The sequence below is a fragment of the Pogona vitticeps genome, chromosome 4, assembly GCF_051106095.1.
Source record: "Pogona vitticeps strain Pit_001003342236 chromosome 4, PviZW2.1, whole genome shotgun sequence".
Taxonomy (NCBI): Eukaryota; Metazoa; Chordata; class Lepidosauria; order Squamata; family Agamidae; genus Pogona; species Pogona vitticeps.
The window spans coordinates 34,995,153-35,283,510 of NC_135786.1; the positions used below are offsets into that span (position 1 = coordinate 34,995,153).

At 40.4% G+C, this 288,358-nt stretch overlaps 5 protein-coding genes and 4 long non-coding RNA genes across 22 annotated transcripts; 5 read left to right on the plus strand and 4 right to left on the minus strand.

Moving 5' to 3' along the window:
• The first annotated feature begins 14,740 nt into the window (after positions 1–14,740).
• On the plus strand, positions 14,741–19,155 carry LOC144589150 (uncharacterized). The gene is made up of 2 exons (XR_013545064.1): positions 14,741–16,328; positions 18,076–19,155. It is a non-coding gene; the product is annotated as an uncharacterized LOC144589150 (long non-coding RNA).
• Positions 19,156–28,004: 8,849 nt separating this feature from the next.
• On the plus strand, positions 28,005–43,844 carry EDEM2 (ER degradation enhancing alpha-mannosidase like protein 2). Its single transcript, XM_020782393.3, has 11 exons — positions 28,005–28,213; positions 29,261–29,371; positions 31,134–31,173; positions 31,574–31,679; positions 33,646–33,771; positions 35,976–36,187; positions 39,739–39,880; positions 40,632–40,756; positions 41,648–41,792; positions 42,318–42,439; positions 43,292–43,844. Exons 1-11 carry the CDS (start codon positions 28,107–28,109, stop codon positions 43,793–43,795), a joined length of 1,740 nt encoding a protein of 579 aa, XP_020638052.3. The 5' UTR covers positions 28,005–28,106; the 3' UTR covers positions 43,796–43,844.
• A 2,277-nt stretch (positions 43,845–46,121) lies between these two features.
• Positions 46,122–48,694, minus strand: LOC144589152 (uncharacterized). The gene is made up of 2 exons (XR_013545068.1): positions 48,586–48,694; positions 46,122–46,216 (listed from the first exon to the last, which is right to left on the minus strand). It is a non-coding gene; the product is annotated as an uncharacterized LOC144589152 (long non-coding RNA).
• Positions 48,695–48,922: 228 nt separating this feature from the next.
• Positions 48,923–84,953, plus strand: TRPC4AP (transient receptor potential cation channel subfamily C member 4 associated protein). 3 transcript variants are annotated; one of them, XR_013545066.1, is made up of 19 exons: positions 48,923–49,198; positions 61,650–61,778; positions 62,445–62,561; positions 65,058–65,115; positions 66,159–66,214; positions 68,046–68,174; positions 69,089–69,290; positions 69,632–69,820; positions 70,927–71,069; positions 72,037–72,168; positions 74,569–74,627; positions 75,853–75,954; positions 77,979–78,062; positions 78,624–78,714; positions 78,954–79,094; positions 79,187–79,295; positions 79,644–80,162; positions 80,343–80,549; positions 82,099–83,150. XR_013545066.1 is itself a non-coding variant. In XM_072997027.2 (19 exons), exons 1-19 carry the CDS (start codon positions 49,007–49,009, stop codon positions 82,234–82,236), a joined length of 2,391 nt encoding a protein of 796 aa, XP_072853128.2. In that variant the 5' UTR covers positions 48,930–49,006; the 3' UTR covers positions 82,237–84,953. The 3 variants fall into 3 exon arrangements, 2 of the variants coding, with proteins under 2 accessions (XP_072853128.2, XP_020638058.1); XM_072997027.2 differs by having other exon boundaries at positions 48,930–49,198; positions 80,050–80,162; positions 82,099–84,953; XM_020782399.3 differs by lacking the exon at positions 48,923–49,198 and adding an exon at positions 62,701–62,792 and having other exon boundaries at positions 80,050–80,162; positions 82,099–84,953.
• Positions 84,954–85,827: 874 nt separating this feature from the next.
• MYH7B (myosin heavy chain 7B) lies at positions 85,828–148,495 on the minus strand. Of its 5 annotated transcripts, XR_013545065.1 has the most exons (44): positions 147,865–148,495; positions 146,236–146,400; positions 143,769–143,872; positions 137,779–137,922; positions 136,533–136,689; positions 133,928–133,955; positions 130,954–131,050; positions 130,180–130,203; positions 126,233–126,325; positions 124,739–124,802; positions 123,404–123,502; positions 118,423–118,526; positions 117,448–117,586; positions 115,416–115,534; positions 114,533–114,682; positions 112,516–112,686; positions 110,227–110,406; positions 109,998–110,130; positions 108,422–108,495; positions 106,193–106,280; positions 104,911–105,028; positions 104,148–104,271; positions 103,216–103,352; positions 102,574–102,829; positions 102,000–102,242; positions 101,314–101,490; positions 100,801–100,946; positions 100,471–100,561; positions 98,746–99,135; positions 97,857–97,983; positions 96,059–96,177; positions 95,042–95,238; positions 93,810–94,159; positions 93,184–93,308; positions 92,318–92,433; positions 91,937–92,129; positions 91,221–91,424; positions 90,608–90,663; positions 89,462–89,587; positions 88,945–89,115; positions 88,242–88,346; positions 86,694–86,789; positions 86,153–86,290; positions 85,828–85,950 (listed from the first exon to the last, which is right to left on the minus strand). XR_013545065.1 is itself a non-coding variant. In XM_078393255.1 (43 exons), exons 1-43 carry the CDS (start codon positions 147,965–147,967, stop codon positions 85,939–85,941), a joined length of 5,997 nt encoding a protein of 1,998 aa, XP_078249381.1. In that variant the 5' UTR covers positions 147,968–148,495; the 3' UTR covers positions 85,828–85,938. The 5 variants fall into 5 exon arrangements, 4 of the variants coding, with proteins under 4 accessions (XP_078249381.1, XP_078249382.1, XP_078249383.1 ...); XM_078393255.1 differs by lacking the exon at positions 90,608–90,663; XM_078393256.1 differs by lacking the exons at positions 90,608–90,663; positions 130,954–131,050 and having other exon boundaries at positions 147,865–147,895.
• On the plus strand, positions 127,394–128,177 carry LOC144589151 (uncharacterized). The gene is made up of 2 exons (XR_013545067.1): positions 127,394–127,466; positions 128,030–128,177. It is a non-coding gene; the product is annotated as an uncharacterized LOC144589151 (long non-coding RNA).
• A 24,243-nt stretch (positions 148,496–172,738) lies between the features above and the next one.
• Positions 172,739–185,303, minus strand: LOC110073347 (uncharacterized). Its single transcript, XR_013545069.1, has 3 exons — positions 184,324–185,303; positions 178,807–182,763; positions 172,739–176,919 (listed from the first exon to the last, which is right to left on the minus strand). It is a non-coding gene; the product is annotated as an uncharacterized LOC110073347 (long non-coding RNA).
• Positions 185,304–185,509: 206 nt separating this feature from the next.
• Positions 185,510–213,301, plus strand: GSS (glutathione synthetase). 7 transcript variants are annotated; one of them, XM_078393260.1, is made up of 15 exons: positions 185,791–186,051; positions 186,976–187,209; positions 189,900–190,055; positions 192,641–192,786; positions 195,307–195,382; positions 195,707–195,846; positions 197,819–197,935; positions 200,306–200,386; positions 201,964–202,041; positions 203,650–203,716; positions 205,223–205,417; positions 205,684–205,765; positions 206,925–207,114; positions 208,250–208,419; positions 212,892–213,301. In XM_078393260.1, exons 2-14 carry the CDS (start codon positions 187,180–187,182, stop codon positions 208,371–208,373), a joined length of 1,482 nt encoding a protein of 493 aa, XP_078249386.1. In that variant the 5' UTR covers positions 185,791–186,051; positions 186,976–187,179; the 3' UTR covers positions 208,374–208,419; positions 212,892–213,301. The 7 variants fall into 7 exon arrangements, with proteins under 7 accessions (XP_078249387.1, XP_020638065.3, XP_020638063.3 ...); XM_078393261.1 differs by lacking the exons at positions 185,791–186,051; positions 186,976–187,209 and adding an exon at positions 185,510–185,627; XM_020782404.3 differs by lacking the exons at positions 185,791–186,051; positions 212,892–213,301 and adding an exon at positions 185,538–185,627 and having other exon boundaries at positions 208,250–210,146.
• ACSS2 (acyl-CoA synthetase short chain family member 2) lies at positions 211,199–276,964 on the minus strand. 2 transcript variants are annotated; one of them, XM_020782408.3, is made up of 19 exons: positions 276,715–276,964; positions 271,053–271,248; positions 247,482–247,573; positions 247,010–247,113; positions 236,739–236,811; positions 235,622–235,697; positions 234,924–235,038; positions 228,664–228,702; positions 223,284–223,421; positions 222,823–222,993; positions 221,886–222,019; positions 221,182–221,314; positions 220,653–220,709; positions 220,128–220,208; positions 218,069–218,177; positions 216,772–216,840; positions 215,217–215,393; positions 213,862–213,936; positions 211,199–213,273 (listed from the first exon to the last, which is right to left on the minus strand). In XM_020782408.3, exons 1-19 carry the CDS (start codon positions 276,842–276,844, stop codon positions 213,146–213,148), a joined length of 2,097 nt encoding a protein of 698 aa, XP_020638067.2. In that variant the 5' UTR covers positions 276,845–276,964; the 3' UTR covers positions 211,199–213,145. The 2 variants fall into 2 exon arrangements, with proteins under 2 accessions (XP_020638067.2, XP_020638068.2); XM_020782409.3 differs by lacking the exon at positions 228,664–228,702 and having other exon boundaries at positions 276,715–276,951.
• Between the last annotated feature and the right edge of the window lie 11,394 nt (positions 276,965–288,358).

A 288,358-nucleotide genomic window follows, 5' to 3' on the forward strand; every position in this document is an offset into this window, starting at 1 on the left:
AGCATTTCCTCTCCCAGCCCAAGAGAATAAATGAATGCACACTGATAATCATTTAATTGCCTTATAAACAACAAGCAATTAGCACTACTTAAAAGCTCCAACAGCACAAATGGCCTTCTAGGAAGACACGATAACAGGTCATTAGATTGCAGGGTTATATACAAGGGAGCCAAAGAACACACAGTCTGGAAGATTTTCTTTCCCACATTGTGCCACTAGATGCCATGCAAACAGAAGGTACTAATCTCTTCAACCATGCAACGAATAATACTGGATTAAGTACCCCGTTACAGGGTAGTGTAAATATAATCACATATTTATAGCTGGAATTATAGCAAAGAATGGGTGACTTTAATAACAGGGGTAGCTCTGCAGATTCTTATCCTTCTCTGAACAACAGGAGCAGAGATACACAAAAATGCCCATGTGTCTTCCTTCTGTTACCCCTTCTCCCCACTGCCATCTTTTGTTTCATGACAGCAAGAAAGGTATCAGGGGTGATGGGAGGTGGATCCAGGTGGAAAATGTCTGGGTCCAGGTTTGCCTTCAAATTACATTTATTTCCAAAAAGGTCCTATTAAAGGGGAGAGTGACAAGGCAACCTCAGGCAGCTGGCTGGAGAGGAGCTGTCGTACCTTTCCAGCCGTTCTCTGTAAGCTCTCCAGCTCTTTTCCTCTGTTGAGAGGACAGAACAGCACATGCCATGCAATTTCTTCAGCCCCTCAGTACTGGCCTGCCTTATCAGTTATGGGACAAGATGACTACCAATGCTGAAGGGAGAGTTCAACTGCCAGTGTATTTAGCTTCTTTGTGTAGTCTTTATATTTAGCTTCTTAGTAGTCTTTGTGTTGTGATATTTTGATATTTAGTGGCACAATACCATAGGATAGTGTTGAACATGTGGCTGTTAAAGAGAAATAAGTATTCTGAAGAGTGGTATTAAGGGGAAAAAAGGAGAGAAATCGTCTGTTTTGTAACTAAGGAAATCCATGTGTAGATTCAGCAGGAGAAGAAACTTCCAAACTTAGTTACAGAAACCCCTAGTGCTGGCTTTCATATGCACAGGTCTGCTGGCAGCCTGCCTGGAAAGGCCATGCACTGCTGCTTTTCTCTAGCTAAGCATAAACAGTGAATAGGAATGATCTCCAGTGTTGAAAGGGGGGGAGGAAGCTTGAGAGTTGCAATCTAGAACACACAGGGATCCCCACACATCTGCAAATGGCCCCACTGATCTAGATCACTTGCTGTGTGGTGGTGTTCTATTACAGCATGAGGGAGACAGCACCATCTAGGAGGAAGCTGTATAGCTGCAGTGAGTGTGTAACTCCTGCACACTAGAAGACACTGGAAATATTCTGGGGGTCAGCAGAGTGCTGGGGAAAGGGAATATCTTCATATTTTTTTTCCTGATCTGAGATGAGGACGGCTGGTTCTTGCGAAAAAAAATTTTTCAACTACAGTTCTCAGATTCCCCCAACCAGCCTAGCAATATTCAGAGTTGTAGTCCAGAAAATTACTTTCCCAAACTTGGCTGTCAGTTAAGAACACAGATACTGTCCTGCACAGCATCCCAAGGCTGCTCCAGAACTGTCCAAGAAGTTTGCATGTCTCCTTCATTCTAGCTGACCTTCTTGTCCTCCTGGATTACCATTCCATTGTCCTCAGGGATAGAGAAGACAGATTACCCAACATCCTGTCATGAGTGCAGCCGAAGACCCGGAACCAGAAGGGTTAACTGAGGCTGAAGAGAATTCTGAGAGATCAGAAACACCTGAACCACCTCCAGATTCTCCTTCCCCAGCAGACAAGCTTTGGGTCAGGCTTCGGGAAAGACGTAGGACAAAAAGGTCAGAGGGTCGCTCAAAGGCTGTCCACAGAAATATCCGTTCAACTAGCCCTGAGTATTAAGAGGATGGAAAGGTTTCCAGCAGCTCAAGGAGCTGTTTTACTCTAAAACAGCTCCTAGTCAGCCAGAATTTCTGTGGAAGCAATGAGTTAAAACCCCTGGCTTACATCCATGCTCCTTGAACTGTGTTCCTGACTCTGGATTCTGACTCTGGACTATGCTGTGTATCTGACTCTGGACTCTGATCTTGGACTGCATTCTGTGAGTTGGTTTATGGCTGTTGTAACCCACAGGAACGTGACACATCCCGTTATTCTTCTTCCTCCTGCTCCATCTTCCCCTCCCCACAGAAGAACAATCTGTTGTATAAACTGCTACAACCAGCACCAGCACTATCTTGCAAAAGACACCTTGCATTTCACATCACTTGCATTTAACAACATTTCCTTGATACTCCATTAAGTATAAGGCTATCACTTAATTTTAAACACACACGTACTTACACAAAATAAGTCTACCTGATATTTTCTGCTTTCCGAGGAACTTTAGATTCTTCTGAATCTATACCAGCTGAAAGCACAGTGCTTCTCGCTTTAATAAGCATGCTGTTCAAATAGAAGCCCCCCAACAGCAGAGGGGGGGTAAAGGGCATTGGGAACAAAAAGGGCCAAACCAATTCAAATCAGCCTTTCTCTCATTTGATCAGAAAAAATACAATTAAGACCCCTTTGCCCCACCAGATCAGTATCTGTTGATTCAGCTATCCACAGTCTGAAAATATTTAAAATATTTTTTTAATCCTAGAAATAAATATTTCTAAAGATGAAGTTATCAGAAACGGACACTAGAGGAAGCCAGAAATCATGCTATGTATAGCATTCACCAGAGAAATATATTTCCACAATTTCATTACCAGACCTGGCCACTAGAGGGAGGCAGAGACCCTTATTGTGTTCACTATTAAAAGACTGTTTGCATTTTTTTTAAATAATCTACATTTTTCAGCATCTGCAGAGAGTGGGCTTGGAACCAATCCCCCATGGATACAGAGGTCCTAGTGTACTTCAAATCAACCCATACGATAAGTGCAGCAAATCCCACAGTATTTGATCATGCAGTCACGGTCTGAAACACTTCAAACTCATTGATCCTTGAGAAAGAACGAGGTCCATTCCCCCAGTCCCAATTGTCTAGCCCTGGAAGAAAAATTGTGAACATACAAGGATGTTTCTGAAAGTGTGTGAATTAATCTTAAACAGGATTACCACTACTTATTTTTTTTAAAAAAATGAAATGCACATTTCAGCCTTTCCACACTGTTATGTACAGTAGCCCACTGGTTCTTAACCTTGGGTTACTCAGGAGTTTTGGACTGCAGCTCCCAGAAGCCTTCACCACCAGCTGTCCTGACTGGGGTTTCTGGGAGTTGTAGTTCAAAAGCATCCGAGTAACAAAGGTTAAGAACCACTGCAGTAGCCAACACATAGGCACACAAAGCAGTGTTCCTTGCTAAAACAATTTGTGGGGCAACTCTTCTGATGCCACATTTTGGGTTTCGGTGTTTGTGCAGCCCATGGCCAGTACGCATGTAGCCTTTTGAGAATACAAATCCATAGGATTAGCTTCAGACAGCAAACCTGTGGAATTCTAACAGGGTGCTCTATTATCCGTTTAGAAGCAAATCAAATAAAAAGACTAGTTTGAAACTGCTTCAGCAAAGTCATTTTAAAAGTCAGAAGCCTCTCTGAATAAAAATGCCTTTGCTTGCCAATGGAAGGACAATCAAAGTAATTCCAGAGCAATGGACCAGTCACCATGAAGGCCATCTATTATGTCTGTTTATGCTCTACCTTTCTTGGCTAGGCTGACTATCTATCCAGCATGAACTGGTCATTCCTTCCAGTCTTTGAATTCAAAGAGAGCTCTACCTCTCTGCTAAAAGTTCTCGTTCCTTCTCTTTCCTATGTTGGAGGCAATAGTTTACTTTGCTGTTGATCAGTTAGGTTGGTTAAGAGTGTGTAATGCTTTCAAGTTCTGTAGGGCTATTTGTTTATTTGGATATCTGTTGATGAATCTTGCAAACACAATTTTACAAAAAATGTTTTGTGTTTGTTTAGTCGTTTAGTCGTGTCCGACTCTTCGTGACCCCATGGACCAGAGCACGCCAGGCCCTCCTGTCTTCTACTGCCTCCCGGAGTTGTGTCAGGTTCATGTTGGTTGCTTCACAGACACTGTCCAGCCATCTCATCCTCGGTCGTCCCCTTCTCCTCTTGCCTTCACACTTTCCCAACATCAGGGTCTTTTCCAGGGAATCTTCTCTTCTCATGAGATGGCCAAAGTACTGGAGCCTCAGCTTCAGGATCTGTCCCTCCAGTGAGCACTCAGGGTTGATTTCCTTTAGAACTGATAGGTTTGTTCTCCTTGCAGTCCAGGGGATTCTCAAGAGCCTCCTCCAGCACCACAATTCAAAGGCATCAATTCTTCGGCGGTCTGCTTTCTTTATGGTCCAGCTCTCACTTCCATACATCACGACAGGAAAAACCATAGCTTTGACTATTCTGACTTTTGTTGGCAAGGTGATGTCTCTGCTTTTCAAGATGCTGTGCAGATTTGTCATCGCTTTCCTCCCAAGAAGAAGGCGCCTTTTAATTTCAGGGCTGCTGTCTCCATCTGCAGTGATCATGGAGCCCAGGAAGATAAAATTTGACACTGCCTCCATATCTTCCCCTTCTATTTCCCAGGAGGTGATGGGACCAGTGGCCATGATCTTAGTTTTTTTGATGTTGAGTTTCAGACCGTTTTTTGCACAAAAAATGAGTCTCTACAAAAAATGAGTCTCTTCTTATTCAAAATTATATAACAGACAACATAAGTGATTATAACAACAATCGGATGCTACAATTTGTGCATCCAAGTCCTGGGCAGTAGCACCAATACAGAAGTTGCTTGTAGAATTTTAAAGTTCAAGTGTCCTTTTGAATTTCAAATTCAGACAAAAATCCAAAGTATTTACCTCAACTGGGCTGGGTATCCATAACACAGAAGAATCAGGTCCACATGCAGAGTCTTTAAAACCCTAGAATAAAACATTAATTCAATTGCATGTACATGAATTCACTATGTGGATTCATACATAACCCCTACAAAAACATATAGGAATTAAGCCTAGACCAAGTTGGCAAAGTAACAGTCTAAGTGGAAACAGCAGCGATGGCCTCTTCAGTTCTCCCACTCCTTCTGATTCAAATCTCTTTCTCAAGCCCTGCTCTTTCATAGACCCACCCCTTTGGGCTGAACCAATATTTCATAGAGGTTACAAGTACAGTAAAGAAAGCAGCATACACAAGAATGTGATTTTCAAGCAACTGTAAGTAAAGAAATGTGTTTTTTTTCCTCCTACAAATATCCCAGAGTGAGACACTGAGACTTTAAGTGTCAGTTTATGAGATTGGGATGGACTCTGGGGAACTTGTAGCTATTCTCTTCTGTGAGTCTCTGTACTTCTATTGCATAACAAAAAGAAAATTTACCGGCAATTCAAAACTCTGCAGCAATCACCAATTAAAAGCTGTCAGTCAGTAGACATATTTTGGCTTGATAAAAGGACTTGCTAATGAAGGACTAGAGGTAGGAACCTAGCCTAGCCTCTAGTGGGAGTTCCACGACCTGAGAAGGCTCTCTTACTGTTTAAAACAATTTTGTTCTTTCAGTTTATCATTAACAATAACGATTATTAGACTATTATTAGACTACAATCCAACACTGTGGAAAGAATTCTCAATTGAATTTCTACCCTATCCGTGTTAGGCAGAAGGTAATATCACTGCTTTCTGAAGAAGCACAAGACAAAAGTTTGCAGAAAAATCATTATCTCTCCTTCATATCTGTGGAGATTCTCAATCATCCAGGAGAGGTTATCTGGAAGCTCAGTCATGGCAACTGGGCTTGTTTCTTATCAGGCTGAAACGTTTCACTACTCATCCAAGTAGCTTATCCAACTCTGAGGTGAGTTGGTAGGAGACCCCTGATATATCTATCCTCCATGTTGGTTTTCACTTCCCCCTGATCTCAATAAGCAATGGAAGTACAATCTGATAAATGACGGTGGGTGGGTGTGAAAATCCCACCTCAGCAGTTTTTCACCACCTATTGTCATGTTAACAGTCCTTAACAGTGGTCTTTCTGGTGGGTGTGGCCCTGATCTTTCTGGGGAAGGATGAATGGGCAGCATGAAAAATAGGAGACAGATTGTATCTAAGGCCTCCACCCCTGTAGAGTGAGGGATTTTTTATATGCACATGTATGACTTTCCTGACCCCTCTCTCAAACCACCTATCTTCTCATCCAAAATGAATACATCTTAGTCATCAAATGAGTGACCTTTGTCCTTCAAATGAAGGAACACTGCTGACTGTGGTCCTGAGCCATTGCCCCTCCTGTTTTGGGCCATTCTCCTGTTTAATGGTTGTTTTGTTTCTCCAATGTGGAGCTCTGAACACTCCTCTTCACATTCAACCACATATACTATATTGCTCCTGTTGTGTTCTGGTGTCCGGTCTCAGGCTTAGTGTGTTTGTGGGTTTGAAGTGCATGGATATGTGGTGTTTACCAAAAATCCTTTTGAGCTTTTCTGACACATCCACTCTGTAAGGAATGACTAAATTGTTCCGTCAGCTCTGGGTCTCAGACTGTTCCATTGTCCTGTTGGGTTGGGACATTTGGATATCCATAGGCCTTAAGGGCTGTCTTCAGATATCCTTCATGTGGCTCAGTAGAAAAGAGTGGACAACTCTCTCTGTTCCTCTGATAAAGAGCTTGGGAAATTGCTTCTGGACTAAGCCTAGACTCCTGCACCAGCATAAATGATGGCCATAACGGCCGAAGGATTCTGAGAGTTAAAATCCAAAAAGTAATTTTCTGAAGATCAGCTCCAACCCTCGCATAAATTCCACTGGAATAGTCCAAACTGTGGTACATGATGCAGCTGGAAAGAGCAAGTTCAAAAAATTTCAGTTATACTGTGTGCTGATTAAGACAGAACAGTTATTATTGTAGTTTGTCATTAGTATCTCGGTGCTTAATTACAATGCAGTGCTCTATTCCAGATGATGCGATTTAATTAAGCTCTAAGCTGAGCAAACTAAATAAAATTTAATTAATGTGACTCCTAAAGGTCTCTTGTTATGTCTCCTAAATGTACAACATATTGCAGGTGGAAGTGCCATTTCCCTCAGGAGACCTTATTGAGTTATTTTGCTTCTTCAGTATCTTGCAGGATAAAAGACAAGCGTGCCTACCCGCCCCTATTAGTCACAGAAGGGTGTTTCAGAATGCACATCATGGGGAAAAGAAACAGCAGCAATGGCTCTGCATGTACAAACTGTGTCAAAGCAGTCAAACTGACAGCTTTGTTTAGCAGCAATCCATTAATTGACAACTGGATTTACGTAGCTTCCGAAACCCACGGAGGGCTCATTTGCCTTATCACTAACAAAGCAAATGTCTCCAGTCTGAACAAAATGCTCAGATGAGCCACTTTAAGCTAAACAACCTCAAATGAGCTGTGACATATTTAGGAAGAACTCACTGAACACAATTTTATAATAAGGGAGATTGTTTTCATGCGCTGCTAGATTTGTTATGCAAGCAGCTGAAAAATCAAACACAGAGAAAGAGGCATTTGCCAGAGCAGTCCTTCTGTTGTTCACAGTAGCCTTATTGTGCTACATTTATCAGATTGTGCAGAAATACTCACTATTTTAAAAACAAAAATGCTCTCCACTGCTCCCAGTCTATTGCTGTTGTTAGAACCATTCAGTAGACGACACCAATCAGCATCTGCAATATGAACCATCTGGGGGAATGATTAAAATCCATTATATGGCAGTTAATCACTACTTTGCAGTGATTATCATTGCCTGAACTTTGTGTGTTTCAGTTCCCTTAGACACTACAACTCACACTTCCCACCCTTAGGTAAACTCTTCAGGTATCAGAAGATTCTTTTCAATTTTGACTTTTCAGTAGTGCTGCTTAGAGATGGGCACGAACTTTGGTTCAGAGACTGGTGCCGGGTGTTCCCTTCCCCCAACTCCCCAGCCAATGACCTACTCACCAGTTGGAGTGTGCTCCTCTCTGCTTCCTCTTCAGCAGTTCAACAGGTCTCTGGCAGAAGCACAGGCTTGCCTGTCCTGCCTCCTTGTTGGAGTGGGCGATCAGTCAAGGAGGCGGGGCAGGGAAGCTTGTGTTCCTGCCAGAGACTGGTTGAACAGCTGAAGAGGAGGAGGAGAGGAGCGTGAGCTGGCTGGTGAGTGGAGGATCCAGCCGGGAAGGCAGGGGAAAGGGAACACATGGCACCTGCAATGCTGTGAGTATGAACCGATACAAACATCCAAACTGAAGTTCATCCCCATCTCTAGACTAGTGCGCTTTCTGTGGAATTTCTCTATAGAAATAATCACCTGATGCTAAACAAGTTGTCTTCTTGGCTCCAAAATAAGTCCTTCTACTTTGCCCAGACTCTCAACATGTTGCTAGTTTAAACCTTTGCTTTAAAAAAAGAGGAGGAGGAGGAGGAGAAATTTGACAAATTCTGTTTTATTCTTCTGATCAGTTCTACTGCTTTCTGCTATTTAACAAGTTTTTTTAAAAAAATGTTGCTTTCAATGATCCTCATTAAGTTGTTCTGCAATTTATAGAACTGAAGGATGGCATACTAAATAAATACCCAGTAAATCACAACACATAAATATCCTCTAGGTCACTCGTTCCCAACCTGGGGTCCCCAGGTGTTCTTGGACTACAGTTCCCAGAAGCCTTCACCACTAGCTGTGCTGGCCAGAATTTCTGGGAGCTGCAGTCCAAGAACATCTGGGGACCTATGATTGGAAGGTAGAAGAACAGCTCAGCTTGGTACTGTACTGGAATGTGGTTCCTGAGGACGTTTTGTGGCTTGTTACATCATTTCCCTCATTATCCAATGGTAAAGGTGAATGTCACTACTCAGGGCTGTTTCGTGCAATATCAGTTTTCTACCTAGAAGGGGTGCTGGAATGTTGTCCCTGAGGCTGTTATGTGGCTCATTGCATCTGTCCGCTTTACTCCAATGGGATGGGTAAATTCATTGGGATGTCCTACTTGAAAGTATCTGTTCTAGAATGGGTTTTTTGCAATAATGTTTTTTTTGCCCAAAATGAGTACTGGAATGTTGTTCCTCTGAATGATTTGTGGCTTTCTGCATCTGTCTCATCTAGTATTACACGTCTTATGAATTTGATTCATTTATCCCACTTAGAAGTTGCTGTTCTGGGCTATTGTGTTCCATTCTGGTAGGTTTGGGAGAAATGAATGGTTAATGAATGAGTAATATTCATTGGATTTGAGATCTGAAATATTGTTTGAATATTTGTCCATCACATCCCACTATTTTTGGCATCAATTTTTATTAAGAAGTCCCCATTCTAACCCATTCCATTTTGGATTTTATCTAGTCTTTCCCTTCTCTTCTTCTGAAATAGGACCAAGAAAGCAATCTGAAGGTTTGTTTCCATTCAATTAATGGCAGTTTAATTATAGAATCAAGCTGAAACACAGTTGGAAATTAGCTTGTTTAATAAACCACAAGATTAGAGACAGTTTCTCTGGGTTCAGAGGTAAAGCAAAATTTTGGTTAGTCAAAAAGAGAAGTGAATACTTCCAAGTTTCTCTTCCAGGTCCCTACAGAGGATAAGGAGAAAACAGGAACAATTGTGGAAGCCAAAATCTCATCTAAGCTCATTCCTATAATAATTTCATAAGCATTATTATTATGTCCAAACATAGTATCTGAAGCAATCAGGCAATTCATAAGTTTTTTTAATGTATTGAAATCATTCTCATCACATAATTTAGTGGTTTATGTCTCTGTATTTAAACAACTTCATAATAAAATAGCTAAACATCTTCTGTAAAATCATAATACATTAACCAGAAATAGTTATAGCAAAAATGAAATAGTAACAAAGAGTTATTGATTTATTGAATGATGTCGCTTTTAGACTGTTCAGCAACCAGAGGCTTCTAGGTGGTGCAAAGTACATTTGAGAATGCAGTCCAAGGGTATTATTATGCAGTGGCACCCAGGAAGTCAGGCTTCCCATACTTAATTCACTTTCACTGATAATACAAGCAAAAAAGAGAGGAGGAAATTTGCAGTCAGCTTTGTTTTCACCTTGTTAAGGTAGCTTTGCTGTGGCTGTCCAGATCTGCAGGTGGCATGATTAAAGCAGAGCTACATTAACAAGCTGGAAACAAGGCTGATTGATAGTTTTCCTCCTTTCTTCCTGCTGATTTCTTGTTCTTCACACCTGGCCCTGCTTTTGGACTCCTAGGTGTCCTAGCTCTAGGACACCAAGTTGAAAGAAAGAAGAGGAGGGAGAGAGAGAGAGAGAACAGGAAGGGATGAAAAAAAAACAAGCAGAACCAGGTTTGGTAAGGAGAGGATTTAAATGGCAGCCAGCATCCCCACTAGTCTGTCTTCTCTCTCACTGCTGTTGTAGGTGGATGGAATGGCTTGAAACAGAATGGCTATAAATCCCTCCACATCTGCTTAAGATCACATTGCCTGAACTGCTATGAATGCATTCACTACTAGGGGGGAAAGGGGCAGGGAGACGATGGAGGGGGAAATGGGATTGGGGGGAAATACTCCAGGCTGATTTGAATTGAATTGTACATCAAGTAGTCAAGGGAAAATAATGCAAATCTGACCTTTCCTGCATTAGTTATCAATGTAGTTGTATCCTGATTCTGTTTCTTGATATAGGACACAGGAAAATAATGTGCAAAACATGCATACTGTAGCTCTATTTAGAATAAGTTTCTTCCACTGCAACAAGAGACTAAGGAGGGAATCACCCTCCTTGTTTGCTGCTGTAAGACGATGAGAATAGTTGTTTCCAATCAAAGTGAAGGCCCATCTAGTCCAGCATTGGACTTCCATTTATACAGTGGCTGGCCATATGCCTACAATAAAGCCCACAAGCAAGCCATATCAACAACAGTGCCTTGCTGCCCATGTTCCCCATTAACTGGTACTCAGAGGCGTACGGTCTGTGATACTGGAGAAAATAAACATAGTGGGTAACAGCCATTGACAGCTTTAAACTTCATGAATTCATCTGATCCCCTTGGCAACCATCCTTACATTTCATAACAACAGATTACACACAGTTTAAATTTACTCTGTAGCCCTGTTGTGGGACCTCTTATTCTAGAGGCTAAACAAGGAGCTGCCAAGAGACAGCACTTTTTCTGTGGTGGCACCCTGATCGTAGAACATTCTTCCCAATGACATCTACCATTATGTCTTGTAGACACCAAGTCTAAACTGTTCCGTTTTCTTGAGCCTTTCGTCAATATCAACATGGAAATTCTCCCGCCCACCACCACTCCGGTCACTGTTGTGCATTTCTTCAAGAAATTACTAGTGATAATTGTATCTACAACATGTAAGACATGTGAGAATCAGTATTACATAAATATATAGTGCAACAAGCGGATCTTTCAATGTTCAGGCAAGAACAGTTTGTTTTTAATAGAACACCTAATGGTTTTTCTTGGCATGAAGGAGTGGGGTGTGCATTTTGCTGAGTACATATTAGTACTATGTACTTAAGTAGAGACCAGATATATAAAGACCACTGGCTGGCATTGTACTTAACCAGTCTAAGGAAAAGGAATAACCATCGGCATAGAGCAATCACCTCTTATAAACTTGTAAGACAGCTAATCCCTGATCAGCAGCACTGACTTACTGATACATCTTTTCAGGCAAGCATTTAAGAATACTTGGGCTGTTTCCACAGCAATCTTCATGTCACAAATGAACAATTATTTAGTAGCCCAGTGATTTTTCCTACAACATAACATTTTCTCACTTTGGACAGATTATTACTGCACATCAGAAACATGAAACAACAGCATTCCAGGAAAACATGGCATTTACAGCTGTCAAAAATAAGTATAAAGGATGCATCAAAGCAAACAAGGTGTTCTCTTATTGTCTTTAATATGGCAATCTTCCTACATTGTTGTATTACTCAATCAAGTAATAGTAGGTCGTGGGTCCTTGCTGAGAGAAGAAAATGAAGCATATGTTGGCCCAAGAAATAAACAGTGAGAGGGCATATTACCCAACCAAATTATAAGACTTGTTTATTAGCCTAGTGTTTTCTAATCACCTCACAGCCCGTAGAACCAAAATCCTGTATTTTTGCTCCTCTTGGCAAAATAATCTTGCACAGTTCACTATTTTTAATTACTCTGCACAAGCAGCAAAAGTCTTGCCAAGAAAGGGATGTCACATAACTTTCTGACTTATTTTAACGAGCTTTCAGAAAAGCCCCAAAGTGCAGTGCCTTTTACACAGTATTTTTGTATCTAAATGATATGGAATACCTGCAGAAAGGAAATGCAATGTACTGTATCATCAGTTCTTTTCATCTCAGTTCTCAACAAGGGCTCCAGCACAACAAGATCTGAAGACCTTAAACCCTGCTTCGATACAGAAGATCACAGGTGCAGCACCTGTAGGAAGAAAGGCTGCGCATGAAGGTTAAAGAAATCTCATTCCCATACAGTTCACAGCTCTGGGGATTATAGACAGCATTTCTGCAAGGAAACAATAATGAATCCTTGCACTAAAAAACTGGGGTGGGGAGATGCTGTGGATTCCTTACATACTTTCTAAAACCTACTGTTAAACATGCTCCCAAACATTGAATTCTATAGAATTCAGTATGTTAATGTAGATACGCAAAACCTTCCCTTTACAACAAACTTTCTTTACATTTTTGTGTCCTGCAGTGTTTGGAAAAGAAAGGTAATAGCATTTTCCGAAAGTTGTGCTGTAGATAGTAACTGAAAACAACTGTTTATTGCAGTAAAAAAAAAACAAGGATGAGAAATAAAGGATTTCATTAGCTGGACAATAAGATGTCTTCATTCAACTATGGTGTATTTTGTTTTCTTCCTAGCAACCCCAGCAAGAGCTCCATATACAACTTGAAACTATTTTAGTGCTTGTTTGAACATCCGCATGCATACTCCCTGTCTCCCCCTTCCCCATCTTAGGACTATATAGTAGTCATCCCTCTCTTTTGTTCACCATCACACCTGATGAAGAATTTTATAGGACTTGAAGGCTTGCACTGTATTTTGTAACCTTTGGGTTGATCCAGCTCAACTACTGTCCTAATACGGATGTTAGCATTTGATCAGTCTGTTTTTATCTTCTACCTTTTATAAAGGATCTCAAAGAGATAGACATGTATGCCCCTATATCGATTCCTATAGCAGTCTTGTTGCAAGGTAGACTGTACATTCACTGGGTTGAACAGTGAGCTTTATAGCTGAGAATTCATTTCATTTCTATATCCTAATGTCTTTGTTGAATACCTGCCTTTTTCTTGCATAGAGAGTACCATTCTGCAAGGACTCCCTGATCTCACCATGCAACAGTGAGGTAGGCGCCTTGTCATTTCTACAAAAAGCTATGTAATGTTCTTTTCTTTTTAAACTTCTCCCCAGTAATCTATGCTGACATAATTTCAAAAACTGTGTGTGGTTTTTTTTTACTGTCTACCTTGACATTTGGCTGTATTTCTTTTTCTTTCATTACGTTACTAAGGTGCTAAGCAAATAAAATCAATTCTGAAGTTATAAAAAGCAATTGAAAATGTCTAGTCTTTTATAGCAAAAACTCTGTTGTGGCAGCCCACAATGCTTTGGCAAAAATCAATCATCATTTTACCCTTCTACCTGTGCTACTAAAATTAAGGATTTATGTTAGACTACTAGGAGAAATTATTTTTAGAGAACCACCTTGCAATATTTTTTACCGTTCATAAAACTCCTATTTATGGTTTCCTCCCATAACAAGCAATCTCCTCTGTTCCAACATGAATTATAGATATTAATGGATGATGCCGATTTACATAAAGTTTCCATCTTAATAGGCACCAAAACTGCAACCAGAGCAACAAAACCACTTATGGTAAATGGGGTATAGTAAACAACCCATCATAGTCTTAAAAATATCATGTACTGAAAGGCTGATAATATAATAATTACACACTATCCTCATCATGACCTCCATCATGCAAAGAAATTTACATTACTTTATCAGGAGTACATAAGTGAGAGAAAAACATGTCTGGGCTGGATGGCAAAATGGTTGGGAAAGCACTCAAGTGCAACGTGGCCTAAATATTTTAGATACATCTTATGACCCTTGGAAAGAGCAGATTCAGCATTCTAGTTTTGCATATAGTGCACAAAGATCTATGGCAGCTTCTTGCTTGTTGTGCAAGGTGCAGAAGAGCAGGCACGAAATCAAGCACTCTTTAAGCCTACACATTTATTTAGGAATAAGCCCACGAAGAACTCAAAAAGGACGTCTTGTTAAATTGAAGATCAAACTACATGGTATGCTTGGCACGTTTTTAAAAGAGGTGCTAAAAGACATCATTTTCTTAGAGCATATGATTTCCCTCAGCCATACAGTTTGCATTTAGTGTGCTCTGTTTTGTGATTTAATCTGAAAGTATGGTTGCTAAAGCATCTGTCCCTGAGGAAATCAAATTATAGGAAGGAAAAAGGACAAAAGCAGGAAATAAACTATCTATCTATCTATCTATCTATCTATCTATCTATCTATCTATCTATCTATCTATCTATCTATCTATCTATCTATCTATCTATCTATCTATCTATCTATCTATCTATCTATCTATCTATCTAATCTATCTATCTATCTATCTATCTATCTATACCCTGCCCATCTGTCCTAAAAGGCCACAACAGTCCTCCTCATGTCTAATTTGACCCATACATAGACTCAGATGATATGCACTGGTGATTTTAATGAAGAGAAGCAAACATGTGCAATAAATCACTCTCAGAAAAAGCAGTGAGTCTTTAAAAGGGACGTGGTAGCATTGCAGGTTAAACTGCAGAAGCCTGTGTGCTGCAAGGTCAGAAGACCAGCCATCGTAAGATCGAATCCATGCGACGGAGTGAGCTACCGTCACTTATCCCAGCTCCTACCAACCTAGCAGTTCGAAAGCATGTAAATGTGAGTAGATAAATAGGGACCACCTCGGTGGGAAGGTAATGGCATTCCGCGTCTAGTCGCACTGGCCATATGACCACGGAAACTGTCTTCAGACAAAACGCTGGCTCTATGGCTTGGAAACGGGGATGAGACATGACTGGACTAAATGTCAAGGGGAACCTTTACCTTTAAAATTGCATATTTTTTTACAGAATGATCCCCCATTAAAATTAATAAAAGGATGTTTCAAAATCTCACCATCACATGTTTTAACTTTTTGCAGGGGATGTTTCTGTGTTCAATATCTCCTCACTGAGCTGTTGGCTGTTGAGCTACCTGAAATGTCTTGATGCTTAAAAAGAAAAATCATTATGTAGAGGCCAGAAATTTCATTTTCTCTAACTTATAGTTAATGCTCCTCAGCTTCATATGGATTACATCTGGCTGCAACAGCAAGAGCTATGCTATGTTGGCTTGATCCTCTCACAATAAGCCTACCAGCCCATTTCAGATTATTTATTCACAAATCATAGCATTGCCAAATGGCCAGGGGGGAAAAAAAGAAAGAACCAGCCTAGCATAGACTGGCGTGTTCCTTTGCCTTTAACAAAAGCTTAAGGAAAGTTTTTCAGGTCATCAAGATAAAAAAGGACCAATTGCTAATTGATGCCATTTAAACTGCAATGAAAGGGACAACCAGGTGATCAAAATCCAACAAGTCTCCATCAGTCACCAATTTCTTCTGGAGGGTTTTTTTAAAAATATGGATGCAACTATCAGTGACAAAATAATGTAATATTTAATAATGCAGGTTAAGGCCTCCTTTCATTTCCTCAAAATTGCAGGGTCCTGATTAAAGAACACCCCATGTGGGTAGGCAAAGCTTAAATTTCTGCTCATAAATTCTGGCTGGTGAGAACACAGGGGAGGGCTTTTGCAATGGTTAGATTACTATTTTGAATACTTTCTCCTTGGTCTTGTCCTTCTATCAGCAGTCAACAGACCATTGGTTACTGCCTGTTGCATAAGGTGTGTGTTCTCATTTTAATGGCAGGTACTCTGTTTCTTCTTTTTGTTTTCAAATGGTTTTTAAACTTTGTTGATTTTATGTTTGTTTTAATGTGGAAGGAATGCTACCGGTCTCTTTTCCCAGGCACAGTTTATGGCCTGTATAACTTGATTATCTGAAGGATCGTATTTTCCTATATAAGACCACATGGACTTTATTCTCTGCTGGAGAGGCACTTCCCACAATCCCACCACCCTCAGAGGCCTGTCTTGTGGAGATTCAAGAAGCCTTCTTGTTGTCTGCACCCTCACTCTGGAATTTATTACTAAGAGAGGCTGGATTTGTCCCCTCCCTGCTCTACCTCTGGTGGCAGGCCTCAGGTAATTAAGAGCCTGCAATTATAAGCTCTTAGCTGATGCACTGGTTTTCGGTTTTAAGCTAAATTCTTATTACAATATTTAATTAAGTGATTTCAAATATTTTCATTATAATTGCATTTTAATTATATAATTGCATTTAATTCTATTTTAATGGTTTTGAGTTTATTATATTTTAATTTTCTGTTTTAAACATTTCTTGATGCTGCCTTGGGCCTCTTGTCTGGGAGAAAGACCATAAAATGGCATTAAATATATCAATACATAACGGAATAGTGTTTTTAGTAGCATAGATTTTTATTGTGGATTTTTTAGCCATAACTGTTTTAAAATTCATGTTACAGGCTGCCCTTAGTCCTGCAAAGGAAAAAGGTGAGATGTGAATCAAACCACACTAAACTGAGCAATAAATAAAATTTGAAGGGGATGAGATTGCCTAGTGCTCACAGGTAGCTGTGTAGGAGATGCAGGGGATAAATCAGAGCCCCAAATATGCAGAGGTCTAACTGCGTTCAAACAATGGCAACACAGATATGTTCTTCAGATCTCCATGCTGGAAGATCACAGCATTTAGACACTAGGCAAGCTGGGGCAGCATGCAGCACTGAGTTGTTACCTCAACAGAACACCCATGAGAGGAAATAAGATGGCAGCAGGAGCCAACGCTTCAATCAAATGATATTCTTCCACTCCTTAGGAAGGTCATTCCCCTGTAAAGGTGCCTAGAAGTTACAGTTACACCATAAAATAGACAAAGCAGACACTTGTTAAGTTAGGATCAGTGTGTAACTTAACTGTACCTTTGTTGTTGGAAAAACTAATTAAAAGACATGTGTTATTTGTAACGTGTTGATCCAATGTAAAACAAAAAGAGTGATCACAATAAAGCACAGTAGCACCTGTAAGAACAACATATTTATTAGTCTTAAAAGTACCATAATGTTTTTGTACTTCTTTTTGCCATACATGCTGAAGCAGACTAAGATGGTTGTCTTTCTGAAAACTGTCTCATATTTTTCAGCCGCCAGGCCGTGTAACTGGCCTTAGGGACTTGGTTGATAGTATTGAATTTGGATTTGACCATCTGCATGCCTAGACTGGCTTTTAGACCATTTTTAAAAGAACCAAATCTATTTTTTCATATTTTGAGAAAAGAGAATTAATCTTTTTCTCATATAAATGTATAATACTTATTAGTTATGTTGTGTCTATTTCACATATTTTCTGATCTGAGTATTTCCATATATTCCTCTTTTTTTCAAAAATCTATTTAGTATCTCTTCTGTAATGTTACTGCTTTGCACCCCAAGCTCTTAATCCAGCAGCTTGAAAGAAATAAGCATCTTTTGCTTCGAAGCTATCTGGTCCTCCTGCTTTGTTTTCTGGTCACATACCTTGTGTGTTTCAAAAATACTTTAGTCAACTTTTAGAATTCAATAACTGAGTTTGATAGAGAAATTACTGTTCCAGTGTATGGCAAATGACAATGGTCTAGAACATTGTTAAATTTAAGTCTTGAAAATGAACTTTAATAAAATGTGCTCCAATAATGTACTGTGACAGCTTTTAGAGAAATCAACTTCAATACTCTGATTCTCCTAGGAATGCAGCGAGATATACTCAAGCAGCCTTGAGCCACGGAATAAGCAAGCAGACAGCTTTATGATAAATGGTCCTAGAAACCTAAATTACAACTGCACCAAATGAACAATATGTCCAAATTATTTGGTGGCTTTTTTTGTTGTTGCAGAGAAAGCTGGCAGGAATGCAGTGTGCTGTCATGTTTGTCTACAAACCGACAGTGACATCTAGTGGGCAAATACCCAGTCAAGAAACCAGAGCCTTAGTTGTAGAGGCTACTGCAGGCTAGATGCCTCTCCTCTGAAGAACAGAGTGGATACATAAAAGAACAGGAGAACGTCAAGATTGCTGATCAGAAATGGAATGAGTTAGTACTTGGGAATTAGTACCATTCAGCATGTGGATTGCAGAAAGTGGTGCTCCTATTTCTTCATCTTCTCCACCAACTCACATTTTCTCAGTACTGGCTTGCTTGCTTATTTATTGATTGATTTATATTTATTTTGTCAAAAAACAAATAAATGTGACGTAACAAACTATCACAAGAGGAGGATATCCTGGAAAGCTTCTCTGAGTAGCTGAGTTTTTCCCAGCTTTCTGAATGCTAGGAGGGAAGGGTCCTGGCGTACTTCCACTGGTAGGGCATTCTACAGGATTGCAGCCACCAACAAGAAGGCCCTGTTCCTAGTCGCCGATCCACAACATCACTGCTTGGGACAAGCAGGTGGCACGATAATACACATCCACCTGAAGACATGGGCTGTGGTCCATGAAGGCTTATGCAGAATTAAACCTTATTAGTCCTAAAGATGTCACAGGACTCTTTGTTGGTTTACAAATCTCTTGTTATTCCACTTCTGCTGGACATCATCATTGCTACCTTGACTTTGGATGAGGTAAGTCTCAATGATATTGTGTTGTATCCAAACCAGTCAACCAGCTTCTTGGCCCATTAAGTCCCCCCCCCTCCATTTATATTACCTTGAAGAATCGCCAGTAGGAGTCTGTCCTTTTGATTTCTCCTTGCCTGATGAATGCATTCTAGTTTTCTATGCATTTCATGATTTCTTGATCTTTATTCATTTGTTTTAGCATTTCTTTCTTGTTCTAAGAAATTTTGTAAATCCAAAACATTTGTAGTATCCTGCAATAAATCCAGATTTCAAATCCTTTTATCTTTTTTATGTGCTGAAGTCCAGAATTCCGCAACATAAAAGAGAACCGTGAATACGTAACACTATTCTCAAAATCAAATTTAAGTTTCTTAAGAAAGCTGCTCTGAGCCACCTCTATTTTCATTCATTCAACAAAGTTCTGAAGTATTGGTATTTGGCAATGCATTCCACATGTTCATTTTGGATTATTAATTGCATTTCTTGAAATGCTTGCTTTCTATTGATTTTCTTAACAATCATTTTTAGACCATTCATCGACTTTACTGAGTAGCGTTTGCAGACCATTTAACTAGTAATACTAGTTAATGCATATCAGATCCTGTTGATAAATTCTCCATTGACAGTGACACAATTTTTTGAATCCACAATTGGTTGTCTAAAAATATTTTCTGAGTACAAATTAACAATGTTGGTGAGTATATATATCCTTGTCACACACCTCTTTATATAGCTGTATGATCCCTTTGTGATCTTCAGCTTTCAGTGAAGCAGCTGGTTACCATTAAGAGTTGTCAATTATTCCTATCTTTTGAATCAAGACCTTTAGCAACGTCATCAGCTTGCTGTGTTTACCTTTGTGAAACATGTTCAATGGACAATGCAGCAAGCATACATATCCACCTACAATTTATATGAAGCAGAGTGAGACACTTCTGGCAGCCACTTCTGGCAATATTGTTGTGGTGTCCTGAAAGGACAGCAAATTGCTGATGTTTTGTCTTCATTGGGTTTGTACTGCTAGAGATAGGGAGAGGAGCTTCTGCGATATTCTGCCTCGTGTGGTAAAAATAGCTTAGCTAGCTGTGGGTATTGTGCATTTTGACCTGAGTGTGTGGGGGCTATCATTTGTAGCCCTGCCAGAGTCAGCAACATACTTTCAGGCTATTCTTGTATGTGGTACTTTACACCACAGATACATCAAGGGCACATGGAGACAGCAATCCCCTCACAGTCTTGGGAACCTGACTGAACAAAAAGAGTGGCCACTGCCTCTGAATCAAACAGGAAGCCTAATACGCCTTCGAAATCCCATCCTGGGGTCTACTGAATCTACATCATAATGTGGGGGTGGAGATAGGAGGATCCACATATATAGTCCCTGATAGACAGATAATACATGTGGCCTCTTGTGAGAGGGAGTCCAAAGTCTGGGAGGAGCAACAGAGAAGGCTGTCTCCCATGTCCACACCAAATGCACCTGTGAAGAAGGCTGGACCAAGGGAAAGGCCTCTCCTGAATTATCTTAACACCTGAGCAGGCTCAAAGGGAGATGTAGCTTGGGCCAAAACCATTTATGGCTTTACAGGTCAGAAGAAACATAAGAAACTGGTACATCCACTGGTATCAGAAATCAGAATGAGAGAACAAGTCTCGGGTTGTAGAAAAAGATTTGTGTGTGTGGTTTTAAAATGCTCAATTCATTTCATTGCACAGTCTTCTTCAGGAGTAAGATCTGAAACTTCACTAGCTCATTTGGTCTGTACCAGCTTGGTGTCATCATAGCCAGATCCAACATCTCCAAAAATAGGCACAGCTGGTGCACTAGCTCTAGTTGTGCAAAGGCACTCCAGGCCAATGTTCAAAGATGCCCCAAACTGTGCGCCTCTTTTTTCAGAGGGAGTGCAACCCCATTCAACACAGGCTGCATCGTATTCCCTGATGTGCCTTTTGACTGACCAGGAGCACCTCTGCCTTGTCTGGATTAAGTTTCAGTTTATTCCTCCTCATCCAGTCCATTACTGACATCAGACACTGATCTAGAGCCAAAATAGCCTCCTCGGATTTAGATGGCAAGGAGAGATAGTCTTGGGTATCATCCGCATACTGGCAGTGTCGGGGGTGACACTGAACCCCAAAACTGCAGACAACCTCTCCCAGTGATTTCATCATTCATCAATGGCAGGTATACTAGAGCAGATGGTGAAAGGAAAAGTAAGCATGTGAGGATGCCACATAAGTCACTATAGCAAGGCTGCTGTGACTTGGGCAGGGGCTCAACAGACAGTAGAACAGTCCTATGGAACCAGCTCCAAGATGTGCATATTTTCACCAGCAGCATAGTTGCTCGGCATGGACCTTGCAAGGATGGAACAATTGGAGTGACTCAGTAGCTTAGAGTTTTGAATAAAAAATGGCTCAGATTCAAGTGACTTGGTGTGAGATGTCAATATGATGTTTCATTTGTGTATTATATACAGTACATAAGAATGTAATTCTCTCAAAATGTGTTATTCACATTTGTTATCCAGCCATAGTGACAACATGGGTTCTTTACAGCATGCGTTGATTTATAATTTCTACAGGCGTCCATGCAGAGAGAAGGCAAAAAGCAGTTGCTCTGATTACCTTTAGGAGACTGTCCAATAAATTATCATTGTCCACAAACAAATGAAATAAGAGAGTTTCTTTGGAAAACATTATGAATACATTTATTACTGAAACTGCTGAATGCTTAGCCACCTTTAGCTTATGTGCCCCAGTCATATTTGTGGTTTACTGTTGTTATAAAGTACAATAACTACCTTTTATAGTATCCGTGTTTTAACAGAATAATAAACACCACAGTACAACATTGTACTATTTATAATTTTAAAAGTATATAAAACTGAAAAATCTTAACAGCTGAAAATCCAATAATAAATGGGAAGCTACCATCTTTCTACAAAAGGTATTACTAACTTGCTTGCTTTCCCTCTCTGAAACAAATCTTAGCTGTAGTGCACAAAGAGTCTTCCATCTTCCACAAGCATTCTATAATTTTTATTGTAAGCAATTACCACTTGTTGGGTTTTTTAAAAAAAAGAAACTTCAACTATATATACAATTGCAATGCTCATTTTAACAATACTAAATAAAACATGTCAGATTATTTATTTCTTATTTAGCTCATTAAACGAATGCATCTACACGTAAGCCACAATCATCATGACCTGCTTTTCATTCTTGAACCTATCCGCCCCTTAAAAACAGCTATGGGAGCTCCACAGAGGGGCACGATATTTATAGTTCATTTGTTCTATGTGGTGTGTCATACGTATCTTGCTTCCACTCTAGGATCAGAGAGTAAGAAGAAAACCCCTTCTGTAGATTTTCAGAGAACCCTGAACAGCTTCTGCCAGAGCCAAGTTGTTCTTTTGAACAACTGTGACGGCAGCTTGCCTGCTACATTTGCTGCTCCTCTGCCCCAATGGACTGCGGCCTGCTGAGGGCCATCTAGTTGCAGGATGAAGCCCCATGCTTCCAGTTGTGAGTTTCTACTTGTCACCTCCTGGCTCCCATCCCACCCACAAATGTGCAACTCCTGCCTGGGGTCGTCGTTGTTTAGTCATTTAGTCGTTTCCGACTCTTCGTGACCCCATGGACCAGAGCACGCCAGGCCCTCCTATCTTCCACTGTGTCCCGAAGTTGTGTCAGATTCATTCTGGTAGCTTCGATGACACTGTCCAACCATCTCATCCTCTGCCGTCCCCTTCTCCTCTTGCCTTCTCACTTTCCCAATATCTGGGTCTTTTCCAGGGAGTCTTCTCTTCTCATGAGATGGCCAAAGTATTGGAACCTCAGCTTCAGGATCTGTCCTTCCAGTGAGCACTCAGGCTTGATTTCCTTTAGAATTGATAGGTTTGTTCTCCTTGCAGTCCAGGGGACTCTCAAGAGCCTCCTCCAGCACCACAGTTCAAAACCATCAATTATTCGGCGCTCAGCTTTCTTTATGGTCCAGCTCTCACTTCCATACATCACTACAGGGAAAACCATAGCTTTGACTATGCGGACTTTTGTTGACAAGGTGATGTCTCTGCTTTTTAAGATGCTGTCAAGGTTTGTCATCTCTTTCCTCCCAAGAAGAAGGCGTCTTTTAATTTTGTGGCTGCTGTCTCCATCTGCAGTGATCATGAAGCCCAAGAAAGTAAAATCTGTCACTGCCTCCATATCTTCCCCTTCTATTTCCCAGGAGGTGATGGGACCAGTGGCCATGATCTTAGTTTTTTTTTTTTTTTATGTTCAGCTTCAGACTGTTTTTTGCACTCTCCTCTTTCACCCTCATTACAAGGTTCCTTAATTCCTCCTCACTTTCTGCCATCAGAATGGAATCATCTGTATATCGGAGGTTGTTGATCTTTCTTCCAGCAATCTTAATTCCGGTTTGGGATTCCTCCAGTCCAGCCTTTCGCATGATGTATTCTGCATATAAGTTGAATAAGCAGGGGGACAATATAGAGCCTTGTCCTACTCCTTTCCCAATTTTGAACCAATCAGTTGTTCCATATCCAGTTCTAACTGTTGCTTCCTGTCCCACATATAGGTTTCTCAGGAGATAGATAAGGTGGTGAGGCACTTCACCTCACTTAAAGAAATGGACTTGCCATAGTTTGCTGTGGTCCACAATGTCAAAGGCTTTTGCATAGTCAATGAAGCAGAAGTAGATGTTTTTCTGGAACTCTCTGGCTTTCTCTATAATCCAGCGCATGTTAGCAATTTGGTCTCTAGTTCCTCTGCTCCTTCGGAATCCAGCTTGTATTTCTGGGAGTTCTCGGTCCACATACTACTGAAGCCTACCTTGTAGGATTTTGAGCATAACCTTGCTAGCGTGTGAAATGAGTGCAATTGTACGGTTGTTGGAGCATTCTTTGGCACTGCCCTTCTTTGGGATTGGGATGTAGACCGATCTTTTCCAGTCCTCTGGCCACTATTGAGTTTTCCAAACTTGCTGGCATATTGAATGTAGCACTTTAACAGTGTCATCTTTAAGATTTTAAATAATTCAACTGGAATGCCATCACCTCCACTGGCCTTGTTGTTAGCCAGGCTTTCTAAGGCCCACTTGACTTCACTCTCCAGGATGTCTGGCTCTAGGTCAGCAACCACATTATCTGGGTTGTCCGGGACATCCAGATCTTTCTGGCATAATTCCTCTGTGTATTCTTGCCACCTCTTCTTGATGTCTTCTGCTTCTGTTAGTTTGTCTTTTATCATGCCTGGGGTAGAGGTGTATAAAAACTGAGATTCTCCGAAAGAAGGTTCGCTGAAGAGGGTGGTCCCTTTGGGGGAAATGAAAGTGCCAGAGACTTGGCTCAAGAAAAAGGACTGAGCTTACTGTTTATTTTCCTGTCTAGTTTGTTTTAATTGTTTCTCACAACTGAAATCATTACCTGCTGGGGGACTGACCAAGTGGATAAGAGGAATGTTAAATGCCTCCTTGCTGCAAGGTAGGCTGTTGGCATGCTTAAAAGACGCACTTGTGAAACTGCTATTGAAAAAGCCATCCTTCAACCCCTCTATATTAGATAATCACTGGTCATTTTTGAGGAAGGAATTAGAATGGGTGGTTGCTTCCCAGTTCCACTGATTCCTGGATGAAACAGGTTACCTAGATACATTTCAATCAAGTTTCAAGGCTGGATACAGGATAGAGACAGCTTTATTCACCTTGGTGGATGACCTACACTGGGAACTAGTGTATAAATAAATATAATAAATATATCCCTATTGATTCTGCTGGAACTTTCAGCGGCTTCCAGTACCGTCAACTATGATATCTTTCTGAACCATCTGTTTGGGATGGTTATGCAGTGGCTCCAGTCCTTCCTGGAAGGCCAAGCTCAGAAGAAAGTGGTGTTGAGTTCCTGTTTGATCCCTTGGAGTTCTGTTTTGCTCCCCGTAGCTATTTCATAAATATACTGTATTAAACCTCTGGGAGAGGTTGTCCAGAGTTTTGGAGTAGAGTGTCACTAGTACACTGATGACACCCAACCAACATTCCCTTTAAGCTGCACAACTGTGCAGCTGCACAGTGCTGCCTCAGTGCCGCAGAGTCAAACAAGTGTTGCCCATTTGCTTCCAGTGGCAACTGGTACCCCGCGCACGCGGGCTGGGGCCCCCACTCAGCACTAGCAGAAAATTAAAGGGAACATTGCATCCAACTCTATCTCTTTCCCAACAGCTATTACTGTTCTAAACCAATGTCAGGGTTGGTGATAGACTAGATAAGGGCAAACAAATAGATACTTAATCCAGACAAGACAGAAGTGTTCCTGGTCAATCATGAGGCAAATCATGGAATACAGGTTCAAACTGTGCTGATTGGAGTTATACTCTCCCAGAAAATCCAAGTATGTGGTTTGTAGTACTCCTTGACTCATCAGGTCTCAGCTGTTTCCAGGAATAAATCAAGACTAGAGAAGCGATAACCTAGTTACACTGGAACCAATGCTCGAATTGGCAAATTGTGCTCTTCCAGATCTTTTTTGGAGATAACTCTTGTCAGCACCAGCTAGGATAGACAATGGTGCATTGCAGTCCAACAAGATCTGGAGGGTCACAATTATCATTGTGGCCTACATAAGAATGGCCAAAAGAATATCTTCTAAAGGTAAAGGTAAAAGTTCCCCTTGACATTTAGTGTGTTTCCCTGAAAATAAGACAGGGTCTTATATTAATTATTGCTCCAAAAATCACATTAGGGCTTATTTTCAGGGGATGTTTTATTTATTTATTTTCATGTACAACAATCTACATTTATTCAAATACAGTCATGTCATCTTCTTCTGGTTGCTGCACAATGTTGGAGGGCGGGTATTCACTTAACTGAGGCTTATTTTGGGGGGCAGGGCTTATATTATGAGCATCCTAAAAATCATACTAGGGCTTATTTTCAGGTTAGGTCTTATTTTGGGGAAAACAGGGTACTTATGGCAGATCAGTGAACTGAACTTGATGTAGGAGTGGTCAGATGAGTGGGAATGGAATGGGTATGACTGGTTTCTAGGGAGAGAAGAGAATGCAGATAGAATAAAGGTATAATTGTTAATAATAAGCAGTTGTAGAAGGAAAGAAGTGAAAAAGAGGTTGCCGTGAGAGTTATCACTGTAATATTGCATCTTCTGTAAGAACCTATGCACGTGCCAAACTTTGTTGTTGTTACGGCTTTTTTCTGTCACACTCTTATATTGTAAAATAACGTGTTTCTGTTTTAAGGGAAATTCTGACGAGTACTGTTGTGGATTTTAAAAAGAACTCAATTGGGACAGACATAGTACAGTTATGCATTAATCAATGAGTACTGTATTCTCCTTCACACCCAAAGAAGGCGGGAAGTAAAACTTGAGGGAGGAGCTGAAGTTTTAGAAGAATTTTCTAAGGCCAAAATGGAAAGTTCTGATTCTGAAGCATTCTGGACTTCACCAGAGCTCACCCAGTTTTGAGGCTCAAGCTACTGTGTTTTGCTCATCAAGCTCAAATGTGCATCTCAATAAGTCAAAGAAATATAAGCATGTTACTTATTCTGACATGTTAATAATGGTCTCCCTCAACAAGGTTTATATATTGGTGACAGTGTATTGTACTAGAGTTCTCAGTTCTGCCTTTTCCAATGCTGTGGCAATAGGGATGGAGCAGGCACCAAGACAGGCTAGCTATTTTTATCCATCCTATCTTGAAGTCCATGAAAGAAATTGCCAGTCTTTGCAATCCTCCCTTCCCAATGTTGTTTGATAATCCATCCTTCCTGGATAGCATGAGCCTTCAATGCACTATCCCTACCTTCTCTACTTCTTCTGTTCTCAGATTGCTGTAGTAATGTGCCAGATGCGTGGTTGTTGAGTACAGAGGTCTAAGGCACGGCATTGTGCCTCCTGCCACTTTATTCTACCTATAGCTGTGTCCTATTTTAGTTCTTCAACTAACCTGGCATGCTCTGGTCCATGGGGTCACGAAGACTCGGACACGACTTAATGACTAAACAACAACATGCTCAACATCCAACAAACAAATTTATTTGGGCATAGATATTTTTGGATATGCATTGTTTTGCTCCACTGATACATGTATTTGGTAATGACTTATTCTCTCCATGTCTTGCTTGTAGTAGCCTTCCAAGAAAACTCTTTTAACTGTCTACTGCTGGAAGGAGAATGCTGGATTAAACATATGTTCTAATCAAACCCCTAACTTGGCACTTGCCAATTCCCAGCCCGTTACTTACAGAAAATGGTTGTATTCTGACAAAATGCTAGATGCAGGGGAGGGGTATCAGGAGACAGGTATCTAGTTGTCTGGTGTGCTCCCAGAGGCATCTGGTGGGGCCACTGTGAGATACAGGAAGCTGGAGTAGAGGGGCCCTTGGCCTGATCCAGCATAGCTCTTCTTCTGTTCTTATGCATACCTTAGGCTGTAAGTGACCAGGTTTGGAAAGGCTGATCTAATGATATCCAATAACAAGTCTGTGCTTAATACCACCCTTGCCTATGGTATTTTACAGTGGCCAGTGCCACTTCTGCAGATGCAGCTGACCTTGTCATAGTGTATTTATTGTTTTTAATATAATACTTGTTTGATTCTTTTTTAATATTTGTATACTTACGGCTTTTAAATATTGCAATTTTGATTATATACGCTGTCTTGGGTCCTTTTTAAGCAGAAAAGTGCAGCATAAATATTTTAAATAATCAATAATCAAAGTCACGTGATCCAGTTGTAAAAGTAAAAACCTGGGGTGGGTAACATCTTTACTTGGACTTCTAAAAGTTACAAACAAAACGCGATTTTCAGTCCTCCAAGACTGTTCTTCCGGCTTAAGTACTATAAAAACTGGGGGTCGTAGATATTGTAAAAAGTTTGGACTTCCCGCTTTTGCCTTATCCCTCCTCTCTTTTAAGAACATCCGAGAAGACTCCTGGAGGACTTTAAATAAAAGCTGCCATCTTTGTAACATTTAATGAACGAACACAGGCTGCACCGCCTTATGCACACTTTGGCAATTCTGTAGTAAAGACAACTGGAACGCAAAAGCTTTTGGCGCAGTCGCACTGGAGGCGAGCTCCGCCAGCGCCAATGCTTTAATCTCACGTCACTCCAGCCGTAGGCGTGGACGACAGCGGCGTTCCTGATTGGAGCTCGGACGGCAGGGCTACGCCAGGGGGCGGAACCCGGAAGGAAGAGTGTGACTGTAGGGGGGCTGGCGGCGAATGGCTGCAGGAAGCGGAGAGGCCGATCGGGGCGGTGGGAGAGCTTCGCCGTGTCTGTTTTTTAGATGCTGCGCTCACTCCACCCGCTGGGTTGGTTCTGGCTGGTGGTGCTGCATTTGCCCGGGCATTTCTCGCCTACTGCCGGGAAGGAGGTCGATGTTGCGCACTATCGGTAAGCTAAAACCTGGGTCTAGATGCCGGATACTTCCCCTCACCCTGGAGTCCTTTACCTTTGGCCATCAGCAGGGCCGAATGTCAACAGGCGAAGCTTTCCGTCCCCACGTTTCTCTTGAGTGGAGGGATATGCTAAACCTGTTGAACCTTTTTCCTGTTATCCGTCAGTGGAAGTCGTGGCAACGCTCCTTCCAGGGAGAAACAGCAGGGTGGGGGTCCTTCAGCTTTTTATTTGCAGCCGCGTTGGCCTGACTGCCAACGGAATAATCCGCACTGCCTGCTTAGCCCTGAGAATCAGGTGAGAATCAGAAGTTGATGGACAGCACCTCTCAGAGGCTAGGGGAAAAGCAGGGGGTTCTTAGAGATGATTTCTACAGAAGGTGTAAAGTTATGAGCTGCCTTCTTCTGGCTCAACACCTCAGACGGTTTAGCAAGTTGGAAGGCAGAAGATTGCTGAGGTAGTCCTGCTTGTCTGGGAGGGAAAGGTCCACTCAGATACAGTGTAGCCTTGCCCTGAAGGCCTGCCAAAGAGAAAACAGAACTATCCTGCTGGTGACATTTTATGTGCATCTGAAACGTCTAAGGAGTTCCAACACTTTAAATCGGTTCACATTTAATCATCTGAATTGCAGCTGTAGCAAGTGTTCACTGGTCTTCTTGAAATGAGTGCCATATGGTTGTGAGCATTGTGAGAGCATGCTGGGCAGTCAGGGTATTTATGTGAAAAAAAATCCTTTATCTACAACATTATATGGGAATAAACACCTTAGTATTTACACTGGGCCATAAATAGATATGAAAGTGGTTGGTATGTTCTGGAGAGTGGTGAGGAGTTGCAATATGAGAACTGGTTGAATAACAGCCCTAGATCATTCTCGTAAGACTTTGGAAATGACCTGCAGTTCTTTGCTTTGGAAGGAGGGCTGAGGAATATGTTCTTGGTCTTTGATACCTCCATCCCCCCCATATGTCTCATCTGTATGTGAATAATTTCAGCAAAGTTTGTGTAATCTCTTCTCTCTCTCTCTCTCTCTCTCCCTCTTAGAGATCGAGTGAAGTCTATGTTTTACCATGCTTACAATAACTACCTGGAAAATGCTTTCCCATATGATGAATTGCGTCCTCTGACTTGTGACGGACAGGACACTTGGGGAAGGTACTGGGAAGAAGGATTCTCTATTTGCTTTAAAAATTATTTGCTTTTAAAATGTGTTTAAAAAATTTAAAGTAGTGACTTTCTTACTGAGCATCCCAGTATGCTAGGGAAAGTGGGACTTGAGCAGAGAAAAATGCATCGGTCTCCTTTTCAGGTAGCTGAGAGACTCTCGATCTGCTTATGCCAACCTGGCATCTATGGTTGTAGTCCAGCCCATTTGGAGGGTGCCAACTTGGGCAAGGATATCATACTGTACATGGTTCAGTTGCTGAATTCAAAAGTAGGATAAGAGATTGACAGCATGGCTGAAATCCTATTGCTTAGTGTAGTAAGTTGTACTAGAGTACTGTATTGGTCCATTAAATCAGTGGGGATTTGGTGACACAACTCCTTCATATGTTCCATTCATTCAAATTGAACTACTCTAGATGCGACTTAAGTTGCACCTAGAGTAGGCCTATTTGAATTGATTGAACTTATGGATGAATTGACAAACCAAATCCCATTGATTCAAAAGAACTGCATTGATTTATTTAAAGACATTTTAACTCTGCTTTTCCATAAAGATGATCACAGTGGCTATACCTTTCTGACCAAAATCCTATTAGTTTCTATATAAATGTTGTGTAACTTGCTGTGACTAACTGTAGCTAATTGGTGAAGTGACAGGGTACATCTTCGTCACATGCCTTGTCGTGCGCTCAGTTGAACAACAGAGATGCTCTCTGGCATCTCAATCAGCTACATTATGTTATACTTTAGGAAAGCACCAGTAGGATTCCTGCCACTGTCCTGTAGTGAGCACATTAAAAAAGGGGCCAAAGTGTTCTGCTTATATGTTGCTTAAAGCACTTTCTGGGCAGTTTATAATTTAATTATACAGGGTACACATCTCCCCCACCCTGCTGCAAGCTGGGTATTCAATTTATGGATCTTGGAGGAATGGAAGGTTGAGTCAACCTTGAGCTTTTACCTGAGGCCAGGATGAAAATCGGTCACAAGCAGAGTTTTCACTGCAGAACTGCAGTTTAGCCACTGTAAATGAGACTCCTAATCTTCTGTTTGTAACTTTAGTCCACCAGTAATGCAATGGCATTGCTCCAGTAGCTTGGGGAAAATCATTCCTTTATATGAGAGCATTTCAGAGATTTGGGCTTGTCACTAAGGGAAGGATTTCTATGATATTTTGCATTTTCTCTGCAACTTACATTTGAACCTATAAGCAAGTTCAAACATGTTTATGAATAATCTGGCCTTTCTCACCAGAAAACTCAAAAACATGTTCAAACTTACCTATAAGATCAAACATAGATTACAGGAAGAAAATGAGACGTCATAAAAATCCTTCCCTAGTGATTGCCTATGTAATCATTTGAGCATTGACTGATTGCCTGAAATCATTTTACTACAATTGGAGTGATGTTTTTCCCAAGAATATTAGAGTAGGGGAGCCCATTGGTCATGATGTGCACCTTTCATCATGTGTCTCCTAAAAGCAACAAAAAGCTTTGTAGCACCTTAAACACTAATAGGTTTTATTGGACATAAGCTTTTGTGGACAGTAGCCCATTTCTTCAGATGCTTCTCCAGAAATGGGCTACAGTCTATAAAAACCTAAGCTAAATAAGACTTGTTGGTGCCGCAAGGGTCTTGGTTGGTTTTGCTGCCACAATCTAGCCAGGCTACATTCTTGCAAATGTATATTTTCTAGTTGGTTATACTTTTTCTCCATGCTTTCTTTTTGTCATTTATTATTTTTCAGTTTTTCTCTCACACTGATTGATGCTCTGGATACTCTACTAGTAAGTGCTGCCCATCCCTCAGTAATGTCTTTCGTCCCTAATTTTCTTATGTCTTTCTGTTCTCCATGCTTGTTATTTTGTTGCTTTGCCTGGGAGGTTAGGAAGAATTGGCACTAGTGTAACTCCAGTATTCCGATTTCTTGTGTATATTCTTTAATTTTAAAAATGGAAGGTTTGAGAGCATTTCTATAACTTCTGCTTTATGAAATAAGAGCATGCATCACCAGTCAGGGGAACAGCTTCCAAACCAGATGGGACAGTAGATTACATCACTGTAACATTTTGTATTTTGGAATATCCCATGTCCATCCCTACTGATCTTTCCTTCCCCTCAGAATTGTTGTTTGCTTTGTCCTGAACAATTTAGTTGTCATTTCAATTGCATTTCATTTATTTCTAGATTTTGGGGAATGTCTCTGAGTTCCAGAGAGTTGTCAGTGTGCTGCAGGAGGGTGTGAACTTTGATATCGATGTAAATGCGTCTGTCTTTGAAACAAATATTAGAGGTAAGTCCCACTCTAAAGCAGAAATGGAAAATGTCTGATTTTATTGGGCTGCAGCTTGCATATCAATGTAGCTCATGCTGAGGAAAAAAGATGGAAGTTGAAATCCAGAAACATGTGCAACACATAACACTTGTCTTGAAATAATTTTTGTAATGTAAATTAGATCTGAGATGCAACACAGAGTGGAGATGGCAGTATACTATAAAAGAAAATACAGTGGTGCCTTGACTTATGAACTTAATCTGTCCAGAAGATGTTAGTAAGTCAAAATGTTCGTAAGTCAAATCAGCATTTCCCATAGAAATGCAATGAAACCTGATTAGTCCGTTCCGGCTGTTTTTTGGTCTTATGTTCAGCATACCACAGTACACAAACCCTAGGAGCCACAGAATCCAGCAACTGTTATTCCAGCAAACAGACCTCCTCAGCACAAAAAGAAAGCATAGAGAGAGAGAGAGAGAGAGAGAAGACGGGGGGGGGGGGGGAAGATACTTCAGTCTAAACTCCATTTTAGAGGCCATCAGCCAGCCAGACATTTGCAGACAGTTTTCTGATTTGAAAACCAAAAGATTGAAATGCATTTTAGAGGCTGACAGCCAGACAGATCTTTGCAAACAGTTTTCTGATTTTAAAACCAACATCCAGCACAGAAGCATAACCCCCCCCCCACCTAGCACAACCCCAAGCTGGAAAACCCCTGTACAGTAAATACAGTGTACCCAACCAAAACAGGCAGTCTCTCTGGTTTAAAAAAGAAAGTCAAAAATCCAAAAATAAAAAAGCCAAAAAAATTACAGTCCGTACAGTACAGTACCAGGCAGTACAGTACCAGGAAGTACCAGGCAGTAGGAAGTCTGAAGTATCTCTCTGTATCCACACTCTCTAACCGCTGGGGCAAGCGAAGTAGCAGACAAGCAGCCTCTTCGCTGGCCAATGGTTAACTGAAAGTTCAAATTTCCGCCTTCCCCACGTTTTATTTTTCATTCGTAAGTCAAAACTCCATTTGCAAATCAAAGCAAAATTTTGCGAATGGAGCTGTTCATAACTCGAAATGTTCATAGGTTGGGACGTTCATAAGTCAAGGCACCACTGTAAAGTTAACAGAGCTTGCTTGTCCAGAAGTAGCCCATCTTGTTATCAGATACTGGAGTAAATGCCTTTATGCCCAGTTTGTTAGCTCCTAAGAAACATCTAGCTGGCAATTGTCAGAAACAGGAAACTGGTTTAAATGGATTTCAGTCTGGTCCAGCAGAGTGACTTTTGTGTTTTTAGGACTACCTTGTTTCCCTGAAATTAAGACCTAACCTGAAAATAAGGCCTAATATGATTTTTCAGGATGCTCATAATATAAACCCTACCCCCAAAACTCAGTGAAACCCAGCCCTCCACTATTGTGCAGCAACCAGAAGAAGATGACATGTCTGTATTTGAATAAATGCAGATCATTGTACATGAAAAAAATAAAACTTCCTCTGAAAATAAGCCCTAATGCGTTTTTGGACCAAAAATTAATATAATTCCCTGTCTTATTTTCATGGAAACACGGTATGCTAAATGCTTTAGTTTCAACTTGCAGCTTTTCTGTATTAATAACTAAGTTGTCCATAAGACATCATGAACCAGTATTTTCATCAGTCTCGGCCATCATGGCCAACAGACTACCCAGCCCACTGTGGTCATAATTGTCCAGAGGAGGCTGTTCTAGTGGAATATTCCATTGTTCAGATTATATACTTGTTGCTATGATCAAAGGGTTATAAAAATGACTGTTTTGTCCCTGAAGTGTCTAAGAAGAATGCCGGGATCTTCTGCAGCCACTGACACAAACTTGAGTCTTGCACACTTCCCACTGCCTGTTTGATGCAATTGAGCCTTCTGGTCACAGGAGCCAGATTGGGATCAGCAGTATATCTGTCCTTGGCAGCACTATTTTGCTTCTAAATGATCTTAATCTGCCCATTTGCAGTGGTTGGTGGCCTCCTGTCTGCTCACTTGCTGTCTAAGAAAGCTGGAGTTGAAGTGGAACCAGGATGGCCATGCGCTGGGCCCCTTCTGAGGATGGCAGAGGATGCAGCTCAAAAGCTGTTACCAGGTGAGCATCTTTGGAGAACCTGAGAACTCTTTTTTCCCCCTCTGTCACTCATGCTGGGTTATAGGCTATGTGACTGGTTCGAATATTTTTTTAATGAAGGGGTATCAGTCAGATGCTGCAGAAGAATTTCTGGAGATCACTGGAAGTAGAAGATATGTAGGTGGTGGGCCCATATAAAATAGATGACCTGTTTATCAAGTATTTAGATTGTTTCTGTATGGCATGTGATTTAGTGTGAAATTGGAAGCAAATGGCGGAGCATACTTAGTATGAAGTGCAGAGTGGCACATCTGTTTGTATAACCATTGCTCAAGGCACAGCTCGGAAAATTTATGATTTTGGGTGACTCCTAGAATCATGCAGCCAGTATGACAAACGCTGACCATGGTATCCTGCCAGTTAGAGTCCAAAAATGTAACTTTTTCAAGTGCTTTCAGGAGAATTTCTAACCTGAGCTATATCGTCTGTATTATTCCACTGACTTCCCCTGCTATTTCTGCTCATAGGCTCATGGAGTTTATTTATGTTTTATTTTTATTTATTTATTTATTTATTTATTCATTCATTCATTCATTCATTCATTCATTCATTCATTCATTCATTCTACTGTATTTATACCCCGCCTGTCTAGTCATTGCAACCACTCTAGTTAAACATGAAATGAGAGCGGTCTCTGTGTGGTTTTGAGTTGGTAGATGCACCAAATCTGCTCCAGACTTTTACATCTCAAAATACACTTTGAAATTATTTGAACTACCCAGCCTACATCAGAACAAGACTTCTTATAGCAGTACAGCAGCTCTACTTCTTATTGTGCTGCAGTTTAGGTTGCTTAAAACCTCGGCCACTTCCCAGGATCACAGAATATTATCAGGAAGCTTTTTATTTCTTTGGGTGGTAAACAGCAGTTTGAGGTTGTCGTGTTTCTAAAAGATCCAGTGAAATCAATGGGACTTAAATTAGCCATGTAGTTAAATCATGGAACACACTGAAGCTATGATTGTACTGGAGACCAGTCTCCACTGGTGTAGAAAGGTCGAATTGTCCTGCTTGTGCCATAGGCAGCTGTCTAAGAATACTTAACATTTGCTCAATGAAGTCTTGAAAGGTCTATGAACAAGTCATAAAAATATCAAACTGGTCATTATGCAGTTCATTGCATGATCGGTTCAATTTATTTGAATCCTAGTCTGTATGTTTAGGCACATTTAATACTTACATATGAACCTAGAATGCAACCCTACTAAAAAATTTTTGGATTAATTTGAATTTAAGTGGAGAATTGGCAAGAGAAGAAGCATAAGTTATGGGCTACTACAGAGCATGTAACAGTAGCTTTGGAAAAATAACAATGGCACCCGTTGTTCTAATATTGCAAATTCTGACTCATATTGTTTAAAAATGATTCAGGGTATCTTAAAGAATTAAAACACCCGATAGCTTGCGTATTAAAGCAATGTACGAAAAAAAATATCCATAACATAAAACTGTATGTTTCTTCCCCAAAAGCTGTAAAAAAAATTTGCCAGTCCCATCTACAGCTTCTAAGATCTTCTGTGCCACTGGTTCTTAACCTTGGGTTACTCAGGAGTTTTGGACTGCAACTCCCAGAAGCCTTCACCACCAGCTGTGCTGGCTGGGGTTTCTGGGAGATGCAGTTCAAAAGCATCTGAGTAACAAAGGTTAAGAACCACTGTTCTATGCAACCGTAAAGGCTAGAAACACCTTATTTTATTTTCATTAAAGCTTGGAGTACCAAAGTTTTCACTAATTTGCATATACCAAATTTGTGAAAGAATGGAATACATACTGCCTGAAATAACATCTAATACTGTATATCCTAAGCTATTGACTGAAATCCTGTTGCTGTAACTTATGCTGTGTAAGGCTGATGACATCAGCAGCCCTGGTGATTTAAAGAGTTCCATTCTGCAGCCCCTGATAATGAAAGGGAACACAGGAGTCTCAAGACCTTCAGAGAGGAGTCGAAAATGTTTAATTTCTGAAAAATTGCCACTGCTGCTGATGTCAACAGCTTCATGTAACACAAACAACAGCAACAGGATTTCAGCCAATATTTTTCTCCTTGGTTTAAACCACAACTAGTATGACTCTTCTGATCTATTTAATTATGCCATAAGATAGGAACTTAGTACTGTAACAACTTTTCCAAATCTGAAATCCTATATGTCTTTGGTTTGAAGCTTTTCAGACCCCAACTGGAATGCCATATGGGACAGTGAACTTACTACATGGAGTAAACCCTGGAGAGACACCAGTTACTTGTACTGCTGGTATTGGAACATTTATAGTAGAATTTGCTACATTGAGTCATCTCACAGGTGATCCTGTATTTGAGAATGTTGCCAGAAAAGCTCTTAAGACTCTCTGGAAAAATCGCTCTGATATTGGCTTGGTGAGTAGAAAACTATTTGGTGCCTTCTTTATAGTGCAGTCTTTTGTTGTTGTTGTTGTTAGATCTGTGGGTCACAACAGTTGGTCCTCCAGATGTTTTTGGTCTTGGCCAGCCAGCAGGACTAATGGTCAGGAATCAGTGTTCCCCAACGTTTTTCGGACCGCAGACTGGTTCGGGGGTGCTGGCTCCCTGCGCGGACCGGTTGGGGGGTGGGGGCACCCCCGCACTCACAGGTGGGCATGTCGCACTTGTGCGCATGCGTGACATGTCCCTTGCGCTCATGCGTGAAACACCCACCTCTTGGCCGAGCCCAGCCTTGAGCGGAGGGGAGGTGGCTTCACCATGGCGGCCAGCAGCCAGGAGCAGGCTGGATCCGGAGCGGAGGGCGATGACCTCGCTTCCTCCCAAGAACTGTGCCTCTCCCAGGGGGCCCCTGTCTGTGCTCCTAGGCATAAGAGCCACTCGACCACTCCGACAAAGACGCCTGTAATTCCCCTTACACATGCGCATGCACAAATGGGAGGGGGGAGCCCTATTAGTCCCTGTAGGGATGGAGCAGTGTGACCCCGACCCGGCCTGGCTGCCGTATCCCTTCGTGTAGGAGCGTCTATAGCGGAGTGATGGGAAACCCTTCCCCATTCTCTGCCTTGAATGCAAGGCTCCGCGGGAGCGACAACGGGGTGGGCAAGGGAGGCGAAGCCAGCGTGTGTATGTCAGGAAATGGGGAAGCAGGCAGGGGCTCAGGCACCGACCTCCATGGGCTCGGAGGACTCCTCTTCCTCCTGCTCAAACTCTTCGTCTGGGCTGAAGCTGAGCTTGTCCAGGCCTTCCTCGTCTGGTTCCTGCGGGCCCGCTCATTGTAGTGAGAAGGTGATGGAGGGTGAGGTAGCCCAGGAGCACACCAGCTCCAGCCTCACCTCACCGGGACCACCCCAGGCCGTGCTCTTTGGGGACTACATGGCGAGGAGAGCCAGGAAGGAGCCCGCAGAGTGTCCCCGCACCGCCTCCCCTCCCCAGGGGCTTCCTTCCCACCCAGAAGTGACTCGCCCGGTCCCTCAGGGGAAAAGCCGGTCCCTGAGTACACCGCATTGCCCAGCAACAAGGGAGGGCACGCCGCCGGGCCTGCTGGGAGATGGAGTCTGTGTGCCCCGCCTTCCCTGCAACCAGCGGCAGCTCAGCTCCTCGTGGCTGGGGGCCAGGTAGTGTGGGAGGGAGCAGCGGCTGCCACCAGATAGCCACAAGGAGCTGAGGTGCCGTTGGTTGCAGGGAAGGCGAGGAGTCCAGGCTCGTGACTGCCACCGCCAGATCTCTTTGATCAAGCTGTAAGGGTGCAGAGATTGAGGTAGCAGGCAACGGAGGCCGGCCTGGCTGGTCTGCAGCACCCGCTGGTGCTCCAGGGCCGCCACTTCGGCGGCATACTCAGCCAAGAAGGCACGGAAGCCCTCATCCGGGAAGGCCTGGCTCAGGCACTCTGCCCATCAGCTTGAGGTCCTCCAAGACTGAGCAGGCCGCCATGATGAAGCCGTCTCCCCTCCACTCAAGGCTGGGCTTGCCCAAGAGGTGGGTGTGTCACGCATGAGCATGAGGGGGCATGTCACACTCATACACATGCGCACAAGCTCGAAATACCCACCAGCAAGTGCAACACGCCCCCCCCAGTGGGCGAGCGGGCAGTGATCCCTGTCCGCGGCCCAGTCCAAGGCAGCCCACGTATCGGCACCGGGCCGCGGACCAGGGGTTGGGGACCCCTGTACTGTACTAAATGAACCTAGGGTATTCTTTTCAAATGCACCTGTTGAAATGAATTTTATAAATTTATGTCCTACTGTTCATCTTCTTAGATTTCCTGGATACTGTTTCCTGGAAAAGCCAGAATCCTGCTAGGCATTTAAACTGACCTAAGTGTAATTGTGTAAACTCAGTGATAAATTGGAACTAATTAATGTGTTGTTAGTCATGCTCAACTGTCGCTCAATTGGGTGTGTGACCAGGTATATGAGCAGTAGTTGATGGAACTGCCCACCACAATTTACACAATTATACTTTCATTGGCACAAATCCCCAGCAGGATCCTGGCCAAAATATAGTTAGGGCTGATGACACTCTGTGTGTTATCTCTCAGAAATAAATGGTACACACTGTACTTTTTAATTTTATTTTTGGCAATGTTTTTGTCGTGACTATTCCTTCCTGTTGCTGAAGTTCTGCCTTTGAGTCTCACCACCTTTTGGGAACCTGAGGTTGTGCCTTTTATTCAAGTAGAAGATGTACAGTGGCAGTTATAGAGTGAAAATGTGGTTTTATACTCTCCTAGTAGGGTTAGCTGTTGGTGATCCTCAAATAAGTTCCTTGGGGAAAATTTTAAACAACAAATATTTTTCTTGGGAGGAATTTTGAGCAGCAAAATCTATTCTCCCCTTGTTGATTAAATCAAGTACTCCATCAGAGAAGGAGTCTGGCATGTGATAACACACTTTCTCCACTCCACCCTTCCCAAGAAATCAAGATTGCTTGGTAGTAATTCCTTTTTCTTCCGCATCATCATTCCCCAACCTGAAACCCTCCAGACCTGTTGGACTTCAATTTCCATCACTTCTAATGGCATAGCTACTGGCTGAGGTTGATGGGAGTTGTAGCCAAATACATCTGGATGGCATCAAGTTGGGAAGATGGCTTTACATTTCTTTTTTTAATGGTACTATTTTCTCAGATAATACAAATTATGCTTATGAGTCTGTAATTCTCTTAATGGCTCTATTTTTTTCTGAGCATTTCTTCATATTTTCAGTGAAAAATTGACTAGGAAGGTGCTCCAAAGACTAGGAAGGTGCTAAGTAGCTACCACAGTGGTTTTGGAATGGGGAGATTGCTCGTGGGTGTGGGGGAACTCATGGACTGAAATCCTGTTGCATAGCTTAGTAAGTTGCAAGTAGAGAGGGCTCATTGAATGAATAGAACTTACAGATGAGTTGAGTCACCAAATCCCCTGGTTCAATGGTCTTACTCTAGTTGTGACTTACTAGACTAAGCAGTAGGATTTCAACATGTATATTCCAAGGCTTATAGTATGTTCTTGTGGAAAACATGGCTACAGAATGTGAAGGCAGAAAGTGGTGGCTTACCTCTGCATTCAGAGTCCTGTACCTTTTTGTAATCAGTAATTTCGAATAAAGCCTGAAGGCTTAACAGTGTCATATTAACACTTGCTGTTCTTGTCATGATTAACATTTTGGGTTAAAAAGACGATGTTACTGAGCCATTAATTTTGCACAGTAAACATGACTGGCTCTTGTTGATGAAACCTTTAAATCTTTATCATTCAGACACCAGTGTTGGTGTGTATCATTGGCACTAAACACTCATTTTAAGAAGGAATTTTAAGGAGATGCTGGATTTTGTGGCTGACTTTATGTTACATTTTCTCTTCCCCTCCCTCCCAATCCCTTATATATATTAATAAGCAAGCTAGAATCTAGCTTTGCTGAATGATACAGAAATTCAGGGTTATGCTAATCTCAATTCATGCCGTGAGTAAGCTTTTGTTTTTCCAGGTGGGTAACCATGTTGATGTAGTAACTGCCAAGTGGGTAGCCCAAGATGCTGGGATTGGAGCAGGCGTAGACTCCTATTTTGAATATCTTGTTAAAGGAGCCATCCTGTTGCAGGATGAAGAGCTGATGGCCATGTTTCTAGGTGAGAGGTTCATGTGTTTCACTAGATCTGTACCTAAGAATCTATCTTCAGTGTAATGTCAGTGCAGCATATCTGAATATAAAACACAAAATCCACTCATGGGTCTACAAGAGTGTGTGTGTATTATTTATTTATTTATTGGACTTATATACCGCCCCATAGCGCTACAAGCACTCTCCGGGCGCTTTACAATTTAATTATACAGGCTACACATTGCCCCCCCAGCAAGCTGGGTACTCATTTTACCGACCTCGGAAGGATAGAAGGCTGAGTCAACCTTGAGCTGGCTACCTGGGATTTGAACCCCAGGTCGTGAGCACAGTTTTTTTTTAGCTGCAGTACAGCGTTTTAACCACTGCGCCACGAGGCTCTGTTACAGAGTTAGAGCAATTTGATACCACTCTCGTTGCTTTATCCTGTGGAATCCTGGGAATTGTAGTTTGGCAAGGTACTTTGATCTCTCTGTTACAAAGCAACTGTGCTGTAGTTCAGGGGATACACTAGAGCTCTCTAGCAGAGACACCTTGAATAACATCTGCCTTATACATTTCTGTGTTGCAAGCAGATGTTTTAGTTTTTAAAAAATCTTCATGTTGTCATGCCCTCAACATGTTCAAGTATAGTATGAAATTCTGATGATGTTATTTCCCAAAGTTTAAGCCTTGGGAGAATATAAAACCCTGTTTGCTCAGAAATTTACATTTCCCTTCTGATACGCAACATTGGTTTCAACTTGCTCTTCTCTTTGCAGACTATAACAAAGCTCTTAAGAACTATACAAAATTTGATGATTGGTATCTGTGGGTCCAAATGTACAAAGGGACTGTTTCAATGCCAGTTTTTCAGTCTCTTGAGGCTTACTGGCCTGGCTTGCAGGTAAGGGCTGCTATTGGATAAGTATATAATTTCTTTTTAATTCCATTAACACAGTAAAAAAGATCAGGAAACATACTGTGTGGGCATCATCCAACATAATGAATAGAACACGGATTCCATCTTCATCTTATGTTGGATAACACTGTATTTCAGGAACAAAGAACTCAAATACAAATAGGGGCAGGATTGGCCTCATCCTTAAAGACTAAGGTCAGGTGACTCTGGTGCTCTGCTCTGAAATGCCCATCCTCTGACATCCTCCAGTGCGACCTTTCCTCCAGCATTCATTCCTCCTTCATATAGAGAGAACCATGGCAGATGCTCCCGTTACCTCCAGATCAGAGTTAACAGAAGGATTCCCCTGTTTGCTACTTGCCTTCCCATCTGGAAAGTACATGGAGAAATCCACGTTATCTAGGGGCAGGGAATTCCCTCAGAACTTCTGAAGTCCGGAGGTTGCCACCCCCGACCGTGTATAATTACAAGCTGTATTCCCAGTGTTCAAGCAAATGCCTGCATTGAGGAAATAGGGTGTTGTGATTTCGTGCCAGGAAAAATAGTAGCAACAGCATATCATGGAAGTAGATATTCCCACTAAGGATCTGGCAGAGGTATTCCTGGCTAGAAATAAATTCTTAAAGAGTGCAAGTATTGAAACTGATCCCTAAGTATCTGTGTTTGATTTTATTTTTACTCGTGAAATGGAGTGGCAGCTGCTGAAGCATCCTAGTGCCCTTTAAATCCTCATTCTTCTGAAGTTTCCAGCCCTGTGCCACCATTTAATAGATCATATTATTTGTGGCTTCTTGTTCTACTTTCTCTTTAGGAGAGAGCATTTGACTTTGTCTGGCATGGTTGGTTCTTACTTTTATTGATTGTTTTTTCCTCCAGAGCCTTATTGGAGATATAGATAGTGCAATGCGAACTTTTCTCAATTATTACACTGTTTGGAAGCAGTTTGGTGGACTCCCTGAGTTTTACAATATTCCTCAAGGTTATACTGTGGAAAAACGTGAAGGATACCCACTTAGACCTGGTAAGTATGAACTAAGCATATTTATAGCCTCTTTCCTATTTCCTATGTTGAATGAAAACTAAGGATGGCTTCCTTCTGGATGTTGCTGCACAGTATGTCTTGGTTGTGTCATAAATGGCTCATGACCAGAGCACACATACTCCCACATAAGGGTGAACTGTGTTCTTTGTCCACATATCATCCCTATATAGTACAAGTCAGATGTTCAGATGTATTTCAGCTTTAGGTGGTTCTGGAAATCCTTGCTGTGTAGCAAAAAAAGTGAAGAAATCCTAAATAACTAAACCATTTAACTGATTTTAAAATAAATATTGTTCTTTGACGTTACCTAAAGCAGCAATTTCGTCTCGTTCAGGCTTTGAGGAATTCTAAATGTGATAAATGATGTTAGTGCAGATGAAAGGAAAAACTGGTGCTCAGATTTCCGCTGTATTCACTGTAAATGTGCAAGTGCATTATGTGGATTGAATTCCTGGCTGTGCAATAAAGTAGCAAAGTAAGTGTGCTTTCTTTTTAATTTTGCAGAACTGATAGAGAGTGCCATGTATCTCTATCGAGCTACACGAGATCCCATCCTTTTGGAGCTGGGCAGAGATGTTGTAGAGGCAATTGAAAAAATCAGCAAGGTTGAGTGTGGGTTTGCAACAGTTAAGTGCTTTTCTTGAATTTCTCTTTTTTTATTTTTTTTTCCAATGCAATGTCAAAACGAGCCTTCCTCAGGCTTCTTTTGACATCAGCAAAAGTTAGCTCAGCACCAGGGCTGGCCCAAAGCCTTTTGCTCTCTCAGGCAAAGAACGAGACAGCATCTCATCCTTCATTCCACATCAGAAGCTAATGAGACTGTCAGTGTAATCTTGTTTTATCACATCTGCATGTAGCAAGCTAGTGGAAGGATTAGAATTGGCTCTGTCTTCCAATAGAGGCCATAAGACAATAGGAACAGGCAGATTTGCTACTCTTGTTCCCAGCATCTGCCACCTGAGGTAGCTGCCACCTTTTGCCTCACGATGGAGCCAAACCTATCTGACAGAATGTATCTCTTCACTTACGTTGTCTTTCTCTTATTACACAGAGACAATATTGAGACTGCATGAGATTTTCTAATTCCTACAGCAAAACTGAACCAGAATCAATCTCCCGATTCTTGCCCTAAAGCAGAATTTGGAAAAGTTTTGTGTCTTTAAAAAATATGTAACCAGACAAAACCAAACAATGTTCTTTAGGTTAATAAGGAAATGATGTAAATGCTCCAAAATTCCTGTCAGAATACCTCTAAAAATACCTTAAAATGCCCTTTAAAATAACTTCTGAAAGTAACTAGTTGCCAACAAGCAACTTAAGTATCATTCATTACACCTGAAAGTAACTAGTTGTAACTATTGGATAACTCTATCTCCAAAAATAGCACACTACAGGACATTGCTACTTGTAACCATTTGTTTCCAAAATCCAGTTCAGATATACAGTGTGACAACTGTTTTCCTCCCCTTTTTTTAAAGATCAAAGACCTGAGAGATCACAGACTAGATAATCGCATGGAGTCTTTTTTCCTGGCTGAAACAGTAAAATATCTGTACCTGCTCTTTGATCCTGAAAACTTCATTCATAACAATGGGTCATCCTTTGATGTTGTGCTGACACCCTATGGAGAATGTATTCTTGGTGCTGGTGGATACGTTTTCAACACTGAAGCCCATCCTATTGACCCTGCTGCTTTGCACTGTTGTAGGAAGCAAAAGGAAGAACAGTGGGAAGTAGAAGATCTAATGAAGGAGTTCTACTCTCTGAAAAGGAACAAGAAGTTCACTTTCACAAGAACTTCAGATAACCAATGGGATGGGGACAGGCATAAAGATTCTTCAGATGCTTCCTCTGAAGACTGGAAGGGGCAAAAAGGCTCCAAACAGAAAGGAAAAATTAGAGCCCCATTATTGAGCTGTCCCAGTCAACCCTTCAAATCAAAACTGGCTGTGCTGGGACAAGTCTTCGTTGACAGTACATGATCCCTTTGCTATGAGTTGTTAAAATCAATAAATGTGTATTTTATTTATACCTTTCTGTTCTTTTCTTGGTGATATATGCAAAGTTATGCTAATTCTAAGGTCATGCGTGGGTGACAAGTACATTAAAGCAAGCATAGATGATGGAAGACCCATAGCTGAATGGGTTTACATTAGAGGTGAGCATGAACCACTGGTTCAGCAGTTTGGCCGACAGCTGCACAGCTGATCTGTGATTTGGCGCCCTACGATGGCCACGCACCCAGAGGAGGCAGAGAAGGGAGGGTGGGGTGCTGCTTATGAATGGGTGGCCGCCATAGGGGATCCCTGTAACTATCACTGCAATTATCACTGGTTATTAATTTATGAAGGGCTGGTTAGCATTTGCATCGTGGCAATGTTGAAGCCAGCTAATACAAGTAATTGACCTGTTAAGATGCTAATGTGGTTGTTTCTGCATACCAGAGAGCGACTGTTCTACCTGAAGGAAAAAGTGACCTGCTTGTTAGGAAAATCAGTATGCTATACACAGGACAGTAGTAAAACATAAACATTTGCATAATTGAGCGAATCACATCATGTACAGGAAAACTGAACAGACTCCCATTACTTTCTGAGTGTTACTGTTTCTAATGTAAGCTTTGAGATCATTTATTCTTTTGTGGAGGAACTGGCTTTGACCTCAGGGTTGCCATCTCTGAACAAAATAACCTCAAAAACAAAATTGCAAAGGGAAATATCTGAACAGGAATACATCACCTGCGCTCACCTATGTTTCTTGGTATTTTTGAAGGCTTTCACGGCCTGGATCTGATGGTTCTTGTGGGTTTTTCGAGCTCTTTGGACGTGTACTGAAGGTTGTTATTCCTAACGTTTCGCCAGTGTCTGTGGCCAGCATCTTCAGAGAACAGGAGTCAGAACTCTGTGCTCTGGTGCAGTTCGTTTGGATAGTTGAGTATTTATAGTTGTGGGATCAGCTTTTGTCCTTTTCAGGACACAGCAGACCAGCTAACGACATCCATCAATCACAGTGACAGATAATCTCTCCCTCTTATAACAATACACCCACAAGAACAACAAAAATGCTGATCACCACAATCACCCATCTTCTGAAAAGGACAAAAGCTGACCCCACAGCTATAAATACTCAACTATCCAAATAAACTGCACCAGAGCACAGACAAGAGTTCTGACTCTCTGAAGATGCTGGCCACAGAGACTGGTGAAACATTAGGAAGAAGAACCTTCAGAACATGGCCAAAGAGCCCGAAAACCCCACAACAACTATGTTTCTTGGCTTAGTATATATTAGTGTACGTATAGTAATCTGCTAATCCATTAAGTTCTGTACATATTCGTGTTCTTCTGTTTACAGCACAACAAAGAAGAAATTTGGTAGCAAAAAATCCTGCTACATCTCTTGTCACAAAATCAACAACTGTTGTGGCACTATTTGTTTTATGGCAAATATTTGGGCTATTCTTTCTGCTTGTAATTTTCGCTTTGCTGTTTCCTCTGGTTTTTCTAATTATGTTCCAGCTCCTCCACCACTAATTTACTTATCTGTCCTTGTATGTACAGTAGGAAACCACCTCCACCCAACTGTGTGGGAACGGTATCCATTGAGTCGCTTTATCTGCTGCCTGAAAATTCTAAATAAAACCCCTGTGAAATACACATTTATGCGTATTTCCAGGGTATATTTACCAAAACCAACCACTAGAGGGAGCCAAAGACAATGCAGTAGATCACATGCTTATTCAATGCTTTTTCGGGTTTGTTTGCTTTTTGCATCTGCTGGTGGGGCTTGGAACTGACCCCCTGGAGATACTACAGTCCTACTGTATATGTAATCTGCCAATGATCTTTGAACAGTTCTTAACAACTCCCCAACATTTTTGGTAATTAATTAATTAATTAATTTTGCCATTTGCAGTAAAACGACAATTTTTTCGAAGAAAAATATTGCAGGTGAAAATGCAAGGGTGGGTGTAGCTATCCAAAGTCCAGGGACGAGCACGTGTGACCAACTATGGAGGTTGCCCAGTTGTGATCTACCTGTATAAAACATTTCTAGTGATTAAACCAGCACAGCATGGAGATCAATTATCTTATATTGTCATTCAATTAATCTCGGTTAACTTGGCTTTTCTGGCTAATTTTTTTCTTAAAGTTGCTAAAACAGGAAAATCTTAACTTTCTTTGTCCCTTCTCTCTCTCTCTCTCTGCTTCCTTTCCATTATTTTATTTTATTTTATTTTCATTTCTTTTGTCTGTTCCTCAAAAATAGAATGACAAGACAGGGGCATGTCTTCCTATTTTGTTTCCATTTTCTTTTCCTAGATCTGCAGATGAGAGATCAGTGGAATAGAAACTCCACGCTGGTAGTTCAGGGAGGGTGTTTTCATTCTTGGGAGACAGTTTCTGGAAGAAGCAGAAAGAAGCTGTTATGGTAGAGTATAATTACATAGAAGGGAGTTGTGTTTATTTTTAATTCCCAGCATCGCAGCCTTCCAGGATCTTATTGAAAGACTAACACCAACACAAAAGGATCAGTTAAGGCTACATTAATAGTAGGCTGAACTCTCATGATAGACCTCTAAGTAAAAATATATTCTGGAGCATTCTGGGACTGATTTGTCCAGCAGAATTTGAGGCAGATGGATAAATTCTGTGTCTCTAGAAAGCTGTTTGCAGGAGTCCAGGACCTCCTTCATGTCCCCTCCTTCAAGGCTGCCAGAAAATGTCTGTAAGCTATAGCAGTCACAAGACAGTGGTTGCTGTGCTTATAACCTGCCAGCTTTTTAGACCACTAAGTCATGGAAGTCCAAATGCTGAAGATTCCAGGAATAATTTTTCAATAGAAATCTTAATTGTTCCAGCAATGTTTGTAATTTCAGAGATTTGTAACTTAATAATTGGCATGTTGCCATTCTACTTATAAAACTTTGATATAGATAGCAAATTTTGCAGAATTTATGTTATCATCCTCCTATAGCACTAAAGATTTGAAAACGTTGATTCCTAGAAAAGTCAATTACTGCAGTACAAAAGCATTGGAACTACAAAGTGCCAACTATCATACATATGCACACCATCTCTATATTTACAAGCTGTAACCAAAACATCTTTCAGCTGCCAGAATTGTTTATAATTCATTGACCTTGCTCAACCGGAGCTGGCTAATTGTTTTGGCACATTTAAAAATGTTCTGCATTGACTATAATAAATAATTCCCAAGTTCAATTTTAAACATACTTTTCAGGGCAACTTTTTCTGCATGCCTTTAACTGTATTTCAACATCTTGTGTATACAAACTTTCAAATCTTGGCTGTAGGCTGGCTGGATAACTCAGTGTTTGCAGTACAAGACTGGGAGCTTGATTCCCTGCTATGCCTCTCAGGAGATCAGCCAACCTATGTAGCTGTGAACAAGCTGCACAGTCTTCAAGCTGCCCCCAAAAGGAGGGAAGAGCAAACCACTTCTATGAACGTAGAAACCTCTAAGAAGGGTGACCAGAAATTAGTATCACAGTAAGCTTACAGTTTTGCCTCTAGGCATGTGAGAAGCAGCAGCAGCAACCTTGCCCTCTGGGTAGCTGCTGTACAGATTGGTTGAAGGAAGTGGGCAAGGACATAGTACAAACTGACAGTGGGTTGGTCAATCATCAAAACTTTGTGTCCCAGTGCCACCAGGAGCCGGGAATATATCCTGTGCACACAAACTCAGGGATATATATATTTTTGCCAGGGTTCTTTTTCCTGGTCCAAGCGTGGCTTCCACCATGAACTTTAATGAAGCGTTTGTAGACACCATCCATTTCATCAAATTTGTGAAGTGTTATCCTGCAGTTGGTCAACTTTGCTAACTTAAGGTTAACACACTTAAAGAATCTGATGACCCATGTACTGTAAATCAGTAAAAGTTATGCGTAATAAAACTGTTAACTGTAAGGTACCACACCACAAGACTGCTGTTTTAATTTTTCTGCTATTGCAACCTCCTATTCATATTTATATAAGTCTCGCTGTATTAAAAAGTCTGCTCCTGAGAATGCTTTTACTCTCAGGTAAAAGTACAGTGGGGTCTTGACTTAAGAACAGCTCGAGTTAAGAACATTTTGACTTAAGAACCGCTCTCATAGGAAAATATTGACTTGACTTACATACTTAGATTTGAGTTAAGAACTGAAAAAAACCCACGTGGGAGGCAGGGAAAGTGCAAAATTTGAACTTTCAGTTAACTGTTGGCCAGTGAAAAGGGTGCCTGTCTGCTTCCTCACTCCTCCCAGCGTTTAGAGAGTGGATTGGGAGACAGTCTTCAGACTGCCTGGTACTGCCTGGACTGTATTTTCCCTGCTTTCCCTGAACCTTTCTTGACCTAAGAAAAAAAGAAACAAAATATCCCCCTCTAGTGGTCGAAGGCAGAATAGCAGCTTCCCATTAGTTTCTATGGACGGAAAAGAGCAGATACGGATTAAATGGTTTTCAATGCATTCCTATGGGAAATGCAGATTTGACCTGAGAACTTTTTGACTTGAGAACCGCCTTCCAATACGGATTAAGTTCTCAAGTCAAGACCCCACTGTAAACGGGATTGTAGCCTAAACTGCAGAAGACTCGCTTTTTACTCCGAATTTCAGCACATCAGAGGCAACATGGGAATAACAGAAATAACATGATCTCACTTTATTTATAGAATCATCGTGAGAGTTTTTGAGATGATGGATGTCCACAATGGCTTCTGAAGTGTTCTATACCAGCTAAAAACAATGAATGGCAATATTTCATACCATGCTATCTTTTAATTTCCAATTTGGGGAGGGGCTTGATGAGTTTAAATTGATCATTATGATTACGATTTTCCTGCCAAGAAAGGCACCTAAACGAAACAAAGCTAGGGAATCTGACGAAGCAAAGCACAAAATCCAGCAAGGGCCAGCTTTGATTGCGGACTTCCGTCTCGCTGTTCTTCAGCCCAAGCTTAGGCTTGAGGCTTCTTGATTCCGCGGCCAGTCTCAACGACTACATTTCCCATCAGGCCGTGGGGAGCCAGGCCGTTCCCACGTGCTTCCTTCCGAACCAATGAAGAGGAAAGGTGGCCGCGACGTGCTCTTCCTGGTGGCGCTGCGGCCCCTTTGGGGAGGCGTTCCGTACAAAGACCCGAGAGGAGGGGCGCTTCCTGTTTGTCTCTCGCCAGGGCCCGGAGCGACTATGGCGGCGGCGGCGGCGGCCGGAGGAGCGGCGGCGGCGGCGGAAGCTGCCTCCCTCCCGACGGCGGCGGGGGCAGCAGGCCCTGTTCCAGACGGGCCCGGGCGGTGCGGAGCCCGACGCGGAACGGTCAACATCCTGGCTCGGCTCCGGCAGGCCCAGCTCTGCGGCCGGGGCCTGACGCGGGGGCCTCAGGTAGGGTGGGCTGAAGCAGGCGGTGCGGGAAGGCCGGGCGAGGCCCAACGAGAGGGTTTGGGGCCGCCCGCTGCCGCCGCCGCCGCCCCCTTCCCCTCCCTCCCGCGGAAAAGAGTGGTGGTGGGTTTGGCTGCCTGCCGTTGCTCCGGGGCCCTGCCAAGGCGGGGCCTCGTTTTCAGGCGCCTGAGGTGGCGGAGGCGGAGAGCTGTCGTCCTTCTCCCCCCCCCCCTTTCTCATGACACATGGACCTCCTTCCTCTCTAGGGAGTGGGAAGGATGAGTGTCTGCGTTCTGCACGCGGATTCCCCCCCCCACGCCGCCGCCCCCCAGTATCGCAGGGACGCTGTGCAGAGGGAGAGGGAGAGGGGGGGGGACCGGGACCGGGACCCGTTCATGGGACTTCGGGTTCGCGTTTCTCGCTGCCTCCCCGAAGGGCGCAGAGAGGCGCTGGCGTGGCTCCATTCGGAAATGGAACTAAAGCGGACCTGGCACTTCGCTTCCATCCACAAGCTCTCTCTCTGGTCTGTAGTCAGCGTCTTCAGCGACACCTCTTTCGGCTTTCTGGGCTCCCAGAAAGGTGCCGGGGCTTTTCTCATTTTTGCTATCTTCTAAAACTTGGGACAGTTTCTCTATAGGAGTGAAATGCTCCAGTAATTATTGTGGCTCCGACACTTCTTGCTACTGTTCAGATGAGACTGTACTTAGCTAGAAGAACAACGTATCTTGTGTGTCTCATCAAACGCAGTGCCTTCATGCAGGGGTACAGGACCATACATCATCATCCCTGGCCCTGGATGTGACCCAGAGTCTGCATGGAAATATGTTCCATACCCATCAGTTGACAGGCCACATGGCAGCAGACTTGTTTCTTTTGCTGAGATAACATGTTCAGCATTTGTAAGCTCATTATTATTTATGCACTTGGTCTATGCAGTACTTTAGAACAGATGGTGTATTCCTTAAAGCAGCAGATCAGTAGAGATGTGGACATGCCAATGCTTGGTTTCACTAGGTTAAAGAAAAGTGATAGTGGCTTAAATTGTGTACTTGTGATCATTTCTTACATAGAAGTGGAAGCTTTTTGCTAGTGCTTTGCTATAGGGCTAGGAAAGAAAGAATTTAAAGCAGAATATCTTTTCTACCAGAATAGGTTCTGTTCATAGGTGTTTTCATGAGGAGAGGAGACTGCAAGACTGTCTGATGTTCAGTAGAAATGTGATCACTATTGTACATGATAACCACACATGAAGGGCTGTCATGGAAGATGGAGCAAGCTTGTATTTTAGGAGCTCCAGGCAGTAGGATCCAAAGCAATGAAGTTGCAAGAAGGGAGATTTTGACTGAACGGAGAAACTTTACAGTAGGAATTGTTTGACAATGGGGGTGCCTGCCTTGTTGACAGATTTTTCTTCATTGGAGGTTTTTAAACAGACATTGGATGGACATCAGGATGATTGTCGGGTGCTTCATGAGGAGGGTGGACCTAACCCTTAGGCTTCCCTCCAGCTGTACAATTCTGTGGTTAACAGAGAAAAATCTTAATCAGTGAATACTGTATAAAATACATACCCAGACTGTTTAGGGGTAGACTTGTAGATGGAAATCAAACTCGTGGATGGGAAGCCTGTGATCAGTCACATTAGCTTCTAGTTCCCAGCACCCTGGAAGACTGTTCATTTATCACTGTACAGTGGTGCCTCGCTTAATGAGCGCACCGTTTAACGAAGAATCCGTATAGCGATCCCTTTTTGGGGATCGCTATACGGATCTGCCCCAATCGCCGCACTCGCTTTGCGACGATTGGGGCGTCCGGCGGCCATTTTGGAGCCGCCGAACAGCTGATCGGCGGCTCCAAAATGGCCGCGGATGGCCCGAAATGCCCCCCCACAGCGTTTTCGCGACCTCCGTAAGCAAGGGGAGGGCGCGAAAACACTGATAGGGGCCATTTCGGGTCATCCGCGGCCATTTTGGAGCCGCCGATCAGCTGATCGGCGGCTCCAAAATGGCCACCGGACGCGAAAACATCGCTGGAGGGGTAAGTTTGGACGCTTATTGGAACGCATTAAACTAAGTTTAATGCGTTCCAATAGGCTTTCCTTACCCGCACAGCGATGTTTTCGTATAGCAAAGGTTAATCCGGAACGGATTAACCTCGCTATACGGGGCACCACTGTAAATGGGTATCTAATAGAGATATTGCTGTAATATTTCTGCAAAAAGACACCTCTTCTTGACAAGTTTAAGGATGTATTTAAGCAGATCATGCAACCATATTCTCATATTAACAGTTGTATTTATTAACTCTGCTTTCTTTTTGGAGCCTAATTACAGTACTAATTTCTGACATACTGTCATATGGGAGATAAGATCTTAAGTTGCATTAAAATCTTCCAGGGAATTGGGGGCCCCCCGTGGCTGGCAGCTTGGGTGACTCTCTTGTTTGGGGGAGTGGCCCTGGCTGCGAAGAGTGGGGTCCGCAGTCTGGGGGTACATCTGGCCCCGACGCTCACCATGGAAATGCAGGTGGCGTCGGTTGTCCGTACCGCCTTTTTTCACCTCTGGCGGATAGCCCGGTTGCGGCCCTACCTTGACACGGGGGTGCTCACTACCTTGGTACATGCGCTTGTAATCTCAAGATTATACCACTGTAATGCTCTCTACGTTGGGCTGCTTTTGAGGCTGATGCGGAAACTTCAGATGGTGCAGAATGCAGCAGCCAGACTCCTTACTGGAGCAAGAAAATACCAACATATTTCTCCTACTCTGGCCATGCTGCACTGGCTGCCCATCCGTTTCCACATTGACTTCAAAGTGTTAATGCTTACCTATAAGGCTCTAAATGGTTTAGGACCTCGATACCTGACGGAACGCCTGCTCCCACCAAGATCTACCCGGATCACCCACGCAAGTCAGGAGGTGAGGTTGAGGAGCCTGACGCCGAGGGAGGCCCAGAGGGAAAAGACACGAAACCGGGCCTTCTCGGCGGTGGCTCCTTGCCTCTGGAATAACCTCCCACTGGAGATTCGCGGGGCCCCTACGCTGGGTACCTTTAAAAGTCAACTGAAAACATGGATGTACATCCAGGCCTTCCCTCCTATCAGCACTTGATTTCCTTTCTTTTCTGCTACCTATTTTTTATTTTATATTATATTTTTGGCACTGTATCTGTTATGGATTATGTTATGTTGACTTAATGTATATATTTTATATTGGAAGCTGCCCAGAGTGGTAGAGTCTACCAGATGGGCAGGTTATAAAACAAACAAACAAACAAACAAACAAACAAATAAATAAATAAAGTACTAATAGAGAATTCATGGATCCTTATAGGTTTCAGTGATAGATTTAGGGTTTCTGGAAGTGTGTGCACATCTGATTGAGCTAGCTTCCTATTTGGGTTAAATGCTAGCTTCCCTTTTGGAAGCAAAATCTGTTTGCAGTTCCAAATAGATATTGCTAAATGTGATGTCCAGTATGGTTTAGTGGACTCGGACTCAGAAAGCCTGGGTTCGAATTCCTGCTCAGCCATGGAAGCTCACTGGTAAGGTCACTCCTTAAATATCTTATTCACCTTGAAAGCCCTATTGTGTTCACTATAAGTCAGTTCTGACTTGACAGCACATAACAACGATGTGTGTCAGTGATTCCCAACCTGGGGTACACTAGGAAATTTAGGGGTACATGAAAATAATTGAATAATGGTGGGAAAAGGCCGAGATACACTCTCAGAGTTTCGGTGGATCAGAATACTCCCAGCAAGTGTTAAGCACTTCCAACTATTGACTGAGTGACTGTGGAGAGTGAACTTTGGGGCCCTACCCACTTCTTTGGATTCCCGGATGTAGCCGGTGTGTGTGTGGAGAGGAAGTGGTGTCTTGCTTGGACTGGAGAGTGGAAGAAATTATGGAGATATGAAAAGATTAGAGTGGGAAACCTGTTATTTGGAAGGAGAACCTCCTGGCCTATTTTTCTGCAGTCTCCCAACTTCTATAAAATCTGTGCTTCAAAAATAGCTAACATCCTATAGTTATTTATTTGAACTGTGTTTTATCTTGATTTACAGTTTCCTTCAACAAAGGACATTTCCAAATTATACTGAGCTATACAGTAATTAATTGTCATCGAAGCTACCAACATGAATTTGACCAAACTCTAGGAGGCAGTGGAAGACAGGAGGGCCTGGAGTGCTCTGGTCCATGGGGTCACGAAGAGTCAGACATGACTTAATGACTAAACAACAACAAATGTGTTAATTCATAAATACATGAGCTCTGAGAATTTTGTTCCTTTGTTTATCTTGTTTCCAATACTTCCTGCCTTTTTAAATACCCTTCCCCCCCCCCCGTTAATCTAAGGGTGACCAGTTTAGTGTAGTCAGTGGAATGACGGATGAAGACTCATCCATACAATTTATGGACATAGCCTGCCAAATGGAACACAAGTGAAAGAAAAGGTTGGGAACCACTGATGTATGTGTGCCACTTTTTTTAAATACAAACAACAACAAAGCCATTGTTTCAGCAGCTTTGTCTTGTTGTACTCCCAGCAAAATGAAGATAGGCAGAGCAATCCTATATGAGACTTTGAGGTCGAGCAGAGAGGTTTCCCATGTCTTCCAAGTCCAGGGCAGGATCTAATGGACTTATTCATTCACCACCCCTTCTTCCTTCATCAGCAAATCAAGTCAGTTTGGGGAATGGAGCAGCCTAGGATCTGTTGGATCTTGCAGTTGTTGGAACCATCAGTTGTACCCTTTTGCCTATCTGGCCACAGGGGCTTCTGTCATATTGGACCCTCCCTCTGTTGGCATAAAGCATGTAGCACACAGTCCTTAGCTTGGGAGGCAGTAGGATTACCTTGTAAATAACAGAAAAGTAATATGTTAATGATAGCTGATTTTTAGTAGCTCACCCCCTCCAGGTTTGCTCTTATTTTGACCCAGGTAGAGTTGCACTGATCATAGCATATTATTGCAAAATGTTTCCGTTTTGAATATGAATTTTAAAAAATAGTTGGATACCAAATAGCTCTCCAGATGTTATGATATCGCAAACCCTGCAATTCCTTGCCTTTGGCTCTGTTGCCTTCAGCTGATAGAAGCTACACTCCAGCAACATCTGGTATGTCCCCCATCCACTGATATTTTCAGTATTATGTTCCCCACCCACTGATATTTTGAGTATTAGCGCCTTGTAGCCGGTAGGAAAAACCTCAGTGCATTTCCAGTAACATTGTATGAAACCCTAGCAGATGAGGGCTTATTAGATTACTTTAGATCTTTTTGTGTGTTCTTGCTATTAATGCATTTGAAAGAACCTAAATTTTGGTTATTGGTTACAATAGTTGCATTGTGTTGTTCAGCATAGGAAAAGTGTTGGAAATGGCTCAAAATCAAGTCAGGACTAAAAAATTATTTTTCATTTCTCATAAGAGAGTCACCATGTTTAGGCACCTGGAGCATGTTAGTATGTATTTCTGCAGAAGGTCCTTGCTTCATTTGATGAAGGTGAAACCAAATCTTTTGGAATATTTCATTGTGAAATGGTGTGGTAAAACATAGCAGAACATGGGAGCATTGAAAATGAACTTAAATTGTCCAAGGTAAATCCCAAGGGAAGCAGGAATGAAAAAATGAAGGGTACGTTTTTAGTTGGGGTGAAATGTATAATGCTATGATTTGGTAAATCACTTTAATAAAATGTCTCTGTATAGCATCTTTAGGTTATCCTTTTTTATAAACAAGAAATATTGACTTAATATTTTCTCAGATATTGGTGTTAATAAATGGTGTGTGCCTGCTTGGTGTTCAAGATAACATTCTTTGAGATGACACAATGATATAGCATTGAAAAGCATGTTAAGCTTGCATCTGAATGACCCTCTGGTAAGGATAATGCTCTGCTAAGCCTATAGACACATGTAACTCAAGCTTCTGATGTGGCATGTGAAGTCAATAGGACCGACTACCCAGCTTATCAGCTGATTAGAGAAAGAAATACTGTTCTGCCTGTGCTGGTAGCAGTACTAGGACACATTCTGCAGTAGATCTGGAGAAACTTCAGTCATACTTTGGAGATTGCACCATCTGTGCTGCTGGTGATGGGAAGTTGGTCTTCAAGGAAATAAATGAAATAGTTAAGTTAAATATAGAGGTTTGCCCTAAGCTAGCTCTCTATCAATATTTGATGAGGAGCAATGGAGTTGGGCATCAAAAGAATTCCAAATGAATTAACGGTAGCAAGATTAATGGTAGCAAGGAATTGGAAAGTTAAGTATGATTTTCTCTTAGATGCATTGTATAAGGAATATAAAATATATTCGCGAAGGCTTTCACGGCTGGGATCTAATGGATGTTTTGGGTTTTTCGGGCTCTTTGGCTGTGTTCCGAAGGTTGTTCTTCCTAACGTTTCGCCAGTCTCTGTGGCCGGCATCTTCAGAGGACAGCACTCTGTGCTCTGGTGTAGGCTTTCCAGAGGATTCCCAAAGCCAACTCCCATCTTCAGAGGACAGCACTCTGTGCTCTGGTGTAGTTGGCTTTGGGACTCCCAAAGCCAACTACACCAGAGCACAGAGTGCTGTCCTCTGAAGATGCCGGCCACAGAGACTGACGAAACGTTAGGAAGAACAACCTTCAGAACACGGCCAAAGAGCCCGAAAAACCCAAAACAATATAAAATATATTTGGAATATAGCTATTAATGATAAGTTAACATGCAATATCAACTAAAGAAGACTGAGAAAAATAAGAATATTTTTATTGATACTTGGGGAGATTTTATCAACTTTTTGTTAATAAAGGGAAAGAGTTGTGCACCTTCACAAGAATCAGTGTAGTTTTGGAAGGGGAAGGGAACTCTGTAAATGGAGGAAAAATTGGTTGTACAGTATCTCCATATGGTTGCAGTGGAAGGGAGTACATAATGTATTGTATTGTTTATGTGGTATCAGGTTATTACGTTTTTTTAGTTACGTTTTCTTTCTTTCTTCTTTTTTTTGGTCTTTCTGCTTAGTTTTAAAAATATAAAAAAATGAAAAAGGTTAGTGATGAGAAGAAAACAACTTCCAGTGATTACCAGGGTTTGAGAATATGTTTCATCTCTTCTACCAAGAAACGATATGTAGATCTTAGTGGATGAGGAAAAGTCTAGGTATTGCTGTTCACTGAGAGACAGAGTGTGTGAGAGCATGTGTAGCCCCTAGCCAACACTGCATGAAGTTTTAAGGGCTGGAAGTGTTGTCCAGATGCACCTTGCGCTAAAGGATGTTTGTGCTTTTGATATGGACATATGCAGTGAGATCTACTTTGCTGTTTTAAAGTTGAACTCACACTTGGTGGTCTGTAGAGTGGAGGCAAGCCTCAATTTGTTTCTTAGAAGCTCGAAAATGTTGTGTGAATTAAGTCTGTATGCTGTGTTGCAGATTTGGAATAATAATTCCACAAATATTCAGAAATCTAGTTTGCAAAAAAAAATAAGGATGTTTGGTGCATGGAACTGTAACAGTACTGTCAAATTGATTTTGACTTGCAGCAACCCTTGCTAGGGGTTCCCTGATAAATAAAAATGAAAGCACGCAGGGTTGTTAATGAACATACATAAAGTCATAATGTCGTAGTTATAATTATCAGTAAAGTGAAAACAAATTTGTTCGGTTTTAAGTATCAGAATGTCTGAATAAACATTCTGAAAATAATTGCAATCTGCTTGGCACTGAAGAGTTGCTGTAAATAAGGTCACACAGTATAGCCTGTCTCAGCATACAAAACCTTCTTTGTATTTGGATGTTCATGTGAATGAAAACTGCACTTTTGAATCTTGCCAGCTATGAAAAAATTGTGCAAGCACTGTTGACACCAGATCAAGCATATCTGCTGTGCACAGACATGGCTGAGAAAAAAAGATCTAAAGTCCTATCAGACTTTATATTCTTGTTTGTTTGTTTGTTTGTTTGTTTAATTTATATGCCGCCCACACTACCCATAGGTCTCTGGGCGGCTATAAACAGTGGATACCCAGTATGGTATAGTAGATAGAGTGATGGACTAGGAGTTTAATCCCCACTCAGCCATGAAAACTCAGTGGAGATGTGGAATTGGTAGAGCTACTCCTTAAATATCTCTTACCTTGAAAACCCTATTAGGATCGCTATTAATTGTTTCCGACTTGATGGCACATAATAATAGAAAGATATAAGCAGTGCTTGTTTTGCTGTATCCTCTTGCTGTTGTGTGTTTGATAAAAATATTACAAAGCTATTAAAATACATGTTATGATTGCATGTTTCTCCTTGTTACATATGTATATGCAGTTTCTTGAGAAGTTTTCCTTAGCTACATACTTGACTGTTTATGGAACAGAATATGAAATAGGCCTCATTGTCTGGGACTATTTAGACAATTTCTAAACTAAATTAACTACATATCTCTAAATCTTTTCTAACATAATGAACCATGGTTGTAATAACTATTTTTCTTATTAAATTGGCAGTGAAATAGAAAAGGTATACGTAATCTGTTAGGAACTGAAAAGGTACTCTCGTATTTGAGAGTATAGATCACTCTAAAAGGTTTCTAAAATAACTGTATTACCGAAGAGGAAAGTTTTACAGTCCAGGCGTAGTGTTCCCATCATGGAACGTGCATTTAAGAGCATAGAAATCTGCACATCAGACCACATTTTATATATGAGTTCCCTGGCTAACTCTCTTAGTTTTTTCTTCTGCAAAAAGCTGCCAAAGGATCACCAGATCTAAATCAGTAGAAGAGATTAATATTTCATCATGCTGTTTTCCTGTTGAAAATCAACCCCCCTCCAGCTACTATCTGTCCTGCTTCAGAAAAAAAAATAAAGTTTTCTGTACTGTTAGGGTCACTTTCTCTCTTTGGAAAATATTAAATTTGGGGATTGTGATTTTTTAGTGGGACAATATCATTAAAAAGGGGATTGAAAAATCAAACAGCCAACATTATAATGCCATTGTACAAAATACTGGTAAGGCAGCACCTGGAGTGTTATGTACGGCTCCAGGTGCCATACCTCAAAAAAGACATTGTGGAACTGGAAAAGGTGCAGAAGAGAGCAATTAAAATTATTACTGGGCTGGGGCTCCTCTCTTATGAGGAAAAGCTACAGCGTTTGGGACTCTTTAGTCTAGAGAAAAGGTGCCTGAGGGGGGACATGATTGAGATGTAGGGGGGGAGTTCTTTTCCCTCTCACGCAATACTAGAAACAGGGGACATCCACTCAAATTAAGTGTTGGGGGAGAGAGAAGAGACAAAATAGAATATTTATTTACCCAGCATGTTGTTAGTCTGTGCAACTCTTTGCCACAGGAAGTGGTGATGGCATCTGGCCTAGATGCCTTTAAAAGGGTATTGGACAGATTCCTGGAGGAAAAGTCCATCGCAGGTTACAAGCCATGATGGGGATGTATGATCTCCAGGCTTCAAAGGAAGGTACCTCCAAATGCCAGATGCAGGGGAAGGGGTATCAGGAGACAGCTCTCTAGTTATCTTGAGTGCTCCCAGTGGCATCTGGTGAGGTCACTGTGAGGTACAGGAAGCTGGACTAGAGGGGCCCTTGGCCTGATCCAGCTGGGCTCTTCTTCTGTTCTTCTGCTCTTTCCTCCTGTCAACCTGTATCAGGGAATAGGGCTGCCTTTTCTGAATGTTCTGTCATTCCAAACATGGAACTCCTACATACTGTCTAGTTTGACACAAAGAGTCATTTGTGTGTTCCCTTAAGTGTAGAAAAGACTAAACATTAGATTTTTTTTTCCTTTAGCTTTTACAGCACTGTTGCCCGTCATAAGTAGTCATTCTTATTTGCAGATTTTTTAAAAAAATGCTGAAATTTGCAGTAAAATGTCTACACTTTACCACTGACAATGTTACCTTGACATCTAATGTTTGTTATTGAAAACTATATTCTATGTGCCCCTCTATGTTGTATCATTTTTTTTTATTTTTTTTAAAATTTATTTATTTTTTTTTATTTTATTTATGGGCCGCCCACACTACCCAAAGGTCTCTGGGTGGCTTACAACAAATTGATTTCACTGAAAAGATAAAAAAATCATTTGGGATATTTAAGTCACAACATCAGGAAACTGAGGAGAAGTTAGAAGTACTGATGGTTAACTCCTTTCCTGGCTGATTCACTGCAAAATTAACATTTTTCTTAAGAGATACTTGGTTTGATCCAGATTAATTTAGTGATACATAGGTCCCTTTGAAATCTATGAAAAAAAATAGTCATTAATAACTCAGATGTACTAATTTTAATGAAAACTTACTCTAACTTTAATAAAATATAATCCATAATATGCTACTTTTCAAGTAGCCTCTACTGCCTTTTAAGTTAAAATGGGTAGTAGAGATGGGTTCTTGTTGTGTTCAGCTTCTGCTGGAAGAAAGGAATAGGGAGATAAGCTTTGTTTTTTCTCTTTTTCTTTGCATCTCCTAAGATAGCAGCAATGTAGAGGGTTCACAGAAAAATTAGTCAGCTCCAGCAAGAAATCTTCAATGGATCCTGGTGTCTTTCATAAATAGGAAGACATTTCCATATAGGAAGTGGCAAATCCCATTGTTTAAAAGCTCTTTCAAATCCCATTGTTTCAAAAGTAAGCTGAATATCAGACAAAGTCTGTGCTTCAGAAAATACCAAGGAAGTGGTCAGGTTTCTAGAAATTTAATATTACTTAATTTAGATTTGGATACCTCTAATGAGAAGTAGTGTCAGTAAAAATGGTGTCTGGCTTTTCTTTTTTCCTTTATACATATATATAAATTAAAAATAAATAAATAAATGTGTGTGTGTGTGTGTGTGTATGTATATATATATATATGTATATATATGTGTGTGTATATATGTATATATGTATATATATATATGTATATATATGTGTGTGTGTGTATGTATGTATGTATGTATGTATGTATGTATGTATGTATGTATGTATACACATACATATATATATACATATCCCTCCAGTTTCCAGCATTATTGCTGAATACCAGGTATTTGTTCTCAGATTGCACAGATTCCCTATTCCCAGAATTAATCAGCAGACACTTCTTGACTTGCAAGCAATGATACTGGTGTCTGTGTGAGTGAAACAGATGGGCAGAAAGTACAGATGACTTTACAGAATCCCCTAGGATTTCTTCTTTCCCTTTCCCTCTGTCCATTACTTCCTTTTGCCTTGTTGCTACCTCTTCTTGTTCTTCCTTCTGTCACTTCCAGCTAGGCACATTTTGTTTTCTCTGTAATTTTTTCCCCTTCTATCCAGCATTGCGTGTTACAGCCTTACTTTTTAACCTGCTCCTCCACCTTTCTAGTGCAGGTGGCTGCTGTTGCTGTTGCTGATCCAACTCATTGACTAGGTTGAGGGTCCACAGTTTGAAAAATGGTGCTAGTGAGGGAATATCTTCAAAATATTTCCATGTAGGTTGTCTTATGAGCTGGAGCCATGACAGTTTGTGAGGTTAGAGACAAGCAACTTAATTTTTCATTTACATAGAAAAGCTTCTTGTATTTAACATATTGGATAGAAGGCATTGGGTAAAGTCTTGTTCACATCAACGTAATGTAAAGTTGGTAAAGGTAAAGGTTCCCCTTGACATTTAGTCCTGTCATGTCCAACTCTAGGGTGCGGTGCTAATCCCCATCTCCAAACCGTAGAGCCAGTGTTTGTCTGAAGACAGTTTCCGTGCTCACATGGCCAGCGTGACTAGACACAGAATGCCATTACCTTCCCACCGTTGTAGTACCTATTTATCTAATAACATTTACATGCTTTCGAACTGCTAGGTTGGCAGGAGTTACACTGCATGCATAAATGTGCCAAGTGTTATGCTTGCAAGATGGAATTGCGCTATGCAGTTGTACATGTCCCTTGTGCAACCTATTGCAAAATGCTCTGGGAGAAGTGCTTCAAAAAGAGCGCTTCCTCCATGACACAATTGTAACTATTGTGTGCACAAGTCAAGTTGCACATAGGATGCAATAGGATTTTGTCCAGTGAGTCAATTTAGTGATTAACTAAAGATCCTTTTTTCAATTTAACACTAGCCAAGATATTCTTCTAGATTGATCTGCAAATCGAAAGGTCCTATTTATTTAATCCAGTTATTGATCCAGTGGAAGAATCCTACTCAGTGGGAGGCATTTGTTGATCTTCTCCTTTCTCTGAAACCATCAGCAATATTTACTTGATACCGTCTGTTGCAGAGTGCACCTTAACTCTCTGGAGTACTTTTTCATTTGTGGAAAGGGCCATTTGCCCTTGCCTCTGTCATTGGAAGTATCCACCAAGTGAAATTCTGCTCAAGGAAAACCTGCACTTTTTAGATTTAAAATAAAAACCTGACCTAAAATTTAAATATATTTATGTTGTTCCTGAAAATGCTTATCTGCTCCATTTAAAAAAATGTTTGTGGTCTTGTCTTGCAGATCCCGGAAGCTTTGTTAAAGGAAAGAGATAAACAAGCAAAGTGGAATGGCATTCCTTTGCTTCTACAAAAGCTTTATGAGAACAGTCATCCCAACAGTGATTTTTCTCAGTGCCAAAGCATATTAAAGGTAATTATTCTAGTTAGCTAATTGGCTGTTTCTTGAAATAAGATCTGTTTTGGATTCAGTTTCAGCTTTCTCTGATATTTACGTTAGCTCACAAGTTACACATAAGCCACTAATTTTTACAAAGGTGATAATGCAGATTCAGTTCTTCTCTTGCATGCTACATATATATCATTTTATTAGCCTATATTCTATTGTCTTCATTTGTCTGTTTTTTCTAAACTAAACAGAGCCAAAGTTTAAACGTTTTTTGTAAGAAAGTTACTTGTAAGAAAGCCCTTGATCATTTTGCCTGCACTTTTCTGCAGTGGAAGTTGCAATAGGGTCATCGTTGTGTATTGACTCAGAGGTTACTTATATGAAATTATTTTTCTAATGTTTTTTATAAACTGACAACATATTAGATTGAGTCAGGATATGGCCATACTTGAGGTAGACCCATTGAAATCAGTGGGATATTTTATTCCTAAGGTAGTGTTTAGATGGTATAGTTCTTTTAATATGTAACAGTACTGTATATTTAAGATTAAATTTGTCATCTGGTATTGTATATTTATATGTTCTAAAAATATGAGAGCTATTGTTTGATAACTCATTTAGCTAGCTTCAATAATATATTGTAGTATGAAGTCTGCCTGAGTGTTTGCAACTTCTTTTGTTTCCTGCCAGGAAATTTCCCCCCTCCTTTCAATGGAAGCCATGGCATTTGTGACAGAAGAAAGGAAGCCTGCCCAGGAATCTACTTTTCCAAATACATACACATTTGATTTATTTGGAGGAGTTGATGTAAGTGATTTATGGCTTCTGATAACAGTAACACATTGTGAAATGCAATAATAGTCTAACATGCCAAGTGAAGTATTAGCAGATGAAATGAGGAAATGGTGGCACTCATGTGGCTTCACTTCATTTTTTTTCTCACTAGCAAGGATGTCTGGCTGATACAGCCGTGAGCCGCACATGGCATCAGAGGAATAAAGAATAGAGGGTGTCACTACAAACACAAGACTTTTTAAGGTGCATTAGACGTGTGCAATCTATTCTGTCCAATGTATTTTGAGTAAAGACTTTTCAACATGAGCACTGTGCTCTGAATTACTTCCAGTGAAGTACAGTATATAGATGTCCCTGGTGTAATCATTTGGTACTGAATGCCCCTGATGACACACTGTGTTATGCCAAACAACTGTACATTTCAAGTTCACCTTAAAGCCAGAGTGGGTAACCTGTGGCCCTCCAGATATTAACGAATTGCTACTCCCATCAACCCTAGAATGGGTATGGTCAAGGCTGATAGAAAATGAGGGCAGTGTCCGAAGAGCTGCAGGATTCCCCAGATCTGTCTTAAATGCATCATCTGTTATGTGTATGACAGCCCATTTGGTTCCTCCTAGCCTCAGTGAGGCTGCAGAGCCAGAGTTTGTGAGTTCAATTCTCCACTGTGCCTCCAGGGAGAAAAGCCAACCTATGTGGATTTCGGCAAGCTGCACAGTCTCAGGCTGCCCCCAGAAAAAGGGAATGGTCAACCACTTCCAACTACTTTACCCAGAAAACCCTGAAAAGGGTCACCATACATCAGAAATGACCACACAGAGTTATTTTTATTAGCTTCCCAGCTTTTGCTGGGTCAGAAGTGGTACACATAGCTGGTGCAGACTCAGGTTGTGCCCTTGGACCCACAGCAGGAAACAAACATTTGATACTCCCACTTAGCTTTCTAGAACCTATAGCACATCCTTATCTCAATACAGTACTAAGAAAGCCGAGGAGTGGCTAAGCTGAGAAATGATATGCAGCTCTTAGTAAACTCACAGATGGATAAGATCCAAAAATATATTTAATTAATAACTACCCAGTAGAATGCAGTTGGATTTATTCAAATTACATTCTTTGGTTTTGCATATTTTATCAAATTTCTGTTGACACCTTGCTTTAATAGAAGAGGAACAAAAAAAGGGGTCTTTATTCAAACTCCAGTACCTAGGGGTGGGTGATCCCTTTATTAAAACACTAAAAAATCTTGCTTTTGAGAGGAGCCTAACCTGAAGAAAAGTCCTGCAATATTTGCACTTTAATGGAATGGAATGTTGTTGATAACTGGAACCAGAGTATGTGTATGTGTATAGATATATGCATAGATGTACGTACATATGTTGTGATCATAAAGGATGATTCTTGGATAGACCCAACTAAAAATCAGCTGTAGATTGAGAACAAGGTCACAGTTTACAACTTGAAAACAGCAGGGTTCTCTTTAAAGATGCAAAGTGGCACCTTAGATTACTAACAGATCGTCGTAAGTGTGTTTTAAACCAGTGGTCCCAAACCTTTTCCCAACTGTGGACCGGTTGGGGGGGTGGGGGTGGCATGCTCGCGTGGGGGTGTGGTGCGCCTACGGGGGGTGGTGGAGCGTGCATGCATGTGGCACCACTCACAGTGGGACTGTGATTAATGGCTTCCAGAGTAGTCAGGATGTGAAGCCATCATTTAAATTTTCAGGAAATGTTTTTAGGGCTCCAAATAAGAGTGTAATATGATTTAGCCTAATTTGACTTTCCTTTATTTACCAAACAAAACATTTTATATCTCAACAGCTTATAAGTTTTTGAACAGGTATATTAAGTGAGGAAAGCACATACTGTATAATGTGGTTTAAATACAATAGTCAAATAAATACAAAGCTTTATGTACACATTTTTTTATTAGAACACTTGTTTTTAAAATGCTGCAACAGCATCTACTTCCCTTATCTGTTTGTTTAAATTCAGGAGGGAAAGACACTCAAAATCATTGTTGTGCTAACTTTAGCATATCCAGTGAGCTATGCCGCAGTTGTTCCGTCATCTGTTTCCGATAGGTTTAACACTTCCACTGAAAACACAACTCAATTCGTGGCAGTTTACCATTACAGTTATGCCAGCATAAATCCACAGTAGGATTCTGGCCATTGTCTGTAGAATCACTTGCCTAATGTTGTTCATTTGTTCTTATTAATGAATGTTATGAAACAGTAATTTTCTTTAGAAATAGAAAATTGTCTATAGAAGAATTCAAATGCTCAAGGGAAATTACTATAGAAAATGTTATGTGCCTCATCACTTTTTATTGATTTCAAGAGAAGTACAGTAAAGGCAGGTCATTTAGATGTTTTATATAGCAAAAAAAGATACGTGTTTTGTACTTAATAGTTTGTTTAAAATTGCAGTAGTTGAAATTAGTTGTTAAAGTAATTGTCATGGTGTTTTCAGGTTAATGTAATGTAATAATGTATGTAATTTACAGCTTCTAGTAGAAATACTTATGAGACCAACTCTTATTACACAGAAGAAGAACCAAAAAAGTAAGTAAATTAGATATTCACCAAGCCTTGTTTTAGATCCAGTATTTCCTCATATATTAAGAAAAGAGTTGGTCACTGTTATAGTTGTGTTAATAATGTTCTTTTTCTTGCCTCTGTGTGAAAATCTCAGCTTTATCTAAGTTCCTAATATTTGTGAGGATAAATCCAATTGTAATCTTAACTAGAGTTAGGCCACAGAAATGAACGAGATATTTTTGTCATAGGTAGCATAGTTCTTTTGATTTTAATGAATCTGCTATGATTGGAATTAATATTGCATTTAGGCCATAGTTTTGAGGCAGTACATTGTAAATTAAAGATCATATTTCTCCAAAGGATTTAAACTGAAAGAATTTTAAGTCTTAGTCTCACAATTCCTAATTGATTGATGATCTAAACTTGTTTTGAAAAATACCCTTGGCTTTGGTTTTGATTAGAAGTATTGTAAAGCAACTGCCAGGTGTTATGCTGGCAAGAAAACAATTTAAAACACAAGCAACTTTTTACAGTGTATCTCACATTTCCTTTGTGCACTTGATCTGAAGAAATTGCCTACCTGCCATAATAATGACTGGCAATCCCCTCTATATGTTTAGCTTTGGTCAGGCCTGATACTATTTATTCATATTTAAAATATTTTTATCTCGTCTAGAGGTAGGTGAGATTGCAAGACAACTTACAGAACTAAAATGCAGAAAACAGCAATTCAGAATGATAACCAGAAATCTCTAAAAAGCATGGTTTTCATTTGCTGTCTAAAATGAAAAGCACTAGGCAGCATGCAAACAGTCAAGAGGTATGCAGTATGTTCCAATACAAGAAGTCACATAACTGTGCATGCCTTCCATTCCCCAGTTACATCATTAACTCTAAAGGTGTTGGATTTTAATAGCCAAGATGCCTGTCATTTTTTTTAAAAAAATCCTTGCAATCCTTGCATGTATTTGTTTGTGTTAAATAGCATAATACAAAATTATCCATATAGCTGTGACTTTCCAATAAGATAGTTCAGGGGGCACTAACTAGTGTTTTGTCTCTTACAGTAAGTGATGACCTTATCAAGGATTGTTTAAGCATATTGTACAACACTTGCATATGTGTAAGTCATAGTCTATGTATTAACAGCTTTGACTTTTTGATGCAGTTAGGCTCAGAGGTTTCTTGACCTGCTAAAGCAAAATATGAAGCACTAAATTAATGTGGTGAACCTCAGCATTTGTAATGCTGACAGTTCTGTAGCATTTCACATAATACAGTATGTCAGTATGTTTCTTGTATTTTGTCTAAAAACCTTTTTTTATAAAGATTTTCTTGCTGTTAACCATTTAAGTGGTTAGCTATCCAATGTCTTAGTGTGGTAATTTATATCTCCTTGTCAAAGAGTTTTCAGTTAAATATTTTATTAAAAACTTATCTAATCTGTCATTTTTAAATCATAATTCAGTCATGTTTCGAATGTTGCACAATCCAAGTTTATAAAAGATTCCTTTTTAGAATCTTTTATCAACTAAAATTCAGTGCTGAGCATATAATACTGTACATTTATAGCAAAGTAAAACGTAGAATAGAAAAAAGTTGATATAGTAAGACCCCTCTATCTACAGGATGACTTATCCACAGTCTGAAAATATTAAAATATGAAAAGAAAATAATCCAGAAAAAAACATTTTTCACATATATAACCAGATCTGACCATGAGAAGGAGACAGAAACTGTGCTATGAATGGTTGTTGTGGATTTCCCAGGCTATCATATGAAAGCCTTCACGTATACATTGTGCTATGAATACTTGTCAGCAAAAAAATTACATAGCATGGCCTCTATTGCTTTATAGTGGCCAGTTCTGGCAATGCATATACCCTTTTTATTCTTTTTTAAAACTCTGCCTTAAGGTGTGAGCTCACTATTAGCCACAATTTTCAGTATCAATTTGGGGGCTTGAAACCAATCCCCAGTGGATATAGGGGTCCTGCTGTACTACTTAACAGTATTTTATATGCATCAATGATACTCTTCTTGCCTGGCCCAACAGGTTCCACATACTAGATTCCATAAGCTATTTTCATTCTGTTTGCCTCCCCAACCTATCATATGAGATTGCTGGAGGAGGGTATTTTTTCTTCTTTATAGCTCTCGTGAATGGGAAGTTATCTGGGATGGGGATGTAGGAGAAGAGAGTTTTGTCCTCTGACTGTGAGCCAGGAAAGTACAAACGGTCTGAACAAGCAGACCTGAATGGCAAGCAGAATCTGTATCATGATTTTTTTTCCAATGAAGTTTCAAAACTGAAATTCTTTCCATACATATTCTGGAGGATGTCAATTGCTGGTTCTAACTCATACTCAGTATTAATGTGATTTTATTAATTGAAGCACTATTCAAGAATGGTTTTGGCAAAAGAAAAGGGAAAAATCATTTGTAATTGTTTCCTGCGTTTGTCTTAATGATTCAGAAACCTAGCAATTCTTCCTTTCTTCCTGTTATCCCTTTGTCAAGGACACTTACATTAGAGTGCAGAGTTAAACATTATTTATAATCTACCAAGATTTTATATTTTTCTTCTTTGTTGTACACTCATGAATTAGAGAAAGCACAGCACAGACTACAATTCAAAAATGAGAGCCTTTGTGCTGAATCTTATGATATTTCGGTGCCAGGTCAAAACCTTCCTGTTGCAGGAGGTTTTTAATTAAAATAATATCAACTGTATGTCCTGATGGCAATTTTTAGAGCACTGTATTTTTAATTTTAATTGTTTTATCATTTTATCTTTTTACTGTTTTTAAATTGTTGTAAGCCACTCAGAAACCTTTGGGTAGTGTGGGTGGCATATAAGTTAAATAAATAAATAAAATAAATATGTAATGTGCAGTTTTTTTCTTGGCAGTGTAAAGTTTTGCTTATGTGTGTTTTCTTTCTCATTCTGGTAGACTGAAGGAGTCACCAAGCGATTGGCGGAAAGAAATGATTTTGTGTTGTTTTTATTTACATTGATGACAAACAAGAAGACATTTCTACAAACAGCCACACTTATTGAAGACATCCTAGGCATGAAAAAGGTTTGTTGGTAGTATTTTCTTCAGCAATCAGTTTTTATCATGAAGTTTATTAGTTATCCCAAAGGGTACAATCTTCAGGACTTCTGAGGAAGAGGAAAAAAAGAAAAGCTTTATCATAATGATGCTAATACCTTGAGTCTATTTGGATTTGCATTTGCAAAACTGGTTTACAACATGATGCTTTATTTTGGACATAAAGTTGGAACATATTAGATATTTTGAGACATGGTTTGATGCAACGTAAACTGATAAATGACTGCATGTACCTGATCTGATTAGCTTTGTAAGCATGAGAAAAGAACAAAGCATTCAAGAGGGGCTAGAAATACCAAAACTTGGAAACAATTATTTCCATATTGTTTCAGAGGGAATATAATTTTGAAGTAGCCATGTTAATCTCTTCAAACATATCAAACCAAAAACAAACAAGAGAAAAAAAACATTGTGGCACCTTAAAGACTAGTTGCTATATTTTATATCTTATGTCTGAGGAAGTGGACTTGGTCCATGAAAGCTCACATTAAAAGACGGAATACATGAGTCTATTTAAGAAAAAAAGGCTTTTTATACAGAATATTGGAGGGTCTTGGCTTAAGGTCTTTTGAAGGAAATGAAGGTGGGCCATTAACGTAAAACACACACCGGCAAGAAATCTGTTTACACAGACACATTCTCATTTTTAAACAAAATAATCTTTTGGGGGGTGTCCATATGAGGCCTAGGGGTTTAAAAAGTGGCCTTGGGGACACATACAGACCACATAATTCCCATCCATAATCTGAGAGCAAATAGTTTTGGAAGTGAAGTGTTTTATTCTAAATTAAGTGGTGAATTGAAAGAGTACAATCTAGACCTGGAAGAATTCTGGAAGATAAGGCTTGTTAAATATCAACATGTCATTTGTTTCTTTTTAGGAAATGATTCAATTAGAAGATATCCCAAATCTCTCCAGTCTAGTTTCTAGCTTTGACCAGCAGCAGCTTGCAAACTTCTGCAGGATTCTCGCAGTTACAATTTCAGAGCTTGACACAGGCAGTGATGATAAACATACACTTCTTGCAAAAAATGCTCAGCAGAAAAAAAATTTGGGCCCTTCTCGAGCAGAAATTAATCAAGGTAAAATATCTCACATCCGACATCAAGCACTCCAAACAAAGATACTCAGAAAATGGATAGGCTAGCAAGAAATGTGTTTGATTTCAATTTGCAAGCTATGCAAGAGACTGAAAAAACGTTTGGGGAGTGCAAATGACAGTCTTCAATTGCTTGAAAGCTTAGAAGTCAGAATTGAAATCTCATCTAAATTTCTCACAGTCTTGCTTGCAATGATCCATTGAAGAAACAATTTAGTTTTTTTGGTTCTATCATATAGGTGAAAACAAACTTCTTTCTTCTAATAGTACATGGAATTTTTAATGGTTTAGTGTTTTAAAATGTTTCTCTGTTTCTTGTTATAGCTACCCTTCTCAACATACCAGGCTTCATTGAGAGGTTATGTAAACTAGCAACCAGAAAAGTATCAGAAACAACTGGAACATCAAGTTTTCTTCAGGAGTTGGAAGAGTGGTACACCTGGCTAGATAATGCACTTGTACTTGATGCACTAATGCGTGTGGCAGATGAGGAGACAGAGCAAAGCAGCACAGGTACCTACATTGAATGGCCTAGTATCTTCTTAGTTTTATCACTACTATATCTGAGAGCAAACTGTTCAAAAATAAATCCTATAGGATGTTTTAAGAACCTTGTGAAAAACATTGATATGGTATATCCTGAGAAAGTTGTTGAAAGTTGAAAGATTCAAGTAGCTTTTCATTCAGTAGCTATGCACTGATGACATATGTTCTGAAAAATAAATGCTGCCTTAACCCTTGCACTGTGCCTGAATAGGCATACTGGTGTATATTGTATATTTTTGCAGTTGCATTTCTAGTGAGAGCCAGTATCTTCTTTCTGTTTAGCCAAGTATACAAGTGTACACATACGTTTTAAAGGCTTAATATGGCTCCTGCACATTAAAGGAAATATTTATGACTGTACAGTGGTGCCTCGCATAGCGATCACTTCGTTTTACGACAAAATCACTTTGCGACGCATTTTGTGCGATCGCAAAAGCGATTGCTTTGCGATGGTCCTTATGGGGGAATTTCGCTTTGCGATGATCGGTTCCCTGTTTCAGGCACCGATCACCGCAAAGCGATGATTTGTTTAACAGCTGATCGGCGGTTTCAAAATGGCCGCCCGCTGTTTTTTGGGATGGATTCCTCGCTTAAGAGGCACCAGAAATGGCTGCGCTATGGAGAATCTTCGCAGAACTGTGAGTTTTAAGCCCATAGGAATGCATTAATCGCGTTTTAATGCATTTCTATGGGCTTTTTAAAATCACATAGCGACGTTTTCATTCTGCAGCAATTTTTGCAGAACGAATTAACGTTGCTATGCGAGGCACCACTGTACTTGAGATACAGGTATGTACCAGTTGTGTTTCACTTTTTAAATAGGGAGTATTAGATGTATCTGATGAGGCTTTTCTGATACTCCTGTTTTGACATTTTAATACTGAAATGGAAGGCTATGGATCACTCATTACATAGTGTACAAAGGGGATCCTTATGCCAGCAAGCTTACTAGTTGGTATGAACCATTTCTGATGAAATTCAGCTGTTCTCTATATTCTACATTTTTTGAGTGCTAATAACTGCTATTAGCCTCTTGTACAAGCCTCTAGGCTGAATATCTTTGTTTGTCTTAGAATCTTCAGATGAGAGTGGATTTGCCAACACCTCAATAAGAAACCAGCTTCCACAATCTATGAAAATAATGCATGAGATCATGTATAAGTTGGAGGTTTTGTATGTTCTCTGTGTGCTTTTAATGGGAAGACAAAGGAATCAGGTGAGAAAGAAAGTTCCAATTGCCCAGTGAACTGAACAAGCATCCTCTCTAAATAAGTGTTCATGTTAAAAGTTTAAATTTCTATGATTGCAGTTCTGAGCTACTAAAAGGAGAACTCTCTCCTTCACTGGGATAAAAGACAAGTGTAGCTTTTTCCTTGGTGTTATTTTCATAATGGTGAAAACTGTTTCGTTGTTTGGTGCAATAAGAACTTGGCACACCATTCAAGCCACATGTTTAGTAAATTAAAAAGGTGTATAAAGTAGAAGATAGCTCATATCCCCCTCCTCTTACAAATACCACCAAGCTAAGTTTTTGACAAATTAGTGCTATACCATATGCCGTTTTTAGCATGAGAACCCTTTGCGATCAACAAAGGTACATGAGAAAACCGTATTAAAATTTGGACAGTCCTGAACAAAAAGTCACTAGAAGATACTCTTTAGAAAGCATCCCACAGACACTCTACAGAAACAAAGATTGTGTAATTCCCATTTGTCTTAGTGGTGTTTGCAGAAGAGAAATCTCTAATGGCTATTGTTCCAGACTGAAATACATATTACTGTATTTTCCTAAAAATGCTATTTTTTGTATTTTAATTTCTATTGATATTTTCTGATTTTTAGATTTATTGTTTTAAAAAAGATAGCCGCAAGTACAATTCCTTCATAAAACGATTGAACTACAGGGTGTTTCATAACTGGTTAAATTTAAACCTAATCAGTTCAAATAGAAAGATATTTTTATGTTCAAGGTATTTCATCGTATGGAATGCTGAAGGAGAAATGTCAAAAGGATAACTTACCAAATGTTGCCCTTGCTGTAAATGGAAGAAAAGCAAATGTATCTTAAGTGATTAACTGGTTTGAATAAAAAATATTATTTCTACATTTAGATATACATATTTGCTTTATTCTAGTGACTGAAGACAAGGGTGTACATTGATGGAAGTATGTTTCTTGTCTAGGTTCACAAAATGATTGCAGAATTCAGATTGATCCCTGGCCTTAATAATTTGTTTGATAAATTGATCTGGCGGAAACATTCTGCTTCACCTCTTGTTCTACATGGACATAACCAGAACTGTGACTGTAGCCCGGTGAGTACTGGGTTTATGTCATTGGTATAACGCAGAGATCCGTCAGCCTTAGCCATATGGGCTCATCTGAAATTTAGAGAACATTCCAAGGGCATAATTAACAAATGGGTGACGTGGCATTATCAGGATGGCAAGAGGATGGTCAGATTTTATAAACCAAAAACACATCTTCATGAATTGGTTTTCACAAAAGTAAAACACCTGTCTCTGCCAAACTATCATTAAATTCAAGTTGAAGCTGGTTGCTCTAAACTACAAACTAAAAGCTACAGATCTGGTGTTTGTCGGCTCCACCAAGGCATGACAATGTGAGCCAAAATGCTATTTATTTTTCTGCATAAAGCAATTGCTTGTCATGTATATATTTGTCTTTTATAATCTTTTGCACAAGTGGGTATTCATTATCCTTTTTGATGCATACAAGTCCCATTGCCTCCAATGGGGCAATCTTTAGTTTATGAAATTGCAAGCTAGAACAGTCACAGAGTGCTCTACACTTGCTTGCAGGATTTGACTTGTCATCTAAAATACAAATTATTGCCAACAAAATCACAGTCAGATTACAGAAAATATCTGTGTGCATGAGAGTGTTCTATGATATCCAGGTAGTTTTAGAAAGATCCCTTGTGAAAATTATGAGATCCAGGTTTTGAAGGAGGAGGAGTTGTAGAAAGTGTGCCATCTCCTCAAATAAAGGAACCTATAACTGAAAGATCAAGAGAGGGAACAGAAGGGGTCATTGATAATGTTAATGAGGAAATAGGAATGAAGACAGAGATTTGTTTGGTCGAAGAAGGAAAGGGAAAGGAAGGGGAGGAGTTAATGTGGACAGTCTGAGAGCAGCATAAGAAGGGAAAGGAGGAGGTGAGAACCTTTAGAATTCTGAAGGAAGGCATGAAGGAAGGAAGAGAGAGTATAAGAGAGCATGCAACCTCCTTCAAGATTTCCCTGATTTGTAAGTGGGAGGACTGTTGCCGGACCCGATCACGAATAAAGACAGAGCAACCGTGACCAAGACTACAGAATGGACAGTGGTAGTGTTCCCAAGGGTACAGGGTCACTTGAGGAGGGCAATTCGTCCCAACGCGTCTTTCAACAAGCCACCGCTCGAGGGGGACTGGGCACGCCACCCATGTTGTGGCACGATATGTGTGGTGAGGAGCGCACCATTAAGGAAACCCACAGACAGGGAGCGTTTTGGCCCAGCTCCACAATAAAACAGGACAGTTCGTTTATGGATATGTTACGTAGTTTATATGAGCAGTTGCCTAAGTTAAGCTATTTTGAGCCTACAGAAGTTGTGATTGACTCTCCAAATGTTAAGTTTAATAAATCTATTGAAGTTCAAAATGAAGCCTCCTGGTTATGCCCCACTCAAAAACAAGAGCTGCCCCTGCCTTACCCTACACCTGATCATACAGTGGTACTGGCAAATGTGTGTGATGGGGATTTTTTTTGTCTAAGCAGTGTATAGGGACAGATATCATCCTTAAGTTTACAGTGGTGCCTTGCTTAGCGATCACTCCGTTGAGCGACGAAATCGCTTAGCAATGGGGTTTTGGCCATCGCAAGAGTGATCGCTTAGCGATGGTCCCTATGGGGGAAAATCGCTTTGCCATGATCGCTTCCCCGTGATCATGGCAAAGCGACCCTTCTTAAACAGCTGATTGGTGGTTTCAAAATGGCCGCCAGAAAAACAAAATGGCCACGCGCTGTGTGTCCTTGCTTTAGAGGCACCGAAAATGGCCACCCCTATGGAGGATCTTCGCATAAGATTAGTTTTGAAGCCCATAGGAATGCATTAAACGCGTTTTAATGCATTTCTATGGGTTTTTAAAAATCGCTTAGCGATTAAATCGCTTAGCATTGTTTTTCCTGGAACGAATTAACGTTGCTAAGCGAGGCACCACTGTATTTGTTTTTTGAGACCTCCTATGTAAAACCTATATACTAGTGTCTTTCTGGAGTTTATGGAAATCAGAGTGAATGTATGAAAGGAGGTGCCTGCTTTCTGCTTCACGGTCTACCTCCAAGTTACTATACTATCCCTTCTGTGTGTGTGTACACACGCACACACACACACACACACACACAACTAGTGGCAGTTCTGTATCGGAGCCATTTGATTTTCATTATTCTCAGGCAACCATTTTAGAATTGCTAGAATGCACTGCCAGAGTCCTGCACACATTGATTGTAACTAACAGACACAGGATGTGTACCTTTAGATGGATATTAGGAGCTCAGGTGCACAATTCTGCTTTGAGATCAATAAAGCAAACTTGTCACACTAAATGCAATACATAGACTTGAAAGATTGTCTATAGCAGTTTGATTTTTCCACCAGGTTCTGACTAATGACATTCCGTAAAAGAAATTGTCCACCTTTTTCTTCTGTAGGATATTACCTTGAAAATCCAGTTTTTGAGACTGCTTCAGAGTTTTAGTGATCATCATGAGTAAGTATAGCAAATGTATTCCACTAACATTTTATTTTCATGTGTACCTGGGCTAAGTCAACATCAAAAGTTAACTTGTATATTTAGAATCAGCTTAAAAATAACACACAGTGTGTGCAGTAGCTTCTCTTGTTTCATGTTTACTTGTTACATTTCCAAAGAATGAGACTAATATGGCAATTTCCTTAGAAACTCGTAAAATTCAGCTCACTGACATGCAACATTCCCTCTAAGATGCGCACACACGTGCACAGAACTCCATTAGGGCTTTGCACAGGCAGCCAATTTGTTTCCTTCCTATTTCAGAGGAAGCCCTGCACTTTCTTCCACACAAAAATTTGAGGGGCTGTTGCTGACATGGCATTTGAGATATATATTTATTTAAGGCCTGTATAGTTTATTCATGTTTTTCCCCTGTAAGCCTGAAATGTGTTTTTAATAAATACAGGGAGAATGTCATGATTCTACTGTATCATCAAGAGACCTGCAAGCTGTATAGAAATACATGGGGAGCCTTGTTCTAAGCATGGAAAAATTACCTGGTTGCCCTACTGTACCTTTTCTGTGACAATTCAATTCTTCTTCCTTACCTCTGTCTTCAGCCCTGATCAAAATAAACCAAGGGCCAGAATATTTCAGAAGTGCATGTACTCTTTGGACATAGTAGTTGTCCAACATTCCTTTGGTATGCCTGACTTTTAAAGAGAACTGAGCTGCCTTGCCTAGTTCCAGCAGCAGGGAGAAGCAGACAATTCCCTTGGGTGCCAGCATTGGGGCATGGGATGTGTTAGAATTATATGGTTGTTATCCGTGACCCCACTGAAAAGCAGCTTCTACCAGAAGGCACTATGTACATAACAAAAACCTTCAACAAATTGCCCCAGATTAAACCTTCCTGTAAAACATTCCTTATCAAAATGTTCTGAGGGATAGTGATTGAATGTCCTTCCTCAGTCTGGAACTCTTTTCCACCATTTCTTTGTGCAGTGTATGCTACGATTGTCATACCTTAGTGGCTCCAAACCAAACATGTTGCAACACTATTTGTTGAATATCAGTGTCATTTTTACTCCAGGGGGTTCTTCCTATGAAGTTGAAGAGAACCTCTAGTAGTATTTGTAGGAAATGCATTATTACCAGTTGTATTTCTGGGAAGTGGATATAGACAATGTTTTAAAGAAGAAAGATTGTGTGCTCAGTACATCTGTTCTGATTTTTCTCTTAGGAACAAGTATTTGCTTTTGAACAGCCAAGAACTTAATGAACTGAGTGCAATCTCCCTCAAAGCGAATATTCCTGAGGTGGAAGCAGTTGTCAACACAGACAGGTAAAGAGAACTGTAGGCATGTCTATATAAATACTTTTTTTTCTCTTGGCATACATTTTTTTCCATATCTATTTGTTGAAGCCCTATGAGCTCTTTATGTTGAGTTATTGCAAACATTAAAGACCTACACCATGTAAGTAACTCCAACTGTCAAAATGTATATCGGACTACCCGGTTGTCACTTTTGCTCCCTGATTGCTTGCAGTCCACCATAACTTGATTCCATTCCTAAAACTGATCCTTTCCTTTCAATGGAAACTAATTCTGTCTGGTAAGATGCGTGTATGTATGTATGTGGGGGGGGGGGGGCTTAAAAAAACAAAAATAAACACCAAAGTAGTCTCCATTGCTGAGACTTAAAAAAGAAAAACAACCAAAAATTAAGCACACAGTAAGCTCTGTTGCCGGGGCTTTAAAAAAAATACCCAAACCAAAAATAAACAGCACAGCAAGCCCCGAAGGCTCTGGGGCTTTAAAAAACAAACCAACCAAAAATAAACAAAGGAGCAAGCCCCATCACAAGGTGCTGGGGCTACAAAAAAAATCACCAAAAAACAACAACAATAAAGCACAGAAACATAAACTCCCCCAGCCCAAAATCATGCTGCAAAACCCACCAGAACAGTTTTTTAAAAGCAGAAAACAGCACCTTACCTTATCAGGCAGCCTCCTCTGATCTCACACTCTCTTAACTGCTGGGGCGAAAGAGCTATAAAGAAGCAGCCTCGTCGCCACCTACAGTTAGAAATTTTAATTTCCCACCTTTTTCCCCTGCCTTTTTCTGTTCGTAACTGGAAGCTCTGGCTGCAAGTTGAAGCAAAATTTTGTGGTTGGAGCTCGTCATAACTCGAAATGGTTGTATGGACGGTTGTAAGTCGAGGCATCACTGTATAATATAATGGCTCTCTGGAGTAAGGTTTGCCAGTGATAATGCATCCCTATCAAAATATTTCTTACATCAAAAATGGGTCTTTGCAAATTGTTCAGACTTAGTACTAAAAAGCCCCTGCTTATGAATGAAGCTTGTGCAATGCTTTATTTTCTCTTACTTGAAACAAGGCTAGTAATTTGTGGAAGCAGTTTATTGACCTTTTTGGCAGCAGTAGTGTACACTCTCTTAATAAGTAGAAACAAGTTTTTACTTTCTCTCTTCAAGCAGTTTGAAAATGAGTAAGATATGTCGTTTTGGAGAATGAGGGAAAAATCCCCAACATCCTCAAGAGCCTTGATGTGGGGCTGATTCTTTTTTATTTGCCTCACCAAGAGTTCTTGCCTTGCTTTGTAAATTTCTAGTTGCTTTAAGTGGAATGATGAACCTGCTAACGTTTTCTTTGTATTTTAGCCTCTGGGTCTTCTCTTTCTTCACTTTGTTGGGTTTGCCATGTACAAGTTACTTAGTAAACACGAACTGTAGTTGCCTGTTTTTGCAGTCTTCCTGCCTTTAGTATAATTTTGTACTGTGGAATCTTTTTGGAAGAGACAGTATTTTCATATTGGCTACAAAAAATAAAACCTGGTAAAACAATTTTTTTGCTGGGCTAGATTCTCTTATGAAATTGCAAATATTCAGATTATGTGGTTCTAAATATTGTGGAATATGATATTAACAGGCCATTTCTCTGCATGTTTACTCAGAAGTCAGTCCTATTTTCATTGTGCTTATCCTGAGGTAAAATTACATAGAATAGTAGCCTTTGTTTATCTACAAAAAACAAGTGTATAAGGCTTTTAAATACACACAATAGGCATCTATAATTGCTCTCTCTTGGAAAGATATTTAGAAATTCAGTAGAAGACAAATGTACCAGTAGAGGGAGTTCAATAGCAGTATTATGGGGGATTACAGCAGATTCAAATTATAAGAGCAACTTGAGGTTTGGCTGTAGCGTTGTAAGAGCTCACATACTGTGCTTGTTTATTTCTGGGCACTACTGGGTGGTGTAGTAGGACTGGAGAAGAGTTGGCTAGACAGCTTCAGACTACAGTTGTCAATTTATTCATTGTAACATTTCCCCATATTTTAGAAGTTTAGTCTGTGATGGGAAAAGAGGCTTGCTAACGAGATTACTTCAGGTAATGAAGAAGGAGCCAGCAGAATCATCATTCAGGTGAGGTGTTTCCTTCCTATTTGAAAACATTCTTTCTAGGGGAACCTGATATTCAGGGCCCAGCAATAGAAAATGTTTCATTACTCACCTGAAGACTTAAATTTTGTATAGTTTGGCCCCAAAATGGTGCAAATGAAGGTGAACAGTGCTCAGGAGCAGGAATCCCGTACTCAGTTTCACATCTTTCCTAACCTCAGCCTCAGTCTCCAAAGATATCTTTGTTGTCCAAAGTCTGCTTAATTGTCAAAGCCTTGCATTCAAAATAGTGATATATACTTGCAGGGAAGATCCACATATGCAGCCAGAGCTATGTTTTTTCCTCCAGCATTTACCCCATTAAGCTATATGCTTAAACTGAAGATCAGCTTTTTTTCTTAAATAAAGGGAACTATTGCACTGAACCAGTATACTGGGGTGGACAGAATGTGGGCCTCCAAGATGCAGCTTCCAGCATTTCTGTCTTGGCTACCTCTGGTGGGAGTTTGATAGTCCAAGAACTATACTAAAGAATGATCGAAAGTGTATTTTGTTTCTTAACAAGCTGCTGTGTTTTTCACCCAGGTTTTGGCAAGCAAGGGCAGTTGAAAGTTTCTTACGAGGTGCTACTTCCTATGCAGATCAGATGTTCCTGCTAAAGAGAGGGCTCCTAGAGGTAGTGTAAATGTTTTTTTTTTCCCCCAGCAATGTTTCTGAAGTCCACATTAGCCCACTCTAATGTGATTTACTACTCTAGCAACAAGATTTTGGTCATTGAGTCATAATAATTTTGTGTTACAAATATAAGAAGTTAAAACTGTTTTGTTACCAATATATAAAAAGCAAAATGTTAAGATTTGAATGCAAAACACAAGTTTGTGTTGGCTTTATATGTCACGTTCTTTCCTTTGCCAGCATATTCTCTACTGCATTGTTGACAGTGAGTGCAAGTCACGTGATGTGCTTCAGAGTTACTTTGATCTTTTAGGAGAACTCATGAAATTCAACATAGATGCTTTTAAGAGGTTCAATAAATACATCAATACAGATGAAAAGGTAAATCTAAAAACCAGTAATCCAATTTTTTTTAAAATCTCAACTTCATGTTATATTGGATGTTGGACAAAACCTGACTTTTCCTACTTTAGTTTCAGATTTTTTTAAATCAGATCAACAGTTCACTGGTTGATTCCAACATGCTCGTTCGTTGTATTACTTTGTCTCTGGATCGATTTGAAAGCCAGTCAGATATTAAAGGTAATACTGTAATCACTTCCGAGGCAAAAAAAAAAGTTTACAGTGTTTGGTCAGATATGTTTTCTGTGTGTATTTGCACAGCCATGAGACAGGTGGTAACTGCTAGAAATAGTCCTAAGAATTACTGGACACAGTTGTTGTCCATGGCCACCAAGTCTTATGCAGCTATACAAAAAAGATTGGTTTTTCAAATTTGTGTAAATGCTGTATTTATACATGGTTTACCAGTGCCATGTTTGCCTTAGATTGGCAAGGAGCTTTTAATGAGGCAGTCCAAAGAGGGAGCACTAAACTTCAGCTTTTCCTCCCCTCTTTCTTAAAAAATTGTTTTCTTCCCATTGCTCACAGTAGGAAGGAAACAGAACAGTTCCTGGTATGTGTCAGCAAGAGCCTCCTCAGATCTGCCCACACCACAGTCCTGGTCTGTCTATATTTTATCTTTCCTAATGTCAGAACTCTGATGTCAGGGAAGCAAAAGCCGTGGGCCTCACTGGAAATTTTTTGGCATCTATTATGTGATGAAGTCTTGTGTGGATTGGCCATAAGAAACAAATGTAATTCTTAGTATCCATTCACCTTGAATGTTGCTGATTGCCCTGTGAAGGGTATTTGCTGAAGATTAGGAAGCAATTGGAATAATATCTGTGTTGTTAATGGAAGCAATCCTGACAATTCCCTTCCTGCTTTTAAGTATGATCCTCTGATTTTCTTGGTTCAGCTCTTTATCAGCTAACAAATAGCTTATCTCCTGTAGTTGCAGAAGTCTTGTCGGACTGCCGTCTGCTATCATACATGTCTCAGATGTCTGTGAGGATGTCCTTCCTTTTCCGACTCATTAATATTATTCATGTACAGACACTCACACAGGTAAAGAATCATACTCAGGGTCCATAATTTATAAATTATGTATAGATCCTAATACTTAATTTGGCATTTACCTTGAAATTGATACTTTTTGAACTTTTGAATCCAAAACATGCTCTGGGAATGTCTGATCACCACAGTATTTTTTCTTGATTAATGTTTTCCTTCTTTTTACTTTTGTAGGAAAATGTAAGTTGTCTGAACACAAGTCTAGTTATATTAATGCTGGCCCGAAGGAAAGACAAGCTTCCGTTCTATTTGCATACACTTCAGGAAATGGAGTACACAAAGAAATACCCTGGCTTCATCCTGAATAATTTCCACAGTCTTCTGCGTTTCTGGCAACAACATTACCTCAATAAGGATAAGGACAGCACCTGCTTAGAAAATGTATGTCTTCAGTCTCCCATTTTGCTATAATTTTAAAATTTTGCAGTTCTTGCCCAGTAGAGAAGAAAGGGCATTTGAGGAAGGAAAATAGCTATTTTACTCTTAAATCATGGTTAGTGTAGTGTGATGGCAAGACTAGCTTTAATTGGTTTATTACAGTCAATTTTACAGTGTGGTAAGTGAAGAATTCTAAATGGTTGTGATTGAGCTTAAAGTGAAGTAAAACACATACATTTTGTAGTATTCCTGTTTTTCCTTGTGAACTAAAATTGGCACTGCCCTGCATAACACAAAAAGCAGACTAGATGCATTGAAATTGATGCAGCTGGTGTAAATCTCAGCTTTGAGTGTCTGTTGATTCAGTGGGTTTGCCCTAATTAGGACTAAATTAAATTTAAACTGTTGTCTTGTGTTTAAGTGAATGTCTGTATCCTAAATAATTTTAGGCTACTTTTGGCTGTCTGAATACCTCTGAATAGCTCAGTGAGTTAGTTACCTATCTGTGTGTCCTCGGGGAAGAGATGTGTAATCCCATAGTTCTTCCAGAAGAGGAGAATGGTAAACCACTTCTAAGTATTCTGTATGTAGAAAACCCTAGGACAAAATCTTGGAATTACCTGGTGACATGTAATTATAAGTGTTAGGCTCATTTTAGGCTGCATTGTCTGAGCAGAAAGTCAGTGCTTAATATAGGTAAAGGTTCCCCTTGACATTTAGTCCAGTCGTGTCCAGTCGCGCAGTGCTCATCCCCGTCACCAAGCCATAGAGCCAGCGTTTGTCTGTAGACAGTTTCCGTGGTCACGTGGCCAGTGTGACTAGACATGGAACGTTGTTACCTTCCTATTGTGGTGGTACCTATTTATCTACTTTTACATGCTTTCGAACTGCTAGGTTAGCAAGAGCTGGGACAAGCGACTGGTGCTCACTCTGTTGTGTGGATTCGATCTTACGACTGCTGCAGCACAGAGACTTCTGCAGTTTAACCTGCAGCGCCACCACATCCCATGCTTAATATAGATGGATTCAAATAGGGCTGAATTTTTGGGCCTGTTAACATTTAAACCCACCTTATTGTCTATTCCATGGTCAATAAACAGGGAAGAAGCTGAGCATAAAATGAAAGATTACTAACTTTAATTCAAAAATATGTTTGATTTAAAAAAATCCTAACTACAGGGAAGGGTGTTATCTCACTCTCACATAAGAGATGTTAACAGCCTGAAGTTTAGAAAGGACTGAAGGGGAAACAGGAAATGGTGGATCTTAATCTTTTTGGAGATCAGTAGGATTATATAGTTTATATTGGAGCCAGCTCTTCAGCAGGTCCCATAATGGCCTGTGCACAGCACACTCCTAAAAGCAGATTTGAGTTCAACTGTACATGCAGGTGCCCTGTTCTTAATATGTCCTTCAGGTTTGACAAGGGGCAGAGGTGGTATTAGGCTTCTGTCCAGAGTGCTTGGCAGTATATTAAATTACTAGTGAGTTAGGTTGCAATGCCCTTGACGTTCTACAGTAGTCTAAACTCATTTTTTCTCTCCTTTAACAGAGTTCATGTATTAGTTTCTCCTACTGGAAAGAGACTGTATCTATACTACTTAGTCCAGACCGGACATCACCTTGTGCCATAATCAGCTACATTGATGAAGCATACATGGACATTGACAGAGAGTTCACTGAGGAGTAATCATTCAAGTACTGTCTTCCAGCAGACTGTGCTTCAGAGGGAATCCTGCAGATGAGGGATTTTCAGGGATATGCTTTGTGCACAAGCTTGGAACTATGGAATGTCATCACGCTAAAAAATTCTCCTTACCCTCAACCCTTCCTTCCAGCTCTCTTTTGAAGAGCAAGACTTTGTAAACTTCCTGGGCAACATATTCAGGGACACTTTTTTTCTGTAAGCAAGTGCTGGTTTAAAAAAAAAAGCCCAGATTTTCCTGCTCATTGTGGCTAGAACTTTTAAGCTTCATAGATTGAATTCTTCAGATGTGCAGTGGTTAGCTGTGGCTTTTCCTCCTTCTTACCAGACTTAGATACTAAAAGTGAAGACAATTTCCTGGGTCATTCCAATAAGCCAGTTTGATGGGCATACCAAATGTGCACCAACCACACATAAGCCATTTTAAAGATTTCCACTCACCCATCCCATTCTTTTTCCTTTGCATTAGGAATTAAAGTTGATAGTATGTGGATTTCATTTCTAAATGGTAGCGTCAGCATCTGCAAACTACTTTGGAATTGTTTCCCACAAAACTATCCAAACGTCCTCTGTTTATTTTATTGTGAAATTACATAGAGAAATATCCATTCTGTGGAAATACTTTTGTCTCCACGTGATATGAAAGCATTGACTGAAACAGACACACAATGTAGTGATTGGTTTGATCTGAAATCCTAGGATTAATAAGTTTAAATTTCTTGAGTTTTTTCTGAAATTGGCAGCCTGACTGTTTTGTCAGCAAATAACCAATATAAGTTGAATTCTGCTTTGGTTCAATGTAAAACCGTCTCTTGAACAGAAGTCATACTAATCCAAAGCTTGGAAACTTAGAGTCAGTGGCTAAAAAGACTAAATTAATACAGTACCTTTTATTCTGATGTGGGGTTTTTTTGTTGCTTGTTCTTCAAGCATAATAGTTACTAGAATCATTTACTCTTCTCCATTTGATACCTGTACCAAATGCTGCATACTACATTTTAATCTGAGATGAGGTACTCAGCAAAACATGAGCTTACGTTATAGCTGCCATCATTTAAAGAAGTCATTTGGAATATAGCTCAGATCTGAAGTCAGAAGCTATCTGAAATGAATGCTTAATTGCAATACTATGCTAAAGCACTTTTAAAGGGTTTATGAAGCATTAGCAGTCCTTTTATTTCCCTCAGATTTGAATGGTTTTATTTTCCATTAATGTGCATATGTATGGTTCTGAAACATTTTGTCTACAGAATACATCCCTGAAAAACTTTGTGTTAGAATGTTTAGTACATGGTGGTGTTTGTATTCTGAAATGGCTTTACTTCTAAAAGAAAAAAAAAATACCTATCAAAATCAGCCTTCATCTACACATGCAGCTTCCAGGCATCTACTTGAAAGTAACAACAGCCAATAATAAAATGAGGTCGACCTGATATTTCTTCCCATTTTTGTCCCATACAGCATCTTATTTTAGGAAACAATGTTGAAATAACACCTCTACCACAGCTGTTTGGGCACAGATTATATTATTGAAGTGCTTGCTTGACAAAAACCTGAAGGCTACCACCTGCAGGATAAAAAGTATAATATAACTCTTGGCTATGCAGGCCTGATTGCTCTTTGGTTTAGAGAAAGAGGCTAACTGGTTGTGAATCTGTTGGTTGAACTAATCAGCACTTTATGAAGACTAAACCCATCTGTCTATTGTGGACTGTCAAAAAGGAAAATGAAAGGCTGAAAGGAAATCATGTGCCTGCTGTATCAAAGCAAACATCCTTGGGGTTGAAGGGGATTGGGAGAATCCCAACAGCATGTTTACATTTTTCTTCTCAGAGACTGTTTCACTGCACTGCCTTTGCCACACCCACATGCTCTACTAGTGGATGTGATGCAGGCATCAAAATGTTGGAATGTTGTTTAATATGTGCAACTCTTCTGTTGTGCCGATTCTGTAACTTATACCAGCCATATGCTTCAAAATAAGTGCTGTGTATTAAAAAAAAAGCCTGAAATGAATCTGGACGCCTTTCATTAGTGTTAATTAGTTGACCCAAACAGCATTTCCACAGTTCTGCAAAAATTGCATAGTAAAGCCTACTTTTATCACTATCTCTGGTTTCGTTGAATGGTCAGACTGCTTATTTCTTTGTACATTGGCTTGAGTGAGACTGATCTCATTAGTGAAAATTCAGCTATTTTCCTGGAACATCTTGTTGATTTCACTCATCATTCTCTTTGTTTATATCTGGTTATTGGTGCAGACAGTTACAAGGAGTTTGGTTAAATGACTGCACCACTTGCTTTCTAGTTCTTCTAGGAAGTCTGTGTTGGAGTTCTGCTGCCATAGCTTCTCTTATTGAACTTTTCTGTGGATCTTCTGAGACTGCAATGACCAGCTTGCATGAAAAACAAACCACTTCAGAGTGATATAAATGAGTGACACTTAAATGTGGCTGGGGGGAAAAATGAAAAGATCACTAATGGTTGTGTGTTGGCTTTGGTTTGGATTTGTAATAACTAAAAGCAATGAAACAGATGATATGAGATAAAAGGGTTCATCCCACCAGGCCAGCAAACATTCCCAAAATTTTTAAATAACTCTTGATGAATTAATGTTAATGCTGCCCAGATTAATGCTGATTTACTAACAGCACATAAATGTATTAAATGGAAACTATTAAAAGAACTTTATTTTAAAAAAATATGGCTGGAAAAATGTATTTTTTTGCTATGCTGTCTGCCCCCTTTCAGTTTTTATATTTATTGTTGTTAATATTGTAAGCTACCTTGGATCTGCAGAGGTTGATAGTATACTATGCATGAAATTCTAAATACTGTATGTGGAAAGCAAAGGCCATGCATGTAAAAACATGCAATCTTAAAATACCTGAATAATATGTTTGAAGATGAGGCAGTATTTTCATTTAACTAAGTACTATTCCATCTTCAGTACTGCTAGTGGCTTCCTGTAGAATCCAGCAAGCTACTGGTACAGCCCAGCCCAGCCATACCTGGGCCATTTGCATTGCTCCCACCCATCATCTCTAGCACTAGGTGTCCTTTGTTTGCCTTACAGCAAAAGTCCTTCTCAAGCAGAGCAAAACTTTTGCACCAACCATGGAAGCCAGTGGCTGGAATCTTATTGCTTGATGCAGTATGCTGTAACTAAAGTAAGCCCACTGAATCAATGGAAATTATGGGGGAACTGCCTCACCAGATCTCTACTGATTCAGTGGAACTACTCCAGTTGTGACGTACAACAACTAAGCAACAAGATTTCAGCCTGTTTCCTCTTTCATAAGTCCTCGCATTTTTCCTCTTTAGGTTCCTGGAATGATTTATCCGGTGTTGTCTGACACTTTTATCTAATCTGTTGTATTCATACTTGGTTTTTATCTGGGTCATATGCTTGAAGTGATTTTATTGGAGATCATAAAAAGTCATTGTATTATTTAAAAAAAACATAAAGGCTTTCAGTGAAAAGCAGGGTCTAAAATTTCTGTTTCAAAAGAGTTGCCATAAAAAGGCAACTTATTACAGTTTCCTCTAATACTTAAAAATGAATCGGAGTCTGCATCATGAAGACTATGCTTTATTTACTACACAGACAGCAATGGCTGTTGCAGCCATTTACATCACTATACAAAGACAGGCATGGTAGTAGAGGAGATGTTGCTCTGTAGCTTCTTATTCTTCATGCTGTTAATAAAAAAGAAAAAAAAATAATCCATTAAATTCAGGTGCCTCCCACAGTCCCATTTTCTATGATAACATTTCTGGAAGATGTTTATACCAGGAAAAAAAAGAGGTAGGCCCACCACCCTTATAGGTATCCCCTGAGGGCAAGTAACCCCCAGATAACAGATTTCTCACCGTCTTCCTGAGACAGTTCAGCTCTTACCTTCAGAGTGACAACCTCTCTAGTGCGAGCCCGCAGCTTGTTCACTTGTGTCTCTGCAATATCTGCCCGCTCCTCAGCATCATCCAACTCATGTTGCACTTTGCGGTATTTCACCAGGTTGGAGTTGGCTTGCAGCTCCTAAGTATGGAAGACAGATTATGATGTAGATGGAGGAAGAGTTACTAGTGCTGCTTGTTTTGTGTTATGGTCTGTATGGACCCATGGAAAGATAATTTGTTGGGTACCAGTGAACCTCATTATATGTCCATGGATAAATTGTATAGGGGCACTGGAGAATGAATGCCCAAATGCAGGTCCAACTGCACCTGGGAGAAGTGGTTTGTTAAGAGTGTCTGAAGTACTGAAGTGTCATTTTTCGCAAATGGTTCTTGCTAAATGATGGCAGCAGCACGCTGGTAAAAAACATAGAGGCAAACAGGGTGGTAGTGATTTGCTCACACCCAGAGGGAGACGTTAAGAAAGGTGAGAAGGTTTTGTTGACATTTTGAAATTGAAGGAATGGCAGTGCAGAATCACTTACTGCTTCCTCGAACTGGCGCTTATAGCTCTTGACTTTGCTCTGCAATTTGTCAATCAGCTCTTGCATCCGTGCCAGGTTCTTCCGGTCTTCCTCAGTCTGAAAAGCAATGGTCAGACATCATCCCACTGCAGTTTAGACCTCCTTCTCCAATGCCTTCACCGTCTGCAGCATATAACTGCTCCTCTTTATTCTAGGAGCCCTTTATATTTATGTAGTGGAGTGGAAGAACAGCAGGGTGCCATGAAACCCAAAGATTTTGCCACCATCTATCCAAAGTACATTTTCCTTATTTTTGTTCCTGTCCATGCTGTCCCTAATCTATGTATGCGGTATGCAGCTGCTTAATGTGAAGCTAAGATGAACAGTCTTAGGTTAATAGGATGGAGCTAATTTATGTGGGCAATCTTTTTTAATGTAAAAAGAAGGAACTCTCTAAAAGACAAACACCAATAGAATATTTTTGCTCCTTTTGCACATCTTTTACAACCAACTTTGGTGCAATTGTTTTGCAAAAAGGGGTGAGTTTGTGCTTGCTGTAATCCATGCAGCTATGAATCATGTAATCAGTGGTGATGATGCTTCCACAATGCCCATCAGATCTGGCTATGTGGTGATACCACAAACAGCCCATCCAAACAAGCTGTTGTTTTGGATTAATTTGGACTAGAATGTTGGCCCCTTTCCCTCATTGATCCAGATTTATATCAAACCTTCATACCTGTAGTCACTTTTCCTTCAATGTAAGGTAAATAAAAAGTGTCCACACTTTAACACATACCCTCCTTTCCTGTCTCCACTCTTTGTCCATTCCCCTCCCTTGATGTTGGCTGATTTGATAGTGGAAGTTTCCATTTTGTGAAGAAAGGGCTATATCGTCCTAACATGGAGACACATCTGCATACAGCGTTTGAAGGAGAATGTAGAGCCATTCACCTTTTTTCCCCTTCCCCCCCTTCTTTTTTGGTAAAACATCATGTCACATTGATCCTGCCATTTCATGAAGCAGAAGGGGTGAGCCAGCTGTGCTAAGGAGAAAACCTCCAACTTCCCCTGCCCCGTGTTGAGAGTACTTCTACAGCTGACATCACATCACAGGAGATGCCGGGGGCGGTTCTAATTGTACACGTCCCCCTAGGACGCTTGCTTGTTCAAAAGAAAGAAACAGGTGGGCAAAATATCTGGGAGGGGGGGAAGAGGTGGCAAAGAAAAACCCAAGTAATGCAAAATAACCCTGGCATGGAAAGGAAGTAGGAGAGATTGATTTAAGTCCAGTAACTTTATGTAGGTCTGTTAAACTAATCTGAAACAATGGTCAACTGACACCCCCACACACATACACACACTTTAAAAAGACCAAACAGGAGGGGTGGATAGGCTCAAACTCCAATCACACTGGAAGAATGTTCTAGCCATATTTTGCAAATTCTCTGAATTGTACCTTGCAAGAAGCACTTTTTCTTGCAACATTCACCCTTATGCTTGTAGCTCAGCCCTACAGTTAATAGCTATGTGACCAAATAATTCACGTAAAGATAATGGAACCAGTACCTGGTAAGTCAGTTCCTTGATCCTTCGTTCGTATTTGCGAATACCCTTCTGAGTCTCAGCATTCTTCTTCTGTTCTACATCCAATTCACCCTCCAGTTCACGTACCTGTTTTTTTTAAAAAAGCCTGGTAGTTAAAGACTTCTCATTTTCCTGCTTCGCTGAGGGAAGTACAATGATTGATTGTCATGCTGAGCTAAAGCAGTGGGACCTTTTCTAGCTGTAAGCACATGCTACAACCTCATAAAGGGCTCTGTTCTCACCCCTTGCACACCTTTACCATTGAGGCTTTGTCTGCTCTCAGACTTGGGTAAAGTAATTGCACCATTATTCAGAGTTCTCCCTGCCTCTGATGTAGTACAACTGGAAAGAACTGACTTACACCTATGACTGTCCTTGGTCATCTCAGTTTGAGTAGGACAAAGTCTCTCACTAAAAACATTTTTAGGTCTAGTGATGAGAAGTGTGCTACTTTTGTGTCAATGAAACCCAATTCTTATGACCAGGTACCAGATACCAGGGTTACAAATGTACAGAATAAAAATAACCTAATTATAATGAAAGATCCTTGAGATGCTTAGACTATCTGGTCTTCAGCCCCCAGTTTGCAGAAGTACTTTTGGGAAGAACAGTCTAGTCAGTGTTTTCAAGGTCTTGTCAATCACTGGAGATAAAATAATAGTATTTTATGTACTATAGTACATACCCTGGCCTCTAGTTTCTGGATCTGCTTCTTGCCTCCTTTAAGAGCAATCTGTTCAGCCTCATCCAACCGCATCTGTAAGTCCTTGATGGTCTGTTCCATGTTCTTCTTCATCCGTTCCAAGTGAGCACTGGTGTCCTGCTCCTTCTTCAGTTCCTCTGCCATCATGGCTGCCTAAGTGGGCCAAAGGGTTATGCAGGTTTATTATGCCTTGCAGGCAATGTTGTGTCATCTCTCTGCTGCTTGCCCATTTAGGTTTATCCTGCCACCAGGTCCATTTGGCACAGAGCTAGGCTTCTTCTCCAACTTCTCCATCACCAGCTGTTCTACCTTGTGATTGATATTTTTTTTCAGCCACCAGGAAGAACACTGGAATAGCATAGGAGTCCAAATACTAATGCCGAATATCAGTTTTTCACCAAATATCTAATGGCAAGGTAGAATTTCAGATCCAGTAATGAAGAGCAAGGATTGCCCTTATAACAGACACACACACACCCATGCTCTTTGGGCCTCTTACATCAGTAATGGCTTTCTTGGCCTTCTCTTCTGCATTCCGACACTCCTGTACTGCCTCTTCCACCTCAGTACTCAGCTGGGAAATGTCAGCCTCCATCTTCTTCTTCTGGTTAATCAGGCCTGTGTTCTGGGAAAAGTAAGGCATCATGGAAAATTAACTCACCAAGACCTATGAAACTGACTTACATGTGACACTGTTGGAACAGAGCCCCAATATGTGTAGCAAGTAATACAATCTATTGGGAGGAGGGAAATGAAGACAGGTATGCTGCCTTCTTTTCTAGATTTATATACAGATTGGTATTGCTAGCTTTCCTTCCTTTCTCTGAAATTTATTTTTTGTCTTGGTCCTCCATCTTAGCTAGACAAAGCAGCAGAGCTTGGAAATCAGCTGTAATAAAGTGTAAGATCTTTTCCTCATGCACTCTCCCTCAATAGATTTCTTAAACAACACACAATATGTTCTTCCATACCTTACTTCCAGTCTCCAGCAGAATTGCTGTTCTTTAACATTTACAAGTTCAGAACAAGGCTGCTGCACTTTCCACAAATAAGCACCAAATAACTCATCTGCTCACGCTATTTGTATATCTCCTAAATTACTGTCTAGAACCAGGGTGTTAAGATGTTGGATTTGGATCCAAATTCAAATCCCATCTGAGTGATGACATTTGTTTGGTGACTTTGGTCTGCTTGGCTTGCCCTATAGGGCTCTTGTGATGATAAAGTAGGGAGGAGAATGCTATCTTGAGTTCACTGGAGGAACGGTGGGATATACATGCAACTAAGAACAGACGAAAGATGGATATTTTGACTGGTAAAGCAACACTGGAGGATCTGCAGCAAGGAGATGTTTTCCAGCAATGTGATACACCAGGGATTCCAACTGCACCCTTCTACATGCAAAGAGGTGACATAATATTGAACTACAACACTTCTAGGTTGGTGCAGTTACCAGGTGAGGGTATTACAGGTGTGGTGCTCTGCTGAATAGAAAAAAGCTAAGTACAGGTGCAAATGTGATATAAACACACAAACCAGTAGGTGGTGCTCTCTTGTGCAGGTTATAAAGTCATTTAGCGACTTCAGTTAAACAATCCAAAACTGGCTATTCTCTACAGTGGAACACAGCTTGCTTGTTATTTACCACTCAGTTCTTCTGGCCTTCTTTCATCTTGATCGTGGATAGATTAAGAAATTGTACTGCAATTTGGAAAAACCGAACTGTGTTGATGAATGTAGCACAACACATATCAAAAGCTGTTATTCCAGATCAGTTATTCTGGGATAAATAACTCTTACAAACTTTGCAGACAGCAGGGATGGGTAATGTGGCCCACAAAAACCTAAAATTTTCACATTTTCTCTTCATTAATATATATATTTGTGAAGGATGGGAGCAGATAAGGCCCTCAAAAGTCCTGGAATGGATGTGCGCAGCCACAAGATTTCAGGAATTTCCCCTTGCATAAGATTAAGAAGTACTCCTCCCTCACAAAATGTGAATTAAAGTCAGGAGGGGATATACCATTCTTACAAACCTTTTTTCCTTCCAAAACAGTTTTGTTATAGAAATGTGGACTTAACCATTCAGGGATGGCAAGTTTACTATTCCCTAGAGCAATGTGAGACAGAGTAAAAAGCAACCAAATTTATCAGAAATTGTGGATAATTTCCCAGCTCACTTCAATCTTTGGTTGACTCCTTTCATTAGATTCAGAGGCTGCTCACCCTTTGTGCAAAGTCATCTTCTTTCTCACCTGGGAGTGCAACAGATTCACTCTCTCTGTAGCTTCTAACAACTCCTGCTCAGCCAGCTTCCTTCCACGCTCAGCCTGTTCCAGGGCAGCACGTAACTCCTCCACCTCAGCCATCATCAGGTTGTTGCGCCTTTCTAGGGCTGCTGCCTGCTCCTTCAGATCATCATTGTGACGCAGAGTGTCATCTAGTTCTATCTGCAAATCCTGTCAGCCACACCAAGAGAAGTAAAGGAGGCCATTTTACAGGAGAGGCCAACCAGAGGTAGAAGTCTTTTGCTTGAACTAGCAGGTTGCAGAGATCCCTCAAGGAGCCTCATACATCAAGCCAAACCCAGAGTGGCACATTGGGGACTTCACAGATGGTTGGGTTTGGCCCAAGAGCCTAATTCAATTTTGGAGAACATCTCAGAGGCTGCCTTTCTCATGGTGGGTAGGACCAAAGGCAAAAAGGTGTGACAAATATGCCATCAGACTTAAAGCATTTATGGACAGTAACTGAAGCTCGGGAGAGCCTTCTTGACCACTTAGAAGAAGAAATTGTACAAAAGTTGGAATTCCAATAAATTATGTTATCAAGGGAAGAAGAACATGGTGGTTGGGGGAAATTCAGATAACTGAATTTCTCCTATGGCCTGAGGTTCCCCACTCTGTTATAGAAGGTGGCCAAAGAGAAAATCAGACCCAATTTCTGCCTCTGAGTAAATGCTGAGGCTCACCTTCACTTGGGCCTGGAGCTGCCGCACCAGCTTCTGAGACTCAGCAGCTTGGCGATTTGCATGGCTCAGCTGTATCTCCATCTCATTCAGATCTCCCTCCATCTTCTTTCGTAACCTAATGGCCTCATTTCTAGCTTTGGCTTCTGCATCCAGTGAGGCCTGCATGGAGTCCATAGCTCTCTGGTGATTACGCCTATTAAGAGCAGAAGGTGCTTTATTCATAAATGCATCTCTGGTGAGTAACTGTCTCGTATTGTTTCCTCACTGTATTCTCAGCAAGGTTTGTGAGGGCATATTCACTTATGAAGGCCTCAGAAAAGTCAAGGCTACACCCTTTGCCCAACCCAGAGTTATTTTACACAATTGGTTTTATATTCTTACCTTAAGTTCTCAAACTCTTCATCCTTCTCAGCCAGTTTCCTATCAACGTCAGCTTTGATCTGGGACAACTCCAGCTGGATACGTAAGGTCTTACTCTCTTCATGTTCCAGGGCTCCCTGGAAGAAGAAAGAATTATAATGACTTCTTGGCAAGAATCCCTTCTTTGTTGCTGCTCCCAGGCTCTGGAACCCCCTCCCATGGGAAGCTAGGGCATCTAAGGCAAAGGCCTTTCTCTTCAGACAGGCTTTCCCTTAATAACTGGTGGTCTAAGAGGGATTGTTTAAATGGATTGTTGTGCTCTTTTGTTTTGAATTTGTTTTAATATTGAATTTATTAACATTTGTAATATAATACTTATTTCATTCTTTTTTTATTTTAACTTTTAAATATTGTTTTTTTAATGATGTGAGCCACCTTGGGTTCTTTCGAAGGAGAAAGGATGGATGGAGGGAGGGAGGGAGGGAGGGAGGGAGGGAGAGAGAGAGAGAGAGATGGATGGATGGATGGATGGATGGATGGATGGATGGATGGATGGATGGATGGATGGATGGATGGATAGAATCAATCAGTCAATCAATCAATCAGTCAGTCAATCAATCCCCTCAGCACGTTTTTCTGGTTTGTGTTCTCTACCTCTTGACTTGGTGAGGAACACTATTTGCTGCTTTGTTTCAGGCAGCAAAATGACATTTTTCTGCTTCCTTAAATTAGGCTGCTCTTCCTTAAATTAGGCTGCTCTACTTCTCTGTAAACTCCACTTCAACTGCAATGAACTTTGAATCCCATTCATGTCACCCCAGATTCTTCCACATTGACTAAATCTTGTAACTCTCTTCCCTCTCCATACTAGCTGGGAAGGAACTCACCTCAGCTTCCTCCAGAGCAGCCTGAATGTCACTCTTCTCACTCTCCAGGCCTTTCTTCAGCTTCTCCAGCTCATGGATGGTTTTGCCACTCATGCTAATCTGATCAGTCAAATCTGTGATTTCCTCTGAGAAGAAACAGCACCAGAAATGTAGGGTTTTTTTCTACTCATGTGAAGGGCATTCACTTATTTTTCAAATAGACCCTGTGTTTCAGTTAATGATGAGGAGATCAAAGTGCAATAGAGCACTTCCCCAGCCAACCCAAGTGGAATCCTGATTAGTTTCCCCCCCTCACTCTATTTCCTAATTGCTCACACATTTTCAAGCATCTCTTTCAACCTTACTAATAATAATTACATGCCATAAGGTTGATTCCAAATTATGGGAACCGTCTCCAGGGTTTTCTAAGTCTAGAGTACTCAGAAGAGGTTTACTGTTCCCTCCTTCTGAGAAATGTAGTTTAAAAGAAAAAGAAAAAGAAGAAAAACTGTGCTCATTAGCAACTCCTACAGTTGCATAGTGCAGTCACTGGAACACAACGCAATCACAGAGTTTTAAAAATTAATATTTGGCCTACAATGCCCAGCACAGAGACTCTTCCATATTCTGCACAGTCCCAATGATACCTTGTAAGTTTTTGTTCTCGCGTTTAAGAGTCTCTAGATTATCCAATGACTCCTCATATGCATTCTTGAGTTTGAATAGCTCTGTGCTCAGGCTTCGAGATTCCTTCTGAGAGGACTCCAGCTCCGCCTGTGTCTCCTCATACTTCTGCTTCCACTCTGAAATGATCCTGTCAAAATTGCGCTGTTTCTTGTCCAAAGCAGCTGCAGCTGAATTGGCCCTCTCCAAGTCAATGGACAAATCTTCAATTTCAGTTTGCAGGCGGTGTTTGGTCTTTTCCAGAGAGGAACACTTGGCATGCGCTGCTTCCACAGCCTCCTCTGCCTCCTGCAGCCGAATCGCCAGTTTCTTCCTGCAAATGATTTTGGTTAACTAAGAAGAAAGTGTTGCTATGCACACATGGGCCATGAAGCTGCACATGTTCTATGGCTGAAGTCCTATTGCACAGTTAATGCAAAAGGTGCAACTTTTAGAAGCAAATTGCCATAAGAATTCTCTGTAGACATTTATTGTTGCACACTGAATCACTCCATTTGGTATGCAACAGATAATGCCTACAGGGATTTCTTAACTCATGGCAATTTACTTTTAAAAGTTATGATATTTGCATAACTGCACAAAAGAGTTCTAGTCTATGAATCCCATCTGCCTGTTGCAGATAGGTTGGGTTACATGTGGCCCTCCAAATGTTAGGAGGTCAATTTCTGGTATTCTTCTCTGTTGACTAAGCTGGCTAGCATTGATTGAAGTCCCACAGCACTGGAGGGACATGGGTTGTATATCAAAAACTATCACAGCACTGTTCAGCTAGAATCCTGTTTTATTATGTACATAACAAAATGACTCATTACTTTTTGTATTCTGTAAGCTCTCTGCTCCATTACCAGAGCATGACTGTAGGACAACCCATAAAATAGCACACAATGCTTGCACAATTTCTTTCTATGCTCCACAATCCTGACGGGATTCTGGCCTTCAATTTCAAAGGGAAGTGGAAGTTGACCAGTTTCAAGGAAAACTAGAAGGAACAGCCAGAGCATATGATATACATCTCTCTTCCCATAATACCAATTTGAAAAGTATGTCCGTAGTATGAAGTTTGTCCCTTCCTGTTTGCATAGCATTATGGAGATGCCTTTGGACCCCCCTGTAATGACATGTCTGCTTCATTCTGGCATGGAATCCTGGTGCCATCAAGAAATGTTTCATCTGGCTGACCATTGCTCTAACTTACTTGGCTTCTTCTAACTCCTCTGTTCTCTGGATGGCATCTGTCTCATATTTGGTCCTCCACTGGGCCACTTCAGCATTAGCTTTTGACAGAGACCTCTGGAGCTCCCCTTTGGCCTCCACCTCCTCTTCATATTGTTCCCGTAGAAGGTCACAGTCATGGCGGGATGCTTGCAAAGCATGAGCCAAGGCATTTTTCGACTAGGAAGGTGAAACCACATACAGTAATTAAGCCAACCCCTTGCATCCATTTATCAAGAAAAAAAATACTTATTCCCTACCCCACTGCCATTGACAGATAAGGGCTGGGATCCAATACACTTAGATACAGCCTAAAAGACTACTGTTGTTGATGTTTCAGTGGCATTTACTATCTGACTAAAGTTTCCCTGGAGATGCAAGCAAGGAAAGGTGATATTTAAATAAACTGGAAAGTGTGTGATGAGGCAAATCAGAGTTGCACATCCTTCTTTGTGTTCTTAAAAAAGAAACCTAGTTTTAACAGCATGATGCATATTTAACTCTGTGCACTGCCTTAGCCCAATTCACAGGGCCAAGAGTCAACTCTTTCAGCAGACAGTGTCCTTTACTTTCTGCCCTAAACACACCTAATATTACGTGACTTTGGAAACTAAGCAGGAGCCTGGTTACTAGTTGGATGGGAGGTCACCAAAGAACACCAGGGATTGGCATACAGGGCTGGGGAAGAATCCTGCCTGAAACCCTGGAGAGCCAAAGCTAGTCAGAGGTGACAATACTAGGCTAGATGACTCCATGGCCTGACTCGGTACAAGGCAGCTGCCTGGGTAAATCCTAAAAATTGTAATTATTCACTCATGGAGTTAAAGCACTCTACACATTCTTAGAGATACTCCTCTTTTCTGTTCCTTCATATATTCCAGAATATTGAACAAACACTAAAAAACTAGTGTCCAGCTGAGTCCATGTGAGCTCCAGCACAAATTAGGTCCCTGTTTCATCTATCGGCAGCTCTTTGACTCCAGTTGTATAAAAAGGGCACCTTGGTCTCTTCTTCTAGCTGTCTCTTGAGTTCCTCGATAGTCTGGGTAAAAGAGGTCTTGCCACGACTCAGTTGATTTATTAGTGACTCCTTTTCCTCGAGCAGTCGGCTAAGTTCTCCTGTTTTATAAAAGAAAAACAAAACCAAGCCAAATGAGAACTGTGATCACTGGAGAACTCCTTATTTTTCATGGCTTCAGGCATTCATATTTGCCTCACATGGACACTTTCAAGGCTGATCCTGAACTTTCCTACATCTCCAGATGATACCAGCACATTATGGGCCTTGTGTCAATTGGACACAGTGCCGTTGCTGTCACCTATCTTTACAAAGGCTGTGAAGGGCTCTGATAATCTGCAGCTCTGACCAGCCCCACTCTACTTAAGAACTGCTCACTGCAACACAGTCCAATGATCCATCAACAGACTGAAAGCCTACCCTCATTCACAATACATGAAGCAGCTGTGCATAGTAGATTACAGATATCAGGTATTTAACAAGCTTATAGGGCCAGTCTGTGCTGAACTCAATGTCTAGCAGAAGTTTAAGCCACTTTGTTTATGATGTTTGTAAACTAAGAGAATAAGCAACACTTCTGTTCACTTATCCCTGCATCCTTTCCCTCCCCTCTTCTCTCTCTTTCTCTGCCAACCATTTTTCACTTGAATTTACCTTTTCATCACAGTTGTGTGGATATAAACTAAACTAAACACCTGGCAATAATAAGCTTAGTTGCTCATTGTATCTCTGCTCAGAAAGCAATTGTTCTGGTTCAAACACAGATTCAACTGAATATTACTTTATATCCTATACAATATATGTCATGGCATTTCTTCTGTAACCAGGAGAATCAAAAGAAATAAGCACATTCGTTGAAACTGAGTCAAAGTGATTTTTGGTACAAGGGTGCCAGGCAGTGAAGTCAAACTTCAAACTGCAGTTTTGAAGACCTTTACTCTACCATTAGCACGAGTTTCATGGGTGTCCAGTCAGGCCACTCACTAACTGTGTCTGTTCTTCCATGTAAAAGTATTTATTAATTCTTGTCTTGCTCATTTATCACTGCAGCAACACCATGAAGCAGGGCTATAACTAGTGTTAATCAACTGTGGCTTTGTCCCTGGGCACCAAAATCTACAGCTGGATTTTCTGGCAAGTGTTGGAAGAATAAATGGCAACACCTTCCAAACCTGTTCCTTTTCATTTCATGCTTTCTTTTGGTGGACCCGAAAGAAAGCATGACTCATCTTTTATGATGGAATGCTGGTGCCCATGCCTCATGGCAAAGGCATTCAAGAGAAAACTGGACAACCACCTGCCAGATATCTTTCGATTTGTATTCCTGCATTGAGCAGGGAGTTGGACTGGATGGCCTTAAAGGCCCCTTCCAACTCAATTATTCTATGAACCAAAATCTGCACCTCCCATAGTCAAATGAAGTAAATGCTACAGCTGATGGTGGCCAGATGCTGAGGAGAACAGAGCTCTTGCCATTTTTGCTAATTTGGATAGAAGGAGTAACTTGCATGACAAGCCAAACCTACTGAAATTCTCTCTTCTACATAACTCTTCAAGGTGCTGGAACTTTGACCTCTGTTGCATCTGGCTATCAATCCAGATATTCTGTAGGTACTTTGCTCTTCACAGACAACTGACAACTGATAAGACTATAAAAATACCACATGTTATCATCAGTCTTCAAGGGTGTTTAGCTAAAAGCATTTAATATGCAACCAATCAAAGGGAAAGCTAATGCACTGAACAGACTGCTCCTCTTTCAGCAGCTCTTAGGACACACCGTTTTCAGTCTGTAGTCTCCCACGCTGTGTGCTCACTTCAGCCAGTTGACGCTGAAGCTCATCTACTTTTGATTTGGCTTCGCTCAACTGATCCTCATATGTTCGGCAAAGTTTTTCAGCATTTGCCTGCAGAAGAAATAAAAGTTCTGTCTAGCTATCTTAACTTTCAATACAATAATCATCTGTAGGTAAAGATCAGAGTTGGATTAAGAACTAGGAGGTATATCCAGATAACAGATTCCCTAGGTTGGCATTAGCACAGCAGTTCATAATTGGAAACATATGAAACATCCTCAGAAATGGCAGCTACGTCCTTCCCAACACACCCAGTTAGGAAATCCGCTCTGCCAGTGCACAGAAATGCTGGCCTATATCAGCTGAGCAAACCAACAGAGAATAAGTATGGAGAGAACTAAAACTGCTGGAACAGGATGTGGGGTCCCCTACAGAAAGCCATCTAATGTTCTTCTGACTTACTGGACAAATTTACAGTATACTGTAGTTGCCATAGGTCAGAAGTGACTTGATTGCACATAGTTATTATAAGGGCTAGAAGCTAGTGTGAAAGAAAATGAAATTTTAAAATACTGAAGATAATGTCTTTTGTGTCCCGCATTAGACTCTTTGTTTTTGTCATAATTTACAAAACCATAGAATTATGTTGCATTTTGTGTTTCCAACAAGGAGGACTGCAGCAACCTTCATGCTAATTGTGCTAGTCCAAAGAGGGAACTGCATGAGCTCTGGAGAAAAAATGAAATGAGCTCCTTCACCCTTGTGCACGAATTATTCCACCCTACACTGAAAGATCCACTGCTATGCTGTCCCCTCCCTTTCAACTCAGTAATGCAAAGAAAAGTTATCACAAGGCATAACTCAACCATTCACCTTGTTCTTGGTGAGATAATCAATATTGGATGACAGATCGTCCACCTCCATCTTAAGCTCACTCTTCTCTTTCTCTAGCTTCTGCTTGACACGCTGCAAGTTGTCGATCTGCTCTCCCAGTTCAGCCACTGAGTCAGCATGCTTCTTGCGCAGGGCCGCAGTGGTGGACTCGTGCTGCAGCGTGGCCTCTTCCAGATCCCGGCGCAGCTTCAAGAACTCTGCTTCCCGTTTCTTGTTCAGTTCTATCTGACAAGCTGTGGCACCGCCTGCTTCCTCCAGGCGTTCACTCAGTTCCTCCAGCTCATGAGCCACCTCTGCCCGCTGCTTCTCCACTTTGGCCCTTGCAGCTCGCTCTGCCTCAAGTTCCTCTTCTAGCTCCTCAATACGAGCCTGCAGAGAGACAAATGAGGGTAAGGAAGTACCAAATAAATTTGCCCTGAAGTCCCTTCTTCCTGGGCTTCTAGCAATGCTGATCATCTCAGGATCACCTAGCCAGGAACATCTGCATTCCAATAAACCACTGTGAATTTGCCAAAGGGTGCCCATTTTCTTTTGGTTTTTAAGAATAAAAGGAATGCTTTGGTGCCCCCAGCCATGTTCTCCAACCCTGCTTCTCATCCCATGCTTCAAGTGTGCATAATTTTTTTTGCTGCTAGTTAATATTCTGTTGAACCGCTGCTATTCATCATATTTCCAGCACTCTTTCAGTTAATGTCTTTTTCTCACTCACTGCATGATTACATAGCATTTAGTCAAACTTGGCAATATGTCACTGGCAAATCAAAGGCTGTCTGATTTTCAATGTAGAACACGGCAATCTTGTATTTAAAAAAAGATTGCCTTTTTCTTTTAACTGAGCTCCTCTGCTAATGACTTGATAACTGTATTGTCTTGTTTGGCCTTGAACATGAGGAAAATGCTTCACAAGGGTGGTTTCATCCTGCCAATTTGCCTATTAATTGTTCAAAGGCCAAGAGCCAACAGCTCACTTTTATATTCAGCAACAGGAGACTCAGATTTTGTCCCACTATGACCCACGTCATGTCAAAAATGTAAATGCTTTTTAGAAATGTTTTAAAATATTTTTAACAATAGCTTTAATACTGATAGATGTTTGATTGTTTTACTATAGTTTCTCATGGTGTTTTAAACTGTGATTATTGTGTAGTTTTGTTTGTGAGCCACTTTGGGCTCGCAATGGGGAGAATGGTAGTATATGAATAACACACACACACACACATACACACACACACACACACATTAGAAGGCTTCTGGGAGTTTAAGTCCAAGAACATTTGGAAACCTAAGGTTGGCAACCACTACTCTAGAGGAAACCACTGAATCCAGTGGGTATACAGTATAATATTTATTCTTGTCTAAGACAACCACATGGGAAACACTATGTACTCCTTTGCTTGAATCCCCCCCCCAAAAAAAAATCCTCAAAGGAATATCCTTCAAATCTGCTGAAGGTGTTTACAAAGCATGCACCTTTTGTTTCATACCTCCAAACAAAAAGGGTATACATTATTCCAACCTGCATCTACAGTCAAGCTCATAAAGCACACAATGAAAAGTGCAGGTAATGAAGTAGCAACATTTCCCCAAGCCCTGGTCTTGAATACACTGTAGAATCATCTGGCACTAGTCCCTCCCCAATGGCACAGAGCCAGAATTCCAGACCACGGTCCATTTGTAGTCTCTGAACAGATTTAATAGCTTTACCTGGAGTTCTTTGATTTTCTTCTGCAATTGAGTTGCAAGGATCTGCTCATCTTCAATTCTTGAATTCAGCTGGTTAATTTCAAAGTCTTTCCTATGAAAGAAAATGTGAACAGCTTGTGTTGAGAACAATCCAGATGGGATTCCTTATCATTTTCATATCAACGGTGCTAAGGAAGAACTGCTTCTACACGGGGATTTTGAAAATATGAAAGATCCAAAAATGAGCTACATATCACTTCACTATTAGTGATATGTTAAGAAGTGGCAGAATCTGCTTAACTTGGTTTGAATTTATAACATGGACCTATTCACACAAACTTCGGTTCTCACTTTTTGAGCTTCTCCTCCAGCTGCTGCTTGTCATTTTCCAAGTCCATCACAGATTCCTGTGTCAGCTTCAAGTCTCCTTCTAGTTTGCGCTTTGCTCTCTCCAGATCCATTCGTATCTTCTTCTCTTGCTCTAAGGCACTTTCAAGCTGAAGAGCACAGAGAAACAGAAAAAAACCAAATAACATCTTCCATCCTCACTCGCCTTCTTTCCCTTCTTACTGGATAAAGTTCCCAAAGTGACACCTTCTTACACAGAAACTCTGCCTGATCCACATCCACGTGGAAACTTTACAGAAACACCTGCCCCATGTGCATTGTTATGGGGCAGGAACATACATAAGGTTCAAAGAACTGAACAACTAGCTATTGTTGAATCCTCTCACACTAATGATTTACTAAGACAAAATTTCTAGCTGTACTCTTGTATCTCATCTGCTCTCCAATGAGTTTCAACCAAGATTACTATAACATAGACCAGGGTAGCAATCCAGATTTCTATGGTCATTGGCTCACATCATCCACTTGCTGCTCTAGCTTGACTTTCGCTTTGGTCAGAGTGTTGACTTTGTCCTCTTCTGCTTGAAGGTCATCTAGAGCTTGCTGATGGGCCTCTTGCAACGCTTTCTTTTCCTTGGTCAGTTTTGCAATGACCTCGTCCAAAGCAGCCATTTCTTCAATCAGATTTTTCACCTAAGATGATATGACAAGAGAGCTTAGGTGGACATATGATCGGGTGCAAGTCAACGTGAAGTGAGCACCTGGTTTTCAGGAAATCTTGCAATAATATCAATCATACAGTAGAAAAGATGATAATATTTTTAATTCCCAATGACTAAAAAAGAAAGATAGCAGGAGATTATACCTCCTCCAACCCTACATATCTTAATTTTTTTTCTGCTAAAAAGGAATAAGGAAAATTATTATTTTTTTCATTTTGAAGTAGTTCTTTGATTTTTCTAGATCTTGCTATGAGCTCCATTTGCCCTGTGCTTCATATAATAATACTTGCTGGTAAGCTCATTTTCCTGTGATCCTTATAAGTAAATGTGGCAAAGAATTTTGACTGGCACTGCCCTCTGCCACACATACGTAGGTACCAATAGCTATTTGATGTTCAAAGTGACACAACTGAAACAGTTAATCTCTTTATCATCTCTGACATAGCTATATCTATTCTCATTTAACAAAATTCTACTCACTTTGTTTTCTGTGGCATGCTTTTCCTTCTCCACCTTGGCTAGGGTGATCTCCAAATCGTCAATGTCTTTCTTGAGCTCAGCACACTCATCCTCCAGCTTCCGCTTCTTAGAAGTCAGGTCTGAGTTCATCTCCTCCTCATCCTCCAGACGTTCTGTCAGTTCCTTCACCTTTGCTTCTAGCTGGATCTTTGTCTTGATCAAGAGGTCACAGCGATCCTCTGCATCAGCCAAGTTGTCCTGCTCCTGTGAAGAACACCCAACAGCTATGCATTAGTACTATGGCTGATGTTGCAGCTACTTTTGAGGTTGAAATATATAAAATGAAAGGCTATAACTAGGGTGGAGCAATTGGAGCTTTGCCCTGGGGCACCAAAAACTTAGAGCACACTAACTTCTATTGGTAGGTGTTAAGAAAATGAAGAAACCTATGTAAATCCTATTGATTTGGACTATCCTATGTGGCTCTGTTTTAGTTGGACTATCAACTGGAAACAGGCCTATCCTTGGCTTTCCTAAGCCACATACATTAGAGCCTGTACCTCATTTGGAACAATTAAACCTACGGATAACTCACTGCTTGAAGCTGTAGCGACAGATCATTCTTCTCCTGGATGATGCTGACTTGCTTCTCTTCCAGTTCTTTCCGTTTAGCCTCTGATTTCTCTAGGGCTTCCTTCAGTTTCTGGAACTCCTCTTTCAGGGTGGCCATTTCTTTCTCTGTCTGGGCTGATTTGAGGAGAGGCTTGATCTTGAAGAACAGCTTCATCCAGGACCAATTCTTCACAGCATTAAAAGCACGGATATTCCACTGGATTGTGTAGAGAGCATCCCTGCAAAGAAAGAGAGAAGTATGGCAGATTGCTATTTGATGGGCACTCTTACTGTCTGCTCAGTTCCCATGGGACACCTAGCAAATTCATGCTTCCAGCTCAAACTACAAGCAACAAGCTGAAGACTCTCAGAGAAACTCACAAAGAGAGCAACTAGATGGCATCTCACACACAAATAGTTTCTGAATATCATACGTTTATTGCCCCTTTTTCCTTCTGAAACTTAAAAATAATGGTATCAAAAATGCATAAATTAATGGATAAAATAGGAGATGAGGTATCCTTTACCATCTGTAGCTGACCAGTAACTGGAAATGATAATTTTATAATCTCTCAGTGTAAGACCTGTGGGAAGAGCCTGTGACAAAGTCTGTTTGTTGCTATACCTTCTGCCAATGATCCAGGCATATTCAATTCGCATCAAGCGCCCTCGCATTCTAGCCTGCAGCATGGTGATAATTTTGGCCAGACGTTCATCTCGCATCTCCTCCAGTAGACCCAGCAAGCCTGCTTTGAAAAACACCTGCAAAGAAGGAATAGTTATGACATGGATGCCAGAATAAAAGATATGTTGGTATTGAATTATCTGATTCAAAATTCTAGTTTCCCCATTATGATTTCTTGCATATATTATAATTGGTTATGCTCCAAATTTTAAAAACAGATATCTTATCCTTAACAACACAAGCATTTCCTTTGGAGAAGACCCACTGATTTCAGTGAAACTGTTCTAGAATAACGAGGAAACTGTGCCAGTTGATTCCCAATGAATCCTGTTTTACTGATAGTTGCAACAATTCATAGGCATCCTTCAGTCTCGAGAGACTATGGAAGCATGCTCGGTATGGAGGACTTGGAACAGCGTCTAGTGTTTTGATGCTGTACGCGAAGCTGGAGTATCCTCTCCAGAGCAAGAACCCTGGGTAAAATAATATTGAGGATAGGCTGTTACCCAACCAGCAAATCCCCTCTCTCCACGTCACTGAAATAGTCCAATGGAAAGGCAAGAGCCAATACAACTGGTTTCAGCAACGTCGCAGGAGTTGACAGAATGACATTTGGTATTAAATGATCCCAGGAGGGGGGGGGGGAAATAAACAATGAAGAACAATGAAAATAACTTGGAAATCAGATGTCCAATAGAGTAGGCACTGAGCAAAGTGAAATGGGCTAACCTAACAACGGAGAGAAGAACCCGAGGCACATAAATTCTACATATAAACTTAGTTTATTCACTTTTATTCTGCCCAGCCTCAGCCTCAAGGCTTTCTATTGCATGGAAAATCTCCCAATTCACAAATGTTATTTCCACATGTACCTTAGTGTGCCCAAATTTATACTGGGTGGGATCGAGCTCCAAGGAAGTCAACAGCTTCTCTGTGGCTTTCCTGCTATCTACAAATTTGTCATCAGGAATGGCAGCTGGATTCAGGATACGGTAGCTGCAAAGATACAGAACAGTCAGGAAGGGAGGCTGAGAATCCAAAGTACTTCCTCATTCAAGGTCCACCTGCTGTGGCTATTTTGAGACAAAAACTATTAGTGCAATCTTCCCTAGCATGTTTCTCAGCATACACTGCCACAGGGGAACTGTGGCTATATTTGATGTGCCCTGACGGCATGGCATGTGCCCCATAGTTGATAGACTTATTATTACTCTGAAGATTAGTGACAAACATTGTTTGCTTATACAAGTTCATCCCCGGAGTGGTAGTCTCATTATACTCTATAGAAGGTGCCTCCTGAAGAACCACATGTGCCCAGAAGCATTGGGGCAGTTCCCTCCCAGGAAGCATTGCAGCAGGAAATGAAGGCTTAGAAGGAGGCCTCAGCCTTATCCAGATGGTTGAAATGAAGGTGGAAAGTATGTGCTTGTGAGCTGGAACTCCCAGAATTTTGCCTAGGAAATTCTTGAAGAATTCTGGAATTTAGAATAAAACAAACAAAGAAAGAAATGGTACACCCCTATTTTCAATTATCAGAGGATCCTGGGAATTTTAATCGAAAGAATTCCCCTCCATCTAATAGTTTATCCTGTACCTAAGAATTAACATAGGCGAAAAACAACAACAGTAAGTTACCGCTGCTTGAAGTCACCATAGAGGATCCTGTTTGGAAAGCCTTTCCTACAGATGCGAATGCCTTCTAGCACCCCATTACATCGCAGCTGATGCAGCACCAAGAAGGAGTCAATGGCTCCTGCACAGGAAGCAATGAGAGGATGTTTTCTGACACCATTCATCAATCATCAGTGCTTATTCTTTTAAAATAACAAGAATCTTCTTAGGAACTCTTTTAAAAACTAAATATTTGCACCTACATTAAACTGGAAAAACAAGAAAGTCTATTTGTTGAATAAAACTAAGTGGCTGTATTCAAAGATAAATATGAAAACTGGAGACTAGAAATGGATGCACTTGCAATTTTACTCTGATGACAACTCATTAGAATGCAAGTCCCAGTACCTATATGCCACTCACTATCTCTATGCCAAACTGCTTCTTTTTACAGTAGAGAAACTGCTAGGAGATGCTTAATAACTCAATTGTGCCTTCTGCATAGATTGTTTCCTGGCCCTTCCAAGTTGTCAAAGGGCTTGTCTTCAGGGGCTCAATTAAATGGGTTGGATCAGTCTAGATAGGATCATTAGAAGTCAAGGAGAGGTCCAGTATGCCATTTGGTGGAATCATATTATCAAACCAGTGTAAAGATCTCAAACAACCCTATTTCATCCATTTCCTTCCACTATCAATTTGCCATATCATGAAGTGGCTTAAGAAGAGGGCCCCTTCAAGATATTGGCAAATTAAACACTTAATATGAATCTACACAGAGGCAATGAAAAAAAATTAGACTGTAATAGGGCATTGCTGATGTGCTACATGACTTATATATATATTAAAATAGAAAACCTCCTCCCAGAAACAGGAGGAAACAGGAGGGGGCAACTAGGGACTTTTTTTACCTTTCACTTGTCTTCAAGTTCCAGTCAAAAACCTGCCCACCATGCAGGTGTGGAACAAATATTTAATTTGCCAATAACTTGAAGTGACCCTCTTCTTAAGTCACTTTATGATATAGTAAATTGACTGCAGCAGGCAATCTGCAAGGCTTGCTTTAGTTCATTGTCAGCAATTGTACATGCTGGCAGTGAACCAAAATGGAGTGAATCTACCTGCATCAAAAGCAGAATCCTCTGACAGGATCCCGTAAATGTTTGGGTAGGAACATTCTAGGGATGGTTTAGTTTGCTCTAGGCATTACTTTGTGATCACCAGAAAAAGGTGTTCCTGCAGCAGATCATACAGTGAGCTAAATGCTACTCATATCTTGAGAAACATTATATTCTTTGTGAGTATGTACCTGGAGTCTTTGTTTCATTGGGGATGATGCAGCGGACGAAATGGGGCTGTGTGGCGCGCAGATTGGTCATCAGTTTGTTCAGATTTTCCTGTAAGGCATGTATACAAAATTCACTGGCTGAGGTAAATTTCTGAGCTCATCCTGTTTTTACCCTTTAAAGCCCTATACAGTTTGGGTACATGAATATCTTTTATTTTCCCCACAGACCTACCCCATTATTATACCCTTCATTGGAGATCCTTCTCTGGGTGTCCTTGCCATCAGAAATCAGGAGGGTGACTAATCAAGGAACGGTCTTTTTAAGATTGTGATTCCCGCCTTGCTTAATGACTTGTAGGGCCTAAGTAGAAACCCTTTCATTCACAGTTGCTCCTTCACTTGCTATACTGCTTCTAATTATTTTGTCGATTGTATTTTTTGATGGCTTCTTCATCACCATTCTTAACCTGTCAGTTGTCAGGGAAGCTTTCAACTGAAAGGTGGAATAAAAATGTTTCAGGTATGTTTTTTTCCCTATTTGGAAGGTTTCAGGGAACAGCTATGTGGCCCAGTTTAATTGATAGCAAAGGTAAATAATGTTACCCTAATCTGTTAAGGAGGAAGAGACTTTTTGATGCAGTACCACTAGGGGAGGCTGAACTTGATTATGGCAGATATTTGTTTAATTCCCATGTCTTCTCTAGTTGTCTACAAAGTGGGGAAAGATAATTTTTTCAGCACCAAGGAGGGGAGACTAGTTGGAGACTGTTACTAAATCCACTCCCTGCCTATCTGTCTGCCTGCCTGCCTGCTTTTTGGAGTTCTCTTTCTTGAATCGAGCTCTGACACCAAATATTAGAGCAGCAAGGAGAAAAGCACACAAGAACAGAGGGGTGAAGGGGAGGAAACAGGAATTTCTGAAGCTTCCACAAGTCAGCCAGCTACTGCTGTTTGTATAAAGTTTGCATAACTTGTTATAACTAACTGCAGCTAGTGATAAGGCACCAGGAGCTGTCTTGGTTGCACACTGGGTGACACAACCAACTGCATAACTAAGATCCATCCCAGCACCACATCAAATGGCTTCAATTAGCTATGGCAAGTTACACATATCCTATGCAAATGCTCATAGGATTCAGGTTTCTTAGACAGAACCCCAGTTGACTAGCCTAGTCCTGTCTACAGACCTATAGATATAGGTAGATATAGTTTAAAATCACAGTTGCTGGGGGCAGAATCTCAGATTCTTTTTTTGCAAGCATATGCTCTACCATTGAGCAGGCTCTCCCCATGCCCAGGTGAAATAACAGAAATGGAGAGGATTCCGTTTCCCTCACCTATGTGACTCTTCTGCTTTAAAAACTGGATCTTCTCCCAACACACAAACAAACTTCCCTTTACAAAATTAAGCCCATCCTGAAAGTTTGTAACATCTTTTATTTGAGTCTTTTCAAATCATTTCCACCCCACCCCAGGTTTGTAGCCCTGGCTCTCAATCAGATAAACTCCATAAAGAGATGGATGCATTTAACTGGTTCAATGCAAAGTGAGTTATGCCCAGCCACCTCTCTCTCGTGGCAAGAAAAGCAGAAGGCCAGTTGGGTCTGATTCCTATAAAATCCATACTTGTTTTCTTCTTCCCAAGGGTTGTCCTTCCTGCAGTCAAGAGTGAGGAAAGAAGTAGCACAGACTTAAAGTGATGTTCATGTAATAAATTATCTAAACATCACTGCAAGTCTTAACTGCCTCTCCCTCAGTAACAGAGAAGCAGCCAGGAATCACGCAGCACAGACATCACAAGGGAAAAAAATAAGCATTTTCCTAACACAGAGAGAGCCAAGTTTCCTCCCCCTGCTAGTCTCCTTTCCATTCGGTTCCTAACTGAAAGTGAAATGATGCTGTTCACCAGGATTGGTCAAGATAGAGGTGAAAGATGGACAATTTTGTCAGTTTTGCTTTCTCCTATACTTATACTTTGGCAAAGTCTGCAAAAAGATGAAATGAAATGAAATTCTCATGCATCTGAACCAGGGATCATGACAGATGTAAATTGCTTTCAAAAAAGGAAGAACAGTCTTGACCGTTTAGGGGAAAGAACTAAGACCCAGAGCTTTCAGTGTTCACTAGCGAGATTCAAGTTTTACAAATAAATCAAGTTCCGATTATTGTCTGGAAGACTTTTCATGCATAGATCCAAACAGAAAAACAGAGTTTAGCCAGTGGCTCTCCTTATTGGGATCCAATACCTACCTTATGTAGCTGGGATACAGTCTGGAAAGAAGCTGCCTTCTTGCGCTTTTCTTTACCTGTCTTGGGTGCATCATCTGTCAAATGAAACGTCAATTTATTTGCATAATGGTTACCATTTAGTTCAGGCTCTAATTTAATCCGCAAGCATTGAGAGGCCAAAGTATATCATTTGAATTTGTGAGCAAACCCCTGTTCATATAGTTACGCCAGAGAATGGTCTAAATGAGACACCTGAAGTAATTTCATTCCTGTGTGTTATTCAAATGTATGGACTAGGGATGTAAATCCTCACAGATCTCATTCTTAAGCACAAAAGAGCAGGGAGGAATCCCCTTCCCTATAAGGGAGTGAGATAATTTCATAACATGAGCCCTATTCAGTTGTTACCCAGTTCTATCTACCATATGAGTACAAGATTACCTGTCTCCCCCTTCTCTATTGAAGCTTTCTCTTTGTTGACAGCAACTTGTCTGAAAAAAACAGGTTCCTCCCTGCTTCTAGGCTCTCCACACAAGTACGAAGCCCAGTTTTCTAGAGTTCTGGCTCACATGGAGAGCCTACAAACTTTTGAGAACTTTTCTGAAGATAAACATTTCCCAAATGGAGACAAGAACTACAGTAAAGATAGGCACTAGGCGCTGTTTTCCTTGTGTATTGGAAACAACCAGGTAAGTAAGTAATGCCTGAAAACTAGTATAATGACATTCATATATGGTCCACATCTTCTGCATAAGAGAGGCCTGGTCTTTCAAGATCAACTGTATTTGAAGTGTTATGGAAAATACGGTGTTATGGATGAAAACTGGATGGCACTTTGGCTTAATCCTACAGGGCTCTTGCACAACTTTTCACAACTCGATGCTCTTCAGGTATGTGGAACTACAACTGCCATCATACCCAGCTAACACTGGCCATATTCATTATGGGGTGGAATCACAGTCCAGCCCCTTGGGAGGATACCAGGTCAGGAATTCCCATTTTTATAGCTGGATAGCTCAGTGATTTGGGTACCCTTGGGCAAGCTGCACAGTTCCCGAGCAACCCCAGAAGAAGGGAGTAGATAAGGAACTTCTGAGTACTCTGTAGTACCTAGAAAACTCTGGAAACTCTCGCTATAAATCAAAATTGACTTGATGGCATGTAAGGATGTGATCAGATGGCAATATTGGATCATATTGGATCATGTTGGAAAGGGCTGCTTCATTGGCTGTAATCTCTTTTTAAATGATCCTTCCATGCATACAAGGTCTGGTCCTAATTGCTCCAGCTCAGCTCTTGGGGGGGGGGAGAGGGGAGAAGAGTAGCTCTGCTGCTAGACCAAAAATGGGTTGGGCACAGAGCAAGGTCAGGCTGGTTCAGGATTTCCTTTACACTGTGTAGTCACTGGAAGATAGCTAGAACTAGACAGGGCCACAAGCAGTCCAAAATGCAAGGTATGTCACCATCTGATAGCACTGAACTAAATTATTGGTTTGAAACTCTTATATAGGGAGAAAATCAGTAATACAGACAAACAAACAAATGTACATCATATTCAGTGCCATTCTGAATAACTTCTGCAGGGAAAGCACCTTACCTGAAGAGGAGCTCACATAGTTCTCATATAAGGTAGCCAATAGCTTATTTTGTGATTTTTGGAAGATGGCTACGACCGTCTCATTCAAAGGGTCTTTATTCTTGTCTAGCCAGCCAATGATGTTATATGGCACCTGTCAAAGAGCAAAAACAACAAATACCAATGACAGAACACACAGAAGCTACATTCAAACAGCCTAGAATATGGGAAGTGGGACATCACAACATACCACTCCTGCGTAATGCACCAACTCAAAATGGGCTTCATATTTGCGCTTCTTATCTGGTCTGGGCTTTTGGAAATTGGGTGATTTTCCAATGTGGTTGTCATACAGCTTGGCCTTGAATGACATATCAGAGGCTTTGGGGAACATACACTCTTCCTCCAGGATAGAAAGAATTCCCAAGGGCTGCAAGGAAAAGATATTTACTGGTCAACAGACAGGAATAAATCCAAGTTGGTCTTAATTCTGTCTTTTATGAATGTAAGCAGATAAATGGGGCTCTCCAGTTTTTTTTAAACTGCACTTCCAATTAGTGCCAAAAGGCAATTCTTCAGCACAAGAGAGTGATCCATAAACCTTTCTATGAAATAGAAAAGTCACCACAACTAGAAACTACTCCTCAAAATTCATGGGACATGAGGGTCCTACCACAAGGCAGAGTCGTTTAACCAATGCAGGGAGGCAGCAGAGAAAGCCTCTAGCCATTCCTCTCAGTCTCCCTGGCCTTCTCTTCACTTGAAGATTGAACTATAGGCCATACATCCCCCACAAGCTAGTTTGCTGTCCTTAGGTGTTATTGCCAGTGTTTTTTTTTTGGGGGGGGGGAATTAGCCAGTATGGCATTTGACCTCTGTTTATTTTTGGTGGTGGTGGGGTGTTGGAGAGAGACTGTCTTGTTCTTCATCTCAGGCAAAACAAAGTCTTTGACCAGTCCTGCATTGCATATCATTCAGATGAATGCAGGCCTACTCTGCCCTGAGATAAATGTTTGGCTTCTCCATTTTATGGGTGATTTTAATCCAAAGTAGTTTTAGAAGAGGTAGCTGTGCTAGTCTGTGCTACCATATCAGGCAAAAGCAAAATTAAAAATAAAGAAGACAAAAACATTGTGGCACCTTAAAGACTGACCACTATATTTTAATGTGAGCTTTCGTGGAAAAGACTGAGGAGTAGATTTGCCCACGAAAGCTCACATTGAAATATAACAGTATTTAAGGTGCCACAATGTTTTTTGCCTTCTTCGTTTTTTGGATTGTTTTTGCTTGATATTTACTCAAAGAGGATTATTTTTACCTGACAATTTTGTCATACAGGTGTCGAACGGGAAACTGACATTATGATGAAACTTCGTTTTCAGTTTGAAATATTTTTGTTATGCCTCATTCAGCCCTTTAAAGTTGTTCTGTTTACAGTAGAATATGCTATACTCTGGAGCATCAGAACATAATTTTAGAACATCATTTCTTTAGTACAACACTCTTTACAAATAATTCTACAGCTTTGGGAATAGAAATGATCAGGAAGACAACAGTGAGAAATTTATAGAGATTTAAATGAGCAAGTAATCACCAGTAGGAGCTAAATATTTCAGACAGCCACCGAGAATGGGCAGCCCTCCAAATGCTGGACTGCATCATACTTTGCTACGCTGCTGGTGTAGCAAAGGGGACTGTAGTCCAATAGCATCTAGAGTACTACACATTGCCCCTCCTGTTGTAAAGTGCCAATCCATTACCAGAACACTCTCTTTGAAAGGGCATTGCACTTCATATTCATGTCTTCAGAGTAACCATCAGTGAAACTGTTTTAAGCAAAGGAGAACAGACAAACTCAGAAAGAACAGGGTTAGCTTTCAGCGAGAAATATATGAAAACTGGCAAGTGTGGTTACTGTAGGAAAAAAAATTGTTTGCTCTGAAGGAAAGGGTTAGCCATTCTGACTACTCAATATTGGTCATCTGGCAGAGTAGGTTGAAGCAAGTGGATACATGGAATAGTTACATTAATATATTCCTCCCTTATTTCTTTTATGGAAACATCCATATGTAAAAGTGTATTTATTCTCCCATCATACTAAACAAGCATTGAAGACTTGGCTCTTCTGCCAGGCTTTCCCTGAGCATTAAGTTTTTGATATCTCGGCTTCCCTTCTATCATCCTTTTTGCCATCCTTTCATCATCCTTTTTATCATCTTCATTGTCATCTGTATTAATTTATCCTACTAGTTATTGTATCTGTTGAATGTTTGTATTATTTTATCGTGTTTTGATATTGTGTTGTTTGTCTTGTTGTTGGCCGCCCAGAGTGGCCCAGTTGCCAGATGGTGCAGGGTGTAACTCCAATCAATCAATCAATCAATCAATCAATCAATCAATCAATCCATCCATCCATCCATCCACCCACCCACCCACCCACCCACCCACCCACCCACCCACACATACATACATACATACATACATACATACATACATACATACATACATACATACATACATACATACATACATACATTACCTTTTCAATCAGATCAATACAAGCCTGCAGATCCAGGCCAAAGTCAATGAAGACCCACTCAATCCCTTCTTTCTTGTACTCTTCTTGTTCCAGGACAAACATGTGGTGGTTGAAAAACTGTTGCAGCTTCTCATTGGTAAAGTTGATGCATAATTGTTCAAAACTGTTATACTGCAAAGAGAAGATGAAACGAAGACCTAAAGGTTTGAGAGTTCACCATTCACCACTACCAGAGGTATCGAAAGGACCCCATCAGTAGTTTCATCTATTGTCTATGATAGCTTTCCCAGTTATTCATCTGCTCTGCCCATTCTCGTGATATATCAAGCATGTTCCCAAGAATCTATAAGGATACTGCCACTTGTGCCACCACCAAAGGAGGAAGAAGCCCTTTCTTTGTGCTTAAATCCTGCTCTGTAATTTGATGAATGTGCCACCTGATGCATCTAAATCCTCTTCCCTCCCAGCCCTTTTTTTTTCTTTTGTGCTGTGCTGTGACTTTTACATTATAAGCCTGACTATGTCACTGACTATACTCATAAGATGTTGGGGCCTTTCTTATTTGTTGTAGGAGAGGTCTGAAAATTACTATATAATAAATAAAATAACATTCGTCCTCTTTTTTTGGTGGGATTTAGGTTATCTGCTTCTGGACCCAGCCTTATATTTGGAACATCAAATCTCAGCTGTGTCCAGAGCAGTGTTTAACCAACTGAGACTGATCACCCAATTGCATCCCTATCCAGATGGTTGGTCCCTGACGATGTTGGTGCATGAGCTGGTGATTTCCAGGATTGACTACCGTAACACTCTTTATGTGGGGCTACCCTTGAAGCTGACCCGCAGACTGCAGCAGATGCAGAATACAGAGGTCAGACTGATGTCAGGTGTGACCAAGTTTGATCATATCTCTCCAATTCTGGTTAGCCTGTATTAGCTTCTAACAGAGAATAACAGGGCTTAGGGCAGCTTTCTTGGTTTTTCAAAACACAACTGAGCAATAGATAAGGGTGTAGTAACTCCACCAGCAGCGGGTGGGAAAAAATAGATTAGGTATATACTAGCATATAAAGGGAAAATATGAACTGTTGCGACGAGATAGCTAAAATCTAAGCTTTCCGCCTTTGGTCCGATTGGCCAGAGGGATAGAGAGGAACAATTGTGTCGGGTATATAAGGTGTGTTTACTTGAAAAACTTTAGAGACCACACCCTGAGAGGTCGTGCTCTCCCATGCTGGCAAACATGAAATAAACGCTTGCTGTGTTCTTTCAAGTTGTATGCTTCTTTGGATGCATAACACTTCCTGTTCCCTTCCAGGCCAGGTTCAAGGTTTTAGTGCTAGTCTATAAAGCCTTTAACAGTTTGGAGACTGGTTATTTGTTTGAGTGTCTTTCCCTAAGAACATCAGCCCATATCACATTATAGAAGCATTATTGAATCCAGTTCTACAGCTTGACCAAGGCTAGATTTTTAGCTCAACATACCAGCTACATTTCTGCCTAACTACTGCAGACATATGAGGTCCAGATAATATATTACAGATTCCCTGTAAGGAAATCTCAGTAGGGAGTTGCTGAGAATATATATGAAAAAAAGTATGCTGCTTATCTGACTCATGTTTTGAGAGCTTTTCATACTTCCTAGAGTTCACAAATTAGTTTCCTTTATTATGGAATTGGTCTTCAGCATAAACACAGTCTTTCTTTATGCTTCCTGAGTCATGAAGGCCTACCTAAATCATCTCTCTGGAACACTAATGGATTTCTGCCTTCTAATCACAGGCTGTCTATGTTGTATAATTTTGCCCTGCATCAATCTACACAGGAGAGCTCCACTTAATCTTCCCTAAAAAAAGAAAAACATGCACACACACAAAATCAAAAACTGGATTACCAGTACAGTATATCAATCCATGTATTTCATTTTTAACAATATTTGTTATGGTTGTTTTCCTTATTACACAGTCCAAGAATCTCTCATACCTAGTTGTTACTGTAGAGCAGTTTTGAAACTCACCTCAAAAATCTCAAATCCAGCAATGTCCAGAACTCCTATAAAAAACTGTCTGGCTAGTCTAGTGTCCAAAGTTTTGTTAATACGAAAAACCAACCACTTGAACATCCGATCATAGGTGGCTTTGGCTAGAGCTCCCACTGCATAAACTACCTAGAGATGACAAAATAAGAACAGTTTGTAGAATAAACATTTGTTCTTTTCTGATTATTTTGGCCAAAATCCTCTTGTGTAGTTATGCCAGCATAATGCCCAAGTCAGTGTAGACATTACCTGCTGCATGCTGAGTTGTACAGGTAAGGGAAGCAGAGAGATCATTTCTTAAGGAGAATCAGTATATGAGACAATCTATTTCAACTGTAAGCTTCATTTACATGATAAAATAATGTCTGGCTATCTAATGTCACATTCCTGTAAACACCTCCTTGGGAATAAGCCCCTTCAATCTTAGTTAGACTTACGTCTGAGTAGAGTAGGCAGCAGCTTGACTGCTATCACAAATAACCATTTAAAAATAGACAAGTAAAACTACTCAATTTCCTGGGAATTGAATGGCTTTACTAACACAGGGAAAGAACGAACAAAGAAGCTAACTCAAGTCAATGAAGAGGCAATGGTACAGAATGGGAAGCAAAGGCAACTCTGCTTTTCATACAGTAGAAGAAACTGTGCAATAATTTGTAATAAATAATTACTTAATATATTTACCAAATGTACATAGATTAAGATATTAGTAATAAAATTTTATCCAAGCATATTTATTTATATTTTGCAATTTTATCCCATCTTTTCCATCATGCACAAGTGTTATCCCAAGTTCACAGGCAAGAGAGGATAGAGGAAGATGGGGAGTATAGGACCAATACATATCATCCCAGATGCTTACCTGATCGACAGTCTGACCTTTGGTCACATATTCATTTCCAACTTTCACCCTAGGGTGGAGCAGCCCCTTGATTAAATCACTTGAGCTGATCCCCATGAGGTACGAAGCTTTATCAGCACCTGTAGCGCAACAGTGAATAATAAAATAGATATATTTATGTACTGTCCTGGTGACAAATGCCTTTGGATGCTTTGCAAGAACAAAGTGAAAAATATAATGATAAAACTAAAATATTTATTATTCCTTAATTATATGTAAAAGCATTTTATCATTTCTTATTTATTTAATAATTTATATCACAATCTGTATTTATACATGTATTTTGCTATTTTATTAGTTACTTATTAATTAATGTGTTATGTCAATGAAAATTGAACATTTAAAGGCAGATGAACTGATATAATTACAATGGTAGCCATGCATACCAATACAGCAGATATTTTGGTTTCAGCAGGCAGCAAGAACAGCAAGATTTGTCAGACACCAAAATCCAAACAAATGTACTGGATTTACAATGTACAACCATTCATAGTCCAGAACTCACTGTGCCCACTGGCCCCAGAATTAGCTTCACAATTGAGGGGGCTCTCATAAAGTTGATGGGGCCATCAAGGGGGAACTGGGGAATAAGGTTACATTGCCTGAGGTAATTAAGTGGTTGGAAAGTATAACAAAAGAAAAAATAATCTCAAATGAAACTTTGCTCCTTTTTTTGTTATTTATGAGAGGGAATGAAAACGTTTGAATAAAGAACTAATTGCGAGTATATTAGGAGGAGCCTGTAATGAAATTGCCCAACACTGGGAGGACGCTCAGGACGTGTCCTTGCAAAGATTTCAAAGTAGAATATGGAGATTGGCTCTGATGGAAAAATTGGCATACCACATTCAACTCTATAGAGGTGAAATAAAACAAGATAAATTTACGGAAGTATGGTATCACTTGTTGGCCTCTGGTGCAGAAGATCAATTGGAAAATGGGCTGAAATGCTGGTTAGATTGAATAACTTCAGGGTTAAAACATATATAAATGTTTAAATATTATTAGTATCCTATAGATAAGAAAATTATTGGAAGTGTAACTGTTTTTAAAAGTAATTATTACTTTTTTTCTTTTTTGTTATGTGACCTGAGGACTGGAACTTATATAAAAATATTTTTTTTAAAATAACCTTTGGGGGGTTATTTTTGTAACACTGGTAGCTACCAGTAGTAAACTCCCCTCCCCTATAATTCCAACAAGGCCTATAAAATATAAAGCATTATGGAGGGAAATGGTCTTACCACAAAAATATAGCAGCCACCATATTCTCATGGGAACAGCCATTCCACAATGTTTCCTCCATTACGCTCCAGTACTCAGTTCCATATGTATTATGTGGAAGTAAATGTTGGCACCATTAAACAGCCACACCCCAGAGCCAGATCCACAATTTAAATCAACGTTCAGGCAGCAGCCACATTTTTATAGCAGGGTCATTCCCCTCCAAAGGCCTCATAAATTAATTAATTGTTTAATTGATTAATTGTTATAAATTTCTCTTAAACTTCTTATGTTTTTATGTTGTAAGACGCCTAGAGTGGTCGAAATGGCCAGATATGCGGGGTATAAATACAATAGATAGATAGATAGATAGATAGATAGATAGATAGATAGATAGATAGATAGATAGATAGATAGATAGATAGATAGATAGATAGATTGATTGATTGATTGATTGATTGATTGATTGATTGATTGATTGATTGATTGATTGATTGATTGATTGATTGATTGATTGATTGATTGATTGATTGATTGATTGATTGTATTGACCTGTGGCATTGTTGAAAAGTCAGATACAGCTAATAAGGCATTTCAAAAATGCAAAGTTTATTGAACATTTAAGCAATGCCTGGTGATGACACCACCATGCCTCACAGTACCATAAAGTTTTGTGGTGGGTTTCTTTTATTGTGTTTATTTTGTTTTACTGCAACATACTAATAATGCTGCCCACAGGAATCTACCAGGACTGTAAACCTCTCCTTACTTTCAGTGCCTTCCGCTTCTGCCTGCTCCTCACGTTGTTTCTGCTTGAACTTCATGTTGCCAAAGTGCATTATGGATCCAACTATTTTATAGCACCCATATTTCTCCTCAGGGCTGAAACCCAGGATGTCCATAGCATGCTGTAGAAGGAATCATACAAGATGTAATTATAAGACATAGCAATAATATCAGTCCACTAAGGAAAACAAAAACTAGGCATATACAGTACTTGCCCTGATCCAGTAAGGCTATTGTCCCATGATGGTGGCAAAATAATAGGCCAAATGGTAAAGCAATACCACCAGTGTAAAATGTATTTCAATGCCTATGTCTACAATAGTAATAAGTTGTACTACACAAATGTTCGATGACATGTGATAGCAGTCATAATCTTGATTTAGGACAAGTCTTAAAAACAACAACATATACAGTAAAATAGCACTAAAACAGCACAGTCTACACTATCAGTGTCAACTAAAGAAATAACGTGTGCCATGTAATAAGCACACAACTTCACCACCTTTTTTCCCTACACAGTAGTCTTGTGTCATTAATGTACAACCTACTGACTGTAGAAGTTACATGTTTGGACTAAAATCCCCATAATCCTGCATGCAGCATGGCCAGATATCCCATTTGCTGATAAATTCTAGAGCTGTAGTCCAGAAAACAGTTTCCAAGCTCCATGACAGACACAAGACCCATCACCATTTATCCTTACATTCATTCCCTTGGATCTGTAACACATGAACATATTAGTAGTGAGAAAATTACAAAAATAAAATGTAAGATACAGTCTAGCCACTTTTACTGATTTCAGCTGCAAAACATTTAGTACTTAATGGACCACCCCCCAAAAAAGAAATTGATATGAATGGGAGAATTATTTATGTGGTTAAATTTATGTGGCTAGGTGTCCATGCATAAAAAAGCAACCTTCCCACTCCTCCTGATTTCAAAGTAGGTGAATACATACATCTGTGCCCAAGAGTTCTTCTCCATCATCCAGGTTGTCCACAGTTGTTACCCCTTGTGAGCAGAAGTGATAGTCATAGGGGTTGGAAGATAGCAGAAGCATATCTGAGAAACAAGAGGTAACAGCTGAATTATTATGTGTTTATTTTATTTATTTAAAAGGAGAAAGAAAACCAGTGTAGTCCTCATATACGATCTGAAGGCAAGAGTGACTCCTACCTTTATTTGATACATGCTGTTAAGTCAGAACTGACTTATAGTAGCAACCCTAATAGGATTTTCAGTTGGCTGGATAGCCCAGTGGTTGATCCCACTGCAGAGCCAGATATTGGTAATTGAATTCTGCACCGTGCCTCCTGGGAGAAGAGCCAGCCTGGGTAATCATGGGCAAGTTGCACACTCCCAGGATGCCCCCAGAAGAAAAGAATGGGAAACCATTTCTGAGTATTCCCTACCTGGAAAAACCTGAAAAGGGTTGCCATCAGTCAGAAATGACTTGATGTCACATTATTATTATTTAAATGGTTTAAGTGCAAACAGCTAGCTGGGTAGCACAGTGAGATGGGTATCTAGCAGAGAACACTGAGAAGTTGGGAATTCAGTTAAAATTATTATCATCATTATTATAGAGTTTTCAGGGTAAGTGAGGAATTAAAGAAGTGGTTCCACCAATTGCACCTCCCAGAGAGTTTCCATGACAGAGCTGGGGAACTGAACCCAGGTCTCCTGAGTTCTAGTCTATTGCTCTATTCCCAAAGCACAGTCGTTGCCCACTACCTTTATTAGATCACTTAAAAATTACAATGATAAGCTAGCTTTTTGACCCACATGGTCTTCAGCAAGGCTAAGCACCAAGCTAGTTCACAGCTGTAAAATTTCTGTGGTTGAATAAAAGTATCACCCGCCCTTGACATCAAATTTTATTTACTAGGCACATTTTACACCCTGCCTTTCCTCCAGTGACTTCAAGGGAACATAGCTGACCTGTTCCCTCTATGCTTTCACTTCACGGTGACTCTATGAGGCAGGTCAGGTCTGCTATTTGTTTTCTCTCTTTTCCTGTTGCCTTCAACTTTTGCTAGCATTAGCTTTTCTGCAGAACTAAAATCAACTGGTTTTAAAACCAGCATGTGATGCACTAGACTGTAATCCCCAGAAGCGTACACCATAATTAAGTTGACAAGAAGACTTGGGTTTCTTTCAATAGGATGATGCAGGTACAGCTTTAGAAACTGTTAATAATGTGATTTTTTTTTAAAAAAATCACCAGATATACTTTACTCTTTTGCAGCTCTGCTACTGATAGATTTAAAGCCCTGTGCCCTCTCCTACAACTGCTTCTATGGGATTAAGTGAAATTTGGCTCTCTTAAGTATCTTTTTCTACTAGGACATTTGCTAACTGAATGCCAAAAGGAGAAGGCTGCTATTGAAATGAGAAAGATACAGCAGTGGATCACACTGGTTAATATTGTCCATTCATATACTCATTCTGCAGAGCAGTGATACAAATCTTCTGACTACTGACTCTTTTCTCCCCCAAACCAGGCATTCTCCAAATGTGGTAAATGTGGTTTGACACAACTCCCATCATCCCCACCCATTCCATACACATCTGGGATGATGGACGTTATGGTTAAGCACATCGGGAAAATGGTTTACACTGTTCTTAGACAAAATATTAGCTGATGCTATCAAATGATGCATTGGCACAAACATATTATGTATGTGTGGCAAAGAATCTAGTGGTCAAGATAACTGTGATGCTGTTGGGGGAAAATGCTATAGAATTCTAGGCTGCAAGAACAGAAGAATAGTGTCCAGATTGAGGGAACTAAGAATACCATTCTAATCTGACTCCGCCTTCCATCCTTCCGAGGTCAGTAAAATGACTAGTCAGCTTGCTGAGGGACAAAGTGTTCCTTGCATAATTATGTTGTAAATTACCCAGAGAGTGTTCTAGCACTATGCAGTTGTATAAAAATCAAAATAACAACAACCTCCAGCAATCAAAGCTCACCTGGAATCATGTAACTGGTTAAACAATTATATTTATTAGTTAGAATATGTCCAGAGGAGGATGATACAAAATGGTAAAGAGTCCAAAAACCAAGCCCTATGAGAAATAGTTGAGGGACTGGAATGTGTTTAGCTTGGAGAAATGGAGACTGAGAGATTATATGACAGTCAACTAATCTCTGATGGCATGCTGACACCTTCACAATCCAAGGAGGAAGACAGAAACACATCTGGGGTGTAGCTCCTAATAAAATTCCCACTATCGCCTTGACTGCCGGGCGAGCTTAAAGGTTTGAGCCTGAAAGGCTGCACTTCCTCTAATATGTGGCTATTGAAAAGGCATGTGCATCATAAGAGTCTGCTAGCTATCTTAGGAACACCCTTGGGCTGCTGACTGATTTAGAAGTGGTCAGCCTTGGCCTTATGACCACCAGATAAGATTACTGCTCCCTCTGCAAAGCTCTGCCTAATAAGGCATTGTTTGCTACCTAGCATGGCAAGCATAGCAGGCAGTAGCCCAGATCTTTTCCTGCCACACAACACTATGCTAAACATCTCTATCTGGTCAGGAAAGTGTTCCTTTCTATTTCCTGTTTCATAGCATGTGGTTCCATGCTACAAAAATGCCTTGAGTGTAGATCATAGTATGGATGAATGCAATCACAGTCTTCTCCTGACCGGATCCAAGAGGCATATGTTCACAAAAGATCTCTCTGGCTTTCTTTGTGGGCTGTTCTTATTAAGAGTGTCTTTATTTATGTGAGGTTTCGGAAAGATATACTGATGGATGGTATGAGTGGGAGAAAGAGAGAAAGTACATACGGGATCCAGTTCAAGCCAAGCGCAATTCCATCAAAATGTAGGTGTGGTGCAGACTTGAATGTGTATTCAAGCAAAAGTAATACTGTATAGTGCAGATTTTTTTTAAAAAAAAACTGAATTTGGACACACATTCTAATGTAGATCAGGATGATCAAAAATCTCCTTATTTCAGTTAGATCAATTCTAAACAACTTTAGATTAAAAAAATACATGTCCAACAAAATTAATTTCTGACTTGATTCTACTAAAAAAACTCAAGCACAAAGATGTAAAGGAAAGGCACTCAAGATTTAAACATTTTTTAGAATTTTTGGATGAATATAAAATACAGTAATATTTAAAACATCAATGTTACTTTCATATTTTATATATGTTCCATTTTAACTCTTAAAATAAGCATTTGGGAGCTACTTTTAAGAAGTCAGGCCTTAGCTCCTATGAGTAAATGAATTCTCAGTTTACCAAATTAAATATTTTGCATCTGCAGAAAACTAAAGCCTGAAATTCCAACAGTAATTATCACTTGAAGTATATGAGTGGGAATGTTGAGGAACTGAAACAAGTAGAACAGTTGCCTTGAGAAAGCAGAAAAATGGACAAGATAATTAGGTAAGGAAAACTCAGTAGTATCATCAGGGCAGGGCTATGAACAGAAAACCAGAATCCCATCCCTCTCCTCTGAACAAGCAGGACGACCCCCCAAACAGAGCAGGACTTGTTTACCATGTTTTGAAGTAAATAGTGTACTTTACAATCTAAAGAGGGCCATATAAAGTCCAGAGTTGGGTGCGGTACCACAAGGCTCAGTTCTGGGCCCAGTGCTCTTAAACATTTTCATTAATGATTTGAATGAGGGGTGCAGGGAATGCTTATCAAGTTTGCAGATGACTCAACATTGGGTGGAATTGCTAATACTCTGGAAGACAGAAATGAAATTTAAATTTAGATCTTGATAGGCGCAAGCACTGGGCTGAAAACAACAAAATTAAATTTAACAGTGATACCTGCAAAGTTCTACACCGAGGGGGGGAAAAAACCCAAATGCTTCTTGGTTTCTAAGGAGGCCAAGGCAAGTCTGCTCTTCAATAGTGGTGAAGACTCTACTATGAGTAGGACAGTAAGGATAGTGTGGCAAAGGTATATCATACAACCACACCCAGTTCCTTCAACAAAAATTGTATCTCACGTATCTTGAAAACCCTATTAGGATCATCATAAGTCTGATGTGATTTCATGGCACATAAGACACAAGTAGGAAGCACTTGCTTTGATAGCCAATACACAGTAATTATAGATGCAGGTGAAGACCTTGTTTATTCCAATGGTACCCAATGTGTTATGGTCAAGAGCATCCAGTTTATCTGCTAGTCTACTGACTAAATATTACATGAAAAGTTGGAACTTGCGATAAGGGCCAGTGTGGTGTTGTGGTTACAATGTCAGACTAGGTGTGTTGATCTCCACTTAGACATAAAGTTTACTAGGTGCCTTTGCACCAGTCACAATCTTTCAGTTTATTACCTATCCGGGTTATTCCAATGATAAACTGGATAAGGACAGAGAGAATCACATATGCTAACTCAAGTTCCCTGGAAAAAAGGTGGAAATCTACTTGCAATAAACATAAAATATATACATATCAGGAATATGGTTCACTGTAATTTCACGGATAAGCATTGGCCTTTTGAAAACACAGAATTAGCACAGCTTAGAAATGTTGAGTTAGTCAAAATTTCTGAAGCGCTACACTGTACAGTTGCAGATTCTGTAGGCAACATTAATGGTAGTAGGGATTCCCTACATATCAGACTGAGAGTTCGACGAGATGCTTTCTTGAATGTATTGTGTTCAGCAATACGATCTTCTTTTTCATTAAGAACAAATCTGTTTTGGGTCCACTCTGGGCAAGCAGCTGAAAGTTAGACCTCCCCACCCAATGTATTTGATTGGGATGGAAGTTTTAACCTCCCTTCTCTGATAAGGGTCCTGAATGCTTACCTATGAGTAAAACAGATCTTACAACTGGATGTTATGCATTAAGCAGTATTTCGTTTGACCCTTAGGAAGGCAACTGTTTGAGAATCTCTGCCATGTGCTTTTCATGCTCACCAATCAATTTCAAGTTGTTTTACTGTCTTTTACCTTGGAGTTCTGGCTTCTTTCCAGAAAGGATTTGGTAGTAAATATGGTAGCTTCTCTCTCCTGGCTGCTGGAAAATCACTCTTGATTTTTCCAACAAGTCTGTAAACAAAAAAACAAGATATTTAGCTACTTTTGCTTAGCTGAAAAGGTTCAAATGAAAGGTAACATGCCTTTTTCCTATGACATCAGCCATCTACAAACATAAGAATAATCACATAGGATCAGGGTCCAGCATCCTGTTTCAAGCAGTGACCAGCCAGATGTCAATGGAAAACTTGCAACCAGGATATGTGTGCTGTAGCACTCTCCTGCTCATGTTTTCTAGTCTTTGGTATTGAAGTGTATAGTACTTTTTAAGAATGTGCAAGAAAGTTTTGAAACCCCCTCACTCATTCTTCCTCCTTCTGTCCATTTTGGCAGTTGGATTTTTGTCCAGTTGAGGATCCCGGCCCCACCCCACCCCGTGTAGATGTTTGTTGGCAGCAACATGGACCACAGCTGCAACTTTCATCGACTAAAATTCTGTCATATTATAATATGAATTGTTGCTAAAGGGACCAAAAGCCTATTCTTGGCCAAGTCTTGCCACAGAATTACTGCTAAACCTTTTCAAACAAATGTTTCATAATGTATGCATGGCAAAACTCCTCAGAAACACTTTCAACTGCTATTTCATAAACAATGGCTAGCAAACCACTGAAACTTCTGTAGCTGGGTCTCATTTTCCTTTTAAAGATTCTGCTCTGTTGAAAGAATTGTGAAACTATATTAAATTAACTATGCTATTTCCCCCCTGGAGATATACATATGGTACACCTCTCATCAATCTATAGGACTGAGCTTCTGAAATTTTCATTTCACTTAACTCATTCTACTGTATTTGTTTCTTGTTTTACAGCATATAATTATGTGTATGCCATTGGTTTTCCATTAAATTTTGCTTGTTATAATATATACTTTTTATAATATATACCAACTTAGAATGTTTTAATGAAACAACAGTAGCTATGTTTCACCTTTGCAGAATGATGTAAAATGGATGCCACCCAGTGCTCCCTAGTACTAGACATTCACAGATTTTTAAATGTCTGTGTTAAAAGCATTAGTCTCAAGGAAGGGAGACAGCGAAGGACTGAAATCTGTCAAGACTATGATGAGAAAAGAAATACACTGCAAGAGAATTTTGGATGTTCTCAGGTCCCTCCATCTGTACATGTGCCTCTGAACACAAAGATAATGTATGGCCATAAATATTGGCCATGGATTGCTTAATCCTCCATACATTTGTCTAAACTCTTTTTAAAACCATCCAGGCCAACAGCCATCATTACTCACAGATGTCAATATCAGCAGAAGCCAGCTTCCCCGATGGGCCAAAATGAATACGGATGAACTTGCCCTAAGACAGAATATAAAGGAAAGTGGCTCATAAAAAGAACAAATGAATAAAGGCAGTTTTACTATGACATTCTAGCTCTGATACCAGATTAAACCATTCCTCTATCTAGCCCAATAGTACTGTTTACTCTGATGAGCAACAGTTTTTCATAGTCTCAAGTAGAGTACCCTCATATCTCCCAGTGATGCCAGGAATTGAATCTCTACTTTCAATTGGCAAACCATGTCCTTCTTCCTCTCAATTCTCTTAAGGGTTGGTTGCATTATTTTCTTTTTACTGCATTGATTGCCATGTGGGGGGGACATGGTTCAAGTCATTTTGTACCTGGATGGGGGAGATGGCCCATCTGTGACCACTCCAATCCGTATAAATGCAGCATTGAAAGAGAGATAGGAAGTATTGCTTTTCTATGTTAATTGAAATTAATGTATGCATCTACCCAGGTTCCAGCCTGGGAAGGTTCCACCTTTTAAGGTGGACAAGTTGTCTGCAGGCCTCATTAGTTTTCCATCCATTACTGCAGCCTCTCAAAGTTCCCTGAGGAACTCCTGCTTCTGCTAATTTTGTTATCAATATTCAGCTGAATAACAGCAAAAATACCATATTTTTGCTTCAGAATTGCTGTTTGTTTCCTTTAAGCAAAGCATCAGTGCCTTATCTACACACTGATTCATACTTCCTGAAGCAAGGCATTCTATTCACTTTGTTTAAAAGGAGTGTAAAGAAACTGAGGAGATAAGAGGAACATGGAACAAGAAATCCATCTAGAATCTTTGAGATTTCTTTGTGACTGTTTGAGAAAGCAGGCTGAGAAGGCAGGGGTCAGTATTGACCAAGAACAAAGAGGGAACTGACACCTTCAATTGATCTCCTATTAAAGAAGACATCAAAGCAGTACCAAGTATCTAGTATCTCTTGTCAGATGAGACTCCAAAAGCCAGTCTGCTTCCTTCCCTGGGATCATGCAAATTGAGGAAGGATTACTGCTGTGCAACGGAGAGGGGAGAAAGTGCTTTTGTTTTGGTACACATTAAACTAGATTATGTTGATTAAGACAGGTCTGAAATGGGTTATTTAATGTATAAAAAGCATTCCGAAATGTGGTTAGAGATCTCAGTCTCACTCCAAAGGGGAAGATTTGTACATCTGTTGTCCACATTGCCAGAAAGGATGCATTCTATACATGCCTAAGTACTATGCTATATGTACACTAATGTGTGAGCATTAAGGTAGATAGGTTTGATTTTGTTATTTTCTCTTGAATTGCCTTAGACTGTCTCTATATTTTGCTCAAGTATTTTTAAAAAACGTTCTGTACCTTTTTAGAGCTTTTGCATTTTATTCTTTTACCTTTAAAATACCAATAATCACATAAACATACATATTGAACAAATGCTAGACACTGGAATATTGTTTTAAAATATACTTACAAACCGTGAGGAGTTGTCATTTCTCAGGGTTTTGGCATTGCCAAAGGCTTCCATAGCTGGGTTAGCCTCAATGATTTGATCTTCGAGGGTACCCTAGGGTAAAAAGGATAAGCTATTTCTCATCCCCAGTGTCCTGCTGTAGACTTATCTCAAGGACTCCTGACAGTAAGAAGGAGAACACTGTACAGGGGACACTGTTACACCTCCTCCCTATTAAACCTCAATCAGTACCAGAAATCTCATACAGCTCTAACTTCACAAAGGGCCAGAGAAATTAGGGTCAATCTGCATATTATTCAAAACAACATGATAAACTATGGTAACCAGAAGCATTGACTATACCACTGCAGGTCACAGGAAAGAATGGTTCACGGTTTGGGATGCTCTTCCACATTTTAAACACAGAAACACACATGTACATGTATTAAACTAGCATTTTAAGGAGAAGCACTTTACTAATCCTTCTGCTAGTTTACTACATAAAAATACATGTTTGTAATATCAAGAACATTTAAAGACATACAGTACTACAATATAAAATGGTCCATCTCTATTCTTCATGATGTGCATAATATCTCTGCTAAGAGAAAAAACACATATGGTAAAAGGCTGGGCAACTGTTGTCCTCCATATGTTTCTGGGCTACAACTCCCATCATCCATCATTACCTATGCTAGTTGGGGCCAATGGGAGTTATTGTCCAACATCTGGGAGCCCATATGTTGCCCCCCTCAACCTAGAAAGTTACCAAAATGACTAGTATTTCATTTTTAAAGATTTTAAAGACAATATTTTATTTGGTATAAGTTTCCACGGAGTGGATCTCAAATGGTCTGAAGTCTAATATAGCTATGCCTCCCACTGATATTCCAAACTGACCTCTTTTCTAAGGAAGTTTAAAGAATGCAGTGGTCACTGAAGCTGGAGATGATTTTTCTCAAGGTTACTCTCGGCTACTCCAAGCATTTGTAACTCTTACCTGTGGAGTGGCTGTGTTTACACAACCAACTGGTGGAAGTAATGTTTATGTCAATGTACCAATGAGTACGGATAATGATTTGTGTCAGTAAAGAAGCTGGGAGCCAAAGTAAATATGTGTGCATTGTTTAGATCAGTGGTTCTTAACCTTTGTTACTCGGATGCTTTTGAACTGCAACTCCCAGAAACCCCAGTCAGGACAGCTGGTGGTGAAGGCTTCTGGGAGTTGCAGTCCAAAACTCCTGAGTAACCCAAGGTTAAGAACCAGTGGTTTAGATCAGTGGTTCTTAACCTGGGCAATAATGCCCCCCAGGGGGCAATTTCATTTTTCAGGGGGGTGGTAGAATGAAAAGGGGCGGCGTGGGGGCACTGGAGCAGAAGGGGGGTGGTAGGGGGGCGCTGGAGCAAGCCAAACCTGTGAAGATGGCTGCAGCCTTTTTACAATGTGCATGAATATATATTTTCCTCCTATCTTAATTTAATGGTTGTTGTGGGTTTTTCGGGCCGTGAAAGCCTTCGCGAATACATATCTTAAGTTATTTTCAGAGTTTTCGTCTTGAAATTTTTAGTTCCTGCATTTTATGCCCTTTTTATATTTCTTTTTGAGTCTTAAAATTTGCTTGCAACTAAATCATTAAATGTTACTTTTGGGGGGCATTTCATTTTCTTGGAATTGAATTTTGTTTTCAGGGGTCATTGGATTTAAGTGTCTTAAATAAATAAACAAATAAATAAATAAATAAATAAGATATAATAAGAAATAAGAGGGGGGCGATGATAACTTCCTCAATGGCTCAAGGGGGCGTTTCTTTCAAAAAGGTTAAGAACCACTGGTTTAGATAGTTAAAATTTGGTTTAGCTAGGGTTTTGTTCTACAACAGTCAGTGCCAGATCAGTTTTGTGGCATGGAGAAGAGGATTTTCACCCTTTGCCCTCACCACAATCTCTATCACAACTCACCCAAAAAGATTTGTCTTCTGTTTGCAAAGGAGGTAAATGCTATGTTTATCAATCACAGATTTTGCAGTAAGGGACTTTCCCCCAAGTCTGCCAACAGTTCAGGAGTACCTTAACAAGACACATTTTGGGACTTTGGTCTGAGAGTTATACTAGGTGTTAAGTGGACTGCATATTTTCTTTTGTTAACCCATTTCGCCTCCTTCAGTGGGGCTTCCCCAGAAATATTTAATGCAGTGACCAATAATGAAACAAAGTATATTAAATGCAAAGTATGTATGTGAGAAAAATCACATGCTATGGCAAACTCATATCTTTTACCACCTGAAGGACCACCTCTTTCAAAAAACAACACGGAATGCATCACCTAGCTTAATCCCAAAAGACTTGTTGCAATACAAGACAAGGTTTTGACTGGTGACCAGAGAACACATAAAAGGACAGAGACAGTGCACAGATCCATAAAGAGCATCAAGCTACTTTTGTATCTGTGAGATTCTTAGAAATGAACCATTGGGCATAAGAGTAAACATGGTATACAACTTTTGAACCCTTCATTAGGATCATTAACTCAACAATGACAGAGGATTTGTACAGTTCTCATTCTGTCTTTGCTACCATATTTTTAGCTTCGAATGTACAGTACATGCAACACTACAGTGAAGAAACATTCTGAACTTTATATTTGTATTTCTGTAGGATAGGGTTGGGAAACCTGTATTCCCTACAGATGATGTTGGACTCCTATAATTTCATACCATAGTCCAACAACATCTGGAAGGCTGTGGTTTTCCCGCTCTCTATCCCCATCAAAACAGAAGGAAATAACACCACTTCATTTTCACATTTGCAAAACCAAAAATGTGGAAAGACATGCTTTTGAAAGCATTGGAAATGTTTTTAAAAGCATTGAAAGAAAGTGAAAGTCATAAGCAAATAATTAAAATCATCCAAATATTTAAACAGCCTATTTAAAATTTACAAAAGCTTGGAAAGTTACTTTTAAAAAGTAAGTTATTCCAGTTACTCATTACAGTGTTTGAACAGTAATTGGTTGCTAAGACTGATTGTTATGTTTTAAAAGTAATTTGTTTGACTGCTCCTTATTTCTCTGTGTGAAAAAATCAGAATGTGTAGGAGAATTGCGATTCTGTCAATGTGCCTCTGAAAATGTCCTTGAGAGTAACTACAAAAGGTGACTTGCTACAACAGTATACATACTAACTTTTTCCCCACTTGGTACATTACTTTTCAAAAGTAACTTTGTTGTGCCTTTGTTCCCCCTCAAAGTGGGGTAAGTCATTACAGATAACCATGTTACTTGTAACAAGTTACTTCCAAGCTCTGAAATACATACACACTTGAATGTTCAATAAAGTAGAGGGAAACAAAAATCTGCAAAATGGCATGTTGATTCTGTGCAGATTTTTGTTTACATCATATCATTTTCCTTTATTTGAACATTGCAAGCTATATATTATAGAATATATAAATTTATATTTCTGGATTCAAGAAGGAAACCACAGAGATTGCTTCACAGGACCATTGTACTTGTGATAGCCAGCTGAAATGTCAGAGTGTATCGGCTCCCCACCTATCGCCAAAGGGCTACACACAGGCCAGCTCTGTAATACACAAGACTTAACTTCTTACAAGCCTAGTGAGCAGGTGTATAGGTTTGTATGTCAACCTGAAGAAAAAAGCTTAATCTTATCTACAGTGGCTGCTATACGTAGCCATTTGCCTAGAGGTAAGAAGGCAACACGCATTTTGCATAGATGACAATTCCATTACCTGCTCTTTGGGCAAACATTGGCCATAACTATGGTGTGTGCAAGCTGGAATTGCCCTCACTGTTTTCAACAGGGCTTATGCTTGTGCAAGGAAGTAGAGGACACCTTTTATAAGCTCTGAAAAAGCACCTCCGCATGTGCAACAGAATGTTGTGTGCACACCAGAGGATACTGGCCAACACATTTATAGTTAGATCTTCTCTTTAAAAAATTACTCACCCCAGTTTTAGTGGCAGGAGCTTGCTAGAAAGGGTAAAAAAACAGATTTACAATTCCAGAAATATAAAGTCATAGAAACTGCCACCCAAAGATGAGGACATTCCAATTATGCCCATAAGAATATTGCAAAACATTAATTGTTTTGACTTTTAAAAAAATATACATTTTGTAAAAATACATCAAAAACATATGTTAAACAGATTAGATCAAGAAAAAAATAAACAAACAGCACCAAGAAGCAAGAGGGTTAAAAACCAGGGAAGGAAAACAATACTGGTGAATGTCTGCTTGCATGGAAAACTGTAATTAAGAAAATAAGCAACTGCAAGGATATGTCAAAAAAAGAAGAAGAAAGAAAAGAAAAGAAAGAATGCAAGATGAAGAAGAAAGAGAATAATAAAACATACAAGATGGGAAAAGAATCAAAAGGGACGATAAAGGTGGAGGAGACCACAAAAAGCAAGGCTTAAAAGAAAGTGTTATAAGATTGCCTTGAGAATTCTCCCCCCATTTTTGGAAAAGAAAAGCTATGGAGGTGAAGGAAACAAATGAATATCTTTATAAATCCTTAAAGCAGCTGCCACTTTGGGTTACAGCACTCATTTTATGAAACTTTTCCCCCAAAAGCAAATTTTTCAAGCCTTGCTTGTTTCAAAGGCAAAGAAAAGCTCATGTCCACACATGTTGCCAAACACAAAAGAGGTCAAAAACAAAACAAAGAGGAACAAAAGAAAATCAGCCAAAAACATTTTTTTTTTCAAATGAGGGGCTTACTCCTTTCTTGCCCGGACCGTCCCCCAGGGCTGCGACAATGGCAAAGTACTGAATGACCCGCTTGGTGTTTACAGTCTTACCAGCACCAGATTCTCCGCTTAGAGTAACAGAAATACATAGATCAAGAATGTGAAACACATCCTATCAAAGATTGCACAGACACACAGAAATAGCCAACCAGTATCCCAATCACCCAGACATATACATTAAAGTTGGAATAAGTGGGAGAAATGCCGTCATACAGGCCATCCCACACAGTCCTAGGCAATGTATCTTGGGTGGGGAACCCAGATGCCCCCAAATATTTTGCAGCTTTGCAGCCAGACACCTAAACCACCAGGTTATCTAGCCACTGATAAATAGTTGATATTGACTTGATAAATATTTTTGTCCTGAAACAAAATATTACTTGCATTCATTGCCAAACTGAATGCAAATGATGTTATCTACACCATAAGTATTTCATGCTTTGCATGCTGGTGATTTGTTTATACTGTATACTTTAATATAGTATGGGCTCTCCAATGTTTTGTTGTATTGCATCTACTTGTAAGTTCCATTTAATTAGATTCTGTATCTCCAGACTCTGATTTGGCATAAGGCAGCTTCCCATATTTCTATGAAATAATGCAACAGAAAAATTCCCAATAAGAGGAAAGCTTATAATATGGCATGAAGGAAGTCTAACACTGATAACAGGGATATGTGCAGTGTTCTCCACTTCAGCGGGGGCGGGGGGGGAATTGCACAGTTCTAAGATGGGAACTACAGTACTTGGCTCAGTATTACTATCAGTGAGAAGGATCTTGGAATTATTGTAGCTCATAAGCTGAAAATGAGTCAACAGTGTGATAGGGCTGCAAAAAGGCAAATGCTATTTTAACAGGAGTATAATCTCCACATCCCATGAGGTACCAGCCCCCCTCTATTGAGCACTGGTTAGGCCTCATCACACTTTAAGAAGGATGCCAACAAACTGGAACAAATTCAGAGAATGGCAAAAAGGATGATCAGGACACTGGAAACCAACCTTATGAGGTAAGACTGAAAAAACTGGGCATGTTTAACTTTGAGAAAACAAGACAGAGGGGAGATATGATAGCACTTTTCAAATACTTGAAAAGTATTTTCAAGTATTTTCAAGTATTTCAAGTATTTCAAGTATTTTCAAGTATTTTCAAGTATTTCAAGAGGAGGGGCAGGAACTCAATCATCCCAGAGTGCACAACATGCATTAATGGTCTCAAGATACAGAAAGCCAGACTTATGCCAAATATCAGGAAAAAATGTTTAACTGTTAGAGCAGTACAACAGTAGAACCATTTACCTCGGGAGGTGGTGAATGCTCCAGCACTGGAAACATTCAAAAGAAAATTGGACAACTATCTGTCGGATCTGCTTTGATTCCCATCTTCATTAATTAATACTGGAGGAAAGTAACTGGGATCCTTCTTTCACCTTATATGTGAAAAGCTAGGAAGCTATGGGTTTCCCACCCATTGTTTTTACCTACCTACCTAGAGCTACAGAAAAGACTTTTGTACTTTTCTAAAGCAGACAATAAACACAGCCACTCTTAGGGATCAATCTTAATTTCATTGCAGCAGAAAGGTGTAGAAAGTTCTAAGTTCATCCACAGAATAGAAACAAATCTTCAAAGCAGAGAAATTCTGGCCTGAGCGCAGTAAGGCAGCTTCATGGTCTAGGCTTCTTTATCACTCAAGCTCGTATCATCTCTCTCCTGTCTACAATACCCTCTGGCATTAGCCTGGCATTGATTTCATGCCTATAGTTAGCTGTTCATCCATTGTAATCCCAGCACAAAGAGACATGCTCACAGGGGGGAGCAAAGCTTCTGTAGGACAAGAGCCAAACATCTCATACGGTCAGACCCTGCTTTACCTAATTAGGCCATGGCCAAGGCTACAACGATTTCTGGTATCAAGTTAGGCTTTATATAGCCTCCTCAACATGGTCTCTTCAGTCAACATGTCTTCCCCCTTCCTGTTCCTCACAGTTGGGCCTCAGCCACCTCTTTCAACAGTCCCTTGCTTTAATTCATTTCTGTCTATTGTTCCTTTCTAGCATTTTTCCCTTATCCTATCAGCGTCCTGTTCTTCTGCACTCAGATCCTCCAAAGCCTCAAGCCGTTGCCTTCCACTAATCACATGGCCACCCAGTTTTCTTGGATGTTAACTCCCTCTGCTCCACATTTCACTCTAATGTGTTGCTTTTCAAGCTCTTGCTTAGATGACCTGCAGAAACTGCAGCCAACCAAGCCATCTGTGGGCCAGTAATCTTGTCTGGCAGCTCCCATCTACCAAGGAACTCATGGAAGTTTTATTTACTATCTGCTAGTGACTGCAGTAAGATGGTACTTCTCTTCAAGCCCCTGGCACAGCACATAACTGCTGGATCTAGTTGATTGGAGGACCATGCACTGTGCAGGCTTGTCAGATTCGTGGATGGTCCAGGATCTTTGCTTGGAAACAGGTTCACTAATAGGGCTTCTTCCTATAGATTTTTGTACTTGTAATAATTAATCTGAAGAACAAATGGTGCAGATAGGAAGTCCAAATACACAATGTATGATCAACTACACAATGGCAGGAATTTTCTGTCCCACTTTTTGTTGGCAGGGTGCTTTTGGGAAGGCTGTAGCAGCTGTTAGTTGATATGTAAGAACCAGAAAGACTAGCCTGGGTATGTGAGAGAGAGAGCTTAAGCAACAAATGGGGGGCAGGATGAGAGGTGGGTGTAAACAGGCACCATTGACCCTGAAAGATTCTGCAGCATGTCCAATGACTTGCCTTTCTTTTCCTAAAAGGGAAACAGGGTGCATCTCCTCTGTCTACAGTTGACTTTGTGTAGAATCAGCTGTACAAGACCACGACAAAATACCAGGGCCTCAAGAGCCTAACTCAAAAACCGATAATACAAATGTATTGATGGCACATATAAAGGGAGCACTTACGTGATGAGCATAGACTGGTTCTCACGATCTAGAAGATAAGAAGTAATATTTCATGTCAGATACATTACACAGACTGCAGTTTGTTTCAGAGCTTAAACATAATGAAACTAATCACTGTCATCATTACACATTGTGTTTCTTATTCATGAGGTGCAACAATGATGCTTTTTAGTAGTAATGCAACAACTTGCAAAGGCATTACTTTTTTTTTAGTCACTGTCGTTACCGTTGACCTTCAAATATGTAAAGTGGTGCTGGAACATCTGTTCTCTTTTTTTTAATCATTACTTGTTATACTATTGTCATAACTTGCATTAACTTTTTCAAGATGGACAGCTGTGTGTGTGTGTGCAGGTACGTGAGCATACACACATATGCACGTGTATGCATGTTGTTCTATTGTTTGACTTGGAAAGAAGGGTCTTGCACCACTCAGAGCAACATGAGGTCCTCTCTCTTTCTTCTCCAGGTACAGTACAGAGTTCAGCAACTGCACAAGCCACACTTCCTGGAGCACCTAAAGCATTTCTTAGCTCTGTTAACGGCAATTGGGATAATCTTGGCAAGCAGTAATGATACCATAACAAGTATTGCAGCAGCAACACAACATATTGCCTATGCACAGGTAATCTGCATTACTATGCAGAGTAATGATTAGTGGTAATCATTACTTATTAGGCAGATGATAAGTAACACAAGTAATTTTGAAAAGGTTACATTCCAAGCTGTGAGTTGTCTCCTGTTTGCAAAGGTTCTTCCATCCTAATAGCCTAGCCTTGATTTTTATTTTGGTGATTCCAGCTGAGAAGGCAAACTAGGGTTCAGCTCAGATTGAGTTTACCTTTATGGTCACACCCCACATTTCCAGGCACATTCTCATGGACTAATTACAGTGTATACATCAAAAGACAGCTGCCCTGTGAAGATATTTAGTGAACAAGAGATGATATGGAAGAAGGGACATAATTGTCTAGATGCAAGAAATATTTTGTAGAAGCTGAAAGCTTTCTATAGTTCAGCAGGCATGGATGGGAGGCTGCCAGGGAATCTGTGCAGATCAAATTGAGGTTGCAATATGGAAGGTGGGGGCAGAAATAACAGATGAAATTCACATCTAGGCATGTGCCCCCCTGCTAACTTTCCTGCATTCATCTTCTCTGATCTGCTATGTCTATCTACAAATGATGTGAACACAGGATTTTGCATGACTGAGAAACATGCAAAAGGTAGGATCCCTGATCACAGCTACTCTTTGGATGGAGGCTTGGATGAGTTCATGGAAGTCAGAACCTTGATCCCAGTTCCCAAAGACAAGACACATGTTCTACACAGGGTATACATTGAAAGCATAATTAAATGCAAAAGGCATTTATCTTGCTATCTACGGTGTGTGTATACAGATAGAAAGACAGTGACTGTGCATTTCATATAGACACCCATGCATGAATTAAACGATATATTTACAACATATCAAAGAGAAACGCTCCAGCTTACTTGTCAGATATGATTCAATTTCATATCCATAGAAAAGCTCTCAGAAAGAAACACTGAAAACCTTACCACCTGCTACTTGTTGCCATTCCAACGTGGGATACAATCCCCTTTCTTTAGAATATTTGATTAGTATGTTTATGCAGAAATTATTACAGCCAGCTGGTGCACATAAACAATTGATTACATGCCCGGGCTGGTTGTGTGAGTAGGGTTATCTCTCATGCATTTTTCTAGCCACAGAAATAACTGTTGCTCTCCATGATAATTTAAGCACACAAAGATATGCAGAAATCCATTTTGAAATGGCAGCTTTGGGAATTTCTTTTACGGAGACTGAATACAATGACATGCTGACATCATCCATTACTGAACAGTGACAAGAACAGTGCTGTGGGGCCCAGCAACTGTCCATGTTTTTCTGGGAAGGGCTGCTTTCTATTCTACATGACATATGTTTGTGAGATAAGAAGCTGCCATGAGTGCTATGGGTCCAATATTAAAAGAACAGCTGAACATCCTTGAGTTAGCGTTAGAAAAGGTTAAATTTTTTTCTGCTTCCTTCTTGTGCCTATAAAACACACAGGCCAAACTTCCTTGAGGAGCTGCATGAACTCCCAAAATGTAAGAGGGGTGATCCATAAAACAAAAGTGGAAGTAGCCAGAAGCCCACTTTTCACTTGGAGGTCTTTCTTGCCACTAAACACTGGGATGTGGTGGAGTCGGGGACTATGACCTGTCTTAAAGGAGAATTGCTTCTCTGGGATGCTCTCAGGAGCAGGATGTATCCCCTTGATATAAAGGATAGGACTAAACAGCAAACGAAGTATGAAAGGAAATGTGAATTCCCTACAATAAGCACAATCTTTCTCCAACAACATAATTCCCACAGAGCAAGCCGGGATGGCAATCAGACTTGCAAATAAAGCCTGCATTTCCAGTGACAATTAGAAAACAGAGCTTTCTGGGCTGTAAGGCAGGATTGAGTGCAACTACATGCTTTTCATCCTTATCATTCTAATGGTGCAAATATATTGTTCAGCTTGGGGCCTCAGGCCCTTGTCAGCTTCCCTTCCTGTAACAATTTCTGTGTGAGAACAGAGAAGGCACTTACTGCGTAACATGTCATTGTAGGCATTATCTGCAATGGAGTAGATGTGAGGCGGGACCTCAGACCTCCGTTTGCCCTTGTAGGCTGCTACGACAGAAGGAGTATAGACTGGAAGCCATTTATATGGGTTTATGGTGACACAGAACAAGCCCGAATAGGTCTGATGGGAAAGAAAAGACATGGGCATGATATGAGTGATCACGGCTAGTATCAGCGATAAGCAACTGCTGAGCAACTGCTAAAGCCCAACCCAGCAGGAGCCCATAACCAATTCCTGGGACCGCCACTCTTGTTGCTGTTGCAGTCTCTAGTCACTGTCTCTTCACCTGTTTCCACCAAAGAAGAAATGACAGGAGTGCATTCCACTAGCATTCCTCTCTACCAAAAAAGAGAGACCACAAGGAAACAGATAATACTTAGACCTGTGAGCAGGACAGAGGCCCAGAGCAAAGGAGCCTATTGTGGGATTCTCACTGATAAAACCCCTCCAAACCCTGAAGCCCTGAGAGTGACACAGAAAACACTGCCATTTCCTGGTCTTAAGTGACAGGCCTGTTTTTAGTGAAGGACAAACAATGGCAGTCTCTTTGTTCTCACCACTACCATCATATTTCTCATGCATCTGGCATCATTTCTCAGAAACATTTTCTGGCTCTCCTGAAGTTTAAGATGTAATCATACCAAATGCCCATCAAAAATGTAGCTTTGCAAAATCCCTTTGCTTACGACCATTTTTCTAAAATCTGAATCAATATGTCAAGCTTGGAAACTGGATCTTTTACTTACTCACTATTCCCAATCCAATAGCCTGGCAGAAATATGTATAAGTTGAACTTATCCCATTTGTAAAAGCAGAAGTCGAATCAGGGTCATGAAGCAGTTAATCCCATGTATTCGTTAGTAAAAATGAAGACACTTTTAATACAACATAAATTGAAGGCGAGGCGTTTCATTGACACCAACTGTTTCAGATAGCAAAAGAATACATGGGAAAGAACGCATAGGAAGATAAATTTATTCTACAGTCTTTTTATTCCTACAGTGAAATTTTCAGGGGTTTCAAGGCCAAGAGTACTCAAAAGCAGTTTCTGAGTTCAGTTCTTCTGAGGGCACCCTTGGACTGTGCTGATTGCCCAAGGCCACACAGGATGGCTCTCCTGGGATCCACAGTGGGGAACTGAACTCACAACCTCTGGTTCCACAGACAGATACCTTGCTCACTGAGCTATGAAGCCAGCTTCTTACTTACATAGATCATCCATTTCGAATAACGCCGTTTCAGGTTATGCAGCACAGATGCCTCATTGAGGTGAGTTAACATGGCCATGTCTTCAATCATATCAAATTTGGGAGGATTCATTTGTTGAATGTCATCTTCCTTAACAACACGACTCTGTAGAGATTAAACACAAGCATTTTCCTGAATTGATATGATTATTGCAAGAATCTGTGCCACATCCATTGTTTTATTAGTTTTCCAATATCTGATCTGCTGGTTTTACAATAAATCTCAAACTAAATTAAAAGAGATTAATGCAAGCCTTAAAACAAAGCCTTAAAGATAAGCAGGCAGATAGATACCGTAAGTGAAACATAGATATAAATGTATGCACACACATCCTCACCAATGGAGGACAACAATCCATTCATCTGTCAAAGAGGAATCTAATATATTAAAGATTATGCTATTAAATTGGCTAGTTTTTAACATGCCCCCAAATTCTAATATATTTTGCCTCTTCTGTGATAATTCTGAGCACTGCCTTTCCCTGATTTTTATTTGGTACTGTAAACCACCTTGGAAATGCTGAACCAAAAGGCAATATAGAAAACTTTATTTTTTTAAAAAAATGTTGGTTTTGCTTGAACATAATAAAGGTGTGACTTCATTGACAAATACCTAATGCTGGAAATGTTCCAGAATTGCGATGGTCTGTTGCCTACATGACATACGTACAAGTTAATGCAAATCAGCCTGGAGTCCGTCCCCTCCCACATTTGTTGTGTTGCACTCCCTTCTGAAGCTTCTACTTTTTGGGAACACAATGCATTTGTATTAGTTCAGATGGTGTGATTGCTTGAGCTGATGTGGATGGGTTTGTGACAGTTGTATCTGAAGCCATTCCAGCCAGTTACAGCAGCAGTGAGAGATGCAGGGCAGCAGTGAAACCAGCTGCCATTTGAATCCTCTCCTCCCCAAAACTGGTGCCTGGGTCTGCTTTCCTCTTCCCTTCCTGTTCTGATTCTTTTCTTTTCTTCCCCACACTCTTGCTAATCTAGTGCTAGAGCAACTAGGCTCAAGGGGAAAAAAGCAAGGAATTGGCAGAGAGAGGGGGGGGGAGAGGAGGAATTTATGAATTAGCCTTGTTTCTAGCTTGTTAAGATAGTTCTGCTCCAACTTTGCCTCCTGAAAATCTGGACAGCCAGAGCACAGTAGAACTACTTTAACAAGCTGCAAACAAAGATTCCGAGTGCCAGTTTCCTCTGAGCTCTCTGCTGACTCCTATGTGAAACAGACATTAGGTTACTGGCAGCCTTTTAGAAGTAACTGGTCCATGGAGTCACGAAGAGTCAGACACGAGTAAAGGACTAAACAACTAAACAACAACAAAGTAAGTAAACATGAAAGGAAAATAATGTTGGGGGAAAAAGACTGAGGCAGTTTTTCTATGTTCTTGAAATCAGACTTCAAAGGATTCCCCCCTGCTTAAATTCTCAACAGTCACCAAACAAAACAGGTTAATCTGCTTGATTCCAAAGTGAAAAGAAACTCATGCAATGACACTCAGACACACATCACTTAATTTCCCCTGCCAGTCACAGACTATTTCTAATGTCTGTTTCTGGACTCAGCTACACATCTGGAAGACAATCCCTGGCCAACTCTAATTTCAATAATGAATTAAACATAATGCATGACAGCTCTAATTTAAGACTCAAAAGTACAAGGTATTTTCCCAATTTTTCTTCTCCTGGCCCCCTAAAAACAGTTGCAGAGTGAGCTGGCATCCGATCAACATATGGAAATGTTGCAGTAAATGTACCATACCAAATTGCATTGTGAGATCTCCTTGATTTAAAAAAGAAAAACAAAAAACATGTACACCAACTTGCACTGTGTTTAAATGTTCAATATGGGTCTTATGTTATAAAAAATCCTATATTTTGTCTGCCATAAAAGACAACTCAGAGGTCAAACTTCTGCTCAAAGTTAAAATGCTGAATTGCATTCAGATTTTATTTTGATCCTTCAGATTTTAAGGGAGGTAAAATATTTCTGTCTGTCAGTTTTCCAATTAAAATTATTGCTTTCATTGTATTGTGTCTGTGTATTATATGCACATAGCTTTCCATAATGTGGATGGATTCCTAACTTTTAAAGTAAGAAGTTGTACATCATTTTTCTCCTTTGTATTCATAACACATGATGTAATAATTCCTTTAAGAATGAAGTACTTTAGTAGATAAGAAAACTGGATGAAGGAGCCACAAAAATTGAGATACAGGTATTTAAACTGTCTCATAGAAATCGCAACTTTAAATTTGTGTAACCAGAGCACAGAGTGCTGTCCTCTGAAGATGCCAGCCACAGAGACTGGTGAAAAGTTAGGAAGAACAACCTTCAGAACATGGCCAAAGAGCCCGAAAAACCCACAATAACCTTTAACTTTGTGTGTTTTAAATATTGTCTTTTTAATTAAGTAAGCTGCCTTGGGGTCTTTTAAGAAGAAAAGCAAGGTACAGTGGTGCCCCGTATAGCGAGGTTAATCCGTTCCGGATTAACCCTCGCTATACGGAATCATCGCTAAACGGGTAGGGGAAAGGTATTGGAACGCATTAAACTTCGTTTAATGCGTTCCAATACCTTCGTTACTTACCCGTTCAGCGAGCATTCCAGGTGCCGGCAGCCATTTTCGCGCCTTCGCTAAGCAAGGGCAGGGCGCGAAAACGGCTGCCGGCAGCCATTTCCGGGCTTCCAGCGGCCATTTTGGAACTGCCGATCAGCTGTTCGGCGGCTCCAAAATGGCCGCCGCAATACCCGATCTTCGCAATGCCGGTTTTCCCCATTGCGAAGATCGGGTATATTTCCGTATAGCGATCCCGAAAAAGGGATCGCTATACGGAAACATCGCTATACGGTGCACTCGTTAAGCGAGGCACCACTGTATGTATGTATGTATGTATGTATGTATGTATGTATGTATGTATGTATGTATGTATGTATGTATGTATGTAAGTAAATAAATAAATAAATAAATAAATAAATAATCATCAGTGAAACCTATCAAATTTGCCTAAGAATGTATCCATGCTATAGACCGCATTTTATTTCCTCCAATTTAATATGCACGAGGGAATAACTCACCCAGGCCATATGCTTCAAGAAAGGACAACAGAGAACACACTGAGTGACCATGTAGCTGCTGTCTATTGAGGCAGTGAAAGGTAACACTTTTTTTCTGTGCTTCATCTTGAGTGAAATTCGATACTATCACACCTGACACTTAATGTAAACTTTGAACTTAATTTAATTTTAGATCCTATACTTTCAACATCTAGCCAAGAAAATATTTCAACTTCTGTGTTTCTCCCTGCACCACACGCTATGCAATGACAAGACTGATGAAGTGTCCTGGCGGATTTGAAAGTTCACTTTTTAAAACAATATTTTAGTAGTTCATAAAGGTAATTTCTATTTGTAAACCGCCCGAAGGGGCCTTGGTAGCCAGATGGGTGGTATAAAGATCAAATAAATAATTTTTTGTACTTTCAAAAAACAAACAAAAACTAATGCTCAAACAGGGCAGAATGGATTTGTGAAGGAATACGTGGAAAGGGTACAAGAGCTTACAGGGCAATGATTTATCAATGTGTTTTAATATTTGCTATGGTATATGTTTGACAAAAAGTTAGCCCAAAAATGGCCTAATAAGAGTTGATGATAATGGAATGTTGCCTTGAGAAGCTTGGAAATCCCTTTTACGTTTTCCAAGAAAAACCTTGGCAGTTATTGGTTAAGGGAAACTTTTGTGCAAAGGCCTGAGAAAATAAGCCAATGGACTTCTACTCTTCTGCAATCCCAGAGTTTTTAGCTCTGTCAGTGTAGGAAACTTGCTCCCTTAATGGTAATGACTATATTCAAAGAATCACTTCTCATTAACTTTCCGGCTCTCAGTGCTATATCAGAAATACATGAAGAAAGACTGTTGCCTTGATGCTTTATTGGTCAGTGACAAGCACCCCCATCCTAAATATATTTACATGGAACTAAATCCCATTGACTTTAAAGAGTGGAGCCTTGGGGATTTAATAGGCCTTTGTCATGTCTTGTCGTGACTCCTGTAATTACAGTGCAACTGCTCTTATGGTGCAGCGTGGCTGGCACCACTGTGGGTTTCTACAGATAAATATAACCCAAACAAAACAATATGCCACAGGGTTTTAATCAGGAAGGTTTGAGGTTATTTAGACAAACAGCTGAAGTGTAAAATTCATTACTTATAATAACTGGATTAAGTTTGAGCCTATAAATCGAAGAACTGGAATACCTATCATATTACACACTTGTGCTGGGTTAGAATGAATTGCATTTGGCCAATGTTCTCATATGAAAAGAAAACAGACTTGCCAGTTGTAGTTTAATTAGACAGACATGCCCAGTGGTTAAAAATGTAACTATGAAATCAGGACATATTGCTAGGCAATTGACAGACTTTATTTGAGAAGCAGTTAGCAGGACGCGAGTGATGAGTACAATATTATGTGCACAACCTGCATCTATTTAGAATTAAATATGTCCCATCAAGTTAATTCTGACTGTTGGCAACCCTCAACAGAGTTTTCTGGATATGAAGTACTCTGAATTGGTTTACTAATCTCTCCCTCTTGTGGTGCTCTGGGGCTATGTGGCTTGCCCAAGGCTTCACAGCTGGCAGGGCATGTAAGCCCATCATCCACACATGCTCCAAGTGATCTCAGCCGGCCCCTGCCCAGGAAGCACACTGGGGATTCGAACTTCTGGCTTTGCCATCAGGTGCTCCACACCACTGGCCTATAACAGCACTTACATTCATTTCCTGACTTATTTATCTATGGATTTCAACCCAGCTAGTTTTCATTGCTATGTTATTTGTTGTCCTGTTGAGGTGCCTAGGTCCTCACTTCCTGAGAGGCACTCTTTACTCTCCACCTGGTATGGGAGATGGATAAGATTACTGCCTCTCTTCCAAACCACCCCGTGACTGCGCTAACTGCTGGGAACTTTGCACCCACACAGTGGCAGGCCTACATTTTGGGGGCCCTGAAGCTTGAACTGTTATGGGGCCCCTTCAAAACCAGCAACAAGGTCTGGATAACCACTCATATCTTCTTCATTGAGGTTGTTCCACAAGAGATCACCACATTCTTTTTTAAAAAAAATATGGACTAAAGTTGCTTTTGAGGGCCCTCTGAGATTAGGGGCCTTGAAGCTTGATTAGGTTTATTGTAGATCCACCCCTGCACCCACAATGACTTATCAGGCTCTCAGACAGTCTACATATTCAGTAGGATTACACAGAGGGTGCCCAGAACTGAGAGGACTGGTTTCCTCTCTGACCTGCATTACCAGGCCAGCCCTGAACGAGTAAGAGATGCTCAAACTAGCATATTTTAGTGCCAGATTGACCTCCTCACCCCATCCATCCCTAGCTTCAGTTTTGGTCACTATTGTAAATTTAATTCTCTTTCTAGCTAAGAGGGCTAGGAAGGAATATTATCCATAGTCAAATTTGACACAGACCACAGCATTTTTGAATACTTTGTAGTTTTGAAATCATCATTGTAAATTGTAATGTGACATAGGATTATTGTTACACTCCCGTGTTTCCATCTCATGCTGTTTCAGTAATATCCAACAGAGAAGATTATGTGGAAGGGAATGATAATATTCTTCCCTTATTGGTTGTATGTGCATGTATTGTAGTGATAATAGAAGCTAAACATTGAACCTTCCCACATGATCACTCCCAAAAGAACACTGAGGAACCACAAGAAGCAGGAATTACAACTCTTCTATAACAGAGGAACTGGTTTTGATTCCTTATCATTTTAGAACTGCCAGTAAGTGTCATATTTAAATGCATTTACACTCACTTCTTTCTTCTTCTTTGTGAACACATGCAAACAGATCTCATCTTTACTCTTGCTCTTACTCTCCCTTTCCCTCTATCATCATCTACAAGTTGAGAAATTAGTCACCTTTTTATCTTTGGTTTCCACAGTGACTTTGCCACCAGAGGATTCTTTAATTTCAATTTCAATATATGCTTCTTTTTCATCCGGGATCCAGGCCTTCTTCTTTCCTTTAGGATCCCCAAAAGAAACAAGATGAAAGGGAAAATGCAGTAAAAAGGTATAATAGACATATTCATTCTTATTCTTCATTATTTTCTTACGTTATATACAGTGAGTGATAGTATACTGTCATTTTTAACACATTGTTTTTCCTCCTTTTTTTCTTGGACAGTTAGATTTGAAAATGCTGGATGCTGCTATATGTTGATGTATGCTAAGTTTCTCCCTATAAGTTTTAGGACACTTAGGATAATTTGGCCGTTTTACTGTTACGGTACACATATTTATAAAAGAAAATGAAATTAAAATGTTACAACTTAGTAATTAATCAAGGGATAAAAAGATACTGGGGCAGGTATACCCTGTTTCCCCGAAAATAAGTCCTAACCTGAAAATAAGCCCTAGTATGATTTTTCAGGATGCTCATAATATAAGCCCTACCCCAAAAATAAGCCCCAGCAAAGTGAAACCTCGCGCTTCCACCCTTGTGCACCAAACAGAAGAAGATGACATGACTGTAGTTGAATAAATGTAGATTGTTGTAGATGAAAAAAAATGAAACATACTCTGAAAACAAGCCCCAATGCATTTTTGGAGCAAAAATTAATATAAGACCCTGTCTTATTTTTGGGGGGAAATAGTAGTAAAACAATTTTTCCTAATGTAAATGTGGTTGTAAAAGTTTAAATAAAAATATATTTCATTCAATAGTAAAAATACAATTAAATATGATGTTTGGCTAAATTTTGTTTAGTTTTTTTTTTTTTAACAGAAAACAAAGTGTAGAATAATGGATTCAGAAATTCCATAAGTTCATTTTCTTGCAGTATCCTTCGAAATCAGATCTAAACAATTGCATTTTAAAAAATTAAACTTTCAAAGGAAGGATACAGATTTTGATATCTTTGTTTTGTATCTCTATCTTCTTTCTAAACAGAGCAAACATGCCTTTCTCTGGATGAATATTAGTGATATTCTGTGCAATCCAGGGGAATTGTACAGAGTATAATTACGAGCACAGATAGGCTGCTTGAATCTTCTTGATGTCAATGGATTTCAGTAGATGTGTGCAGCGCAAGAGACAATTGCTGATATGGATAATTTCAGAATCAGACTAGGGACTTCTAGAATAGTCCAATCAGGATCATTACTGTTTTCCCTTTATCAAAAAAACCAGAAATCTGAAATTTTAAGATACACCTTCAAGAGATGCCCAAAGCTGGCCTTAGTTTGCCATGAGACAATCATCCAAGTTTCTGAAATTGTATATGACATTTTCAGTCTCAAGAGTCAGAGTCAGGTGGAAAATGTATTTTAGGACAAACAAAGGCATCATCCTCTTGCATTCCTTGTGCATTAGCCTTGGGGTATTTATTCAGAAACAAACCAGCTCATTCTTGTGAGCTGTAGCAATGGCAGTGGAACCCACATGTAATATGATAATGGCAGGGGTGGAAAGGTATACGTAAAGAATCTAGTAACCATTCCAGAAGGAAACTCTGCTTATCCCCACTACAACAGATGGCTTTGAACCAGTTTCCTGAACTAACATTTTCCAGAGGTATTTGAGAAGCAGATATCTCTGTTACAATATATCTAGAAGGACTTTTTTAAAAAAACTGCACATGTATCACATGGACATGTAGGCTAGTTACAGGTATGACCCCTCTCTGCGTAACAAAAATTACAACTCTGCAACACAAAATAATGCTTTCTAACTACCTCAATTAATACAAGTAACACAATCTACTATAATAGTGCTTCATATTATGTGAAGCCCAGAAAATAGGCATGCCACTATAAAAAAGAACCTATAAAAAGAAACCAAAAAAGGAAGGGGGGAAAGAGGAGCAACAATCTCTTGCTCGCTTTCTTAATTTCATGACTGAGCAAAGGAACTATTTAATGAGTCAGGACCTGTAGTGATCAGAGCATCTTCATCTGGCAGAGTTTTCTGTGCAAAGAGAAAGGCGCTCTCTCAAGATCAACAGTCATTGTAACTCTTAATAAGCTCTAATTAATGAGAGCAATTTGTTTCCTTAACTCTGTGATCAAACATGGGGTTCACAGAGAATGATTTACCTGGCAGTAACTTTCAGGGTTCCAATGAAACATCATTATGTACTAGTAGGAGAATGATACTGAAAAAAATGCTGCAGATTCCGCAGAAACATTAGCACTGGAAGGGATATAGGAAGCAAACATGGGAATGAGACCCTTCCTAAAAGCAAATATTATATCATCCATGTACGGACGCTGGGTCTTGAGCAGGAAAATTGCGTTCACTTTGTAGACTTGGATTGTATCCAGTGCAGTTGCTGGGTCTCCAAGTTGCTTTATTGTTTGTAACATACATACATACATGTCTTACCATCAAATGGCATGGTGTGATATTTCATCATCTCTTCATAGCTTTTCCGGAGATACTCAGCTGCCTCCCCAAACTCAGTCATGTCCATCATAGAAGCCGACATCTTGCCTAGTGGAAACAGAAATTCTGGACAGCAGCAGAGAAATGAGCAGAACACTCTAGACCCTTAAGGAGAACAGAAGACAAAAAAGCTAAATAATTAGTCCACCTATTGGTCAAAAAGAGACAACATGTATGCATATATCTGTGTGCTCTCCTTCTTTTTGCCCTATCTAAGCATGTAAACTTTCCTCCAACTAGTCACTCTGGTGGATCCATATTCTTTTTCTGCTGAGTGAATCAGAGGCAGTCAGCTGCTAAAAGCTTATGCATAATTCCAATACAATAATAAAGAGTTGTTTCTGTACTCCCTATACCTTATATCACACTCTTATCCCAAATCATAATTATGATCCTGATTTGTTTATTTAATTCTTTAATTTGTTAATTTGTCCTGTAACAATAGAGAGAGTGAATGTGCTCTGCAGCATCTACTTTTTGTTTCTTTGTTTTAGTACATTTTCCTTATAATCCTTGGCAGGGTTTTTTAGATGTAAGGGCACTTCTCGATACAGAGCATGTTACCATAGTCTCTCGAGACTGAAGTATGCCTATGATGATAATGAAAGCAAGAATGTATAATATGTCTTAACACTTAAGACAAAATTTATTTATTTTTTATTTATTAAATTTATACCCCACTTATCTAGACTGAAGTCTACTCTGAGTGGCATTAAACCACTAAAATTAATCTATATCAAGTGATCTAGAATATGTCCTCTTCATAAGAATATTCTAAAATGCTTTAATCTTTAATTAGACCAAGGCCCAACGAGCACTCTTTGCTAAGACCCTGAGAAATCAGCAGACACTAGATGATGAACTTGAAATGTCTAGTGTTTTATTAGAGGGCTGGGATTAAAACTGTGATTTTTATATAAATCTGTGGCTTGAATATTGTACTGTATGCATCTGAAGAAATGGCCCACAGTACACCAATGCCTATACCAAATAAAACTTGTTAATTGTTAAGGGCTGCAAGTCTGACTGAGCTAACTACGTCAGACTTTTCCTGTTTTAGTGGTAATTATTGTGGTCAAATGCCCTGTGCGCTATGAATGTACCAGTGCAACCACTAAATTTACCACTACCACAACAAAAAACATACATAGATACACACATACATGCAATTAATATTCCAGTTTTAGGCTTACAAAACAATGATAACATAAGCTATACCAACAACCCCTGCAATTCCACCCATCATTTCATAACTGGCTGTTGCCACTTATGTTCTGGAAAAAAGTTGCTAGAGTGACAAAGTATATCCATGTTCAGTATCCATGCACTTTGAAACATGACATTAATGGCACACACATTTGCTGGTGGGTTTGCTCAATTCACATATTAATAAATTCACTCCCTCCCCCAACTTTTATCATTAACCTCACCAGTCCTGCATCACCCTTACGAGTTAGAATTCCATCCTGATGCTTCCTATTCCTCAATTTCCTTTTTTTCTTGTTTTAAATCATGGTAAGTGAATCAGAGTAACAGCGGAGAACAGAAGGCATGCTCTTTGTTACCAACCTTGACTATGGGGCTGAGTGACTGTGTATCTGTATGCTGTGAAGCCCCCTTTTATTGTATCTGTCAAGGTCACGGTAGGAAGAGATATGTCAGAAATTCCCATGTGTCATATCCACACAGCTCCATTGGTGCTTCTGTCCTACTGGCCAGAGAGACACAAAAGGCAAACTTTTATCTCCCTTCAGATGCAGGCTGGTTATTTTTACCCCTGTATTGTCAGCCGATTACAAAGGCAGAGCGAGAGGCTCTAGCTTTGAGAAGCAGGGCTAAATTCTCAGAGTCATTCTGTGTTTAGGAGAAGAACACAATACAGTTCAGTATCACAATCAATTTGTACAATCCTTTATTTTTGCCACTGCTCATCTTGAGATCTCTTGTAGCTAGCTTGTATTCATACTTTCACTGCCAGGATGGTATACTGATGAGAAGGATCCACAGGCCATTATTCAACACGAGTAATCTCAAAATCTAAACCTAATCTTGCTGATGGTTGTGGTGCTAATAGTAGTGGTTGCAGTGGTGGTAGTAGCAGCAGTGGAGCTTTTTCCCAATCTTGTTGGGATCAACTTCATTTCAGATAATTTGATTCAAAAATACAAGAAATTTTCTTTTTGGTGAGATGAATGAAAAAAAAAAACAAGATCCAGTCCCCCTTTTACAAAACTTCCCATTCATCTGTTTTTGGAAAAAAAAGGTTTTCACATACAAAGTTTGTAATAAACATATCTTACATTCAGCAAAGAAAATGAATTGAAAAAACAAGGTGGGGAGGCCAGATTTCATATTCCAAATATATCTACTGAAGAACCTACTTCAAGCTGCTGCATACTTGGATCACTCCCATTAGGCAGAAGACTGCCTGATGTTCATGGGAAACCAGACTGGATCTAACATCACCTTACTGACTGATGTCTATAGACTACACTTACCAGCCGAATACTTCACAGTTATTACGGAATACAGAAAGTACTCTTTGCCTTTCTGAACACTACGTGAACACCAAGCACCATTGGAAACTTTAAGGCACTGTATGGCAGAGCGAATTTAGCTTTCGATGGGTTTAAAACCTTTATAGGACTTTGCATTGTGCCAGTGTCACTGTTTTCTCTTCTCCAGATATGCATGTTCCCTTAACCTCCTATGCAGACTTAGAAAAGACAAAAAAGTGACACTGCCACAATACAAAATTCTAACAGGCACTGAAACTCACTGAAAACTAGAATACTACTGCCATTTTGGAATTGCTAGAAGCTTGCTGAAAACAGCTCCCAAGGAACTTCTGTGTCAAAGGGAAGCAGGTATGGATATAGCATGGGTCTTGTGCCCATTTACATTCAACCAAAAGCATTACTTACATTTAATTTACAACCAAACAATTATAAACTAAATTAAGGGAAGGGGTAGAGAAGAAAAACAAATGCAGACTCTTTGAATTGTATGATGCCTTGATCTACTATACTGTATATTATGAGTATATACAGTAAAAAGCAACTCTGTCTCTTTCAAAATTCAACAAGGGATCCAAAACTGAGCATCTCCTAGAAGAATTATCAACAAGATTTGTTTGACGCTACATTCTTTGTTTAGAGCAGGGATTAGAAACTGGAAAGTTCAGGGCTAATCTAGGCCCCTAAGAAGTACAAGACTATCAGTCACTTGCCAGTCCAGTGACAGGGAATAAGTATGGAGGGAACAAGTATATTTGAAGCTATACATATAACCATGGAACATATATTTGAAAAAAAATGTATTAGTGACAATCACTTTCAAATGGGGCAACATTCCAGGTAGGAAATGTGTTGTGAATGGAGATTGTAAAGTTTTGGGGAATGCGGTATTTGATCTCATGGGACCATGGCTTGTGTGAAATCCCTAGGAGAGCTGTTGTGCCACTGTGAATTACCAGAGTCCCGTCTAGAGAAATATTTCTCTGTTAAGAAACCCTGATTAGATGCAGGAAGTGAGACAACTGCAAGCCGTTGGGCCATTTGCTGAAAGCTTCTGCACTCAACACCGTCACTCCTATCAGCTGCTGTGAGAAGTGAATGGCACAGGGTGGGGTGAGGCTACCTCTCAGATTAGATAGGACCAATCTGTGGAAGAGCTATTTCAGGCATATTTCCATTTTGCAAACTCGGCCACTTATAGGGAAGTGTACAGGGTTTGTCATATCCTTGTACGCGTTTTCCCATCCTGGCTCATGCTGGTGGCGACAATGAAAACAACATCAACAGCATCTTGACAGCTCTTTGTGAATGATCTTCAAAGCACTTCATCTACATTTTATCAGTCATCGTGACATATCTAAACATGTTTGATTTTCCTGGATGAAAGTAGCTTCTGTTTTTAATGCTAGATCAGAGACAATATATCCATCAATTTAGGATTTCCAGAAAATATGCCTAAGGAAGAGGATAGAGACTGCCATTACATGTGGGAGTTGATAAATAATATAGTTTGAGCAAGGGACATCCTCAAGGAATACTGGACAGCACACTATCTTAGGACAGGCATAATCTTAGCTATGAAAGGAGAAACTGACCCTACCGTTAGGCACAGGGTGATAGCTGACTAAGGTAAAAGATACTGGAGGATGTTAGGACGCAAGAGCAACAGTTCAGCCAACTGTTTTCCACAAGTCCACATGCCATTCCCCTCTCTCTGTGGGACTCACAGTTTCCAGAAGCCCTGACAATTTGTTCTGGCAGCAAAGGCTGTTGGGAGTTACAATGAACATTTGAAGCACCAGGTTTGGGAACTACTGCCATATTGATACTTTAAGCCAGGCTTGTCCAACCTGCGGCCCGAGGGCCACATGCGGCCCAGGTCGGCTCATAATGCGGCCCAGTGCAACTTTTCATTTTTAAAGAAATTCCAAAGTTTCAAGTTACACTGCTGGCGCTTGCGGCCGGAATGTGGCTGGGACACGTCACAACAGTAGTGGGGGTGAGAGGGAAAGAAGGAAGGAGTGGGAGGGGAGGGGACAGGGGGATGCATGATGGCATTGCGCCATCCCTGTCAATAGGTGGACCCCCTCCCGGCCCCATAAAGCCACCAGAGTCGAAGTTGGCAGCCTCTGATGTCTGAGATCACAGCTGCCGGTAAACGCGCTTGGAGCAGGGCTGGGGAGGACGGCTAGGGTTGCCCCCCCATGCGGCCCAAACCAAATGTATGTGCGGCCCAGACCAAATTTTCATCTTCTAATGTGGCCCAGGGAAGGTGAGAGGTTGGACACCCCTGCTTTAAGCTAATCTGTCTCCCAGATGTAATCAAAGATAACAGAGCATGGAATAAGTCTTCTCTAGAGGTTTTCAGCAAGGTAGCTATGTAAGTCTGTTTCTCCATTTTCAGTAAAAAAATAACTAAAGAATTATGAATGTCAACATTTAGTTACACCACATTGTACTGAAAAGCCACTGATTATTGTACATACCTTTATAACATGCTTATATATACTTCTATACTTCTTATAGGCCAATTCCAACCCCATTATTCTATAATTCTATGCACAGAACACATTATAACCAAACCCTCTGACATAAACACATGGGTTTGGATCCACAAGACAGAGACAAATAACTTAAGGATTTACACAAGGCATTTCTTAAATTACAGTACCCAATCAATGAGGTGAAAAAGCAAATCAATAGGTCAAAATGGGCAAAAAGTAAATTGACAGGGCAAAACCTACCTAGTAGCAGACAGACCTGAAAAAGAAAATAATCGAACACAACTGACAATCATCTACAACTCAGACAGAATAAAATGAGATACATTAAAAGCACCAAATCTCAATATATTCTAACAACCTTCCCCAATTTTATATCCTCCAGGTGTTTTGGCTGACATGTTTCAATCAAATTTCACAGATTCCAGCAGGCATTTCTCGAACAATAGTATCTTCTAAATTAAGTGAAAAAAGAAAATGCCAGGGCAAGGTGGACACTAAAAAACCACAGGCTACAAGACAGGCCCAAAAAAGAAAATGCCAGAACATAATTGGTAGTCACCTATAGCCCTGAACTGAGATTACTCTCATGTATAATCAGTGACTTACAGCTCATCCTGGACATTTATGTTTCCCTCTCTCAAGCTCCCACATCAGTGAAACTCAAGGTAAAATTTATTAGTACTGTGCAGAAGGTGGCAATAGTCAACCCCTGCTGTACTATCACTGCCATGAAAACCATATGATGATACAGTCCAAAATGAAAAAGAGATAGTGCTGGAAGGTATGACTCCCAGGTCAAAAAGCACTCAATCAGCTACTGGGGAAGAGCAAAGGACAAGTACCAACAGTGCTGTCACTAATAATGCAACTAGATTAAAGTGACATGTACAGAAGTACTGCAAAAGGAAAGTCCAAGGCAGCACAATATATACAATTCAAACAAGGAACATAGGAAATATGAATCAAGGTAAACTGAAATCTGTATAGCAAAAAATTGAACATATAAATATTACAGTGCTTGGTGTCAGTGAACTAGAGTAGACTGGAACAGGATATTTTCAGTCAGACAGCTACAATGTATTCCACTCTAGAAATGACAAACTCAGAAGAAATGGGGTGGTTCTATTGCTGTACCACAAGCATTTACGGGCTATAATCCAAGGTCTGACTGAATAGTATCTATGAGACTCAATGGAAAACCTATAACTATAATTCAAATCTATGATTTCACTAACAATGCTGAAGAAGATGAAATTGAAAGCGTTTATGCAAACATCCAGGAGTAAATTTATCACACAGCCAAACAAGACATGTTTATAATCATAAGTGACTTGAACATAAAAGTAAGAAACAAAGCAGAACCAAATATTGTTGGAAAATATAGTCTAGGGGATAGAAACGAAGCAGTAGAATATTTCTGTTTATCAGAAATACATGCTTCAAACAACTGAAAAGTTTACTCTACACATGGACATCACCAGATAGTCAATATAGAAATCAAAGAGACTATGAATATAGAAGCAGGAGCTGGAAAAGCTCTGTTCAATCTGCCAAAACAAGACCAGAACAGATTGTGGTTCTGATACTGAACTGTTAATATTCAATATTAGACTAAAGCTGGGGAGGGAGAGGGGGAGGGGGAATGGAAAGAATCGTAATGCCAAAATTTAATTTAAGCAACATTCCTTATTAATATAAAATCCACATAAGGAACAAATTTAGATTACTAAACTCAAGTGACAAAGGTCAAGATGGTCGTCTCCTCCACTTCATGTACAAAAGCCAGCTGGACAGGCAGGTGAATCTTAAGGTCCTCCATAAGACCTAAGGGAAGCAGGCTAATTTAGGGAGTGCAAGTTATACAGTCCTCTAAGGGAAAAAAATGGCCAGGGACCTCAGAAAGAACAGCCAAGAGTCTGCCACTGCCAGGTTGTTAAATAAAACCTGAGGTGGTTGCCTCAATTTGTCTCATAAAAAAGCCAGACCTATTGTGAGAAGGAACAAGCCTCCACCAGAAAGGAGGAAGGTGACCCGTCCCCTCAAACGTCCACTATTGAGGGCTACAAGACCGTTTACACTATGTTACCCGCAATGGCCCACTGGGAGTGCAGAAGAAAAAGACTGGGAAAGAGAAGGAGGAGAAGAGGAGGAGGAGAAACAACGGTCAGAAAAATGCCCCAATAGCAGGGAAGGGATAAAAGAAGAGGTAGGTGGAGGTAAAAGAGGAGGAGGAGAGAGCGGAAAAAAGAGTGGTGAAGAGGAGGAAGATATACCTTTAGGATGGGATGGCTGGAAATGGAAGATCCCTGGACTAGAGAGAGAGTCAAGATGAAACTGCCTGTTGAGGAAATAGAGAGGAGGCAGCAATACTGTGCAGCCAGTCAACCCAAGATTAAGAAAGAGAGAGGGAGATAAGAACCTCAGAGAAAAGTGAAAGAAGGGGTAGCCGTGCAATTAGGAGAAACAATAGAATGGACCATTAATGTGTACCCAAAAGGGGAACATCTTTGGAATAAGGGGGTCAAGCCTGTACCAACCAGTTGACCCACAACACCCACAGAAGGGGAGTGGGCTCAACACTGTTTTTGTGGGACCATTTGCCCCAGCCTGCAGAATCCAACATGAAAACCAATTGATTGCAAGGGCTTTGGGGTGAACCCCCGCTGGTGAATTCTTTTGTTCCACCAGAGTTAAAAGACTGTTGGTCTAGACAGAACATATTGGATGGACCTATTGGTCCTACTGAAGTTATTGTTTACAATTCTCCTTTGTCATTTAATAAAAAGTTTATGCATCCAAAAGGATCGTCACCACTTCTTGGGGTTGAAAAGGGTGGATGGAGAAAACTTAAGCTTGAACCCACTCACACCTGTCTATGAGTTTGGGGTTCCCCACTGCTGCTCTGGTTAGCAGCTTGACAGAAAAAGCATAATGGTGCTCACAAACCAGGGTTCAATCCCAGGTAGCCAGCTCAAGGTTGACTCAGCCTTCTATCCTTCCGAGGTCAGTAAAATGAGTACCCAGCTCGCTGAGGGGGGGCAATGTGTAGTCTGCATAATTAACTTGTAAACCCTTCAGAGAGTGTTCTAAGCACTATGCGGTAGTATATAAGCAGCACATTTTGAATGCTTTTTTTCCTACATCCCTCTCAGGTCTCAATAGGTAAGGGAATTCTCCCCCACCCCCGGCATATCTCAAAAGGGTGCATGGTGCTTGTTTGTACTGTGGTTCTCAACAGCTGTTGCTTTGAAATGAAGAGGTGACTGCATTTCATCTATGAGGGAAATAATCCTCTGCATTGTACACATATCAGCTTGGCAGTTTCGGAAAGCATTGTGGTGAAATATTGCTTCATAAATTAGACTGTGAACTACTGCTGTCTGTAACTTGGTTCTAGAATGGCTCTCAAGACTAAAAGGAAAAAAATCCATGAATATATTTAAGGTTTCTAAAAACATAATTTTGTAATGCAGGACTGGGCTTTAGAGTAAGAGGTTTTTGTGGATTTTTTAAAAAATCCTTTGATATTTAGTTCTGAAAGCACTAGCAAAGAAAAACAAAAAATTTTAAATTATCAAAAATATAATTGAAAAATTTCTGCACTTCAGAAATCCTAGAAAATACATGGGACACAGCACAAGAACAGAGTGGAGTAGGAGAAACATTCTCCCATTGAAATCAGCAGCATTCAAAGAGTGTTATTTACCAGAGTAGACAACTGAATGCACAGTGATCAATTTTCCGTCAATATTTTTCTAATGGGGCAAATAGTAGCACTGGCGGGGATGTGGTTTTCCCTGAGGAAAATGTTATAGAGGACAAAGTTTAATCTCACTCCCTTATTGCTATGGTCCTGATACAGATCCTCCATCCAAAGTTTGGTAAAATGTAAAGACATGGGAAATGCAGTCTTGGATCTCCTTTGTTCAGTATAGCCTGGCCCTTGGTTTGGCCAAATCATGTTCCTCTTTAACAAGATGTCCTCAACAAGGTTGTATTCATGTGAAAGGATGCATGCAGTGACAAGATCAATTGTGTTTGTTTTTCTTTGTTTTTGCTCTACAGCTCCCAGAATCGCACAGCCACCGTAGCCAAAAAAGGTAGTCCCAAAATGCAATTTGGCCAGTCTATGACCTTTACAATCTGTTCCCATAGCCTGATCAACTTTCAAATTACTGAACCCCAAACAGTGTAACTGACCAGCTTCCTGACACTGTGAGCTGCAAACCGGAGAAAGCTATAAATTATTATTTCACATATTATCTCCCTTGATTTAGAGACTGAGAGGTATATTCCCAGCTGCGAGTCTAGCTTGTGATTGGGGCATTTCTCCTTGAAATTTTGAGATGAGGTGTTCTCTTGCCCCAGGCAACGAGCTGCTCCCTATCCAGCAGATTACCAACTTTCCCTTTCAAGTCAAAAGGAAAACTGAGATGCCGCACACAGATATAGTGCAGCAGACACAATTTGCTAGAAACATTTAAAAATACTGTACATAATATTGTAAATAATAATGCCACCTTTTTAAAAATTGTCTTTGGTTTACAACACTTTAATCTATGATGGCAAGGCTCTCTGTACAAAAGCCTCTAATGCAGTTCTTCAGCTTGAGCTAGCTTCATAAATGAAAGAAAATCCTGAAATAAAAATACTTCCACACAGGGACACTTCTGCGGAGTATGAAATGTATGGATTGTAGCCTTAGGCAATGGAGGAACAAGATAAGGGGGAAATGAAAGTCTATATGAAGCAAACATTCCTTTCTCAGCCTCTTCCTGGATGGAGATGAGTTTAAGACAGCACAGGATTCTCTCCAGCTCTAGATTTTTAGAGAAGCAAGGCTACCTTTTACAAAAGAATTGCTTTTCCCCCAGTGATAGTTGTTCAGCCAGAGACACAACAGGAGAAAAATGAGCTTTATCCCCAGGGATTGATGGGATGTTGTTTAGTAGAGACAGGGCTGTGATAGACCTTCTTTTAATAATGTGATACAGAATGAAAGTTAGCCGCTAATGCTGTTCATTCACTAGTAGGAAGGTGGCAGTTAAATGCCTTCAAGTCCTGTCTGGACAGTGTAATTAAGGCCTCTTTTGCAGACACTTGCGGCTAACGCTGCTGGCTGTTTTGATGAACCGCAGTTATTCTAAGGTCTTCTTTCTCAAGAGCTATTTCAAATAGCAGCACGTGTCAGATTCCAAGAGTGCAGTCGGGTGTCATCCGTGTAAAACATACAGTTGTTGTAGATTATCGTGCATGCAATGCCAGAACATGACTTAATGGGGCCTGAGCAGTTTCAGCCCCTGGGCAGACAACAGGCAGGGTGAATGGGCATGATTCCTTCAGGTCTTCTCTCTGAACTTTCTTGCACGCACCCTAATAAGCACCTCCATCAGATTGTGTTAATCCAAGGCTGTTTCTGTTTATCTTCCAAGTGGCACAAAGGGTCAAGGATGCAATCCTGAAAAGGGCAACATGAACTCACCAGAAGATCTCAAAACACCCAGATCTCTAATGCCAGTTGTGGCCTACATACGTTGTTACTGAGTTCTAATCACCTGTAGCATGACATTCAGTCATAGGGGAGTGTTGTGTTCAGAGGCAAAGAGTTCTGTAGTTCAGAGACAAAACTTGATTATGTACATAGTTCATATCAAGAAGCAGTATTCTGTTACATGGTGGGTAATGGCTATCTGCTTTGTTTCATCTTTGTACAGTATCTTGCATTCCAGAATACTGTTTTGCTCTTTGTGAGATAAACATGGGCTACATTTGCAAGTACAGTGGACCCTCTACTTACAGAATTAATCCGTATTGGAACGGTGGCTGCAGGTCGAAAAGTCTGTAGGTCGAATTTCCATTGACCTACAATGCGTTGAAAACTGATTAATCCCATAACCGGCCTTTTTTGTTCCATTTTGGGTTTTTTCTGGTCTGTAGGTCGATTCTCCGGCTGCAAGTCGAACCTAAATTTTGCAGCCAGAGAAGTCTGTAACTCGAAAAGTCTGTAAATCGAGCCGTCTGTAAGTCGAAGCACTGATGTCGTGGAAGGAAAAATAGGATAATCTCAGGGAATATACATTTTTCTCTGTGCCTAATTTGACCCCAAGACTCATACAACCCCAGTACTATAGATATAAATATAAATGTTTTAAGCTTTGATTCATACAAAGCTTAAAACATGCAGCATTTATGTTATATTTCTTTCCAGGAGGTTGCCACCAGCAGGTTGCCCTTGTTTTTTCATTCTATAACCACTGTTCTTGCCTTGTACTTATAACTATGAATCCTAGAGGTGGCCAATCTCTGTTGGGTATGGGACATACTCAAAACCTGACCTGGGTCAGAACTGGAACATTCAATATTACTAGGTGGGGTATTTTTCAATACACACTCTGTGGCCTGGGACAGGATTTTTATGTAATCACAGATGTGTAGCAGCTGACTGTGGTAAGTGAAGTACATGCACATATTTTCCAAAACACGAACACTGTGAAGAACTTTGAAAAGTGACTTTCTCAGGCCCAAATCTGATTGTTAGGCCAAACCAGAGCAGACCCACTGAATCAACAGGACTTTGGTAAGTTATCAATTAAGTATGGCCCACCGATTCAATGAAGCTGCTCTCTTTGGAACTAGCAACTTCATTTAAATCCTTGGACTACAAATGATTTTCCACTTATTTAGTATCATAGTTCATTCCTTTATAGAAATGAAGAAACTGGGTTACAGAAGAGACTCAGACTCATCACCCCTTAAAGCCTAAAACTCTTCATAGAAATAATCTACATGCATGGTAGGAGAGAGGGAATGTTCCCCCTCTTGTATAAAAACCAACTGACTGTACATTTTCCCATGAATAAACATGCTGGGAAGCTGGTGCATCCTCTGGCATCTCTTCCTGTACCTCTATTATTAGATGTTTTAAAGAATCACACAAGGTGTAGGTTGAAACAGTAGATTGAAACATTTCTAATCATTAATGTTCATATTCTGCATGCTTGAAAAAAGCTACCCATCAGTTGTTTACCCTGTGTGACTTCCGTGCAGAATACTTGGAAAGTTATTTGTAAAAACTGAGTACTCATAGTTATATTTCCAGAGTCCAAATACTTACTATTACAATTGCAATTTTTGAAGTAACTCTGCTTTCACATTTTGCAAATATCTGAGGGGTGGAGCTTGATCACAGTGAAGCCAGCAGCTTCCAGCAACAGCTCCCGGGAAAAGTTGGAACCGCCCGGTCTGGCATCCCTCTAGAAAGCGGGGACAGAAGGGGAGGACAGGAGAGGTCACCCTAAAGCAGATGGTGAGCCCAGAAGGTAGAAGATTTGGCAGCAACTGGGTCTTTCTTCCCTCTGAAAATTCACCCAAGCACAGACCGGAGACGGGAGGCCATTTTATGGCAGAAAGCTGCGCGAAACTCCACCTCCAAATTCCCGAGGAAGGAGAACAGAAATACAGCCAAAAATACACAACAACAAAGTAAGCCTTTGATTTATGAATAACCTCATTAAGATGTAAAAGAAACTATAGAGAAAATACCTGACCGAAAGGAGAAAGAGGAAGGGGCGAGAAATGCCTGCCAGCTTGTTTTTTTCAAAGCAAACTAACTGTTAAACAGCAAGTTTATAATTAGCAAGCTGGCTCAAGATCATTGAGATACATAGTGAGACAGAAAAATTTTGTGTTCCTGGAAAAAAAAATCCCAGAGGAAATACTACTCAACAGGCTTCAAGGGACTGAAATCTTGTCAATGAGTGTAGTCTGGATTTCTCTCCCTAGTTTGAGTGGGACTTTGAAAATAAAATCTTGTCTTTGGAGCAGGAGGTATAAGCTTTTGGGAATAACAAACAGGCGACGAATCATCAGTGTGGTGACACAGATTGAAGAGCGGGAGAAGCCAGGACTAGAGTCGAATGAGACTCTGATAACAGAAGCGTCTTTGGTTTTGGAAGGAAGAATAAATCTTTGGGAGCAACGGACAGTAAATTATCAGCTCATCAGCGAGAGGAACTTAACAGAATAAATAGACGGAGGACCTAAGAAAACCAGCTCTGGAGTTATTAACGGACTACAATGTTTTTTTGTTTTTTGTGGGGTTTTTTGGAGAGAGAGAGACTGGCTCCCTGTTTGATGTTTAGTCTGGACTCTCTTTTGATTGGACTGTGTGGATTTTGATAATACTGTATTGCTATAATATCTGGGCAAGGAGGGGAGGACATACCTAGGGGAGGTTTATGATGATGGGTTTGGTTTGTTGGTAAAATAGTGGGATCAAAAATATTATTTATACAAGCCATATGTATTGGAAAAATGGAAATGACCTCCGAAAATGTTAAATATCAACGGTTGGGAATGTTGCCAGATAAAGAATGGCTGGTTACCATGCAAATGACAATAATAACAGGATTTCAGCAGGTAAATGAGCACCTCAGCCATGTAGAAGACCTGATGAAAGGGAAACCATCAGAGGTTAAATAACAGCTAAATGAAACTGTATTAACTCCAGAACAGTTTTTATTGACAGCGATGCCAGGTAACATAGATGAGATTAAGAGTTACCATGTGAGCTACCCAGCTATAATAGTCAGAAAAGGTGATGTTAAAAAACAGACTACTGTCCTGGATTTAATTTTATCTCCCCAAAACTGGAAGAAAATAGTGGCACAGAAACAAGAGAAGGGTACTGAGAAAATATGGGAAATGCCAGAAAAGGATATCTTTCCAGACAGGCTGAATGTACATCCAAGGCAGAAGGAAATTGAAAAAGGGGATGTATTCTATAATTGGTCTCAATTTCTTGATAGAGTTGGAATAACTTAGATAAATATGAATATAAGCTGATATTTAGAGGATAACCAAACAGTATATAGATATATAAAAAATACAAAGTTGTTTTTTGCATTGAAAAATAAACAGATCAGAGGCATGTATACCTAATATGAATAGATTGGATTATATACTCTGTGTTCTCCTATCCTCAAAACCCTTTTCCCATCCCTTACTTTCCCTTTTACCTTTTGTATTCCCTACCCTAGTAGTTTAAAAATAAAAAAAATTAAAGAGAAAAAAATGTTATATACTTGCAAACAGAAACCATATCTACCTTTCACAAAAAGCAGGCTAGTTTACTAACAACGGGGCATGTAAAATACTGTAGTTGTGATAATCTGAAATTTTCATCACTTAAGGAATTCCCTCTTTCAATGACAAGATATCTGCAATGTAGACATTGGCCCTGAGAGTGGGGAGAATGCCACCTCTTCCTTTATCTCAGAACAGTGGTTCCCAACCTTGGGTAACCCAGGTATTCTTGGACTGCAGTTCCCAGAAACTCAGGCCAGCAACATGGGTTGCCCAAGGTTGAAAACCACTGATCTAAGGTACCAAAATGCCTAGGCCAATCATAACAAACATTATGTGTTCAGATACCCTGTTTCTTTCCTTTATCATCCTCTTTCTCATACGTGTGACTATAGCCATCATGGTCATCACCAAGCATCTAGTGAAAGCCTTTTGATGCAAAAAGCTAAGGAAATCCAATTACTTTGGAAGCAGGGAATGACATTATCTGTTTATAAATAACTGACTGGTCCATCCCAATGCTTCTTTGGAAGTGATTCCAATGTCACTACTCCAGTAATGCAGACAATACTTGAGCATTGTTTTATTCTCAGTTGCCAAGAAATGGACAGCAGCAGCTGCCTTTCTATTTTTAGTATGCCAAAACAAGTTCCAATTGTTGTTCTGGACTTCAAACAATAGATGCATGCATTAGAGGGTTTAAGCTCCTCTGGCTTTCTCACAACATTTCATATTGAAATAAATCCTAGAGACAATAGGGTTTGTTTGCTTGTTTGTTTAATGCCCTCTTTCAAATTGGCAGCTATATGAAGATGTTGCATGCAGAAGATTGTAGCTGTTGTCTTCCTTTTGCATTTCAGACCAAATAAAGGTCCAGAACATTATGGCATAGGATTGATATGAAATATCTTGCTCAAAAATAGCACAATTGTTTTCTCTTTATTTAGCTGCTGCTAAGCATGATATCATCATTTCATATGGTATGACCACGTTAACGCATTTCAGAACAAATCCCTATTAGTTCCAGTCTACAGTAATATGTTGTGTACTTGTTAACTAGAAAGCATGGATAGGATGAAGTCCCTTCAACAAGCAGTGAACCTGTGAGATGTATTTAGAAAGCAGTATCACCTGAGTAATATTTGAACATTACACTGCTTCAGGAACACATCTTTGAAAAGTGACAGTTGTTCTCAGCTGAAGACCAAAAGCCATAAGGCCATGAAGAAACACATCTGAAGTTTAGCTTGTGTATTCAACCATATACATCATTTGATTGCTCAAAACTGGCTGGGTTGTGCAGTTGAAGGTACGTACCAACTTAGCTGATAGCCATGATGATGTGAGGATCTGTCGGTGCGCTGTCCTTTACAGATGACCACTGACTTTGTGCTGCAGCAACCTTTAGATGTTACCCAAGTTTTTGCTGTCTCATACAGGTGACTTTATATTTTACCCTTTAGATGCCTCAAAGTACTACACAAATTTGGAAAATGGTGCAAGAAAGAAAGGAAAGCTGTCTCTTTGGCATGAAAAAAAGGGCAAACTTCCCCTATGGCTTTCACAATTTCAGTTATGTCCCTGCCATAATATATAATAGATGAGATGTTCTATTTTTTTAAGCACCTGTGAAAATTCATATCATGGATCTCCCTCCGTTATCTTCCTTAATAAAGTTGATCTATCCTAGAACTTTTCTTTGTCTTTCTTTGTTGTTGTTTTATCCATGCCTCTGTTCCCAAAAGTAGACCAATGTCAGGTAACCAACTTTTTCAGCTACAGGACAGTTAGCAAGTGTTGTGTAACACATTTGTTTGAATTTCTGTTGTCTGTGTTACCTAACTGTGTTTTCTTTTGTGTCATATTGGTGACAACTTTGCGCAATTCTTTGTGTGATATATTAATTGCAATTCAATCTATGTATTTCAATGTAAGCCCCATTCAATGGAACTCAATACCACTTCAGTATACATACAGCAAAAACCATCATCATCAGTGATCATTTATATAGATAGCAGAGTATCCATGGTTGGACTTTGGAGAGCAGAAGAGCTGCAATGCTGCTGAAATATAAGATTTACTTAAACTTAGGCATTTCACCTTGCTGACAAGAGTAACCTAGGCAACTACTATTGTATGACACACCTTTGAACTGCACCAAGCATGCCAATTTCATTCCTTTCTGTGAGTGGGATATTCTGGTTGTCCCCAGCAGGACATCTGCCTCAGACCCACACCCCCAGACAGACCTTACAGATATCTCAGCACCATAGTGGCCTGAAAGGTATAGTGGGAGCCAAATAGAAATGAGTGGCAGAGGCAGATAAGCTGCACCTGGAGGGAGGAACAGAAGCCAGAACAGTTTGGCAGAGCTAGAATTTAAAGAAAGAGGAGGAGAAAGAGGGGAGGGCTAATTACCTTCAAAAGACTCAGAGGAGAAAGACTGGGCAGAGGCCTCGAAGGAGCCCACTACATCTTCTGCACCGTCAGCAAGGACCTGCAGCTGCTGCTTCCATTGGATGGGCATATGGGTCCAGTTCTTTATAAGTAAAGCATGCAGGGAGAGCACACCAATCATCTCCCGACCTGGGACACCACAACAACAGCACAGGCGCCTAGCCAAGCCCCAGGCCACTGGACCCATCCTGACCCAGAAGTGGTGATGATGGAGGAAGTGCAACAAGCACCTGCAGCAGATCCTCTAGAGCAGTGGTCCCCAGCCTTGGGCCTCCAGATGTTCTTGGACTACAACTCCCAGAAGCCCTCACCACCATCTCTGCTGGCCAGGATTTCTGGGAGTTGGAGCCCAAGAACATCTGGAGGCCCAATGTTGGGGACCCCTGCTCTAGAAGCTGAATGAACTGTCAGTACTCAGGGACCTTTCTATTGGCAGGATATATGTAAGGTAAGAGACCACTTTTTAAAAAATCAGAATTCTCACTTCTCTTCCAAAATATTTACAGTGCCTTCTACCACCACTTTATATTTAAGCAAGGTCTTAAAAGACTTTGGGGGCATGGAATGGTTATGAGAACTAATTTTTATTGCTATCAGAAATAATGCAGTGTGCACACAGGAAGGATTCACACTGCTACCTCTGCCTCCGGTGATAAGAGCAGGGATATGGCATAACTATTTATTTCTCCCCTTCTGTTCCTGGCAATGTATTGAGTTTCAATTGTCTGAGTGCTGGGCAGGTCTTGAAAGAGGACACTGCATCCTAATGCCATAAAGCCTGTCTTTGAAGGTACTGCAGCAGACACAGGAGAGGTTAACAAGCATAATGCACTTTTCTTTAAACTTTGCAGGATGCTATTTTTAGCAAACAAAGATAATGTCACAGTTGCTCTTGTTCATCTCCTGTAGCATATACGTGCCAAATGCTTACCATATCTGCCATTTTTAAAAACAATCTACCCTTTTCAAATCTGTGTCACTGGCCTCTCAAGCTATAGTAATAGAGAAAGGAATGGGACTCGTTCTGACCCCTTCTAACAGGATTGTAATAAAACAAGAGCACCATATAAAGGATATTTTCTCTCTTCACCAGGTTTTTTTTATTCAGGAGTATAACCTAATATACAACGAGTTTCATCTTCTATGAACAAGAGAATGAGAACATTTAGGTAACCAGGACAACCCAATTTTTATTTGTTTATTAGATATATACTGTATTTTCCTCTGATGAACACAAAGCAGCATACTTAGCTTTTCTCCTCTAACGAACACAAAGCAACATGAGCTTTCTTCCTCCCAGTTTTATTATCTCAGTGCTATATGGTATGTTAGGCTGAAACACAGTAACTGACTGAAGATTATCCAATGAGATGACTGGAAACTTGAATCCAAATCTTTCAAATCTCAGTCCAACCCCTTAACCATTAAATGGCATTGGCTTAGTAAATTCAGCATCTATTATGACAAGCAGTATAACTGAATATCAGAAGAAAGAGATAAGCTATGGGGGCAAGCAAACTGCTTGTACAGATCCTAGAGATTGGTGACTGATGAAAAAAGAATGCTAAAATATTTTCCCCCATATAGTAATTTAAGGATATGATTCAGCAGACAGTTCTCCTGCCACAGTGAAATTAACAGGAGCTATACAAAAGCATTTCTGCACTTTACAAATAGCTATAATTAAACTGATTATCCAAAGACTAAGCAATGCTCTGATGTCTACCATGTCATTAAAGAGAAAGGTCAAATGTTGTAGGTGTTTTTTTTAACCTGACAATCCTGACAATAATACAAACTATTGCCTTAACTTTGTCAGAACCATTCTTCTAACTTTGCAATGGAGTACTTTCAAAATGTAGATAGCTCTGAACAAAAAAATTAACTGAAATGCTTGAAGCCCAACAAATCACATTTTCTGCTTTCGTTTTCTTCCAACACTGCACCAGGATCTCACACCTTATGAGTATTTGCTGTTTCCATTTAGCACCACAAAAGGGACCTGTTTTCCTCCACTTGCTGACTGGCCTTATAAATTGTAGCCCAATTTTGCACAGCAATGCTACGAACCTTCCCCAGTTCTCTAACTTGCTTGGTATCTTTACATATTCAGTCACACAATGGTATCTCTTTCTCTATTCAGCTCATCCCTAGTGATAACATGTCAGAGATCTTCACCTCAACTTACTGAGGATACAGGCAGAACTATACATAGCATTTCAATCCATTTCCCTCTCCCATGAGGATTAAATAGATTAAGGATGTTCCTTTCCACTGGGAAATAGTCTGGGATTAGTATTGCTGATAAGGGAGATCTCTTCCAACAGATTAGCAGGAATCACAATCAGCAAAGACAAAAACTGAGCTGATGTTCTTATGCTTTGTCAAGTTGCTTTCAACTTCTGGAAACCCTATGAATTCATAGCCTCTAAAAGGCCTAGTCCTGTTTAGTTTTTGCAGACTAAACTCCGTTGTTTCTTTTGAGTTAATCCATCTAATTCTAGGTATTAATTTTTTCCAAATGCGTTCTATTTATCCTAACATTCTTCGCCAATATCCTGTTCCATATCCTGGTGGAAGGGAAATAGCATCATATCCAAAGTCTAATTAACAAGGCCCCACTTGGATTCTTTATATGGGTCAAACTACATGACTGTCATGCTATGAAGACATTAAGCAGGGACTAGTTAATTAGTAGCAATTTGGAAATGTGAAATAACACCACTTCTCTTCCACTGGCAAAATTATGGAATGAGATTTTGGTCATTATCTTTTCCAGCGAGTCCTGCCTTCTCGTGATACAGCCATAGTATAATACTGTCAATTTAATTGTTTCAGTGTGAGAGTTGAAGCTTGATTTGATCTAGCACTCATCTTATTTGTCTGTTTGACAGGCCAAAGCATGTGCCGATTTTTTCTTACCAACTAAAGTAACCCCAAATAATTTAAACTATATGTAATATAATGTTACATATAGTGTTAAAGAGAAGTAAAAAGGAAGTTTACAATTTTTTTTAGAAACAATAGTTTTTGTCTCTCCTTTAAAGATGTTTTGTCAGAGCATGCCTGAAACAGAATGGAGGAACTGAATACTATACAGATGTCTGCCTGATATAGTAGAAGAGTGGCCCCTATGACCAAACCTGCCACACTATATCAAGAGTTGCAGTTCCCAACCTTGGGTCCAGATATTTTTGGACTACAACCCCCAGAAATTGTGGCCAGCAGAACTAGTGGTGAAGGCTTCTGGGAGTTTTAGTCCAAGAACATCTGGGGAACCACTGATCTTGAAGATTCTGAAAGGGTAGCTATTTGCAGGTGCAGACCTATTCATGTGGATACATGGAGTATGAAGTACATGTTCTTAAAGAACTAAAATGAATGGAAAGCAATGTCCATTTACAGTTTTTAGGCATTTACATTGGCATATACAATTCAAATATGAAAGTATGAAAAAGAAATTACAATGGTAGGAAATGTGTTCAAATATGGAAACAGTAATGGCCTACTGAGTAATGGATGGCAGATATTTATCCTTTTGACTTTGGATCATGAGAGTTCAGAACATCTGTTTTATTCACTTTCTATTAATTTCAGCACTACTGAGATATAATTTAAAAATGCATGAATACCTAATGCATAATATAACTTCTAATCAAAATGGAACAGCAACAAGACAAATGAACATGGGAAGCATTGTTATAATCTATGGACCAGCTTTTAGCTGAATCACCAAGTGCTTGGCAGGTTAATTTTTAAAAAATAATATATTTATGAATGTATTCTGGAAGGCTTTCATAGCCAGGGTCTAATGGTTGTTGTTGATTTTCCGGGCTGTTTGGCCGTTTTCTTAAGGTTTTTCTTCCTAACGTTTCGCTAGTCTCTGTAGCCAGCATCTTCAGAGGAGAGGAGTCAGAACTCTGTATGTGCTCTATTTATGGATGGTTTCTCCAATCAAATGTTTGGGGTTATGTACAAATATTTTTTTTAAAAAAAATCTCTCTTTCCTACTCATCTTTCCGAGTTCTTTCCCCCATTTTACCTTTTTTTAGTCATTCTTTTCCCCTTCTCATGTAGTTTCATCCAAAATAAGTTTTTGTTACCCAACAGCCTTTTTAAAGTTACAAACATCACCAAAACATTTTAGCATGGATTTCTGTAAAGTTTGTTGATAAAATAAAAGAAATAGAACATCCAGTTCCCTCACCACCACTACAGCTCTTTCATATACAGTGGTGCCCCGCATGATGATAATCTGTTCCAGGAAAATCGCTGTTAAGCAAAATCATCGTCATGCAAAAAACAATTCCCCATTGGAATGCACTGAAACCCATTTAATGCATTCCAATGGGGAAATTACCTCGTCGTCCAGCGAAGATTGCCCATAGGGGAAGCCATTTTCCGAGCACTGATCAGCTGTTAAAATGGCTGCCCTGCGAAGCATGGGTCTGGAAAAGACAGGGCAGCCATTTTGTGGAGCCGGAAAAATTGTCTTTTTGCAAACAAACGGTTCGTGAAGCAAGGACCTAATCAACGTCAAGCGAAAATCCCCCATAGGAAACATTGTTTTGTGATCGCTATAGCGATAGCAAAAAAGTCATCATCATGCGATTTCGTCGTTCTGCGGGGTCATCGTCATGCAGGGCACCACTGCACTATAGTTCTAGTTGTGTGCAGGAAAATATACACAAAAGGAAACACTGGTTTCAGGGATGGATCGTGACCAACTAGATACATGTGGAAAACTTAACTGCCTTGAGTCCCATTTTTGGGAGAAAGAAACATATACATTAAACAAATAAGAAATGTAAGTTGGGCATGACTAACCCATTCCATACTTATTGCAACCATCATTAATAATTAATTGAATGCTGCCAAATTGTGACTTTCAGGGTTTTCTAGGTAGAGAGTATTCTTCTTCTGAGGGCATCCTGGGACTGTGCAGATTGGCCAAGGCTACACAGGCTGGCTCTTCTTGTAGGAGTCACAGTGGAGAACTGAACTCCAAACCTTTGGCTTTGCAGCCAGATACCGAGCTAGGACAAAGCAAAAGGCAGAAAAAAATATACAGTCTTTCAAGATTACTAATCTTACACAGTACAGTATGTCAGCAAAAGTGTTCAGGAATGAGGGGAAAGAGGAAAAGTGCTTGATGTTCAGGTTCTATACTCTGTGTGGCATCTTGAAATATAATGCAGCAGTGAAGCTGTGCAGCTGTAATCATATTAGCTGTTGCCCAGAATAGTCCATAGATTTGTTGGTACCTAGAAAGGTATTAAAAATTAAACCCTATAAGAAGACAATACACTGGTTTCAACTGCTTTATTCTAAAATATGACAAAATTTGGATGTAATCCTCTCTATCCCTTATAGAAATGGGGGTCTAGGACATCTTCACAGTTGACACTATAGGCTGATTACTGTCTATATTGTTAAATACACAAAAGTACCATCACAAACAATATTGTAGTAGCATCTGTCACCTAGCATAAATTGATTTTCTATACCAGTATCATCCATGGACAAGAACTGGGGGAAAAGGATGTTTCATCAGTAATGTTTAAATTCTTCTCTGTGGCTACAAAATTGTGGTGTATGGAAAGTCAATGATTTGTCTATAATGTAGAAAGAAATCCTGATACTATAATACGTTGGCTATAGGATTTAAACCTGTATTATCAAAAACCTCTGACCATGACTTTTAAAAAGGAAGGGAAATGAAAAAAAAATTCTGAATTTCAATCCAACTGCAAAACAGAACACTGCATTCAAGCTCACTTTTGACAATGTCGGGACCATTTCAACAGTATAATCTACTTTCTGCTCCCATCAAGAAGAGCAATGCGCATTCCAGTGCTTTTTCTCTTGGCTATCATAGCTAAAAACCATTTAAAAATCAGTGATTTATTTCTTAGGGAACTTTCTTCACATATAAACGTAGAATTTACAGTCTTGCAGTTCCAGTGTCTATACTGAGACAAGACCTTCTCCAAATTTCTATTTTTGCACAAGGAGCCAACAGATAATTCTCAAAGAAAGAGCACGGCACTCAACCACTTATCACTACTTGACCCTTCACCTTGCCTCTTTGAGGACTATTAAAGGCTAAATAGTAACTTCAGGGCTAGGAAAGAATGTAATCATTCAAAGAAATGTACTCTCTTAGTGGTAGCAGCATATGCTATATTTCACAGCATGACAGATAACATAATTACTGTTTTCTGGAGGATGTTAAAGTGATCTGGCTACATTGCAGGTAGTGGCACGACTGGGTCTGTTTTTTAACTACTGAATACTAACACATACTAGCCACCTTTATCAATATGGTGATAAAGGCTAATTGTAAGTGAAACTTTAGTTGTAGTGAAAAAATACTGATCAAATAGGCATGTTTAAAATTATGGCATTGAGGACAGCAGAAGGAACACTGAAGATGCCGGCCACAGAGACTGGGAAACATTAGGAAAAACAACCTTCAGAACGCGGCCAAAGAGCCCAAAAAACCCTCAACAACCATCAGACCCTGGCCATGAAAGCCTTCGAGAATATACAGAAGGAACACTCTTTTCAAATCCTCCAAAGTGTGTTCACACAGTGAGGTGGTGGGCCATATGAACCCAAAAGAAATGCTGCAATCAGAAGACTGTCACATCTGTTTTTCATCACACAAGAAAACTGTGTAGGATCAAAATGAAGTGCTTTGAAAACCCTAGTAATCACTGCTTGTATCAGTCAAAACAATTTTGATTTCACCCACAGAACGCTAAACCTAGAAAAATCTTAATAGTAAGATGACAGCAAGCCTAGTTCTGGTTACAAATGATGAAATGAATCTCTACTACCTTGCACATGTTGTAGCATCACCAGTCTTTTAGCTTTGGCCTCACAGGAAAAAAAGGCTTAATAGGAAAATGAAACTGTTTCATGAGATCACTGTACAGATCTGAACACAGGACATAATAGCCATGAAGATCAAACTCAGGGCCTATCCAAATTAGCATTACGTTCACACAGTAGGCAACCAGATGCTTTGGAGACGCACAAGCAGTCTTTGAGCACAACAGCACCCTCCATTTATGTTCAGCAGCAACTAATCTGCAGAGGAACAGCACCTCCAATACTAGAAGCAATAATAAATACAGTATAGCTATTATACTTGCCAAAACAGCTCTTATCCTTCACGAATTTGTATAATCACTTTTCAAAGCTATAAAAGTTAACTGCAATCATCATGGATGGTAACATATTCCACATTTGAAAACTCTGCAGCGTGGACTATGTCATTTTCTCTCTTGCAAATTTTCCGTCATGAAACTCTGATGACCCTCCTTTGTTCCCATATAAAATAGACACTTAACTGCTTTGTCCACCTCATGAATAATTTTATATAACTCTATCATGCCTCCCATGATTGTCTTTTTGTCTGAGTTAAAAAGCCTCAGATGCTGAAATCTTTCCTCACAGAGGTGCTTTGGCTGCCATTTTCTGTAGCCTTTTCGACAACCCCACCCCCTTTTTTATAGGTCTGGTGATTAGTATTTGCAAGTGAGCTTGCACAGTAGATATATATAAAGGCATTATGAGAACCATGTCAAGATATTTGTAATCATTCAGGTCACTCACTGTATTAGAGTCTTGAAAATATGAACTGTATTCATGTAAGTAAAGTATGTAAGAAAGACTGTATGAAAAATTCAAACAAATACCTGTTGCTGGTTAACAGGCAGAGTCTGAGGCTTGAGTTTTCTCAGGCAGGTGTTGCTGATTATAGGATTTTTCTCAGTATAAAGGAAACTCTGGGAGAGCATTACTCTGCTGTTCTTGTTTAGAAGCAGTCATTCTGTTGTTTTACAGTGGTGCCTCAACTTACGACCGTCCCTACTTACGACCATTTCGAGTTATGACCAGCTCTGGCCGCAAAATTTTGCTTCGACTTGTGTCAGGAGCTTCCACTTACAACTAGGAAAAGGCAGGGGGGAAAGGTAGTGAATTCAAATAGCTAATCGTTGGTGGTGAAGAAGCTGTTTCTTTGTAGCTCTTTCACCCCAATGGTTAGAGCAGGCGTCAGGGAAATGTTTAACTTTTACAGTACAGTACTGGAAAAGGGTTGCAGCGGCTGGGGGAGGCTGCGGCGGGGACGTCCCTCGGCACTCCTCACTGCCCTCCATAGTGCCGATGCTGCTGGGACCCGGTCATTGGCCTCGGCGGAGGGGGCCCTGATCCAATGGAGAAAGGGAGCTGCCCCGCGGGGCCAAGGACTGAGCTTGGCTCACCAGGAAGGAGGAGGTGGCAGCGCGGGAGGACCCTTCCTCCGGGAGCCGTGCCCCCTCCACCCCCGTGCCGAGGACCGAGAACCAGCAGCAGTGGCGGCATTGGCCTTCAAATGAAGTTCCCATGACTCAACTTCCAGATAATAGCTCCAACATGAAATTTTCCCACTAAAGTTGTGTCTTAGATTGATATATGGGAGCCATCCATCACAACCCTAAGATCCTTTTTTCTTGTCAATCACTGCCTGCTCAGATCCCAATGTACTTGAAAAGTTCAGATTTCTTGCCCCTGTGAACATTAATTTACATATACAGTAGATTATAAGAGCCATTTTAATACCCACTCCAGATGTTTGAATAAATCCTTTTGATACAATTTAATGACTTATTTTGTTTTAACAGGAAGATTGAGAATGTTTACAAAGTGAAACAGGAATGGAAACTTTAAAAAAATTAACATCATATTCTCCAGAGCAAGGAATAAGATTGAACAGGGGAAGGTACTGCTTTAATACACTGCCATCATGTGGCTACTGAAAGGTCAAGCATGAAAATCTACTTTGGACTTGCATCTACAAAAATTGATAAATACAGTATTATCAAAGTTTCTTAAACTGGGCATCAGTATCTACCAAAATGTTACATATACTGTACAGAGCACTGTCAGTGAACCCTAAAAGTTGTACAAGAAGCTACATCAAAACTGTTGCATTTTGACAATATTTCTCTTATGGTTTCATTGAAGTTAAACTGATTTAGTAGTCCTGTTGGGGAGAAAACATAGAAATATACATTCTCCTGAACTATGTACAGCAGAACGAATCCAAACTACCAGCACAAAATATTTGATTTTGCAGGCTTCTTCATGAAATAGTATTGTACAATTAATATAGCTAGAGATGTCAGATACTTTGTTGTTATCAAAGTAACAGAATTTCTAACTTTAGCGTTCACCCTAAGTTATGTAATGAGATATATAATATTCATGAGTTATATGCTAATGTGCTTGAGAGGTGTTAAAAAGCAGAGCCTTGGAGGAGAAGTCCAACAGAGTCAGAGGAGTCTGTGTTAGGAATCTGAGAGAAGGATAGTTTTGAATCTGAGGAGTGCTTAGTAACCTGTGATATTTAATATAAAAGATTAATATTGATGCTTGGTGAAACTAAAAGAATATGCTTATGAATTATCCTAGAAAATATCTGTAATCAATGAACCTGTTCTATTAAAAAGTCAGTACTGAATGGATCTTCATCTTTTCTAAGTACGTTGATAAGGAGATGAACAGTGGCAAAGTATCAAGAGGAGTTTTGGGTTAGCCTTTGTGCTCTCTGTGTTTGGGGAGACAAGCAGGGGCCATGAGGGCAAACGCCACACTAACATTTTCTACTTTAGCAGAAAGGACCATTATGCATCTATAGCATGCATTATTACCGTGTTTCCCCGAAAATAAGACACGGTCTTATATGAATTTTTGTTCCCAAAAATGCATTAGAGCTTATTTTCAGGGGATTTTTTTCTATGTACAACATTCATGTACATTGATTGAAATACAGTCAGGTCATCTTCTGGTTGCTGCACAATGGCAGAAGGCAGGCTTTCAATTAAGTGGGGCTTTTTGGGGTGGGGCTTATATCATGAGCATCCTGAAAAATCATACTAGAGCTTATTTTCAGGTTAGGTCTTGTTTTCAGGGAAACAGGGTGTAGCATTCATCCTTTGTGAGGTAATATAAGACATGTATTATTCATGTTCTATGCTAATATGGTTGAGAGGCGGAGCTTTAAGAGATGTTAAAAGGCAGAGCCTGAGAGGAGAGTCAGAGAAGAGTCTGTGTTAGGATTCTGAGAGATGGATAGTTTGGGGTCTGAGGAGTGATTAGCAATGTGTGATATTTAATATAGAAGATTAATATTGATACTTGGTGAAACTGAAAGAATATGGTTATGAATTATCCTCGAAACCATCTATAATCAGTAAACCTGTTTTATTAATAAGTCAGTACTCAGTGGACCTTCGTCTTTGCTAAGTAAAATAAGTTGACAAAGAGATCAACTGGTGGCAGCGTGTGAAGAGAGATTTTGGTTTGCCTTCATGAGCTCTGTGTTTTGAGAGACAAGCAGGGGCTACGAGGGTGTACGTCACAATTGGTGTTCGGCGGTGGGATACAAAACAATCCATTAACGGCAGAGTTTAAATGTGAATTTTTTTTGAGTCATGCGTACCTTTTAGTTAGAGGTCTGTGGTGAAGAAGTGAATGACCTGCTAGAGCTTTTGTGGAAAAGCTCAGTGGTAGGGCTTCTGATCCCAGATCTGGGGGAACTAAAGATAGGGAATGACTCTGAAGGAAAAATTCCTTTTATTTACCTCAGAATTGGAGAGACCTTGTGGGTAGCTTAAAATCCAAGGCTCTGAGAGTTAAGGCAGCACTTTGTCACGTTCACGGGGGTTTCAACAGCAAAGTCTGATAAGCCAGTCTATCAGAAGTTCAGAGGATGCAGAGCCAATACCAAAATGCCAAAGCCAAACCACAAACCATAATCTGAGGTCAGGGTCCAAAGCCAAATCACACAATGTAGTCCAGAGTCAGAGTCCAAAGCCAACGGTCCAGAGAACAAGATTCAAGGTAGTCAGGAGCATGGATGAGAGCCAGAGATTTGACTTGTTGCTTCCACGAGCTTTCCAGCTGTCTGGGAGCTGATTATATAGCAAAACAGTCATTGAACTGCTGGAAGCCTTTCATCCTGTCAAAACTCAGGACTAGCTGACCTGATGTTTCCGCAGGCAGCATTCAAGCAATCCTCTGACTTTTGCGTCATAAGTCTTTGCCAAAGTCTAGCCCTTACCCTGGCTACTGGGGGAGGAGAGTCTGGTGGCGATTCAGCTGTCTGTGCTTCTAATTTCTCAGCATTTTCCTCAGCTGTAGTTAACCCCTCAGGTTCCATATCTTCGGCTGAACTCATGACACGCTTGTGGATAAAAGTGAAAGCCAGAGGTCAGAACAGATCTGAGGGGATAGAAAAACCCAAGCAGAGGCTGGATAAATAAAAATATGTTGCTGTCTGAGAGCAGAGATAGCTCAGACATAGAGAGGCACAGTAACTTAAGGTTGTTAGCTGGATAACAGCCAGAAAGAGCTGGAGGGAAGTTCAAGAACAATAGTTACTGGAATTCAAGCAGAAAGACAGGTCATTTTTAAAATCAGTACAGACACTCAAGACTAATTATCTCAGAAGTAAACATGCCCCCCAGAGGGGGAGATGTGAGGCAGAGAGTTTACCTCAAGAAATGAAGGGAAATGTGAACCCTTTAACTCCAATGGAACAGGAGGAAATTGATGAGGGTGCCTCAGAGGAACAAAAAGAATTAAGCTCCCAAGAGTTTGAAAAATGGAAATTACAACAAGAATTAAAATTGAAGGAATTAGAAATTAAGGAAAAAGTCAGAGCTGAAAAGAAAGCTAAGCAGCTACAGCTCAGGGAAATGGAAATTAGAGAAAAAGCTGAGCACGAGGCCAGACAAAAAGAAATGGAATTAAGACAAAAAGAAATGGAATTAGGACAAAGAGAAATGGAATTTCAAATACAGAGGAAACAATTAGAAATTTTGCTCAAAACAATAATAATAACAATAACAACAGCTCTGATGAGGGAAATCTCTCAAAGATCGATCTAAAGAAATTTTCCCAATATAGGAAAGAAGATTGCCCAGAATCTTTCCTCATTTCATTTGAGAGAGCATGTTGGGACTTTGATACTAGGGATGATGAAAGGATAATAATGCTAAGATCACAAATAAGTGGAGATTTAGCTGTGCTGCATTCTCAGATGCCTCTGGAGAAGGCTAGAGATTTTGAAGCATACAGAAAGATGGTATATGCTAGATCTGGCATAAATGCAGAACACCTGAGGAGAAAATTTCATTCCCTTACCAAAAACCCTGAAAAATCTTATTCCCAGATAGGGGCTAAAGTGCTTCAATGTTTGGACAAATGGATGGAATGTGAAAATGTCACTTCTCTAGAGCAGATGAAAAATGTGATTGGGTTGGAACAATTTTATTCTATTTCGCCTGGGGAATTGCGTTATTGAAAGACAAAAATCCTAAAAATCTATTAGAAGCAGGTGAAACAGCTGATTACATCAGTGTTATAACTGCGGAGAGTTCGGGCATATTCAGTCAATTTGTACTAAAAACAAGAATAAAAATGGAAAAGATGATAGTCAGACCAAAAAGGTTTACTGCTTGAAAACTGTGGAAGCCACTGAGGGACGTTGTAACAATGGTTCTGCCTCCATGGCAACTGATCTGCTACTAGCCAAGGTTGTTCATTGTTTTCTTGTAAAGACAGAATTGTAGTACAGAACCCTGGTAAGAAGATTCTTTTTAATGAGAAGTCTTATGTGGGAGTGGTTGATACCTGCTCCAACATAACCCTGTCTCATCCTGATGTGGTTCCTAGAGAACAAATACTTCCAAACCAAACTGTTACAATCAATGGAATAAGTTCTACTCCAGTAGCGTAGGGAGGAATGTAGCATTCACCCTTTGTTAGGTAATATAAGTCATGTATTATTCATGTTCTATGCTAATGTGGTTGAGAGGCGGAGCCTCAAGAGATGTTAAAAGGTGGAGCCTGAGAAGAGAGTCAGAGAGGAGTCTGTGTTAGGAATCTGAGAAAAGGATAGTTTAGGGTCTGAGGAGTGATTAGTCTGAGGAGTGATTAGTAACCTGTGATATTTAATATAGAAGATTAATATTGATGCTTGGTGAAACTGAAAGAATATGCTTATGAATTATCCTAGAAACCATTTGTATTCAATAAACCTGTTTTATTAATAAATCAGTACTGAATGGACCTTCGTCTTTGCTAAGTAAAATAAGTTGATAAAGAGATCAACTGATGGTAGTGTGTGAAAAGAGGTTTTGGTTTACCTTCGTGAGCTCTGTGTTTGGGGAGATAAGCAGTGGTTACGAGGGTGAACGTCACACAGGGTATGACGCTAATCATGATATACTATAAATAGCTACTCATAATTCTGTTAGAAAAATAACAATATTGCATAAACTCATACTAGGTATCGGTGGGAGGGGGCTTTTACAATCTATAGTGATAGTTCTTTGCCACTCACCTGTACGTTTGCTTTCCTTCCATTGTTTTGTTGTTGGTTCTCCCCTTCTTCTCTGACTTTCAACCATGCAGTAGACATGGAGGATGTCTTTGCTATTAAATGAAGATTCCATTACCCTTTTTTCCTTTCTGACTGTAACTACTTTTCTACTTAAAATTCTTCTAGACTGCTAGTCACTATGGAAAGGGATGTAATGATGAAATTTGTGTTATTCTTTCACTTTTTATTATACTCTGTTAATTATATAAAAGAATAATAATAATTCCTGAAGAAATTCAATAGGATTTACTCCAAGGTGAGCACAGGCTTGCTGTGCTAATCTCATTACATTATAGTACAGAACTAGATATTCTCTTTTGCTTGATGTGAAAACCAGTGTTCCTCATCTGTGAGAAACTATCAATAATATATCCATTTAAATTAGCATTTAATTTTGTTTCATTACAAGGAGAGAGAGCACCACTATTTGGCTAAAGCCCATAACAGCTATCTTTTGTTATACCTAGTTTATTGAGATTCTCTCTGAATCAAGTGCTGAGATACATGTATCATTGCCTTCTTATTGTAAATACATGCAGCACTGACAGCATTTCTGAATATTGTTCTGGCAGCATTTGTGGTTTCCACAAGGTCTTCTCCAGCCACGATTAATCTGCGATGAATCCTAATGAAAATCAAAAAATGATTTTTAAAAATGCCACCTTAAACCTCATTCAGATGGATTTTTTGAAAAAAAGCTCTGGGTAGGCTCACAATGAAGAAAGAAGAAGCAAAAGGGCACTCATGGTCAGTTCCCCTTCATTGAGTACCCCTTATATACAAATCATTAAAAAATTTCTAGAAGGGCTTAGTGTAGGCCTGATAGAGTAACTGTTGACCAAAGAGAAGAAAAGACAATATCAAGCAAAACCAAAAAGATGCATTAATTTATCAGACAGATTTCTAAAACAATATTGAAAACAAGTCTAGAAGTTGTAATATGTTTTCGTTTGGCTGGCTGTTAACAGATAGTCTTAAAATGGATCTAGGACAAAATGGCATTTGAAAGTTTTTAATCTGCTGTTAAAGGAAGTTGGCTTTTTAAAAATTCTTTTTAATCTTTAAATAACATTTTATCTATTTTATTATAAATCACATTGGCAGCCCTAGTGAGCAAAAAAGTGATAAATACAAATATAATTATTAGGTTCTAGCAAAACAATACATTTCACAGAGCTGCTCATTCAAGCTGATTTTCTTACTGATATTCCTAACACATTTGCCCTAGTTTTCACTGAACTGACAAATCTATGCTTAGGTTAGACAACTTTAGGCTGCATGTAAGGGTGTACAAAACTGAGTAAGGAAATAAACCAGTGGGAAAGAACTGCAAAAACCTATCATGTCAAAGAGAAGGCGACTGGAAACTTTTATGTCCAACATGTAGCCTCCTTTGGAAAGATTTTTTTCCCCTTACAGATGAATATTTGCTCTTGTGAGTTCCATCTATACCCACTTCTCAAAGTGGTGCTCTAGCAAATTCAACTATCTCTGCTCTTAAGAGACTAGTGCATTTCCTCCTTTCTTCTCTATAGCAATCTTTAATCACCATATGCATGCATTTACACTGAGGGAAATTCTATGGCTGAAATCCTGTTGCTTAGCATAGTAAGTCAAACTAGAATAGGCCTACTGAATCAGTAGAGATTTGGGGAATCAACTTTTCCATCAGTTTCACTTAAGGTGCAACTAGGGCAGGTCCATTTGAATCAATGGAACTTATGAAGGAGTAAACCCACCAAATCCCCACAAAGTCAATAGCCCTAGCGTAGCACAATTTACCATGCTAAGCAACTAGATTTCAGCTTATATATCAATTAGCTTTCAGGTGTGTAGGATCTAGGACATTTAGGATGTTATCAGTTCAAACCCAGCATATTCTATCATTCTCTTATGCTCAGATGACACAAATTCATCCACGCTATCATACTCAGCTTACTGGAATTCATCCATGCACTATCATTTTATGAATAATGTGGCAGTTATTTCCAAAATGTGTATGACAAAATGATCCAGTTTTTACCAGTGTTTTATTTATACACATACCCCCCAAAAGCACCACACTTGCTATATTACTGAAACCTCATAATATTAGACTACATTAATACACTGTGCCAAAACATTTTCCCAATAAAATTGTGAAACTACCTAGAATGATGACATTTTGTGATACTATATTTGTGATATTGTTATTTATAAGGAAAATAACTATTTATACTATACAATTTTAAGCTGCCCCAAATTATTAAATACTTTGGGTGCTAGGTATGTTTTTTGCAAATCTAAATACTGTATATTATAAACTAAAAAGCTGCCTTAATACTTAGCAGCACTTTCCATTCTTTTCATTCTTCCCCCACATCCCCATGCAAGATTTTGGAGGCACAGATAGGAAAATTTCCATTTTAGTAAATAACACACTATTAATATACAATGCTTAGTGTTATTCCTGCAAGAATATATATATGGAAAAATATATATGTGGTATATACTGTATATGGAAGATACAAACCTGAATGCGTTCAGATTCCTTTATCTCAGAAGTAGCTGCTCTCCTTCCATTACACCTATCAGTTTGGTTAATGTTGAAAATGGAGATTTCCTGGGAACATCGGCAGCTGTTTCTAGTCTCCTGACCACATTTCACTCGAAAAATACTTTCTCTGTTTAGGCAGTTCTTGAATTCTGAGCAACAGCAGTTATGCACTCTCTGGCAACACGGGTATTCAGAATAAGCAAAATGTTTAGGTACTTGAAAGCCATCCTTAGAAGATGATGCCATATAAGTGCCTGATGGACCAATCTCTTGTGTAGTACCTGGCCCTACATGGAATGTGACATTTTTTCTATTGCTTGTTTTCAGTGTTTTATTTTTCTCTACATCATCTTTTTTCAGATTCTTTGTAGAAATTCCATTCTCAAAGAAGGATGCTACCTTAATGAAATGATTATTTGAAGCTTCTTGGCTACCTATGTTGTGCGAAGAACAGAAGTGGAAACCATGTTGGCAGCTAGCACAGCAGGCTTCCTCTGTGTTACAGAATCTTATAGGGGAATTTACTCTGTTTGATTCAGTTATACCAGCTGCGCAGACAGTATCTGAATTTGCCCTGGTTTTCTTCCTGACTGACTCTGAAATATATTCTTTGCCACACTGGGGTATAGTTCCACATGAGCAGACTGAAAGCTTCTTTGGGAATAAACCTCCACAAGTTACTTGGTTAGACCCATAATCCATGTTTTCCACACCTGTATTGTAAATTCTTTCCTTCTGTTGCTGGATCATCTTTGTACAACAAGGAGTATGAGAAATGCTACATTTTCCATCAGAGTAAGATGCTGCAGGGCTCCAAATGTGTTTTTCAGTTTGTGCACAGGGTATACATGAATGCCCCTGTTCTTTACAAAAAAGATAAAATGGTGCAGGGCTCCTTTGACCAATTTGTAAACAGGGTGAAGAACATCTTTTATATGAATGAGACAATTGAGCAGAAAGTGGAACTGAAGTATTCCTTGAGCTTGAGAGAAGTGTGGCACCAGAACTCCATTCATCAGCTGGCTTATTTGGAGTGGAAATGTCATTTCTCTTTATATTTGAATTATTTGGAATGGGAAAGACATCGTCTTTACAGTTTTTCTGTGTATTCTGTCCTCCAGCCCTCCCTAAACAATAGTTCACTATGTTCTTCATCTTCAAATTATTTTTCCTTCTTATTGGAGAAAGGTATTGGAACCTCTCAAAACTACGTATAGGATTTAGCATGCAGTGGGAGGAAACTCTTGGAGTTACCTTACTAACTTCTGTTCTTTTGGGAGGTTTTCTGTGCACTCTTAGAAGCTTCCCAGAATCTCTCTCTGCAGAATACAGGTCAACCATCAAATCAAGCAATGGGCTACAACAACATTTAGTAGCCTGTGCTAGAGGCAAATAATATAGGTCATTTATTTCTACTGCGTTATGAGTATTTTTGTTTTTAGTTTTTGGCCAATGAAATTTAGAGATAGGGGATTTGCTTCTGAATTGTTGGTCGTTTTTGTTTCTGTTTAATATAATAGATTTCTTAGGCTTGGAGGCCTTTGGTGGTCCTTTCTGAACTTGAGAACTCCTATAAGCTGATGTGATCCTGTAATGGGGTAATGATCTGACACAGAAGGTGGAATTCTGACTTGCATATGTATCTTTAAAGAATGGAAAGCGCTGAGAAGGAGCCCAAGGCTTCAGTGTAGATAGCGCTTGATCAGATTGAATGCTAGAATAACTACATTCGGATGATCCTGTATAAACTATTGTGAGGTGGCTACCTTCAGATGATTCTGTGTGTTCTGCTGAAGGATGGCCAATATCCTCAGCTAAGATTTTTGAATGTCCTATCTGCTTTGTGGAAGCTGGAATTTGTTTTGGCTTTTCTGTGTCTATGCACACAGAACCTGGAATAAGAGATATGTACAGCTTCGTTACTAGCTGGCTTTCTTCAGAATCTTTGAATTTAAAAGCTAAAGTAGGTCTCTGTGAATCTTCTATTGAACTAGCTGGATCTACACAAGAGGCTTTGAGTGTCAGAGAAATAACAAGTTCTTCTGAGGCAGTATGCAAAGAATTTTTATCAGAGGTCTGAGAACTGTCCGTTTTACACGAATCCTCTGAAGAGTAATCCAAACTGTCCTTTACCAGTTGTCTTTCAATATTGTGACATACCGTAGGTTTCTTGACTTGTATTTTATTAATCTCACAAACTCGTGCTGATGGTTTGAAACAGTCACCAACAATATTTTCCTCAGCTTCTGCTTCTCTACAAGGAAAGAAAGCTTTGTTGTGTTTACTCGCTGATAAACAATCATCTGGTGTTCGCTTCTGATTTGGCTCATCAAATGCATAAGTTTCATCTGCTTTGTGAAAGGTTTGTCCTTTTGCTGAATTCTCAGTAGCAAATGTAGGAAGGATTTTAAAATTTAAATACAAGCCATCTTTATAAGACCCATCATACTTGGATGAGTAAGTTTTAAGTGGATTATTACTTGTATTGTCATCCTCAAAGGTTAAATGCAATATAGAGTCTGGTGACAATTTCACTTGAAACTCTCTAGCATTCTCTAATCTTTGCGCTTGCAGCAGAGGGCAATGTTTGCAACAGTTTGCTAAGTTAGTAATGCTGGAAATCAGTACTGTTTTACTCAACTTGTTTTTTCCTTTCTTTTTTCTAAGCAAACTGCACGGACTGTTTTGATGAAAATGTAGATCACTTTCACTATGAGAGTCAACCAAATCTAGGAAAATGGGAAAAAAACTTTCATAAATTCAAGAATCTTATTTCCCAGGATATAGACTACTCATGTTTCCGTTTATAAGATGCCCCGATGTATAAGATTACCCCCACTTTTCTAACCCCAAATTAGAAAATTTGCTTGCTGCTTTTCCCGCCACTTCATAAGCCCCATGGGGCTTAGCAAAAGGAGGGGGAAAGCAGTGAGCAATAGCAGGGAAAGAAGCGAGCAAAGTGATCCTGCAGCCCTTTGATCCCTGCTTTCCCCCTCCTTTTGCTAAGCTCTGTGGGGCTGAGCAAGTGGAGGGCAAAAACAGTGATAAAAGCGCAGCAGGATTGCTTTGATCCATTCCCAGCTCCACTTGTTTGTGTTCTCTCCTCAGCTTACTTCCAGGTATAAGACAAACCTCAATTTTTAGTCTACAGATTTTAGACAAAAGTATTGTATTATACATGGAAAAATACAGTCACATCTAAGATTATTATTGTTTTTGTTTTACATAAATGGTCGCTAATAGAACCTAGGTATAAACGAATCCTTGCAGAATATATTGTAATTTAGCATCAATTTAGCATCAAAGAGAAGAGAAGAGCTCTAACAGCATAGAAAGCATGTCCTAATGAGTACAACTTGCAGGCTCTTCGACTTGATTGTAGCGAAGTCCAACAGGCTGCCAGGAGATGTTCCAAGGATTATTGGCTTCAGCTCTGCTCTCAGATAGATATAGCAGAGGACACAGGTAACATCAAGGGAATGTATGACAGTATCAAGCAGGCTTTAGATCCAATACAGAAGAACTCTGCTCCCTTGAAGTCTGCTACAGGCGTGATCATCCAGGACCAAGCATAGCAGATGGAATGCTGGGTGCAGCACTATTCTGAGCTATATTCCAGAGAGAATGTAGTAACCGAAGAGGCACTAAATAACATTGAGTGCCTGCCTGTCTTGGAAGAGTTGGACAGCGAACCAACTTTAGCAGAAATAAAAGTGGCCTTGCATTCCCTCGCCTCCAGCAAGGCACCTGGGAAGGATAACATCCCTGCTGAAGTGCTGTAAAGAGATCATCACCACTGAACTGTATGAAATCTTTTGTCTTTGCTACCTTTGTTGACATGCGCAATGTTTTCTTCCCAACAGTCAGAATAAAAATCACATTCACTTTCGGTGTCAGACTCTGCTGAGTTCTTGTTGGACATATCAATATCATCTAAAAAAAACCAAATGCAATGCAGTTATGAGAAATCAACCTTTATTTTACAGTTCACCTACTGGCCTATCTTCCTATATAAAAAAGAATCATATCTTACTAATGTGCAGATTGAAAATTATTATATTTAAGAGACTGTGGTCACAAATACATTTTCACCAGTGAATTTCTACATGTAAATGATTTTTTATGAGTGCAAGTGGGTTTAACCTCTTTTCCCCTTTTAAAAGAACTCCAGGAGACAGTTCTTGTTTAAGCTCAACAACATATGTTGTGATAACATATCTACTGTTAGTTCAACTGGCTCTTACTCAAGAGAACAGAGGGAGCACAATAAGGTAAGAGGATTGTGACAAGAATGGCATGGAAAATATAGGTTTCAAGGAGTGACATGCCTTCTTTCTGTAGGAGTGTCATAAAGTAGGATGGCCATTGGCCTCGATTTCTATAGGCACTCCTTTTAAAATCTCTTCCTCCTATTGATCCAGAGACTAGAGAGATTCCAAGAACCAAGGTATAATGAAACAGGTAATCTCTTAGGTTGCCTATATTCTGAAATAATTTCAAAGACTACTTTTTTCATCATGTCTTAATTTTGATGACCTTCCCCTATAACCAGCATTCAATAAAAGAAGTGAGTGAAGCAGAGGCAGATTGTGACTTGGGGAGTACATAACACTCTGTTTCTTTATTTTGTCATGCACACAGTATAGGGACAAGGCCTTCCAGAACATGAGGACTTCAGTGGGGGAATAGCTCAGCAGTGGAAAGCATCTCTTGAATTTCTGATGCAGGCAACAGATGAGCTTGGTGCTCTAATCTGTGCTTTGGGCAGTTAATTGTAATTGTAATTATAAATGATTTAAATACATGTTGGTGAATTTAATAGTTGATTTGAATAGGTGAATGAAATGTGTCCAATTTATTTATTTCATTTCACTTAATTTGTTTGCAACGCATTTAAAAATGAATTAAAAATAAAATATTGTATATAATTAACATTATTTAATGTGCCACCTTTATAATCACCATTAAAATGCCACATCTTATAAAAATTAAATATATAACAGTATTTAAAAACCCCAGCATTAAAATATTTTTAATCTCTAAATTCATTAATCTGGTTTTTCTTAAAAATCACTGAACACTCAAAAACTTGCCTGAAAAGAAAGGTATTTTCCTGACAAAGGAAAAACAATTTAGTTTCTCCAAGCAGTGCATTCCAAAGATGGAGAGCAACCAGAGAGAACGCCTCTACTATTAATACTAATCATTTCTGAGTGAGCAGTGGTGGGTATTTATGCCTTAAGACTCAGTACAGTAAAGTTATTTTAATTAAATAAAAATATTAAAGAAAAAGTGGGTACAGTTTTCATAGTAATATTTATTGAACTGCGGAAAAATATCAGGTTATATTGAGCACTGTGATTAATTGGTTTAATTTAAATCCCAGCTTTCTCCTTGTATGGAGACCCAGAATAACACATGATCATTCTGCTGTGATAAGTAATAAACTATAATTTTATCTGAAATATAGCAAATACATCTAATACGACATACCTGTATATATTAGCTTAAATCAGCATATGTAATTTTAAAGCAACAAATGCCACCCCTTTTCATGGTAAATGTCCATGCTTTTGTTGACGTTTGGTCTCCATTTGGGAGACACTTGTCCCTCTTTTGGCGATGCAGCCACCGCCACTCTCAAGTGTGTACATGTGCCTGTGTGTTCTGTGTCCTCAACTTAGACCAAACCCTAATACTGTAAGTCTTTTGAGGTAAGCAGAGTTATTTAAGGCGTGGTTTTAGTACTTCTGCTCCCACAGGGAATTTCCATGGCGGAACAGGAATTCGAACCCAGGCCCCCCGGAGCGTCTTCATCTGTCACTCTATCCACCACACACACCACACGGGGAATCCTAAAAGGACTGGGGCATCATGTGGGGAGAGAGGACACCAGGACATGGAGGGATCTGGCAGGAAGAAGAAAAAGGTGGAATTTTTCTTCCCTGGAGACCCTTGCCTCCCGGAGACCTTTCCTTCCTGCCCTTTTCCACTCCAGCTCAGCCCTAGAAAAAGGCTGACAGGCAACCCGCTCGGAGAGGAGACGGACAACTGAGGTTCACACCCCGCCTCCACTCCGGTGGGAGCCTTTTCTTCCCTCACCTGCAGGCTGCCACCCGCGGCGGTTCTCCTGCCGCCTCCCTCAGCATTCAAAACAAGCCTCAGGGTGGCGGCCGTGACGTCAGAAACCCTCATAAGACCCCTGAATGACGTCACTGTAGCCCTGTGGCAGGCCACTTTGTGGCCCTGGGGAACCACCAAGACATCCTCCCCACAGCCTGCAGCCAGCCGGTCCACGCGGCACCACTAGGGGGAAATTGCGCCTATTCCCCCCCCCCCGCTCCTTTCCTGGATCACATCCAACTCCATTGAGAGGCAGCGGTTTAGAACGGTGTCCCCTTCCACTGAGCCACCTTATCAAACAACCACCCCTGGTCATCTTATCCCAGCTACAGCACTATGCTTGGGTGCCTCTGCATACGGCGCCCACCCCCACCCCCACCCCCCGGGACGCAGGGAATTCCTGCTGGGAGAGGAAAAAATATGAGCGCGGCCGGCGGACCAATCGCGTGCCTCCTCTCTGTGACTTTGCATGGCCTCCACCTCTGGACCAACCATCACCCTTCCGTAGTGCAGCTTCGTAAAGTGATTATGCGAGAGTCCTGTCAATCAACGGACAGCTTCCCTTCGTTGATAGGCTGAAGTGGTGGCCAATCTAGGAGAGAGGGTCTCCGATTCCGAGAGTCCGAAGAGTAGAGCGGTCGCGGCTACGGGTTTTTTTGCTCGAGTAGCTCCAGGTACCCGGATATTAAAACTGGGGGGGATAGGGAGGACGAGGTGTTCCGGCGTTACTGTATCTCTAACGGCTCTGCGAGCAGTTTGGAATCTGGGGAAGGGGCGTGGTCTGTAGCGCGGGGTAGTGCACTGACAGGCGGATCGCGAGCCCGGTGCCAGCCTGTTCCTTCCTTGCTGGATGGGGAAAAGCCATGAGGGAGCCCTGAGGGCTCTTGACCTGCCTCGCCTGTTCTCCGAATAACGAGAACGGCTCGGGAAGGAGATATTGAGGGCAAAACAGCTGTTTTCAGAACGGGCGAGGCGGGAAGGGGAGACGGTTCTGAGGGACTTGACCTGATAGAAATGGAGCGGCACTAATCCTGTCCAAGGTCCGCCAGGCAAAGGGCGGTGCGGTTGGGCAGCCGTAGAGTGCAGCTCTGAAAATGTGTAAGGAGCCCCTTAAGCTCTTGGGGGGAGTCATCAAGTGATGCTCCTTATCGCGAGGTTATTGACGCAGGCGAACTAGGGAGTCTTAATTTAAACATACATTTATTATTTCCACCCACGGAGAAAGAGACTGGCTGTATCATCGTGAATTAGCTGAAATGTTTGTGCTGGAGACAGGCCACCAGTGACTCAGCGTTTACTTCCTTGTACCTAACGTTTGAGAACTTGGCTTTTTAATTCCATAAAAATCCCTTTCTACCCTGCCATTTGCTTGGTTTAGTCAAAGCTGTGTAATCAGTGTGGCAGGTGTAGTGTTTCTAAAGGGCAGTTAAGAACAAGTGGATATTTCTCTAAAGATGCAAAGTATCTTTCCTCATGTCTGACTGAAAAAAGTTCTTCTAGACAAGCTGGGACTCACATGGAACACGCATTATAAGGGGATGTGCGGGTTTCGCCCAACATGCTTTATGAATGAGTGAGCCTGCAGTCCAAAATGTGTGTACTCAACCAAGGGAGTGGATTTTTCTGTTTTTCAAAAGTGGCTTAAGTAGAAAAAGCAACATATGTGGGTTAGAAGTTGTTTTAACATGCTCAGGTAAATGGCAAAAAACTTTTTTAAATGCAGCTGTCATATCTATTAAGTTCAAATGTCCTTTTTGCCATGACTATAAAGTTTTGCCCATGAGCAAACATCTATGGGATCTCTTCAAAGAGTGTGCTTCTATTTCATGCTTGGAATTCATGTTCTGGCATGAATTGTCAAGATCCTTAGCCTTAGGGATTAATTATTCTGTTTCTTGGCACATGAGCTTAGATTTCACATTTGTAACTCAGTACTGTACTCAGCCATGTATTGAACTACTTTAAGAAGAATTAGCAGTTGGCAGATTAGTTTGATACAGCTCTTTGCATTTTTCTTTCTAGCGTGACTATAAACCTATATTGCATTTTCATTGATATTGCATTCTGGGAGTGCACCCTTACAATGTCAGATACAATTTATGCAGACATAGGCAGTTTTAATAGAAGAGTAAAGGTAAAGAACCTTTGTAATAGAAGAACACTGCGATAAATTGATGATGACAATGTGGAATTGGTGTTGAGCTTTGTCTACGCTACGCAAACAAAATGAAGCTGCATTTTAAGTACATCCTCAGGGTGAGTGAAGAAAGATGATAATTTTAAGTTTTAAAAAACTTAAATCCTAGTCTATTTCTTTATTTCTTCTGGTTGCAATAGGAAAAACTATACAGTGGTACCTCGCTTAATGATTGCTTCGTACAACGAAAAATTCACTTAACAATGGCTTTTTCGGAGCGATCTTGTACTTCACTTAACGATTTTCCCTATGGGCGATTTTCGCTTAACGATTTTGGGACCATGCTTCACTTAACGATGACAGTTTTAGGTCCCCTTGTTTCGCTTAACGTTTTTTTTGCAGCCCCGTTTTTGCTATTTTTAAAATATTCTAAAACGTTTAAAAATGTTTAAAATGCTTGGAATCGTTAGTGCACCTAATAAAACCTTTGTTAACTTAATTTGGCTTTGTTCTGAGTCTTTTTGAATTTTTTGTGAATTTTTTTCCCCCATTGAAATAGGCTTCAGTGCATTTCAATGGGTTTCGCTTAACGTTTTTTCCTATGGGGATTTTTGCTTAAGGATGGTAATCCATTCCAATTGGAACGGATTATCCGGTTTTCAATGCATCTCTATGGGAAATGGTGTTTCGCTTAACAATGTTTTCACATAGCGATGTTTTTTTTTTAACCAATTAAAATCGTTAAGCGAGGCACCACTGTATTCCATCACAAAACAAACATAGATAAATAAGATTTGGAAGTTTAGCCCTATCTTTGAAGAGCTAGTAGATGAGGCAGTCTGGTTATGCTATTATTGTACAATCTGCCTGCTTTATAATTCTGCTGTCTGGTTATGAAAATCTGAGACATTGCCCTTTGATATTTTCTGCCTTTTTTGGAAGGAGTCAGCTCTTCTATAATACCAAATGTTCCCTATGTCTTCTAGTACATTCAACTGAGTGGGTGGCATATAAATTGAATAAATAAATAATAAATAAATATATTTAGCCCAAAATCTTCCCTCCACACACAGTTTTAATATGTGTGTGGTAGTAATAGCTGATGTCGTGTAATTTATAAAATATATGATTTGAGAGCTGTGAATTTTCCATTTCACATTTTGTATTGATCACAATCTCAGTATTTGCCCTTAGAGAAACTCCTGTTCCCTCAGTCTAGCTTGAAACAATGCCGTGATGCAGTACAGAGTTAGGGACTCCAGTGTGGGATATCCAACTTCATATTTCCATTTGTTTTTCAATGTTAACTTGATAACCTTGCCTGATTTGTAGTACAAGTCTGTGTATTTTTACTGGGAAATAAATTTCAGTCTGGTTAGCAGTACTTACATCCAGTTAAATATACATAATACTTTGCCTTGGTGTTTCTTGGGCTAACCTATCCCAAGGAGCCTTTGTGGGGATAAAATAACATGTGAAGTTATTGAGGCATACAGTAGACATGAAATAAACAATTGTTGATTTCTAGTAGAAGATGAAGACAGTAGATGTAATACTTGACTCAAACCCATCTTTTCTATTATTTACCAAAACAGTTCACCAGAATTAGTTTTGTGCAGGAAATAAACATGGTAAGATCTAGAGTGTTGCACAAATGGAGCCTGCCCAGGTTTTAAGATTGTCAGGGGATACCTTTCTCTCGCTTCCACCATCTTCACAGGTACATTTGGTGGGGACACAGGAAAGGGCCTTCTCTCATTGCTCCCAGGCTCCAAAACTCCCTCCCACTGGAGGCCAGACTGGCCCAATCTTTGCTGTTCTTTCTCAAGCAGATTATCTTTTTGTTCAGGCAGGATTTTCCTTAGTGGCTGGCTGGCTGGCTGAGACAGGTTTTTAAATGGATTGTTGTGCCTTGTTGCTGTGAATGTGGTTTTCATGCTGATTTTGTTTACTGTTTTAGTGTGTTATTATTTTTAAATATTTGTATACTTTTTAAAGCTTTTAAATGTTTTCTTTTACCAATGTGAGTCAGCTTGGGTCCTTTTTAAGGAGAAAGGTGTGGTAAAAATATTCTAAATAATACGTTAAGACCAGATGTTTTTAAAAAGTAGATTTTGTTTTCTTTTGTTCCTGTTTGTCTTTCAGAATGGTTTTGCTTGAGTCTCTGGTCCCTGGTGCACTTAATCCACCAAGTAAAATATGGAAGACTACTCAAAGTCAAGACATTTTTAATGTCTGATACACATTTATCAATCACATACCTGTGGCTCCAAAGTGATGTAACCATTGCAATTGAACTATACATATTTCCTCCAGTGCATGGCTTTAGAAATTTTCCTTCAACAGTGCTTTTGTGTTAGATTTTGAACTGTTTTAATGTGTTTCGCAACATACTGGCTGAAATCTTGTTTTTTAGCATAGTAAATCACAACTAGAGTAGGACCATTGAATCAGTGAAACTTCTAGAGTAGTTAACTCATCAAATCTGCTGACCTACTTTGGTTCAACTAACTATGCTACACAAGATTTCAATTGCTGCCTCATAGTGCAGTGTTTTCTAACCCGATCCCCTCAAAATATGATTCTCTGCAACATCCATTACTCAGGTGGCTACAGTAGAGAGATGTCAGGTAACATATCTGGATGGGTTAAAATTGGGCAGGGCCATAAAAGTATATTAGAATTTGACCTTTTTAAAGTATTTTATTGTATTTGTTTCTGTTTTAGGGCTATGCCCTAAAAAGCAACCTAAGTACTGTACTCTAAAATATTTTAAATACATAGTAATTATTTTATCCATTATTTTCAGCTTTATTGTGATTACCCTGTGTTTGCAATGACTACCCTTTGGAAGGATATTTTGCATAATGTCCAGCAGATTCACTATGTGGCTCCAATTGCAGTGGATGCAGCGTTACTTGAAGGAGTACTAATGAGGACCAAAGATGACCCCAATACATCTGACGTAAGCTCAAAATTATATTTCGTGGCACAGGCTTCTCTGTCATTATACCATTTTGAACACCTGTCTTATCTTTCTTTAGAAGTTGAGCAGGGTTGAGCCTTGTTAGTATTTAAATGGGAGAACACCAGACAGTATCTGGGAACTCAAGAAAATAACCTGTGTGAAACTCTGGAGAGCTGCTGCCAATCAGAGTTAGCACTCATCAGCTAGATGGACCAGGGGTCTAATTTGCTATGAGGCAGCTTCCTCTATGTTCCCATCTTTTCAGCAGCAAGATATACAAAAGTAATTCGTTCCGCGAGTAGTGCCATCTTGCGAAATTTTCATCTTGCAAAAAGCGGTTTCCCATAGAAACGCATTGCAATGCATTCCTATGGGAAACCTCGCAAGACGAATGAATTATTTTCATCTTGCGAGGCATCGCTCTTGCGGAAAAAAATCATCTTGCGAAGCACGGCCATAGAAGAAGCCATCTTGCGAGTCACCAACACAATCGCAAAACGCTTTCGTCTTGCGGGTTTTTCATCCAGCAAGGTGTTCGTCTTGTGAGGCACCACTGTATTTAGTAAGGTATAGCCTTATAGTCCTTGGAAAGAAGATTGATCAGGACTGAGAAAACCTCTGTGACAAAGATAAATTGGACTGTTGTGATGACAGGGGGAAGTTAGAACTTGGGGAAGAGAGTTTCCAGCAAGATAACACAATACGTTTGTGGCCTTACTTGACTAGGCTTCTCGCTGGCATCCTGACATGCTACCATGGCAATATGATATTTACTTAGCTCCATTACAATATATCCTGCCTTTCCATAAATGGAACCAAGTTTTAAAACAAAATCAACATTTAAACATCAACATAAGAAATAATATTATTGCCTTTCTTGGCAAAAGCCTGTCTAAAAAAACAATTTTTGCATGCTAATGAAAGTCTACCAATAAAAGGACAATTTTTATCCCACTTTCACTAGTAAAACTGACCCATTCTGTTCTTTCAGTGTAGAATCAGTCAGTAAGTATGAGCATGGCTTTATGGCAAATGTGGGAAGAACTATACAGAAAATTTGAGTGAACTGGGAAGACATATATGGAGATAACTGCTGTTTGATTACACTAACCATTCTCTCCTTGTTTATGCAGTTATATGGATAAATCTAGTGGTGTCAAGCAACAGAATAGTCTAACATTTTTTCTTTTGCCTTTTATTGTCTTGTGCTAAATTTTTCATTTATTTTGAAAATATTTGTAAGATCCATTTGCTTTGCCTGCAAACTGACCATTTCACTAATACAGTGGTGCCTCACTTAGCGATTACCTCGTTTAACGATGTAATCGCTTAACGATGAAGTTTTTGGAGCGATCTTGCGATCTGTTTAACGATGTTTCCTACGGGCGAATTTCGCATAGCGATGTTTGGGACCTTGCTTCGCTTAGCGATGATAGTTTAGGTCCCCCTGTTTCATATAATGATGTCCATTTTCGCTATTTTAAAAGTGTCTTAAAATGTTCAAAAACCGTTTTAAATGCTTGCAATCGTTAGTGCACCTTGTAAAGCCTTTGCAGAATTAATTTGGCTTTGTTCTGAGTCTTCGTTAATTTTTGGTGAATTTTTCCCCCCATTGGAATGCATTGAATAGGTTTGACAGCGGTAGGTCTGACAGCTGTCAAACCTACAGTTCAATGCGAAATTAATTCTGCAAAGCGAAATTAATTCTGCAAAGGTTTTACAAAGTGCACTAACGATTCCAAGCATTTTTAAGAGGTTTCAAACATTTTAAGACACTTTAAAAATAGCGAAAACGGACCTGTCAAAACCATTGAAATGCACTGAAATCTATTCAATGCATTTCAATGGGGGGGGGAATTCACCAAAAATTAACGAAGACTCAGAACAAAGCCAAATTAAGTTTGCAAAGGTTTTACAAGGTGCACTAACGATTCCAAGCATTTAAAACAGTTTTTGAACATTTTAAGACACTTTAAAAATAGCGAAAACGGACCTGTCAAAACCATTGAAATGCATTGAATAGGCTTCAACGGGGGAACCACGTTTCGCTTAGCGATGTTTCCTATGGCAATTTTCGCTTAAGGACGGTAATCCGTTCCCAATGGAATGGATTATCCAGTTTTCAATGCATTCCTATGGGAAATGGTGTTTCGCTTATCGATGTTTTCCCATAGTGATGTTTTTTTTGGAACCAATTAACATCGTTAAGCGAGGCACCACTGTATTCATTCACATATACTGTATTGTGTATTTCACACTTACCTTTCTTCATGCTACCATTTGTCTAAGAATGTGAATGAGTAGAGAAACCCATGATCATATGAAGTGATTTGGCAGTATAGAAGTGGTCCATTATGAGTGTGCAGGCCAGTATGATGCTGCATGCCTGGAAATTTCTGCTTTATGACTTATATCACTCATGATTTCCCCCAAACAAATTCCTAAAGATGAAGAACTATATGTATAGTTCTTCTGGTGCTACCTGCCCTGTCTTGCATGTGCTGATGTTTTAAAATGTTTAGTCATGGGAAGGGAATGTATAGTATTATTTGGAAGATTCATTGCTACACTTTTTTGAACAGGTGGTGAATTTTGCTCCATTTACACTGCTCCCATCTCCAGTACCAAGTGTTATGCTTGAACAGGCTTATTCAGTTCAGCAAGACTTTAATCTACTGGTAGATAAAGTTAGCCAGGACACAGAATTCTTAGAAAGTGCTCTTGCCAGGTATGTGTACCGTATTGCCTATTTTTATGAAGTACTTTGAATTTAAACTGTTATTCTTGAATATAGTTCTTGTATGCACTAATGTTACCTTAGCTGCAACATTGCATTCCTGTCTTATAATTATATACAGCATTACTACCACTGTGCTCATTATCCTACTGGCACCTAGTTATTTGAACGCAGTAATAACTAGAAGCCAATATGTATTTGTCAAGAATATATCCTGCCAGAATAAGTTTGTCTCGTTTTTTATCGGATTATGTAACCTTTCTGGTAGACAGTGGAAATGCTGTAGACATAAAAGCAACGTTTTTGACAAAGTGCCTCATGATATTCTGATTAGCAAACTACAGTGCTGCCTTGCTTTATGATTGCCCCGTGTAACGATGAAACCGCATTGCAATGATTTTTTGCGATCACAAAACGCTGTTTCCTATGGGGGAATTTCGCTTTGCGATGATCGGTTCCCTGCTTCGGGGACCGATTCTTCGCAAAACGATGATTTTCCAACCGCTGATCAGCAGTTTCAAAATGGCCACCAGGTAAACAAAATGCCCCCCGCTGTTTTCTGGGATGGATTCCTCGCTGCACAGGCAGCAAAAATGGCCGCCCTATGGAGGATCTTCGCTGGACGGTGAGTTTACAGCCCTTTGGAACACATTAAACAGGTTTTAATGTGTTTCAATGGGTTTTTTCTTTTCACATTACGATGTTTTCATTCTACAGCGATTTCGCTGGAACGAATTAACGTCGTAATGCAAGGCACCGCTGTCACTAGGTGTAGACTGGATAGAACAACTGTCAGGTGAATATACAGCTGCTTACAGAAACAGACTTAGTGCTTATCAGTGGCTTCTTCTCAAACTGGGAGGAGGTAACAAGTGGAGCATCCCAAGCCTCAGTCCTGGCCTGGTGGTTTTCAACATTTTTATTGATGACTTGGATGAGAGGGTGCATGAGATGCTCATCTGATTTGCAGATGACGTAAAATTGAGTGGAATAGCTAATACCCTAGAGAAGACAGAAACAAAATTCAAAACATCTTCATAGGCTTGAGCACTGGGCTGAAAACAACAGAATGAAATTTAAATTCTACACCTAGGAAAAAAGACCAAACACACAGTTAAAAGATGAGGGATACTTTGCTAAGTAATACTGTGAGCTAAAAGGATCTTGGAATTGTAGATCACAAGCTGAATAGTTCAATGTGGTTACAAAAAAGGCAAATGATATTTGCTTTTTTTGGGCTGCATTAATAGAAGTGCAATGTCTACATTCTGCAAAGTACTAGTTCCTCTCTATTTGGTAACGATAAGGCTTTATCTTGTGTACTGTGTCCAGTTCTACAACATAGCACTTTATGAAGGACAACCTGGAACAAGTTCAGAGGAAGGCAACAAGGCTGGTCAGGAGACAGGAAAGCAAATCTTATGATGAAAGACCAAAATATGTGGTCATATTTAGCCTTGAAAAAAGAAGACTGGAAATAAGATAGCACTCTTCAAATACTTAAAAGATTATCATACAGAGGAGGAGCAGGATCTGTTCTTGAGAATGCAGGACATGTAGTAATGGGTTCATGTTACCTGAAGCCAGATTTCAGCCAAATATCAAGAAAAGCTTCCAAATGGTTAGAACAGTACAGCAGTGGAATCAATTACATCAAGAAGTGGTGAGCGCTCCAAGACTGGAGGCATTCAAAAGAAAATTAGAGAGTCCTCTGTCTCCTTTGATTTGGATTCTAGCATTGAGCCGGGGATGGTAGGCAGGCCCCTTACGACTCCACTATTCTATGATTCTTTGAATGTTACTTTCCTCATACTTTGAAAGTTAAATAAGCTGCTTTGGCCTTATATCTTAAGGAGGAGTAAAGAAATTAACAATTGCATTCTTTTACACATCTACTTAGAAATACATTCCATGGGGCTTATTGCCACATTAATAGATGTGGACTTAACATGTATAAAGGTAAAGGTTCCCCTTGACAAATGTCCAGTCATGTCTGACTCTAGGGCGCAGTTCTCATCCCCGTTTCCAAGCCATAGAGCCAGCGTTTGTCCGTAGACAGTTTCCGTGATCACGTGGGCAGCGTGACTAGACACGGAACACCGTTACTTTCCCACTGATGTGGTACCTATTTATCTACTTGCATTTTTACATGCTTTCAAACTGCTAGGTTGGCAGGAGCTGGGACAAGCGACGGGAGCTCACCCTACCATGTGGTTTTGAACAGCTGATCTTTTGACCTTGCAGCCCAGAGGCTTTGTGATTTAACCCGCAGTGCTACCACATCCCACACTAACATGTATAAGGTTGGCTTTTAACAAAGTCACATATGTTCAGGGCTGCAGTGTGCAAATAAAAAATTTGCCATTATTAGTGAGGCCACATCACTGAAATTCAGCAAGAATTATTATGCCAAGTACTTTTAAATAAAACGATTATATTGGCAGCTGTCTTGTTTTGTCATAGCAAAACTGAATGTTGTATGTGATATTTGTTTTTTGCTGTTATTTCTAGTACTGTCAAAGTGGATGAGTTTACGGCTCAGCTTTTTAACATTTACAAGCAGGTTTTGAAAGAAGGAATAACTCAGGTATAGTATGAAAAGCCCTTTTTACTGAACAGGGAAAGAATAATTGTCTGGAATTCTATTGTATTATGTTTACAGATGAGTGATGACATCATTGGCAGGGAGCAATTTTCACGAATTAAAATTTTTCTGATTCTGTTTTGCAGCTTTTCCAACTCCCACATAAGCCCTTTCATATCAATATGAGCTTTTGTGGGTTACAGTCTACATGAGGGAGTTCATCATGTGGTTACATGTTCATTCAAATGGATTTATGTGATATCTAGCAATGTACACTGCTTGGAAATACGGCTCCTATACCTCATGCTATCTTTCTGTTTTATTTAGTCAGTGTTTTTAGGAATCAATCGTTCTGACTACATGTTTGACTACAGTGCAGGTGACTCTCCAGCTCTAAAGCAAATAGAAATCAACACAATTGCTGCCAGCTTTGGAGGCCTCACATCTCGAACCACAGCAGTGCATCGGTAAAGGCTGCCACTAAATTGGCAGGTTGTTTATATATACATGTGTGTATGTGTGTTCAAGAAAAATAGTTTATGGTTTGCTCAGACAGTTGTGCACATCAGAGTAATACAGTGGCTGGTTATAAACTCAGTATTTACGTGCCTACAACTCTCTTGATTGTGTGCCTAGCATATAATTGGTTCACTCAATTAGACATGCAACCACGTGTGACTGGGACCATATCAGATTGCTGATGCAACTTCCACAACTGACATTCTGTGTATGTAAATATCAAAAACACTACTGGCCTATATGTTACATATAGCATGTACCGTAACTCTAGCTGAAACCACATTAGTGCTTCACAAATGCAATTTCAGCAGACCTTCATGTTTGAGGAGTTGCAAATGAAGCCTATTTCTGTCCAGAAGACAAAGATAACTTGCTAGCTGACTGGTGTGAAAAACTCCTGTTAACAAATACTTTTAGATCTTAAGGAATATCTTTTTCTCATTATGCGCTGTATAATTTGACCCTCTATATCCTCTGGATGGACAAAGTGTGGTGTATAAGCCAGGTACAGTCCCCCAAGGCCCAAGCATTGCCCCTGCAGAATGCTTGCTCCCCAGCACCACCCACACCCCACGTTAATTGGTATTTTGTAATCTGCTTTGGAAGTCCCATCAAGATGGTGTGGGTTACTTCTACCATAGTGAGCTATTTTAGGCAGTGAGCACTTTTTCAAAATCAGACCAAATTAGAATAACACAGAAGCAGCCAAAATACTCGTGAATTGTTTCCTGTGGCAACTAGAAATTGACGGGAATTATTTTTAATAATTTTAAAAAATAAGAAAATATTTGTGGGAGTGGCTTCCAGACTTAGAGAAGTTGCCATCCTTGTGTTGGTCAGAATAGAGTATAAATGATGTCATCAGATGGGGCAAAAAGCTTTGAAAGATGCCATAATTGTGGAAACTGTATTCATTTCCAGTTTTTGAAACATTGCCTGGTAATACTCAGACATGTTCAAGCCTTCTGTGGATAGACAAAGTGAATGGGTATAATGGAGAGCAAGAAGTTGGATCTATGGTCGTGCTATCTCCTGCTGTCCAGTATGCACGGTGTGGTAGTGGTGTTGATGGACTAGCTTTGCTAGGCTATTTAGCCTGGTGGATTAGTGAATTGGCAGTCTCCACTATTTCTGCTAGCATGAGATGGCTGGATTGGCTGCAATCCCAGATCAGACCAATATCAGGAAATGTGGTTTTGCATCCAACACCTCTAAAATCAACTATTCCCACCTATGCATTTCCCAAGTTTGCAGCTTTTTGTCTTCTACTGCTAAATTGCAGAACTTCCAGGAGTAGTTTTAGAATATCCAAATAAAAGTAGATGGCCTTACTTCAGCAGAGCTTTTCTGTGCTAGCTGGGATGCACAGATATACTAACCTCAGCTCCTTCAGCCAATCAGCACGGGAGTGGAGGAAATCATAGTAGAAGTGCAGAGCTGGAAGGGACCTGGATTGTACTTTTATTTGTACAGTGTCAACAAAAATGATAATAACCTCTCTCAAAATACTGAATTTTGCCGCAATTGTTCTTTTTTTCTTTTTTTCTTTTTTTTGCATTTTTGCAGTGCTTTTGCACAGGATGCATAACCCCATCGTTCCTCTTGGATTGCTATTGTATATTACAGAACAGAAACCTTTGTCAAATGAAATTGAAAATTTATAGAGACCTTTATTAATAGCATATAGCTATAAGGTTGACTGGCTTGACTGCAAAATACATGAGAATAGTAGTTCTTTCATGCCTGCATTAATTTCCTAAGCAAAAGCCATTGGAACATTTGCACAATTCATCAAGAATGACTGGCATGTTATTTTGCATTAAAAATCAGTTGATTCTTCAGCCTCAATCATGGCTTTTCATTGGCAGTTGTATATTTTTGAATTGCTTTATGACCTCTCTCTATAAATCCCAATCACAGGCATGTATTGAATGTTTTGGGGAAATCCAAGGAAGCCTCAAAATTATTGATCAATAATCCATCCAAAGGAATTGCCATAGGCATTGCAAAAGCTTGGGAACTCTATGGTTCAGACAGGTAAGGAGAGAGCCTGCAGTAAGACTTACACAGCTGTGCATATTGTTTATTTTGAAGAAAAAAGATTTTTCAGGGTGTACATCTAATAGGAACTTTAAGGAAGATCTGCAAAATGTATGACAAAAAAGAATGTAATTATTTTATTTTTATTGCATTTCCTTTTCCATTGCATTTTGTCTTCATTTTGGTTTTTCTGTATTCTATATGTTACTGTATACAATTTATATGAGGCATGGGCAGCTTATGGACTGGGGGTGGGGATCCTCACCCAATATTTTGGGAGGGTGCCCCACCCAACCCTGATCACAAGCCCTCACTGTACAGAAAAATGGGTTATTGTCCAAGTCTTTTAAAATATAGAAAGGAGCAGAAGATACCAATTTGTCAATCAAATTAAGTTGGGGAAAAGTATATCTACAGAAATTTGAAGATGAAGAATTTAGAATATTGAACTTCATAAAAGTAATTCTCTAGTAGTGGTGAGGCCTGTGGTGCAGAAGCTGCCACTTACTTTGTTACATCTCTGTGACACTGAATAGTCAATGCTACAGTGGTACCTCACAAGACGACTGCCTTGGGCAATGAAAAACTCACAAGACGAAAGTGTTTTGCGAGTTTTTTGGTGCCCCGCAAGACAAAGATAGTTTTGTCTTGCGAGGTACGTTTTTCCATAGAAATGCACTGAAATTTAATTAATGCGTTCCCATGGGAATTTCTTTTTAAAGTCACCAGATAGGGAGCTGGGGAAGCACCATTGGAAGACTGGCAGGGGACCTCTGAAAGCAGTGAGCGCGGTTGCAGGGGAACCGCCCAGTCCTCTGATGGTGCCTCCCCAGCTCCCTACCTGGTAAGTGACATTTTTTAAAAACAATTCACATAGGAACGCATTAATTAAATTTCAATGGAAAAACTCACCTCGCAAGACGGCAGGTCTTGCAGAATGAATTATTTTCGTCTTGCGAGGCACCACTGTATTTGGATATTTATAAAATACAGTTTGAAGCCATAAAATAAGAGTATAATAAAGCAATAAAAAACCTAAAATGGCTTCAAAGTAGAAGTAACAGCAGACTATGAGAGCAGTGCAAAGAAACAAGGGGTTTTTTTTACTATACATATGGCAGGTGTCTCCATAGCTGATATATGTGCCTTAAGAGCAGACTAGTGGTATACAGATTTGTATTTTTGTATTTCAGCTGTGCTGTTTGAGAAATGTTGGGAGATGTAGTCACAAAACACAAATGTGTCCCCTTTTATTGCAGGTGCTAGAGGCAGGCTAACATGATCTATACACCATCACAATCACAGATAGGACTGTTCATGATCTCTCTTCCTGATCATAGGTGTAGCCTACTTTAGTCATTCCTAAAATACCCTACAAATGGCTTTCTTTTCTGGAAAAACAGTTTTTGCAGATACAGTATAATCTTATTCCAAGGCATGTAAAACTCTTAATGTCCCAAATGTCCTATAATCCAATCTCAAGCTTCCAGTGTTTTTTTTGGGGGGGGGGGGTTTCATTCAGCTATTCTACATATCAAGGATGGGCAAATGTAGCCCTCTATATGTTGTTGGACTACAACTCCCATCAACTCTAACTGATATAGCTAATAATGAGAGACCACAGAAGTAATAGTACAGTACAACAGTATATTGGAGATTATATTGTATGCATCCCTGCTTGAGGGACAGTAGAAGAGCAAGAATGTAAGAGGAAGCCTTGGTTTGGCATTTTAATTTTTTTTATTTTTTATTATTATTATTATTTTTTGCTTGTGCTCTGTATGAACCTACAAGGAAGTAATAAACGCCAGACACTTTTAGCTGACACTTTTAGCTGTGCAGTGGTCTGGAGGTTTCCAAGATAAGCACTTACAGTGGTGCCTCGCTTAGTGACGTTAATCCGTTCCGGAAAAACATCGCTAAGCGATAACATTGCTAAGCGAAATTAAAAAGCCTATAGAAACACATTAAAACACAATTAATGCGTTCCTATAGGCTTAAAAACTCACCTTAAAGCGAAAATCCTCCATAGCGCCGCCATTTTCGCTGCCTCTTAAGCGAGGAAAAACAGTGGGCGGCCATTTTGTTTTCCTGGCGGCCATTTTGAAAAAGCTGATCAGCTGTTAAAAAAGGGTCGCTTTGCCATGATAGCTTCCCCGCGATCATCACAAAGCGAAAAAAACCCATAGGGACCATCGCAAAGCGATCACTATTACGATCGCAAAAAGTTAGTCGCTAAGCAATTTCGTCGCTCAAAGGAGCGATCGCTAAGCGAGGCACCACTGTAATAAGGATTAAGCTGTATTTAAAATCAGAAGGCAACAACTGATGTATCTTTGTTAATACTGTACATTTATTTTGTTTCAGAGCAGTGGTAATGTTCCTGGTTGAAGAAGCTCAGAGAAATATTTTTGACCAGCGTTATGTAGAAAATGAACTTTGGATGAGGTAATTGTTTCACATAACAGAATGAGGTGTTTTTGCTCAATATCATATAAGCCATCTGAAAACCTATCTGGTATACATGTTTATATATCTTTTGGCTGCTCCAAAGGTAAATCTGCCAGGACTTTAAAGTGCAGCATGCAAGACTCTTTGCCATCATTCTGGGCAAAATGTTGATGGCACAATGTAGCCCTTAACCCTGTTAAATGAAATTAAGATTACTTAAAAATGCTTATGGTCCTAATCCTATACACATTTTCCTGAGAATAAGTTGCACTGAATTTAGTAGGACATCCTTCTGAGTAGACATAGGCTGAAATCCTGTTGCACAGTCCTCCCTGCGCATTGGGAATGATATCCTTGGCAGCAGCAGATTGCTGCTGATGTAAGCCTGCCTTTTGTGTTTTTTTCCATAATGCAGTGAAGTCACATGTACTCTGAAATTGCAAAATTGTTCTCCAGCAACTGATACTGAGAGACATATGTCCTCTAATGCAGGGGTCCCCAACCTTGGGCCTCCAGGTGTTCTTGGACTTCAACTCCCAGAAATCTTGGCCAGCAGAGGTGGTGGTGAAGGCTTCTGGGAGTTGTTGTCCAAGAACATCTGAAAGCCTAAGGTTGGGGACAACTGCTCTAATGGATATCGTATATACTCATTGTAACTAGTAATTATTAATTTTTATTTTATTTTATTTGTATCTTTTGTTGGCCACCTTTTTCCCTTCTGTGGGGACCCAAGGCAGCTCACAATGTTAAAACAAGTGAATTAAAAGCACAGTAAATTACAGGCTAAAAAACCAATTAAATACGTCATATAATTTAAAATCTATTAATTAATTTAAAACTATTTAAAACTTTAAAAACCATACCTAGGAAAATAAAAAGCCAGCATCTATGGACTCAGTCATAGTTATTTAAAGACTGCCTGAAGAAGTAGATCTTTAACTGTTGACAGAAGGATAAAATGGAAAGGGCTAAGCTAACCTCCCAAGGTAGAGGATTCTACAACCTGGAAGCAGCCATCAAGAAAGCTTCGTCCTATGTGATTTGTCTAATTTCCATCTAAAGTTCTCCAAGTTGGTGTCCATTATTACTTGCTGTGGTAGCACATCATATGATTTATGTGTTGGTAAAAATATGTTTGGAAAAAGGCCTCTTTCATCTTTCCTATATTTCTCACTTCAACTTCATTCAAGAATCCTGATTTCTATAGCTGTAATGAAAAACATCTTCCTATCTATTCCGTGCATAATTTTATGCAAGTCTGTCTCATCATCCCTTACTTGCTTTTTTGTCCTAAGCTAAAATTCTACTCTATCTGTATTTGATTTGGATATTGTGAGTGAGGGAAGCCAAAGGAAATGCCTTTCACAAGCATCCTTTGGACACTCTACAAATTGGAATCATATTTTGTCTTCTAGGACTGGCAGTATACCATTTTGTTCATTTCAACACAATTATCTGTGTTTTTAACAGACAGAATTTACTAATTGGTTTTCAAGGACCTACATATAGTCCAAATTTTATTTAAAATCATTGATTTCTTTTTAATTAAAACCTTATTGTCTGTTTCTTTAAAGGAATATCCGGGTGATCCGAAGAAGATTTAAAGATGTGTTTGAAAAAGGCTCTCTGGATAATGATAAGAGATTGCATATGTAAGTATTCCTCACACACAAGCAGATCACTAACACATAAATTGGAAGTGACTTGACAGCACATAAATAACAACGTACATCTCAGTTTAATAGATAGACAGCCAATATGATGCCGAAGTAGTTTGAAACACCTGCTATTTATAGTATTGGTATTTGTGTTAAAATAATACAAATGGCAGAATAGCACCAAATTCCAGTGTCAGATGGTTGAGCATGATCATTTGTATCCATTAATATATCAGGTGGATATGCAGTGTTGAACATGTAATGCATTTCTGATGAAGATTGTTTTTATAAAACAAGATACATTTAAGCTGTGCTTCATGATTTGATATTTGCTACTATCAGTAAAACAGTTTGTTAAACTTCCGGTTTTACATAAATAAATAAATAAATAAATAAATAAATAAATAAATAAATAAATAAATAAATAAATAAATAAATAAATAAATAAATAAATAAATAAAATTACATAAATTCATTGAACTAAGATAACTGAGCTGGCTAGATAGCTTAGTGGTTTAGGTACAGTGGGGTCTTGACTTAAGAACGGCTTGAGTTAAGAACATTTTGACTTAAGAACCACTCTCATAAGAAAATATTGACTTGACTTACATACTTAGATTTGAGTTAAGAACTGAAAAAAACCACGTGGGAGGCAGGGAAAGTGCAAAATTTGAACTTTCAGTTAACTGTTGGCCAGTGAAAAGGGTGCCTGTCTGCTTCCTCACTCCTCCCAGCGTTTAGAGAGTGGATTGGGAGACAGTCTTCAGACTGCCTGGTACTGCACTGCCTGGACTGTATTTTCCCTGCCTTCCCTGAACCTTTCTTGACCTAAGAAAAAAGAAACAAAATATCCCCCTCTAGTGGTCGAAGGCAGAATAGCAGCTTCCCATTAGTTTCTATGGACGGAAAAGAGCAGATACGGATCAAATGGTTCTCAATGCATTCCTATGGGAAATGCAGATTTGACTTGAGAACTTTTTGACTTGAGAACTGCCTTCCAATACGGATTAAGTTCTCAAGTCAAGACCCCACTGTATTTGCCTGCAGAGCCAAAAGTTGGCAATATGATTCCTCAGTGTGTCTCTTGTGAACATAGCCAGCCTGTGTGGCCTTGGGCAAGCTGCATAGACTCAGAGAGCCCTCAGAAGAAAAGAATGGTAAACCATTTCTGAGTATTATCTACATAGAAAATCCTGGAAAGGATCATCATAAGTGAGTATTAACTTGATGGCACATGATTATTGTTAAGGTAATGAAAAATTACTTTCAAACTTTAAAAGTTGAGAAAAATATGTCTATATCATCAACACGGAGGCTTGGTCTGATGACCTCTGTTGCTCTGCTAGGTAATCATTTCTGCCCAGCTGCATGTAGCATTTGAGAAAACTTCGGTTTTTTGTAAACTGTAGTCTCTAGTAGCATTGAAATGTGTTTTCTCAAATGTTGTACCCAAATCATTCAAAAACAATACAAAGAAGCTCATATCTACAGAATACTTTGTAATTAATTACGCGTCAAGCTGAGTGTTCAGCTGTGTGTGGGAGAGAAACAGGGACTAAAGTAATGAAGTAAAGAATCCATTGTTTATGCTCTTTATTCTAGAGATGGAGAGGAAATTGCAGTCGTGTACTACAGGGAAGGTTATGTGCCAAAGAATTACAACAAACAGGTTGGTGCTGCTGTATTGCAACTCCACAGCAAGATTCTGGGTATAGTTTATAGAAAACTGTCAAATGCAATTTTGGACTTATATAGTAAAGCAGTAAAATTATTTGGAGTTAAATACAGTAAAGCAGGAAAATACAGTAAAGTAGTAAGGTAAAAAATAATTACAGAAACAGAGTTTAAAATTATATAAATTAAAGTCTCTTAGATAGTTCATATCCATGTTTATTCACATTTTCACACTGAAAATCCTTCAATTTCATTGTATTCAGAATTTCTAATGATTTTTTGAATTTTCTCCATTGGAAACCATTGGATGGTCTGTCTAATGGTTTCCAATGGAAAAAACAAAAAATCATCATAAATTAACGAAGTGTCAGAACAACACCAAAATCAGTTTGCATAGGTTTCAGGAGGTGGACTAACCATTGCAATCATTTAAAACAGCTTCCAAACATTGTAAGACACTTTTACAGGAGCGAAAAAGGACTTCGCAAAGGCATTGAAATGTATTGAGTCGGCTTCAATACATTCCAATATAGGAAACATTGTTTCACTCAACGATGTTTCCTATGGGGATTTTCACTGAACGATGGCAATCCGTTCCAATTGGAATGGATTAACCGGTTTTCAATGCATTCCTATGAGAAATGGTGTTTCACAGAACGATGTTTCACACAACGTTGATTTTTTTGGAACCAATTAACATCGTTGTGTGAGGCACCACTGTATTTGTATTCTGTCAAATCAACTTTAACATTTGGGGACTGTTGCCAGGGGTTCCTGTGCATATATTACTTAGAAGTGCTTTTCCAGCTCCTCCTGCTGGCACTATAGGACTGTGCAACCTATACCATCTCCAAATTTTAAATTAAAAATAAGTTTTTTTATACCACTGAGACATTTTCAAGTATTTTAAAAGTTAAACCTTTTTCCCATTAACAAACATTCTGAAAAATGATGAATATATTTGCAAAAAACAAATATAGAATTTTAAAAATATGCAAATGAGTCTATTTGATCTCACACACCTTATAGGCTCTTCTTCATTGGAGTGCTGCCCTCAGGTTGCCAGCCAGTCCTGGGGGGGGGATGGCCCCTGGCCCCTCTGAAGTCACCCACCCCTGCTTTAGCAAATATCTAGACCATTAGGTGTGTTTCCTTCTGCCCTAATCTTGACAGCAGTGGCATATGTCTGCACTCATATCATGCATACTGTTTCCACACTTCCAATGGATCTTGAAGAAAGTTGCCAGCTCACTTAGTTTCAGCCTCCCTGATGTGCTGCTGGAAACGTTTCATGGGATGATGGTCACCTTGAGAGAGGCCTGTGAAGGCTTTGACTGCAAGGAGGAGCCTGTGTGAAGATGGCAATTCCAGTGTCAACCAATGCTAGGTTATGGCTTACAAACAGCAGTAGTAGAATGTAAAACAATTTTAACCTAAAATTCAGGATTATGTATATTATGAGGGAACCTTGATTCAGATGAACTTTCTGTGTTTATCTTAGAACTGGGAGGCAAGATTACTGCTGGAGAAGTCTAGAGCAGTTAAGTGTCCTGATATTGCCACACAACTTGCTGGGACCAAAAAAGTCCAGCAGGAACTGAGCCGACCAGGAGTACTGGAAAGATTTCTGCCAAATACACCAGAAGTGGTGACTCGATTGAGAGCAACATTTGCTGGTCTCTATTCTCTGGAAATGGTAAGTACCAATGCACTGTGGGAAATATCTAACTTTGTACTTTATGTATATAAATTTGTAGCACAGAACAACTCTCAGAGAAGACCCCATTTTAAATGCATTATAAAATGATTTTTAATGAAGCACATTATATAAAGTGATTTTATTTCTATCTGAAATTATATTTGTTACCTAGTAAAACATTATTGCTAGAAGCCAAAGCTGTTAATGTGGTATATCTAGAATGCCAAAAATATGTGTACTATTTTCTTCCCATTTTCCTGAAGGATGCAGAAGGTGATAAGATGGTTGCAACGGCTATTGCTGCTCCAGATCGTTTTGTGTTAAAGCCACAACGGGAGGGAGGAGGTAGGTTGTTCTCTTTATATATCATGAGACTGTTGACTAGAACATAGCAACATCTGAGCTGTGCCCACCCAATGGATTATTCTGTTTATTTCTTATTTTAGAGTATAAGTACAGTGGTGCCTTGCTTGACAAGGATATTCCATCCCAGCGAAATCATTGTAGAGTGAAATCCTCGTCAAGCGAAATTAAAAAGCCCATTGAAATGCATTGAAAACCGGTTCAATGTGTTCCAATGGGAGAAATACCTCAGCGTCCAGCGAAGATCCTCCATAGGGCGGCCATTTTCCGATGCCTGTGCAGCATGTATAAACCATTGCAAAAACAAACGGAGCACATCAGAAATGCAAAGCAAAAAAAGCAAGGGAAGCATGCAAGAACTATTGCAAAAACAAACAGAGCAGATCAGAAATGCAATGAGAACAAAGCAAAAAGCATGCAGGCTCATCATCTCTCTGGCTAGGCTGGGGAAGAAAAACTGCGAGGAACTTGCAGAGCATCACTGTTAAACTCTTCTAAGTTCACTCCTCCTGCCTGGATTCAGCCAAGAAAGGGATTAACCCATTCCTGGATTCCCTATTCCTCTGCAGACCAGAATGAACCTTTACAGAAATAAACCAGTGTCCCCTTTTCCACATCCTTTTATGTCTTAATGTGCTTGTATAGAATAGTGTTGGACAAGAACTAAGAGTGTCTTAACTGCTCATTTTATCTGCCCAGGCAAACAAACAAACAAACAAAAATCCGAGCTAATCTTTATATGTGAATTTAAGTTAGGAAGATATATTGTGAACAGATATTTACTACTGTATAGACTTACCACAAGTGTCTACTAAAACAGTTCTAACTGTCTATTTACATGCTGCAGAATGGTGCCCGTTCTTACAGTAGGCTAAGACTGAACAGGAAGATTGATTGATACATGGTAGCAAAAACTCAGTGTGGGATAAAATTGATAAATTGAGGCCACTTCCATAGGGAAATGGCCTCTGTATCAAGAGTGAGAGGCATGCTGACCTCTTAGTGTTCCCAGGGGTGAGTAGCTGTTTCTCCCTGTTCATGTCCTGTGCTTCCTGGGTTGGCTTCAGGTCTTAACATGCAACTTCATTTACTAGCAGCTTCATTTCAGCTGAATTTATTTTAATGGCTTCTGTGTTGTCAGGGAACAATCTCTATGGTGATGAGCTCAAGCAGGTTTTGGAGAAAATTAAAGACAGTCCTGAGAGGACCTCCTATATTCTAATGGACAAGATAAAGCCCCTTCCTTCTCTGAATTATTTACTGAGGGCTCATAGTCCACTGAAAATGTCAGAATGTGTGTCTGAATTAGGAATCTTTGGTGTCTATGTCAGGTGAGAAACTTACCTTATCTACTGGCCTTACATTTTGTTGTCATATTTAACATTCCTACTCTCCTATAGTTTTTCTAAGTGTACCTTTATGCTGCTAGCAGTTAGGGTAAATCCTGTACAGATTTTGGGCTGGGTTCAGCAATTTTCCCATGGTCAGTTTTTCTCCATCCGTGATCCAGCGGAACTTTTAGACCTGCTTCCTTCTGCAGTCCGCTGTGCCCTGTAAATAGATTCCCCCAAAAGTAAATAGATCCCCCCACATGGATCATCATGTGAAGTGACATCAGGGGCTGCAAGTCACTTATGTATCCCAGTTCAACAGCAACAACTTCCAAGGGAAGAGGGATGCCCCCCACTTTGAGAAAATGACTAGATCCAACTTTATTTACAGCATTACCACAGAGCTAAACCACAGCTAACATCTGTGAAGGCACTAGGGAAGAGACATAGTTTAGTTATAAATCACATGCTTTGTACAAAGAGCACCCCATATTCAATCACAGGAATCTCGAGATAAGTTTGGAAAAATCTGTCTTAAACTTGGGAAAGTACAAGTTTACTACAAACAATGCAGAATTAGATAATTAAACTAGTTTCTGAATGAGTAAAGATTACATCCTTTCTCCATTTGTTCTAGCTGAAACAAATGGTTTTGTTTTATCAATAATGCCGTAAGAACTGTGAAGAGCTAGGATCATCACATGCCTGTTTAGTTGGTCAGTGTACATATACTGTATAGTTGGTGAGCTGTTTACATCAACCAGAAAAAACTACCATGCAAAGGAGACTTCATTGGCCAGCAACCTGCTGGTAAGTTGCATATACTTGTCAAATTGCATTACTGAATCAAACTGCTGCTAACTAACAAGATGCTGGTAGCTTTACAAGGCATGTGCGCTACCGGACAACAGGCATGTACCTATCGATGCAACAGATGCCTTGTTTGTTAGCAGCAGCCTACTGTGACTAGTTACATTATTTAAGTAATGCATGTGTAAATTACAAGCAGGATTCTGGCCATTGTAGTTTTTGCTTTCCGGTGAAACTGCAAAGCATAAATCAAACCATTTTGCTATATGATTAAAATGTACAGATAGTTGCAGGTTGGATACTAATTTTGATTCTTCCCTTACAGACAGGGTCAGGATCTTGTAGTGAACAGGCATGTTGGCCATCTCTTGCGAACAAAGGCTGTAGAACATGCAGATGGTGGAGTAGCAGCTGGAGTAGCTGTTCTGGATAATCCCTATGTGATATGAAAACCAAATACCTCATTGCTGACATCTCCACTGTATTTAGTGTAAGGTGGGTTTTCCCTCCTTTTAGGGCATAATTGCCAAATGGCAGACTTGATAATCAGATTCATACTGAAGATCCTCCTTATATATGTGACCCCAAGATACAAAAAAGCAAACTTGCTCTGATTTTTTGAAGTAATTGCTACTTCCTGGTCTCAGTGAATAATGCGTTCTATCTAACTAACTTTCAAAGACAACCTCCTCCTCAAAGGACCTAATGAAAAATGTATCTAATGGGATCTATTACTCTGTTACTATATTGTTCCAATTAGCAACTTACTAATGCTCTCAGTGGTTGTTTCCTACCATAATACTGCACCAGGTAATCAGATGCACCTGCAGGTACCTGGTAGCAGAAAATTACTAGGCAACATCTGTATTTTCAAGGTGTATTTCCATCCTGCTCTAGAGGAGTGAAAGAACTCTTCTTGGGGTTTCGTGCTTTGCAACACGTCCTTTTGTGTTAAACATTCTTTACTAGAGGGACACATAACCATGGAGTAACTGTGTATGTAGGGTACATTTTTCAGGAAGCTCTTGGCCATTGACATATGATGAACGGACACTAGCAAATGACAAAGGAACACAATAGATAAGTGAATTAAAAACCCAGAAGATAACCTTTGTTTTTATTTGTATCTTCAATAATGCTGACCGAACCAGCCTATAAAATACAGAAGCAGCTTGTACACCATAATTACATTAAAAATAGATATGTGAACTTTTGGGGAACAAATTTGAGCAATTAAAAAAATACACACTTCCTTATAATATCTGAAAGTGTAAGTCTCTCACCTTTAGCATAAGGTTAAAAACTACTCTGCTGTTTGAAGCGATCCTGCTGTGTAGACTAATGTGAACAGCTTCATCCTTTTTGGGGGGGAAATTGAAGTGCTATGTAGTATGTGCAGAAGCTGAAATGTCTATGTTTGAAAAGCATACATGCTCAATAGGCAAGCAGATACTCTTTTGAGGAAAAAGCCAAATTTAGTCAGTTAATTTCAAATATATTAAACCAAAAGATTATGAATTTCATAGATTCATGCTTCTGAACAGAAGACAGAATATACTCACCTGGAAATTTGGTTCTGTTTGATTTAAGTGGTCACACTGAAATTGAACTGCTTGCAGTTCTTACAGTTCTTCTTGCAGGTGGTGCTGTTCAAAGAACTACATTAATAAGCAATGAAACAGGGGCTTTTTCCTGTCTTAATTGCCAAATTCCAACATGGGTCTTGCCTTGTTAAGCCATTAAAAAAAATAAAAAAATAAAATAACAGCAGTGTTGCCCAGGAGGAGAAGCGTTTAAAAAGAAGAGGAGAAAGAAGCATTTTAAGAGAGAAACTTTGCTGGGTACTGTGTGTATTTCCCATTCCATCAACTGATAAATGAGAAAAAATGTGAATCTGCCCACCCCAAACTCAATATTTTCCTCAGTTTTTGGTAATATGGTCACCCTCTAACTACCCATGTTTAAATTACATTGCTTTAAAAGATTACAGTTATATACTGTTTTTTTTCTTTTCCCCCCCCCAAACATTGGGATTAGTCTCCTCTATATTTTCATTGTGGCCTTTTTAATAAAAATGAAATCTTATGGCATACAGATACTTTTCAGGAAATGCTTAGAAATGTAATAGAAAGTACAGTATTGGGGACCAAAATGATATTCCAGAGTATCTTTTTTCCATTGCCTAAGTGGGTTTTCTAAATAAAATGCCTTGATATACAGTATATGTACTTTCTTTGTTTTTAACTAATAATTCTCCCTTTCTTCTGCCTGGGTACTCTCGTCTTATGTCCCCTTTGCAAGATCGTTGTTTCTAGACTTTTAAAAAAACCACATACAGTCTAAGAATTTCTAAAACTGTATAGCTACAGCTCATGACACTCGCAAGACTTGTGGAATATCAAGCATGTAACCAACAGAGACCATTTTGCAGCACCACACAGCAATTAATTTACTCCCAGATATATATGTCCAGCAGATGGCTGCAACTAACTTATAAGAAATGGACTTCAAGTTCCAGAGCAAAAAATTGATAATGTGCATGAAAAAATGTGAACTACAAACCTACACTGACAGATCTAGGAATCCATTAAGATTCTTACCATACTAATATACTGACCAAATCAACAAATTTCCTTTAGCATTATTACATGTTAAATGCAGATTTCACCACTGTACATTTGACTTGAAACAAACAGAAGTGCATGAACCAAAATTTAACATAGCTTGGTGGACAAAAGAAAACTGTCCACCTAAGAATGTATTACTATAGCTAGCTAGTAAGCACTATTAGTTGTCTCATACAGTGGACCCTTGACTTACGGAATTAATTCGTATTGGAATGGTGGCTGCAGGTCAAAAAGTCTGTAGGTCAAGTCTCCATTGACCTACAGTGCACTGAAAACCGATTAATCCCATAACAGGCCGTTTTTGTTCCATTTTGGTTTTTTTCTGGTCTGTAAGTCAATTCTCAGGCTGCAAGTCAAACCTAAATTTTGCGGCCAGAAAAGTCTGTAACTCAAAAAGTCTGCAAGTCAAGCCGTCTGTAAGTCAAGGGTCCACTGTACTTGAGTAAAAGCCCTGTATGTTTCTTGTTAAAGGAAAATCATCTTATCAATATATGTTACATTGGCACATGTTTAAATGTGAAGCAATAACAAAGGCAACAAAAATGACAAATGCCACAGTATACAGTCCAAAGTACCTAGAATCCTGGCCTGTAATTTCTAAATGAGGTGTAGAGGAAAATTTAAAAAAGTCAAGAGTCAACAGTTAATTGGTTTATAGGTTTTATTTCTTTGATTTGTTCCAATTTAAATCAGAATTCCAGCCATTTCAGAAACAAGATTTATCAGACCAAGATAAAAAGTAAAAGGATTTCCTATTGACAGCAGATTGCAAGCCACTGGCCTACCTTAAATGCTGTAGGACAATAGATTAAATATACACCAATGTTGCAGACCACACACAAGTGATTTTATAATGCTACTAGCAAGTAAGAAATGAGAAATGTATAACCATGAGATAAGGTCAGAGAAATGTTAGTATTATTCATCAAGGATAGGGTTTTGGGGGACACTGTTTTAGGCATTCCCAATTTCCAAACAAATACAAGGAGCAAAGCAGACATCTTGGGATACCACAACGTGACCCACCAATACCAAAATTAAATACTAATTTTTAAATGCTGGTAGTGAAAATGAAATTAAAAAGCAGCTTCTAATATAAATTAATCACACAGGAAAGGCATTTCTGGGTCAGGAACACTGAAGTATGTGCTGGAATTGCATATCTTGACAAACATTATTGCAACAAGCAGCCTGTTCCTGTCGTTTACATTATTTTAGTTACAGGACCCACGTTCCCCATCATTATATCTTTGAATTTTTTACTTTTGCTTTGCTGACTCAATGATGAACACTAGAAGAGTCTAGTTTTATCAATCTTTACAATGAATTTACTGGACTGTAACTGTTAGTGAATATTTTCAGCTAACTGTGACAAAGGACTCTCTGAAGTAGTCTGCTGGCCATTCACATTACTTCCACAAGAGCAGGAGCTTATTTTTGGTCACACATATGCCCATGATTACATGGAGAAAGCAATATATCACACACGGAAATTATTTCCACAATTGTGGCCATACTTTTTCATCTACTGAAAACATGAGTGGGAATTATACCTATATTCATGTACCTTTTTCTTTTATGAGATCATCAGACACAGATGGTCACATGAAGACTCAAGTAACTTAACTGCCAGATGTCACTTCTCCTTTGGTATCTATCATACTCAGTTCTCAACTATCAAGGCAAATGAACAGACCTCCACTTTCCTAAAGTTAACAGTATTGCACTGAACCACCACAGCAAAATTCAAGAATCTCCCATCCCACGGAGTATCCATGCACTGACCACAGTCTTTCGTAACTACAATACTTTGAATTTTGCATCCACCTCCAGAGTACAATGCATGGGAAAATCTCAGTGGTGTACATACATGTACATTCAAAGACACACATGCATAATAAACCTGAAATGTGGATAGCATTATTCCCTTTTTAAAGAAAATTACTGTCACTAAATAATTAATACCGATATAAACATTAGTGGTGCTAGCATGGAAAAAGTAATTTTAGAAGAACTTCATCCTTGACAGTTTTCCTAAAAACTTTCCATTTCCCATGTTATAGTTCTAAAATACAATGCAGAGTTTTCAAAATAAAATTGATGAATAACAAAAGGTTTGTTCCAAGAATTCTGCCTCAACATGAGGATTACTGCTTAGTTTGTTGATTCTCCAAATCTTTTGAAGGTTCGTAATTACAGTTCAGGAGCAGAACCACTTTTTACATCCTTATCTGCACATTCTGCAATGTACCCACCACAATGTATTAAAAGTAAAAAATACAGAAAATTCATGAAACATGCTCATGGAAAATTAAAATGTCTTCATCTTGTATGAAATAGGTGAGGCTGGAATTTTGAAATATGCAGTATTGGTCTACAACATAATGCACACAATTCTCCAGAGGCACAGACAGCTAGACCTACAACAAAAAAGGACTGGATCTTGGAGCACCAGTTTCCTCTCTTCATTTACAGAATTTTACATTCAGCTGACCATGGGATGGTTCTTCTCTCAAGAAACAAAAGTGTCACAGTCTGGATGGGGCCATATTCTCATCAAATTCCTGCAGTACTGTTTTCTTAGGAAAGCCTCCCTACAGAACTGTCTCACATCTGTTGCTGAAAAGGTGGTTTATTACTGCTGGATCTGCGACAGTTGAGGTATCTCCCAGTTCCCTGTCATTTTTGGCAATCTTTCTTAATATCCGCCGCATAATTTTACCTGCAAATAAATGGAAGTGTAACATCAACCTGTACCTCTGTTATGAAAGAAATTATGAAGAATATTTCAAGCAGTTAGGGAAGATTTAGAACACAACTAATTCAGTATTATTCACTACTGCTCACAAAAGAAATTGACAAGATAAGGGATATATGCTAACCTTAAAACAAATTCTTGCTTGCTTGTCTGTCCTTCAAGCATAGTATACTATACATGTTATCACTATTTTAGAGTAAACATTTTGCAACAGTATTCTACCTTGTCCTGCACAGGATATATGTACAATCCTTTGATCTAGCATAGAAGCACTGTGGCCACACTAGAAGCTTTTAATGAAAAACACTCTCCCATGTTCAGTAAACCTCACCAAACCTATAGTAAGAGCAGGTCAACATGCTCAACTACTGTCCTCCATAACTCCAAGGAAGCAGGGACTGTGTTTCAACCAGTGATGCATTTATTAGCTGCCCAAATTCTCATACCACCTGCTTCTAGCAGAGAATGGAACTTCTAAGTGCTAGAAACAAATTTATTATAGGATAAGGGTTACTTATGGAATCAGGAAATAAGTTAAAATCTAAACTATACCTGAGCGGGTCTTGGGAAGGCCAGGAGCATTCTGAATGTAATCTGGAGTTGCAATAGGCCCAATCTTTTCTCTAACTGCAAATAAGAGAGTAATGACTTTAGTTGCACTAAACTTGCACAATTCATGGGACAAGGAACATTTTTACAAAATTGAGCAGGAAGAGTGGTAAATCCTTCTCTATGCAGTTACAAACAATTAAATTTGATACTAAAATCTGACTTAAGAAAGGAAATGGAACACAAGAGCAGCACAAAAAACCCTATTCTAATAGTTTAAAAAAACAAGCAAACAAACCTAAGAATGGCTTCCTCTGCTCACTTGGCTCATCAAGCTTTTTCTAAGCCAGATAAGCACTGCCATACTAGAGACAAAGAATTTTGAAGGCAGGCCAGCCATGCCTACCCATCCTTCTCCACTTTGTCAATCAGAGATGGAAGGCTGCTGCGCACACATCACCTTTGCAGAACCCACGCACTGTCCATGGGATGTGCAGCCTGCCTTCTTGTAATCAAACTGAGTGCCAGCTGGCAGGAAAAGCACCACGAGGGAGGCAACAAGGCCAGCAGAGCTAAATTTAGCTTCTGGCAGAAATGAGCAGTAACCCCTATGAAGACTGCCATCAGCCAATCTGAAGGTTAAAGCAAATTGTTAGGCAGCACTTAATTCCAAGGTGGTCACAAAAGACCAAATGCATGGGGAGCAAAACCATTTCAGCCAAGGCAGAACTTCCATTTGTTCTACAGGCTGGTATGTGCAATGCGAAGAACATGGTTTGGTGGTAGAGTACTCCTTCACAAGTAAAAGGTGTCAGGCTCAATTCCTGGCATGTTCAGGTAGTAAGGGATCAAGACCCTGGAAAAAACAGTGCTAGTCAGACTAGGCAAAATGTGGCCTGTGGGCTGCTTCTGTCTCCCCCCTCCCCGGCCACGTATAGGTCCCCAGTACCCCCAAGCCAAGCCCCATGCCCACCCCATTTTTGAAGTAAAAATACTATTTCCAGTTTAGAAAAAAAGCCCTCAGGCTATGAGGGCCTAAAGTGCCCCCAAGCCCCTGAGAGGGTGCAAAGGGCTCTTGAAATTTAAAAAAATTAATAAACAGGGAAGTATTGCAGGGGAGGGTAGACCTTTAAAGTCTGTGAAGGATGAGGTAGTGCCTCTAGAAAGTGTCAGCTCTTGGACTAAATAACAGCTGGCTAAAATGAAGAATAATATTTTGCTCAATTGAGAAATAATACTTGTCTGAACAGTCTATAAACAAGTAGAAGACAACCACTCTTCCTTCCTTCCTTCAATGCATTCTTTTAAAAAAATCCCCTTACCCTTTTCAATACATTCAAGCCACAAGACATGGTTACCTTGTTTCTTCAATTCATTAACCAAATTATTCGTGAAATCATGACCATCCCTCAGGGTCACAAAACAGTAGAGGCACTCTCCCTTCACTGGGTGTGGGTGGCTTACTACTGCCGCTTCTGAGACAGCCGAGTGCTCCACAAGAGCTGATTCAACCTCTGCTGTGCTCAGCAAATGCCCTGTAAACATAAAAACAAACACCAGCCTTGTCACCCTTGCATCTTCATGCTTGATGAGGAATACATAAGAAACAAGGGACTGTCAAGTCCAAAGAAAGAGGTTGGGGTTTATAATAGCCACATCTGCTGTGATAATTCTGGAGGATGGTAACAAGGTTCTCACTAATTTCTTTGACTGTACTGCCAAAAGAACATCAATCCCAGTCTCCTGAAAAGGACAAAAGCTGTTCCCACAGCTATAAATACTGTGGGAACTATCCAACAAACTGTAACAGAGCACGGACAGAGTTCCTACTCCTGTCCTCTGAAGAGGCCGGCCACAGAGACTGGTGAAACGTCAGGAAGAACAACCTTCAGAATACGGCCAAACAGCCTGAAAAAAACACATCTACCATTCATTTTTTTTTTTTTTGATAATTTGCTATGGCTAGCTGCAGCTAATTGATGAGTTTATGGAACATGTCTTAATCATGTATCTGCTCATCTGCCCAAGTGTGCAACCAAGATGTGCCCAGGGCTTCAGCTACAGTTAGCCACAAGGAGTTATGCAACCCTTAAATGAACAGCAAGATGATTCCAACCAGTAGCTTTAAAAAAAGGAAATTGTTTGTCTAAGTCTGGTTGAGGAGTCATACTGAATCATGACCTGCCTGCCCTGACTCTTCTCCCTCTATCCTTTTAAGACAAGAAACTCTGTAGCAGCCCAGGAAATCCAAGTATTACTTCCCATGCGATGATAAAATGCATACACAAGCACACAGTTTCTCAGACAGACAGAATGAAAAACAAAACAAATTGATCTCCATGTAGTAATTGATACATTCACAGAATTTTGGGCTACTGGTTTTCACAGTTAACAGCTGGGTGTGTGTTTCTTGCATTAAATACTAAAATACAGACCAAGGAATGTTCTTCCTCTTATAACATAAGATGGATCCAAAAAGCAATGGGGAAAAGAAGCTGGGATTTCTCTGAAATTAGCAAAGCCATCCTTCAGCAGATATTTTAACAGCAAGGCAATCTGCTGCCTGGCAACAGAAACCCATAATTATGAGCATTAATAATCTGCCATTTTACAAATTAAAAATGTCTAACTATAAGCTAGAGAAACTAATTTCAGCAACTTCATCACTTTCTTAATGGAATCTTAAAACAGTTGTTATTTAAACATGCACTAACCCTCCAGAAGCTCAACTATATTTATTAGTGAGCTAATAAATGTTGTTACTAAATGTGTTCCATTTTTCTTAATTTATATTCCCCAATACTGGCTGGATGAGGCTTCAAACACTATGAAGGAAGAAGATTTCATAAGAAAGACCAATCCTACTTGTATTCTTTGGCAACTTCCAGTCTTCCACAAAGTTTTTGCTCTTACCAGAAACATTCAACATGTCATCAATTCGACCTGTGATCCAATAATAACCATCTTTATCTCTCTTGCAACCTGGAAAAACAACAACACATTGACCAATATAAGTAAACTACTTTAAAAAGGGGTATTTGAGTTTTGGAATTCTACCAAAATTGCTGTTAAGAAGGATGTTTGGGTGCAGACTCTGACATTTGTTCATATTGCACTACACATGAAAAATAAAGCAGCTGAAAATAATTTGTTTGTTTTCTATGTTGCAGCATCTAGTGGCATGCCACTACTCTGGGCAGTTTCCAACAAAAACAGAAGCATAAAGAAAACAATTATCACACAGAAACACACAGAGAGAGAGAGAGAGAGAGAGAGAGAGAGAGAGACAGACCACAATATTAAAATAAGGCCAACACAACCCATTAAAAAGAAAGTGTTACAGAAATTAGTAGTGATTTTATAAAAACAGAGGCACCCAAGAACTTCTGGAAGCCTTTCTGCAGTGCTTCATCCATGCCCCCAATTCTGGATACAAAGAAGATCCATAGATGAAGCAGCCCGCTTCAGAGACTGCATTTTAGGTTTGAACTCCAGTATTCAACCAAATAGGGACATGGTAGCGCTGCGGATTAAACCGCAGAAGGCTCTGTGCTGCAAGGTCGAAAAACCAGCAGTTGTAAGATCGAATCCACACGACCGAGTGAGCTCCCATCACTTGTCCCAGATCCTGCCAATCTAGCAGTTCGAAAGCATGCAAATGCAAGTAGATAAATAGGTACCACCACGGTGGGAAGGTAATGGTGTTCCGTGTCTAGTTGCGCTGGCCACTTGACCACGGAAACTGTCTTTGGACAAACGCTGGCTCTGCAGCTTGGAAACGGGGATGAGCACTGCCCCCTAGAGTTGGACACGACTGGACAAATTGTCAAGGGGAACCTTTACCTTTATCTATTCAACTAAATACCTGGCAGTGCTCAGGTTACAGAGAGATCAAAAGGAGGAGGGCAGCTTAAACTTTGCGGGCCACCTCAAGTTTGCTTCCTGCCCCCAAACTTGGTCACAATTCCACAGCTGCAAAATAAATCTCCACAAAATCAAAAATCTATCAAGGTAGCTAATACACATGTAAAAACAGGTGTAAATCCACATTAGAAAGAGAAACTAGGTGTAAGATCTGGAAATGGATCAAAACATGACAAGTGTGTTCGGCTTCTGGTGGCTGTTATGTTTGAGCACATACAGATTATCAAGAAACAAGTTCTGAAGATGATAATAATCCTGAGATCCAAGATGCTGTATGGAGCCTTACCATCTCCTGTCACATAGTAACCGGGGAATTTCTTGAAGTAAGTGGTCTCAAACCGCTGGTGGTTTTTGTATACGGTGCGCATTATTCCTGGCCAGGGTTGCTTAAAAACCTAAATGAAAAGGGTGATGAAACTATATTAGATGTGAAGATGGAGAACATGCCAAGTTTTGAACATTTTCCATTATTTATACCTCCAAACAATGCAGCTATGTTTTGGCTATGTGCAGCTTCTGCATTACTCTTTCTCAGACCTCCACACAAATCACCAGTATTATAGTAAAAAGACTGATACACTGGAGTCAAGAAGGCCCAAATTCAAATCTGAAGCTTCACTGGACTGAAACAAACTGTCTGGGTCACTGAAACTATAAGATGGGATCACTGTGAGTTCCTTGGAGGAAAGTTGGGACACAAATAATCTCCATATAAACAAAGTATTTGGGCAATAGTGTCACAGCACAGATCTACAGTAATTCCAGGAGCTCAAGACAACCATTTTCCGTGTTCCAGATGCTGGGTATAAAGTCCTTTCTTGTTGTATTTTTATACCCATGACAGAATGTTTATTTTTTTTATTTTCATAAATTTACAGAGTTATAATACTAATTAGTAACATGGCATATTTTGTCAGGAGTTTTTTTTCCCTTACTAAATATAAGTAAAACAAATGTGCTGAATCAAATCTCGATTTGCAGGGGAGAATTTAACATAATATTTTCTTTCTTTCTTCTTTCCTTCTTTCTTTCTTTCTTTTTCTTTTCTTTTTCTTTATTTTTTTATTTTTTATTTTTTGAAACCTGTATCATGTAAGTATGGAAGACAATTCTGTCTCATGATACTGGAACCTCAAGCTTTGAATAACTCAGTGATACAATATGCCTCTTACTTTTCCCTCTGCAGCATAACTATGAAACAGCCAAGATGGCATCATCTTTCATAAACTGAAATGTGGCAGCCAAGCTGGAGACTACCCAAGCAACCCTGTCACACTCACTGCCCACTCTTCCAACAGTCTGCAATCACTAGGACTTTATTATATGCAGTGGCCCTTATTACAGGTATACCCTATTATTCTTGGCCTTAAAAGATGACTTGAAAATCCATCTCCGTACAAAAACTGTTCGGCTCAAATAGTCCAAATCGTACCCCTTTCGTATGAGAAATTAGATCTGTTCAGAGCCCACATCACAGTGCTGAAGGGAGCCAAGGCAGCTGCGATTACGAAAAATCCGTAACAAAATCTTCAAATGTCTTTTTTTTTTTTTTTTCAAACAGCAGCTGCATCTTAGGGCTCAGAGTCTGTCGGACGGAGATGGAGCCATCTCTTCCCTTTGCACGTTATTTTCAAATAAAATCCTCCCCTTCTAATTGGTTCTTAAGTTCAGCAGACATTATCCCAGTCCTAGGAAAAATACAGGTACCTATATCCCACCTGTCCTCCCCTCCAACAAGAGTGATGGATAGGGCAAAGCCAGTTTCAATTAGGAAAACAAGGAAGGATAAATACCTAGTTTCTGGAATCACCAACATGTAATAATGTGCCATCAATTCAATTCTGACTTATGGCAACCCTTTTCAGTGTTTTCCAGGTAGAGAGTACACAGAAGTAGTTTACCATTCCACTCTTCTGAGGGCGTCCTGTAACTGTGCAGCTTGCCTAAGGCCACATAGGCTGGCTCTTCTCACAGAAGGCCCATTGGGGGGGGGATCAACCACAGGCTTTACAGCCAGATATCCAAACCACTGAGCTATCCAGCCAGCTTGAGCCTCTAACCACTGGGCTATCCAGCCAGAATTACTACTCCAGTCAAAACCATCTTCTAATATCTAATACTAAGTTTTGTTGTTTTTCAAAGTCAAAGCTAAACATAGATTTCTCTCATCCTCCAGTTTACTCACTGAAGTATAAACAAGTTCCAAGGGGCAGCTTGCTGCACAGTGAGACAGTTAAACAAGAGATAATTCATACATTTGTACAAAATAGGTATTATTATAGGTGGAGCACGATACCCCAAACATTTGCTGGGTTTAGTCAGCAATAAACCTAGCCTTTTCTTACCAAGTAGCCTTCTGCTTCTCCTTCCAACTCTTCTCCAGACTCATCTAGCACTGCAGGCACTACCCCAAAGAAAGGAAATGTCTGCCAAGAAAAAGTCATAGGACAATTTTGAGAAAACTGAAAAGAATAAACTAAATCCCAGAAAAGCTGACAAATGGCAGCTGGACATGAAAAGAGAGCTTCAACCCAACATTTGAAGTAATTTCCAGGTTCTTATGAAGGGCAGTTGCCCAAGAATGCATTTTAGAAGCTTCTATAGGTTTAATATATCCAGTGTTTCTGGTCAACATTCAGGTTAGTTTCCAGAATAGAAAGTTCCCTTCATTTAGAAACAATTGCCTTCCATTGATGTTGACTTATAACAGCTTTCCTAGTGGCCCTTCTGATTCTCTTGAACTTCAGCCCTCATCCTCCTTGACCTTATTGCCTCAGAACATGCTATGATCAGTTATAGAGTCACAGATACATCAGAAGGGCAATGCACTGCCCGGCAAAGAGAGAGAAACAAGCAGCACCTAAACTTACAGCTGAGCCTGGCTTCACTGGTGTAGCACAAGGGAGTGGTGTCAACACGTGGCCACCCTGCAAGACAAAACAAAACACAAGGATGCAAGTATTAAACTCTTCCACTGAAAACGACCCACCTACATGTTTCAAAAGCTGAATTATGCAAGAGTTAGATCCTAAGGATTGGAGAAACAAAGGCAATGAAGCAGAATATGACATTGCCCAGTACAACCAAGCAGGGTGGAGAAAGAAGGCTGAGAAGGTAAGGAAAGATGGAAAACAGAATAAGCCAGGTTATTGGACTGCCTCTGCTAGCACCACATTGCAAAAGACAAGAGGAGGAACAGCGAGGATACAAGCAGTTCTGAGACACACTGGGGGACCCCATGCCTCAACGAGCAACAGCAATTGCATTGTAAAACAGGGTACAGCAAGCTTGCAAGTAAAAGCTCACAATCCAGTGCTTATGAAGTAGGGACCCCAGAACACATACACAAGCCCAGCTCTTTCTTAAGGTACAAAGGGAGCCAAGTTGCAAAGGACTCACTGTCTCTGTCTGCCAAAAAGTATCCACTATAGGACACCGTTCTTCACCGACCACTCTATAGTACCATAGCCAAGCTTCAGGGTTTATGGGCTCCCCAACTGTTCCTAGGATCTTGAGGGACTTCCTGCTGTACCTGCCATAAGAAGCACACTATGTAGTCAAAAGGGAATTTAAGGAGAATAATGTTACGTGCACTGCCTTACACTGAGACTACTGACCAGCAAAAATCAAAATGTCAGCAGCTCTCCAGCTCCCTGGATGCTGGAAATCAAATGTGAAACCTTCAACACTCAAAGCATACGCTCTTCCACTGAGCTAGGGTCCCTCCCTAAACTATGCCCTGGAAAGTTGGCTTTTTTTGGGATGACAACATCCAACCACTCCCAAGTATGCTGGCTGTAGGATTTGGGTTTCTGGAGTTCAAAAGACCTTTCCAAGCTCTTCCTAAAACCCCACTGTCAATAGCAAGCAATTGCAAGCACAGTCGTTTGGATGGGATTCAAACAGACATTCTTCAGCAGTCATTAGGGCTCAAAATGAGTACAAAGTTGCAGACAAGTTTTGTTCCCTTTCCCCTCTCCCTGACTTTACATCATTTAGACCAAAGGCAAGTTACATCACTTAGACCAAAAGCTTCTGAGGAAATAGCTAAGCCCTTTGCCCTCGTGATCATGTATTTGCATTTCTCAAGCACTCATGCTTACTTCTTGACAGGTTCAGCTCCGTACTTCATGAGGAGGCGAATGGCCGTGGGTGCAGTATAGAACTTGGTCACCTTGTATTTGTCAATGATGCTCCACATACGGCTAACATCAGGGTAGATGGGAAGCCCTTCAAACTGAGCATAAAACAGACGTTACAATGGAACACTTCTATGGCTGCGTCCAGCATGGCGCACAATTTTTTACAGCCCTAGAATAATACTTCTGCAGCTCCACAACACTCCTGAAGCCCCATGCTCAGCACATGCCTTCTACCATAAATATGGCAAAAAGTAAAACACAGATTATGGCACTCTCTCTTAAGCTTATCAAATCAAATGTAAGACCAATTTTTTTCTAACTTTCCAATTTCTACCAAGTCTCTGGGGGGTACTCTGGTTGAAATATAACATCACTACATTATTTGAATGTATACGAAGAGTCGGACATGACTTAACGACTAAACAACAACAACATTATTTGATAAGTCCCACTTGATTGTCTGCATAGTCTTTCTTCTCCAATACATCTCAACACATTGTGCAGACTGCATGGTCTTTAATGCAAAACCTTCACTCTCTTTCCCCCTCCTTGTTTATTTTTGTAACATCTTGCTTGAGGAACATATCGGTGATCCTTTGTGCCTTTTGGCTGGCCTAATTTTCAACTTTATTTTATAGCCAACATAGCAACCTTTAGATCACTGCTCTAATGAGCACTGGATCTTAATGGAAAGTGAACTTTAAGGAACTACCATCTATTTTCAGCCATCCAACAGTTTGACTGTTCTCTTGTTCCTGATAAGGACACTGTTTGTCACACAGTTATTGTTTCCCCCCCCCCCCCAAATCCTCAAGGTGTGCAGACGTAGCACTTGAAGGTCTATATTGACACCTAGCTAGAACTTTTCAGTAAAGCCACAGCTTATCTCACAACTTACTAAGACACTGGTTGCTCCATTTGCTAAAGGTCCATATGTGAGGTAGGAATGGCCAGTTATCCATCCAATGTCAGCTGTGCACCAGTAAATGTCCTCAGGGTGGTAATCAAAGACATATTTAAAGGTTATGGCTGTGAAAATCATGTATCCACCTACTGTATGAACAACACCCTGAAACACAGAACACAAATGATCCATAAAGAGCTGTTTCTTTAAAAGAAGGCGAGAACAAGAATACATTAATATTGTTTCTCCAACAAACAGCAGCATTGACCAAAGGTATTAGATTTCAGAATAAGGAGCATCTTCCTTCTGATTCTAACATCACTCCCTCACAAACAATACTGTGAAATCATAAGTAGTAAGAACCACACTGTACAAGCAGGAGAGTGGGCTAATAAAGAACTACAATTTGACAGTAAGCACTAATAACCAGCAACTTGCAGAACAAAGCAACATACCTTGGGTTTCCCAGTTGACCCACTTGTGTAGAGAATGAACAGTTCATCTTCTGCATCACACCAGGCAGGCTCACACTCCTTGCTAGCATTTTTCATAACATCATGCCACCAAACATCAACTTCTGGGTCCCAAGGAATCTGAAGAAATTCACACAATATTTAAAGAAAAAGACGACAGAAAAATTGCACAACCGTTACGTCACTGTTCCTTCTCTCACTTCTCACAGTACTTTCCCTCCTTCCTGGCTGTAGTGGGATTATACATTTCCTTCTCTCTGATAAAGAACGTCAACAGATTTCAATAAATGGCCTTATACATTTGATAAAAGGTCTTCCTGCCACTTCAGCTACCTCTTCTGAGACCCGAATCACCCACACCACTTTATTTTAAATGTTCAGCATACATCCTGTAAACAAATGGCACATAAACAACCATCCAGGAAATATTAGGACCCTTCCACTAGGCAGTCAAAAAGAGCCACAAAGAATTAAATGTTTCCAAAACATGCAAACAAGATGACATGCATTTGAACTCACTTAAACAGTGTGCACTTTTTTGGATAAATAAACTTTACCTGTTAAGGTTAGCAAGTATCAAATGTAGACGATATAATATCTTGTGCTTTCTATGGCATTTCTTATAGAGTAAATTACTATAATCCTAATTGTGTGAATGTTACATTTGTTTGTGTTTTTTTTTAAATCATATGCTTGGACTTGCTTGTGATGCAACACACAACATCATCTAAGGGCAGCTAATTCTCTTAGCATTGAGTGAAAATGGATCATGTAAATGTATCAACATAGAACAGCAGCAGAATTTGCTTCCATCAGAAAAAAGGCAAGGCTAGAGCAATAACTTATGCAAAGATGCAATAAAAACCCTCCTACATGGGTAAGTGCTTTGGGCTCATAGGCCTCTTTAATTGTTTAACAAACATACTCTTTTTTTGCACATTGTCAAGACATTCATGGCAATAGTTTGTGCAAGGAACAACAGTGCTTGTGCTACCAGGAACAGGATATCCTCATGTAATCTTTGTAGGATTCTCGTATCTATTTGCACAGCTGAACCTTCCATGCCAAAGGAAAGCAAGTCATAAAAAGACCTCTTTGAAGAGTAGCCATGTACTTATACAGTACTGTATGTCTTCCCCACCTCCAAAATCTTACTAACTGTAAAGTTACAATATATTGTCCTACCATCAAATAACTCTCTCCTGTCCAAGTAGTACAGTAATGAAGAATTAGAAATCTAAACTGGCACAGCACCAGTATGTCATATAATATTTAGTGAAGCCTATAAACAAGTACTGAACATGTTTTATTTTGTTAAAACCCTTTTTACCACAAAGCTAGGGAGTATAACTTAGAAGACTACCCACAGAAAGAAATGCAGTGAAACAAAGAACACAAAATAAGATTACATGGCTAGGTTTTCAGGCTGTCTGACATACTACCCCATCAGACCACTCCATAGACAGTGAGTGAGCTGCTTTGCACAGAAACAGTGGGATGCAATTGTGCAAATCACAGAGCTTCGGTTGCTTGCAAGGGGAACATGCAGCTTGCAGGCAAAACCTTGCACACTTTCTGGGATGGCAACAAGCAATTGCAAGTGATGAATTCTGAACTTAAAGATGACTGATACTGGGCTTGAAGTCCAGTATTATATGAAACTCATAGCAGTTACTGCTACATACAGTAAAGGATAGACACATACTTAGGGTAGAAGAGTGTGCCACACTGCCTTAGTGTGAAAGGTAGACTTTCTGCAGTCCAAGCAAGATCTTATGTCTATCACTCAAAGGCTATAGTCAAATTCCTGCTTGGAGGACATACTACTCGTACTTAAGCATACTACTTCAACAGACTCCTTCATGACTTCAGTAGTTGTTTTTGCAACTTGTTTAAAGATACAAATCTTGAATATCACTTTATGGAATTCTGAATTTCACTGCACCATGTACAGATTGTCCCCTTCCTTTGCTCTTTTATAGACCCAGAAAACCAGAGGCAATTTTGTTTCTCAGTGGCCCTTGCATGGCCTGTGTTCTGGCAGTTCCTCCACTCACATTCCTTCCTCTACTGCATTTACACACGTCTTCCCTTATCTCCCATTTCTAATGTTGGTTGCTTCGTATTATCTTTCAAGCAGAGCACCCTTCCATTTTGCCACACCAGAACATCAAAGGAATGGACTATTTTGGAGAACCAAGCAAATGGGCCACTGCTACTTTGAAACTGAAAAACACAAACACCATTTTCCCCAGACAAAGTTAAAGAGTACAGTACTAGGGAGACAGTGGACACAGAGAAAATGGATATTTTTTTCCAGTGGCTAAAAAGTTTGCACAGGGTGGTGATTCTGCAATTAAGATAGGAGTGTTTTCCTGTTTCACCATGGTAAAGGCATTACTGAGCAATGAAATATTTGTGGTTTTTTTTAATTAGAGCAGTAGCGTACATGAAAATGAAAGCATGTCAGTGGGTGTCTATGCCTCAATACACAGGAAAAGAGTACTGGAAGAGTGCTCTAGAAGAGGTCCATCCACTGTTAACCACTTGATACATGGAAAGCACACATATGTGCAGTCAATCAATGGAAGCATATTAGAAAAGAAAACTCACCTTCCAGTTTGGCATAGCCTGAAGACTGGAGAGGCTACTTCATAATGTGACTCAATTTCCTCGAGACACAATTCTCAGGAGTCACACTGGGGTGACTCTGAATTAGCCTTCAAACAAGAACTGCAGCTCCACAACAAAATACAAGGCTGACACTCGTTCTGCAGCTTATTCTCCTGAAGTTCAATTAATACAGTACTGACCTCACAGATCTGTGCAACTGGGGGCAGTTTTCAATTGCATAATAGAGACCCCTGTGTTCCACATTCAACTTCAACAGCAACAAGTTGGCCACACTCACACACTTTATGCACACTCTGCCAAAAATGTGTTGCCTCTTCTGGTCTAGGTCCTGGTTCAACAGCTGTTATCTTTATAAGGGACACTGCAAGTGGAACCCATTCTGATGCAACTTGAGGAGTCTGGTTCATCATCAAGGCACTGATCACATTTTTGTTCCTGAAGAGCTGGCAGATCCATCTGAGTACCTGAGGCGCCAGATGCACAGTCTGCTTTGGCCTTCAATATTTGTCCTGTTGTAGGACCCCACTATTTACTGAATTCCTGGGAATTCAGGTGTCTCCCTTTCTTGAATAAGAAGGCCAGTGTATAAATGGTAACAACATTTTCAATCCTGGCCCATTGCTGTGTGCAATCTTCTCTTTGGATTTTTGTTAGACCTATCTCCCCTGCCCCCAAGCACTGGTTGAAGTCCTTTTGGTTACCTCTTGACAGTCATATGAATATTGTCTCTGTGGAACCATGGCTTCCTCCTGACCTGAGTATAACTGCACACCTACAGATCAACCTGTACCCCATTTGCCTGTCCACTGTGATGTTCGAGACATCCGGGAGGGAGGAGGAGAAGAATTAATCCAAGACGATTCTTTCTGATGTGCCATCAAGACACATTCAACTTATAGTGATGCTAATAGGGTCTTTCAAAGTAAGTAAAATATTTAAGGAATGGTTTTACCCAGTGAGTTTCCATAGCCATACAAGTATCTGAACCCAGATCTCCTAAGACCCAGTCCATCGCTCTCTCCACTACACATATTAGGTAACTAAGATGATTCTACCATCGCAGAAATGAATTAATTCCACATTCTATATTTAATCTTAGTTTACAGTATAGGAGACAATGGGGTGAAGACTGCCTGAGAAACCCATCATTTTATTGGAAAAAAAATACCAAAAGCATGTGAAACAGAGGATAAGCATAACTAGATGAGCACATTTCATACACATACGTGTTTAAGGGCTGGGAGACTACAGCCATGGGTGAAAAAGAACAGAAAGAGGTATAGATCTGAGAGATTTATCAGCCACCACTAGCACTGTCCCCAAGCCAAAAAGAGGGCATATTTCTGGGCATACCACTCCCTGATCTAGTTCAGGCACTACAAGCAGAATATAGCTGTGCTCAACAGGCTTATGCATCTCCTTCCTCATTCCCTCTGGCTGCAACAACTGTTTATAAATTTGGACACATGGCAAATCACAGGAAAGATCTGCAAATTATTATCTTTCCATGGCAACAATGATAAACCATAAGTCCTAGTACCATGGCATAAGAATGTTTCAACAGTCACTTCTATTACTCTTACTGCAACCTCATAGGGTACGCCATGCTATGCAAACCCTGCCTATAGATTTGCAAACCTTGACTTTTATTATTATTCCTTTATTCTTATTTTGGCCATGGATTCAAAGAATTGGAAATTTATCAGAGTTCTACATTTACACATGATCTGCCAAAGTTTCTAGCATTCTGCATCATAGGTGTTTACATCAACTAGATGCCATGATTTATCACTAACATACACCACTCGTTTTTTTAAAAAGCCATCTATTTATAAGAAATTCTATCATCCAGGTGAAACACAAAAACTACAAGAGATTACTGTCATACTATATCTAAGTATCAAGCACAGAGGTAAATTTCGGGAAATATATCATATGTGAAAGCTAACAACTGTAACCAACTATTAACAGATTACTAATTAGGTGTTAGTCAAAAGCAAAGCTAATAGTTTTAGAACTGTATTTCCATACAACTTTATTACAAAAGGAAGTACTGCTAACAATAATTGTGATCTGATTAGGCTTTGCTAGCTAATGATGGGAAAATGTCAATAACTGAGCCTAGACCCACCTCTTTCAACCAGGATGTGCTATCTTTATAATGCCTCAATTAGTGGGGGTGGGGAGGGGATATAAGACTGACGTTCACAAATATTCAAAGGGTGTTTCAACTGAAAAAGAGGGTCCAAGCACAAAGAAATCCTGAAAACTGTGTCAAGCCATTCAATGTGAACATGCTGAGCTTTTATTCAAGTCCGTTTCAGATACCCATCTGGTAAGTCCAGCTATAGCTATCTCCTATGGGATACAAGTATTTGCAGACCCAGACTGCCTCAGACACACCTTTTTATAAGCCTTTGTATATTAAAAAATCTCATTTACACTTCAGATAAACACGAGAAATGCTTTTTAAAAAAGTGTTAGCACTACAACAGAAGTCACTGTCCCACCCTTCAATACACCTAAATCAGTGCCATGTAACCTGATACACCCCATCCACCCCATTGGGACAGTGATGTCTACAACTAACATGCAAGTGCCAGAGTTAGGAGGCCACACGCTGCCGTGCAGTGAGAGTGAAAAGAGCAAGACTAGAGACGAGGAGTGCTGGAACAGGAAAGCAGAGCAGAGGAATGCCGAGACAAAGCGTCTGCTACACAGTAAATACCTTGGGATGGGCTTTCTTTGAACTTTCAGTCTTTCTGTCCTGTTAAAAATCCACACAAAGAGGACATAAGGTTTGAGACGTAGGAAAGGTCACACTGGGCCCCTACTCAATGCCATGTTGGCAAGGATCAGGGGTATATGCACGTACAAGTGAAAAATCTTTTCTTCTAGCACATAAAGGAAAAAAGATGTAGTACAAGGGCTCACGCAACAGACCAGTGTTTCAATATTTTTCCCAGCTATTTCCACACCAGAATTTTTATTCCACCATGCAAAAAACAGAGATAGATATGCATAAATACAGAATGGGACTCTAACCTGGTTGCATACGTTTCACTTTGCATCAAGGCAGCACAGAAGTTCCCACAAACTTTCTTAATCTAAGTCATTCTGTAGGCCAGAACAAGTTTTTGCTATGCCTTTGATTTATCTCCTGCCACTTCCTTCCCCTTCACTATCATTCTATAGATAATAATAATAACAATACACCATCGAGTCAATTCTGAGTTATGGTGACTCTTTTCAGAGTTTTCTAGGTGGAGAGTACACAAAAGTGGTTTACCATTCCCTTCTTCTGAGGTCCCCCTGGGACTGTGCAGCTTGTCCAAAGCCACACAGGCTGATTCTACTCCCCAGAGGCACAGTGGTGAATCAAACTCCCCAGCCAGCTAATACCATTCTATAGATGTTAGCTAAAATCAGATGACGGAAAAAAGAAACATACAAGAGCTGGAAACTCTCCTGTTATGCAGCAGGGGTGAAAAGGTGCGTGTTCTTTTCCTGTTAAGACTGCTGAGTGAACTGCAGTAAATCCAAACAGGCATGTGGATGTGGGCAAACCAGTGGATATTGTCTATCTGGATTTTCAGAAGGTGTTTGACGTGGTCCCTCACCAAAGGCTGCTGAGAAAACTCCACAGTCAAGGGATAAGAGGACAAGTCCTCTTATGGACTGAGAATTGGTTGAGCACCAGGAAATAAAGAGTAGGTATCAATGGGCAATTTTCACAATGGGGAGAGGCAAAAAGCAGTGTGTGCCCCAGGGATGTGTCCTGGGACCAATGCTTTTCAACCTGTTCATAAATGACCCGGGGACAGGGATAAGCAGTGAGGTAGTCAAGTTTGCAGATGAAAGAAAACTTTTCTGGGTGGTGAAGACCAGAAGAGATTGTGAAGAGCTCCAGGAGGATCTCTCCAAACTGGGACAATGGGCAGCAAAATGGCAAATGTGTTTCAATATAAGAAAATGTAAAGTAATGAACACTGAGGCAAAAAACCCCACAAAACTATTTGTCAATGATGGGTTCTGAGCTGTCCGTGACGGATCAGAAAAGAGATCTTGGTGGACAGCTCGATGAAAGTGTCAATCCAGTGTGTGGCAGCAGTAAAGAAGGTCAATTCCATGCTCGGTATCATTACAAAGGGGACTGAAAATAAAACAGCCAACATTGTGATGTCATTGTACAAAACGCTAGTAAGGCCGTAACTGGAGTATTGTGTATGGTTCTGGTCACCGCACCTCAAAAAAGACATAGTGGAACTGGAAAAGGTGCAGAAGAGAGCGACTAAAATGATTACTGCGCTGGGGCACTTCCTTTATGAGGAAAGGCTATAGCGTTTGGGTCTCTTTAATCTAAAGAAAAGGTACCTGATTGAGATGTATAAAATGTTCAGGGAATGGATAAAATGGATAGAGGAAAACTCTTTTCCCTCTCACATAATAATATCAGAACTAGGGGACATCCACTCCAATTGAGTGTTGGGAGAGTGAGAACAGACAAGAGAAAATATTTCTTTACCCACGTGTTAGTGGAACTCCTTGCCACAGGAAGTGGTGATGGCATCTGGCCTAGATGCCTTTAAAAGGAGATTGGGAAAGTCCATTGCAGGTTACAAGCCATGATGGGGGTGTATAATCTCCAGGCTTAAAAGGAAGGTACCGCTAAATGCCTGATGCAGGGGAGGGGTACCAGGAAACAGATATCTAGTTGTCTCGTGTGCTTCCAGAGGCATCTGGTGGGGACCACTGTGACATATAGGAAGCTGGACTAGATGGGACCTTGGCATGATCCAGCAGACTCTTATGTTCAAAACTATTTTTTATCCCTAACTATTTAACAGCAACACCATCGTCTACCCATGATAAGTTTCCAAATGAAATGGCAAAATAAAGAAGGCTTAAGAAAAGCCCCAAGCAGTTTTGTGTATGAAAAGGCTGTAAGCATGGTGTCAGAAGTGAACATAAATCATGAAGCTAAATGTGTTCTTACAGGCACCTTGTCCTTAATCTGAAGTGTAATTTCTCCATTTTTTTCACACCTGGCTTTGGTTACAATGTAATGCTGTAACCTGTAATGCTGAAGTAATAGTTATTATGTTGAAATTTGTCCACCATATTCTTAAGGAATGAAGAGAAGCACTTTCAATAGGATCATGCTTAACAGAGTTGGTGTGATACTCTTGGGTCGATCACATTTCACTATCACCTGGTGATAACCTTGCAAAATCTATTTGAGATCCACATCTTGAACCCTTCATTTGCACCTCTTTATGATGAATCTTGATATACCAATACATTCTACAGTCGGCTAAGATTATCTACTGTCAGTTTGCTCACTGTTTATCACTTGTTCGCTTGCTTGCTCTCATATTTATTTCTTATTTATTTTATTTCAAATATTTTCCCACACCTTTCTCCTTAAAAGGACCCAAAGTGGCTTACATAATTAAAAGAAAATATTTAAAAGCTAAAAACAGTAAATACTGTACACACACACACACACACACACACACACACACACACACACACACACACACACACACACACACACACACACACACACACACACACACACACACACACACGATACTTTAATAACCTACAAACTATGCTGAAACTCCATACAATAATACAAGCATTTAAAGGCACCCTTTGTAGTAACTGCAAACTAGAGAACCGATACTCTCCTCTCTGTCCACCAAGAAATGAGAGCCTTCTGAAAATGTTATCAATTTTCACCCACAGTACTGAAGGACAGAACCAATATGCTTCCTCATAATACTGTGCCATCAAGTCAATTCTGACTTACAGCAACCTTTTCAGGGTTTTCTGGAGCTCAGAACCCGTTTACCATTTCCATCTTCTGGGAGTACCCTGGAACTCTGCAGCTTGCCAAGGAACATAGTCTGGTTCTTTCCCTAGGAGGCCCAGTGGGAATCAAACTCCTAACCTCTGGCTCCGCAGCCAGACACCTAAACTACTGAGCCATCCAGCTAGGTCATCCTCATATAGTTACTTCCTTTATCACAAACTAACTTTTGAAAAGAAACATATAGCAGAAGATTATCCATGTTTTCTTTTTAAAAGAAGGCTGCACTGTCTTGAGCCTCGTGGCGCAGTGATTTAAACCACTGCATTGCAGCCAAAACTGTGCTCACAACCTGGGGTTCAATCCCAGGTAGCCGGCTCAAGGTTGACTCAGCCTTCTATCCTTCCGAGGTTGGTAAAATGAGTACCCAGCTTGCTGGGGAGGGGGCAATGTGTAGCCTGCATAATTAACTCATAAACCACCTATGGGGCGGTATATAAGCAGCAAGCTTTGCTTTGCTTTGCTTTTGAAAAGAGCCACGTTAATATACTCACAACATTCTGAATTCCAGACTTTACAACACTTTCCATGGGGTAGATTGTGAGACTCAGGTAAGGGGAAGAGAACTGAAAAGATACTACTAGCTTTTGAAGACAGACTTACTTCAAAAGGATAGCTGATCTATTTACCAAAAATAGATTTCTCCACTCTGTCCTACAAGCTCACTGCATAAGAAGCTAGGAGGACATTGGTAAACAACTAAACGTGGCTGTTTTATCAGAAGAAACTGAATGGCAGCAAGGGCATAGTTCACTCTATAGTGTCTTTTATGAAGAGCCTAAGGGCATTGTGTGGCCCACCATCCTACAGTGCTATCATTTAAAAACCTGGTATGAGCTTGGTTCAGTCAATCACATGGGCCCTTCACACCAATGATCTGTTTTATTCACCTATTAAACTATTTGTTCAGCACCAAGAGTGAAACCATGGGAAAGCAGCTCATGGTTGTTAACACATAAAGGCACCAATGTCTAGCTTACCCTGTGTTAATAATGAAGCTTTTAAATTTTACCAGTACCAAAGGCCTCATTCTCAATGAAACAGAAGGCTACAAGTGACTGAAAATGGAGTGCATTTTCCATTCCTACATACTGAAAACTGAGAGGAAAATCTCTATTAAAACCACTAAACCTCTTTCTTGGCTTTTTTGCATGTGTAGTCTGACGAATTATGCTGTCAATTATGTGACACCCACCCCAACAGCATACACAATCCCCACAGTGTGAAGTGGTAGACCCTCAACACGTGAGAACAGTGCCAAAGTCAACATAAAAACTCCAACTTAACTTGCATAAATGTGTGGAACAGTCTAGTCGAGGGTCACTTGACTTTACAGGGCTGTCACTATTTAGTACATAAGAAATGTTTCCAACACAGAAGTCTTAGTCCAGAGACTTCTGAGCTCATGGAAGTTTTCCAGGAAATATACGTCCCAATATTCCCCTGAAACTGTGACAGGGAATCTTGTTAGCACCAGATGTTAAAAAAGCAACAGAGTCAAGAATAAGAATAGACAAACTAATTAGTTTGTGGGAGACAATGACAACATGGGTTACCACAAAATAAATGATAAATATGGTGACTGAGAAATCTGAAGGGTCATGGAAAGCATTATTGTGCCAATTGAGTTACAGCCTAATAGCTTTCTGAAATAATTCAATAGGACACATGAGGAACATTCACAGACTTCTATTCAAACTAGCCTGTAACTCCCCACATTTTGTGGTAACAGACGCAGATCTTTGCAACTATAATAAGGGAAAGTTAACCTTGCTGTAGTGAAAACGCCTGTGTATCTGACTCGCGTACTCATTTCATTTTATTTTTAATGAGGAAAATAAGCCTCAAGACTCAGAGGGGAAAGAATATATCACACAAAGAAAATAAATGACATATATGTAAAATAAATAAGCTTTCATTTTTTAAACATGACTGCATTCCTGGGAACACTAACCATCCCAATCTAAGTCTTGTTCAAGAGCAAGATAAGGAAACACCTATACTTCTTAATTTCTTCACAGAAGTGGCTAAGGCCAGCTATTCTAGAAAGCTTTTGGATTTTAACTCGACTGTGGAAGAAACTTTATTTTGCTATACATATTAGCAAGTCTTAGATGCATTTAGATGCACATATATTTTAAAGAAGAAAAATTTACACAGTGGCAATAAATGGCTGGGGTATGGGAAAAGAAGAAAATAATTTTATTTATGAGTACCACTCTTCTGTTGGCTGTTAAAAGACCATATGAAATCATCCTAAAATAAATGTTAAAAATTGTGTGTGTGTGTGTGTGTGTGTGTGTGTGTGTGTGTATGTAATATTATATGTGTGTGTGTATGATATGTAATGCGCGCACACGCACACACACACACACACACAAATGTAAAATCTTAGAATAATGAGTTGTAAGTGATATTGCAGTTACAATGGTACCTCAACTTAAGAATTTAATCCGTATTGGGACTGCATTCTTAAGTCGAAGCACCATTTCCCATAGGGATGCATTGAAAACCATTTACCTGTAATCCACATCTGCTGTTTTTCATTCTTAACTCAAGGCACTGTTCTTAAGTCGAAGCATTAGTTCCCATAGGAACTAATGCAAAGCCGGTTAATCCGTATCTACCACTAGCGGGCATTTTTTTTTTATTTTTTTCTTCTTTGACCTAAGGTGAACTTAGGTCAAAAAAAAGGGCAGGAAAGGTGTGGGGTTTTTTCTTTTTTTGGTTCTTAAGTCAAGGCACTATTCTCAAGTCAAAGCAACTTTTTGCAAACAGAGCTGTTCTTAACTCGAATTGTTCTTATATAGGAACATTCTCAAGGTACCACTGTACTCTCCAGTGGCTGGGTGTGATGGTCACACAGCCACATTACTGAACATAAAAATCACAATTAAAACGTAATGCTTGCCAGAGAGAGAAATACGTTCTTGCTGCAATGCCCAGCAGGATTAAGTTGATACTTTTGCCCAAGAACAACTAAGGCACAATCCAGAGCAGGGGTAATCTGAACTTCCCACAAGAGAAGAATTAGAAATGCACAGTTATCTCTCTCTTCTTCTCTCCTAAAAGAAGAAAAAGGTCTACTCAAGCCCCAAAGAGAATCTCCTCACCTGCACACTCTGGCAGAGTCTCTTCAGAGGTGGAGACTTGCTGCTTGGCCCATCTAGTAACAGTTCTTCTCTTCCTAGATGCTTGACCACAATGCACAATCGCAGAGGGGCATCTCTGCAAGAAAAGGGAAGATGAGACCATGAGCCTAAACCATTTCAAGATCGCAGTAGATTTCAGGTCCTTTGATTGAGCAAATTTCAGTCTCTATGATAAGTAGGCTGGGTGAAATTGTATAAAATAAATAGCATCAAAAGTTTGTTAAGTCAGATACTGTAGCAATTTACTACACTCAACAACAGGATTTTGGCCTCTGAGTGATACCTGAAATGAAACTTTGTAAGCCAAATCTTACTTTTACAAAATATTCAGAAGTGCATGTTCAAATTTCTGCCCTAATTTAATTTTTAGTGAGTAATTTTTGATGTAAAGCCACCAATTTCCATTTTAAAAACAGAAAACAGGGAAAAAAGACCTACAGGATGGATAACTCGTACAGTTCCAAACTAAATGTTCTGATTTAAGGAGCTTTTCCAAAAGGACTCAATCTAAACTACATATAGGTTTTCCAACTTTATATATATCAAAATCTCTGTGATAACTATGCTGTGGTATTTCTGAGACCACAATTATTTGAATGTTCATGCCTATACAAAAGCTTCCAGTGGGAATTTCCTTTATCCAGAGAAAGTAGACTTACTTATCTTTACATTTCTGCAAGGCTTCATCTGCTATCTGCTTCAGGTTAATCAGCTTATCACCTCTATAAAAGGCATCTACAAAAGAGCAAGTAAATCATTAAACTGGCTTGCCATAACAGCCTGTAAGCACTTGAAGGTCATCACAGAAAAGGGAGGAACTGATGTAAAGTCAAAGGACAGGAAATGATGGAATTAAATTCAGGGGAAATTTGCTAAATGAAAGGCCTATCACTGTAAGAATAGCAACAACAAATAAACTATGGAATTCAGTGAAACCTGGAGTTTGAAGTAAGCAGTAGTCTCAGAAGCATTCTTTAAGCAACAGTCAGAAAGAACTGGATGAGCTAATGGACTTTTCCATATCTCGGTTTTATTAATAGCATCCTCATTACTACACAGAACATGACGGAACAGTTGGCAGGGGAGTAGTCTGTAGATGCTGCATCACTTATGTTACAAGATTAAGATGTCATTCCAGCTGCTAGACTACTGGATGACTTGAGAATATTGAATGCATTAATTTAATTATTTATATGGCATAGAAAGCCAAACGGAGTGTCAAATCATAAAATCGGGAATACTGCATTAATTGCACAGTCCCTTGCAAGCATACTCAGATGGAAGTCCCTATGTCTTTAGTGGGTCTCTCAGATAAGTGCATCTAGAATTGCAGCTATTGGCCTGAATCCAACTGCCTAGTCCCATTGAATCCATTGCTGAATGGTGAATCAACAATTAAATAAATCCTACTGATTTAATGATTCAGTGGGTCTACTCTAGTTGAGACTGCCAACTGGATTCAGGCCATAGATGTCCAGAGAAGCTGCTTAGCAACACACTGTTGGAAATTCATTGCTTGTGAAGAGCCTGCTGCAATAGAAGTCACTGAATGTAGAAGCTCCTATAACAACCTACTTTGCCTGGAAATTGTGACATATAACCCATGTGTGCACTGGCAGAGCATATCCAGGAATTGCAAGTGAGGTCAAAAGCAACTCCTTCCTCTTCCCCAAAACATGCAGAATACAAAAAGCTGCATTAATTGTTACTCCTTGTGAATGTATTGTTTTGATTGAAAGGTTAAATGACCTGTAGCTTATGAAAGGGCTCTTTTACCTGCAGTAATGAGAAGTGAGCAGTTGGAATCCAGGATTCTCTCACAAAGTGATTCTGCTGAAAAGCCTGCAAACTAAGACAGCAATGACACACAATCATTCAAGTGGGACCATTCAGAATTACACTTCTATTCATGACACATTCTGTGAATAATAGTTTTTCAGTGGACTACTCCAGTAGTTTTTTAAAAAACAGCTCCAGAAAATTCTATACAGTTTCTTACAATAATAATAATAATAATAATAATAATAATAATAATAATAATAATAATAATAATAATAATAATAATAACAACAACAACAACAACAACAACAACATGATTATCAGGCGTCCTTCAATGAAAAGTTCTGCCACTACATACACAAATCACTGAGAGCAGGTTTCCCAGTAACTACCAAGTTACTCCCCTTCATGGATTGCTGCCTTGTCGTGGAGAAGGGGCTTGAGTAACTCAGAGAAGCTATGGGCTATGCCGTGCAGGGACACCCAAGACAGACAGGACATAGTGGACAGTTCCGACTAAACGCAATCCACCTGGAGTAGGAAATGGCAATGCCACTCCAGTATCTTTGCCAAGAACGCCCCATGATCAGAAACAAAAGGCTAAAAAATATGACGCTGGAAGATGGGCCCCTCAGGTCAAAAGGCGTCTAACATGCTACTGAGGAAGAGCAGAGGACAAGTACAAGTAGCTCCAGAGCTAATGAAGTGGTTGGGCCAAAGCCGAAAGGACGCTCAGCTGTGGACGTGCCTGGAAGGGAAAGGAAAGTCTGATGCAGCAAAGAAAAATACTGCATAGGAACCTGGAATGTAAGATCTATGAACCTCGGGAAGCTGGAGGTGGTCAAACAGGAGATGGCAAAAATAAACATCGACATCCTGGGCATCAGTGAACTAAAATGGACAGGAATGGGTGAATTCAGCTCAGATGATTATCATATCTACTATTGTGGGCAAGAATCCCGTAGAAGAAATGGAGTAGCCTTCATAGTCAACAAAAGAGTGGGAAAAGCTGTAATGGGATACAATCTCAAAAATGCTAGAATGATGTCAATACGAATCCAAGTCAGACCTTTCAACATCACAATAATCCAAGTTTATGCACCAACCACCATTGCTGAGGAGACTGAAATTGAACAATTTTATGAAGATTTACAACAACTTCTAGAACTGACACCAAAGAATGATGTTCTTCTCATTCTAGGGGACTGGAATGCTAAAGTAGGGAGCCAAGAGATAAAAGGAACAACAAGAAAGTTTGGCCTGGGAGTTCAGAACGAAGCAGGGCAAAGGCTAATAGAGTTTTGTCAAGAGAACAAGCTGGTCATCACAAACACTCTTTTCCAACAACACAAGAGGCGACTCTATACATGGAAATCACCAGATGGACAATATCGAAATCAGATTGATTATATTCTCTGCAGCCAAAGATGGAGAAGCTCTATACAGTCAGCAAAAACAAGACCTGGAGCTGACTGCGACTCTGATCATCAGCTTGTCATAGCAAAAGGACAGGTTACTTACCTGTAAACATGGTTCTTCAAGTGGATTCTCCATGAATACACACTAATGGGTTAAGTCAGCACTTGTGCTGGCCTCTCGGAATCTTCTAGAGCTGCAAGAGAAAAGTAACAATGTTCAGGTTGCCCTGCACTGAGCATGCTCAGCCCGCCAACGGCTCAATTCCCCATGTCCGCCATGTGAAGAGTTGGAACCCAGAACACTCCTCAGTGACGGACAAGTGGGGAGGCCGGGCGGGACGTGTGTATTCATGGAGAATCCACTTGAAGAACCATGTTTACAGGTAAGTAACCTGTCCTTCTTCAACGTGGTTCTCCATGAATCCACACTAATGGGTGACTAGCAAGCACACTTACAGGATGGTGGGCCGTCACTGAAGCAGTGAAGTCAAAACAGCCCTGCCAAATTTGGTCTCTGCTTTAGCCCGAAGGTCCAACTTGTAGTGGGTAACAAAGGTAGAAGCACTGGACCAAGTAGCAGACCGACAAATCTCTTGGATGTCGATTCCCCTTAGCAGGGCCGTAGATGTAGCCATGGCCCTAGTGGAATGGGCTTTGAGACCTTCCGGCACAGGTTTCTGCAGCAGTTCATATGCCAGAGAAATGGTAGAGACTAGCCATCTGGAGAGGGAAGAGGAGGAAGCAGGAGAGCCCTTGCGAGGCCCATAAAAACAAAGAAACAGTCTATGGGCCTTTCTGAAATCTTTAGTCCTGGTAACATAATAGGCCAGTGCTCTACGAACATCTAAAGCATGGAGCATGCGTTCGACTTCTGTGACTGCATCAGGAAAAAGGGTTGGTAAGATCAACGGCTGGTTAACGTGGAAGGCAGACACAACCTTAGGCAGAAATGTGACATCAGGATGAAGGACAACCTTATCCTTAAAAAACTGCAAATAAGGAGGATCGGCACGTAGGGCAGCTAACTCACTAGCTCTCCTAGCCGAAGTGATGGCCACCAAAAACAGTGTCTTGAAGGACAAGAATTTCAAGTCACAGGAGGCCATGGGCTCGAAAGGATGTCGTGTAAGACAATGCAAGACAGTTTGCAACGACCACTGAGGTATTGGTCTTTTGGCCGGAGGGCGCATGTTGTCAAGTCCTTTGAAAAAGGTTTTAAGGGTTGGGTGAGAAAACCATCTGGATGACTCTGAACCCGGAGGTTGAAAGGCCACAATAGCTGCGGTGTAAACCTTCAGCGTTGACTTAGACAGGCCCAAATCGAAAAGATGCCTGAGGTATAACAGTAGAGTCGATAAGGCCACAGGTGAGGAATGCAGCCGACGTTCCTCAGCGAATCTGAGAAAATTTCTCCACTTGTAGCTGTAAAGCAACTTAGTGGCAGGCTTCCGTGCCTTGTTGATGACCTCTGTCAATGATGGGAAATCCTCCACGCAGTCAAGTGGAGTGCATCGAGATCTGGATGGAGAACATTCCCTCCGCTCTGAGTGAGTAAGTTGGGCTGCAATGGAAGAGTCACCCTGTCCACTGACGCTTGAGACAGAGTGGAGAACCACGGTCGACGTGGCCACCAAGGGGCAATTAGTATTGCTTCTGCCCTCGTCTGTAGTAGTCTGACTATGACCCTCTGAAGGAGTGGCAGAGGAGGAAACAGGTAGATGAGGCCTCTCTTCCATGGTACCATGAACGCGTCTCCGAGGGAGCTCTGACCTCTGCCCGCGCGGGACGCATAGAGTGGACACTTCGTGTTGTATTGCGTGGCAAACATGTCCACCAGTGGATGTCCCCATCGTTGGCAAAGGGTGGTGAATACCTTCTGGTCCAGTTGCCACTCGTGGGATTGGAACGGGCGACGACTGAGTTCGTCCGCCAACTGGTTGTCTGATGTGGCCACATGGATAGCCACTGGAAAAATGTGCCTCAGGTAGCACCATTCCCAGAAATGTACTGTGAGAAACAGCAGAGACTTGGACCTCGTGCCCCCTTGCTTGTTCAGGTAGTACATTGTGGTGGTATTGTCTGTTACTACCTGTACAGCTGTGCCCCTGAGAAGAGGAAGAAACGCCCTGAAGGCCTTTATCACCGCCAGCATCTCTAGATGGTTGATATGCAGGGATGCTTCCTGCGGGGACCACAGAGCATGTATCTGGTGATGTAGACAGTGGGCTCCCCATCCCATCGGGCTGGCGTCCGTTGTCACCTGTATGGTGAGTTGTAGAGGACGAAAGGGTCTTCCGATTAGCAGATGTGGAGGAAAGAGCCACCACTGTAACTGCCTTGCAAGTTCTGGAGTGACCCTGAGGCGCTTGTGATGACTGTCTGACACAGGGTTGAACAGGGCCATCAGCCAAGACTGTAGAGAGCGCATTTTGAGCCTCGCATGGGGCAAGGTGGCCGTTGTTGAGGCCATGAGGCCTAGCAGGTGTTGTGCTAGCTTTGCAGATACTGTCCTCCTTGGCTTGAACCTCAGAACTGCTTTTCTTATTTTGTGGACACGTTCTGGAAGTATGAACAGGCGGGCTTGCACGGCATCCAGCCTGGCCCCTATGTAGTCCATCACTTGAGAGGGTCGTAAATGAGACTTCTCGTAATTGATGGATAGGCCTAAGGCCTGTAGGGTCTGTAGAACTTGATGAGTGTCCTGGTAGGCTTGGTGTTCGGACTTTGACACGATCAGCCAATCGTCGATGTATGGGTAAATTTGAATCCCCTGGAGACGTAGATAAGCTGCCACCGGGGCCATACACTTGGTAAAGGTCCGTGGGGCGGTGGAAAGGCCGAATGGTAGGGCTACAAATTGGTATATGGTGTCCTGGAAGATCAGTCGAAGGTACTTTCTGTAGGCCTCGTGGATTGTTACATGAAAGTAAGCATCCTTCAGATCCACCACTACAAACCAATCTCCTTTCTTGAGCAGGTGGACGATCCCTTCCAGAGTAACCATCCGGAACTTCCGAGGATTGAGGTAGGTGTTGAGATCCCTCAAATCCAGTATGGGTCGAAGACCCCCGTCCTTCTTTGGAACAGCAAAGTATCGGGAGTAGAACCCGTTCAGGATGTCTCTGTAAGGTACCTTCTGGATGGCTCGCTTCTGTAGTAGAGTGAGAATCTCTTCCTCTAGGACGGGATCGAAGGATGTATGCCTGACCCATCCTAGAGGAGGCAATTCTATAAACTCCAGGCGGTAGCCGGAGCTGATAATTTTCAAGACCCAGGTGTCTCGAGTGATCTTGTACCAGTTCTGAAGGAAAGGAGCGAGGCGAGTCAGATGGTGGTGGATCCGGATGCTGACTGGGAAGTCAAAGGTATTGCTTGAACTTCCGGCCAGAAGGCTTGAATGACTGGCGCTTGCTGGGTGTCTTGAAGCTAGAGGCGGAGGAAGAAGCCTGAGAAGATCTTGCAGGGGGTTGTGGCCTGAACTGGCGATAAGTGGAGGTTGTACCTTGCTGGTACGACTGCTGTGGAGGCCTGGAACGCCACTGAGGCTTTGAAGGCCTCGGCTGTTGCTGTATGGCATAAGATTTTGCCGTTTTCTTACTTTCGTGGAGGGATTTCAAGTTTTCATCTGTTTTTTCACTGAAAAGACCAGTGGCATCAAAGGCTAAGTTCTTAATCCTGGCTTTGATGTCATCCAAGATGTTGGCAGACCGTAACCAGGCGTGCCGCCGCAAAGTAGTGATAGATGCCAGGTTTCTAGCATTGGCATCTGCCACATGCCGTGAAGCCAGACGTTGGTGCTTAGACACAGTCTGTGCCTCAGCATAAGCATCAAGGCATACTTGCCTGATGTCTTCTGGTGCTACTTGGAGCGCTGGGAGTACTCTCGCCCAGAGTTGTTTTTGATAAGCCCCCATGGCCACCAAGTAGTTGAGGGCTCTGAGGGCAAAGGTGGTCATTGAGTAGAGCCGCCTTCCAAGCACCTCTAGGTCTCTTCCTTCTTTGTTAGTTGGCATAGGATGACCCTTAGTGGGCAAACGTCCCGCACTAGATTCCACCACAAGAGAATTAGGGGCTGGGTGTTTTAGAAGGCACTCCGTCTTTGGACCATGGACCCGATACATGTTCTCAGTCCTCCTGGAAAAGGTGGGAGAATCAGCTGGATGGTCCCAATAGCCGGTGATGAGATCCATGAGTTCTGGCACATAAGACAGGCTAACTGGACGAGACCTGTCCTTGTGAATGTCCCCAAAGATGAGGTCATCCTCACGAGAAGGAGACTTCTCTACCTCCATCCTCAAGGTAGCAGCCATTCTTGCGACCATCTGAGGATAAGATGAAAAGTCCTCCGATGGAGATGACGGATGGATATCTGCCGCATCCGACCCCAATGGTTCAGCCGGTACCGGTGTCTCCAAGGAGGCGTCTGATGTACCTGCGTCCTCGTTTTCAGAAGAGGAAACCGAGTCAGGTTCATCCTCCTCCTCCAAAAGCCGAGGGGCGACAGGCTGTGGAATGCCCCCTGTAGGCTTAGGAGGTTTAGTGGGTAACGGTCTACTCGGGCTTGGTAAAGGCGCCGGGGGCTTGTCAGCAGGTATCGGCGTCGGGAGACCGTGCTTGGTAGACCGACCCTCTGCCGGAGTAGCGCGGTCCTCGTTGTCTGGGAGAGGGCGCTTTCGACGTCGACCCTTTTTTGGAGGCGGCGTGGTGGAAGTAGACGAAGAGGAAGAGTAGGTCCTCTTTCGTCGACGCCGTCTATCCCTCGACGTGGAAGAGGAATCAGACGTATAGTCCCGTTTATGTCGATGACGGCGGCGAGACCTCCGTCTCTCATGGCTGTCATCGGAGTCCGATGAAGAGTATTCCCGACGTCGATGCTTCCGTCGTCTATCGCCATCCGTAGTACGCTTTCGCTTGCGATGGCGCTTAGGCTTCTTAGGGATAGTGTCCTCCTCGGTCTCGAGCGTTGGGCGTCGAGGAGGGGCCGGTACATTCGGGTCCCCCGGTCTCCTCGGAGAGGGTGTCGGAGACTTAGTAGCCGGCGATCCCGGTGTAGACGACCGGGATCGAGACGCCTGCCCAGGTAGAATTGGGCTCCGAGGCGCATCGGTCAAGCCAGAGATGATTTTGTCAATCTGGCTTGCCGTGGGAGACCTCTCGACGACGACCAACGGTTCTTGTCGTGGAGGCAGAGAGGCTCCAGGCTCCGACGCGGACTCTCGGTCTCTCGAAGAGTCCTCCAGGAACGGAGAAGGGAGTGAGGAGGAGATGGGAGGCACTACCAGTGTAACCTCCTTCGATGTCGATGCTCCCTTCAGTTTTTGCTTCTTCTTTTTCAGGTGTTCCGGCTTAGGTGGAGATATGGAGCCAGTCGACGCTGAGGTAAGTACCTTCTTGGACGAGGTTTTCGCCTTGGACTTGGTTTTCGCCTTTTTAGGAACGTCCAGGATAGTATCCGATGAGGTGGATTGGACTACCCTAATCTCCGACCGTACTGAGGAGGAGGATTGGGCTACCTCCATTTCGGATGGTTGAGAGGCCGACAACGTTTGTTTCCAAAGGGAATATCTGAGACGTTGCTGCCGAGCCTTCAGAGTCACCTTAGTGAATCTTTTGCAGTGCCGACAGTTGGAGACCGAGTGGGATTCTCCAAGACAGTACAGGCAAAGAGAATGTCCGTCCTGGAAAGGGAGTTTCCGGGAACAGGCGGTACAGAGGCGAAAGGGTCCTCTCCTCGGGGATGGTTTGTCCTTCGGAGGCATAGACTGACCGGCAGATGGAAGTAGACCAGGAGTCCCGAGGTTACAGAGCGGTCGATGGGCTTGGTAAAGGCAGGTAGACCAGGAGTCCCGAAGTTTATGGAGCTTTCGACGGACTTGGTAAAGGCAAGTAGACTAGGAGTCCAGGGTAAAGGTGGGTAGGCCAAGAGGCCGAAACCCGAAAATTGAAGAAATCCGGTAGGCGCGTGGCGCGCCGCTGGAGGCCAATTACCGTTGATCGGTATGACCAAATGGCGCGTGGCGCCTCTGAGGGTGGCCTGAAAGGCCAATTAGGCCAAAAAAGGTCTGAGGAAAGCCGCCAGAGGCAAAAGCGAAGTCAAAAACCAGTCCAGAGTCAGGGCAACAACAGGCAGATCAACGATTTTCAGTCCGGTCAATGTAAAACACGAAATATAGCCAAAAAAACAGGAGCTCAGTCCGAGAGGTTCCAACTTTCACAAGCGGAAAAAAGGAACTGAGCCGTTGGCGGGCTGAGCATGCTCAGTGCAGGGCAACCTGAACATTGTTACTTTTCTCTTGCAGCTCTAGAAGATTCCGAGAGGCCAGCACAAGTGCTGACTTAACCCATTAGTGTGGATTCATGGAGAACCACGTTGAAGAATTCAAGCTTAAACTAATGAGAGTAGAAAAAAACCACTGGGCTAGTAAGGTATAATCCAAACCAAATCCCTTATGAATACACAGTGGAAGTAAAGAACAGATTTAAGGAACTCGATTTGGTGGACAGAGTGCCTGAAGAACTTCGGATAGAGGCTCGTAACATTGTATAGGAGGCAGCAACAAAAACCATCCCAAAGAAAAGGAAATGCAAGAAAGCAAAGGGGCTGTCCAACAAGGCCTTAGAAATAGCAGAGAGGAGAAGGGAAACAAAATGCAAGGGAGATAGGGAAAGCTACAGAAAATTGAATGCAGACTTCCAAAGAATAGCAAGGAGAGACAAGAGGGCCTTCTTAAATGAACAATGCAAAGAAATAGAGGAAAATAACAGAAAAGGAAAAAACAGAGATCTGTTCAGGAAAATTGGAGATATTAGAGGAACATTTTGTGTAAAGATGAACATGATAAAGGACACAGATGGGAGGGACCTAACAGAAGCAGAAGACATCAAGAAGAGGTGGCAAGAATATACAGAGGAATTATATCAGAAAGATTTGGATATCCCAGACAACCCAGACAATGTAGTTGCTGACCTTGAGCCAGACATCCTGGAGAGTGAAGTCAAGTAGGCCTTAGAAAGCCTGACTAACAACAAGGCAAGTGGAGGTGATGACATTCCAGTCGAACTATTTAAAATCTTTAAAGATGATGCTGTTAAGGTGCTACATTCAATATGCCAGCAAGTTTGGAAAACTCAACAGTGGCCAGAGGACAGGAAAAGATCAGTCTACATGCCAATCCCAAAGAAGGGCAGTGCCAAAGAATGCTCCAACTACCGTACAATTGCACTCATTTCACACACTAGCAAGGTTATGCTCAAAATCCTCCAAGGTAGGCTTCAGTAGTATGTGGACCGAGAACTCCCAGAAGTACAAGCGGGATTCCGAAGAGGCAGAGGAACTAGAGACCAAATAGCCAACATGCGCTGGATTATGGAGAAAGCCAGAGAGTTCCAGAAAAACATCTACTTCTGCTTCATTGACTATGCAAAAGCCTTTGACTGTGTGGACCACAGCAAACTATGGCAAGTCCTTAAAGAAATGGGAGTGCCTGACCACCTTGTCTATCTCCTGAGAAACCTATATGTAGGACAGGAAGCAACAGTCAGAACTGGATATGGAACAACTGATTGGTTCAAAATTGGGAAAGGAGTACGACAAGGCTGTATATTGTCCCCCGGCTTATTTAATTTATATGCAAAATACATCATGAGGAAGGCAGGACTGGATGCATCCCATACCAGAATTAAGATTGCCGGAAGAAATATCAACAACATCGGATATGCAGATGATACCACTCTGATGGCAGAAAGTGAGGAGGAATTAAAGAACCTTGTAATGAGGGTGAATGAGGAGAGTGCAAAAAAACGGTCTGAAACTCAACATCAAAAAAACTAAGGTCATGGCCATTGGTCCCATCACCTCCTGGGAAATTGAAGGGGAAGATATGGAGGCAGTGACAGATTTCACTTTCTTGGTCTCCATGATCACTGCAGATGGAGACAGCAGCCCCGAAATTAAAAGACGCCTGCTTCTTGGGAGGAAAGCGATGACAACCTTTGACAGCATCTTAAAAAGCAGAGACATCACCTTGCCAACAAAAGTCCGAATAGTCAAAGCTATGGTTTTTCCTGTCGTGATGTATGGAAGTGAGAGCTGGACCATAAAGAAAGCAGACCACCGAAGAATTGATGCCTTTGAATTGTGGTGCTGGAGGAGGCTCTTGAGAGTCCCCTGGACTGCAAGGAGAAGAAACCTATCAATTCCAAAGGAAATCAACCCTGAGTGCTCACTGGAAGGACAGATCCTGAAGCTGAGGCTCCAGTACTTTGGCCATCTCATGAGAAGAGAAGACTCCTTGGAAAAGACCTTGATGTTAGGAAAGTGTGATGGCAAGAGGAGAAGGGGACGACAGAGGATGAGATGGCTGAACAGTGTCTGCGAAGCAACCAACATGAAATTGACACAACTCCGGGAAGCAGTGGAAGATAGGAGGGCCTGGCATGCTCTGATCCATGGGGTCACGAAGAGTCGGACACGACTAAACGAACGAACGAACGAACGACCAAGTTACTACCAATTTTCTCTTATACTTTGTGGCATGGAATCTGAAACACAAGTGAATGGAGTATATGGCAAATGTGCAGAGTTCACATATCAGTGTGAAAAAGCTTCTCCTGAAAAGGTTTCTTAGGGGGTATAATAAAAACACTGCAGCTGCCATCAGTTTGAACACAACGGCATAAAAAAAAACAATTATTCTAGACTCTCTTCAGTCAAAAGAAACATTTCATGCAAAAAAAGCAATACAAGCTTTTAAAAAAGGATAGCTACTAGTTCATTCAATCTATCATCTGCTTTTAAATCAGCAGTCATACAAAAGCATAATTCACACAAAAAAAACTGCATCTTCCTACCACAATGGAATGAAGTGCTCCAATTCTTGCACAGGCCAGCATAGCTACTACCAGTTCAATTATCATCGGCATGTAAATAGAGACTCTGTCTCCTTTCTTCACCCCTATGGAAGAAAATAAATGTTTCTCAAGCCAGTTACATCCAATTTTGTCATTCAATTGTTGTGGCCCATATCCTGGCATTTCAAGAGAAGTAATACCACCAAAACATTAGAAAGCGAGAATAAGTCTGAAAAGCTCAAGCTAATAATTTCTTCAAAAATCAAATATGCATGCTTAGAAATTAAACTTTATCAACTCCAGCTCTGCCCCAGGGTCAGCAATAAGTGGAAGTCATGAAATGTCCGATGTAGAGACAAACCCATGTCCTCTTTCCACAGTTCCAAGTTCAGGAGGAATGACTCGTATTTGTGAAAGGTAGAAGAAAGATTCCCACGGAAAGCAAATTTATGGACCCTGCAGAGTCAGATACCTTGTTGCTGAAGAACATTGGCAAATTGGCAGACCTGACTCAGCAATTCACTGTATGTAATCTTCATGGAATCCCCTGGTTCATTTCCCTCCCTACAAAAGAAAAAAAGGAAGTAATTATGAGCACTGACACTGAAGGGCAAACCCCAGCACATGCTTTAACTCTCATATTTTCCCCTTGGTTGAAAGAGAATGTATAAAAGATATATCATACCTTAAAGAGACAAGTAAAAAGGATAAGTATAGTTTGTAAGGTTTTATCGTCACTCTTCTAAATCTCTTCTAAACCTAACTTCTGTGCACTTCAACATGAGCATACAAATTTAATAAATAATAGCTCCTTCTTTCTTAGTTTAAAAATGTCTGAAAGCTACAACCTTCTGGCCTGTGGCACAAAATACACTCTCCTCCCATCCATTCTACTGTCACCTCAACACGACAACACAGCAGGAAGCAGGAACATAAAGCAACAGCTCAAGTCAAGATCTGAACAAAACGTTGACTAGAAAAACAGGAACCAAAATGTGAGTTAACACTGCAAAAGGAGTGTCAATAAGTCACAATCAAAATGCAGCCAAGATACACCTTCATTATTGCAGAAGAAAGCTGGTTTTTCCATAGCTAGCTGTTACCTCTAGGCTGTGAATGAAACATTCTCATCTGCAAATCACATAGCAGAACTAAGTAGCCTTTGTATGAGTGAAAGTATATAAACTGAAGTGTAGAAGAGGAAGGGCCCTAGGTAGCAAAATCAAAGTTTTAGGATTTTAGGAACTAACTTCCTAAGTTGTCAGGGGTCCTGCTTTATTTTAGCACTTATGTGCCTTAGATCAGTGGTTCTTAACCTTTGTTACTTGGATGTTTTTAAACTGCAACTCCCAGAAACCCCAGCCAGCACAGTTGGTGGTGAAGGCTTCTGGGAGTTGCAGTCCAAAACTACTGAGTAACCCAAGGTTAAGAACCAGTGCCTTAGATGCTTTGACAGTCAATAACTTTATGGTTTTACTTTGATTTTTTTACATCTCAACAATGAACTGTGCCATAAAACTCCTGCTGCATAGTAAGCCCTCTGGAAAAGATTAAGGCCACAATCATATCTGGAAATATAGAATCCAGTTAGGATTGCTCCTGAGTAAGGTACTGAGTTTTTTAAACTGTGAACCTCCACATTTGATAGCCTTCCAAACCCATGTTGTAGGATAACCTGGCTTCAACTGTTACTAGATTCTTGTTATGACCCAACACAATAGCAGTAGTTTCTGGCACAGAACGCAAGTTTTATTGTATCACCCACAACTGTGCATATGAAAAATCAAACTGGAGTTCCTTATTAACCACCTAACATCTAAGACTCATACAGCTACTGCACTGCATAACTTAAAGAAGGAAACAGTCCTACAGGGACTCAGCAGACAGATATAAAATGGATGTGCCACCTTATAAAAAGTTGTATCATAGCTTCATAGCAACAACCTGGCAGCTTAAATCATATGCTACCTAATATATTCCCATGCAAAGCAACAGATCCTGACTCAGGCTTTCAAACAACATCTTCTCAGCTCCTTTGTGGTAATTAAGTATTGCTTTCCAGAAAGGTAGACAAGAAAGGATTGGTAAATGAGTTGAGTTTTCTTCTTTCAGACCATCTGACCACCCCAAGTGCCAAAGAAAGTGAGAGCTGATAATTTTTATAGCTCTCTTTGCCATCTTTGCTACCAAGTCACATAAAGTGTAGGGATATTAAGTGCTGCATCAGAATATGCTTAGTTACTTCAGCAAGGATCCAATTTTGCTGATTTTAAGAGAGAAATCAGCAATCAATCAACAGTGACAATTGGAATGTATTCTCCAAGTGCAGTCAAGTGCCAGTGACAAAAGGAAGAACAGAGCTAGGTATGGAAGAAGTACGGATTATTCAAAAGAATTTGTCTGAATACTAAATATTACCTCCAACATGAGAAGCTAAGATCAATCACTCAACAAGCCAAAGCTGTCAGTTGCAAAAGAGAAATTCATATCAGGCCTTCTAAAATTATTGGGAGAAGTGAAGCGTTTCCTACAGAAGAACTCACGATGCCCAGCTCCAACATAAATACAGCCAAAGTTGTCAAGAAAGACAAAGCAGCTGGCTACTACATAAGACACGGTAATCAAACATCAATGAGCAAGTTTTGAAATTTTTGATATTTTCTGCTCAGACGGAGTTGAAAGTTCACTTACTTTTTAAATATGGAGTAGATATATATTATCGTTGCAAAACTTTTGCATGAAGTTACAAAAGATTTTCAGCCCACTTAGCATAAGGATAAAAAGCTTTGTTTATAACCCAAGCCTCTGTAATGATTATCCATGGCACTGACATACTGGGATCACAAAGATACAAATCTTACTTCTAAGCCAATCACAAATCAAGTGCAAATAGACAGCCCTTCAGAATACATACCGTATTTTTCGCACCATAAGACGCACTTTTTTCCCACAAAACAGGGGGGTGGAGAGTCTGTGCGTCTTATGGAGTGAAGAAAATAGATTATATTTTCCTGTTTTCTTCTCCTAAAAAATTGGTGCGTCTTATGGAAAGGTGCGTCTTATGGAGCGAAAAATACGGTAAGTTGTGACATAAATGTAAGCAAGAAAAAGCAGTAACTACAAATATCTAACTTTTCACCCAGCTTTAATTGGATTGTTGTTGTTTAGTCGTTAAGTCGTGTCCACCTCTTCGTGACCCCATGGACCAGAGCACGCCAGGCCCTCCTGTCTTCCACTGCCTCCTGGAGTTTGGTCAAATTCTTGTTGGTAGCTTCGGTGAGACTGTCCAGCCATCTCGTCCTCTGTCGTCCCCTTCTCCTCTTGCCTTAACATTTTCCCAACATCAGGGTCTTTTCCAGGGAGTCTTCTCTTCTCATGAGATGGCCAAAGTATTGGAGCCTCAGCTTCAAGATCTGTCCTTCCAGTGGGCACTCAGGGTTGATTTCCTTCCGAATGGAGAGGTTTGTTCTCTTTGCAGCCCAGGGGTTTCTCAAGAGTCTCCTCCAGCACCACTCCTCCAGAACTTATTTTACAAGCCAAAAAATTGATGGTTTTTCTAGGGCTGGTGACAGGTGACTCCTCAGACAAATGTTGTAAAAGGCAACTTTTTATAAAGCTGCTAGAATTTGGTTTGAGATTTTAGTGGTCAGTCTGTGAATGAACATTTGAGGAACACTGCTAAGCTATTTATTTGTGCTTTGCTACTTTGAAGGATTCATCAAGCTCATCTTCATATGATATTCTGCTCTGTTGGATTTTATGTTTAATGGCCAGAATCTATTTGGGTTCTTGCACTGATGGAAGAAACTATTAGTGGACTCAAAAGGAATAAACTCTCCTCCCTGTGCAGTCCAGGGGACTCTCAAGAGCCTCCTCCAGCACCATAATTTAAAAGCATCAATTCTTCGGCGGTCAGTCTTCTTTATAGTCCAGCTCTCACTTCCATACATTGCTACTGGAAAAACCATAGCTTTGACTATGTGGACCTTTGTCAGAAAGGTGATGTCTCTGCTTTTTAAGATGCTTTCTAGGCTTGTCATCGCTTTCCTCCCAAGAAGCAGCCGTCTTTTAATTTCATGGCTGCTGTCACCATCTGCAATGATCATGGAGACCAAGAAGGTAAAATCTGTCACTGCCTCCATATCTTCCCCTTCTATTTGCCAGGAGGTGATGGGACCGGTGGACGTGATCTTAGTTTTTTCGATGTTGAGCTTCAGATCATTTTTAGCACTCTCTACTCTTTCACCCTCATTAAGAGGTTCTTTAAGTCCTCCTCACTTTCTGCCATCAGAGTGGTATCATCTGCATATCAGAGGTTGTTGATATTTCTTCTGGCAATCTTAATTCTGGCATGGGATTCATCCAGTCCTGCCTTTTACATGATGTACTGTGCATATAAGTTAAATAAGCAGGGAGACAATATACAGCCTTGTCGTACTCCTTTCCCAATTTTGAACCAATCAGTTGTTACATATCCAGTTCTAACTGTTGCTTCCTGTCCCACGTATAGATTTCTCAGGAGAGAGATAAGGTGGTCAGGCACTCCCATTTCTTTAAGGACTTGCCATAGTTTGCTATGGTCCACAACAGTCAAAGGCTTTTACGTAGTCAATGAAGCAGAAGGAGATGTTGTTCTGGAACCCTCTGGCTTTCTCCATAATCCAACGCATCTTTGCAATTTGGTCTCTAGTTCCTCTGCCCCTTCGAAATCCAGCTTGTACTTCTGGAAGTTCTCGGTCCACATACTGCTGAAGCCGACCTTGGAGGATTTTGAGCATTACCTTGCTAGCATGTGAAATGAGTGCAATTGTACGGTAGTTGGAGCATTCTTTGGCACTGCTCTTCTTTGGGACTGGCATGTAGACTGATCTTTTCCAATCCTCTGCTACTGCTGAGTTTTCCAAACTTGCTGGCATATTGAGTGTAGCACCTTAACAGCATCATCTTTTAAGATTTTAAATAGTTCAACTGGAATGCCATCATCTACACTGGCCTTGTTGTTAGCCAGGCTTTCTAAGGCCCACTTGACTTCACTCTCCAGGATGCTCAAGGTCAGCAACCACACTATCTGTGTTATCTGGGATATAGTAATCTTTCTGGTATAATTCCTCTGTGTATTCTTGTCAGCTCTTAATGATGTCTTCTGCTTCTGTGAGGTCCCTCCCATTTTTGTCCTTTATCATGTCCATCTTTGCACAAAATGTTCCTTTAATAGCTCCAATTTTCTTTAACAGACCTCTGGTTTTCCCTGTTCTATTATTTTCCTCTATATCTTTGCACTGTTCATTTAAGAAGGCCTTCTTATCTCTCCTTGCTATTCTTTGGAAGTCCTCATTCAATTTTCTGTAACTTTCCCTATCTCCCCTCCATTTTGTTTCCCTTCTCTTCTCTGCTATTTGTAAGGTCTCGTTGGACAGCCACTTTGCTTTCTTATACAGTGGTGCCTCACTTAACAACGTTAATCCATTCCGGAAAAAACGTCGCTAAGTGATTTCATCGTTAAGCAATTTTGAAAAGCCCATAGAAACGCATTAAAATGTGTTTAATGCGTTCCTATGGGCTTCAAAACTAACCTTAAGTGAAGATCCTCCATAGGGGTGGCCATTTTCGGTGCCTCTTAAGGGAGGCAAAACAGCCCATGACCATTTTGAAACCGCCTATCAGCTGTTCAAGAAAAGTTCCCAGACCCTTTTTAAACTTTGCATTGCAAAAGCGAGAAGGAGCAATGTTCTCATCTGCTCTCCTTGTCGAGGGAGCTATTTCTTCTTCTCTCTCTTTTTTCTCTCCTGCCTGCCTGAGCCCACCACTGCTTTCCTCCACCGAGTGTGTGGTGTGTGTGTTTGCACGTGTGTGTGTGTGTGTGTGAGAGAGAGTGCACCCTCCCCTTCCCCTCGCCCCAACGGAGCCCAAGGCCAGACGGCCAGGATTGGCCGCCAAGGGCTCTGAGCTCCGCCCGCTTGAGTCTGGCTTGGGAGAGAGCGAGAAGGAAGGGAAGGGAAAAAAAGAGGGAAGGCAGGAGAGGTGAGGAGAGCGCTGCCTAGTCTGGAGTGGGAGCCTGGCAGCGGCGGAGCAGCCCTCTCTGCTCCTTTAAGGCAAGGCAGGCGGGGGGGCTCGCAAGAGGCACCCCTCGCGAGGAGGGGGGGAGGACAGACTCCGGGCTAGAAGGCGAAAGGGGGAAGCCGGCAGAGGAGAGAAAGGCCGGTGGTGGTGGGGGACTCCCAGTGGAGGCTGGGCTTCCACGGGATCCCTTGGCCGGGATGAGAGGTCCCCCTTAGCTCCCCGCCGGGTGGATCCTCCCACCTCCTCCCGGACGTGCAAGGGTCGCTTTGCCATGATCGCAAAGCGATTTATCCCCATAGAGGCCATAGCTAACCCATCGCTCTGGCGATGGCCCAAACCCCATCGTTAAGCGATTTCATCGTTAAACGGAGCGATCGGTAAGCGAGGTACCACTGTATTTCCTTTTCTTAGAGATGGTTTTTGTTGCTGCCTCCCATACAATGTTACAAGCCTCCATCCATAGTTCTTCAGGCACTCTGTCCACCAAATCTAGTTCCTTAAATCTGTTCTTCACTTCCACTGTGTACTCATAAGGGATTTGGTTTAGATTATACCTGACTAGCCCAATGGTTTTTCCTACTTTCTTCAGTTTAAGCTTGAGTTTTGCTATAAGGAGCCGATGATCAGAGCCACAATCAGCTCCAGGTCTTGTTTTTGCTGACTCTATAGAGCTTCTCCATCTTTGGCTACATATAATCGCCTCTTGTGTTGTTGGAAAAGAGTGTTTGTGATTACCAGCTTGGTGGCCATCACAAACACTCTAGGTGGATCGCATTTAGTCAGAACTCTCCACTATGGCCTGTCCGTCTTGGGTGTCCCTGCCCGACATAGCCCATAGCTTCTCTGAATTACTCAAGCCCCTTCACCACGACAAGGCAGCAATCCGTGAAGGGGTGAATTGGATTATCTTTTAATTTAAAAATAATAATAATATATTTTTGTACATTTTTCCACTACCGTACAGAGAACAATGGCATAATGAACAGAAAAGGAATTTACATCTCTTCTTCCTCTGACTATAAGCAGGTGTCATTATATTCTCCCTTGCCAAGATGACTAGTTGTTAGTAATCGTATGTTAAACCCCTTGGTATCTAGTTATTTGGCTATAGTGGGAACTGAAATATTCCAGGATAACCTGGCTTCAATAGACTCTTGTTATGACACAACACAATAGCAGCAAACTGCATGCCCATATCCTCCTCTTACCACATATAGGACAAAGCAAGTCAGTGACTCAAAGCTAGGGTGAGGGCTGATGGTGCAAGATGAGACAAGTCTGGTAGAACAAATCAACTCATTAGAAATGATTTCGACCCAGTTATTTTCAGACAGCAAATTCAATGTAGAGATCAAAAAATTGAGCTTGTGTGTGTGCACGCGCGCACATACACACACTTAGAACCAGTATCCTAATATGACCTGTCTTTCCAGATCGTTCATGACATCCACGCAATGTCTACTCAGAAGAAAGTCCCACATAGCTGTTCAATGGAGCTGATTTCCAAAGAGGGATTTACAGGATGGCAACAGTAAAGAGGAAGCAATATTACATTTCCATGACATATCAATTTTAAAACACTCCCTATCAAACAATATTAATAAGGCATTTGCAAGGCTCCGCTATAAAACTGGTAGATTAAATACTTTTCCCACCTCAGAACCCCCACCCCAGGTAACATCATGACCACATTACAACATCCATTGGTACAAATCCTATTGTGAATTTCTGCCAGTACATAAGTAATGGTACAAACAGCAGTGGTGAATTGCACTACTTCACCACTTGCATACATAGTCATGTGTCACTCACGCGACTTGGCACACAACTAAAGAACACAAATAATAACTTGTTAACAAGAAACTAGAGATGGGCACAAAGAGCTGGTTCAGCAGTTTGTTCTGGTTCAGTAGATGGCCAACCAGGTGTTCCTCATTTCAGCAGCCCACCTCCTGTAATGGGTGTCCACTCAGAGGCAGTGCCCCAGCTTCCCTGCCATGCCTCCTCTGGGCACTGCCTTGAGTGGGTGCTTGCCAGAGGGAATAAGGTGCTGAATTGCAGAATACTGATTTGGCCATAATCTAAGCCAGCACAAACCACCAACTTGGTGGTTCATGCCCATCTCTACAAGAGCCAATACACTCCCATGATTTATAAAGTTATAGTTATGCTGGTTTAAACCTATGATAAGATTCTGGCCATATTTTTCCACACCACTATAGACCTGTCAGTACCAAACGACAATAAGATTTGAAATTCTCTGAAACTGAAATGCAATGTCTTTGTCTTTAAAAATAATAATAAAATAAAATAAAGGAACTCACCCGCCATAAATAAAGTCATGGATGTGGAAAAGATGTGAAACATTATGGAAACTTTTGGCAAAAAAAAAGCTTTCAGCAAAGCTTTACTGAACTAAGCCCCTTTCTTCTCTGTTTTTGAGTACTGCTTAGAACAGCCATCAGCTATTCTCAGGAAATGGCAGAAGTGTATGCTGCTTCTCTCCTTTATTTAGAACTAATACAAACTGAAAGCTGGATTCAAAGAGGATTCACTTTCTTCACACTATGATGCTCAAGGCAATACACTATATGGTAAATACATTGCGTCAGTAAACTTCTAAAAAGATCCTAAAATTAAACATCTTAAAAAGTTCACGTATCCTTCAGTGTCCAGTCAACATTATAGTTTTTACTTCAACAGGCAGTACATTTCCTCTCAGAAAAGTGAACACATCTGCACGAATCCCAATACTGAGATTTATAAAATACTCTACATCTTAAATGGATACATTTAGATAAAAAAATAGAGGAACATCTGTAGTGGATAAAGTGAGAGATTAGGCCTCAAAATACCTGGGTTCAAATCTCCACTCAGTCACTGAAACTCATGGAGGTCAGCAATGGTAAAACTACCCCTTAACTATCTCATCTACCCTGAAAATCCCATTAGGGTCATGCTATGTCAGATGCAACACAACAGCACATAACACATAACAGTAGAAAAACTGAGATATGGAAAGAGAAATATGTTTCCAAATTTATAAAGGATCAGAGAGAATGGGGGAGGGGGAGAGAATTAATTTTTTAAGGAAAAAAATCCTGTTAGTACAGTAATACAAACCACCTCCTAACACAAAAAGGTCTCATTTCTGCATGCAAAACTTAACAAAATGATGCCAAGAAACCATAATCAAATATTGAAAGAAATAACGCTCTAGTTTCTTGCTGAAGTAGCTATTCTAACACATAAGCCAAGCTCCTGACTTAACAGAAGCTAAGGAATAAGATACAGGATATATCATTAGCACAGGAAGATTAAGAAGCCCCTCAAACATATGCTTAAAATATCTACAATTGGAGGGGGGAAATACTGATAATCCTTCCCAAATGAAAGGTGAACCTAACTCTGCAAACAAAAAATGCAGGATGTCAAAATGCAAAAAAGAAAACAAAAAATAGCAAGAAAAAGACATGAAATGGATCCTTATTTAAAGATAAAGTTTTCAGCTGTATGTGGATCAGTGCAAACAAGAACTGCCTATCACACACTGTTTAGCAACCATTGCATAACTGTTCACAATTGCTTAAGAGGGCAATGCAGGAAGCAGCAGCAGATGACAGTAAAATCTTATAGCACTACATCATCCGAAGTCACTCCCATCCTCAAAATGGCAAGTGGGAGTGCTGAGGAAAGGAGAAGTTTTTCCATCTGTGTTGTTCCCTTGTTTTGGGTTGGGACATTGCATAGTTTTTCCAGATTAGCATAATTTTTCTAGTATACATTAAGGTAAAAGGTAAAGGTTCCCCTTGACATTTTTAGTCCAGTCGTGTCCAACTATAAGGGACGGTGCTCGTCCCATTTTTCAAGCCATAGAGCCAGCACTTGTCTGAAGACAGTTTCTGTTGTCACGTGGCCAGCGTGACTAGGGAACACCATTTTACCTTCCCACCAAGATGGTACCTATTTATCTACTCGCATTTACATGCTTTCAAACTGCTAGGTTGGCAAGGAGCTGGGACAAAGCGACGGGCACTCACTCCGTCGCGTGGATTCGATCTTACGACTGCTGGTCTTCTGTCCCCGCAGCACAGGCTTCTGTGGTTTAGCCCGTAGCGCCACCACGTCCCTCTAGTATATATTACTTTCCTTCAAATGTTAGTGCACATTCATCAAGTCATACTAGCTGAGAAATGTAAGAGCTAAACAAGATAGCTTAGATGGGTTCTTAACAAGGTTAGCAGCCCATCTGCTGAGGTTTTGGTTGATGACTATCTTTATATGTTGATTGTAGTTTTTGCTTAATGGTTTAGGCATCTGACTGCGGAGCCAGAGGCTGGGATTTCTGTTCTCTACTGTGACTCCTTAACAGGGACTCGAAGATGCATACAGTCCCTTCCAGCTCTGCAGTTCCAAGATATTGTTGTTCTTGTTCTTATTGCTAAACATCACTTTTCATGTTTAACAACAACATAAATAAACACATAAATAAATGCCTGAAGAACTAAAGTATGTCAGCACAATTAAAACTTTTTTTAACTGTATCACAGTTCTTACATGGTATTATTCTAATAAAGCAGACTTCAAGGTACCAAGTTCTAAAGAAAATCAGAGAAACATTTAGTTGGTTGCAAACTATCACCCAGATACAACCACAGTACTGCCTGCTATTCCAGAAAGGAATAAAAAGACCACAGGGGAAAAAGAGAACACAGATTCCTAATGCTTACTTCACTTTAGAACCAGCTGCTTGCTATTCAGTTGAAGAAAGCTCCAAGTTCCCAGATTCTTAGAAGTTCAAAACAGAGGCCACAGAGGCTGAATGTTGTTCTGTATGACAAAATGGACCTGTCTTCATATCCCCCCCCTCCCCAGTATAGATTTTAAATATGAGTTACTGGCCAAAATCCTGTCAATCACCCCTGCAACGTAACGTCTATTGCATACAAGGTCCCCTACGATTACATATTTATGTGGTTTATATAGAATCATAAAATAATTGACTTAGAAGGGACCCATAAGACCATCAAGTCCAAGCACCTGCTAAGTGCTGGAATACAAATCAAAGTAGATCTGACAGATGGTTGTCCAATTTTCCTTGTATACCTCCAGCATTGGAACACTCACCATCTCTAAGATAATTGGTTCCTTTATCGTACCGCTCTAATGATTTAGAATTTTTTCTGATATTCAGGCTTCCTGAAACTTGAGTCTATTGTTATATGCCTCGCAATCTGGGATGATCAAGAGCAGAGTCTGCTCCTCTTCTGTATGACAACCTTACAGGTACAGTGGTGCGTCGCAGAACGGTCGCTCCGCAGAGTGACGAATCTGCGCAATGGTGCCGTTTTTGCAATCGCTTTGCACCTAGATAGAGCAGGAATCACAGAGCGAAGGTCGGTAAGTGGTTCGCTTACCGACCTTCGCTTTGCGACCCACCGATCAGCTGTTCCACGGCTTCAAAATGGCCGCCGGAACAGCCGAAAGGGCCGGGCGCAGCGTTTTCGCGCCCTTGGTAAGCAAGGGGAAGGCGCGACAATGCTGCCGGAACAGCCGAAATGGCTGCGCGCAGCGTTTTCGCACCGTCCCCCTCGCTTACCAAGGGCGCAAAAACGCTGCACCCGGCCCTTTCAGCTGTTTCAGCGGCCATTTTGGACCCGCCGGACAGCTGATCGCAGCGTTTTCGCGCCCTCGTTCAGCGAGGGGAGGGCGCAAAAATGGCTGCCAGCATCGTTGAACGGTGAGTATTCAGCCCAATTGGAATGCATTAAACACTGTTTAATGCGTTCCAATTGGTTTTCTTGCCCTGTTCAACGATGCTTTCACACAGCGAGGGTTAATCCGGAACGGATTAACCTCGCTGTGCAAGGCACCACTGTATTTGAAAAGTGCTATCATATTCCCCCTCAGTCTTTCCTCACAGAGCTGAATATCCTGTCTCCCGATCACCCTCCTCTGAACTTGTTCCAGTTTGTTGGCATCTTCATTAAAGTGTGGTATCCAGAATAGGATACAGTACAGTACTCAGTACCTCTGTTTCCCGAACAGAGGGAACCTAGTTAGATTAGGCAACCTTCAGTCTCGAGAAACTATGGTATGCTCTGAATGGAGGATATGGAACAGCGTCTAGTATGGCTGAGAAGGCCATTTTGAGGTGACAATACCTTCCACGCTGAAGACAAATACAATCTGTCCCCTGTCCAACTCCCTGATTTTGCTGGTTTTGGGACTGCCTCTTTGCTTAGGCCTGCTGGACAAGGGTCTCTTCAAATTGGCAGAGGCCATGATGCACCGCCTGCGTCCAGACTGAATGCTCAGGTGTCAAGGTTTCCCATCTGCTGATGTTCATTCCTAAGGCCTTCATATCCAGCTTGCAGATATCCTTGTATCGCAGCTGTGGTCTCCCTCTGAGGTGATTTTCCTGGACTAATTCTCCACGCAGGAGCTCTTTTGGAATCCAACCATCAGCCATTCTCATGATATGCCCGAGCCTACACAGATGTCACTGTTTCAGTAATGTATACCTGCTAAAAATTCCAGCTCGTTCTAGGACTACCGTTTCCCCAAAAATAAGACAGGGTCTTATATTAATTTTTGCTCCAAAAATGCATTAGGGCTTATTTTCAGGGGATGTTTTATTTTTGTCATATACAACCATCTACATTTATTCAAATGCAGTCATGTCATCTTCTGGTTGCTGCTCAATGGTGGAAGGCGGGGTTTCAATTAACTAGGGCTTATTTTTTGAATGAAACTCTACTTAACTATGGATACTAAAATATGAATCCATTTTAACACAAAAAAATGCTGTGCTGATACAGAACCCATAGAGAACTTCTCTGTGGGTTCTGAGAACTGCACTCTATTTTAAAAAGAATGAGAATTTTCCCATTGCATAGTTGCATGTTTATGCAACTCTTGTTCATTTCAAAACACCTTGCGCAAATGGAGTTTAAGCTTAAAATTAAGGAAGGGATCTTCTATTAGCCATTTCCTGTAAACTGTAACCAGATATAGCAATCGAGTTAACAGACCGGTACATGAGGAAAAAACTCTTCCTGTGAATCTACTTACTTACTTACTTACTTACTTACTTACTTACTTACTTACTTACTTACTTACTTACTTACTTACTTACTTACTTACTTACTTACTTACTTACTTACTTACTTACTTACTTACTTACTTACTTACTTACTTACTTACTTACTTACTTATTTTATATCCCGCCTATCTGGTCGGATTAGGACCACTCTAGGCGGCTAACTTAGAACAGTCATTTTAAATTTGAGTACTGGAAACCACTAGTCACTAAAGGAGACATGGGAGCCTCAGATGATTATGATGGAAGTTTTGTATCCGTGAACACAGCCGAAAGCACAGCAGAGCTGAAATCCAGTAACAGATTATAACTAAAGAAGGCCCACTGAATCAGTGGAGATTTGACGAGTCAACATCTATAGAAGTTCCTACTCTAATTACACTTTCTATTAGATTTTAGTCTGTCTGCCATATCCAATCCTGCAAAAGACACTCAAGAACCAATCTCAAACTACATGACCTCTGAAAACTGTATTTAAGGAATCATAAAAGCATTGTCACTGTGCCTATTCCCATAATCTCTGGGAAAGAGGGATAAATCCAGATTCCACTGAGGACCTGGAATCAAGGACTGGGAGTTAAGATTCTCCACTGTGTCTCCTGGGAGAAACACCAATATACCTGGTCCTAGAGCACCTGAAAAGGAGAAGGGAACAGTAAACTACAAGACATATCTCGAAAATCCAGAGAAGGTTCACCCTAACTTGGAATTGACTTGATGACATGCAATTATTATTATTACACATGCTGCACCTTAACTTTGACTGTAGGTACTAGTTTGGCTCATGTATAATTTCTGCAAATCTATGATTTTTCAGAAAGAAAGAACCAAGTGCACTTGATCTCATAATTTTTAGTGTGGTGTATACTTGGCTGTTAGAGTTCAGACAGACCTCAGCAATACCAAAGAGGTTGAGCTCCTGGTTAATGTTACACCTACTGTCAATCAGAGTATCACACAGAGATCTCATGTTCAATCAGTTAGCTATATGTCTTTTTTTTAAAAAAAGTTCTCTAATGTGAAAGCTTTTGCAGAGACATTCTGTACACAGTGCTGTAATTGAATGAAACCTCCAATTTAATCAGAGTATGAGCAATCCACTTTCCAGAGCTCATTATGAAAATTGATCTGGTTTCTTACTCTGTTACTGCCTTGGCATATATCACTACTGATGAAATGCAATTTGTGAAATAAAATCTTGCAAGACTCAGACACAGCCAAGCAGGGCGAAAAAGCAACCATAACTAGATGCCAAAGCCATACATTAAAAGTTGCAGGTTGTACTGCATTTCAGAAAATATGACACGCTATCTTGCAGCAAGTGATCCATTCCTACTGATATACACACATGCAAATAATTTAAAGGAGTTTAATTAAAAACATGAAAAAGAATCCAAGACTGTTAGTATTTTTTTTATACATTTAGAATTTGACAAGGAAGAGAGGAACTAGAAATAAGCTAAAAGGATTAATCCCAATTACATTTTGCCAATGTAATTCTGTTATATTCTGTGACAAGGAGAACTCTGCCACTGTTTGTCCTGTAGATCATGTGACTGAGAATTCTTATATAGCATAAAAGGTGTAGCAACTGGTCTTGCACTCCTAAGCAAATAGACATGTAACAACTGAAAATGTCCCAAGTCTATGATTCACTTTCCTTTAACCCATTTTGGTATTATACTTATGTCAACACCACCGTATAATCATTAAAAGGCATTGGCTTGAACCCTACTGGTGTTTGCAGAAAGTCTGTGCAAACCGCATTGGCTAATTGGGGAGGTGGTGGACTGCATGTTGGTTATGCTATCAGGCATGTTACTAGAATGCAAATGAGACAGCTCCCAGCACCTTGGCAATTATCCACAATTAGCCATGGTACGTTACACAGTTCTTATGTGAACACAAATTGGATGCTGGCCATTAAGACACAATAAAACAAATCACTTCTAATTTCAGAGATTTTTACCATGAAGTATGTAGCTGTCATCCAAAAAAGACTAACAATAGTCAGAGTACAGGAAGTGCATGCATAACGTTGAGCATGATTTTCATTACAGGACAGAGGATTATCAAGAGAGGTTTTTCCTCAAGTATCTATGGTACATTTTGTGCCAACAAAAGTCTTCTCAGTTGTTGCACTTTGGCTATAAAATAGGCTCCACATTACTATGAGATGTAATAGATGCCAACTCTACAAATGTGCTAGTGCTAGCTCATACAATCTTTGTTTACCCCGCCATTTTAATTGACTGCTACCATACATTTTATTACATTCCTTGCTTTTGTGTTCTTATTATGATGTATGGTTTTGTGTGGTTATGGTTTATAGCTGTGTACCACCTTGGTATGTGTAAGTACAAGTGTTTCATTATGTTTAAACAAACAAATAAAATGTGCTGACACTTCTGTCAACAGCCACACAACTACAGCAAAAACTACTTTCACCACATGGGCATTAGAAAGAGAGGCCCATCTACAATGATCTTAAAACACTTGACACCTTTACCCATTTAAAAAAGTTAAATGTTGCTTAGAAATCAACAATAATTTTATAAAAATCTTATTTGGATACAGCCACGCACCAGAATCTTTACTGTTACAGCTCATAATTCCGAGGTCTCCAACACTGCATTCAACACAAGCCACAAGAAACATTCAGTTATTCACTCAGTTAAATGTCATGTGATTTTTAGAACTCAAAGCACAAACTGAAAAGTGACAGCTGAATGGCTGTAATTAGCATAAACAGAGAGAGAATTAATGCTTAAATCAGCCTTCCCAAATATAGGGATGATAGTGTAGTCTGATTCTCATCTCTTACAAGCAAGACAGTTAAATCTAGTTATGTCTCTAGATACATTCATTTTTATTTTTTATTTTAAATTTGAAATGTATTTGCCACAACTCAACTGTGTACTAGTGATGATCAAAGAAGCCCATCAGTAGATCCAGGAAGATGGAACTCCCTCCTCCAAGGGCAGTCTGTATGCACCCCCAAAATATTATACAGAGGACTGGGAAACACTCCAGACCACAGTTTTTGAGTAGTATGAAGGGTTGGATGAAGGAAGGGAAAGAAGAATATTTTATTGCAGTCATCAGAGACTGCACAGGGAGGAGAGTCTATTCCTTTTGAGTCCACTAATAGTTTCTTCCATCAGTGCAAGAACCCAAATAGAGTCTGGCCATTAAACTAAAACCCAACAGAGCAGAATATCATATGAAGATGAGCTTGATGAATCCTTCAAAGATAGCAAAGCACAAATAAATAGCTTAGCAGTTTTCCTCAAATGTTCATTCACAGACTGACCACTAAAACATCAAACCAAATTCTAGCAGCTTTATAAAAAGTTGCCTTTTACAACATTTGTCTGAGGAGTCACCTGTCACCAGCCCTGCAAAAACCATCAAATTTTTGGTTTGTAGAATATGTTCTGGAGGAGAGGTGCTGGAGGCGACTCTTGAGAATCCCCTGGGCTAAAAAGAGAACAAACCTATCCATTCGGAAGGAAATCAACCCTGAGTGCACACTGGAAGGACAGATCCTGAAGCTGAGGCTCCAATACTTTGGCCATCTCATGAGAAGAGAAGACTCCCTGGAAAAGACTCTGATGTTGGGAAAGTGTGAAGGCAAGAGGAGAAGGGGACGACAGAGAAGATGGTTGGACAATCTCACAGCAGCTGCCAACATGAATTTGACCCAACTCCGGGAGGCAGTAGAAGACAGGAGGGCCTGGCGTGCTGTGGTCCATGGGGTCACAAGGAGTCGGTCATGACTTAATAACTAACGAACAACAGAGTAAGTTCTGGTTCTTTCAAATCAGTTATCCCAGCTCCTCAGCAAATAAAGCAACTCCCATCCCACAAAGGACCAGAAATTTCTTCCTTTTAGAAGGCAGATGCTAACAAATTACACCAGTCAATACATTCCCTTCTTCTTGATTTAAAAAACATCCATAAATACCAGCCGAAGCAACAAGAGTGGTCTCCTCGTTATTTTACCAACTTATACAGTATTCAAACTTTAAATGGAAAACTAGCTGAAGGTGAGCATATATACACTTCACATAAAACAACCCCTGCCAAACCATGGATAATGTAATACAACATGACTTACTGTTATAACCCCTCTACTTTACAAACCAAAGAAACAACAAAACTCAAAAATTAACTTCCAGCCTTCTCTCCTGATTTTCTATCATATTTACTGTATTGTGCAACATGACAAATATTTGGAACTCAATCTGTTTCAATGGAAGCCATCGGTGACCACATTTAGACAGCACCAGACAGGAATGGAGAAAGCTGGCTTAAACAAACATGAGAATAAGCAATAGTTTCTTTACAGGTTAAAATTAGGTCTTAGTATTGACACACAAAATGCAAGAGACTAAAGTTTACTTTTATATAATTGTATCATTGTATCTTTATTTGAGCAGTAGCAATGTGAAGTCCCTCCCCCACAAGCAAATACATAATTCCCCAGAGTCTGAAAGTAACCTGTCCCCCCGCCCACCCAATGGTGCCACCAGATTAAGTATGAGGGCAGCAAAGCTCAACAACATTTTCTGCTATCTTTTCCAATCTAAAACAGACCCCTTCTCCAGTAGATTCCAAGGCAGGTGTGAAACGTTTCTATTTATCAAAATGAGAAATGGGTTAAAACAGATTCATAAGCACTAGCTTAAAGGCTCAAATAAACATTGGTAATGGCTAACTCATGCAATACCAACATGAAACACATACACACACTGTAATATATGATTTTATGTACAAGCTTGAGCTACATATTAATCTGATTCACAGGTCCCCAGCGTGTGGACAACAAAAATGAATATGAGGAATCATCACTCATTATAATTCTACAATTTCAATGAATTTCTCAATTATTTCTAACAAAAATTCTTTACTCCCATACTGCCTCCCATACATGATGAAAAGGGGAATTTATTACATAACTGGATTCTTGATTAGTAATGCCAAAAGGAAACAGAACTACTTTGCTCCTTCCTTTATCATCTACTTCCTGGGCCTCTTTAAGTATAGTCAACACAATCACAAACAGGCCTATAGAACTGTAAGCTTGAATAGCTTTTCAAGAAGGGAAGTACCGTGTTTCCACAAAAATAAGACAGGGTCTTATATTAATTTTTGCTCCAAACATGTATTAGGGTTTATTTTCAGGGATGCTTTTTTTTTTCATGTACAACAATCAACATTTATTCAAATACAGGCATGTACAGTGATGCCTCGCTTGACGAGGATAATTCATTCCATTCAAATCACTGTTAAGCAAAATCCTCATCAAGCGAAATTTAAAAACCCATTGAAATGCATTGAAAATCGGTTCAATGTGTTCCAATGGGCGAAATACCTGCTCATTTTGCGAAGATCCTCCATAGGGCGGCCATTTTCTGGTGCCTGTAAAGCGAGGAATCCATCCTAAAGCACAGCGGGGAGCCATTTTGCACAGCAGGCGGCCATTTTAGAGCCGCCAATCAGCTGTTTTAAAATCGTCATCTAGCGAAAAATCAGTTCCCGAAGCAGGGAACTGATCATCGTTAAGCGATTTTTCCCCATAGGAACATCGTTTTGCGATCGCAATAGTGATCACAAAAACTTCATCGTAAAGCGGTTTCATCGTTTAACGAGGTAATCATTAAGTGAACCACCACTGTAATCTTATTCTGGTTGCTGCACAATGGTGGAGAACGGGGTTTGACTTAACCGGGGCATTTTAGGGTAGGGCTTGCACAGTACCACTACTCTGCATGGGGGGGAAGGTTCCATATTGCAATGTAGAAATGGGGGGAGGGTGATAGTCAAGTAACAATGACACAAAGGGCAGGAGGTATCAGGGGACAGAAAAAGAAAATGGGGATGGGAGATGATGAATCGCATCTGGATGTGGAAACAAATAAGAAGCATCAATGAGCAGAGCACCGGGGGGGGGGGAACCTAAGCTAAGTAAAGTGAGATACATGGCATTTCTAGAATACCCCTACCACTCTTCAGAGAGTAAGATGATTAATCAGCTCTTCTTCCTCTCCCACCTACTCCTGGTTACATCTTTTATGCATGTCTTTTCCCATTTTTCAGGACAGGAGGCTCATAATCAGTTACTTAGTTTGACCTGCAGAAACCGCTTCTCTAAAAGCTTCTCGTATCTTTGTTTGCTTGCAGAACAAACAGAGAATCCTAAAACTTGATCTGGGAAGGCCATAAGGTCTGCAACTCACTTGATACAACTGAGATATACCAATGCAGATTACAAAACTCAAATATTCTGATCAGTATGTTTCCAACGTCTTGGCCAGGCTCACTGCTGATGTGAACTATAGTCCAACATCTGGATGACCACTTGTACATTCCGGAATTATATTGTTATTCCACTCGAGTCTGTGTTCTTCAAACAGCAACACCATCTCTATAAGACTAAAGCACTTGAAGCTTTTTAGTTTATAGACAAAAAAAAATGACAAAACAACTGTAACAGAGGCGTACAGAACCTATACATGGAATGAAGAAAGTGGTAGAAAAGAAATCCATTGAACCAGATGGGATTCTTTTCCAGGGATGAAAACAAGACTCTGGATTTGGATGATCTGTTACAGAAAGCTCACTCAGTGTTAAACCTGGATAGCTAGAAAGTCAGGATAATCAAAAGGAAGTACAGTACTGCTGCACACAAAGAATAATGAAACTGGATGAAGTGTGCTCCATCAAAATATGATGACCGTCACTAACAAAAATCTTGTTGCACAGCTATACATGACCACTTTGACACTGCACCCACAGTAGTTATGACAATACCAAGATGGAAGTGCTCTCCACAAAGCACTTTCACTGGTGTACTGTGCAACTGGTCACACTCGGGATGTCCAATTAATTGGGCAACTGCATCACAAAATTCTTTGTTATTGGGCATTATGCTTGCACATTTACACAGGTCTAACTTTACACTTTGCCCACTGACTTAGGCAAAGCACAGATTTAGCAGAAGGCATCATGCAAAACAAGTCTGCTACCTTCATGCTGTATGTATGGACTTTTCTGAAGAACCCCGTTGGCCAGGACTGAAAACAAGATTCTGGATTTGGCTGGCCTGTTACAGAAAAGATCTTTCCCATGATATATTTTTTTCAGCAGGAAAAGCAGGTACAGCAGGACTACAGTATCTGCAGGCAATGCCAGAAAGTGCACATATATAGAAACCTATACTGTATATGGCATAGTCACTGGTTCCATCTAATTGCCAGTTCTGGTAATACACATTAGGAAGATATATATTTGAGGTTTTAATTTAGTATTTTCAAGCAGCAGATAACTGATCTCGTGGATATGGCAGTTCTGCTTTATGGGCAAGACAATGAAACATTTCAGAAACAAGCAGCTTTGACTTTTCTCTTTCTTTTTGGTCATGATGAAAATATACTCCTTTTAAAAAATTATTTATTTATTTGATTTATTTGATTTATATACTGCCCATCTGGCAGCCAAGGCCACTCTGGGCAGTTTACAACAAAAGACAACAGAGTAACAAAATAGCAAATAGCAACATGTATCCTTCTACTACTAAGCTAAAAATGTTGGCTTCTTAAAACGTATTTGTAGTCTCTCGGCATCAGAATGCCAAACTGTATTGCATCTTGCTAGCTTCATTAATTCACAGTATGCTTTTCTTCTACAGCCCTTGCTTCTGGTTCAGAGAATTTTCCTCTAACCAATGGTAGCATTAAATGATCATCCAAGCTTCAATAAAAAGGATTATCAGCATCTGCAAAACTAGAATATTCATTATAGTTTCAACGGAATACCTGAGGCCATTACATGGAATTTTCCTTATAACAAACAATGAGGAACAACAGAAACTAATGGAAATGAACATCCCTTAATTAAACATATTTTTTTAAAAAAACACGAACATCTACATATACCCTATCTATTTTAGAGATAAACCACATTTCATCTTTCTAGACAAGCTACAAATAAATGAGAGAAAAAAGGCAGCATTTAAATAGTGTGTGTTCTTGCCCTGTACAACCGGTAATACTTTATAAATATTAACAAAAACATCCAATTTTTTAAAAACCATTTAGCAAGTGTCACATAAATCTTTAAGTTCTCTGTAAAGGCATCATATCTTTATTCATTTCCTCTGGGAAGCTGAAGAAATGCATGATTTCTAAGCAGACCAATTGAGTTTTTAAAGAATTGCTAGCAATAATCTCAAGTCAGGTGCAAAATTAATGCTGATGATGGCTAAATGGGAAGTAGGTTGTGGAAGAAGGTTGTAGATTACAGGATCATCTCCTCTTTTCTCATGTTCCTGTCCTCTTAAAAACAAATTTTTATCCACTGGTGTAACAGTAGTGATATTTACCATAATTAGCATTAACCAGTGTCTCTTACAGACTTACCATGGCCAAACAATATATCCATTATGATATAACACCTTCCTTTCACAAATTTGTTCAAAACAGAATATATCCTCCACCCATATTTTATCTTTACTATAAGTCTGTGAGGTAGTCACCAAACTTACATCTCCACTGTTAACTGTTGGAGCAGTACCACAAGAGAACCAATTACCTTGGGAGGCGGTGAGCGTTCCAGGGCTGGAGACACTCAAAAGAAAATTGAACAACCACCTGTCAGATCTGCTTGGATTTGGATTCCTGCACTGAGAAGGTTTGGACTCGATGGCCTTACGAGCCCCTTCCAACTCAATTATTCTATGATTCACTGCCCCACAGTGAACGAAGTTGGATCAAATGCTGTCAACAGATCTCTACAATAATGCACTCCTAAAGGGTACACTACATTTTTCATGTGTGTTTTCATAAAGCAACACACAACAGTGATGAATCCAATACAACGGCCCAGATGTAAAGCATCTGCATGGCTGACATTTCCCACAGCTGATCACCAAATCCAAACATATAATACAAACCCCACCAACAAATGCTTCCCAGTACTGGAACACCCGGGAAAGCCTGATTCTAAAAGTCTTATCTACTCCATAACATATCTTATGCTGCCTGTTTGTATCACCCATACTGATACCCAGGATAATCAGAAAATTCTGTTACTAACCCACAGCCATAGCTTCAGTTGACTATCTGAATCATGGAACATGTGTTGAAGATAAAGGCAGCTGTATTACTGGAAATACAACTAATACTACAACAGCATACTGAGGCGCACACACTTCGAAGTATGGCCCCACTAAAATCAGTGTGGATTACATCCTAGTAAGCACAGACAGGTTTCCTACTCCACCTCCTGATTCTTCTATTTATGTGTGAAGTATGTAAGTTCTAATTCAAGAAAAAGGAACTAGAACTGTCATGAAACAGAAATAAATTATGTGAGTGTCTCTTGGTACAGGAAAAAAAACAAGCAACAATAAGCAATGGAAAAATTACTTATGAATGTCCTTGAATAAAGGACAAAAAGAAAAAGAGGCATAACAAAAGCCAACAATGTTCATCACAAGAAGCCACATAGCAGGCATCTTTCATACAGCCAACACATCTTATACAGACTACTATATACCACCAAACCTCACCTCAAAGTCCTTGCACTCCGATACCTAAATCTAAGTGTCACAAAGTGATGACCTGAACAATCAATTCATGTGTGAGAGATGGTTGGAATTTTAAAAAGATAACGGTGAAAAAAATCATCTATGTCATGGCTATGAACACAGGATTCATTTCTTGATTTATGTATTTAAAATATTTTCACCCTGCCTTTTTCCTTGAAAAGGACCCAAGGTGGCTTACAACATTGAAAGACAATATTTAAAGTTGAAAACAATAAGTATACAATTGTGGTTAGCATCATTAAAGGACAATATTTAAAGTGAAGAACAATGAGTATAAAGAGGGATCTTACATCATTAAAAGGTAATATTAAAGCTAAGAACAATAAGTATACAAATATTAAAAAGAAAGAAAGGGGGGGACAAATGTCACTCTGCAAAATGGAAACCCCAAAAAATGGAAAACGTAAGTAGTACTAAAAATCCAGTCAAAGCAGTAATACATAACAATCTATCTAAAAATCTCACACAAGTAGCTAGTTACTGAGGGAAGGTTTGCCTGAAGAAAAAAGTCTTTTCCTGCTTGCAGAAGGATAGCAAACATGGGGCCAGTCTGACTTCCTGTGGGAGGGAGTTCCAAAGTCTGGGAGCAGCAACAGGGAAGGCTCTCGCCTGTGTCGCCATCAGACCCACCTGTGATCACTATACTGTATACCTTCTGCTACAGCACTTACTATTTAGGAAACCAGTAATTGCTTATTAGGCTGGCTGGATAACTCAGTGAAGTAGGAGATGTTAGAAGTTTGACTCCCCACTGTGCACCCCAGGAAAAGAACTAGCCTGTGTAGCCTTGAGCAAGCTGCACCGAGTATGCTCAGAAGATGGGAATGGTAAATTATTTCTGAGTACTCTACCTAAAAAAGCTTCCCATAGGTTGAAATCAACCTGACGGCATGCAATTATTTAGTATTTATTAACTGCTTGTTACAAGCTGCCACCAAGATGTTTTAAAGTACATGCAAACTATTGGCAACCTCAGTATAATAGCAACACCAGTTAGGTGTTCAAAGTTATTTTAGGAACCCTGCTGACTTGCACCTTAAGACGAAGCATGGAATTCAAGAAGGAAATTTTCTCTTTTGAAATTATGTGTCTTACAGGGCGATTAAGTCAAGCTCAATTGAAAGCGAACTCTAATGACAAAGAACCCATCCTCTATAAGGTCTCCGTATTCTATTGTCAGCACAAAATGATCTAATACTGCAGCAGTTTGAATATTTACAGTACATTAGAACAGTATTTGTTTTTTTTAAAAAAAGGAAAAACATTACCAGTAAAAAGCTATTTTGTCTCCAAGCTTTTTCTCATAAACATTTCTATCCAACAGATTGTAACAAATATTGGTTGTAGCTCCTTTCATCCATTCAATAAAGATTTTCCCTTTAGTGACATCAAAGTTGTACTGCAGGAAGGGTCCAGTGTTTTGGCTCCTCCAGTAAAATTCTTTGGCAATATCACCCCAGAATTCTGCAAAACAAAGCAAAAGAACATTCAAACTTAGGCCACAGTAGATGGCATAAGTCAGCAACACAAGACATAAATGGAGTTGGTTTTATTTAAAAAAATAATAATTCAAATTCTTTTGTCCAAGCTAGAATAGACAGTTGTTGTGGGTTTTTCGGGCTCTTTGGCCGTGATCTGAAGGTTGTTCTTCCTAACATTTCACCAGTCTCTGTGGCCGGCATCTTCAGAGGACAGCACTCTGTGCACAACCACCATTAGATCCCAGCCGTGAAAGCCTTCGCAAATGTACAGTACTAGAATAGATACAGTACTTTGAATCAATGGGCTCTTCATAAATGTTTACTCAGCAAGGTCCAAATGATTCAATGGGCCTACTCTAGGGATGAACAGTTAAGATTTAATCACTAGGCTGCAGTCTTGTGTACATTTACCTGAGAGTAAACCTTTCTAAAGAGCATGATACTTTTATATACACAGGGCTGCATAGTTAGGGAGCGTTGTTACTGTAGTTACAATGGCTTAAATACAAGTCCTTGGCCATGCAATGTACTCAGTTCATGCTTCAGAATGATCTTAATGTTCTCTGTTACCAGAAAATAATCACAGCCAGAAGAAACAGGTTTTGCTTTATCCTTTTAGCATGGCAGATCTCCATTCCCCTCCCAACAAAATTTATTTAGCTATAAGCTCACACGAACATAAGATTGCTGCAAAAGCCCATCAAGTTCAGCATTCTGTTCCCCTACAGTTACAGTGGTGCCTCGCTTAGCGAGTTTAATCCGTTCCGGATTAACCCTCGCTCAGCGAATCCATCGTTAAGTGAAATAAAAAAGCCCATAGGAACGTACTAAAACTGATTTAATACGTTCCTATGGGCTTAAAACTCACCGTTCTGCGAGTTTCCTCCATTGCGGCGGCCATTTTGGATGCCTCGTTAGCGAGGCAAAACAGCGGTCACCATTTTGTTTTAGCGGCGGCCATTTTGGAACCGCCGATCAGCTGTTCGCTATGCTTTGATCGCGTCCGCGTGATCATCGCATAGCAAAAAAAGCCCATAGGGGCCATCGCTGAGCGAACGCTCCAGCGATGGCCCGGGACCCCTCGTTGTGCGGTTTCATCGCATAGCGAAGCGTTCGCTATGCGAGGCACCACTGTACTGACTAAATGCATATGGGAAATTCAAAAGCAGCACTTTAAAGTAACAATCTGTCTTCCATTGTTGCTCCCCAGCACCTGTGCCATTCAAAGATATATCTGTCAGCAAGCCTGGAGGTTACATACAACCACATACATGTGCCACATGCCAAAAGCTCAGTGGAGTTATATCTTCTTACAGGTAGCAACATCATGTAATCATATTTAATGATCTGGCTTCTTCCAATTTTGAATACTGCAAGGCACTTCTTAAAATTCTTCTTTTTCTAAATACTTCTTAAAATCTCTACTTCTAACCACATCAGGGGAAAAAAAACACCCAATTCTTTAATGCAGGGATGTCCAGAGCTCATTCTCTGCTCTGTGTTCATCCATAGGTCACACTGATTGCCAAAAATGCCAGAAAGGAAGAGGAAAAGGAAAAATGAGAAGTGATTGGAAATCCACCTGTAATTTTGAAAAACTGGTAAATTGTGGTGTTCACTACAGAGGGATCCTGTGATGCATTTCAAACATGAATATCTGGTCCTGAAGACTTAAGAGTCTTGCTGGAGAAAAACGTTTTTGACAGGGAGACTGACAGGGCAAGAAGTAGCAAACACAACCTTGTAAGCCCTCTTTGTCCACCCCTCATTTAATAGGCCCAACACACCAAAACATACACATGCTTAAAAACATTTTTATCATATTGCAAATATCCCATCACAAATTCCAGAGATTTGATTGACCAAGCTACCTTGCTGAAACAACTACAAAAAAAAAAGGAACTTTAAAAACTAACAAATGTGGGTGAAGTTCATTCTCTCTTAGCTGTCAATGTGCTACAAGCCAGATTCTGACTTTGAATTTCTGATATTTGTGATTAAAAATTCCTTTCCTAAAAAACGGACTTATAAAATACCGCTGAAAACACACCCTAATAGTGTTTAGTGTCAGCTTGAACAATACATCCATTTACACAAGAACTGCTGGTTCATTTGATACAGAACAGATACTGACACAAAGCAGTACTTCTTATGTACTCAATAATATCCTACAAAGGGTAACATATATTTTCTAATGTGGAAATTAAGAGAAACGTCACACATGAAAATGTGCCAGTTGTTTCCTCTCTGAACACACCTGGATGTTGAAGACAAGAACAGATGGACAGCACCTCATGCAATTAATTCTGGGTCTACTGGGATACATTAAGGAAAGCTCACCCATGCTAGCCATTTTCTATTACAGGCCTTCAATCTGTTGTTTTCTATCTTTTAAACAGTATATTCAGAAAACTGTCCAGTTGAACACACTTCCTCATTTTTGCAATCATTGCAAGAAAAACGTTAATTGTTTCACTTACATGAATCAAGAAAAGGCCAGCACCCAAGCCAGCAGGGCACTTCCTGGTGTAGATTACTACAAACTGCCAAAGTATACATCACACCCATCATTTGTATTATGATTCTGCTCCACTAGCTAGCTCACCAGTTCTTCACTAAATCAGCACTTCACCTGCTTTATGCCACTGTTTAAAACTTCAGTACTCCCGAGACAAGTGAATCAGTGCCTGTCTGCAAATTGCTGAATTAGGGACAGAAGAAATTATCAGTGTCTGACATTATGTAAGTGAAAGACAGCTGTGCCATGTTACTTTTAAAAAGCACTGGCAACTTTTTATCCGTTGTTCTAAAATAAGAACAAACAGGGAAGAAGGAACTCTCCTGGTATTTCTTTCACCACATTAACAATAAGCACTGCATTAAAACAATTGCAATAAAAAGATATGAGAAAGAGGGAAGATCAAAACATGTCATCTATGGGGCTTCCTCAAAGGCTTTTCCACTAATGGCCTCTACCAGGATCCAAAATCACAGCATCACTTTTGAACAAATTGTAGAGCTGACAGAGTCCAACCAAACCTTTTCATTTATTTGTGTTACCTTGAAATGGTCCCAAAGGCATTTAATAGGGCACAACTGATTTCTAACCAGCCCTTAAAAATTGATTTTATGACACATGTCTTTGGGAGCCTTAGTGGGCAGAAAAGCAATATATACATAATCCCAAACTATGCATTTAGAGTCTTCACCCACCCACATTATCACAAGATGGGAACATTTTCACGTTTCCATAGGGTTCTCCCTTCTTCTGGATAAAAAACAGCTTGCTTGGCTGCCCTGTTCATCCATTCCAGAAGGCTGGAACCCAACTGTAGCCCACTCTCTGGATAATACCAGGAGCATTCCACATACCCTCATCAACACTGGCAGAAAGAGACCCGCCAGTTTGACTTAGGCACTATTCCTAGTTTAACCTGTTGTGTCATTCAGAAAGGAAACAGGACAATTACCTATTGTTTTAAGGGACAACTTCACTAGGCTTTGCCTCTCCCTGTCTGTCATTCACAAGTCACTAACCAAAATGAAAGGGGGGGCGGAAAGGGCCACTGGTCCTCCTGAGAAGCCAGCTTTCTTAGGTTTTGTTGTCTGCAATTATCATCTAACAGCCACACCACATCAAAACTTGTGCCTAAGTGTTCTTTGTTAACCTTTCATTCCCCATTCCCTTTTTCTTTTTGCATTCTATCTTTTTTTAAAAAAAAATTATAAATCTGAGGGCAGATTTTAGAGTACTGTATTAATCTATGTCTGAAGTGGACCATAATCTACAAAGGCTCCCAATAAAATGAATGTTTCTCATAAAGATACTTTTCCATTTGTATTGACTTTTTGCTGAAACACTAATATGACTACGTATCTGAACATACAATATACAAACAGACTGAAGATACCGGTTTCTTGAGAGTGGCTGTTGTCCTAGAATCCCAGACCTAGCACAGTGCAATCCCAGCATTGGTTTCTCAACAGATTGTGCCTTCCAAACTGGGACACAACTGCAAAAGTACTGCCACCTTTTTTTCACAAAACATCAATACTACTTCCACAGACAAACATATCCAGCCCCTGATCAGATCATGGGAATGTTGATTTTATATACATATATATGACAAACACATGGCAAAGCTATCTGCATATGTACTTTGATTAGCAAATGTAAATTTTAAAAACCTAATCAGGTTATACTATGATTCTATATTTTTTTAAAAAATGACAGGAAAAAATGAAATAAATGTGGTGCTGGAGGAGAGCTTTCTGGATGCCCTTGCCTGCAAGAAAGATGAACAAGTGGGTCTCAAATCAAATCAAGCTTGAAATATTGCTAGAGGTAAAAATGTTGAAACTGAGGGTGTCCAACCTTGGGCACATCATGAGAAAACAACAACAACAACAACAACAAAACCTAAAAATGCGGGAAAAGTTAAAGTCAACCGGAAAAGAGGAAGACCAAATGTGAGCTGTACTGAAAGGAGCACATAGGCTTGACTTTGCAAAAGCTAAGCAGGACAGGACATCCTCCTGTTGAGGACAGGACATTCTGGAGATTGTTCATTCATGGGGTCACCCTAAGCTGGAGGCAGCTTGACAGTTAATAACAATAACAACAGTAACATTTGCTGCATCTTTTGATCTGGGTATGGTTGAAAAAATAATATTAAAGGTATAGGAATTTGCAGGGGAAATTCATGAACACAACTTGGCATCTTCCGAAGAGCTAGTGCTGCTTCCAGCTCTAGTCATACATATTGAATAGGGCTGTGGGATTCCGAATAGGACCTCCAACACACTACACTTCATTTGCAAGTCAACAACAACAAAGAAATCCACCTTGCATTTTTAAACAGAACGAAGATATTGCCAGGGGTCGAAAACACAACTTTTAAAAGACCTGTGGAGGTGATGTAAAGGAAGTGATTAGGGCTGTGCCGACCCCCAGCAAAGCAATCCTATCAGGAAGAGATGCATCTTGTGCCGCAGTTGCTACCTGGACATTCAAAGGTGGGCGCAAGACCCTTGGGGGTGCAAGGCCTTGGGGAGAAGATGACAGCCTTGCCTTTAGGGCCGCTCGTCTATCCGGACAAGAAACGGGCCCCTGCCCCATGCTGAGAAACGAGAAAGCGGGAGAAAGACCCGTGCAAAACATATGGCCAAGCAACAGAGAGAGAAGATACAGAGCGAGCACGAGTTCGGCGCCCTTGAGGGAGAGAACAGGGTCGCTGGACCGCAACTTTTTATATGAAGACTCCGCGGCCCGGCCCCCAAAGTGTGCCCAGGCAGCCTCCGGAGGAGACGCCTCCCCGCCCCTCCCCAGGCCAGGAAGGCGACGCGCCTTGAGAAGCGGGCACAGGCCTGGAGGGCTCCCTTTCGCACCGGACCGGGAAAGGCGCGGCGCTCGTAGCAGCTACGACAGAGAACGGCCTGACACACTCACCCTCCGGCTCTTCCACCGAGCGGCGGTACAGCTCCCGGTACTTCTCGAAGGAAGGCACATGCGCCTCCCGCGCCAATTCCGGGGCTGCCCGGTAAAGCCGGGCGCAGCGCTCCTCGTCCGGCAACACCATCCCTGCAGGGAGACCGCCGCTCGAGCAGAGAACCCAAGAGGACAGACGAGCGCCCAGCGAGGACCTGGCGGGCACTGTGCGGGGCGACACCCCGGCCCGATAGGCTCGCCTGAGGGGGCGGGGCCCGGCGGAAGCCCCGCCCACGCCCTCCTGCCGCCGCCGCCGCCGTTCAGTGGCTCCGCCCGAAAAGAGGAGGGCGGAGAATCCAACTGTGCGCAGCGTTTGGTTCGCCCTCGGGGGAGAGGTTTTTCTCTCCCCACGCAGTGGTGTGATTACTTAGCCGCCTTAACAGGATATTTAATGAGCTTTCAAAGAGGCTCATTATCTGTCCTAGCGTGCCTTTAAGAAAAACAGCACCAGAGAACACTGTGGTGCCTTGAAGACGGAACAGGTTAATTTCAGTGTGAGTTTTCGGAGATGACAGTCGACTTACTAAACCCCGGACGCATCTGTCCGGGAAAGCTCGCCCTCACGTAAATCTGTTTGTCTTGAAGGTGCCAACCGCAATATTTCTCTAGGCATTTTTTGTGGTTTGTTTTACGCAATTAGATCGTTTCGGGCTGGGCACTTTAGGGGCCGCTCTGATCGGTGGCCGTGTCTTGCTTCATTTCCTACTGTACGGGTAAAAAACCAGTTCTGCAAGATTTTGAGCTTCCTCCTCCTCATTTTACTGAATGGCGCCCTGAACTTCTGTCCTGTAACTTTAGTGCCAGATTCCCCATATTTTGAAAATTACTGTACTTCTCATTGGTTTAAAATTGGGAAAGGAGTAGACAAGGCTGTATATTGTCCCCCTGCTTATTTAACTTATATGCAGAATACAGCATGCGAAAGGCCACACTGGAGGAATCCCATGCCAGAATTAAGATTGCCGGAAGAAACATCAACAACCTCAGATATGCAGATGATACCATTCTGATGGCAGAAAGTGAGGAGAAATTAAGGAACCTTGTAATGAGGGTGAAAGAGGAGAGTGCCAAAAATGGTCTTAAGCTCAAAATCAGAAAAACTAAGATCATGGCCACTGGTCCCATCACCTCCTGGGAAATTGAAGGGGAAGATATGGAGGCAGTGTCAGATTTTACTTTCTTGGGCTCCATGATCACTGCAGGTGGAGACAGCAGCCACGAAATTAAAAGACGCCTGCTTCTTGGGAGGAAGGCGATGACAAACCTTGACAGCATCTTAAAAAGCAGAGACATCACCTTGCCGACAAAAGTCCGAATAGTCAAAGCTATATGGTTTTTCCTGTCATGATGTACAGAAGTGAGAGCTGGACCATAAGGAAGGCTGACCGCCGAAGAATTGATGCTTTTGAATTGTGGTGCTGGAGGAGACTCTTGCGAATCCCCTGGACTGCAAGGAGAACAAACCTATCCATTCTAAAGGAAATAAAGCCTAAGTATTCACTGGAAAGACAGATCCTGAAGCTGAGGCTCCAGTACTTTGGCCATCTCATGAGAAGAGAAGACTCCCTGGAAAAGACCCTGATGTAAGGAAAGTGTGAGGGCAACAGGAGAAGGGGACGACCGAGGATGAGATGGTTGGACAGTGTCATCGAAGCGACCAACATGAATTTGGCCCTGCTCCGGGAGGCAGTGGAAGACAGGAGGGCCTGGCGTGCTCTGGTCCATGGGGTCACAAAGAGTCAGACATGATTAAACGACTAAACAACAACACGTACTTCTCATTTGTTCCATATGCACAATCATCCATGCCTACATGTCTTAGTCTGGTTGCCCTAGATTAATTTAGCTTTAAAAATCTTCGTATTTTTTCCAAACTGAACATCTGTTCATCGACTTTTCCATACCAAACGGATCTAAAAAGGACCTAATAATAATAACTAGTAACTCTTTCAAGATCTAAAAAGTTTAGTGTTTCACCTGGGGCTTTTACTCTATTAATGGCTCACACAGTCATTTTTTTATTTGCTCAAAGCAATGTACTCTAGGTCTTCCACTTATGGAAAATGAATAATGTGTAGGGCCATATCCTGTCTAATTGGTCAGGAAGCTTTTCAAAGAACAGAACAGAGCTCCTGCACCTTTAATAGTTGAGTAGAAAAGGGAATTTCAGCTGTTTTTGGTTATATGACAACCACACTTACTGAGATTTGTGGTATATACAGCAATCAGAAGTACAGGAGTCCTGCCTTCATTTGTATCTGGATAACTCCTTTGTATTTGTTTTCATTTGTATCTGGATAACTTAGGTCTGCTCCTGCCTTCCTTTGTTTTATCCAGTGTGGAGAAAGGAATTACGGTATAACTCACAATCATTTGCTTTGAAATATTTTAAAACAAACCAATGCCCGACTTGAAAATATTAGACTAGCTTCATTCTTGCTCTTTTTTTAGCATATTTACATATGTCAGAAAACCCACAGAATTCTGAGTTACAGCCATGGTTCTCCACAGTGACCCTCAGAAATTTCTTTCATTTCTCTGTTCTGGCAAATAAAAAAGTAAAAAAACAATTATGGTATCCTAACTCTATGACTTCTTATGACACAAGGCAAAATATGCAGATACCTGTATAAGCCTCTTTGAAAACAAGAAGAGTCTAGCAGCTTGCAATGACTTTAGAGTTAAGTCATAGACAGAGAAGTCCAGCTAAACTCAGTAGGACCCACATAGGGAAATATGTGCAAGATTGCACTATAATGTTCACTTACCAGAGAACAAACCTCTCTGAATTCTTTGGGATAAGTATAAGGTTGCCCTGCAGTATCATTCCATAACTTCACACATATTTTGAGCATTTCATCATATGTACATGATCATCAGTGGGCTGACATATAAATACATGGATTTAGCTGTGAGTATGTTACATGCCTGCTTGTCAGTTTTTCTGCTCAATACTCATGTTCACTCCTCTGGAAAGTACCTCTTTTCTTTCCTGCAACTGAATTTGTAAGGGCAGTTTTTAAACTGAACATATGTTTTAGACAACAGATTTCATGCTCATATGCACAGAGAAACTTAAACACAAGAACAAGAACAGATTTAAGTCTAATGGGGTGGAGTGCAGGGCATGACCTGGAATAAAATTTCTTATCAATTACTCTTTCACCCATGATTAGGCATCCTTCAGTCTCGAGAGACTATGGTAACGTGCTCTGCATGGAGGACTTGGAACAGCGTCTAGTGTGGCTGACAAGGCCAATTCAAGAATGACAATCCCTTCCACAATGAGGACAAATACATTCTGTCCCCTGTCCAGCTCCCTGATTTTGCTGGTTTCGGGACTGCCTCTTTGCCTCGGCCTGTTGAACAAGTGTCTCTTCAAAATGGGAGAGGCCATGATGCACCGCCTGCCTCCAGGCTGAATGCTCGGAGGTCAAAGTTTCCCATCTGTTGAGGTCCATTCCTAAGGCCTTCAGATCCCGTTTGCAGATATTCTTCTATTGCAGCTGTGTTCTCCCTCTGGGGTGCTTTCCCTGCACTAATCCGACCATCAGCTATTCTCACAACATGCCCAATGCAAACGAAATAAATGATCATGTGAGTACCAAAACATTTGCAACTGCAACAATTTTCTGAGAGAAGGGTTACATTTTCTGATAGAACTGCAAGGGTGCCAATATTTTTGGCCATGACTGTATATCATTTTCTCTTTTTATGAAAACTTTAAACCACATACCAAGAATTCTGGTGAATAACATGGCAAGGTCAGGGCAGGTGGCAATGGACTACACCGGATGTGAGGCAGACAGACTCTTTGCCTCATGGCTGCTTAGGGCATATCCTCCCCATCAAATAGTCCTACAGCTTTGTAGTATTACCATATAGTATTGCTCGTACAGTACTGAAAACATAGCAGTGTAACAGACCCCACTACTTACAGGCTTCCCCTCAATAATGTCTGTGAAAGCGGCTCAAAGTTAGTTACCTTTGAGTGACATTGATCCTCAGCCACCTACCACCAATTTTTCGACTCTTGTCTACAATTTTTCTGCATTATGGGTTGTGCAAAGCCTAAAGCACTGGAATTTTCTCCATGAATGCTTGCAATTTGTTTGGTTTCTTTAATGGGCCAAATAAAAAAACTACCACTCACTCTTACATTTGTGTGATCTTGAGGACCATACAGCCTTTTCCTTGTTCTTTGCAGATGGGATTTTCATGCTGTCACAAATCAAAGAAAAACACAGAAGAGGCTCTTGTTTTCATTTTCTTATGCTTTTGTTGATTTCTGAAAGACAGCATCTTAAACACAAATACTTTACACTAGTAAAAAAAAATAGGGACATAAAGTTTCATGTTCTTTTGTGCTTTGTTTATCCTTTTATGCTTGCCTGTCAAATGACCCAGGAAATTTCCCGTGAAACAGCATCTGAAGGGCTGCAGACAGCAGGGCAGCAGGAGTGGTAATTTTGAATCTTCAAAAGGATTTGCATTGGTTGGAACTAAGTGAGAGTATTTTCTTTGTTTCCAGTCCAGAGAATAACTGGAACCTTTACTGCCACCAGCCATTCCCTGTCTCTCACTAGCTGGCTTGGGGGGGTCTCACTTTACCACTTGGAGGTAAACCCCTTCGTGCTGCTGAAGCAACTGGTAGAGACCAGGGTGACAGCCTCACTCTTTCTTCTCCTTTTCTCACTGCCATGTGCCTCCTTAGGATCCTCACCCAAGTGCTACCACCTCAGCCCTGACGAGCCACAGAGTGAAGAGGAGAAGCTGAGAGGGCAATTGCCAGCAGTGAAGGAGAGCCTATGAACAGAATGGAAAATAGACAAGCAGGAGCACAGCACAGCCTAGTGGGACCTGCAGGAATAAGAGATACTTGCCTGAGGGTCAGTGGTTGGGGCTTTGCTGCTATTCACCTAGGGACCTTCCCTCTCACAAGTGTGGGTGTGGTGTGTGCCCTTGTTTTCTCAGAGAACCCTCATAGCAAGTTTTTGGGGAATGGGGACTAGAAGTTCCAAGCAAGGCTGGTTCAGAAAAATAATATTTTTCTTTTCCTCCTCCTTCCCTCAGATGCATTGAGGTTTTGCTCCATTATTTTTTATTCATGTTTTGTGACGCTTGCACATTCACAAAATGTTTTTCTCTGAGGAAACTAGAAAAGGGGTCTTTTAATCATGGTCTTTTCATTGTATTTTTGAGGGATGTGTATTTTCTTATCATGGCAAGCTTGAACACTGTCTGTCACAGATATTGCCCTTAAATTTTGTATATTATTAATAGGAAATAGAGAAAATGCAGGCTGTTCTGACCCATCTCTCCTGCTGACCTTTTGTTCACTATCTATGATGTGGCAGATATCTTCAAGTTCCAATCGCATTTAATTTATTAGCAGCATGGCATTGTGCATAACACTTTTAAAAACAATGTATGCCAAAGAATGAGACAAGTGTCTAGAATGACTTCCATTTTTAGACAGGACATATTAACCTCTTCCAGATAAATGCACCATCTACTATCCATCATCTGTTCAGAACAAGCACAGCCAGAAATATTCTGGCAGGTCAAAGAAGAAGGCCGTCACTCATATATTTGCCTAACTTGACAATTACATAGTCTGTATTTGCAACATGGAGATTATATCTCTGTTGCTTTTCTTGATTCTTCCTGTGAGACAATCAGACCTGTGACTGAGGCTATCATTTGCAAAGGCAATTGTCCATCCAGTTGACCCTTACTCTTCAGCCAAAATCAGCATCCTCGATCAATTTTGACACATCAGGGAGCCACTGCCATTCTGCTGCAATAGAGCAGACCCAAGTAAAAATTTGTATTCAATTAATAAAAATAATTAAGAGATTTTTCACATTCACTCATGCTTCCATATGCCAGGCAATTGTAGCTTTTATGGGAAATACCTTTAACAGAGGCATTATATGAAAAATTGTATGAAATGGGATAGTATGGCATGTTGTGCTTAGTCTGAATGACATTATTGCCTTGGAGGTGGATGGATGTCAGCAGTAGTATGATATACTGACCTCCAAGATTTGTCTGGTCACTACAAAGGCTTGTTTGTTAATTGACTTGGATTACATTTTGAGAAAACTAAACCTACAAACCTCTAATCCGGCAAATATGAAACTAAAAATCAGAAAGCCAATGCAAAAAGGAAGCAGTGTCAAGATTTCAGAAATGATGTAGCATTTAGAAGGGTAGCTGCACACTTCTGTTCGCATGTAATCTACCTATGAATGCCAGTTGCTGAAGGAGATTTGGTGACCTTCCTGGCATTTCCTGATCACCTCATGTTGGGAAATGGAGCACTTGGCTAGAAGATGGACCCATTTCAGGATTATTTTACACTTTAAAATTTAAAATTTTCATGTAATTTTTTTTTTAAATCTCAAACTGACAATTAAAACAGATATAATACATTCAGTAACAATTAAAAATGCAATAAAACAACAGTACAGTAAATCAATTAAAACAATTCATAAAAACTAGGGATAACTGAGGTTGGATTGAGAGATAATTGCTTACTCCAATGTTACCAGTTTTGTGGTTGTTGTTGTTTTGTTCTTTTGTTTAGGATGTTAGTACAGAAGCCAGAACAATTAGACTTTGGAAAGGACATCCATGTTTATTATACTGGACCACACAATCATGAATTCAGAAGCATACATGCATCTGAATAGCATACATGCATATGCATGTGTATATATTTCAAGATAATTTCTCCTGAGATTTATGCATACAGGTATGTGTTTATTTTTTTTTCTCCCTGAAGATATACAGTGGAACTTTGCACTGCCCTGATGACCTGGACCAAATTCACATTGTGTGCCCTTTTAGGAATATTCCTATCAGATCTGCACCCATCTCCATGCCAATATTTCTATGTTACCAATTTTCCAGGGGAAAAATAGTGTGAAAGAAGAAAAACAAACATCTGTAACTGGGCAGGGGGTGCACCATTTTGCCAGGGTGGCAAAATTATTTGTGCAACTCTAGTCTAGGTAATGTGAGAAAAAGAGAAGCCAGAGCTAGGTATTATTAGTTTTGGCAGTGACACTAAAGAAAAAGAAAAACTAAAGGGAGTAATGAGACACCCCCTAATAATCCCAAAGTAAAATTTTGCCCGAACACTCAAGTCTCTTGCAAAAATGCCGACATTCCTCTGCACACACATGCAAAACTTAGTACTAGTGATGTAATAAATTGTAATAACTAAACGAAAAGGAAAAAGGAAATTTGGGAACACAGAATTAGGTAACATGTGCTACTCACCAATGCAATATCATAGAAAGCTGCTATACCAAATGCCTCAGAGTCACTGAAAGAGAATATATCACCCAGTAACTGTACTGAGAGACCTTCCCCAGCAGCTCAACGTGCAGCAATGATCTTAATGTGGTCCTTGTGTGGAGCCATCAGTCTTCTCCTCCTTTGTGCCAGCTTGGCAATTGCTAGACAATGGATTCGTACATTTGATTTCCCATTTCCTGCTTCTAATAGCATCACATCTTTTTTTTTGTCTGAATGTTTAAAACTGCATTTAATGCTGGAATTCACAGGAGGATTCTTTGCTCTACCTTGTGTTCATCCCAGAAATGCAGAGATAGCTCAGATTTGGTTAGTATTTCAGCATCTGGCCACAGCTCTAAGAGACAGAAATGCAGAATAGTTAGGAAACAACTGATTGGCTGAGCAAGTACAAACCATTCCTTTTCCAATCTTCGTTTCAATGTTCAAAAGTATTTTCTTGTTTAAAAAGAACACAATTTGAGGTGATTACCTGGGCATGACACCCAATTGTTTAAAACAATGTTGGTGTACTGGTTGTTTTGGGAGACAAGGAGGTTTCCACTCAAGACAAACTCCGTGACAAGTAGCAAATGTGCAGGGGGATCCACCTTTATAACCAGAGGCAGGATTTTCATATTTTCCCTCTCTCCCTTTCTATGGCCTAACCTGAACTGACATTTTCTCTCCTCCCTTGCATTTGCTGCTATCTTCCTGGTAACAAGCCACGGTCTCACCTTTTCTACTCCTCCTGCATCTGATCTCATAAAGAGCCAGACAAAGGACCATACTGAGCATGTTTGTGATGACATAAGAAATGAAAGAGAAAGAAAAAGAAGTTTAAAATCTTATAAGCACCCTATATATTATTACAAGTACAAAAACACATAGTGCTTGTATCCTTTGATCTAAGGCAAAAGAGGTTTCCTAAAAGATGCACTACAAGTGAAGAAATCACAGGGCAAAATCAAAATTCAAGAAAATAATCTGTCACTTCATTTGCAGAAGGGTGTGTGTGTGTGTGTGTGTGTTTTTTTTATCCTAGGAAAACCTGTGGTCTTGTAGCTTGATCCATCTTACTCAACTTTCCCGCAGACTGTATATTCTGTGTCTAGTCATCACCATTCATTTTATCTGACATGAGGTCAACCCCATCCTACTAAGCATAGGTCAGAATGACTGAAAACCTTACTCAGGAATCTAACACATAATATGGCTGCTGGGTACTAGCAGAGGTCTTCACGTATGGCACCTTTTAATGGCCTTTGAGTTCTTAACAGAAACAAAACAGCTGCCCGGGAGGGAGCTCAGACAGTTTATGTGATGCACCTAAGACCTATTACAAATTAAAGAATCAGATGGCAAGTAATATTTCTTTCGGCCAGAGCCTATAAGAAAAGTGCAGCACAAATAAGAGCACAAGAATAAAGGATCAAGGGAGCTGGAAGGAATTCAGAATGACATTGGCAAATGCATGACACAACTCCACAGTTGGGAACAAGTGAAAGGCCAAGCAGAGCCTCTCTGAAATGGTGTCAGTTTACCTCCTGGATAGTGATGGTAAAAGGACGCTGTCAAGGTTACTCAAAAGAAACATACATGTTTTCATTATCTCTTCTTGCAAGTTTGTGTTTATATACTTCTTTACCATTATGAGAAAACAGGAAGCAGGTTTTTGTAAACTATCTGATTAAGGTATCACATCGGAGAGTCCACATTTTGGGCAAGGGGGCTGATATAGAATTTCTTTTAAACAATTACAAAATGGCTGTCATGCAGTCATAGCAAGTCACAAAATGTTGGAAACACTCCCCACTTCTGGTATTCTGTGTCTGGGTCCATTTAATTTCCAGGTGGTAGGCTCCTCATATTGTCTTTATTCTGTCTTTTTCCCCTGAGCAGATTTTGAGATGGTAAGAAAAGAAAAACAGAACAAACAGTAGAAAAACAATGGAGATTATAAACAGGGAGCAATATTGTCTCAAGTCCCTATAAATTTCAATGAATGACAAAGAGTGATAAAGGCCTCTTTGAGAATGATCATTTAGTGTTGTTGTTTGTACCTTGCTCCCTCCCTCGCACATACACACACACAGTGAGAGAGAACTGACATATGGGAAGAAAACACAAACTAAAGAAAAAAGGGTATGTGGTGTTATAAAAAGTAACACAGAGGGGAAGAAAACAAAAGAGGTGGGATTAAGAGGAAAAATGTAGAGGAAAAAATTAAACACATGTGGAAACAGACGGAAAGAAACCTGCAGAGACATGTTGGGCATAACATAGCACTCTTCTGAGTAGAACAAAATTCCTAGGTTCTGCACTGTTGGTTTTACTATTTTTCCCACCATCCAGATGATGTAAAGCTGCATCCAAGGTGTTCAGTGCTTTTCCATCTTCTTAATTTCCATCTTCTTCTTTTTTCTTTGTTACTCTTGTAACAATGTCTTGTTTTGTTCCAGAAAGCAGAGAGTAGTACTATCAGAAATTAATTTCCTGTTACAGAAAGCTTTCAATTAAGTAATAATTGAAAGCTTTCTGTACCAGGAAATTAATTTCCCATAGCACTACTCTCTGCTTTCTGGAAGATGGACAGGATAAAGGACTTGCCATAGTTTGCTGTGGTCCACATAGTCAAAGGCTTTTGCATAGTCAATGAAGCAGAAGTAGATGTTTTTCTGGAACTCTCTGGCTTTCTCCATAATCCAGCACATGTTAGCAATTTGGTCTCTAGTTCTTCTGCCCCTTTGAAATCCAGCTTGTACTTCTGGGAGTTCTCGGTTCACATACTGCTGAAGCCTGCCTTGGAGGGTTTGGGGCATAACCTTGCTAGTGTGTGAAACGAGTGCAATTGTATGGTAGTTCGAGCATTCTTTGGCACTGCCCTTCTTTGGGATTGGGATGTACACTGATCTTTTCCAATCCTTTGGCCACTGCTGAGTTTTCCAAACTTGCTGGCATATTGAATGTAGCACCTTAACAGCATCATCTTTCAAGATTTTAAATAGTTCAACTGGAATGCCATCACCTCCACTGGCCTTGTTGTTAGCCAGGCTTTCTAAGGCCCGCTTGACTTCACTCTCCAGGATATCTGGCTCAAGGTCAGCAACCACACTCTCTGGGTTGTCCGGACATCTAGATCTTTCTGGTATAATTCCTCTGTGTATTCTTGCCACCTCTTCTTGATGTCTTCTGCTTCTGTCCCTCCCATTTTTGTCCTTTATCCTGTCCATCTTCCAGAAAGCAGAGAATAGTGCTATGGGAAATTAATTTCCTGTTACAGGAAGCTTTCAATTAAGTAATAACAGAGAAGGGTTTTTTAAAAAAATAAAAATAAATCCAGAAGCAAATCTCCACAGGGAAGTGAATTGCTAAGGTTTTTATTCAGGTTTTCCTGATGACAAGTGATCTTCAAAGATGTGACTTCTTTGTAACATAGTTTTGGTGTGAATACTCATAAATCCTGCACTCTTTCGAGTCAAACTATGACCAATTACTGTATAATCAAGTTGAACTTTTGTCCTGTGTGGATAAGCCTAAAGGAGAAGCATTTGCCTCTCATAATTCAGTTACTAGAGTAATAGCTCAATTTTTAAAAAATGGCTGTCAAGATAGCTCTCATTTACATTCACTTGTTTCCATGAATGTGCCCTTGTATGCATCCACTACGAGATCAAAAGCTGCCAGTACTATACTAATGGGCACCAGAGTACTCTGGGGCACTACCCAAGGCAGTTTCCCGATTTGTTTTTTTCTTGGCAGCTAGAAGAACTTAGGAGTGAAGTGGCCAGTTAAAGCCATATCCATCTTAACTTCCCATGAATACCTTTGGAACCTATGTGGGACTCTGCCCCACCCAAAGCCTGCCCGGGTGTGGCCCCATCAGCCCATCGCCTGGCTTAGGCAGCAGAGCTCATCTTGTTTTCAACTCGTGCCAAGAGAGCTGGCCTGTCTAAGCCGCCCCCCCCCCCAAAAAAAAACCTCTGAGGGCTATCTTTATCATATTTGGGCGGTCTCAGTTGCCAAGTTGCATGCAATCCCCAGCTTTCTAGTTCTGAACAAGCATCTTTGTTGCCCCATCGCCCAGCTTCAGATTGCAGAGCTGATCTGTTTCTGACAGGCCCGTGGCCCCGTGGATTAACCCCTGTTAGTAGCACTGACCCTGTTCATCTGATGGTGCTGCTGGTGCTGTTGGAAGTTGCAAGCAACCTCAGTCGCCTCCTGGGGGCAAAAACCTTTGCTTTGCAGGCAAATCTGATGTTGCTGAAGAAGACCAGAGTCTGCTCTGCTGCCTTTTGCC

Excerpts from the sequence above, each read along its gene's own strand:
- TRPC4AP (XM_072997027.2), top strand. The coding sequence starts at position 49,007 with ATGGCGGCGGCGGCGGCGGCCGGAGGAGCGGCGGCGGCGGCGGAAGCT. Across the intron at positions 49,199-61,649 it reads GCCTGACGCGGGGGCCTCAG|ATCCCGGAAGCTTTGTTAAA; the intron begins GTAGGGTGGGCT and ends CTTGTCTTGCAG. Across the intron at positions 66,215-68,045 it reads TGTACAACACTTGCATATGT|ACTGAAGGAGTCACCAAGCG; the intron begins GTAAGTCATAGT and ends TCATTCTGGTAG.
- MYH7B (XM_078393255.1), bottom strand. The coding sequence starts at position 147,967 with ATGGGAATTTCTGACATATCTCTTCCTACCGTGACCTTGACAGATACA. Across the intron at positions 110,407-112,515 it reads GTATTGATCTGATTGAAAAG|CCCTTGGGAATTCTTTCTAT; the intron begins GTAATGTATGTA and ends TTTTCCTTGCAG. Across the intron at positions 86,291-86,693 it reads AGCGCCAGTTCGAGGAAGCA|GAGCTGCAAGCCAACTCCAA; the intron begins GTAAGTGATTCT and ends TTCCATACTTAG.
- EDEM2 (XM_020782393.3), top strand. The coding sequence starts at position 28,107 with ATGCTGCGCTCACTCCACCCGCTGGGTTGGTTCTGGCTGGTGGTGCTG. Across the intron at positions 31,174-31,573 it reads ATGCTCTGGATACTCTACTA|ATTTTGGGGAATGTCTCTGA; the intron begins GTAAGTGCTGCC and ends ATTTATTTCTAG. Across the intron at positions 33,772-35,975 it reads AGCTCAAAAGCTGTTACCAG|CTTTTCAGACCCCAACTGGA; the intron begins GTGAGCATCTTT and ends TTTGGTTTGAAG.
- GSS (XM_020782404.3), top strand. The coding sequence starts at position 187,180 with ATGAAGCTGCATTTTAAGTACATCCTCAGG. Across the intron at positions 203,717-205,222 it reads CAAAGAATTACAACAAACAG|AACTGGGAGGCAAGATTACT; the intron begins GTTGGTGCTGCT and ends TGTTTATCTTAG. Across the intron at positions 207,115-208,249 it reads ATCTTTGGTGTCTATGTCAG|ACAGGGTCAGGATCTTGTAG; the intron begins GTGAGAAACTTA and ends CTTCCCTTACAG.
- ACSS2 (XM_020782408.3), bottom strand. The coding sequence starts at position 276,844 with ATGGTGTTGCCGGACGAGGAGCGCTGCGCCCGGCTTTACCGGGCAGCC. Across the intron at positions 247,114-247,481 it reads CAATGTTCTTCAGCAACAAG|GGGTGAAGAAAGGAGACAGA; the intron begins GTATCTGACTCT and ends TTTCTTCCATAG. Across the intron at positions 220,710-221,181 it reads CTTTTTGGCAGACAGAGACA|GGTGGCCACGTGTTGACACC; the intron begins GTGAGTCCTTTG and ends TTTGTCTTGCAG.